Source organism: Phocoena sinus, chromosome 18 (genome assembly GCF_008692025.1).
Source record: "Phocoena sinus isolate mPhoSin1 chromosome 18, mPhoSin1.pri, whole genome shotgun sequence".
NCBI classification, from domain to species: domain Eukaryota; kingdom Metazoa; phylum Chordata; class Mammalia; order Artiodactyla; family Phocoenidae; genus Phocoena; species Phocoena sinus.
Genome location: NC_045780.1, coordinates 20,404,584 through 20,688,028, shown reverse-complemented (window position 1 = coordinate 20,688,028; position 283,445 = coordinate 20,404,584). Strand labels below are relative to the sequence as shown.

Sequence of the window (283,445 nt, the reverse complement as noted above, 5' to 3'; positions counted from 1 at the left end):
TCTGGAGGAGTATCTCTAGAATTAAGAAAATTCGAGGACAGATTTTTCAAATTAGGAATACTCACTGGAAATCTGCCCTGGCCCCTCAGGGATCTGGAAGTAGAGTTTTCCAGTCGCTAAATGCTGAGGGATAGATAGGCTTTCTAAGACTGCCTTATTGATTGGTCAGTCCTGAAAAAGTCACAGATAATTACAAACCAAGAACCATGCAGGAGAAGCAGAGGCAAGTTTTATTTTTCATGGGGAAGGTCATCTGCCAGGTCATAGTGCCCTCCAGGCCCCAGGTCTCAAGGGCAGTGAGAGCAAGTACCAGGAACAACTTAGCGCTTCAGCCAGCAGGGCTCCCCCCCCCAGCACCCGTTGGTCACACACAAAGCTCCTTTGTGACCGGGACAGCCTTGTAGGAGACTAGAAGCCTGGCAGCTGCCCGTCCAAACCCAGCCGGGCTGCACAAGGAGTTATTTGTGCCAGGAGCAGAGACGCGACCCTGCTTTTAAGCTCAGCTGACAGAGCCAGCAAAGGGGAAATCAGCTTCTGTACGGAGCAGGGAGGAACTGAGCTGAAACGAACAGCAGAAGGAGCTTCAGGAAGGCACATAATGGTATGGTCACCATGCAGACGTGCAGGGATGAAGGGGCCATCCTGTGTGGGAGGGAAGCCAGGACACGTGCCAGGGGATCTGAGAGATACCCACTTTTTTTTAACCCACAAAACCCCAAATCTGTATGATTCCATTTACATGAGGAAGCTAGAATAGGCAAATTCATGGAGAGAGAAAATAGAATAGAGGGTACCAGGTCCTGGAGGAGGGAAAATGGGAAGTTGTTTCATGCGTACAGAGTACTTGTTTAGGATGCTGAGAAAGTTCTGGATATGGATAGCGGTGATGGTTGCACATGACTGCAAAAGTACTAAATGCCACTGAATTATATTCTTAAAAAATGTTTAAAATAGTGTCATGTATATTTACCATAATGAAATAGATATGTATTTTATTATAATAAATACATATGTACGTATTGAAAATCTACTATCACGATGTGACACTTCTTTGGAGTAAAAGCCCAAGTGAAAGCACGATGCTAAGAGAGGGGCCCCGACCTCTGGGGATTAGTTTCTTAAATTTTAATAAATCTTGCTCTCTTTTGCTTTCCTTCAGGGGTGTCAGAGACCAGCTTTGGGGAAGGAAGAAGAGTCCCGCCATTTTACTATTTGCTTCTGCTGTGATAGGTAGCCTGGGGTTTGTTAGTGGCATACTCAGAGATACCACGCCCTGAAAGAGCCTCTTTACCTGCAAGAGACAGAGGCAGCTAAAACAAAAGGATTGTGGCCCCAGGTGAAAATACTCTTTGCTTCAAGGAATACCTGGCACCAACAGTCCCACAGCTTCAGGCAAACCCCGATGCCCAGGGTCAGCCTGTTCCACGGAGATGTCAGGATGAGGGGCCTGTGCCCTTGGCCTGACAGATAATGAGTAAATATTGCCCTCTATTCCTCCTCCTCCTCTCTCTCTTTATCACGCAATTCCCGCTTTTCCTTTCTGAAGATGCTCTCAGCTGGACGAGTAGAACCGGAAGCTGCACCTGTTCTCTGGTCCCTTTTCGTGATGAAAAATGTGGTATGCACAAAACTCTGAGGTCTCGCATGAGTGCAGTGGTAAACGGTTATTTGCGTTAGAACTAAAAATACTACGTTGTTTGTATTCTGTCTTGCCCACTAGATTGTGGACCCAGAGGACCTTACTTATTTCTGAATTCCTTCCCCCACGATGCCTCCTCCCCAGGACCCAGTCCTGCACTTCATATGTTTTAGGTGTTTCATTAAAATTCCAACTGTTCATGTGGCTTGTGGGGTATAATTTGAATGCCATCCTACAAAAGAGGAAGACATTCAGCTAAGATTATCCCATGTTTGGGGACAGTTAGTGTGTCCAAAGTTCAGTGTCGTAGTCAACATTTAAAGTGTTCTTTACTGTGGTCTCGACCCAATTTTCAGTCTCTTCTTTCACCCCTGCCTCAATTACTCTGAGATCCACAATGGCCCACCAACTGCTCTGGGAGAATTCTTCATATTTTCCTACCTTTTGTAACTCAAGCCATTAACCACGTCTTATATTTTTCACACCTGCTTCCCAGAGCCTGCAACTCCTGCCTTTTTGCTTATCGTGTGACAAAACCACAATTACACCAAATACAAAAATCTCTTATCTCTGACCCGGGGGATTCAAAGCCCTGCTGGCCCTTTCCAGGGAGGTAAGAGAAAAGTGGTCTCATTCATTCAGATTTTTCTGCAAAGCAGTAAGAACAGAAAAACTGAGTTTCTTAAGAAATTATTTTGCCACATGAAATTTAAAAATTAAAAACATTTAACGTGCCAGTACAATGAATACCAATGGATGAACGGAAGTTACGTCTCTATAACATAGATGGATCCAACCAACAGCTTCTCTCTCACTGATTCATTTCAGCAGCCATTAAAATCATTCAGCTTTATTTGATGTCCTGATTTCATGCTCTCCAAGCTATCTTCTATTTAAAAATTGATTTTCTGTGTCAATTTGCCTACGGGGAAATGAGATGCTGACCAGCCAATATGGGCATTCCCACCTACTCCATTTCCCCAGAGTTACATTTCTCACAGTAAATAGTAATAAATTATCGTTCTTGCTTATATATAAATCTCCAGTGAGTTTCATCAGATCCTGTGATAGGGAGAGCAGTGGCCCCCCAAAGATGTCCACATCCTAATGCCCAGAACCTGTAGTTATGTTATGTTGCATAGCGAGGGGGAATTTAGGTTGCAGATAGAAATAAGGCTGCTGGGGCTTCCCTGGTGGCGCAGTGGTTGAGAGTCCGCCTGCCGATGCAGGGGACACGGGTTCGTGCCCCGGTCGGGGAAGATCCCACATGCCGCAGAGCGGCTGGGCCCATGAGCCATGGCCGCTGAGCCTGCGCGTCCGGAGCCTGTGCTCCACAGCGGGAGAGGCCACAAGAGTGAGAGGCCCGCGTACAGCAAAAAAGAAATAAGGCTGCTGATCAGCTGACTTGGATGATTCCCCATGGGCCCATTGTAATCACGAGCGTCCTTATAAGTAAAAAAGGGAGGCAGGAGAGTCAAAGTGATGCAAGCGACAAAGATTCAACCAGCCATCGCAGGCTTTGAAGATGAAAGGAGGCCATGAGCCAAAGACAGCCTCTCTGTCTAGGAGAGACAGGAAATGGATTCTTCCCTGGAGCCTCCAGAAGGAATGTAGCCCAGCTGACACCTTGATTTTAACCCCGTGAGACCCATTTTAGACTTCTGACCCCCAAAACTGTGCAATAACAAGTTTGTATTGTTTTAAGCCACTAAATTCTTAATACTGTGAGTCGGCAATAGGACACTGCTACAGCTCTACGATAGGGAATTGTTACTGCTATAGTACAGACCGCAAGAGACGAGTGATTGATTGATTGATTGATTTTTAAATTTATTTATTTATTTATGGCGGTGTTGGGTCTTCGTTTCTGTGCGAGGGCTTTCTCTCTCTAGTTGCGGCGAGCGGGGGCCACTCTTCATCGCGGTGCGCGGGCCTCTCACTATCGCGGCCTCTCTTGTTGCAGAGCACAGGCTCCAGACGCGCAGGCTCAGTAGTTGTGGCACACGGGCCTAGCTGCTCCGCGGCATGTGGGATCTTCCCAGACCGGGGCTCGAACCCGTGTCCCCTGCGTTGGCAGGCAGATTCTCAACCACTGCGCCACCAGGGAAGCCCGAGACTAAGTGATTTTGATTGCACTGATGAAATGCAGTTCCTGGAGCTGCAGTCTCGTATCCGTGCCAAATGGGTTCCTGCACTCCCCTGAAAATATCTCAATATTTTTCCCTCTCTCTGATCAACAAAGTGCTCTGAACATAATATAGGCCCTTAAAAATATTTGTTGAATCAATGAGTTTTTGGCAAAATATAGAGACGGTGAGCCATAACTGGTGTGTTATTGATAGTCTGAAAATTTTAAGGCTTAACCATCTCTCTCTGTAACTAGTTGTGAGTGAATGCCTCTATTATCAGGACATTGGTAGTTAAATTATACGGACTTGAAGTAACAGAGAATTTGGGATGAGAATACCCAGCTCTCTTTTCCACTTACAGGGAAAATGTGAATTCAATTTAAAAATCAAAGCTTAGTCTTAGCCTCGGGTAGTAACTTCCCTCCTGCAAGAGGAAGCTTCATTTCTATTCTGAGGCATGTGGAAGCTCTTCAGGCTGGCTGGTGAAAGAGCTGGTGACATTCTTGTCAACACAGCTGACACCCGTATCATGTCCAACACTAAACACTAGGCCTATTTGAAGAAGGAAAGGCAAGTACAGCATGTCAATGAGTCATGACAACCTTTGGTGGGCTAAGAAGAGCTCCGGAGCGTCCTGTTGTCATTCTCCGGTATTGGAGCTGCTGCCAGAGAGTCAAACCAAGGGTAAATAAAATGGTCCCTTGGAAAATGCCATCAGTTGAAAGTTGCTGACTCAAGAACCCTTCTGGGAAGAGAAGTGCTTCTCACATTGAGCTGTGTGAGGAGCTGATACCCTGACTTGGCCACAGTCACACTCGCCAGGCTCCTACGGGCCGGGAGAGCTTTCTCATGTGTTCATTGTTCCTAAGCGCTACTATATTTCTTTGGCTTTAGAACGCTCCTATTTCAGTTTGCAGAAATATATGCAGCACGTAGAGTGAAAAGAAAGCCTGGCTGGTTCGCACAGCTGCTCTAAGTTGAGTCTGGGGAGAATATAAGAGGGAAGAGGAGGGAGAGGCGCCTAGAGACTGAGTCTAAAGCCCCCTTAAGGAGTTGGAGCCTTATCCTCATGGCAGTCGGAGCTACTAAAGGGTTCTGAATGATGGCACTGATGTCTGCATTTTCCTTCCTTGGTGATCTAATATGTCTCAAGTTCTCAGACTTTAATGTGCATAGGAATTACCTTGAATCTTCATAAGATGCAGATTTGGATCCAGTAGCTCTCAGGTGGGGCCCCAGATGCTGCAACAAGCTCGTGGGTGATGCCAGAGCTGCTGAGCCATGGACCACGCTTTCGGTAGCAAAGGCCTAAACAGAATTTCTTGTCTGCATCCACCATTGATTTTTTTCAGAGCCTGCAGGAAGGCGAAGGAGCAGCTGGAGGGCACACACAAAGCTCTTTTCCACCCTCAAAATGCCTGTGTGTTTTCCTGGGGTGACCTAATAGCCCGGGCAGAGAACATTGTGGAAATCTCCTTGGTCATTCGTTCGAACAAGTGCTTCGCTTGTTCTGGACCATTGCTCCGACTCTCTGCACTTTTAGCTCAGAACTCTCTGTCTCATCTTGCCGTCTGTATGCTTAGTTACCAAATAGGCATTGAAATTCCTTTTTCCTGATGTCTTTAGCAGGATAGGCTTCTCAAATTCTTGAGGATGACACCAAGCCAAGAATCTCACATTCTTCAAAAATGACCACCGTGCTGTGGTTTGGATAATTGAGGGATGTGAAGGAAGGTTGAAGATAAATAAATTAGGTTCCTTTAAATTGACATTACAGAGAGAAATACAGGACTCTTAGAGCCTTTGCTTGGTCAATATAGTATATATACACACCATTGTACACTATAAATGAAATGATCAATGTAAAGTATTTCAACAGTGTCTATCTAGCACAAAGGAAGCATCCAATATATGGTAGCTATTATTAATTTTTACAAAATGACATACTAGTTTATTCAATGTTTTGCAACAATAGATTAACACCACCTTTTTGAAACAAATCACATCCAGTCTTATCGAATTTGTTTCCTCAACTGTAAAATAAGCATAATAATACTTGCATCTTCAGGTTCACATAACTTCGTGGGTTCAAATTCTGGCTCTGCTACTTTTAGCTCTGTGACCTTGGACAAGAAACTTAGTGTCTCTGTACCTCAGTTTCCTCATATGTGAAATGGGGCTAATAAGAATAGGTATCTCATAGAGTTGTTTTAAGAATTCAGTGAGTGAATAGATGTGAAGTGCTACAGCAGAGACTGAAACAAAGTCAGGCTCTGTAAATGTTGACTATCATTATTATTAGGGGAGGATTAGCTATGATAACACCTGTGAAAGTGAATTGTCACATTGCAGAAACGTAGGAGAAGCTTCAGGTGTATACGTGTGGGTGTGTGCATTTTTATCCTCGCCACAGCAATGAATAGTGCTTAAAGGTGTGGGCTCTGTAGCTGTATTGTTCAGAATCAGATTCTGGATCCACGTGTACCAGCTGTGTTTACTGGCAAATTACTCAACCTCTCTTTTCCTAAATATCCTCACTCATCTTAAAAGTGAGAATAATAATAATAGTAATAATACCTCCTTTATTGTATAGTTTTGTGGCATACATGCTCTTATTTGTGACGGATCCAACGTCACTGAGGCCTTAACGTACCAACGCCATTTACTCTCCCAGTTCTACAGCACAGTCTGACCTTGTGTGTCCGTTTTGGCGAGTAAAGCGGATGGTGAGAGGCTGAATATTAAGTCCCAGCCTTGGATTTAGCTTATTCTGCCTTATAACATGCAAACACTTAATACAAATCTGGATTTTTCCCACCCTGGCTAATCATTACTTCTCAAAAATGCTGACCAAATCTGAAAATAATCTTCAGATCCGTCATTCATTTAAGACGTAATGCTTTCCAGCATGGCTAGCTTTCTCAAGCCACTCTCCCGCTGAATTACATTCATTACTGTGGTGGGTATTCAGTTTTGCTAAATTAATCTTTTAAGAGTGAGTGGTGACCATAGCGTTGGAGTATTTTTCTTCTCGGAGTGGGGGATGGAGCTTGTTTATTTTTTTTTATTAATTTTTATTGGTTCATGGTCGCTTTACAATGTTGTGTTGGCCTCCACTGCACAACAAGGTGAGACATACACATACAGATATCCCCTCCCTTTTGGACTTCCCACCCATTTAGGTTGCCACAGTGCATTAGGTAGAGTTCCCTGTTATGGTAGCTATTATTATCAAAATCTATACCTGAGAGACGGGTCGTGAGAGTTAAGTAAAGTAACACGTGAAAAGCGCTTAGAACAGCACAAGGTAGATGTCGAGCACACTATAGCAATTATGTGATGATGGTGATGAGGAGGAAGATAACGAGAAGGAAGAGGATATGATGATGATGGGCTTCTGTCCCCTCTTCTGTCAGTAGAATTCCCTCCCTAGGATGAGATTTTGGGAGGATTAAGGAAGTAAGGTAATTTGCTTAAACACATTTCAACAACCAACAATAATCACAACACGACCGAAACCCTTTCTTGGCATTTCTTGAGCATCATCAAAGGTGATCCAGAGCTTCCCTGGTGGCGCAGTGGTTGAGAGTCCGCCTGCCGATGCAGGGGACACAGGTTCGTGCCCCGGTCCGGGAAGATCCCACATGCCCCAGAGCGGCTGGGCCCGTGAGCCATGGCCGCTGAGCCTGTGCTCCACAACGGGAGAGGCCACAACAGTGAGAGGCCTGCGTATCGCCACAAAAAAAAAAAAAAAAAGGTGATCCAACTCAGAACTCTCCACCCCCACTTCATTGCCTTCCTTTCCCCCCTCGCCTCCGATTCATTTACACCCAGAATCTACTCCCAAGCATCCCTCTCTCTCTCCAAAGGCCACTTTTTGCGTCGAGTTACTCAACTCACTGTGGCTTCCTTCGTTTGACACAGAGCACATCATAGAGTGAGGGCTCAGCAAACAATTGCAAAATTGAATGGAGTTTTATCAGAATACAGAGTTCTTACTCCAAAAGTACTAGAGTAAATGGCTATTTCTTACCAAAAAAAATAAAAAATAAACCCTTCAACTTCAGTCACCTCTCTCACCCACCCAAGACAGAAAAGAGCACGAGGAACAGGACGTGGGCGTCTCCCTGACAAAATGACACATCAGTACTTCCCCATCCTATCATCCTACTGGATTAATTCAATAAGACAGTGACCAGGGAGTGACCTCAGTGAAAGTCAGCATGCTGTGTGCTCTCCGGCTCTGGAGTTCTCCTAACTCCTTAGGACGGAATGAGATGTTCTTCTCCAAAAGTGCACGACCTAGTTTTCCCCTAGTTTTTACCAAGGGGAATTGAATCCCACCGTGCAAATTAACCTCTCCTCTTCACCTCTATCAACCCAGATACACATATACACCTACTCTTCGCTATTCTGGTGAGAGAAGGCTCCTGTCGCTGCTTCCGCGGATCTCATTACAACAGCAGAATCCTCAGAGGCATTTGTCTCTAAGGCAAATATAGTAGGCTATTAGATAACACTTCTGGAAAAAAAAAAGAAGAAAAAAGCTTATTCGGAAGTTCAAGAGAGGTTTACAATCCCTTTAAATATGATGGTAACAAAAATCAAGTTACAGTCTGATAAACGACGTTTTCTGATTTGTAATCATAGAATTCATAAAGTTATAAAAATTGAGCTAAACTTGCTTAAACACATACTAATTTGCTTTTATTGTAAAGAAAACAATAGAATTTAATCGCACTTGTCTGGAATATCCATGAAACAAGGCTACCTTGCCCATGTGGGTTTCGTTGAAGTGCCAACGGGCATAATTCTAAAAGCAGCTCAAATTCCCTAAATCAGCTTATATGCTTGTGACTCTGTTTTTTTCTTTCTTATAAAATTTAAATGGCTTCAAATTTACTTCAACACATTTCAACAACCAGCAAAAGTTGTAATGCAACCAAAACCCTTTCTTTGCATTTCTTGAGGGTCATCAAAGGTGATCCACCCCCTTCATTGCTTTCCTTCACCACCCGCAATTCATTTATACCCAGAATCTACTCCCAAGCAGCCCGCTCTCTCTCCAAAGGTCACCTAAACTCTCTCTCAACACACTAGCCAAACAACTTTTGGCTTCTCTCTTTTATAGTATATAAACCTTTTTAGACACTTTCCAAACAAGCAAGACTCTTTGTATAAGTGACAAAGTGGCAGAAACTAAACAGGCAAATACAGGATTTGTTTTACAGGGTGCATATGGTGAGGAAAGACCAGAATATTACATGCTGATAATTTTTTGGTCCATCAGATATTATTGTATTCAATATACGTTTTCACCTCCCAGGAACTTTTCTTAAAATTTTATGTGGCTTTATAATTTAGTTACTATAGTAAACTGTGTTAAACCTAAGTCTTCTTTTCCTTCCAACCTCAGAAAAACAGTATAACTCACTAGTGAATGCTAAAGGCTTTCATTGACTAATTGATCAAGGGAACAAAAGAGAAAGTCCAAACACAGACTCAGAGATCTATGGTCACTTGATTGACAGCAAAGGTGCCACTGCAGTTCAGTGGGGCAAGTACGGTCCTTTCAGATAAATATAGATGGTGCCTGGGCAATTTGATTGCATGTGGAATAAAACTGAACGTTGACCTCCACCTCACACAATACACAAAAAATTAGCTTGAGGTGGATCACAGACCTTAATGGGAAAGGTAGAACAATAAGACTTCTTTTAAAAAACACATGAACAAAGATTACATAATCAGGACACAAGAGGCACTAATCATAAGAGATATGATTGGCATTTGGAATAATATATTCAGTAATACCTACAATTTAGCTGTCTTTTATATTAGCTATGGTTTGTATTTATTAGAGATTCACAATGTATTGTGAACGACTACTCAGATGGACCCAGATGCTCACACACACAAAGCCTTACGTTTCACACTGATTTTGTGGCTGCATTACAGTTGCAAAATACCAGACCCTTTCCCAACTCATGATTTACAAGAGAGAACATAAAAGAGGAATCGGTTGTGCTTTTAGAATCCCCTTAAAAAGACCACAGGATAGGAAGAAAACAGGCTCTCAGTGCATAGAGCTCTTGATGAAAGTGTCAGCATAACTTGCGTCACGGGACCCTCCCAGCCACTGGAGTGATGATCTTGTTTTTCTCAAACTTTTTTCAGCAGGTCATTCACCATCAGATGTAAGGATGAACTTATTGACCTTAAAGGTTGGTAGTTCTGGGGACGTCTTTAAATAAAATGCGAGACCATCATCTGTGCAATGTGCTTTGGATTCCTCTATCAGAAAAAGAGGATAATAAGGTAGATAATTTCGGAAAGCCCTGTGACTTTTTCTTTTTTCGCCATACCACACGGCATATGGAACTTCCCCACCAGGGATCAGACCTGTGCCCCCTGCAGTGTAATCCTGGAGTCTTAACCACTGGACCACCAGGGAAGTCCGATTCTTTATTACTTTAACTGCTTTTTTCCAAGCTAAAAATTTATGTCACACATTTGGTTCATTGACTTCAGTTACCATCTTATCCATTTTATTTTCTTCCATAAATCCTCATCTTCCTCTTATGGTTTTTGGTCCCTGACTCAAATCTTTTCGAAGGTAACAATGAGAAGAAGCTGAAACAGGATTGGTATAGAAACGCAGTCCCTCTTCCTCGGCCAGCAGCCTTCCCCTCAGTTCAGTTTCTGAAATGCTAAGCTGGGTGTTTAGTGCTGGGGCTCAGAGACAGACATCTACAGGTTCCCATCCTCTTTGCCACTTACCAGCTGCGTGCCTTGAGCAAGATACTTCTCTCTGAGCCTTAATTCCCTTCTTTGCAAAATGAACATAATACTAATACCATCTAGCACGTAGCATTAGACATCCGGACCGTAGCACAGGGTCCAGCAAGGGGGAGTTAACTATTCGTATGATGATCATACCTCTTTTGTGCACCAGAGCTATGTTTCTATTTTTGCCCTACACTCATACTCCTTAAGATTCAACCCCCCCAAATGCTTCATATTTAATCAGGCTCTCCTTAACGCCTAGAATCTATGCTTCCCAGGGTCCCAAACAATAGTGTATATCACATTATTATGGAAACTAAAGAAAAATGGGCAGCCTTAGTAGACTGAGATGCAAGTTTGAAGACATGGGATCCTCTTTAACCCAGGCTTTCACTGATTATCAAGAATGGAAAAGTAGGGCTTCCCTGGTGGTGCAGTGGTTGAGAGTCCGCCTGCCGATGCAGGGGATGCGGGTTCGTGCCCCGGTCTGGGAGGATCCCATGTGCTGTGGAGCGGCTGGGCCCGTGAGCCGTGGCCGCTGAGCCTGCGCGTCCGGAGCCTGTGCTCTGCAACGGGAGAGGCTGCAACAGTGAGAGGCCCGCGTACCGCAAAACAAAACAAAAAAAAAAAAGAATGGAAAAGTAACCTGCCCAAATTTACCTATCTGGTATTGGAATGTATATCTCAGAGATAGGCTTAGGACTAACAGAGACTAAATTTTTTATGTCAAGGACAGAGCAATAAATAGTAAAAATGATGTATGTTTATTTGACATTGGGCATGACATTTAAGGTCTCTAAGCCTCCATTTTCTTATTTGTAAACCGTACTACATGAGAAGAGTATCTACTTCAACAGGGTGATTATGAAGATTAAAATAGGTATATGGATATTTAGTATAGCCTATCATATAATAAACATTCAAAACATTATTGATTCCTAATGATGATAATTTCATTATAACTTAATTTCCCCAACTGTAAAAGAGGATACTAATACCTATTATATAGGTTTTTATGAATATTAGATGAGATACTATTTTAAAATATGCATGGTACAGTTTCTGATACACTGTAAGAACTTAATAAATGTTAGCTTTTTAAAGTAAATTTTTGTTAGTTGTTTGCTTCACTAGCCATGTAGACACACACACACACACACACACACACACACACACACACACACACACACACATGCACATTTCCCCTGGTCAGCATTGATACTGTTGAGCAAGGAGGAAAAATCTGCACGTTGTTTCATGAACCTGTGTAATGCCTGAGGTCTTTGGAAAGGCTCAGGTCCAGTCATAGTGATTTGTGCCATCAAACTTATTGGATAGATAAAAATGAGTATTCTTTTTAATGTATTCTTTTCCTTGAATAAAATTATACTTGGGGGTTTTGTAATAACCTATAAGGGAAAAGAATCTGAAAAAGAATATCTATATATCTATATGTATATATATATATAACTGAATCACTTTGCTGTGCACCTGAAACTAACACAACGTTGTAAATCAACTCTACTTCAATACAAATTAATTAATTAATTCCTGGAACCAACAAAAATATTATACTTGGTGGCGGAAGGGCAGTTTCATCTTTTTTTTTTTTACATTTTTGCAATTGTTTCTTTCACTTTATGGTTTCTCTTTTTTTTTATTATGTGTATTTATTTATTTATTTTCTTATTAGTCATCCATTTTATACACATCATTGTATACATGTCAATCCCAATCTCCCAATTCATCACACCACCACCCCCAACCCCCAGCCACTTTCCCCCCTTGGTGTCCATATGTTTGTTCTCTACATCTGTGTCTCAACTTCTGCCCTGCAAACTGCTTCATCTGTACCATTTTTCTAGGTTCCACATATATGAGTTAATATATGATATTTGTTTTTCTCTTTCTGACTTACTTCATTCTGTATGATAGTCTCTAGATCCCTTCATGTCACTACAAATGACCCAATTTCATTCCTTTTCATGACTGAGTAATATTCCATTGTATATATGTACCACATCTTCTTTATCAATTCATCTGTCAGTGGGCATTTAGGTTGCTTCCAATACCTGGCTATTGTAAACAGTACTGCAATGAACGTTGGGGTGCATGTGTCTTTTTGAATTATGGTTTTCTCTGGGTATATGCCCAGTAGTGGGATTGCTGTCATATGGTAATTCTAATTTTAGTTCTTTAAGGAACCTCCATACTGTTCTCCATAGTGGCTAGATCAATTTACATTCCCACCAACAGTGCAAGAGGGTCCCCTTTTCTCCACACCCTCTCCAGCATTTGTTGTTTGTAGATTTTCTGATGATGCCCATTCTAACTGGTGTGAGGTGATATCTCATTGTAGTTTTGATTTGCATTTCTCTAATAATTAGTGATGTTGATCAACTTTTCACATGCTTCTTGGCCATCTGTATGTCTTCTTTGGAGAAATGTCTATTTAGGTCTTCTGCCCATTTTTGGATTGGGTTGTTTGTTTCTTTAATATTGAGCTGCATGAGCTGTTTATACATTTTGGAGATTAATCCTTTGTCCGATAATTCATTTGCAAGTATTTTCTCCCATTCTGAGGGTTGTCTTTTTGTCTTGTTTATGGTTTCCTTTGCTGTGCAAAACTTGGAAGTTTCATTAGGTCCCATTTGTTTATTTTTATTTCTATGACTCTAGGAGGTGGATCAAAAAAGATCTTGCTGTGATTTATGTCAAAGAGTGTTCTTCCTATGTTTTCCTCTAAGAGTTTTATAGTGCATGGTCTTACATTTAGGTCTCTAATCCATTTTGAGTTTATTTTTGTGTATGGTGTTAGGGAGTGTTCTAATTTCATTCTTTTACATGTAGCTGTCCAGTTTTCCCAGCACCACTTATTGAAGAGACTGTGTTTTCTCCATTGTATATCCTTGCCTCCTTTGTCATAGATTAGTTGACCATAGGTGCATGGGTTTATCTCTGGGCTTTCTATCCTGTTCCATTGATCTATATTTCTGTTTCTGTGCCAGTACCATATTGTCTTGATTACTGTAGCTTTGGAGTGTAGTCTGAAGTCAGGGAGTCTGATTCCTCCATCTCCGTTTTTTTCCCTCAAGATTACTTTGGCTATTCGGGGTCTTTTGTGTCTCCATACAAATTTTAAGATTTTTTGTTCTAGTTCTGTAAAAAATGCCATTGGTGATTTGATAGGGATTGCATTGAATCTGAAGATTGCTTTGGGTAGTATAGTCATTTTCACAATATTGATTCTTCTAATCCAGGAACATGGTATATCTCTCCATCTGTTGGTATCATCATTAATTTCTTTCATCAGTGTCATAGTTTTCTGCATACAGGTCTTTTGTCTCCCTAGGTACGTTTATTCCTAGGTATTTTATTCTTTTTGTTGCAATGGTAAATGGGAGTGTTTCCTTAATTTCTCTTTCAGATTTTTCATCATTAATGTATAGGAATGCAAGAGATTTCTGTGCGTTAATTTTGTATCCTGCAACTTTACCAAATTCATTGATTAGCTCTAGTAGTTTTCTGGTGGCATCTTTAGGATTCTCTATGTATAGTATCATATCATCTGTGAACAGTGACAGTTTTACTTCTTCTCTTCCAATTTGTATTCCTTTTATTTCTTTCTCTTCCCTGATTTCCATGGCTAGGACTTCCAAAACTATGTTGAATAATAGTGGTCAGAGTGGACATCCTTGTCTCGTTCCTGATCTTAGAGGAAATGCTTTCAGTTTTTCACCATTGAGAATGATGTTTGCTATGGGTTTGTCGTATATGGCCTTTATTATGTTGAGATAGTTTCCCTCTATGCCCACATTCTGGAGAGTTTTTATCATAAATCGGTGCTGAATTTTGTCAAAAGCTTTTTCTGCATCTATTGAGATGATCATATGGTTTTTATTCTTCAATTTGTTAATATGGTGTATCACATCGATTGATTTGCATATATTGAAGAATCCTTGCATCCCTGGGATAAATCCCACTTGATCATGGTGTATGATCCTTTTAATGTGCTGTTGGATTCTGTTTGCTAGTATTTTGTTGAGGATTTCTGCATCTATATTCATCAGTGATATTGGTCTGTAATTTTCTTTTTTTGTAGTATCTTTGTCTGGTTTTGGTATCTTTGGTATCTGGTTTGTAGTATCTTTGTCTGGTGGCCTCATAGGATGAGTTTGGGAGTGTTCCTTCCTCTGCAATTTTTTGGAAGAGTTTGAGAAGGATGGGTGTTAGCCCTTCTCTAAATGTTTGATAGAATTCACCTGTGAAGCCATCTGGTCCTGGACTTTTGTTTGTTGGAAGATTTTTAATCACAGTTTCAACTTCATTACTTGTGATTGGTCTGTTCATATTTTCTGTTTCTTCCTGGTTCAGTCTTGGAAGTTTATACCTTTCTAAGAATTTGTCCATTTCTTCCAGGTTGTCCATTTTATTGGCATAGAGTTGCTTATGGTAGTCTCTTAGGATGCTTTGTATTTCTGCAGTGTCTGTTGTATCTTCTCCTTTTTCACTTCTAATTTTATTGATTTGAGTCCTCTCCCTCTTTTTCTTGAGGAGTCTGGCTAAGGGTTTATCGATTTTGTTTATCTTCTCAAAGAACCAGCTTTTAGTTTTATTGATCTTTGCTATTGTTTTCTTTGTTTCTATTTCATGTATTTCTGCTCTGATCTTTATGATTTCTTTCCTTCTGCTAACTTTGAGTTTTCTTTGTTGTTCTTTTTCTAGTTCCTTTAGGTGTAACGTTAGATTGTTTACTTGAGATTTTTCTTGTTTCTTGAGGTAGGCTTGTATAGCTATAAACTTCCCTCTTAGAACTGCTTTTGCTGCATCCCATAGGTTTTGGATCATCGTGTTTTCATTGTAATTTGTCTGTAGGTATTTTTTGAGTTCCTCTTTGATTTCTTCAGTGATCTCTTGGTTATTTAGTAACATATTGTTTAACCTCATGTGTTTGTGTTTTTTATGGTTTTTTCCCCCTGTAATTGATTTCTAATCTCATAGCATTGTGGTCAGAAAAGATGCTTGATACGATTTCAATTTTATTAAATTTACTGAGGCTTGATTTGTGACCCAAATGATTATGTGATCTATCCTGGAGAATGTTCCATATGCACTTGAGAAGAAAGTGTAATCTGCTCTTTTTGGATGGAATGTCCTATAAATATCAATTAAATCTATGTGGTCTATTGTGTCATTTACATCTTGTATTTCCTTATTAATTTTTTGTTTGGATGATCTGTCCATTGGTGTAAGTGAGGTGTTAAAGTCCCCAGTATTATTGTGTTACTGTTGATTTCCTCTTTTAGAGCTATTTATCCTGTGTCCATTGATTTTTTTTCCCTAATCCAAATGGAAATCATAAACCACATAATCTGTTTGAAACACACATTTCCCTGTAGTACTGTTCTCTCTCCTCAAGCCATTGTCATAAAAAGCCAGTCACTTCCCATCTAACTTCTCATAAAGCCCAACTGGTGTGGTCTTTGTCCCAGTCCATCAGACCTCAGGTCATTTCTCTCTAAGTGAATCAACATCATCCTTTTTCGTAGGCTTTTATATTTACGTTTATGAGTAACTTGGTAATGTGTCCCAATAAATGTCTTTTTTTTAAACAAAGAAGTATTTGTTTAAGCAGCTAAGTAATTACTCAATACAATTTTTGCCCCCTCCACATACTTTTCGGAAAGGAACTGTGTTTTGTGTCAATGACACAAAGCAACGGAGTACAAATGATGTCTTTGTTTGATCTTGGGCGAGATGGTTAAGGTCTCTAAACCTCAGTTTGAAAGTTAAAATAGATAGTATGAATATTTAGTACAGTCCTGTTTTTCTTTAGATGACTAATTATCTATTAAAGGCATCTAAATCATAGGAAAAAAAGTCTTCCTATTTCCCATAGAGTTACCACACATTTATCCCTGTGGTCTCCATTTCCAGCACTCTGCAATCCTTTGTGTAGATCCAGGTAGAGCTGAAGTAGAGCATAGGGCCACCAGGTCCCTGCAGTTCCTGTCTAAGCCCACTCTGTCAGTGCAAGTCTGAGGTCTCTAGGCTTCCTGGCAGGAATCCCCTCAATGCCAGCACATGGCGGTTCACCAGTTACAGAGGGTGTTCAATGGAGTTGTAAGCAAGTGGGCACCTTCAGGTTATTCTTGGGCATCAGTTACCTCCTGGCAGTGATAATGCCACTGACCAACTAAAGGAAAAAGACTTCAAGCTGCTTCTCCAGCACTTTTCAGTAGCTTTTTGTTTAGAGACAACTCTGCAGATTTGGGGTAGCATGTGGCTGAGAAACCAAAGGGAATAGTTCGAAAAATGATCAAGTTTATCTTCCTGGCCTTATCAACATCTACTTTAATCACCTTCACTAGTGTTCCAGAAAATAGATTAGACACTTTGGGATTTACAGTTCTTTGAAATGTTCAAAACGTGAATTTTTTCCCCTAATTTTAAGTAAAATATATCCATTGTAGGATAGCTGGAATGGAAAAATATTCTAAATTTCTAAATCATACATAATCTTACAACTTATAGACAGCCACTCTAAGTATTTTGTCATATTCCTTTTATATTTTTACATCTATATGTACATATATGTTATATTACATATGTATATGTATACACACACATTACAAAATGGGAACTTATCTTGTATATACAGTATTATCCAGTTTTTAAAAATAGTATTATAGCATCAGCGTTTTTACAATTCATGAAAAATATCTTTTTAAAAACCTGATTTTGAGTGACTGGTTAATAGTCCATCACATGACTGATCCACAATTTATTTAACCAACACTCACTGCTTCAGCTGATAAAATTATCATTCTACCACAGGGAATCTTATAGAAAGAATGAAATGTATCTCAGGTACTGCCTAATATATATTCTCTTTCTGGGGATATAATTTGCTCTTTTAATGCAAAGGGTGGGTCAAGCTCTATTTGTATAGTTGGAGACCAAAGGATACCTTAATGGTTTAAATATCTGAAGTGGAAGATGTACAAGAAATGACAGCAGACAAGTACTTTGACTGGGTCTTCATTTTTTCACAACCCCAAAACTTTGCCTTGAAGGGGGTCACACGATGAACGATGTGTGTGTCTATGGAGATAAACACTTGGTAAGTTTTTACATTGATTCCCATATTTAGTTTTTCACTCACATATTCCCAGAGGATCCTAAAGAATAAAAGCCCTGATGGTGAATGAATTATTTGTTCATTTGATAAACTAACTCCTACCATGTGTTGCTATTCCTCTTGGCCATGCCGAGTTGTAGATGAATGAATTCTAATGTGAGAGGAGATTTGTATTTACAGTTGAAAGAAAGGGATATTCAAACTAAGTGAAATGTATATTTTAGACTCCACATACAAGTGATATCATACAGTATTTGTCTTTCTCTGACTTATTTCACTGAGCATAATTCTCTCCAAATTCATCCATGCTACTGCAAATGGCAAAATTTCATTCTTTTTTTATGGCTGACTGGTATTCTTTTGTGTATATATACCACATCTTCTTAAACTAATAGGTACCGATGGGGAGCAGGGGAGGGGGGGAGTAGGGGGTACAAGCTACTGAATGTAAGAGAAGCTCAGTGATGTATTATACAACTAGGGGAATATAGCCAATATTTTGGAATAGCTGTAAATGGAAAGTAACCTTGAGAAGTTGTATAAAATTTTTAAAATATCTTTTAAAAAAGCAATGCAAAACTTTAAAAAAACTAAGTTAAATGTAAACTCTTTCCATAAATCCTAAACATATCTAGCTCTTCCTTTTATTTTCAAAAGGTGAGGTGTGGACTGATTTTCTTCCATAAAAACTCTTTTTCTGGCATTGCCCCACTTTGCGGCTGAGCCAGCCCCACTCTCTGGCCCATGCCAGCCCCGTACACCTGCCACCATCAGCTGTGAGCTCTGCCTGGCCCTCTGGGGATGGGTTTATGAGGAACCCTCTGCTCACTGCTATTCTCATTTTAATAATCGTATCTTATTAACAGAGCAGCTGAGGATGAGAATTGACCCTAAAACCGTAATAACTGCAAACATCTCAGTATCCTATCCAAAACACTAAAAGGAAGTCATATACCAAGCTGACTACTTTCGAAACTTATAAAGCACTGCAGAATTTAAGGAATCTTTCATTAAGAAAAAAAAAATGCTGCAGTACATCCTGGTGGAACGGGGATGTATAATACATGGACTAGATTTTATCCAGGGCAAACGGAAATAAAGTGAGACTTTGTTTGGGAGAGGGGTGAGAAGGCGGTAGGCGGAGGCAAGGAAGGACGTCTAATCACTTAACTTTGTGCTGGGATTTTTTTTTTTCTTTTTTTCTTTTTTTGGCCTAGACGCGCAGCATGTGGGATCTTAGTTCCCGCCCCAGCCCTGGCATTGGGAGCCTGGTGTCTTAACCGCTGGAGCACCAGGGAAGTCCGGGATTTGTCTTTTTTTAATCTGTTGGCAGCAAATGAGAGAACAGAGAAAACATACCTCCCAGCCCCACCTGGGTATGTTCCCGGGTTGCAGAGGTAAAATCAGCTCCGAAGTTGAACTCCCAGCATCGACTCTTTGAAGGGTATTCTTACGCTAAACTCTGCCGCGTGCAGTCTCCAGAAGCCATGGCACCCTGACCTGTGGCTGCCGGAGACAGCCTTCAGCTGCTTTTTGCAGTCACCCGATCTCCCTCCGCATGGAGCTACCCAACCGCCTTCGCTCCAGGAAGGAGAGGTCTTGACAGGAAGTTTGGCTGAGCACCAAGTGGTCGTCTAAACTTCCTGTTTCATTTCCTCCTTTTTCCTGGATTTGCTATCCTGCAAATGGTTATGTGAGAGCTAATCTCGCCCATTCCATAACTCGTTGGTAGGAGAATGTTTGGCTGTGCGAGGGGTAGAAACACAAAGGCAACCAGGCTGTGCGGGTCTGCCTGGGGATAAGAGTAGTTCGCTAAGACTGCATAAATCCAGCTCCTCAGCAGCTGGGAGCCTGGGTAAGAAATAGAACCTGCTGATGCAGCCCTTTGTAACCACCGCACACTGGCCAGACTACCCTAGTGCAGAGCATGAATGAGCTCAGAGCAGTGGGTGGATTTATGCAACAATTTCTTGGAAACACAATGGAAGCGTCTGACTTGGTTGCCAACATAAGAGGGTTTTATTTATTTATTTATTCATTCATTCATTCATTCATTCTTTGCCTCAGAATGATCACACTCAGAGTTTAAGTCAGTTCTGGGTGACACCACTGATACAGAAAGCCACGTTTGGAACAAGGTCAAGAGGCGTGACTTTCGTTACTCATGGCAACCCAGAGAATACACTCAGGCCCTATTTATAAGATTGTGTGACATAAATACAACTGCACAAACAGGCTTCCCAGAAGATTTAGCTTGAATCAAAAAACTCACTAACGTCACTACTTTTAAAAAATTGTTATAGGGGCTTCCCTGGTGGCGCAGTGGTTGAGAGTCCGCCTGCCGATGCAGGGGACTCGGGTTCGTGCCCCGGTCCGGGAAGACCCCACATGCCGCGGAGCGGCTGGGCCCGTGAGCCATGGCCGCTGAGCCTGCGCGTCCGGAGCCTGTGCTCCGCAACGGGAGAGGCCACGGCAGTGAGACGCCCGCGCACCGCAAAAAAAAAAAAAAAAAAAAAAAAAAATTGTTATAGTCTAGAATTAGATGATCTCAATTCTAAGAGATATGAATGTGCTCTAGAATTGGGGTACTTCAAAATGCATTAGTGTGTTCCCTTTGAAAACCCTAGAGAAAAGCTTCTCTTTATAAGAGATGAATTGTTAGCTGCTCCACGTTGATTGTTTTTATCCAAGATTGGCTAACTCTTCAATATTCTTTTCCTACCTCAGGGCAATGGCCTCAGGAATTCTCTTTCTTTGTCCACAGAATAAGAGCTTGTATATTTACATACTAGGTGCCAATGCAAGTCACTGAGCATTTGGATCTCTATTACAAATGTGCAGATGTAGAGATAAGAGAGCGTCTTATGTTCTTTGTTTTGTTGAAGGGGTGAGTAGTAGGCAGCTGGGAGGGAGTTAGAGTCTGTGCTGCAGAACTGGGTTTACTATTACCGAGCAATCTGGAGAGCGTAGCAATAAACCCCACCTGGAAACTGCAGGTCACATTCCAAGGAAGCCTGGACTGAGAAAAGGGTGAACGTAGTAATAGTGATTCTTGCTAGATTCTGCTAGCACAGGCAGAATGGCAAAAAAGGAAAATGTGTTTTAAGAACAACTTTCTCAGAAAAAATTGTGACCATCAAAGAAGTAGACATAAAAAATACATATGTTTTGTTTCCATTCATATAAAGTTCCGAATAGACAAAACTCAACTTTATTTTTTAGGGATGTATACATAAGTGGTACAGCTACAAAGGAAAATGAAGAAATAGACACAAAAGTCAGTGTGGTGGTTCCCACTAGGACTTGGGGTGGGGACAGGTTGCAACTGGGTAGAAGCATCAGAGGGTTGCTTGATCGCTGGTCATGTTCTATTTTTTAATCTAGGTGGTAACATATAGGTGTTTGCTATATAATTATTATTAAATGACACATGTGTGCTTTATACATTTTTTTCTGAGTGTGTGTTTTACTTCACAATTTTAAAAAAGAATATGAAACAGATGGCTGCTTTAATCATCCCTAGGAAGGTAAACACTCTCTTAAGGATGAGACCATTGACTATTCAGTGACTGACATACTCTGGGTTGTACCAGAGAGAAGCTCTCACTTGGAGATCTCTGAAAGCCCTTCATACTTAGGACTCGAGGCTGAGAGTGACACTGACCTTGATGTCGTCTCCTCCGTGGCCATCCTGGGACCCCAGGCAGCAAGGGCAGGAGCTGGAATGAGGAGGGTTGGCAGAAAGGTGAGGGAGTGAGATGAATGAGGCAGAAAACACAGTGCAGCCAAGGAGACCAGAGGTCACGATGGGGGCTGAAGGTCCAGTGGGCAGAGCTATTGCTGGTAAGAACAAGGCTACACAGGCAAGCCGAGGTCCAGACATCTATGAATATTGGCAAGTTGTCAGAATGGAAACTTAGTGCTCAGGAGATGTGACGCTGAGCCTCCTGGCGTGGGGCCAACTGAGCTGGGGAGGGAGAGAGAGGTGGGAACTGGAAATTACACACCTACTGTCATGGCAGCAGCACTTGGGGTCGCAGACAGGCTCTGTAAGAAATAACAGAGCGACAGGCAGTTTAGCCTAAGGATTCATTAAAATACTTATATATATATTTTTTGGCCACTCAGCTCGTGAGATCTTAGTTCCCCAACCAGGGATTGAATCCAGGCCACCACAGTGGAAGCGCGGAGTCCTATAACCACTGGACCACCATTAACATGCTTATCGAGAAATCTAGTGTAAACAAAATAATCCGTGCATTCCTGGAACTTATATTCTAGGATGTAGTGAAGTAGCAAGACAGACCGTTGATAAGTAAGTAATTCTACAACTAAGCAGGTAATTCCACAGAGTACTATCAAGAAAATAAGACAGGATGATAGAGAATGGCTTGGGGAGGGGGCAGTACTCAAGACTGAAGAGAAATACTCACCTAGAACAAGAGCAAGTAGAAAGACCACGAGATAAGACGTGACCTGTGTTCTGAAAGGAGTTGTCAAGTGCAGAAAAGAAGCAGAGATGAGGCCTGTTGAGTGAGGTTCAGCTGTTGAACTTGGCTCAGGGTCAGGACTCTAAGCACCTGGGAAAATTGGAAAGATCAGGAACAGCCTGGTCCTAAGAGGGCTGAGACCACCGGACCCGTGATCAAGGCAGGGGGCCAGGCTTGGCCAAGCCCAGCAGAGAACGTGACTTCAAGGGGCGTCGACCTGGAGCTTGCTCCCAGGGACGTGTCAGAAGTCAGAGCCAGTCCACACAACCAGAAAATTCTCCACTGAAGTCACACGATTCTGTTTCCTGAGCCCATTGCCTTTTCCCCAATGAAACCTCAGATCTCTGATTTGGAGCGTTCACTGTGATGTATCACATACTGCTTGAAGCACATCAAAGCACGTGAAAGCTGGAGGATGCTACCGGATTCTCTCTTCTTCGCTTAGGATGGCTGCCATATTCCACTTGTCCTGAGCACACAGAGACAGACAAGAGCAGAGTAGAGCCCCTGAGCCTCCAGAGAAGTCCAGACACATTTTGTCAGTGGTCTACTTTCAGAGTCTCTTGATAAGACATTTTTAGAACACTGATCTTGGAAAGCCATGGAACCGAACAGGGTAGGGTTGGTGATCTCTTACAGCCTTGTCTACCTCATGGCCTGCTTCTTTACATATTCACAATGAGCCCTTAGCCATTCAAGTATGCATTCTGGGAGGGTCACTTAGCCTCCCTGCTAGGTTATAAACTCATTTTCTGGTAGAATTAAGTTACTTAAGGAACATCTGTTGGTGTGCTTATGGCGGCTACAAGCACCAGCAGTGTTTTGGCAATGGAGTTACTGGGATCAAGAAGGCTAGATGCCTGCCCCCAAGGAGTTTGTGATCCAGTACAATAATTCTCCAGATTGGCTGCAAATTGCGGTCACCTGGGGAGATTCTGATTCAGTTGGTCTGGGATTGGTCAGGCACGTGGGGAATCTTAACTTTCTAGTTGGCTTCATTGTGCAGCCCAAGGTGAGAAATGTTCTTCTAGTGGATGAAAAGAAGCACATCATTGCAGTATAATGTGGAGGGTGCTATGGCTGAAGCAGTCCTGGGGTGCTGTGAAAGCCCAGAGGTGAAGCACCCTTCCAGAGAGTCTCAACCTTGTACGTTAGAAGCACTCGTGGAATTTACAAAATGCCCTGGCTCTCTCCCAAGCTCAGGGACTCAGAATCTCAGCTCTCAGGGCATGAGTGTGTTTTAAAAGCTCCCCAGGTGATTCTGATACCCAGAGGTGCTTGAAAACCATTGGAACGCACCTAGGGAGATATAATGGGGGAATCGCTTTCTAGCAGAGGTAACAGCTGCATGGAGACTAGGAGAGTACACGTGATAATTCAGGCAAAGGAGGAGGGTAGGCCTTGTTATTCTACCTTGCTCCTTCCGTAATGCCCACATGGACCCTGGAACATGGTAGTTACTCAATAAACCACTGTTAAATAAATGTTCAGGACATAAATGATCACTGGGGTTCATATGTGGAAGCACATCTATATTGGTTTCCTAAGGCTACCATGACAAAGTACTCAGGACTGGGTGGCTTAACACAACAGAAAGTTATTCTCACAGTTCTAGAGGCCAGAAATTCGAAATCCAGGTGTTGGGCAGGGCTGCTTCCTTTTTGGAAAGTCTGAGGGAGAATCGACTCCATGCCTCTTTCCTAACTTCTGTTGGCTGCCAGCAATCCTTGGCATTCCTTAGCTTCTAGATGCATCACTCCAATCCCTGCCATTATTGTCACGCGAACTTCTCCCCTTGTGTGTGTTTCTGTGTCCAAATTTCTCTCTTTCTGTAAGGACACCAGTCATTGGATTTGGACCCACCCTAATCGGTATGACCTCATCTTAACTTGATTACATCAGTGAAGACCCCATCTTGAAATAAGGTCATATTCACAGGTAACTGGGGTTAGGACTTGGACATATTTGGAGGTGGGGGAAGGACACAGTTCAACCCACAATGACATCCCAAAGGGCAGGAGAAGCTGGTGGTCACAGAATGGAGGGAGGTGGGCAGGGGAGAAGCCCTGAACTCAGCCTGTCCCTGCTCCCACTACGTCTATTCACGTGAGTGACCGGTTTGAAACTTTTTCCACCTTATGAACCCCTAGCTTTTGTATGACTTCCACACATAGCACATTGGTGATTTGTGAAAGTGACGTTTCTCGTTTTTAGGGAGCAATGAGAAATATTCTCTAAACCAGTTTGAGATTGTGTGACATCTCCTTTCCTCCATTCAAGCCCGCAGGCTGTATTGATTTGATACTCACTTTAGCTCTGACTAAAGTGGAACACACACTCACAGACTCAAGACATTCTGTGCTAAAACTGGGACAGTCCCCACAAACTGGGACAGATGGTCAGTCACCCTGTTTCTCATTCTGTCTTTGTCTCTCCTTTCCAGCCTCCCTGTTTGTCTTCTGTTTGGGTGTGCCCTGTTGAAAAGAATAAAGACACATGTGACATTTATAGCTTGGTTAAAGGGCTGTGAGGACCTCCAGCTGATTTTTATCCAACCTTAATACTTAGATACTGTTCAAGAAGCAGCGTGGCCTTATGATTTGGTAAAATTTAAAAAGAAATATTTTATCCTCTAAGGCCCCACCTAACTGCCCACACTGTGAACTGGCAAATAATAAACCTTAAAATGTTGTAATTCAGATGTAGAGTGGATCAGTTTTGAGTATATAACCATGACTTTCACATGAACTTGGAGCCTTCCCTTGTAACAAGAAGTCTCTGAAAATTGCCTGTATTCATTGTCTCCTCCTTCCATTGCTGTCTGGTTTGTGGACCCACAGCCGTAATGCAGATGGTTTCATTTTTTAAAAATATGTATTTATTATTTATTTTTGGCTGCACCGGGTCTTAGCTGTGGCACGCGGACTCTTAGTTGTGGCACGCGGACTCTTAGTTGTGGCACGCACGCGGGATCTAGTTCCCCGACTAGGGATCGAACCCAGGCCCCCTGCATTGAAAGCACGGAGTCTTACCCACTGGACCACTAGGGAAGTCCCACAATGCAGACGCTTCTGAAGATTATCAGAACGTTCGATCGTCAGAGTTCATGGACAACATATATTAGAATGGCTGAAGTTAAAAAGCCTGCTGTACCGAGTGCTGGGAAGGGCATGGAGGAATTGGAATTCTCAAACACTGCCGGCGGGAAGGTAAAATGGTACAACCGCTTTGAAAAACAGTACAACCATTTCTTAAAAATGTTAAATATACACATACCCATATGAGCCAGCCTAGGTATTTACCCAAGAGAAAAGAAAGCATATGTTCACACAAAGACGTGAACATGAATATTCAAACCAGCTTTATTTGTAGTAACTGAAAATGGGAAACAACCCAAATGTCCACCAACAGGAGAATGGATAAACAAATAGAGATATACCCATATATCCATGGTATATTCACAATGGAAAACTACTCAGCAAAAAGAAAGAGAGACAGGGGCGGGGGAGGGGAGAGAGAGAGAGAGAGAGAGAGAGAGACTATTTGATATATGCTCCAACATGGGTGAGTCTTAATCTCAAAATAATCAGGCCAATTCTCAAAATAAGGAAACCAGGGGCTTCCCTGGTGGCGCAGTGGTTGAGAGTCCGCCTGCCGATGCAGGGGACACAGGTTCGTGCCCCGGTCCAGGAAGATCCCACATGCCGCGGAGTGGCTGGGCCCGTGAGCCATAGCCGCTGAGCCTGTGCGTCTGGAGCCTGTGCTCCGCAGCGGGAGAGGCCACAACAGTGAGAGGCCCGCGTAACGCAAAAAAAAAAAAAAAAAAAAAAAAAAAAAAATAAGGAAACCAGATTAAAAAAGAATACATACTGTATGATTTCAATTATATAAAATTCTAGAAAATGCAAACTAGTGGTTTCCTGGGGAGGATGGCTAGGGGAGGGTGGGGTGCAGGGGTTACAAAGAAGCAGAGGGAAGCTTAGGGGGTGACGGATGTGCTCATTAGTTTGATTGGGGTGATGGTTTTAGGGTGTGTACATATACGAAAACCTATCAAACTATGTGCTTTAAATATGTGCAGCTTATTGTATGCCAGTTAAACTTCAAAAAAGTGGTTTTGAAAAAGCCCCACGCACACATTTCAGTCCTATATTTACTGATTTATCTGCGGTATTTGGGAAATCTGACAATACCCTCCTCTTTGAAATACTTCCCTTCCCAGGCTCCCCTGATCTCTTTCTGCCGAACCACACATACAGGAAGCGGCCACAGCAGTAGCTGTACAGATGAGACTAGAGTCTGGCTTGTTGACTTTATACATATATACGGATCTTTCTCTCATCATCTGGAGCAGCCACGGCAATCACAGAAAAGCAGAGAAACTTCGAATCAACCTGAAAATCCAAATGTCTCATAAGCACTTTTCTATTTCCCGGCTGCCATGACACCAGAAAGGGGGATGGGTTAGTGTGTTTGGGAGATATTCGGTATTTTTCATCCTATGTAAATGACTACCCTTGTAAAATAATGAATTCAGGAAAGACGAGAGATTCAAGAACCGGCTCCCAATTAATCCAACAGCCTTCCAGTGTGCCCCTCAAAGCTGCAGAGGGGGGCTTCCCTGGTGGGGCAGTGGTTGGGAGTCCGCCTGCCAATGCAGGGGACACGGGTTCGTGCCCCGGTCCGGGAGGATCCCACATGCCGCGGAACGGCTGGGCCCGTGAGCCATGGCCGCTGGGCCTGCGCGTCCGGAGCCTGTGCTCCGCAACGGGAGAGGCCACAAAAGTGAGAGGCCCGCGCACCCCCCAAAAAAAAAAAGCTGCAGAGGGAAGGAGTTGAGGCCCGGTTGCCTGGATGAGCTGTCTGGCTTTTCACCCTTCGCTCCAACATATCTGGTGCAGAGGGTGGGACTTGGCTGGTCTTCATTCTTCTTAGATGCAGTGCAGACACATATCCCTAGCTTGACCCCAGGCCCCATCTTCACCCGCTCAGGAAAGAAGAGCAGCTTTTTCAGTCCTCATCCATCCTGCAGCTGCTCACATCAAGGGCTTAAAGAAATGGCAAGTGGCCGGGCTTTCAAAAGCCGCCTTGCCTTACCAGACAATTGAGTAACTTTCTTAAGATCTGTTGCCAACTTTTCAGTTTTCCCTATAGTTACCCAAATATGTTATGACATATGCTTATTTAATATCTCTACATGTGGTTTGAATTTAAGAGAAGTCTACCAGACAGTGGATCTGCAGTTTTACCAGGACGCTGCAGTGCAAAGTCAGAAGATATCAGCCCAAGTTTCTGTCTACACGCCCGGGTCACAGTTGCTAGTCCTTGTAGGAGTCACATGCTTAGGTATTGACAGGCGCCTGTTCTGAGATTCCTCTGTTTTACTAAACTCAGGGTTGTCCTGGGTAACAGTCAAATTTGTTTAGTAGCACACAATTTTTCATTTGCTTTTTTCTAGGAAACTTTCAGCTGAGTTTCACTTTCAAATGGTGTCTTAAGGGTGGATGTTCTTAAGACTTAGTTCAAAGATCTCACTACAAATCTATTTGTTGACTTCTTCCAGATAAAGGTTTAATCCATTGCTCTGGGAGAGAGACATTCTTTTCGCCTTCTGGGGAGAAAGCAAACACTTTCTGATGGAACCACTGTCTAAGGGCCAGGCAAATCCCACTGGACTAGGAGAATGTGTGTGTTAAGATAAAGGAGAAGTACCACTGCATCCAACAGTGAAAAGTAAAATCCAGGAGCTGAGGGAGCTGTGATTGCTATTGGCTCTTTTTGGATACAGAAGGTAGTTGGCCGGAAGGTACTATTAGCTCTCTGATCCATCAAGGGGTATTTGTATCATGAGTCAGTATTAAAGGAGACAAGAGGTCACAGGGATGGAGCCCTTTGCAGGGAAGTAAAAGTTATCAAAGCCAAATAATGCCCCAAGACCCAGCTTCCCTTTGGGGTGAGTCCATTTAGAGAACCTCTGAGAAGCAAATAGGCAGGGCTTCCTTTTTCTGTATTGACAAGTCTTAGCCAGTTCTTTAAAGAGTTTCTTACCTTGAGCCTCTGAACCTCAGAAATGGGACATGCGGAAGGGCTTAGCCTACGTGGAATGATGGTATTGAAACTGTTTTTTAACTTTGAAATCAAAAGAGAGAGAGACAGAGACAGAGAAAGAGAGGGACCAGACAGTTTTGCTGCTGTGTATAGCATAGTAGGTGAAATAAGCTTTACTTTAAAGAAATCACCTATCAAAGATTATAGCTAATGCAAAGAAACATTTTAATTGTGCAGTGAATTTCACCAACGTAGACAGTCCCATCTGGATAACTGAAATAATTCTTCAAATAATAACAATAATAGATAAAATTAATCAAATCCTTGACTACATACCAGAACTCATCGAATTCTCTCAACACACGTAATTTTTCATTTATTTTGTATATGAAGAAGTGAAGGCAGATGGGAATCAATTTCCAAGGGCCATAAACAGATAAATGGCAGAGCACGGATCCAAATGCAACCCCTCGACTCTAGATTCCTCCATAATATTCCTGATACTCTGCTGATCCTATGGGAGTGTGGTTGATGGTTTTGTTCATTTGTTTTCATTGGTGGGTTTGTTTTGTTTAGTTTACTTTAGTTGGGGGTGGGGACACCTGGTCAGTGAGAGTTGCTTGTAGTATCTAAATACTATCTTATTGTTTACTGAAATATCGTGTGTATGTGGTACACAGACAGCCGAAATATCAAGGACAGGAGTCGAGCTCCCTGCCAAGGGGAAGCGCTGTGCGATGCGATGAATGGAGTGTGGAACTGGGAGTCATGGGCCCACGTTCTAGTCCTGGCTCCATCACTCATAAGCCATGTGACTTAGGGCAAGCCTCACCTCTGAGCCCATGCTCTTTATCAGTGCCTTGAGTCCTACCCTCCTCACATATCCGTATCAGAGGGAAAAGGCAGTGCTTACAGCTCTCTTTAACTCTTAATTGCATCAAGGGTTTGGTTTGACTTATCACTTCCCAAAGTGCAGAAAGAGGCTATGGAAAATGTACCTTTTCCTCCTGACACTTAGGCAGCTTTGCAAGATGAGCTGCTGGTCTTCTGAGGGTCAAGAGGCATGAGGATGGACTTGACCTGTCAATATTTTGGAATTATCTTATTAAGTACATTCTCTTTCTTTAGAGAAACTCCATAGGACCTCAAAGTACCTGCCCTGGCTACTAACAGAAAAATCACATTGAGCCTGACTACATCTTTGGTGGGGTGGGCTCTTCCAATTTGAAGTTGTTGAGAGACATGGCTAGCGGAAGAAGCGATGATTCTCAAGGAAGCAGTCTTCCACCACAGAGAAGCTCTTTGCAAGTTAGTGGAATAAAAATTTCCCAGGACAACAAAGTAAAAGACCACAAGAGGGCACCAGACTTCACTTTTCTGGATTAAGAAAACGTGGGCAACGCAAGGTACAAATGCAGAGGAATAAAGACAGACCTACTAGAGAACGGACTTGAGGATATGGGGAGGGGGAAGGGTAAGCTGTGACAGGGCGGGAGAGTGGCATGGACATATATGCACTACCAAGCGTGAAATGGATAGCTAGTGGGAAGCAGCCTCATGGAGCAGGGAGATCAGCTCGGTGCTTTGTGACCACCTGGAGGGGTAGGATAGGGAGGGTGGGAGGGAGGGAGGGAGACGCAGGAGGGAGGAGGTGTGGGAACGTGTGTGTATGTATGGCTGATTCGCTTTGTTGTAAAGCAGAAGCTGACACACCATTGTGGGGCAATTATACTCCAATAAAGATGTAAAAAAAAAAAAAGGTTGGGGAGCCCTAAAAAAAAACAATGCAGAGGTCACAATGGAAGGGATTTATCTCTTACTGTTTAACGTGTATTTTTGTCCTCTAATAAAATGAGAAATATAAATATTCATAATATTTTGCATAAATGTGAATATGGCCTGAGTGGCTTATAAACATCAGAAATTTATTTCTGACTGCTCTGGAGGCTGGAAATCCGGGATCAGGGTGCCATACATAGTTGGGTGGGTTCTGCTGAGGACCTTCTTCCGGGTTGCAGATGGCTACTTTTGCCTTGCCTCCTCACTTTGTAGAAAGAGAGAGAGAGAGCTCTTCTGGGGTCTTTTCTTATAAGGGCACTAATTCCATTCATGAGGGTGGAGCCCTCATGACCTAATCACTTCCCAAAGACCCCACCTCCTAATGCCCTCACATTGGGGGTTAGGATTTCAACAGAGGAATTTGGAGGGGACACAAACATTCAGTTCACAACACCTCCTTTACCTGAGAGATCAGCAACGTGAGAGACCAGGAGTAAAACAGGCTGTGTGTCCAGGGAGTTTAGAACTTGAATACTCATGCCATTTATCAGAGACCGGAAAGCCAAGTATGGGAAACGTGATCTTAATTACAACCACGTGAAATTGCTCAGTGATGTGGTCGCGAGGAATTAGATTTCTGAGAGAAGGAGAAAATCATAGCCGGTTTGTTCGTAGAATTTTATTTCTCACTCAGAGGTGGACTAGGGGCCCGTGGGTGACCACTGGCAAAAAGCATTGCTGTTGGAAACCGGACAAGGAATATATTGACTTTGTGAGAATTTGCCAAACCTACAATAAAATAATATGGTTCTATTTTCAAAGTGCCTCAGCTGTGAGACTCTCCTGGCGGGTCACAATTGCTTAAATCCCTGCCCTGCTGGAAAACTTTCTGGAGGTAAAGAGTGAAAAGACAGAAGTGGGGTCTGGGCACAGTTCACTGCGAGGCTAAAAGAATTTTACATTAAAGATAAAGGACATCATTGATACAAAACTCTCCTTGTCCCCTAACTGAAATAGACTACTAGCATAGGATTTCATATTAGCACACTTTCAATGCCTCAAGCCTAAAGTAAATCAGGTTGGTTGAATAGAAAACAGATGGCAAGTCTTTTGCCCTCATTCCTTGAAGCCTGGTTTGGTGGGGAAGCCGCGGGAATAGGGTGGTGGTTAGGTGTGCAGGCTCTGGAATCAGACTGCCTGGTTTAAACCCTGGTCCAGCCTTTCTTAGATATGCAGCCTTGGGCAAGCTAGTTCAAGTCCCAAGGTTCCGTTTTCTGTAAGATGGGGGATCGATCGTAATGCTATCATAGGGTTATGAGAATTAAATTAGATGGTAAATGTAAACCCCCAGCACAGGGGTATTGTTGGTATTATTATTATTAAATGGCTTTGTGATTGGATCTGTTTTCTCTTAGCCTACCGACCTTAAGCAGGGTCACCGTGTGATAGAAAAAAACCAACGGCCTCTGCCGTTGCATGACCTTGGAGAAATCACTATATCACTGATCTCAAAACTTAGTGTGATCGTCTGTCTAATGATGATGAAGCAGATACGAACTTAACTCCACAACCTTGGGTGCACTAGATACTATTATATTCTTTTGTTTTTCTAAAGCCAAGTTTACTCTGACCTTGACCCTATCTGGGAGGCAGAAAAATTAGTCTTAGTCTTGCGAATAGGCTACTCTCTCCCCAACCAACATCTGAGAAAGGGCCCTCTGTCTTTAGTCCAAGAGCTGCATTGACGCTCCATCCTTTGTCCAAGCCTTTCGAAGGTGGGTCACTCTGATCCTTCTCTGCCAACCAAGCATAAGGTGCTGGTCGGGCATGGGAGCCCCTATGTAGGGTGCCCACCCACCATTGGTGTTCCAACCCTTTTAAAGCCTGGTCACCCCCTCACAGTGCTGCAAAGGACGGAGGCTCAGGTCACCACTGCTTCACCCCGTCCATGTTCCAGGCTTGGGAGAAGCCTTCTCCTCACTCTATTATCACAGCTTCTACCACTTCCTGCCACAAAGACATTCACTCCTCCCCAGTCCCCCTAGGAAGATACTTTAGGCTTTTAAGAGTAAATGCCAGGGGACTTCCCTGATGGTCCAGTGGGTAAGACTCCGGGCTCCCAATGCAGGGGACCCAGGTTCGATCCCTGGTCGGGGAACTAGATCCCACATGCCACAACAGAGATCCCGCGTGCCACAACTAAGACCTGGCATAGCCAAATAAATAAATAAGAAAAAAAAAAGTAAATGCCAGGAAGGTAGCGGTAATAGTGAGGTTATGTCCAAGAAACCTCTGTTTTGGGCCTTGAAATAAGAGGATATAAAGCCCCAACCATCTTCCAGAATCAAAAAAGAAGTTAAGAATCCAAGGAAAGTAGGACATAAATTAACTTCTCAATGACTAACACCACTTCAAGTGGGTTGAACTAGGTGATGATTCTCAATTTTGTCTCTCCAAGAATTTCTTCCATTATTTTATTCTGTCCCCAAATATCAATTAGTAAATGCTTCTATGCACACTTTCATGAATATCATGTATATCAATATTTAAAGTTTTTAATATGACAAATGTATTTGTTTATTTTTTTGTTAACTAAGTTGCAAATAATAACACCATCCACAGAGGACAATGTACATCTAAAGCATTTCTATGTTCTGTTTTCTACACCTAGTAGAGAAGCTAATCTCAAAGAGATATATAGATAGGAATGGAAGAAGAGATTTCAAAGGAATTTCAGCAAGAAAATAAGCAAATAATGCTGTACTTTCAAAAGTTATCTCTAACCTTTCAGTACCCAGTTTCAACAAATTTATCCTATGAAAGCAACTGTAACTTATCTCTCAGGGAAAGAAGTGGATCCCAGATTTTACACATTTTACACATTACAGTTGGCAAACTAACCTTAAAATATCGCATGGTAAATAGGGACCTCTCCAATGAGACGCACCTCCAGTTCACACTGCATCCTGCCCACGACAGGAGTTTGACAACATCCAAACTGATCCACGCCCTGTTCAGTAAGATGAGTCCACTGACCAAACATTTGCATTTCACAGCAATAGTAAAGCACTACGAGTTTCTAAATACTTACTGTAAATTTCTGTAGGTATCTTGGGTGGGCTGGTGACAGTTCTGTCAGTGTGGGAACCACACTTTGAGTAACACTGCTCTATAGTACTTTGCCAAGGCTCTCTGTGGCTCTCTATAAGCTAACAGAAAAGGGTGTGAGCTCCTCTGACCTTTTTCTCCTCCTCATAAGAATTCTGTATTTTCATCCATAGGCAACTTTTTCCTTCCGTAGTTATTCAATAGGGAAATAGTTATTCTCTCTTACCTTGCCTACATTATTAATCCCATCTTTCCTGATATTCTCGGGACCATCTCTACAGCAGACACTTTTGGTTGCCTACTCAGCTTTCTTCCTTGCTTCTAGGGTCCCAAATTTCAGGATGAAACCTATCCCTCAGGAAAGGTGACTCTTGTTAAAGAATTTTTTTGAAGGTAAAATCATGTCTCATTCAAATGTAAAATAAACATGTGTCAAAGATTTTAACCCAATCAACAATGAGAGAACCAGTAAGATGTTATAACCAGTTCAGAGAAGAATTCAAATAATCATACATAGACAGGAGGAAGAGGACTGCCGAGACGAATTTACAAACAGATGCACAGAATCACAAGGCAATGACCAACTGCATTCCACTGCACATAATTTGTTTGCATTTCTCACGATAAGAATTTAGGAACTTAGGAACCCAAGCAGGGCCAGCCACGTGGGGTTTGCTCTCATCCATTGTGGGGAGACAGTTTGAACTCTAGAGATCTGAGTTCTTTTAAGATGAATTTATACTAAAAAATACATCTTTGCAAACAGGTATTCTGAACTAGTTTTTCTTTGGGGGCTAGGTCTCAAACGTGAATTAAGGTATTATTTAAGTCAATCTTTATTCCTCCGTCTAGCAGAAAGCCACAACATCCTTTAGAGCAGCAGTCCCTAAACGTTTTTTTTAAAAAATTGCTTACAACCATTAATAGTAAGCTTTTGAGCACCTTCATTTACATTAATTTCTCCATGTATAAGTAATATGTGTGTACAATTTTCCTAAAATATTAAGTATATTAAAAAACAAAAACAGGGGCTTCCCTGGTGGCACAGTGATTAAGAATCCACCTGCCAATGTAGGGGACACGGGTTCGAGCCCTGGTCTGGGAAGATCCCACATGCTGCAGAGCAACTAAGCCCGTGCACCACAACTACTGAGCCCTCGTGCCACAACTACTGAGCCCGCGCACCACAACTACTGAAGCCTGCGCGCCTAGAGCTCCGCAACAAGAGAAGCCTCTGCAATGAGAAGCCCGTGCACCACAACGAAGAGTAGCCCTGCCGCAACCAGAGAAAGCCAGCACGCAGCAACGAAGACGCAACGCAGCCGAAAATATTAAAAATAAATAAATAATTAATTTGAAAAGATAGAAACTTAAAAAAGATTAAATAAAGAATGCATAGAAATTCTAATATGATGCTGTTGTACCCCAGTAGATTGGCCCCCTTTGGGGTGGGCACCTTCCATTTTGGAGATCTCTCCTTAGGAATATTAATGGTGAATTACATGGTCTGAATGGCATAACTGAGTTTTCCAACTACTCTCGCCAGGTCTGGAAACATGGTTTTTATTCCTCCCATTCATTAACCTGACAGTGTAGGCCTTACAGAGCCCTATCTCGGTTATTCTGAATTATTCTGATTAATGGCAGACAGTGCTGGCCTCAGATGGCCATGTTGCTCTACCCTGGTCATCACAGCAAAGATAGAGTGAACTGATCCATTTTCTGCACCAAGAATATTAGGCTCCAGCTGCTGAGGTCAAGGGCCAAATGAAACGTCACCTGGGGCTCAGGTTCAGAGCCAGAATCTATCTATTCCCTGGAGATCTGGGGCCCTGGGATCAAAGGACAAGCACAACTGGACACTACAATGCTGCTAAAGCAACGCTAGAGATGCCTCATGGGACTGCGGTGTCGTGGCTGTTACCACACCCCAGATCCTTCAACCTGTGAGCCTGAGCCTTGAACCCTAGCAGAGTCTCCGCAGAACCCCCAAACTTGCTGAGGAGTTTACAAAATCATCTCGTTACCCACTTTCACAGATTTTCTAAATAACAGCTTTACTGAGATATAATTCACATTTCATAAAATTCACCCATGTAAACCAATTCAATGGTTTTTAATATAGTCACAGATACGTGCAACCATCACCATACTCAATTTTAGAACATTTTCATCATTCCAGAAAGAAACTCATTAGTAAGCACTCCCCAGTTTTCCCCAACAACCCTTCCCTCCTACCTCCAGCCCAGGGCAATCTATTCCCTGTCTCTATAGATTTGCTTATTCTGGACATTAGATATAAATTGAACTGTATAATATGAGGTCTTTTGTGACTGGCTTCTTTTACTTAGCATAATGTTACCAGAGTTTTCAGGAATGCTTCTAATTGAAGCCCAGGAAGAAATTAACAATCAATAAATTATGCTCTAACTATGTAATGGAATGTTATGAAACCATTAAAAAGCATTAAGAAGTTCTGTATTAACTGACGTGGAAAGACAACCACAATATATTTTTTGATTAAAATCAAAACAAAGCAAAACCAAAAAACTCTGACCCAGGTTATAAAACAGTATATGGCCCCCATATATGTATATACTTCTATATGTTTTTATAAAGTCTAATTTTATAAATAATGGACAGAATGTATATATGGGGGTGTTCTCGAGAGGACTTGGTCTACAGCAGCTTGAAGCAGGATTTCGATTCCTGGCCAGAGATGGAAGTTGGGCCATGGCAGTGAGAGCACTGAATCCCAGACAGTAGACCAGTGGTCAGTGACAAGGCCCTGGCCCATCAGCTCTGTAGAAATGAATTTCCACAAAGAGACAGAAAGTAGTGAAGCAAGTAAAGTGTTTATTAGGAGGGAAACGAGTACGTGTGGATAGACATATGGGCGGGCTCAGAGAGAGTCACGCCCTCGTGGTAGTTTGAATCACTTTTACAGGGCATTTCTTCCGGTTCTCCTTTGGCCAATCATCTTGCTTGGCCTGGTTCTGAGTCTGTATTTGGTATCTCTCAGGGTCCTCCCATGTGTGGGCGTGTACTTCTTAGCCAAGATGGATTCTAGCGAAGAGGCCTATGGGTAGGTTGACATAACTTACTATGAAGTGACGCCCCCTCCCTTTTGACCTCTGAGGAGCCTTTCTGCGCATGTGTGGTCGGGGAGGTCTCCTTGACTTTGAGAAGGAGGAATGGGTGGTCTTTTATCTCTCATCTCGGCAGGGCTCAGCTCCTCTCTCCAGCCGTTTTGGAGTATTCGTCCACAGGGGAGAAACTGTCCAGCCTGGGGCCCATCTATCTCCTGCCTCAGGGCGAGGATTTACTTTGTAATTTATTTTTTTCATTTTAATGTTTGTGATGAAATAAATATATTAAAATTGAAATTTAGAAAGAAATTAACAATCAAGCCTCCAGAAGGCAGAAAGCAAGACAGCACCAAAGATCTCAACAGCATTGTTCCTGAGTTCTGCCATCAGCTGATTCAGTCCTGAATCAGCTCAAAGGATCCCAATTTTTTTTTTTTGCGGTACGTGGGCCTCTCACTGCTGTGGCCTCTCCCGTTGTGGAGCACAGGCTCCGGACGCGCAGGCCCAGCGGCCATGGCTCACGGGCCCAGCTGCTCCGCGGCATGTGGGATCTTCCCGGACCAGGGCACGAACCCGTGTCCCCTGCATCGGCAGGCGGACGCTCAACCGCTGTGCCACCAGGGAAGACCAGGATCCCAATTTCTGTGACTCTTTTCCAAGTTTCAAACTCTCAGGTGAGAGAATCTGATTGGTGTATTTGGGTGAGATATCTTCCCTTAAAGCAGTCCGTTATGGCTGGGAACATAGTTGCAGAGCACAGACATTGTTACTGTGTTACGGGGCCCATCTTTCTGTTGGGAACCATACAAAGACAATACATCCAACTCCTGGACCACTGCAGTACCATCTTAACTTTTCTCCCTGTCTCCAGTCTTTCTTTTTTTTGGCCGTGACACGCAGCAAGCGGGATCTTAGTTCCCTGACCAGGGATCAAACCCAGACCCCCTGCAGTGGAAGCACGGAGTCAACCACTGGACCGCCAGAGAAGTCCCTCTCCAGGTTTTCTTAACTGGAAGGGTGTGAAGTACTAAGCCCTACAGAAAGTGATTTGAGTGACTGTTTTCTCAGTTCTCCCAAGTCCACAGCTAGTTCCATTCTAGATATGTAAGAGAGAAGTTGATCTATCAAAAATATATCAGATGCCTTAAGGCATTAAGGATTAATGTTATGGAGGAACGCCAGTTGAGAAGGGCGGGTGGACACTGAGGAAGTTAGATGTGTAGGCATGTGCTCTTGGCTGGTAGGTGTCCAGGGGTATCATCCTCATCCCCCATCCCCACCCCTGCTCACATACGTACATCCACATGCAAGCATGTGGGTGTTCTTTGCATACGTAAGCAAAAAGGGAGACCTGGAACTAGATAGGACCAGACATTCACATCCCAAGAGTAAGCAACATTTTATAAATTGTATAATCCTACTCTGTTTATTTCTGTAGCGCCAGAGCTCCAGAGTGTGAAAATAGAGCATCTGGATGTTTTTCCGAAAATAAAAGAAAGCAGCAGTTACCTGATTAAAACTCTTACAGCAGCTCATCACTACCTGTAGGATAACATCTAAACTTCCTGACCCAGCCCACCTGACAGTCACAATCAGGTCCTTGCCCTCCTTTTCCTTCCCTCCCATACACCTCATATCCTAAACACACATATACCTTAAACCCATGGCCTTCTCACTCTGCTCCCTTTGCCCATGCTACCTGACCTTCTCTTGTTGATTCTTCAAGACCCTGCTTTAATGTTACCTCTACTATGACGCTTCCCGATTCATCCTCTCTCCTTCCCACAAAGTTAGAACGTCTCTATTCCACGCTCCCTTGGCCCTTTCTACATCATTCTATCACATCACTCTCACATTGTCTTCATCACTACCTATCTATCTCCTGCCAAGAACATGTATTTCCCCAGAGCAGGAATCTCTTCACACCAAGCGTAATCTGTGTTCACCGTAGATGTCAAGGAATGTTATTGAGTGAATGTGTGTAAAGAAATCGCACTGATTATTTTTGCTGTTAGGCAAAGTCCGCCAGTTATCTCTAGCAATCAAATATAAAGGATGATGTTTATCTCCGATTTGAAAAATCCAAAGGATTTTCCCAGAAGCCTTTCCAAGAATCTATGATCACCTTACAACAATTATTCTGGTAAATCAGGAGAAATGACTTTCACCTGAGCTACTTCGAGTAACTGCGGGTGAAGGATGGCCAAGTGAGAGGAACTATTCAGATTAGTGTTTTTATTACTTAATTTCACTTAAAAAATGCCAGCATTACTTCATGCTGCGCAAAATCTTCGAAGGAAGGCTAAAAGGTTGATGGTCCAGTTTTTTTTCTTTCCTTGTCAAAAAGAGGAGACAATGAATATAGTTATCATTTGAGAGAAAAGTGGAGAAACCACAAGCCACTTGCCTGGTTAGTGACACTATTTCTCAGCACGAAATGTCACATAAATCCTATATCCTGTTTAGTGCAAGGAATTGTTATTCATCATGTACAGGGCAGCATTTGAAATTCGTTTATCTGAGTTCCGTAGCCTTGTGTTAATACCTGTAGTTGGAGGCTCTGATTTCATTCTCTGGAGCAACGAGGACCTCACAGACAGCCATCTGCATGCATGAGATTTTGTACAAGAGTCAAGATTTGGTCCCAAGAGAAGGGCAAATAAGAATAGGGGAGAAAACAAAACAAAGCTAAGAGAAAGAGAAAAAAGAAACAATAAAACACAGAGAGCAACCTATTAATCCGGGAAGAAAATGCATTCCATCATTTTCATTATTAGAACTCCCTTTGTTTTTACTCTCAGTCAAGTCAGTCAACATAAGTTTCCTTTCCCATTTAATTCCCGAGGGGCACCTTTGATGTCCAGGAAAAGTACCAAGCTGAATGGCTCCGGAAATCTATTTACTCCTGGTAGAAATACTACACAGGAGACCAATTTTTGTTCTTGCTCAGATATTTCTCCTCCTCTCGTTTCCTATAGGGATTGGTGTGAAAAACCCCAAACCGAAGGCTTACGTGCCACGTCCAGGAACTACAAAGAATGGGGTCCGGGGCAGCCACATCCGACTCCTCATCCTGTCGTGGGGTGAGGAGCCTCGAGAGCGGCTGTGGAGGGAGGATGTGCTCTAGCGAAATGGGAAGAAGCCGAGTGCCCGGCCCTGTTCCCAGGAGAAAAAACAGTGCAGAGTGGACCTGACCACCACTCAAGCGTACAGGTTGTCAGGAGGGCGTTGTCCTTTATTTTATTCTCAAATTTAGAGGAATAAGCCACTTATCCCCACTCTGTAGCTCCAGGTCAATCATATGTTTCCTGGTTAGTTCTTCTTCTTCTTTTTTTTTTTTCTTGCGGTACGCGGGCCTCTCACTGTTGTGGCCTCTCCCGTTGTGAAGCACGGGCTCCGGACGCGCAGGCGCAGCGGCCATGGCTCACCGGCCCAGCTGCTCCGCGGCATGTGGGATCTTCCCAGACCAGGGCACGAACCCGTGTCCCCTGCATCGGCAGGCGGACGCTCAACCACTGAGCCACCAGGGAAACCCAGTTCTTCTTTTTTGAAATTCAATTTCCTCCAGACACATATATCCAAATGCCCATGAGATGTCTGGCTCAGTCTGGGCAATGCTAAACTCATCTTCTTCACTAAATGTGCTGCTTCTCTGGCTGTCACCTCTGTCTCGGTATTGGCACCACCTCGATCCCAGCCACACGGGCTAAAAATTGAGAAAACACCTCATCTCCACGCCCTCCTTCAAACCCAGCCTCCCACCCCAGAACCACATCACCAGTAACTAAATTCTGGCTAATTTATCTCCTAATTATTTCTCAGTTTCTCCCACCAGCCTTCTCTTTTTCCACTCTAGTTCACCATTTCTTCCTGAAAAGCACTTTTTGGTGCATAAGAGACACTTCATGAATGTTTGGCTTTGATAGAATGAAAAAGTATCTTCCCATCCATTTCTTATAGGGTGAATGACTACCAGATTCTCTAGAGTTGGGCTGAAGAGGGAAAACCGAACAGGATTTCATGAGATGCCGGAGAGGAAGTCGTGATCAAAGGGGAGATAACCCAATTTTCCTCTGCTTTCACCAGCCTATCACTGAAATACTTCATAGTTGACCCTCTGTCCTGTATTTTGTTTTTTTTTCCCCTGACACTCAGCACTTTATTAGTGAGGAGCTGTGGTCTGGGAAAGAGGAGGCTGGGATGGACCAGCGCCCATCTCGGGGGATTTTCCTGGACATCAGGCGTTCCTCCACGCAGGTTTAGGGGAAACACCTTCACGGATCAAATCCCCAGAGAGCAGCGCTGTGACTGCCAAGCAGCAGGGGTAGGAGGGGCGCCCGAGGCACAGCGGGGCCCCTGGGGCAGCAGGGCTTCAATGGCAGCCTCGAGGTCGAGGGTCAGAAAGCGGCGGCTGTACGTGTGCACGGCACACAGTCCGGGCCCACCAGGAGCTTCTGGAAGTCCCAGGCGACGTCGCTGCGGCACACTGGAGACCAGGCGAGGAGCTTGTGGTCGGTCACGAGGGCAGGGGCGTCCTCACTGTGCGTGCCTTGCGCCTCGCGGAGGCGAAGAGCCGGTGCGCCTGCGCGCCGTTCCCGTCGCCCTTGGCCAGGAGCCTGAGATCCAGCTCAAGCCCGCCGTCTGGTTGGACGTACCTGAGGCCCTTCAGCATCTCCTCATTCTTGGCATTTTCGTGCGGGAGAGAAGAGCAGCTGGGACCTGGGACCGTGACGGGAGGGGAAGCCTTCTGACCACAAACATGGAGTTTGCCCATGAGTCACTGGACTGTTGCCTTTCTTGCAAAACCCCTGGGTGGACTTGAACCCCAGCCGGGAACGAGCGCCGGCGGGAAGCGAGCCAGAGGCCCGCCTTCCACGCCCAGGGCGCGCCGGCGCTCCTGACCCGGGTCGCGCTCTCACCCCCGCTCCGCCCTGCGCACCTGTTGCCCAAACTGCTTGCTCGGGAAGCCGAGCGCGACTAGGCCCGGGGCCCCCAGAGGTGCCGCCGCTGCAGCTCATTCATCTGGGTGTGGTCCGGGACCGTCTTGCCTCCGAGCGACGCCACGTTCTCAGCGAGCAGCGCCTTGGCCCGCAGGGAGCCCAGGCTCACGGCTTCCTCACCGGCCAGCGGGCGCGCAGAAGAGGGGACACGGAGCGCTGAGCTGCGCACGTGGCCAGGGTGTGTCGGAAAGGGGAGAGCCGCGGGCTCGAGAGCCCCTCTGTCCTAACATCCTTTTGCAGCTAGGCTCTGCACATGGAATAGTATCCAATGATCTCTGTCATCTATGGGTTACAAGAGTGCTTATCAAAAAACCCCAATTGTCTGGAATCTTGTTGAAATGCAGACGCTAATTGAGGAGGTTAGGGTGCAGCCTGAGCTTCCTAACAACTTCCCGGCGATGCTGAGGCCGCTGGGTGACAAAAGCTTAGATAATCTCTTTCAGAGTAAAATGTCATTGCCACAAACCATAACCCTGTCACTATTGAAGCATTAAAAGTGACTCAAGGCTCTGCAAGCCTCCAAGTTAAGTAGTTTCAGAGCACGTCAGGACCAGAGCAGGACAGAAAAGGGCAGGAAATGGATATGGGCTGGTTAGGGGGAAATTTCTGCAGCTCATCAGCCCTTAAAATAAAAGCTTCAGACTGGATTGGGAGTTCTCATCCTCTTTGTAGAAATGCGTGACCATTCAAAAACATGTCATCCCTAAGGACAGAGTGGAGATAAGGCCACTCTTGACATGGTCTGTTGGACACTCTGACCAAGAGTCGAGGTCAGGTCTAACAGGAAGCAAACAACAGGTGGTGGACACCTCAGGCTAGTCCCCTTCTCTTCCTATTTTGGCTTCGGACACCACACAGAGAATCGGACTGCAAACTCCCACCTCACCCTACAAGTCGAGCTTTTTAAGGACCCTGGGCAAGTATGTATTGGTTCAGACACTATTCTAAATAAAAAGGCTGGCTTTTCCAAGTAAATTCCTGCCTTCTTTTCCAAGGAGCACCTTCATGTCTAAGAAAACATAAGTAGGAGGGAATGGTTTCCACACACTAAGACCTACTCCAGATGCATTGAAAACTCAGCTGAAGAAGCCAAGGCAAACTGATGATGGGAAACACATAGGACATTTGAATCAGAACGTTAGCTTTCGAGTTCATCGTCTACAAAGCCTTTGAACGCAAACTGCTGAGGCTTCGCACATCCAGCTTAAAGGGAAAAAGGATTCTCTGACCTCATTGCCTCAGAAAAGTTCAATAGGTCACAATTCCGGCTTGGGCCACCAAGCCCTCCTTTGGCTTTTCCTTCCTATGCACAAAATTTCAGAAGTCACTGTGTGGCTGAATTTCCCTCAGTAACAGAAAAAACAGTCATTATTGTTGAATGCAAGGAACTGATCTGACCTAGAGTCAATGATTTCTTCCTGCAAGTGACAAAGCCTGTTTCCTCCAGCTGATAATGAAACCCTGGAAAGGCACTGAACATGCATTTTCAAAAGTAAATCATCCATGGCACGGATGCAGTCCTGTACCTTTTTCAATCAAAATTTGAAGAATCGTATTTTAAAACAATCTTTTCTATTGTGGTAAAACGTATGTAACATAAAATTCACCATTTTAACCATTTTTAAGTGTACAATTCAGTGGCATTATGCACATAAAGAATCATATTTTTTAAATAAATAGCTATAAATGGGTCCCTAGTCTCTCTGAAGAAATATACTCAATGAGGGCAACAAAGAAAGAGCTACAGTTTTCGTTCCAGAGAAGGATGGAAAACTGTGATACTTCCATACGAATAATTTAAAGGCCTAGAGCAAGGGGAAAAAAGTCCTATATCCTTCTTTTCCAGGGAAGGTGAGCTAGAGTATTAAGGAGATCTCTACTCACCTTTCAGCTTCAGGAAAGGTCCCTCAATATTTGCTGGATGTACTGTCTGTGCAGCCAGCAGGCCTGTGCTGGGCTCGTGCCATTTGCAAGATTCACTGATAGAGAGTACATCTTCCTACATATGGAGAAAAGATAGTCTCCCTATCCCACATAAAAGAGTACAGTTTAGGGGAAAACTGTACTAGGCTTTGGGGTCAGAAAGATCTGGCTGAAACACCAGTTCTGCTGCTTCTGGTGTTATTGCAAGTCCCTTAAGCACTTTGCTATAAGATGAGGATTAATATTAGTATCTACTTCACAGGGTGGTCATAAGGGTTAAATTAGATAAGAGGATTAGTCAGGATACCATAGGTTCTGCTGCAGTAACAAATGAACCCCAATATTTCAATGGCTTAACCTGATAAAATTTTATTTCTTGCTCATGTCACAGTCTGAGGGGGGCAGGTGGCTTTCCTCCAAGGGTGATCAAGGATCTGGGATGCTTCTAAATAACATCTCTGACATCTTGGAGGTCTTTGCTTCCTGATGAATGTAGGACCCACACTGGCTCTTTACACCCTTGGCCTCAAAGTAGCTATGTCTTTTCTGGTTACAGTTCTTTGGAAATAAGCATATGTGTCAGTCAGAATCTGAGCAAAAAAGAAACAAACAAAAACAGATGGCACGCTCTAAAGGGCCACTTATTTAATGGCTTACTTACAAAGGTGTAAGCAGGGTTAAAAGAAATCAGAAGGGATGGTGAGACCTCCCAAGACTGCCAAAAACTCAGTGCAGGTCCTGGATTTTCAGTAGCTGAAACTCAGGGAGCAGATGTGAGATGGGAGTCTGGAAACAGATAACCTAATCTCTCTCTCCTCTCATGTTTCTGACTCTTGCTGTTGCCTCCCAGTGATCAAACTCAGCTACACACCAGAAGTCAGTGGAGCCTGGGGGGGATGCATCCACGCAAGTTCAGCTTCCTGGGGGGGCCCAGAGAAGGGTGGAAAAGTGGATCTAGAGCAGCAGGTGGAGAATCCCCACCACAACATGCAGAAGGCTTAGCAATGTTCTGAGTACATAGTGGGCACTGAAAACAAATGAGTGAAGAAAGCACTTAAGAAAATAGGAAAAAAAAATTTAAATGTAGCTTATGTTTATTGAGGTCCTCACAATTCACTTTACTTCCGACAAAGAGAAATATACATTTGCTAAGGAGAATTTTTCTCTCCACAGCACAGATTTTTCAACAAGGGCTCAGTGTCCAAAGCTGGGCTGTCCTTTCTCTCTCCTAAAAGATGGGTTTAACGGGAAGAATAGTGTTTTGTTTGCAAAGCAAGAAACATTGATCGCTCCGCCCCGAAGAACTTTATCTGTGCAGCCAGTAATTACAAGCTAAGTTAGGTTGAATGGCACAGTTACCCTGATAACTGCTGTTACTGTTTTCACTCTTTCACTTGCCAACAAGATCCTCTGGTCCCTTATCTTGTACTGGGGCCAACCCAACAAGAGCGGGAGAAGTTGAAATTCTGACACTTCAAAGCACAGGACAGTGCGAACAAGCTGGTGAGTTGTTTGTGTTGGGCTTTGCTAAGTAATGGGCTGGGTTCAGTGCCAGTAAAGAGCTTTGGGGAGTAGTGCTCGATGTTTATTCATATATAGTCTCTCATTCTGCACGTAAGTGAAATGATCTTTTCCAAGGATCAAATTCATTTCTTGTTGCTTTCCTCCAATTCAGTATTTTGATGTCAGAAACTCAGGGAAGTTTTGAAATTGAAGGAAATTTAAAAGTCGTTTTGCTCAACCTCTTCACACACCATCGATGCCTTGGAGAGACTGAGGTTCAGCCTCTCCCTGAGCCCATTCAGTGATGGGACACTTCCTGGTGCAAGCAACTCCTGTGCGTGTGCTTTGAGCCAGGTAGGGAGCTCTGGCGGCATTATCTCCTTTAGTCCCCACAGCTCCCTGAGGCAGCTACTATCATAAGCCCCACTTCCCAAGTCAGGAAACCAGAGCAGAGAAGTAACTTGCCCAAGGACACACAGCTAAACCACACTGAAGCAGGAGCTCAAACCCAGGTCTGTTTTTCTCCAAACCCCAAGCTCTTCTCCATTAGGGTCTCCAAATACCTTTTTGGACACCCCGTCCCCACCAGGAACTCTCTGAAATATTCTTACCCATCATTTTAGCTAATCACTGTAAGTTTTATGTGATATCAAAAGTGGGAATGAAAAAAAACTGTTCCTGATAATTTACATTTTGTACCACTTTACTGTTTACGGAGCATGTCAGTAGTTTCACTTGAGCCTTTCAACAGTTCTTTGAAATAGTTATCACTATCTCTAGTTTACCTGTTAGAAAGTTGAGTTTCACAGCCATAAAAAGGAATGAAATAGGGCTTCCCTGGTGGCACAGTGGTTGAGAGTCCTCCTGCCGATGCAGGGGACACGGGTTTGTGCCCCGGTCCGGGAAGATCCCGCGCACCGCGGAGCGGCTGGGCCCGTGAGCCATGGCCGCTGAGCCTGCGCGTCCGGAGCCTGTGCTCCGCAACGGGAGAGGCCACAACAGTGAGAGGCCCGCGTACCGCAAAAAAAAAAAAAAAAAAAAAAAAAAAGGAATGAAATAACGTCATTTGCAGCAACATGGATGGACCTAGAGATTGTCATACTGAGTGAGGTAAGTCAGACACAGAAAGACAAATATGATATCGCTTTTATGTGGAATCTAAAAAAATTGGTACAAATGAACTTATTTACCAAACAGATATAGAGTCACAGATGCAGAACACAAACTTTGGTTACCAGGGCAGCGGGGGGGAGGGATAAACTGGAAGATTGGGATTGACATATACACACTACTATACATAAAATAGATAACTAATAAGGACACAGGGAACACAGGGAACTGTTCTCAATACTCTGAAATGACCTATATGGGAAAGAAATCCAAGAAAAGAGTAGATATATGTATATGTATAACTGAATCACTTTGTTGTACATCTGAAACCAACACAACATTGTAAATCAACTATACTCCAATTAAAAAAAAAAGAGGGGACTTCCCTGGTGGTCCACTGGTTAATATTTCACCTTCCAATGCAGGGGGTGCGGGTTCGATCCCTGGTCAGAGAGCTAAGATCCCACGTGTCTCGCGGCCAAAAAACCAAAACGTAAAACAGAAGCAGTATAGTAACAAATTCAATAAAGACTTAAGAAAAAAAAGAAAGTTGAGTTTCAGAGAGTAGGCATGTGGTCCTAGGTGTAAGAGGGCGGTAGAGCCAGGAGCAGAGCCCAGATCCTTTAGATTTTGGTCCTATGCACTACTCCATGCTATCGACAGCAAAAGGCGAAACAAGGAGCTATCACTTTTGTCCTGGGTTCCATATCGCTTCCTGTCTTGTACTGGTGCACCGTGGCTTTCTGAACTGTTGCAATTAGGAGATTCAGTCTTTCTAATAAATCTGCCTCACATCTGCTCCTTAGATCTGCGTCCCAATGAAAAAATTCTATCTCCATCCACTTTACTACCTGACCTCGACCCAAACTAGTATCTGCCCTGCTTTATCAACCGTGTTTGTGGGACTGTATGTTAGGGACAGTGGGGCAGATCAGACAGAAAGGGATCTAGGGCCACAGCAGCACAATGATGCTTCTATTTGTTCCACAGGCTGCCAAACAGCTGCTTTTAAATATCCAGATGTTTGGCATCATGTAGAACAAAACTTTGATTCATTGGCCAAATATTCCATTGTCATCTAACTAATCAACATATGCTTGAATGTTTTGTCATCTCACAGACTGCATGTTTGCTTAGAAGCGACTAGATTTTAATATTTCAGCTTCCAAAAAGTATCTCTCAACAAAAGCGCCCCCCCACTATTTTCCAATGCATAAGCCTTCTTTTCTTGTTGCTCGCCAATCTGACAGAGAAAAGTCCCGCACATGTTGTAAACTATTTAATCAGCTAAATGCATCTGCGTCAAAGGCCAGTGTGTTCTTCTGTTGAGAAAAAAGCAAATCTTGGGTTTCCCTAGTGTGATGAAGCCCAAACCCATGTAAGCAAGACACATTAAACATTCCTTACTCTGTCTTTGAGCTCATTATTTATTTTTTTATTTAGGCATCATTGATTTATTACATGATATTAGTTTCAGGTGTACAATGTGATGATTTGCTATTTATACATATTATAAAATGATCACCAGGGGCTTCCCTGGTGGCGCAGTGGTTGAGGGTCCGCCTGCCGATGCAGGGGACACGGGTTCGTGCCCCGGTCCGGGAGGATCCCACATGCCGCGGAGCAGCTGGGCCCGTGAGCCATGGCCACTGAGCCTGCGCGTCCGGAGTCTGTGCTCCGCAACGGGAGAGGCCACAAGAGTGAGAGGCCCGCGTACCGCAAAAAAAAAAAAAAAAAAAGATCACCACAATAGGTCTAGTGACCATCTCTCCCCACGGAGAGTTACAAGACTTTTTTTTCTTGTGATGAGAACTTTTAAGATTTGCTCTCCCAATAAACATGCTAAAAAAAAAAGATTTGCTCTCTTAGCAACTTTCAAACACCTTTGGTTTTATATCCTGTACTTTATATAAACTATTCAGTGAAAATTATTTCACTGTCTTTCCTAATTATTTTCCTCTTACATGGCTACCTGGAAACACACTTTCCAGGAAATTTGCAATGAGGAGTGGAAGTGGTCCAGTGAACAAGATTTCTAAGCTTACTCTCCAGAAGCAGTGGTAGCTTTCTCCTCCTTGAGATCCTTAGATACACCTTAAATGTCTTTAATCTCTTTTGGACCCATTAACCTACTGCTACTCAAATTACTAATAGTATCTACTTTGTATTAAGCTATCACTACAGGTGTCAGACTCTGTGCTAGGTGCTTTCAAGACAGGACTCATTTAATTCTCCCAAGAAGCCTTTCTGGTATATTCCATGAAGAGCACCAATTTGCAAATGAGGAAACTGCAGCTTGGAGAGGGTCATCAATTTGTTCAAGGTCACACAGCTACTGGGCATCAGAGCAGGGACTCTGAACCCCAGCCTGGTTGCCTCCAGAGCCCACGTGCTTAACCCCTTACTCCTCCGCTTTCTAAGTGATAGTCCTCGAACACGGAATGGAATCCACCAGCCCAGAGTGAAGCCCAGCACAGGGTGGTCCTTCCTTGACTTTAGGCCTCCTGTCCTCCTGTTCCTACCACATCCTAAGGTTCAACCCCACAGACCGCAAGTCGTTCCCCAAACACCATACTTTTTCTCCTGCCTTCATTTGCACACTCTGCTCTCCCCACACGGAGCATCGTACATGCCCAAACTCAATGTCTCCGTGCCCAACATCTTCCATGGGAAAATCCCCGCTCATCCAGCAAGGATCACTCAAAGCTTAACGCCTCCCCAAAGTCCCCCTGACTCCATGCTGGACCCCTCTTCTCCCATCATACCTTCCTTGGTTACAGTACCTAACAGCTTTATCGTCCTTAGTGTGCTGGTCACGTGTTTTGTTTTTTTTTTTTTCTTGTGCTACGCGGGCCTCTCACTGTTGTGGCCTCTCCCGTTGCGGAGCACAGGCTCAGCAGCCATGGCTCAAGGGCCCAGCCGCTCCGCGGCATGTGGGATCTTCCCGGACCGGGGCAGGAACCCGTGGTCCCCTGCATCGGCAGGCGTACTCTCAACCACTGCGCCACCAGGGAAGCCCTGGTCACGTGTTTCGAAACAATTCGTTTGACTGTCCAGCTCTCTCATCAGCCCGGGAGCTTCTTGAGGAAGGGGCTGATCTCATCTCTGTGTCTCCAGGGCCTGGCGCAATAGGTCCTCAATTGGTGTTTATTGAATAAAAGATGAACTAAATATGCACAAGTTGTGATGATGTGTGAGTGATTACTAACATCTATTTAACACCTCCATGGAATTCAAACTGCTCAAAATTTGTGTTTCTATAGATTTCATTAGGACAGGACTCAATTTTTGTCTTCACAATCCTCCGGGCAGAGAGTTTCTGCTTTTGCTTTCTGTACGACTGTGAAATTAACTTTTAATGAGAGAGAGAGAGAGAAATAGACACAGAGAGAGGGGGGAGGGAAGGAGAGAGAAAGGGAGACAGAGAGAGAGACAGAGACAGAGAGAGGAAGGGGGGAGAGAGAGAGAGAGAGAGAGAGAGCTCTTTTTCTCTGCATCTCAATCCCAAAGTCTCAAGGAAGATTCGATTAACTCATTTCTGACACTAGAACGATCACCACCAATGATCACATTATCCTAACACAACTGTTCCCATAATAACCATGTCGTTGGGAGGAATTCCATTAAGTGAGAATGGGGGGGGGATGCTGAGCAAAGAAAACAACAGATGTCTGCGATAGTCCGCCGATATCAGGGCTGAAAAACAATTTCTTACAGGGTTAGCAAAGCCTTGTTTAGGAAATCATCTCTCTCACTGTTTTGGAGATTTTAATAAGGGCCTCTTAAAGACCAAAAGGTCACCCAAACTCAGAGAAATGCCTTTCTAATAGAGGCATTACAGGCCTGATGGATGGGATACTTAGAGGCCTAAAAGGCTTCTCGGAGTCTTCAGATGTAGGGAGTTGTGAGGTCCTTTCATAAAGCCACAGACCTCTGCTTATTGACATGGATACTTGTATCACCGGTAGAAGTTATTGGGCGGGTAAGTTCTAAAAGTAAAAATCTGCAAAGCAAATGGTATCTAGAAGCCTGGAAGCACTGGGCCCAAGTCATCACCCAGTGAAACAGGTTCTGTATTCGAGAATGGATTACTTCATCTCTCAGAGTTTCTCTTTCCTCATCTGTGAAAAGGAAATAGATAACAAAGCCATCCTCACTGAGTTGCTAGGAAGATCAAGTGAAACAAAGTGTAGAAAGCCCAGATGTACAAATGTTATTTACTTGTGTTATTTCAGGGAGAAACAGAAAATAATGGAAGGGAATGGTAAATAAGGTTGCGCAACTACTCATATTTTGACGTTAAATTTTTCTCAATAATTAAAATGGAAACAACAAAAAACTATGGGGAAATGACGGTGGTACAGGTTAAATGAAGATGATTAATGTTATATTTTTCTACTATAATTTTATAAACAACATGAATACACATGAAAAAGAACTAGAAAGGGCGTTCAAAAATAAAAACTATTTGGGGGCATCCCTGGTGGTGCAGTGGTTAAGAATCCGCCTGCCAATGCAGGGGACACAGGTTCGAGCCCTGGTCCGGGAAGATCTCACATGCCGCGGAGCACCTAAGCCTGTGCACCACAACTACTGAGCCTGCGCTCTAGAGCCCGCGAGCCACAACTATTGAGCCCTCACTCTAGAGTCTGCGAGCCACAACTACTGAGCCTGTGTGCCACAACTACTGAAGCCCGTGCATCTACAGCCTGTGCTCCACAATGAGAGGTGCCACCACAATGAGAAGCCCGTGCACCGCAACAAAGAGTAGCCCCTGCTGGCTGCAACTAGAGAAAGCCCACGCACTGCAATGAAGACCCAACACAGACAAATAAATAAATTTATTAAAAAAAAAAAAGAAATACAGCATCTTAAGCAGAGGTGGGAGCATGGAGGTAGGGCACACGTGGGCAAGTTGGCACAATTCCCAATTTTTTTCCCTACCCACAGTCCATTTGTCCTTCTATCTGCACTCAGTCTTCCTCTGGTAGGACTCCCCCCCTCCTATGTCAACATGTTCCAGGGGCAGAGCAGATTGAAGGTTTGAAGTCAATCAGTATATCTGTCAAGACACGTGAAGTCCCTGAGATTTTACCCTACTTGAAAGAAAGCAAGTTAGTCTGCTACCATTTTATGGATGCTGGGAGAGAACATAAGACTCCTGGACAAACTCACACACACAGACACACACACCCACACGGTATTACAGCAAAAGAAGCAGCCAGAGTGTCAGCAATCTGCACTGCTCCCCAAGCTCCAGTCCCCACGGTGACAATAAGGGCCAGGTGACACCTGCATACATAGTGGGTGGTGTTACAGCAGAGGAATTCAGAGCTGAGGGACCTGTATACTGTGGGCAAGCAGAGAACACTGTGACCAGCAACGAGTCCGTCTTCCCTCCCCAGCTCCCACCCTGAAAGCTGTGGTCAAACTCTAGCACCTTCACCTACTTGGTTGCCTATGTGACCAGGTACAGAGCTTCTTGGGAGAAGGACAGGCCATGCACACCCAGCGGGTATGTGCAAGATGCTCAAGGCCATGATTCTTCTGACAGTATCATATTTTCTTGGCCATATACAGGGATGTGCATGTGATCCAACCAGAACTACTGAGATGAAATGAAACCTTTGAAGCTTTTGCTTCAGATGACAGGCATCTCACTTCCCGCCCCACCTCTACCTCAGAGGAGAATCTAGAAGAGCCATCTTGTGACCAGTAAAGTCTGTATGAGAATGGAGTCCACTCAAAGAAAGCAGAATTGAGAAATGGAGAGATCAGGAAAATTGATTCTGGTGTCGTCATTTGATCCACAGTATAAAGCCAGGCTTAAAACCAAGCCGTCTACCTCCAGAGTTTCCATTTATGGAAGGCAATTTAGGTACAGTTTTCTGCCACTTGCCATCAACAGAGTCCTAACAGACAAACATATCAATGTAAACCTGTATTAGTCAGGGTTCTCCAGAGAAACAGAACCAATAGTATATATAGAGAAATCTAGCTCTCTCTCAGTAGATAGATAGATGATAGATAAATCTATAAGGAGAGAGAGAAAGAGAGAGTGATAGAATGATAGAGAAGAGAGAAAGAGAAAATGATAGAGAAGAGAGACTTATTATAAGGAATTGACTCATGTGATTACGGAGGCTGACAAGTCCCAAGATGTGCGGTTGGCAAAAGCTGGAGACACAGCAGCACTGATGGGGTAGTTCTCGTCTGTAGACCAGGAAGCTTAAGACCCAGAAAGACCCAGTGGTTCACTTTGAGTCTGAAAGCAGGGAAAAAACTCAATGTCCCAGCTCAAAGTTGCCTGGCAGGAAGAATTCTCTCTTACTCACAGGAAGGTAGGGCTTTTTGTCTTCTTCAGGCCTTCAACTGATTGGACGGAGCCCACACACGTCAGGGAGGGCAATCTGTTTTACTCAGTCCACCAATTCAGATGTTAATCTCACCAGAAATACCCTCAGAGGCGCACCCAGAATAATGTCTGACCAAATGTCCAGGCACCCTTTGGCCCCATCAAGTTGACATATAAAATTAACCATCACAACACTTTATTAAATACCATTTATCAAATGTTATGAATGTGCCTAAGTCAGTGATTCAACTTCACGATTTTTATTCTTCCAGACTCTTGAAAAAATGGGGCTGTTTAATGAATCATTTGTTGATTCATTTCATCCAAGGTTTTGCAGGGGTTTTAAGAATTAGAACTCTATTGTCACAGTTGTGTTGTTCCCGAGACTACATTAAATCTGCTAGGTAAAACCTTTCCCTCTGTTATAAGAGCTATTCCCGGACACGCATCTCTCCTATTCCTGAAATAGGACCAAAAAAAGAGGGGGGAGAGAGAATTTTTCAAGATAAAAGACTGTTTGGATTTTCTTATGCTATTTTAAGTTCACAATCCTGTCCATTTGATATTCATTTTACATGCCTGGCTTTCATCACAATGATTATCATTTAATTACATTTTAGCTGAAACAGCCATATAACATTTCAGTGAGATTGAGGAAAGACTGAGCCTCACTTCCAGGCTTTTCTGCAGCCTTACATTATATCTCTGTGTTAACTTTAGAGGCTGCCTTTTATGATACAGGGGCTACAATGTAGATAATTAGTCTTCTGATGATGTCAGGTACATTAAAAATTGGCTTGATTTCCTTTCTGTTCCACACAAAGTTTTCATTCGTGGTTCATCCAAGTGTTTTTCCCCATCAGAAGCTTCTTCTCATGGAGCCCACAGTCCATCTGCCATGGGACCAATCAGCCCAGAAGGAAATATATGAATGAATGAAACCTAATTCACAATAGAGTGGGATTTCTTTTCATTCTTGTCCAGTGCATTCCCTCTACCTTGGCTATACAGTGCAAACTCCTGGATGCTCCAAGAGATGCTGAGGAACTTGCCCAGCCCTTCAGTCCTCTTGGAGAGCAGCTGAGAGGAAACGTTCCCTCCTGCTGGCTCCTGACCATGGCAGAGAGACCACAGGAATGGTGAGAACAGGACTCACCATGCTGGCTCTTACCTGCCAGCAAACAGACAAGGTCTCCTCCCAACCTCCTCCTCTCCCTCAGTCAGCTCAACAAAGAGGTTTCCCACCCTGTTCCCCACCATTCAGCCTGTGTCTGTCACATTGGTCAGGGAGAATAGGAAGCTCTAGTTCAGGCTTGGGACAAGCCACAGTCTCTAGGCACCAGCTGTACCTGAAATAGAGCTCATGTATTACAACGGAGTTTGGCTTCTTGTTTCTTTTTTGAATCAGTTCAGAATCTGGAGGAGAGACTAGGTAACAGGTATGATCAGCTCCTTTCAAACCCCAAACATACACCAAGGACCTGGGAGAACTGGCAGAGCTAAGTAGGTTACTGTAATAACTTGATACCAAGTTCCTAAGGCAGAGAGGAGATAAGATGGCAGAGTAGAAGGACGTGAGCTCACCTCTTATTACAGAAACACCAAAATCACAACTAATTGCTGAACAACCATCGACAAAACAAACAAACAAAACAATGCTGGAACCTACCAAGTTCCTAAGAAAACATTCTCAGAAGACTAAAGGCACTCAGAAAGTGGGGACCCATTTTCTCTTCCATTCTTTTCCACATCCCATCAAACATATAAGGCAGTTGTGAGATATTATACACAGTATAAAGGGCAGTATTTAGTCACAAGCTAAGACCCTTGAGTTCCCCTTTAGCTCCAGCTTTTGAAGTGCAACCTAAATGATTAAACAAAAACTGCAGTTCATGTTTGCAAAGTAAATGACTATCAAACTTATGACTCTGATGATCTCTATTAAAAAGACTAAAAACAATGTATTGAGAGATAAACGAAGACTTGGGTAAATGAGACACAGCATGTTCCAGGAAAGGAACACTAAATTTTTATAAGCATGCTAATGGTTCTCCAATTAAATTACTGTTTTAATGCAGTTCAAATCAAAATGTCAGAAATAGGGCTTCCCTGGTGGCACAGTGGTTGAGAATCTGCCTGCTAATGCAGGGGACACGGGTTCGAGCCCCGGTCTGGGAAGATCCCACACGCCGCGGAGCAGCTAGGCCCGTGAACCACAGCTATAGAGCCTGCGCGTCTGGAGCCTGTGCTCCGCAACGGGAGAGGCCAAGACAGTGAGCGGCCCGCGCACCGCCATGAAGAGGGGCCCCCCCCCCGCTCACCACAACTAGAGAAAGCCCTCGCACAGAAAAGAAGACCCAACACAGTCAAAAATAGATAAATTAAAAAAAAATTTTTTTAATTAAAAATAAAAAAGAATGTGCCAAATAACTGTCAACTAAAAAATTACTCACAATCTGAAAGTTGAGAGTTATGTTTTATTTGGTGGGAATTTTTAGGACTTCAAGCCCAGGAGGCAGCATCTCAAGTAACCCTTGGAGAACTGCTCCAAGGAGGGGAAGGGGGGAGCTAGGATACACAGGAGTTTTGCAACAGAGGGCAGGTAGTAGGAACAAAAGATTACCGTTAATTAAACTAGAAATCTCAAGGAATGTAGCGCTTTTCTACTATGGGAAGATGCAAGAGTCTGGGCTCACTGAAATCATTCCTTAGATATGCACCTCAGCTATCTGGGGCCAGTATCCTGTATTTTCACATCCTGAGTTTCCTCAGGGCTCACCGTGGGGAGTGGTGGCAGTCTGATGGCTGCTAGATGGCCGGTATTCTTTCCTTCCTGGGTCCCCTCAGGGCTCACCAGCTTAACATAGGCTGTGGCTGCCATCTCTGATGACTGTGAATACTGAAATGGCAGGCAATATTCCATTTATCAAACCACTCCAGCCGTAAACGGGGCTGTCTGGGTCAGTTACCCTGGGGTCCTCCTCATTCTAGAGCTGCTCTCCTTGGACCAAGAGTTGATTCAATTAGCTTGACTTACATGGTGGGTTATTTTCTGCTAGTCTAACCAAAAAGAGTCTCCCCTCACTGATGTTTAGGAATGAAGAGGGCACGTCGACTACCACCATGCTGGTGGGTAGTCGTGCAAAGGTCTCCCATTGTTCTGCTGACAGTATTGTCCTTTGTCACCTTCCCTTCCTCCTTCCCGAAGTCAGCACAGGCAGTGTGAAAGGGACAGTTCAGGAAGTCAGACAGACCAAAACACATGCGCTAAACCAGCTGTCCTTAGGGGAAAAGCATGGTCTAGACCATTATACTCTTAGATAATCTAGTTCAGATAATCAAATTGCCCCGGAAATGGTCACCTCTCCCTTTTCATTTTGTTTCTTGGAAGTCACACCTCTGACTTTATTCTTTATTCTTTCTTGGTGATGGCAACATCTAAGAACAGGCATCCAAATTAAAGAGGGTGTTGTTCACTTACGTCAGTGGAGATACAAAAGTCTCATCTCCAGTGATTGCCCAATAGGTCTTGAATGCTACAGGAAGGATTAAGCAGATTATGTAACATGATTCCATCAGCTGAATGTCTTGCTTTCATCATCCTGCAGTTAAATCTTTGCAGCGTGCATTGTGACCCCAGACTACAAGCCAGCGTAAAAAGCTTCCGCTCTTGTGTATAGTGTTTTTCCACAGTTGAAAAAAATTCCTTTAAGGCACACACATTCCTTTAATAGCCATAGGCTATTGACGTTTTTAATAAAAACGAGACTGTGCTTAAAACATAAAATCTAAATAATGGAAATAGTTATGCTAATAACAGCGGCTAACAGTCCTGAGGGCTTACAACTCAGTAGGTACCAGGAATGATACAAAAGCAGTCAACAAACAGTGTGGCAGGGCACTGACCAATCAGAACTGACATGGGTCTTAACCCTGCATTAGGATAGCTGAGGTCTGTTGCCATGCAGGACACTGATCTTGTAGTTGCTGGGTCCTGAGGAGGTGAGACCGGCTGGGACCTGGGACCCTTTGCTGCAATGCTGCAGTGCTTGCACCTGGACACACCTCTCTTCAAGCAACAGAGTTCAAAGAAACTATATGGGACTAAAAATAACGGCATGCAAGCGCAGTTGGGGCAAATTCTGGACAAAAGATTCAAAGAGACAAAAAAAACCCAACTGCCACTTTTGAAGATCCTGAAGCGGAAGCAGGGTACCGCGCATGCCCCCAGCACACAACACCACCTAAGCAGTGGGCAAAACACCTACCAGTGTAGGTGGTCACCCCTCCAGCCGACCCCTGGCCACACCCCTACTCTCACCCCATATAAGGAACGAGCTCTCCTCCCCCAGCTTGGGGAGCCAGCAAGCAAGGGAATTGTTATTTGTTCTCGCTCCCCACTGCTGCAGGGGCCCCAATAAAGCCTTGCCTGAAATTCTTGTCTGGCCTCTGATCAATTTCTGTTGATTAAGGAGGCCAAGAACCCTGGTCCATAACAGAAGTGTGAGGAATCTAGGGGGAAGGTGTCTGTGTTTGGGGACATGTGCTCAGGGAAGCTATTTACTAACTGGTAAGGAAGTGATCCACATCTGAATAATGTGTACAGATGTACCAGGTACACCGGCTGAATATCAGAACTGCCAGGCCCTGTGCTATAGCCCCTCTTCCCACCACAAGCCTGTAAGGGAAGATCCGGCACTTATATCCCTTTTACAGATAAGGAAAGGAAAACTACAGAGTTTAAAGCTTTTGCCCAAGAGCACACAGTCAGTACAAGGAAAAAACCAATTTGGAAATAACTAATTTAAAAACAAATTAATAGATTTTTTGCAGGGGAGCAGTTTTAGTTTGGTAGAAAAATTGCGTGAAGGGTAGAGAGTTCCCATGTACACCCTCACCGGCCCACCTTCAGTTTCTCCCATTATCAACATCTTGCATTAGTGCAGTACATTTGTCATATTTGATGAGCTGATATTGATACATTATTATTAACTAAAGTCCATAGTTTGCATTAGAGTTCACTCTTTGTGTTGTACATTCTATGAGTTTTGACAAATGTAGAAGGATGTGTACCCAACACTAAAATAGCACACAGCATGGTTTCACTGCCCTAAAAATCCTCTGTGCCCCTCCTATTCGGCCCTCCCTGCTTCCCCCAGCCCCTGGCAACCACTGATCTTTTTACTATCTCCATAAGTTTGCCTTTCCCGGAATGTCATATAGCTCAATTATACTGGATGTAACCTTTCCAGATTGGCTTCTTTTGCTTAACAATACGCATTTAAGTTTCCTCTATGTCTTTCTGTGGCTTGATAGCTCATTTCTTTTCATCACTGAATAATATTCCTTTTGCCTGGGTGTACCACCATTTATTTGTCTGTCGAAGGACATCTTAGTAGTTTCCAAGTTTTGGCAATTATGAACAAAGCTGCCACATACATTCCTGGGCAGGTTTTTGTGTGGACATAACTTCTCAATTCATTTGGCTAAATACTAAGGAGCACGACTGCTATATCATATGGTAAGAGTGTGTTTAGTTTTGCAAACCTGCCAAACTGTCTTACAAAGTGGCTGTACCATTTTATACCCCCATCAGCAAGTAATGAGAAAACTAATTTTTCATATACGGTTTTATAAATTTACAAAGCACTTTTAACTCTATGAACTGAACCTGGAACACAGAAAGACATAGTTCTTCAAAAATAAAGCCACATTATCTCTTTGGTATGCTATGGACTTTTCTGTGTAATTATTACTGACAAATAAAGGCTACTACTTACTCAGAACCTATTTGGTGAATGACGTTCATTCCTTTATGTCTTATTTAACCTTCATAACAAATCCTGAAAGGTAGGGATTGTCATTTATTGAAAAGGAAACTGAGACTCAGAGAAGTCAAGTATATCGCTCAAGATGACAAGGGAATTCAAACCCAGGGCTGCCTGTCGCCATGTCCTGGGTTCCTTATACTCTATAGCATTACACCCCTTCGCTGTAAATTGGCAGGAAAGATTGTGAAAGACTTGGAAGGGAGAAAAAAAGAAAAAGGATTGCTGAATGTCCTGTTCAGTGCATCTTTCTGAGATATCTTCCCCTTTCCTTGTCTCAGAGCTATTTTACAACTCTGTAAATTGTAGAAAACTAGGAATAATGAAAATGATTTTTGTCCACACTTGCAAATCTGTTGTGTCTGGTGGAGTGCAATTTTTTTTTTTTTTTTGGCTGCTTTGGGTCTTTGACGCTGAGCATAGGCTCAGCAGCCGTGGTGCACTGGCCCAGTTGCTCTGGGGCACGTGGGATCCTCACGGACCAGGGCTCGAACCTGTGTCCGCTGCAAAGGCAGGCGGACCTCCAACCACTGCGCCACCAGGGAAGCCCTGGTGGAATGAAATTGACAATCAATTGCCCTGTGGATAGACTGCTTTTTGTATCTATTTGTAAATTCACTTCAGCATTCCTTATCTGCCTCTATACGTGTGTATTAATTTGAATTCTCCTTGGAACCAACTGAAATACCTTACTGGTTCAGTGATTAATTAATGAGTTCAATTCCTTGACATGTGTTTATTTTATATAGGTGTGACACTCATGATTTTACCCTTAAAAAATTCTTTTAACAGAATGTATTTTGTGTATCAATATAATCAGAAACAATGTCAGTGTTATTTCATTATTATGGTTCCTTTTGCATAACTTAGGTTCATTAGCATATCGAGACATGTGAAAATTCTGGACTTTCCCTAAACCCACCTGACTGACTGGCTACCTTTTTAGATTGATGTTGACATGGTCCTTCCCTCAGTTCTTTCTCCAACGCTACCACTGCATCATCTCTTATTTCCTTCTGAAACCGTGTTTCTCTTTTTCTGCACAATTAAGATTTTCTGCTTACTGTTTCTATAGAAACAAGGGAGTATTGGAAGGGGACTCTCCAATAGTAGATAATCAAGAAGAATCTTAGAATTAAATTTGCCTGCAATACTTCACACACCTCACTGTACGACAGATTATTACGTGTCTTGTGGCTTATTCGGGATACTAGTTTCCCCTTCTGCCAGCCTCAGGCTCATTAGCCATTCATAGTTTTATCCTATTCTGAGCAGGCAGGGGACACTTTAGAAATATGTCTTTTTCTGGATAAGAAGTACTGTCAAAATACTTTTGGTAGAAGAGAAACTTGAAATTATTCATTATAGTTTTGAGAATAATGACATTTTAGAGAAAACAAGATCTTAGGCATAAACTATCCAATCCCTTCATTTGACAGATGTGGAAACTGAATTCTAGAGAAATTAAATGACTTGGCCACAGTCACACAGATGACTGTGGGCCTTGCTAGAAAGAGGGCTGCACCCTCATTTCCAGTTAAGTTCTCTTTCCAGGACATACAGCATTTCAATGACCTTGGCCTTCAAGAACTCAGGTTAGCTCGGTAGCTAATAATTATAGCAGGCATTATTTTCCCAAACTTCTCTGATTTTATGAAATCATGCAGTTTATAAAAGCTTATTGTTTTACGTACTTGAAGGAAAAATCAAGGGCAAGGTCAGTGGGAGCAAATTTGCATTTAAATGACAACTTGCAAAAATAAATTTGAAGTTAATACCAGATTTTCGCGGTTGTTCTCACTAACAGGACCAGATCGTGTGACTGTCACACATTGCACCTCCCTCCACGTATGCAGGCCCTCTGGATTTTTCCTGGGCTTGCTGAAGTTAGGCAAGGTTGGCCAACGGCTGCTGACCACATATTCGTTTGCCTACTGAATTCAACAGTTCAAGAAAGCAGTCCATTATTAAGAACCCTGCATTTAACACCTCTCATTTGCATTCCAATTATTTTTTTAGTTGACAGGGAAGTTTGAGGGGGAAAAGTGAATAAAAGCCTGGCTTTATTTTTAGAAAACCTTAAGCCTAGAGGATCCCTTGGACTTTCAAGAATGATAAAGAGAAACAGGTATTGCTTAACGCAGCCATCTGGACCTCAATGGTCCTGTTTACAGGAAGAGGCACATAAAATTAGAAAGAGCCAGTGGAGGACAGCATAACCTAGTCAGTACCAAGGACCTGAAAGATGTGTGCTTCTCCCATATCCGATCATGAGGCTACCATCCACTCTCTGGGAGACATTCACCTTTCAGTCCCCCCATTGCCACTCCCCAGTTTACACATAGAAGTGCCAACCACACAAGGAAACCAACACGCTTACCAGTTTCCCATCTGATGAAGCATGAAGACAAAGTACCTGCTTCCGTTGCAGATACCTAGTATGTTTTTTTAACATCAGGCTTGGAAAATGTGTTTCCTCTCAGTCATAATTCACTGTGTGATCTGAGTAATCTGGAAACCCTTGGGGACGGTGTTGGGTGTTTACTGTAGTATCAACTGAACTCAATATTAAAGCCCTCCTTGCCTCCTGATTTTTAACCTTGCAGGGGTAATGGGCTGTTTAGTGAGATAATCTCTGTGCCTACGAGGGAAACAGCTCTAGGTAAATGGAAGGTGATGGATGACTTAAAGGGAGCTCAAACACATTTATGCCATTTACCACCAACTCAGCCCAGCGTGGGAGGAACCTCAGTCATGTGTGTCCTAGTTGCAGACTCATGCCACAGAGATGTCTTGTGTCAACCGGGAGTGAGCCTCACACTGGGAAGCCATGCTGTTCATGAGGGCAGGGCTGTTCCCCAACCCATAGGTGGGTGCCCATATCCTGCTGCTGGCATATGGTGCCCCATCATTAGCTAGATGTCAGCTACTCTGGAAAGGGCCTGAGGATAATCCAACCTGGGCTGTGGAAGGCGATTAGGACTGGCTGTGTGGGGATCAAACCAGTGTGCGTCTGGGGAAACCTGAACAGGAGTTGAAGGTGTTAAAGACGGGGGCCCTTGGTCAGCGAGGGAGAATCTTCAGCATGAATGTCACCCCAACTCTCCTCTCCTTTCCTTCCGTGTTGGAAGACAGTTCCAATGTTGCACAATTCTCTCTGTGCCCACAGGAAATGTCAGGGGTTCAGGACCAGAAAAACTTGCTGCACATAAAAGGTAGAATCTTTTTTGAGATTGTATCATGGAACACATTACTCCTCTTGAGATTTTTTCTTTGTTAAAAAATTAATTAATTAATTAAATTTCGGCTGCGTTGGGTCTTCCTTGCTGCGCGCAGGCTTTCTCTAGTTGCAGGGAGCGGGGGCTACTCTTCGGCGCATGGGCCTTTCACTGCGATGGCTTATTCTGCTGTGGAGCACGGGCTCTAGGCGTGTGGGCTTCAGTAGTTGGGGAACGGGGGCTCAGTAGTTGTGGCTCACTGGCTCTAGAGTGCAGGCTCAGTAGTTGTGGCACACGGGCTTAGTTGCTCTGCAGCATGTGGGACCTTCCCGGACCAGGGCTTGAACCCCTTGTCCCCTGCATTGGCAGGCGGATTCTTAACCACCGCGCCACCAGGGAAGCCCTGAGATTTTTTTCAATAAAGAAGGTTTGTTCAGAGTCAGAGTTGACTAGATGATGCTTGACCTGCCCTAGAGGATTCAGAGAGCCTCTAATACCTTTGAAATTGTATACAAAACAGTATTATAGGATTTAATATTCATTTTTCTGGGAAGAGGGTATATATATCTCTTGTCAAAGAATCTCAAAAGATCTGTGACTCCAAAATATTTTGTAGCCACTGCTGTAGAGTTCAGAGGAGCCCAGCCTTTCTGATCATGGCAGAAAGAATCCTGAAAGGTCACTGCATGACGTGGATATGAGGTAACTCACGGCCTGTGCTTTGCCTGGTCCCTGGGTACCCCTCCATCACCCTTTAGCTGGCCCAGGGCACACTGCCTGTTCTGTTCCAGAGACAAGTAGCTAGACCATCTCAGGTCCCTCCAACCATATCCCAACACAGTCCTTGCCCAGCATCAGCCCTGTGAGCTAGCACCCTCGATGATATACCTTTAATAAGGTCACACTCAGGCAAAAGGCAAATGAACCATAATGATGGAAGGACAGGAGCAGATGTCCCAACAGGGCAGGTGTGGCATAGTCAGAAACTTCCGGTGTTATGGGGGACAAGGAAAACACAATGGCCAGGACATGGAGACCTGAGTCCGCATTCTGCACTGGCCAGTGCACAGCATTGGGCATTTCACCCTCATGTATTTATTTCAGTTTCCCAATCTGTAGAATGGGGAAGTTGGACTAGATTCCTGAGGCCTCCCTAGCTGAGGACATGACAGGCTGTGGACAAACTTGGTGACGTGGCCCTGTCTGCAGAGAGGTATTGGTAGAGGAACTGGTCTTCTGTTAGGAGCTGGTTTATTCTTCTATCTTAAACACCAAGCTATATGTTTTAAGACATGTTGGATTTTGCAGTCTGTAGAAGGATTATAATCAAATACGTACGTCCAAGAGTAAAAACATCACCGTCATGATGTCGGTGATGGGTTCTGGGTTAGTTAGGGCCGAAAGCCAAAGACTGAATATTTCTGCCTGCTCTGTGGTTTCTGATTTGGAAGTAGTGTTTGAAGTCTCCCTTCCCACCTCCAATCTCTAGTTCTGTTCGTAGCGGATCATATATATTTCCATTCTAGACTCTTCAGCGTACAATCCTTAAGGTGTCCGACTCGATACTTTGGCATATTAGTCATACTCAGGTCCCCTGACATTTTCACTCCAGGCTCAAAGGAGGCCTCTGAGTCCTCTAACCTCTCCTGGATTCCATCCTTCTCATCCCCGTCCCTGTTCCTGGATGTCACATCTCCAATCGTCCGTTCCACCCTCATCCCGCTTCCTCCTCCGGGTGTTTCAATCTTGCCTTCCTTGCAGTCTTGTCCTTCTCCTCCCGGATCTTCTCAGATCTTCCTTATCTTAAACATCAAACCAGTTTCTCTGCTCTATTTGTCTTTTTAGTCACTTTTAAATCTAGTTCCTTCTCCCAACCCACAAATCCTCGGAGTAAATAGCTTATACCTACTAATTCTATTTCCATCTTCTTGCCTCTGCAGTCTGGATGTTCATAAGCTGCCCTGGAACTGTTCCCTCCAAGCAGGGCTTTCCATGCTCTCCTTCCCTCTGCCCCTGGTTGTTGATATAAATGCAGGGTAGAGACAGCATGTCCCTCCGTCACCTTCCAGGGCCCAGCACTGACCATGACTCAGCAGCAGCTCAGGAAACATTCGCTGAACACGGAAGCTCTCTGTTGCCTCTTCCTTCCAGATATTTCTCATCCGTCCATCCTGTGTGTCCTTGCAATACAAGCCCTCCTTGTCTCACCTCCTATCACTGTGGCAATATTCTGGCTCGCTTCTTCACTTCTAATTCATCCCGTAGAGCATGGTATCACTTACATCTTCCTCAGGACTCACCGACAGTTCCCCAGGGACAATTGATCCAAGCTCCATCTCTTCAATGGGTATTTTTTTTTTTTTTTTTTTTTTTTTGCGGTATGCGGGCCTCTCACTGTTGTGGCCTCTCCCATTGCGGAGCACAGGGTCCGGACGCGCAGGCTCAGCGGCCATGGCTCACGGGCCCAGCCGCTCCGCGGCATGTGGGATCCTCTCGGACCGGGGCACGAACCCGTGTCCCCTGCATCGGCAGGCGGACTCTCAACCACTGCGCCACCAGGGAAGCCCTTTGGGTATTTTTTAAATGTAATTAGTTAACTGCTTACAAAAGAGCTATAGATGCACAGGTGAAACATTTAAACTGAACAAAAAGGTACCAGAGAAAGAGAAAGTCCCTCTTTCCTCCCATTCTCCCTGTTTTTTCTCCCAGGAGCAATCACCCGTTAGCAGTTTCTTATACATCCTTGCCCATCCTCACAGAGATATTTTGTGCGTGCAGTTCTTCCTGATCGGTCTACAGTTCACCACCGTGCCTGGGGCCCCGTCTTGAATCCAGCCATTTGGGCTGTGGGCCTGTTTGTCTACTGGCCATTCCTCCCAGAGCTGGGCTCTACCATACATATTCCAAATCATAGCCTGAGGTTTGCTTCAGGCTGTGCAGCCTGAGACTCCTCCTTGCTCTCACTAGATGGTTGGGGACTTCTGGTGGCTGGGAGGGACCCGCAGACAACATGCCCCCTGTGGCTGCTGTGAGGGTTTCCAGCACTGTTCACCCTCCTTGGAGTGAAGCTCCTTTCTGGTCAGCGGTCCAGTCTCAATCCCACTAATCCTGACTTTGCTCTTTCTGCACCAACCAGAAATTGAAGGAAGTTCTAACTGGTTTACCTCTGAAACACAGTGGGTTGTGCTCCCTCTTGACCTGGTTGCCAGGAGATGAGCCTGTGATGACAGCGTTCCTTTGTTTCTGCATTATCGCTTCATCGTGTGGCCTTATTACCGAGTCCAGGTCTGAGCTCTCTTCAAATGATGCACCAGAATGATCTGAGATATAAATCAAGGTTGTACATGTCTACTGGGTACCCTGTGATAGCATCTGGGTGTAGAAAGCTGGATGTCCTTATAGCCAGAGCGCCGTTCCGTCTAAATCCGGGGAGAAGAGTCACTCTGGGAGCCTCCCTCTAGTTCTGTGTATGATGAGGCAGTAATGACAGCCTTGGGTTTGGAAAATACCCCTGTAATGACATCAAGAGTATTAAAGCTGCCTTGAGAGAACATAAATTACTGTTTTCGTTAGATGCGAAGTAACTTAAGAATAAATAGGAAGACTTTTTTGTTCTTTTGAAATCCATCTAATGCACAACAGACCTGGAATGGTATTTACTGAGGAGGTACTGCCTTAGTGACACTTGGCCTATTTAAAATATTGATTTGGAGGTAAATTCTGATCTGTTATGTACTATAGTTATGCTATATATGTTTGTTATATATTACATATGTTACACATATGTTAACATATATAACATAAGTATATATGGTAATGTTATCTATCTATCTATATGTATATAATGTATCTCAGTATGTGGTCCAAGGATAACAGTCTTGCAAGAAGAGGTTTATTGCTAAAATATGTAAGAGAAAAGCTTGATGTACACCCTCCCTCTCTCTTGCATATTCACAGAACACTTTAGCATATCAAAGGTTCTGAGAGGTTCCGGAGTAAAATAACTTCTAAACTTTTTTATTAACTCAAACTTATTTGGCGATGAAACCCTTCATGCACAATGTCTATTAACAGCCTAAAAACGAAGGTTCAGAGGGACACATACTGGATAGTACTGCTTCAGTTTCTCCATGCAAGTTAAGCCATTTATTTGTAAACGAACAATTGGTTCCCTTAAATATTTCATGCATCCATTACGTTACAGACCAATAACATGCATTATGTTATAAACTAATAACATAATATAATGAATAGGTGAATTATTAAGGGAAGCTAATCACAGAAAAGCTATTATCTATTATTATCTATGATCTAATATTTATATTCACATCTTTAAAAAGCCAGTTACTTAAAAATACATTTCTTGGGCTTCCCTGGTGGCACAGTGGTTGAGAGTCTGCCTGCCGATGCAGGGGACACGGGTTCGTGCCCCGGTCCAGGAGGATCCCACGTGCCGCGGAGCGGCTGGGCCCGTGAGCCATGGCCGCTGAGCCTGCGCGTCTGGAGCCTGTGCTCCGCAACGGGAGAGGCCACAACAGTGAGAGGCCCCTGTACCGCAAAAACAAAAACAAAAACAAAATACATTTCTTTATAAGTTGCAGTCCAGTTAGCTGGGGTCCTTCCGTCCTAGTTTCCAGTGACTTTTTCCCTTGTATCCTCTTAAGAAACTTCTGGCAGGAACCAGACGGTCAGCTGTTGGTCACTGATATTTTTTTCCTTAAGGAGATATCAACCTTATACAGCCAAACAAATTCTTTTTGCTATAATCAGTTTCTCACCTGAGTGGTCCAAACTATATTTTCCTCATAGTTTCCTGCCTCATAGTTTCAAATGCTATTATGTCTCATAAGTGCTGGTCAGAATGTTGTCTTTCTGCTACACAATTGGTTATAATGTCAAATATATGTATTTTAAAAATTGTATATATATATAATTTAAAAAATATTGTTTAAAAATATTCACACAAAATTGGCGTTTTATCCTAAGCCCAAGTAAACTTCTGAAATAGAACACAGATTAAAGCCCATAAAATCCACTAATTCATGGACAGCTCCTCTCTTGTCATTCAGAGGATGGTTCTAGAAGGCAGCTTCTTTGTGACTGTCGTCTGGATGGCCCAGAGTTTGTGGTTTCTTTATTGAATAGGAGCTGTAGTGGAAAGGACGACGTAAATAAAGTCGCCCTGGTCTAGAGCTAGAGCTCTGCTTTGTCTCTGAGAGAACAGGCAGAAAGAGCAGGGCAGGGCCTGGCCACAGGGGAGGAGCTTCTGGTGCTTTTCTCGGTGAGAAGTAAAAATGAGCCCCTGTTAAGGAGGTTGAGGATTTTTGCTGGGAGGTTGGAGTGGAGAGGGCAAAAAAGCTGGATCTGGACAATAGCCATCTGTGAAATAGTTTTTAAAAGGCAGGCAATATTTTCTTTTCAGACTTATGATAAATTCTGGAAGGAGAATGCTTAGAAAACAGATAGGGGTGGCGACCCAAAGAAACCTTACACTCTCAGAAAGATACTAGGTTTTACATTAAATTACAGTTGGTGTGAGCACAGCTTGAGAAAAAGCTTGAAGGCAGGTAGCTGGAGTTTAGTACGACTAACTCTCTTTTAAGAAAACCAAGAATCTAAGCAAGTGGTTCGTAGGCTTTTTGATTTCACAGATAAGTAACATTTAAAAAAAACTTCTTGGGAAGCTGACTCTAGTAGCCTACTTTTTTTTTTTTATTCCAAATAAGGATAGACTAATTTGGCTAGAATTTATTATTACCATTGTTTTCTTTTTTTCCACTAGGAAAAAAAATAGGAAAGCACGGTCTCACATTTACATACATAGTCCAACATTTATATACAATTCTTAAAATTGATTGCGTTCAGCTTTAATGAAAAACTTGGGATATTATTCTAATCTTTCCATTTTGCCAGGTTTGCTTTGTCAGATTAGTGTTTTGGAACGCTATAAAAAAATCTAAACATGCCCATGACAGTATTATTAACTATTGTCAGAGAAATCCACATTGGTGTCATTAGTTGCCTTACAATATACAAATAACTCAGACAACATTATTTATTGACTCTTCTAGGAAAAAAAGGACTGAGCTCGGCATCTGATGTACTTAAAGGCTAATGAATACAAACTACGTACCCCGATCATTTACAGATACATATTTACTGATAAATATTTACAGATACAGTACAAAGAGAAAACTTTTGTACTGAGAGAGTGTGGAGAGAGTAAAAAGGGTGGTGTTAGTCAGGGAATATTCTTTCTCCTTTTTTAGGAAAGAGGAAACCAAAGCTGAGAGGTTGGAATATATCAAGGTAAAAGATATAAATAAGCCCCGATTCTTCCTGCCTTTGGGGTCAAATGCCTGTTGTTAATTGCCTATGGTTTTGGAGTGCTTTTGCTTAAATTTTCAGGAGAGTTGGTAGACACACTTATCCACCCTGTGGCTGGAGGGGGCAGTCAGGACCATGAAAGACACACCTGCCTCAGCATATATCCAGAGAAAACTCCAATTAGAAAAGATACACACACCCCAAAGTTCATAGCAGCACTATGTACAATAGCCAAGACACGCAAGCAACCTAAGTGTTCATCGACAGATGAATGGATAAAGATGATGTGGTATATATATATATACAATGGAATATTACTCAGCCATAAAAAAAGAATGAAATAATGCCATTTGCAGCGACATGGATGGACCTAGAGATTATATTAAGTGAAGTAAGTCAGACAGAGGAAGACAAATATCACGTGATATCACTTATAGGTGGAATCTAAAACAATGATACAAATGAACTTATGTACAAAACAGAAATAGACACACAGACATAAAAACCAAACTTATGGTTACCAAAGGGGAAAGTGGGGGGTCGGGGGGAGGGATAAATTAGGAGTTTGGGATTAACGTATACACACTACTATCTACAAGGACCTACTGTATAGCACAGGGAACTATATTCAATATCTTGTAATAACCTACAATGGAAAAGGATCTGAAAAAGAATATATATATGTATATATACGTATATATATAAAACGGAATCACTTTGCTGTACATCTGAAACTAGCACAACATTGTAAATCTAACTATACTTCAATTAAAAAAAAAAGACACACCTGGCTGACCATGCCCACTTCTTGAGCAAATGTTTTGATCACTCTCCAAAAGATAATTCCCAGTGATTTTCTGAGAAGGTGATATGGGCTGAATAGCCCTGCTCAAATCTATATGCTATTCTTAACAGGTTTGATTCTTCCTTTTTTTTTTTTTTTGTGGTACGCGGGCCTCTCACTGTTGTGGCCTCTCCTGCTGTGGAGCACAGGCTCCGGACGCGCAGGCTCAGCCGCACATGGCTCACGGGCTTAGCCGCTCCCTGGCACGTGGGATCCTCCCAGACCAGGGCACGGACCCATGTCCCCTGCCTCGGCAGGCAGACTCTCAACCACTGTGCCACCAGGGGAGCCCATAAGTTTGATTCTTATAAGCCTGTCCACAACTCCATTTTCAGGTGAGAATAAAAGAGCTGGGTCTTAAATGTGGAAGGCTCTATGTGACCTGATATGTTTTCTGAGCACAAGAATTAAAAAAAGATAGGTTCTAAAATGTTTTGATTTATTGATGAAATTGATCAATTTTCTCCTAATAGCCAATATTTTAAGCAGGAAATATTTCCATTTTCTCAATCATGTGAATTCTGTTAACTTTGAATGATTGGAAGGTACTAAAGACAAAGCATGGAAAGAATCTGCTGCCATCATCCAAATAGTTTGTAAAAGGTTATTTGTGGACCATCCACAAATGAGGCTATATAGGAAAACAAGGGGGAATAAAGACTAAAACGTGGTAAATTAAATATATTAATCAGAACCCTTCGCTGCATTGACCGAAAACCAAATAAAATTGACTTAGGCAAACAGCAGAATGTATTATCAATACACTACTAGCTATCTCATAGAAACTAAAGATGTGAATTAGGAACAGTCAGAATCTAGGGTTTGGACACAATCAGGACCCTCGGATCCTCTGGGTATTCCGTCATATGGTCAGAAGGCCACTTCTGGAATAACCAAGATGGTTAGCTGGGTCGATGTAATAACACAGCTGTTATCAGAGGACTATATGTAGGGTGTGGGGAGAGTGAAACAGGAAGAGGGTTCTGTTTTCAGAAGAAATAAAAAGGGTATTGAACAAAGTAGAAATGTCCACCTTCTTAAAAAACTAGTGAAGAAACAAGACAGCAAGAGAAAGTGGCTTGTCAAGTTTCTTGAATATTTATGAATAACCAAGATCACTTTCAAGGGTAAAGTCCTCTCCCCCATTTGAAGGAAAAATTCCTTCATTCAAGGACATCATTTGTAAGATGCATCAACAAATGGCAGCCTGTAAAACACCTGGTCTATTGTGCAATGCTTAATTACTAATCTTCATTGTGCACTCATTATATGCAAAGTACTCTTGGATTCTGGGATATGGGGAAGAAGTTGCAAAGATGAATAAGTCCCTCCCTCAAGGAGTTTACATTTTAGTAATCTGGAGAAGATAAAGCAAGCTATAATAACAAGGTCAACCTAACATAAGAACAGATTACTACAAAGCAAATCCTGAACTTATATCCCATCTTTTCCTCTAAAAAAGAGTTTGTGGTCCTAAAAGAATTATGCTCTATATGATGCAACACCACAATTCACGGTCTGAATTACATTTGCAGTCGCCAGAAGATGTCCTCAACCATACCCTGCATACTGATCTCACAGACTACCACCTGGTTTTAGCTGAAGACTTTCAAATGAAAATTTTTTCTGTGTTTCTGTTTCTCACTGGCTTTTTGGGAAAAGACCAGTGAGGAAAGGGAATGGTAGGTTATTTTTTACAAGTACACTTTCACTTTCATCATTATCATCATTATTATTTTCAAGCCTGGCTTTTAAAAGTCTGGGAGGCAGAGGAGAAAAAGTTGATGAGGGAAGAGGTTTCCGGGGAGGCTACCAGCAGGTGGCGCTTGTCTCCTCCTCTGAGGTTACAATGTTGGACTCATCCTAGAATCCTGTAGGACTCAAGGGCTACGTACTATGCACGCAGTCAATAGTACAGTAGTACGCAATCTAAAGTACTATGCACGCGGTACTTTAGATCCAGCCCGGTGCTCAGGCCACCACGTTTCTGCATCACCACTTAAAAAACCGCCTCCTCTACTCCAAGGGTTGAATTATTTTTGTACTGACCCGCATCCTCACTTCCCCTAGCTAAGTTGCTCACAGGGACGCTGCTCAAACCTTGGGTATAGAGCAAAAATAAAGGCCCTAGAGAGTTGGAGCCAAAACTTCGGAAAGGAGTGGGACTTTATTAATCTTCCAGCTGGTCTGCTCTTATGTTGTCAGATGTTCTGTCTCCCATGGTGTGCCAGCGTTGGTCTGGGCAGAACATGAATTCGCTTGCAGGCGGACACATCAGCTCCCACTCCCCACGGGGGCTAGAGGAAGCGCACAAGGATACCTTGACGGTACCTGTGCGCAGGCTCCAACTGTGACTCAGTTATTCGCTAGTTGGGGTCACTGACTTTCTGACCTTTCCAGCCCCACCCAATTCTGGGCTCAGCCAGCCACAGCCAGCCCCTCCTCCTCATAGGACAATGGGTTCTGTCCGCCATAAAAACGACCTGCATTTTGAAAAGTCCTTCCTTTCCGTGTCTGTAGTTTTCTGCCATCGCTCAGAAAACCCTCTGCCTTACTCCTATTTGTTTGCAGCGAGGTGCGGCCCGGGAGGGCGTTTACAGGAAGGAGGGCAACCCTAGAGTCTGAAGGCTCCGCCTCTGACTGAATGGGTGAACTCAGACAAGTTTCTTTATTTTCTTTTTTTTTGTGGTACATGGGCCTTTCACTCTTGTGGCCTCTCCCGTTGCGGAGCACAGGTTCCGGACGCGCAAGCTCAGCGGCCATGGCTCACGGGCCTAGCCGCTCCGCGGCATATGGGATCTTCCCGGACCGGGGCACGAACCCGTGTCCCCTGCATCGGCAGTCGGACTCAACCACTGCGCCACCAGGGAAGCCCTCAGACGAGTTTCTTAACTTCCTCTGTGGCCTGGGGGAAACAATTTTTCCGCTCACGGGGTCCCTGGATTAATGAGGTCACGAATGCAGACCACCTGGACCAGCGAATGGCTCATCGTAGGTGCCCAAATGCCAGGGGTCGTCTGTTGGCCTGACCCCACAGTGAAAAACTGCATCTCGGGGAACTCTGGGTCAAATAACCAGAATAATTTGCAAAATTGAGATAACCTCTCACCTCCCCGTGACCTCACGGCCTCCAGCCCCCCACGTCCCCGGGTAGCTGGGCCGAGCAGCAGGGCCACCGCAGCGGGCGGCGGAGGAAGGCGCGGGGCTAGACTGACGGCTCTCGGGTAGGAGGAGGAGAGAGCAGGCGGCGGAGGAGGGGAGAGCCGCCTAGAGGAGGGAGCAGAGGCGGGAGGAGACACATGCGCGCTGCCTGCCGCCGCCGCCGCCGCCGCCGCCGCCGCCGCAGTCCTCAGCTTGCCAGGGACAGGAAAGCTTCGAGACTGAGCTGCCGCTGCCGCCTCCCCTTCTCACCCCCCCCCCATTCCGCGTGCCTCCCACACCCTCCTCCCCTTCTTCCAGCATCTCTCGGTGGAGCACTGCAGGGACCCGGCCCGGGCTGCCGTCTCCCCGACCAGGGGGAAAGCTGTGACCCCCCCCCGCAGGAGCGGCAGGGCGGGGTGGGGGGCCCGGGAGAAGATGGCGACGCCGGGAAGTGAACCCCAACCTTTCGTCCCCGCCCTGTCAGTGGCTACTCTGCACCCCCATCATCATCCCCCCCCCCACCACCATCAGCACCACGGAGGAGCCGGAGGCAGCGGCGGGGCCGGAGGAGGCGGCGGCGGCGGCGGGGGCTTCAACCTGCCCTTGAACCGGGGGCTGGAGCGCGCGTTGGAGGAAGCGGCCAACTCCGGGGGGTTGAACCTCAGTGCTAGGAAACTGAAGGAGTTTCCCAGGACGGCGGCCCCCGCGCACGACCTCTCGGACACGGTGCAGGCAGGTGAGAGAAGGCCGAGGGCGGGCAGTGGGCGTGGGTGGCTCTCTGTCTGGCTGTCGTCCCTTCCCCGACGCGGTAGCCAGTCTGAGATCTGGCCTTGCTGAGGGACCAGCGGCCCGTGCTCTCCCGAGGAAGGGACCCGCGTGGGCGCTGTGGCGCCGGGAGAGCCGGGCTGCTCCGGGACGCTCGGCCCGCTAGCGTGTGGGAGCGCGTGGGTCTCCGGCTCCCCACCCGCGGCGGCCGTGTGGGGGAAGTGGCCGCCGGGCTGGGACTTGCGGGCGCGCCCGGTGCGCGCAGTGAAAGTGGGAGGTTTCAGGCGGCCGCGGCCGTTTTCTGGGCCCCGCGTAGAGGCTGGGAACCCGGCCGCGGTGTCTGCGCCTCCGCTTTGCGTCGAGGCGTCGCCCGTCCTGGTGAGGAAACCCAGACAAAGGTGGCGCGCCCTCCGCCGACCCGAGGGCATCGGCGCGGTGCCGCGAGGCCCCCGCCGCGACATCACTGAGCGCTCCAGCGACTTGGTGCCGACTGCGAGGAGGTGCCGAGGCTTCTCCTTCCTGCGCCTGTGCGAGGAAGGAGCGGCTGCCGAATCGCAGCGAAACCGAATCGCCGCCACTTTGCTGGGGGGGGTCGGCTCCCCGGTTCTTTGCCTCTAGCTAACCGCCCACGCGGTTTGGTTCCTGCCACCGAGGCTACCTAGTTCTCAGTAACCCGAAATGTGCGGGGGCCCTGGAAAGAGACGGCATGGCATATTAAAAAAAAAAAAAAGAATAATTAAAGTGAGCCGGTTTTCCTTCGTGAGCCCGACAAGTTGCAACTCGCGTCAGTGAGCATACAGCCTTTTCAAGTTATGTCATGTGTTGACATATTTCTGAGAGGTCTGCTTTCTCTTTGGTAGTTGGAGTTACTGGAGTGGGATCTATAAACAGGAAGGAGGCTGCTGGAATGCGATTCAGGCCTTGGGATCCCTACAGAACTGACTCGGTTCCTGACCGTCCGGTTTCAGCTCCTTGGGGGAGGGTTTGTATCTTGGCAAGCGCCCAGCATTTCCCAGAGCAGTGGGTGCCCCGTTTTGGAACCACCGCCCAGACCTCGTGGCTGTCATCACATCAAGGGCCGAGTGTCAGACCCCTAGGATCCTGGACGGCATGACTGTCAGCTCCAGATCTTCCAGTTTCCTCTCCTGCGGGAAGAGGGGTTCGGGGGAGGGGGCAGACAGTTGCCTTTTGGAGCTAGGTTTCTAATGCTCCCCTCCTTTAATTCAATAAACTTTTATTGAGTCCTAACGAATATTTAGACAGAGTTCTGAGTTCACTGGAGGCAAAAAGGGCTCTTAAGGGTCATTAAACTTTGTAATTTGGATTCAGGGATAGTCAGAAGTGGGCATAAAGGAGGGAATTTCCAGAGTCGAGCTGTCAACAGCTGGGGAATCTCTTGATAGGACTTCTTAGTTGCATTTTCTCAAGTGGAAGTTATTCCAAGAATTGCCTGAATCATTAACTTAAAAAAAAAAGTCCGTTGTTAAGTTCGACTTCCCTTTTGCTGTAGAGTGTACAGTGAGCTGTGGAAGGATTGGATATGACTGCAGAAAATGGAGCTGGCATGACCAATAATAATATGTGTTTGTCGTTCCGGATGGGGGCATTGAAAGTTGTTCCTCTAATTCAGTTATGCTGACGTTTATTTCAAGATGGGTGAACTGCTCTGTTGGCATTTCTTGGAGAAGACCCGCGCTTTTTTTAAAAAAATTAATTTTTTTGGCTTTCTTGGGTCTTCGTTGCTGTCTGGGCTTTCTCTAGTTGGGGTGAGTATCATTGCAGTGCGCCGGCTTTTCTTTTGTTGCAGAGCACTGGCTCTAGGGCCCGCGGGCTTCAGTAGTTGTGGCTCAGGGGCTTAGTTGCTCTAGGGTGTGTGGGATCTTCCCTGACCAGGGCTCGAACCAGTGTCCCTTGCATTGGCAGGTAGATTCACAACCACTGCGCCACCAGAGAAGCCCAAGACCCATGCTTTTCAAAGCAGAGACCACCTCTTTCAGTGAAGGCCTTACCATGTGAGGCACGGCAGTGCTTAAAAATATTTTGTTCTCTCTTGCTTGCTTGTGGCGAGCTGTGGTGGTGAGTTCCGCAGGTTTTAAAATTATGAACCCCACTTGCGCGTGTTTGATGCTCAGAAAATTCTAACTAGTTAAAACTTGGAGGCTTAACTTGCCGTCAAAAAAGGCAGTGTTAATTACGGGAGGCGGAGTGTCACTGAAGTTTGTAGAAAAGTTAGGAAAACCCTATAAAGATAAAGAGAATTCAATGCAGACAGCTATTTTACATGAAATTTCAGTACCTGAATGTGTTAAAGAGTTGCTTTTGCAAACACATCTTTGCCTCAGGTCAAAGCTGGGTGTAAACCAAATGTATTCTGCCCTTTGTTCTATTTACCGAGCACTGTTCCTTATTTGGAAGAGCAAAACTCAAAATAAAGCAAGAGTTAAAATTACCTCCGTTTGCACAGTGTTGACATTTCCTGCATATAAAGAGTTCTAGTAGAGTGGAGTGTATGAACAGTAACATATACAATAAAGACAGTGGTTTCTCTGGGGTTAAAATTTAGTTTACAGAATATCTCTTAAGATCAGAAGGACATACGAAGATCCTTAAAGACCTAAGATGTAAAGTGGACTTTTTCATAAATTTTGGAAGACAGCGAGTGACATGGAAAGCTTTTTCTCGCTGTTCAGTTGTATAATACAGACCATTTGGTTTATGCCTTGTAAAAGTAACTCTTCTGGCAGCCCACCTAAGCAGAACTGCACTCTTGGGCAGTGTAGCTTATCTGGACAGGAGCTGTGAAACCCCAGATGCAATCACAGAAACATAGAGGCCCTGGGCTGCTCAGTAGACGTTTAAGCTCTGTCAATCGAGTGCATACATATTTTTCATAGGAAAAAAGCTCTCAGGCTCTCCCCCTCACTTTGAGCCTATCGATTTACTCATATTTGAGTGAAAATAGTTTGGTTGTAACAGGGTCTAGTCTTTTTGCAGGTGAGAAGGGGAAAGAAAGGCTGATCCACGCGGGTGTGGTGGAACAGGTGACACTGGCTGAATGGGAGAAACCTGAACAAAAGAGCCACAATGAGCACCGGGTGTGTGTCTGCACTATCCTGCCCGGTCCTCGGTAGAAGCTCTTCAGATCCTCATGTACAGCTGGGGAGAGTTGAGTAATAGTTGCTGAAGATCATAGCCCTACTTAAACGGTGAATCAGGGATTGAACTCTGATGGTTTCACTCTAGTGTATGTGTTCTTTTCTTTTTCTGCATTGGGTCTTCGTTGCTGCACACGGGCTTTCTCTAGTTGCGGCGAGCGGGGGCGACTCCTTGCTGTGGGGAGCGGGCTTCTTACTGTGGTGGCTTCTCTTATTGCGGAGCACGGGCTCTAGGCGCGCGGGCTTCAGTAGTTGCAGCACGTGGGCTCAGTAGTTGTGGCTCTCGGGCTCTAGAGCGCAGGCTCAGTAGTTGTGGCGCACGGGCTTAGTTGCTCCGCGGCATGTGGGATCTTCCAGGACCAGGGCTCGAACCTGTGTCCCCTGCATTGGCAGGCGGATTCTTAACCACTGAGCCACCAGGGAAGTCCCTAGTGCTAATATTTTAAATAGTGTCATTTTGGGTTAAGGAAGTTCCAGAGGAACTATAAAGCAGATTGAAAAGAGGAGTAAGAAAAGAAAGTGTCTGTCTCGGGCTGATTGCAGGAGGTCCTGGAAAATAAAAAGGAAGCTCTTGGATTTGATATGCAGAACAGTTGTTGAAAGTTGCTCTCATTAAGGAGAGGGAGAGCTGTGTCATTGCCAGTATCTTTTTGGGGTGGCTTGAAGCAGAAAAGTCTATATGGGAAATGAAGGGCTCCCCCAGCGTGGGGGACAAATACTCATCGAGGTCCTGTATGTGCCAGTGCAGGTGCTGGAGGAGGTGCAAAGTGTAAGACATGACAGGAGCGCCACGACAGGTCCAGGAGGCCACGGGACTCTCAAGGCAGGTCAAGGTGAGAAGCCAATAGCGTAGATAGACATTGCAAAATTCAGGAACTAAAAGGCCATTTCAGTTAAATGAGTTAGGAAAGACTCATAGCAGAGGTGGGATTTGGGTCAGGTTTTGTAGGATGGCACATTCTGTGGTGGGAAAGATGGTTTGAACGTGTGGAGTGAGAACCTGACAGCCTGAGACTTGCTGAGAATAAAACAGTAAGAGAGGGCTTCCCTGGTGGCGCAGTGGTTGAGAATCTGCCTGCTAATGCAGGGGACACGGGTTCGAGCCCTGGTCTGGGAGGATCCCACATGCCGCGGAGCAACTAGGCCCATGAGCCACAACTACTGAGCCTGCGCGTCTGGAGCTTGTGCTCCGCAACGAGAGGCCGCGATAGTGAGAGGTCCGCGCACCGCGATGAAGAGTGGCCCCCGCTTGCCACAACTAGAGAAAGCCCTCGCACAGAAACGAAGACCCAACACAGCCAAAAATAAATTAATTAATTAATAAACTCCTACCCGCAACATCTAAAAGAAAAAAAAAAAAAAAAAAACAGTAAGAGAGGGCATTCAGGCCTGTGCTTCTGGTCACATTCTTCCACCCCACTGTCACCATGTAATGAGGTAACAGAGCACAGGGCTCTTAGGACCCTTTGAGGATGCTGGGGATGGCTGAGGCCTGGGATATGTCAGCCTGTGGGACTGATGCCCTAGTCTGTCTGAGATACCTCTCTCCAGTGTCTACAGAGGCAAAGAATCTTCTCTGAGATTTGTGGGCAGGCTTATCTGCTGAAGCCTGACTTTCCCCCGCCCCACTCCCATCCTGTAGCAACCGAATCCTTGGGATATTAGCATCCTTTAGTCATTGGGGTGCACCCAGGACTTGGTGATATCTATTTGGTCTCAAAAACCATTCCATTTCGGTCATAAAGATTTTTCATTACAAATGTAATGAAACTTGAAATCACATGTGTTTTCGTAGAACGTGTGTTCTTTTATAGTTATATCTTGTTTCAAATTATGCTTCTGCTATTGAACTACATTTATTAGTCATTGCTGTAATGATTGTTTATTGTGGTAGTCATTATTTAAAGGGCTATATTAATGACATCTATTCTGAATACTTCATTCATAAACAATGAGTCGCATCCTTTTCCTTCCTATTATTATTTTTTGCTTGTTGATCAGTTTCAATGCAGAGGACTTCTAATAGTAAAAGCTGTCAGAACTACTAAGACTCCATATATATGGTGTCTCTGAACCATATCCAGATGTGCTCTTCCACGTTTCTGTTGGTGGCGGAAACAATCTCCACAAACATACCTCTGTTCTCATTGCTTGCATTATGGGCTGCTCTTTATTGAGAAGGCAGAAGCACACTTACCATCTTTCTAGAATAACAGCGTACAACCATAGGCAGCAAAACCTCTGGTCATTTTTGATCTGTGCCAGTTTATAAGGTCAGCCTAAGGTTTGACCTTCATCATTGAAAGGATTCTACCGGACTGTCAGTCACTGCGACATCTTATTTGATTTTTGGTGAGCGTATGTTATTAGGCAAAAATTCGGCACACCCCACTATTTAAAATTTTTAACTTCGATTGTTGACTAAGTTTTTTTTTTTTGAGTTTTGTTGCAAACTTAAATTTTTCATGCTGTGGTTTAGCAGTTCTTTGGTGTAAGCATTTAAAGGGTAGATACCTTTTGAAATCCATGTTGGTGTTGATCAGTGCAGAGGTTAATTTCCTTTTGCTCTTGCTGTCCTACTGGTGTGAACAAAGGCTTTTTCTGTCCTGTTACTCAGCTTCATCATTACTAATTTAAGCATAAATTGTTTCCTTCTTTTGTGTGTACTTTTCTATTTTTCCCCTTTTTCATATCTGTTTGTCTACCTACCTACCTATATCTGTCTACCTATATCTATAGGTATATCTATTTATCTACGTTTATAGGTATACTTATATACTTGTATTTATAGGTATATATCTATATATAAATTTATGTAGGTGTGTGACTTGCTTAACCAAAAAAGAAAGCCCAATTATATTTGCATATCTGATGCCTTTATTTATGTATAATTTATAGGAAGTCTAGAGGCATCTCTCGTTGCTACAGTTCTTTTGTTGCATGAAAGTATTTTTTTTGCGCCAAAATTTTCATTTGCTCTATAAATTTCTATAGATAGAGATATAGGTATAAAGATGTTTTATCTTTAGGCTGGGCAGCATTTACTTTCTCTTCATCTCTTCCCAGAGTCATCTCCCCCAGGTGCCGTATTGAGTATGCTTTTTCAGAGACTTGGCAATTTAAATGGCAGAACTGCTATGAACTCTATTTAAGGTACTTATGGGTTCATCAGTCAGACCACCTGACTTGAAATTTTGTCTGTGCCTCACAAAAACCTGTCTGTGATGCTACTTTCCAGATTTGGTTTAGCATTTTGGAAAATTAGACTTCTGCCTTAGAAAGACACCCGGGAAAACTGGCCTGGGCTTTGACCTGGTACTGCCACCAAGATCACCATTTGTGAACTGTTTCAGTGACTGTGTCACTTGTTGGAATTAAGGTAATTTGGTGTTAATTGCAGTGTTTATTTCAAATATAAAATTACAATCTATCATGAAAGGCTTAAGGATGTAAGACCCAAAACCCAGCTATATTTACATATCTGATGCCTTTATGTATAATTTATAGGAAGTCTAGAGGCCTCTGTTACCGCTGCTGTTTTTTGTGGCATGGAAGTCCTTTTGCCGCAGAATTTTCAGCTGCTGTTATATTTCAGACAAGTTTTTGTGTGTGTCGTGTGAATTGTTTAACGAAAAAAGAAAGAAAAAGGGAGAAAGAAAAGAAAAAATACGGGAAGTCAGGATCCCATGTAAGCCTTAGTTCAGGAAAACTAGGCCTGCCAATAAAGATGCAAGCTTGAAGCATGTCTGTGTTTTCTTCATCTTAATTTCAGAGTTCAGTAGTATTGCTTCCATAAACTGTAGTAAGAAGTCATACATTTGGAAGCCATCTGTTCCCACAGAGTAATTCAAAAATCGAGTGAGACTGTTTACATGAACAGAAAGTTGAGGAACTGTGAGAACGTGACTTCTCTTGCTTTTACTCCATCAAGGCAGTAGGAGGGAAATGCCTTTATACTTGGATTTCTGTGCGCTCGTGCTTTTGCCCGCCCCTGTCCTCCTTCACTGGCCGTAGAGGAGGAGTATAGGGGGGACAGAAAAAATCAGAGAATGACAGTGTTTGATTTGCATCACAGAAACATTTTATCTTTTTGCTTGATGAGACATTATTGCTCCTGTGTTAATATGATGTTGATACTGAGCCAGCTTAACTTATGGTAGCTGGAACTTTTCCAGGATTTAAAAAATTTTTTTGCACTCATCTTCATTTTTTGTTGCTAGTATATAGAAATGATTATTTTATATAAATTTATTTATTTATTTTTGGTTGCATTGGGTCTTCGTTGCTGCGTTCGGGCTTTCTCTAGTTGCAGCGAGCAGGGGCCACTCTTCGTTGCGGTGCGTGGGCTTCTCTTGCAGTGGCTTCTCTTATCGTGGAGCACAGTCACTAGGCGTGCGGGCTTCAGTAGTTATGGTACGCGGGCTCAGTAGTTGTGGCTCGCGGGCTCTAGAGTGCAGGCTCAGTAGTTGTGGCGCACGGGCTTAGTTGCTCCGTGGCATGTGGGATCTTCCCGGACCAGGGCTCGAACCCGTGTCCCCTGCATTGGCAGGTGATTCTTAACCACTGCGCCACCAGGGAAGTCCCTCCAGGATATTTTAAGTCACCAAGGTCAGGCTTTATAATTTTGGAATCTGCCGTGATACTCACATTCTTCCTTTTGCTGTGTTTCCTCAGTCTCTTTGCTGGAGGGGCCCTAAGACCGTGCGACTTGAAGCAGAGCCGGGATCCCTCTGGCTCAGTGGGCCTTGAATTTCCCCTTCACTGTTCTCCCCAGATGGGCAGAGAGAGGCCCCATTTTAGTTTCCTTAATCTTCTGGCTTCTCCTGTGGCCTTGCTTTTGACAGCTGACTGCTGCAGCGCAGGCCGTGGAGTTTTGCTACTCAGTGTATTTCCCTAACGTTCTTTCCTATTTTTTGATGTTGATGCTGTACAGTGCTACGAGTAGCATCAATGCATCTGACCTGGTTCCGTCAGCTTGGCTCTGATTTGACGCACTTTAGCTCTGCAACAGTGACAATTTCAAAGACAGCATCACTCGCAGACTGCCTGACTTGGCCTTCCTTTAGATTGCCTCCGTTTTGCTTTTCCAGGTCATTTCCCTCCCTTCGCCCTCCTCTCTGCCCTGGAAGAGTCTCCTTAACCACGCTCCTACTTTATCCAGTCCCCAGCCTACTCGAGACGCGGGCCTCCCTGCCATCCCTTCCTTGCAGATCTGAGCACTGAATCAGGCATAGCTTTAAGGCACTTTTGCGTTATTCCCTTATGGCATTTTTTTGTTAGTTATTGCCTTCCTCTTTGGTGCTTTCCCCAGGTTTCAGCTTTTTCCTTCTTCGCTGGCCTGTGAGGTCTGGCTAGGCAGGGGTTTTTCCTTATTTTCGTATGTGCCCTTCATGCCTGTCACAGAAAATGCTAGATTAACATCAGTGCACCGTTCTGTCTCCTCTTTCCTACTCACAGCCCTCTCTTAGTCCCCACACTCTCAATCCATCATCTTGGATCTGCCACTACGCACGGTTTGCTGATCTGCTGCCTTTTTTTTCAGCGCTGACCTTATTTTTTTTCACATGGCATCTTTTTGCTTCTCAGCGTCACCCACTGTATTAGTTGGCTCGGGCCGCATGACAAAATACCACAGACTGGGGGTCTTAAACACCAGACATTTATTTCCTCCCAGTTCTGGAGGCTGAGTCCAAAGTCAGGGTGTCAGCAGGGCTGGTTTCTCCCGAGGCGTCTCTCCTTCGCTTGTCATCGGCCAACCTCCCTGTGTGTTCCCATGACCCTTCCTCTGTGCCTGAGAGTCCCTGGCGTCTCTCTGCGAGTCCAGATTTCCTCTTCTTATACAGACACCAGTCACACTGAATTAGGGCCCACCCGTAACCTACTCATTTAACCTTAAGTACCACTTGAAAGGCCTAATCTCCAAATAAATCACATTCTGAGGGACTGAGGGTTAGGGCTTCTAGGCGTGAATTTTAGGGGACACGATTCAGCCCAGCACGCACTCCCTCTGGTGTTGCTGGTAGCTAGCTACTGTTCCTCCCCCAGCCTGGATACAGTGACTTTGTGTGCTGTGCAAGTCTGCCCTCCCACGAGGCCCAAGCCAGGCCTGTCTCATTCACCACTCCAGCCCCAGGACCCAGCATAACACCACGCTGATCCCGCCTGGGTGCGAGGTAGACCCTCAATAAATGTTACTGAGCACATGACGTGCTGTAAAAGGGGAAGGGGCCACGTTCATACTTAAAAATGGGTGACTCTGGCCAGTCTGGGCCCCCCTTCTCCCCACCATCTCTCACAAATTTAGAATCTTCTTTTTGGTGGTTGGTGGGTCCCCAGAGTTATGCTTTCTCAACAGTAGTTAAAAAGGAAGATAAGGTTGCTTTCTTCAACATTTGCAAGTGTTTGATAAGCCAGGTTACATCTGGAGGTAGAGTTATCCTGACATCTGAAGGGGATGGGTGCAGTTTTATTGTATCAAATAGTGCTTGAAATTAACAAGTAAAGTGAAAGTAAAGTTTTTGAGTACCTATCATGTATAGGAGCTGTGGATGATTAAAAAAATTAGAGACATAGTTCTACAGTACGTTGCAGAATTGCATAAGGATTAAAGAAATAACATCTTTGAAAGTACTATACATGTATAGTATTCTCATTAACAAGTGTCTTTTCCAGATAAAGCCTTTCGGTCTGTCTTCCATCTTGTGTAGATTAGAGGTTAAACGTCAGTTTTCTTGAGCCTCAAAGACCTGGGTCCAAATCTTGGCTTTGTCGATTATAAACTGTGTTACTCTGACCAGATAACTTAAACCCCGAGTATCAGTTTTCTATAAACTGATGTCAGCTATAAAATGGGAACAATAGGTACTTAGCTGAGTTGTAAGAACAATGATTATAACAACAATAGATAACATTGTCAAGGGCTCTCTCTGTGCCAGGCATTCCTCCAAGTGCTTTATATGTTAATATATATATTAAGTATATGTACTATATACATTACCTCGTTTAATTCTTGCTGAGTGTTCTGTTTTAACTGTAGTAGGCTCAGTAATTCCTGACTCTTCCAGCTGTTAGCTAGGTTCCACTCAGCCACCTGTATCTGGTTGAAATTCATCTGCCTCTGAAATCCCTTTCTTGACCTTTGTAGCCTGAAGAGGGAGTTCAGATATCTAGAAACCACCGATTCACATCTCTCCCTCATTTAATAGCTGAGAACACTGAGGTTCAGAGAGCTTAAGCCCCTTGCACAAGGTCACACAGCAGGGCAGTGGGCAACTCCCAGCAGAGGGCCGTTTCTGTGGAGCCAGGAGGCTACATTGGATGGACGGAAGACCTCCCTCCCTCCATAGACTTCTCAGGTCAGCCCCACCCAGACCAGCCACGAGGAAGGTCCCTAAAAGAAAAAATACTGTGAAACCTTTAATAACATGTGGTCCAAAGCTGGGGAGAACAAGATAGAAAACTAAGAGTGGTTACAGATTAAATGTGTTAGTTCAGGATTTTACTGCATGTGGTTTGGAGGACATGCATGGGCTCCGTGTAAATTGGCTCCCAAGTACTAAAAGGCATGTTGGGAAGTCCCACCCAGACTCACAACCTGGAGGTCCACAGCCGCCTATCATAGCAAGGGTTTTCTTGGACCTTGCAATACATTTTCCTGTGGAAATACAGTAGTAAGTGGTGGTTTGGTTCCCCCGCCAACCCTCTATTTAACCCTAGCAGAGGTGGGCCTTTGTGTCGATGATGTTTCTTTGGAAAAATGTAAGCTCCGTCCTGACAAGGAATTCTGAACCTGGAGATCGTGGCATCAGGATGTGAACTTCCTGCCTCTTGGGGATAACTCTCTCCCCTGCGGCCGTTCCTACCCGATGTCAGAAAGTTCCCCTCCCTTCTAGGCCCCTTGGTCAGTGGGCCCAGCAGACTGGGTGTCCCTTCCCCCCGGTGTGGGGAGCAAGGGTCGGTGTAAGTTGGGGGTCAGCTCTGGGACTCCGTGAGGCCTCAGGCCTAAGAGGAGCCGGCCCAGGAGATGCCCCCTGAGGGAGCCGGGCAGGGATTTAAACACCTCTCTGCCTAATGGTTGTATTTTTTTTTGCATATTATCTCCCCAACTTATTTATTTTAGACTTTGAAGCAAATGACGGAGTCTCCCTGAACTTCAGGTTTGTAATTTGTTAATAGTGAAAATACTCTTCCTCACTCAGGGCTGTTTTAAAAGGAGGTACACGGAGTTCAGGTCTGGCTCAGAGTGAGTGGCCCGCAGATGTCGCTGGCCTTCCTAGATTCCCATGGGGTTATGCGTCACAGTACAATAATATAACATCGGTAAAATAGATAACTGCCCATTGTTAGCCTGTCATTGGCGTAGTGGCTAAGAGCACACGTGGTTGGGTCTCAGTCCTGGTTCTACCAGGATATGGCCGGTACTTAAGCTCCCTGAGCCTGGTCATACAATCAGGGATAATGATCATAGGGTTATTGTGAGGAGGAAATGAATGAGTATAGGTGTAAAGTGCTCAGGTCAATGCCTGGTGTTGACGTTTGCTGTTATTATTATTATTATTTTTTTGCGGTACGCGGGCCTCTCACTGCTGTGGCCTCTCCCGTTGCGGAGCACAGGCTCCGGAGGCGCAGGCTCAGCGGCCATGGCTCACGGGCCCAGCCGCTCCGTGGCATGTGGGATCCTCCCGGACTGGGGCACGAACCCATGTCCCCTGCATCGGCAGGCGGACTCTCAACCACTGCGCCACCAGGGAGGCCCCCATTATTATTATTATTGTGGCCGAGCTGCGTGCGGGATCTTACTTCCCCAACCACGGATTGAACCTGCGCCCCCTGCAGTGGAAGCTTGGAGTCCTAACCACTGGACCGCCAGGGAAGCCCCGCCATTATTAATACCATAGTCCATTATCTTTAGAAAAGAGAGTCAATCTTCTAAGGCACAAAAAGACTAAATTCCTAGAAATATTGTGACATTAATAAAATAATCTTGATATCCAGAAAGCTTCAGTATACATGCTTTAAGCATGTGTAAGCATTATATTCTTTTGACTGTCTTTGGAAGGTGATGGAGTAGGTGCTATTTATTCTTCCAGCTCTGAACATTCAGGGCTTACATGTAAGGAAACCCAGACTGAAATCATTTTCAGTGAAATCATTTCAGTGAAATCATTTTTCTTGGGTTATGTTACTGGTAAGTGTTTGAGCCAGGACTGTATCTTCTGAGTTTTTATGTGATTTCCATTCATTCCTCAATATAATAGCCCTCGTCGGTTTGATTTGATTTCATCAAGACAAAGAAATCCTGAGGGGACAGGCTGGTAGAGAAGAGTGCTCCCCAGTGGAGAATGGGGAGCGTATTCTGGGGCTACACTATGTATTCCTGCAAAGGGTGCTGGGACCAAGGCTTGTTTGGGGCCTTGGGATGGAGGGGTAGGAAGGAGGGGGTGGGGCCTCAGAGGAGGGCTTGTAGCACAGCTCTCTGCCCTCTGCAAGAGTCCTGCCATAGATTTAAGAACTCTTCCAGATCAAAATAAACAAATTGATCACCTTTGATCCTCTTGGCAAGAAACAATTTGTGAATCTTTTTATGTTCCTGGCAACTGCTCCGAAGATGTGTAGCAGATACTTCTCTAAGGAGCGAGAACATGTCTACGAGGAAGCAGAGTTTAAAGAATAAATACTTGGATTGAAACGTATCATTTCTTTTCTCATTGTTTTCCTGGCACCAGCATTTGTTTTGAACTTTATCAGAAGTCATTTCTTCAAAAGCCTGGTGATAGGTTCAGTATCACCCTGAAGTCACTGACAAGGGAACTTTTGAAAGGGCGATAGGGTCTGGGCCCTTCAGGGTATTTCCTCCTTCAACCCTCCTAAAGGTTAACCCCTACTCTTGCAAGATAGGTAGTGTCCTTGGAGCGGAGAAGGAAACATCGGTTAGGCAATCTGAGTACGTTTGTAGAGCCATTAAGGCCAGAGCTAAAGTTGGGATCAGAACTCTGGTTGAAGAAGTGCTGGAGTCTCTTGCCATTGAAGGGGAGCAGAATATGCCACCCCAAAATATGCCACTTTGGCATATGGATTATTTTGAACCGAAAGTTACTTAAGAAACAGTCGGTGCAGGGACACTGTGGCCTTCTTTGTCTCCCTGAAAGCAGGAAATAAATCTCCTGTGTGAAAGGTACTCTTCCTGTACCAAAGAGGGGTAGAAGGCATTCTTATCACCAGAGATAGGGAATCCAGGACCGAGAAGGCTGTATAAACAAATTTACTTCTTCACTCGTTTACCACCCCAAGCTCAAACCCCTTTGTCTTGTCAATTTTTCACAGTTTTATTTATTTATTTATTTAGTCTAAAAGATACAACAGCTGCCTGCTTTGGTCACTTCTTTCAGTATCGTATATTTTTGAGCTCCTGTGCATAGGGAATTTGTTTTTTTTCCTGTTGTTTCATATCAATTTGATTATTAGGCCAGCCAAAGAACCTAAAAGGAAAGGAGGAATTACGTTTTCTTCCTCTATGCTGTGCTCTATTGTAGCGTTACTGCACATTTAGAGCTGGAAGGACAGATCGCAGGGGGAGATTTTGCAATGAGAATCGAGCCCAGAGCATTCTGATAGGCAGTCCTCGGGGTGATTTATAGACTGAGGAGTCAGATTCCAGCCTAATGTTATTTCTCTCATTAATCTGAAAGTGGATGCAGGGGACCAAGGTGCATGCATGGGGATTTCTAGCCCTAGTCCTTACCTATTGCTAGTGGCCAGTTATCAGTTCCATTTCTAAGAGCTGTGCTTTCCAGCAAGCAACAGTATTGGTTTTAAAAATCCTCCAACATGTCTATTATGTGAAAATTTAAATAACACCTTCAGGTTTTTAGTTTTGGTATAAAATTTTGTTAGACTTTATAATGCGTAACTTATTTGAACAGCCTATTTAAAATTTACTTTATTTTATTCCCTCCAATGAGAAATGAATGAATAGCCATTGGGTGAGTGACCAAGTAATTTACTTTCTAGACCATTCCCTCTGTAACACAAGTGCTTACATTCTCAAAGTTGATTTTTTAAGTAATAATCATTGAGTCAATCTCTAATGCATTTTATATTGTAATGAAGATCCTTCAATGCATTAATTAATTGCTTTTAAAATCTTATAAATGAAATAACACAGCAGCCCATTTTGGCTAAAATAGCAGCACAGTTTATGGCTGAATAACCAACATTTTTTGTGTTTATGCAAATTGATCTAATTCAAAGGAATCCGATTGTACAATTGAAGGCAAATAGACCTCTCTTTGTGCAGTTCCCTTGGAGGTGAGGATGATAATATCTGCATGCAATTTAAGGCAATTATGTGTATTTTTCTGTCTTTAGGAAGCCTGGATAAATCAAAGTTAATTTTAGTTGTACCACTCCTTCCAGTGGCTATAGTCTTGTAATAAACCCTTAACCGTAGTTTGTTCAGATATTTGCATTTAATGCTTTCTTGTGTCCGTGCAGTACTTCAAAGGGTGCCATGCCATAACTTTATGAGTGTTAATGAGCCAAAGTCTGATCTGTTTTATGAAATTCATTCGGCAGCTGTGAAGACTTGCTGTTGCTTCCCTACCACCCCCCCCGCCCCCCCCCCCCCCCCCCCCCCCCCGCAAAGTCCTTGGAATCAGTATGTTAATGAAGACTTGGTATCTCAATATGAAATTGGCACAGTGGGAGTTCCGAGGTAATGTGCCCTGACAGAGCCCTTAATGTCTGCCTCTTAGGGAGTGAATGACAAAGACAGGATAGGCCAGCTAAGTGCTTTTACAGTCAGGCTGCCTGGGTCTTTCTAAAGTCCGTCTGTGTCTTCAGTGTGTACACCCTCTGTGTCTTAGGAATCTCCTCTCTTCTGTCAACCAGGCCTCCTTGATTGTGGTCTCTTAATACCACATAGTAGATTGGGTTGGATGAGCCCCATCACCTTTTTTTTTTTTTTTTTTGGCCTCACCACGCCACATGTGGGATCTTAGTTCCCCTACCAGGGACCCAACCAGTGCCCTGTGCAGTGGAAGCGAGGAGTGTTAACCACTGGACTGCCGGGGAAGTCCACTTTTTTTTTTTTAATTGAATGAAAGAGTCTTTAAATTCTTCAGTGCTTTACAATTTTCAAAAGTTTCACACACATGATTTCATATATTCCCATAATAACCCTTTTCCCCCTTATCCCTATATTCCCTCCCCCCAACTAGTAACCACTAGTTTGTTCTTTACATCTGCGAGTCTGCTTCTTTTTTGTTTTATTCACTAGTTCGTTGTATTTTTTAGATTCCACATATAAGTGAAATCATATAGTATGTGTCTTTCTCTGACTTATTTCACTTAGCATAATGCCCTCCAAGTCCATCCATGTTCCTTCAAATGGCAAAATTTCATTCTTTTTTATGGCTGAGTAATATTCTATAGTATATATATACCATATCTTCTTTATCCATTCATCTGTTGATGCACACTTAGGTTGCTTTCATACCTTGGCAGTTGTAATTAATGCTGCCATGAACCTTGGGAGCTCCATCACCTTTGGATGAAAGACTTCAGCTTTCAAACACATTGCTTTGTATAATTCTATGCAACGCTCATTCATTTTTCAAGAGAACATTAGGTCACTGTGGACGTCACAAGAAGTGCTCTTATAGGATGCCCCTAAATAGTGTCCATCTAAGTCCAGGTTTGCTGGGGACAGTCTGGTTTATACATTTTGCCCTGGACTACTGAATAATAGCACCTCTTTTTAACACATCCCGATTTGGATGATAAATTACATGATCACTATACTCATGGGACATAGACACCATGTTTTAAGATAAACTGAAGTGGAGACAAGGTAAATGACTTGCCCAGGCCCTCTGGCCACTTAAGTGTCAGATCAGGTCTAGGATATGAACAGTTTATCCTGGTCATCTCTGTCAGCTGCCCATACTGCTGCCCTTTGAGGGAATGACAGTGCTTGGCTGGTTTCTCATTTTAACTTTCACACCAAGAAACCCTCGCAGGAAGGTCTTTGGCATTTGTCTCTAATTTTAGTGGGCAAAACACAGCACTCATTTTAAAATTGTGAAATATAGCACACGTAGAAAGGAGTCTATATAAAACATAAGCATGGTTTAAATGATGATAGTAAAATAGGCTTAGAGACCTAGAGCAGACAGGGAGCTGGGACTGGGGTGGGGAGGTGATTGCCTGGGGCAGGACAAGGGATGATAGAAACAGTCTCTGTCTTGAGTTAGCGGTGAACGCGCAGGTAAGTATGCATTTGTCAGAACGCATCAAACTCTACGTACAAAATGGTTGCATTTTGTTGTATATAAATTATACCTTACTAAAGTAGACTTAAAATGCCCCTATGTACCCATTACTCAACTTGAGAAGTGGAACATTTCCCATACCAATGCATTATCCCTGATTAACAAGCCATTTACAAGCACAGAATAATTGGGGCCTTATGGCTGAATAGGTGCCTACTACAAGACTGATATTTCTGTATTAGTGGACAGATTCTTTGATCTTCATTTTCTTTATTTCAAAACAGCTTGTTAACTGTCTACATAGTCATACTACTCAAATATTCTAATTCTCTTTATGAGTGGCACTTTAGTTTATGGATAGAAAAAACTGAAACTGAGCCAGGCTTCCTGGCCTCACTGGGATGGTGCTGGCTAATGAAATCCAGGGCCTAAGAGCATTTGCTGTGCACCTGCTGGGCGCCAGACACTTTGCAGGCCTGATCTCATTCTTCCCCTCAGCCTACATGAGAGGTGTCGTGTACCTTAGATTTCGTGGAGTGCACATGTTGAGGCTCATAGATGCTCAGAAGCTTGCCCAGGATCCCCACGTGGAAAGTGGAGGAGCCGCGGGTGTCACCCCCAGCAGCCTGACTCTAAAGCGTTTGTCTTTCCCACCAAGAGCAGTCATTAGAAAGAACTGCCTTCTGCTGGGGAAAGCAGGGCCTTTTGGCTAGCTCCTTGCTTGTCCCCTGGAGCCTGGGATGGTGTGATGTACCACCCGCGACCTTCCTGCGTGACAGCCCTGACCAGGCGCACTCCCTGCCCCGCTTCCTCCGGGGCTCCCTCCTGCCCGCCCAGGCCAGCTGCCTGATCTGATAGGCCTCTGGGATCAGCGCCACCCTGCTTACCCACTGGGTTTCCCCACACCCTCCTCACCAGGCTTCGTGGCTCCAGCTGCCTTTGTCTTTAGCCTCCATATGTTCCAGGTTAAGTGCCTCTACTTTGCCTTTGATCATGCCTTCCCTTTCCTCTCTGCATGTGCCAAAGAAAATAAAACAGAAAACAAAACAATCAAAAACGAAAACTCCAGATCTCTAGTCCCTGTCAGTCACCCCAGAATCTCAGCACCTGCCTCTTCTGTGATGTCCCAAACCCTGGCCTCTCTCTCCCGCTTCACCCCCATCTTTTCTGAACTTTAGGCTTTTGGTCTGTAACTGGCAGTGTAATTGATTGAGTTGATCCTTAATTGTTATTTAACTTCATTTCTTTTCTCTCCAATTGATAATAACAACAAGAAGAATGATAATAACTTTATTTCTTGAGACAGGTATTGTGTTATGTATTTCAGTTAATTCTGCCAAATAATCTTAGGATGTCAGTACATGTTTTTTCCCTGTTTGACAGATTAGAAAATCGAGGCTCAGAGAAAACAGCCTAAGATCGCATAGCTACTAAACTAGGATTCAAACCTCAGTTGAAACTGGGATTCAAATCCAGTTTGACTTGAGTGATCCCGTCTTACTCTTTACTGACCCCTTGAAAGTCCCTTGAAAAGCATAGAAAAGAAAGGAAACTGACATTTATTGTGCCTTTACTATAGCATGCGGTAGAGGTGGCTTACTGTATTATCTCACAGGATCCTTATTCTAATGCTAAAAATTAGATATCGTGGTCTCCCAAAAATTGAGGCCCAGTGTAAATAATTTCCTCAAGGTTAAAGAACTGATAAGTGAGGCATCAAAATCAAAGCAGGTCTTTCTGCCCCTAGGGATGCCCGCTCTGTGCATGAGGAACTCCTAGTATATATTCCTTTTTAAATTCTCTGTGAGGCCTAGCACAGTGCTGGATGTTAGTGAAACTTTTCAATTAGTTACAGGTTGATTGAAAAAAATCAAAGGTTCTTTTTATCCTGTTAGAAGCATGAGAAGTAGTTCAGTGGGGAAGCGTAGAACCCACAAAGAATGTTAGCTTTAGGGAAGGGACAGTATAAAAACAAAGACGAGGTGGAATAGGTTCTCGAATGCATGGAGGAACCATAGAATTTTGTTTATCTTGAGAGAATGACTTTATCCCTTCCTGAATTTTGCTCTGGTGGAGCAAGAATGTCTAAAACTAAAAGACAGGAGAGGATGACTTAAGTATTCTGGTTCCAATTTGGAGATGCTATGTTGTTGGCTTTCTCCAGTCGGCTGACTTCCCTACTTCCAGCTGCCCCTCTCAGGTACAGAAATAAAAGCTAATGGCCAGTTACCCTGGGCCCTTTCATTCGTGGATTTGGAGACCATTGAAATCCACCCTAGAGCTCACCCTTCAAAGTAATTAACAATTAAAAAAACAAAAACTAAACCAAATAGGAACTCCTCTACGTTCTAAAAATATGTTAGAATTTTGTTGTTCAAAACACACACACTCTGACTACTCAGTACATCTTGTACATCTTATCGTTCTTAGTACAAGGAATCTAGTGCGCAGAGAGGACAGGTCTGCACGAGGTGTAGTTCCTGGGTCTTGGAGTGTATCCTCCACTTTGGTTTTTGTCAGCAGAGCGTTTCTGCCAAGTGTACTGCATGCCAAGGGAGCAGTTGTCGGTGGTATTCGCAGAGATGTGTGTTAGCACAGAGCCAGAGGGGACTGCGGTGTAGACTCTTGAGTGACGGGCACCAGCTCTGCCTTCCACATGTGGCCCTTTGTGCTCTCAGTAACTGGAGAAATGCTGGCTGTGTGCGCTGGGTTTTCTCAAAGTGTGCTAGGGATGGCATCTCCCAGCGCTGGCTGTGAGCGTCTTAGAATTGTGTCAGTACATGATGGGTGAGCTCTCCCAGAAAGAAACACCAAGGGCTCACATCACCGTGTCTTTGTCACCGGCTTCCATCTGTTGCTTGCTGAGGTTTAAAATGATTATGGCTGTTTAGGTAATGGGCTTGGAGTCCAACAGATGAAGGTCAAATCCCTGCACCGTCAGTTACTAGTTGGGTGACTTGGAGCAATTCTGAGCTCTGATTTTTCATCTGTAAAATGAAAGTAATAAAACTTATCTCCTGGGGTTGCTGTGATGATTAAAATAACAAATTCTAAATACATGGCACTTGGCACATGTGTGCGTTGTGTATGTGTGAGACGTTAGTAGTAGCTGTTCTTTGAACTACGGTGGCCCCAGAGGGAGAGCTATTTTTAAATGACTGATGTGCTGCTCACTGCTTCCAGTCCCCATCCAGGCTGGGTACCTGCATCTGTCTCTGTCACTAGTCTGGGAACATATCTCTTGGCTAATACAACTGTCTCCCTGTTCCCTTCTGCCAGCCCTCTGCATCCTCTTTGTACTCCCCCAACCCAGGCAGTGCCTGAGGACTCCCGACTGTACACAGGGTGTCAGTGATACTCAGCCAGACTGGAGCTTGCTGCTTGTTAATGGGAGGACTTTGACTGTCTCCCCCTGGCTGCCTGGTCAGCTGCAGCTCCAATGAGGCTGTGGTCCCCTGACCAGTTACATTAACCATCTTATTTGAGCCATCTGGGAACTCAATGCAATACTCCTTGAAGCTCCATGACTTTCTTTCTTTCTCTATCTTTTATTTATTTGGTTGCCTCGGGTCTTAGTTGCAGCAGGTGGGCTCCTTCGTTGTGGCTTGAGGGTCCTTAGTTGTGGCTCACTGGCTCCTTAGTTGCGGCACACGGGCTTCCTAGTTGCGGCATGTGAACTCTTAGTTGCAACATAGATGTGGGATCTAGTTCCCGGACCAAGGATCGAACCCGGGCCCGCTGCATTGGGAGCTCGGAGTCTTAACCACTGCACCACTAAGGAAGTCCCCTCAGCCCTGTGACTTTAATTTGGGGCCCAACTATGATATGGCAGGGCGTCTTAGCTCTTGATAAAGATGAAATGGGAGGGAAAGAGAAAGAGCGAGTGAGAGAGAGGGAGAGAGAGAGTGGTGCCAGCCGGAGAGCAGGGTGATGTAAAGGCCCATTTTGCTTAGCGGTACGAACGCTTAGGGTGATGACGCTTGACGGACAGGGATATAGTTCGGAAAAAATGTTTGTGAGCATTATTTTCATGACACTGACTAGAGAAAAAGAGCTCAATAAAATCTTAACCAACCTTTGGGGGCAACGTTAGGACGCAGCGTGAGAAGGCAGTGTACTGGGACACGGGCGAACTGAGGTAGTGAAACAAGGTCTTTAAAAGGCTTTTTTTTTTTTGCGGTACACGGGCCTCTCACTGTTGTGGCCTCTCCCGTTGCGGAGCACAGGCTCCAGACGCGCAGGCTCAGCGGCCATGGCTCACGGGCCCAGCCGCTCCGCGGCACGTGGGATCCTCCCGGACCGGGGCACAAACCCGTGTCCCCTGCATCGGCAGGCGGACTCTCAACCACTGCACCACCAGGGAAGCCCTAAAAGGCTTTTTAAGTTCTGCATTCACACTTCACACTTTATAAAGTAAGAAATGCTGTGTTTTGTTCTTCAGTCCTTCATCCACCGTGTACTTAGTATCTAGTATATGTAGACTGTTGATGAGCTTGTCCCTTCCCTCTGCTTATCTCCCTTTGTGATAAGAACAGCAACGAGCACCTGGCCAGATCCTCACTGCCAAGGTTGAGCTTCCTGCTCTTCCACCTGCTGGCCTAGTGACCTCAGGCAAGTTACATAATCCCTCGGTGCCCCAGTTTCCTCACCTGTAAATAGAAATGATAATAGCACCTATTTCAGAGGGAGCCGTGTATAGCAGTGCCTGGCGTATGAGAAACAGTCATTGTTAGCTATTATTTGTTTCTTATATATTTGTTCCCTTCTTTCTGGTCATTCTCTCCCTCCATATCATCAGATGTGGAGAGCAACCCTGTTTTTCTTTTTGTCTTGTAACTAGTATCCTTAGTTCCCAGGATCCCTAGTCTGGCTCATGGTAGGAACTTAGCAAGTATTCAAGCTCAAGAAATGAATGAGTGAATGGATGGATGAATGATGAACACAAGGCTCCGGGCTGGATGCTTCATCTACACTGGTGAACCAAATGCAGTGCCTGCCTTCATGGAGCTGGGGGTTAGTCTAGGGGAGGGGAGACTGGAGACGTATAATGACAAATGGCGACAGGGGACATGCAGGCTGAGAACCAGGTGGGACTGTTTTAGATTGCGTGGTCAGGGAGGAAGGAGCATCTTCAGACTATGTTGCATGTTGACTGTTAAACAGGACATCTTTTTCCCTTCATCCGTTCGAAGACTTAAAATAATTATTTGTGGGTTCCTCCCCCTGCTTTTTAAAGCATTTCCACTCAATTATTCCCTCCCTTCAAACATGTAAACTATTATCTGCATGTTCTAAAGTTTTTAAAAGGAAGGCAAACAAACTTTAATGATTTAAAAGATTTTAAAAGGTCAACCCGTGGAACTTAAAACTGGTTATGAAACACTCACTTGTTTGCTTTTGGTTGCTTGGAATTAGTTTTTTTTTTTTTTTTCTATTTTGGTATATGGGATATTTATTGGTTTTACTTCATCTTTTCCTCGTCTGTTTGGATAAATTCAGCCAGTAAAATTCTTTCTGGATGCAGTAGTGATAAAGATTCTGTCTTAGTCTTAGGATGAGGTTTACATTAAATATTTACATGTACATTCTTTTTTTTTTTTTTTTTTTTTTTTTTTTTTGCGGTACGCGGGCCTCTCACTGTTTTAGCCTCTCCCGTTGCGGAGCAACAGGCTCCGGACGCACAGGCTCCGGACGCACAGGCTCAGCGGCCATGGCTCATGGGCCCAGCCGCTCCGCGGCATGTGGGATCTTCCCGTGTCCCGTGCATCGGCAGGCGGACTCTCAACCGCTGCGCCACCAGGGAAGCCCTACACGTACATTCTTGAATGTTAGCATTACAGGTTCTTTTGGCCAATGGATAGTGAGATAACTGAAAAAAAATCAACCCAAAATGTCTCATGGACAAGAAGCACCTTCTTTTATTAGATGGGAGTCCTCTTTAAGGTGGACTCTTCCTTCATTCCTGTCCCACCTTGGGAATGACCCTGACCATGGGCAGCAGAGAATTGCTAGAAGGGCTGGCTCTTTGCTGCTGCTTCCCCCAGCACAAATGATTATGTTCCCTGCTGCAGTCAGTAATTTTATACATGGGGAAGTTAGCTTCAGCTCTGCACCCCAAACTTTGGTGAAGATTGCCTCTTGTACAGCTCAGCTTCACACAGCCAGGAGATGTGTGTGCGGTTATCTTCAGAAAGAACCGTTCTGGGGAGGGCTTTTCATTCATCTGCTCTGCACACAGAAGGTTTTCTCTCCAAGCTGAAGGAGACATTGCTCTGTAGCATAGATCTGCAAAACAGAAAGCTGTGCCTGTGTGTGTCTGGGAGAGGGCTACAGAGTGGTCTCTGTCCCGCCTGTAAAAATCATCAGGCAGGGATTTCCAAAGCTTTGCATAGGGCTGGTGATTCTCAGCTTCTTGTGTTGACTAAATATTAGCAAAGTTTCTTGAACCCTGCCCAGTGCCTTGAAAACAGTCGAAGAGCAGCGTGTGCTCAGGGACCCATTTAAACTGAATCGGAAGATTGATTCCATTTAAATTGAAAAATACAGAAAGCATTGCCCAATCTGTATTTAAGTAAATTTATATTTAGGTATTTATATTGTCTTTCACTCTATTTAAATTTTTCTTGAAATGCCAGCAGGAACCTCATTTTGGCTGAAATGAGAGAGCGAAGTGGGCTACTGAGCCCTTGAGCTCATGTGCCTGGTGGAATAGTTCGAAGATGTGCCGGGGAGTTCAGAGGGCATGAACATTATCAGTAGAAGTTGAAGGAGGAAAGCCCTGGCAGGGATGACACAGAACAGTACATCATCCGAGAGTAACGGATATTTGACCTGGGAATGCATTTGTATTTTTGGCAGTGGATTTACCTCCCATGTTCTGCCTGGATGAACACTGGAATTCGTTGGTACTCCTGAAGCACACGCTGATAACGGCCAAAGAAAGTGGCAGCCCCGAGGCATGCCGGCGACCAGGGGAAAGCCATCTGGATTAGACATTTGCCATGGACCTTGTGTTCGTGTAACTTCTCCCTAAGTCGGAGAAAGGAGAAACTGAAAGGCATTTTCAGCGAGGTTCTCATGCATGGCAGTGTGTTTTAATAATAGTGCTTCCTTTATGGCGGCCCTAAATGAGAACACTTTTTTTTTTTCTTCTGTAGGGTTCAGGTTGTCAGTGTAAATTAAAACTTGTTAGAATTCCCAAGTTAAATACCTCAAATGCCCTTCTGATGACCTGAAGTTGTCGCTTGGTGCTAAACTCAACAGAAAGAATTGCGTCCTTTATGCTGATTCTCTGTATTTCAAGACCCAAGAGGGCTTTCACTACATGGTCGCAAGGCTGCTGTCGATTAGAGCTCTGAGTTTTAAAAGGTTATCAACCTTCGAAAAGTTGGGGAGCAGGCTGCTTGCCTTTAGATGTTCTCTTCTTCCGCCACCCAGAATTAGAGGCTCCCTCGCTGGTCCCGTTGAATTCTGTACTTACCCTTTATCATATATATACACCTCCCAGTGTCCCCCTTCTCTCTTTCTTTGTCCCAACATCCCAGCACAGTCCCAGGCCCACATTGGCATTTGTGTTAGTTTTCTATTGCTTCAGAAGAAGTTGCTACAAAAAACACAGTGGCTAAAACAACATATATTTATATCTCACAGTTTCCCTGGGTCAGGAGTTAGGTTTTGCTGGGTCCTCTGCTCAGGGTCTGACAAGACTGTAATCAAGGTATTGACTGGGGCTGCTCTCATCCGAGGCTTGGACTCCTCTTCCAAGTTCATGAGGTTATTGGCAGAATTCAGTTCCTTGTGGTTGTAAAACTCATAGAACTCATGGTGGCTTTTAATTTTTTTTAAAAAAGGATCCAAGTTCTTCTTTTAGAGGTGTCACCTGATTAGGCCAGACCACTCCAGATCACCTCCCGGTTGATGAACTCAATGTCGACTGTTGGGATCCTTAATTATTTGCAAAATCCCTTTGCTCAATAAGTTAACATAATCCTGGGAGTGATACCCGTCATAGTCGTGGGTCCCACTTACATTCAAGGGGAGAAGCTTATACAGGGTATATATATCCTGGGGGGATGCAGCTATCTTGGGGACCATCTTAATGTTCTGCCTACCAGAATGCTCAATAGTGTTGAAAGAATAAACAAATGAGTTCTGGTGGGTGGCAAACAAAGCAAGCAGCTTATGGTAGAACGAGTGAGAAGGTACTGAATTCCTTATTGCAAAATGCAGTTGCAAGCAGTTTCTTTATCACTAGTGAGAGCTATTTCCTGGAACTATAAAGCCATAAGCAGAAGAGAGGAAACAGCAAGAAAGGAAGGAAGGAAGATGAGAAGAAGGAAATCATGTCTTGGGCTGATTTCAGGTGGCAGTTCCAGGAGCTCTACCCACCTGCCGGGTTGCTGACTTTTATAGTTGGTCAGAGACCAAGGGCTGTGAGTCTTCCCTCACTTCTGCTCCCAGGCACAGCCACTGTGGACACAGAAGGGTGGAGGCACCCAGGAAAGGGAACCCCCTTCAAGTTTGCTTTTAGTTTCCAGAGATCAGGTTCTCTGCCTTCGGCTGAAATGAAAACGTGGTGCGAGTGTTTCTTCGATCCCTTATAACCACACGCACATGCCGTATCCCCTTGGAATCCTCTGGCAGTGAGATGCATTAGGTGTGGAAAGGAAGCCTTAATTTCAAATCTCCTGGCTGCAGTTGGCTATAAAAAATCAAATTGAACCGTGCCCGTCTGTGTTTAATTTGGAAGGGCAGAGAGGATGTGTGCTTTATGATGCCCACATGGTAGAAGAGTCTCCATGACATAATACCACTCTGCCCAGCCTTAGAAGCTTCCCACGCAGACAATGGCCCTGCTTCCCTGACAGTTCCCAGGCGTGGGTGCCACTGTGTGTAAACACGGCTGCTTTCAGTGCCTGCAGAAGCTAAAGGATGACACATTAATAGCAGCTGGAGGATGTCATTAGAATTCGGAGGAAAATATGAAGGCTGGAGCCTGGTAACGTACAAACAGTAAAAGAGTCTTTGTCTCATCTGATTAACAGTCGGATACATGCTCAGTGCTTTTCTGGATGGTAAGAACCAGCATTTCAGCCGGAAGGACTATGTTATTCTTCTTTACGATAGCCTACCCCTGTTTTTCAATTCTCTTTTCCCTCCAAAATTAATATGCCGGTCCTTTGGACTTCCTTGAGAACTGAAGTAGCTTGGTGGCTGGTCCCTGCAAGCCGGTGCAGCATTGGCAGTTGCTAGGTTGGCTTTGGGAGCATCTGGATTATACAGTCAGGCGCTAACAGCCTGGGAGCTGGAAGCATAGGGCTTGGCCCTCCTGCCAGAAAGGACAGGGAAGCACACTCTGGGGGATCTCCCTGGGGAGGAGGGGTTGTCACTCTCTTACTTTTATTAATGTTTTTAACTGAGGGAGCCACACTGCAGCCTCCCAGCTCTGCAGAGAAAAAAACCCTAATGCCAGTGAAAGTGCCCTCATTCATGAGAACGTTGAGACATTTTCCATGGTGTGAAGGTGGGGGACTTGCCCCGTGCAAGTCTGCATTTTCAAGAATTTGTATGTAGACCTTGGAATAAAAACAAAATATGCCAAAGGACTGTTCTTTTGAAACCCTGGTCTGCCTGACTCAGCCAAGCAGAAGTGTTGTCATATGCTCGCCTGTAGCATCTAATTATGGGCAGAGTTTGCAGCCTGGATGGCCACCTGATGTGAACCTGCAGAACACAACTTAACTCTACCTCCGACTGCCAGCCCGCATCAGCGTTCATTTAACTCATCAGAGAAATATTTATCACTATGAAAAGTGGCCTAACTATGCATGTAGCTTCCTAGAACTCCATAGAACAAGAGGTCAATCTCAGATGGATTAATAGGTCCTGTGTCTTTTTGCTGATGGTTAATTTTTCTTTCTTGGTAACAGTTTTTCCACATATGACAACTTTTAGCTGGTGGGAAAGAGATTATTTTTCCTTATGTTAATCCCTCTTTCAGCCAAGTTGAACAGAGGGTAGGGTCGGCTCCTTTTCTTGGCTTTATCACTATGGATCTGATGATGTGATCAGTAAAGAGGTAATAACACCTCCATAATCGAGCAAAGTAAATAATCTGTATTTTCTTCCCTAAATTGCCTTTTCACCACCTTTATACATTTCAGAGTTAATTTTCTGTAGACTCACCTGAAGGTAGGCGCCTGCTTCTTTGTCCCTTCCGTACCTAAGCAATGTGAACATGAAAATAACCATCAGTTAAAAAAATCTGGTTTCAGAAACACCTATCCAATTGTTCATCTCCTGGCGACTTAAAATGCAAAAGCATGAGGTGCTTGATCTTAAGTTGCTCAGTGTGGTAACGTTGTTAATCTTGTGGAGCTTCAGGGTAATTTGGGAAGACTCAGAGTCTGTACCTGGGCAAGGCAGGTCTAGAAAGTGGCTTCACCAAAGAGTGAAACCTCTCAAGGGCAAGTGGGATGGGCCAGGGAAACTGCTGGAGTATTTGTTTTGAGTTTCTAGCTCAAGACCCTTTTATAGCATTTGTTCCTCTCCCAGGCCCCCCTCCAACTGCCTCCAATGAAAAAAAAAATTAAGTCCCATGTCACTGACATTCTTGTTTGGTTGTGAACTAGCTCTGGAAAAGCTTTATAGAACTATTTTCAATGAAGAAGGAGTTTTAAAACTAATTCTGTCATTTGTCATCAAATTATAAGCTGACTATATCTAAAGTTCTAAAATAGTTAAAAATGCTTCAGTTATTTTACTCTTTCTTACAGGGCCCTTCTCTTCTTACTTCTTTCCCGGAATTGTGTGTTTTTAGAATGAGAATATGAAATTATCCAAAGTGTAATTTGCAATTTGCATCCTACCTGGCAGTTGAAACAACAATAGCAAAACTGCTAAGAAAAAAGGAACCTATGTCTTCTTGTAATGCCAGCGTTTAGGGTTAGTGTACCCTGCTTTCTGTTTCAGGGGCACTAACGTTGGAATTGGGGACTTTCTGATCTGGCACAAATCTTTAAGATTGGTACATCACCGGTCACTTCACATTTTGAAGCCGGGCTTGTTAGATGAATTTGTTTGTGAGACCAGAAGGAAAGCCCCTTCCCTTTTTGCTATTATTGATCCTATAATGTGGGTTAATTAGTGCTGACATAGTGACAAAACCTGTTGTCATCTGTCAGACCTTCCTGATATGCAGCAGACTGAGATGGAGAAGCTTAAATACGTTGCAATGACATCAGAAGTGACAGAGCTTTTGGGACAAAGTTCTTTTTACCAAAAAGGAGCAGAGCACAAAGGGAATTAGTAAAAATTCTATAGTTTCCAGTGCTGGGTTGGCTCTAGTGAAGCTCTAGGAAAGGGAATTTATGTACAAGGGCTGACTCTAGGCCTCTACTATTATCAGTTGTAACAGCAGCAGCAGCAATGTTATCATGACACTTCGGAATTGAAGTGTGTAGCTGGAGCTCATCCCGGTGTTCATAGATGCATCACCGGTGAGCATCTAAGCAAGGCCTTTGCTTAATGAAGGAAAGGAAAACACAGCCCCTGTGGCACTGTTGTACCAGAAAGTGGGTTCCAGTGTCAGCTCCCTGCTGACATTTGGAACCTTGCAGGTGGGGTTGTGTTTGCTTCTTCGGTCTCCTCATTCTTTCATTGCCTCGGTGAACCCCACTGCAGCTGGTGGCTTCTGCCTCCTGTTTCTGCCCCCCCACCCCCACCCCCACCGCGCCCCGTCTCCCAAACCTCTGTGGGCTGAATGGAATCCAGTGTTGACTGTGCTTCTGAAGCATCTGAGGGAAAGGCTGGGAAGGCCATGGACAGAAAAGGAGGCAAAGCAACAATAATCACAGCAGCAAAAGGGAGGTGGGAGCTGGAGTAAAGGAAATGCGGCACAGAGGATTTGGAGGTGGGGATTGAGAGAGCGGTAGGTAAGACTCGCCAGCATCCACTGAACATGTACCACGTGCCAGGCGTGGTTCCCAGCGCAGGAGATGTATTATTTCATCTCAGTCTCACAAGAACCCTAAAAGGCTATCATTATCATCCTTGTATTATTATTATTATTTATTTTTTGGCCCTGTCAAGGGGCTTGTGAGATCTTAGTTCCCCGACCAGGGATTGATCCCGGGCCCTGGGTAGTGAGAGTGCCGAGTCCTAACTACTGGACCGCCAGGGAATTCTCTCATCCTCGTATTAGATGTGAGGAATCTGCAGCGTGAAAAGGAAGTCATTTTTCAGTTGCGAAGTAGCCCTTTCAGGGATTAAACTCTTGTTTATACCCTTAAGCATTATACGGACTGAACAAAGGGTGGGCCGAAAAATCACAGCGAAAGGTGGTGATTTTTCAGATTATTCCACCCACTCCAGCCCTACCCCCGCATTAGTATTCCATCCTTTCAGGCCCACGTACTCGTGTTCTTCTTTTTGTTTTCCCCTTCTTTCCATTATTGATTGCCCTTCCTTTATATCATCCAAAAGAATTTAAAAAATTATTTGAAGAAAGTGAAGGGTGTAGCTAAAAGCTGCTTATTCCATGGGACGTTGGCAGTTTTAAAAATCGGAGCGTGGGGCTTCCCTGGTGGCGCAGTGGTGGAGAGTCCGCCTGCCGATGCAGGGGACACGGGTTCGTGTCCCGGTCCGGGAGGATCCCACATACCGCGGAGCGGCTGGGCCCGTGAGCCATGGCCGCTGAGCCTGCGCGTCCGGAGCCTGTGCTCCGCAATGGGAGAGGCCACAACAGTGAGAGGCCCGCGTACCGCACAAAAAAAAAAAAAAGAAAATAAAAATCGGAGTGTGTTTTAAGATACAAAGGACACTTATTACCAGGTTTTTCCACCACTGGGAAAACAACTGTTGCTCTCATCTTTTTTGCCATTTCATCCTTCCAGTGGCTGAAACCAATATGAGACGCCCCCCCACCCCCCCGCCCCCCGTGGTTGTTTTGCATTCCTTTGCCTGTCTTAACGGGGATGAGCCTTTTGCTGTTTGACGGAATTAAGCCGTAAGTGCTACGAAGCACTTCCAGAGGTTTTTGGGCTCAGAATAAAGCCTCCAGCTCTTATAACACCTTACATCACAAAGACTTGCGCTCTCAGAAAGAAAACAAATGGCAGTTGTATGCAACCAAGGGCGGAACCAGAAGTGCAACACGTTTCTCAAAAATGTATTCCCAAGAACTGCACTTTAATCCAAGCCAGAGACCATCCAGTGTCTGTATACTGCCATCTCAAGGACCGTTCTGCCACAGAGTCTCCAAGGACTGATCTTAATGTCATAAAACTGAAAACCTTTTTATCTTTTAAAAGTTACCAATTCTCACATTAAATGCTTAATTTGATAGCCATGAAGACAAATCAGTTCTAGCTTCCCTTCAAGATCTTGGTGAAATTTGCTGTCACCTCCTGCCCATCTTCAATCAACCATGTTGGAAGCATGACTATTTTGTTCTTTTTTGGGTGCTCTAGAAATATAGCCAGTGAGAATACTGGCCAAATTAAAAAGAATGAGTTTCACTGGACCAAGACAATTTTCCTTGGTAAATTAAGTCCGTGGCCTCTCTCATGCACTGGAGGTCTTGGTTGGGAGTATGGCGGGGTAGTTTTGTCTTCCTTCTAGTCTTTTGCTCTTGAACTTGGAAGCCACTGCATGAGCTTTTGGCTCCAAAAGATGCTTTCAGATTCCTAGCTGCATTTGCACATATCATTACTCACTCTGGGCAGGTTATCTAGCTTTTAGGTTCTAGGCAATTGAGAGTAACTTCCCTAGGTTTCTTTTCTATTTAATAGAATAAATGTTAGTGATGAGATTTGATCTGACCAGATTACTGCAAACTTTTGACCTTAATTGTTGATTTGTATTTTTGTTAATGGTTCAACTAAGGTTTTTTTGTTTGTTTCTTTTTTAGTCACCTAGATTTTAAACGCCATGAGCTTAGGAAACGTATTTTTCGCATAATGTGTTTTCCCTTCATGTGGAAGACTATTTTCTAGGTATTTTTTAGAGATGATGTGAGTAGAGGCTCAGGATGTGACCTCTGAAGACTCCTTATTTTACACAGATCCTGGCCTGGCCACTTGCTGGCTGTGTGGCCTTTGGCAAGTTCCTCAATATCTCTGGGCCCTGTTTTTCTGTTCTGCAAAATGAGGATGACAAGGGATTCTGGGAGATTTAAGTGAGATAATCCACCTAAGGTGCCTGACAGTCAACATTCCATAAATGGGAACTAATATTACTATTTCTATTCATATTATTTTATAGCTTTTTAATCACAAACAGGAGAGTGACACATGTAGATCACTACAGTGATTTTCTGAATAGAGCAACTAAAATAGTGAAATAAATCAAAACCTTATTATTCAAAGAATGGTTGAAGAAACCAGATGTTTAGCCTAGAAAAGAAAAAAGAAATACAGAAACTACGGTAACTGTTTTCCAGTATCTCAGGGGAACACACGCCTTCTATTATAAATTTATTTTAACTATCAGAAAGTCCACATAAGGTTGGAAACACATTACATTTGTTAATAAAAATTAATCTCTCTGTAACTTTATCTGAGGTATGCTTGATTCTGAAATTCTAGGCAACAGGACTTGTACTCAAAGACATAAGGATAATTAAGACACTTAAATTATAGTCTGCTCAATTCATCACTGGTGGAATTCTCATTTTAGTTACAGAGTGGCTTTCTTCCAGGGAACTTAAAGTTCTTTACACACATAGCCTCATCCCTTCCTATAGCATCCTGCTATGTGAATCCTATTTTTTTACATTTGATTTAAGATCTTGCTACCCAGGGTGTGTTCCCTGGACCAGTGGCATTGGCATCCCCTGGGAGCTCCCAGAGAAATGCAGACTCTTAGGCCCCACCCCAGACCTCCTGAATCAGTCTGTATTTTTAACAAGATCCCCGATGATTCAAGTGCATATTAAAATTTGCAAAGCACCACTCAAGACACCAAAGTTAACTGTGTTTCAGAGTCACATGGCAAGCAGACTAGCCTGGGTTTCGTAGCTTGTGTTGCCGATATAGCAGAGATGCCCATCCTTTCTTTCCCACAGTGCTGCAGAAACCTCAGTGCCACCATGGGGCCTCTGAGGGTCCCTGTATCCTGTATTTCTCTTGCTAGGCTTTTTAGCTATGCCCCCGTGTGCTTTTGTCCTTTAAGATTTTGTCCCTTTGATTTCTTCTTAAGTCCTCTTGAACTTAAGCTTTTTATTTCTTAATTTTAACATGGCATTTCAGTCTGGTGATAACTTTATAGTCAAAACCCACATGGCACCTATTTAATAATGTTTAATAAACCTCCACTTGTTATGAAAAAAAGCAAATCTTCCTGAGATGAGGCTATATGTAAAATAGGGATGGAATTCGTGCCTCATTTGTGAACTGATGGAGAAGTATATTTTGGTCTGTTATAAAAGTTCCTTCCTGGAACTGCTTCCATACAACTAAGCAATGAAAGCACAGAGAATTCTCAATTTGCTTCACTACTGAAAAGTAAAAAGAAATTTATGGGGTAATAGTGACATTGAGAAGAAGTAGTTCTTTAAGAGAACTGCATTTTTCATAGGTAACTGGAAACATTTCCAGCTTTTAAAATGAACAGATGTCTTTTTCTGTCATGATTAGGAAGGTTTTGGAAATGAGTAGGAACAACTTGGTAGAGTTCCTGACATATATTTCAAAACATTTTGGATCTACTTGTTAAGTATGATGTTTTAAAAGGCGTTAGCACTTGTATTTCTGCTACTCGTAAGAATACATTCAGCATTTCTTTTTTTTTTTCCAGCATTTCTGTAACTTGCAGCAGTTTTGTAGAAATCAGTGTGATCTGACATTAGTGTTCCTGAATGCGCCTTACCTACATAGGTATTGTTCACTTAAGTAATTTTCGTTCTTTAGGTTACATCTCTCTCTTTTTGGTTGTAACTGGATTTACCGGGAATAAGAATGAACATGGTCGTTTTTTCTCCCCTAGGAATGATAAATGTAATTGCAGTACTGAGAAATCCTTCCCAGCTGAAGGAACAAACCACGAAGACTGTGGTTTAAGTTTTTGTACATGTATTTTTCTGCCTTTTAAGTCTAAACCATGCATTCAGACTGGGTCGTGCTGTACTTTACAGGTGTCCACTTTACAGTTCCCTTGACTTTGTGATCTCCAGTCCTGGGGAAAAAATTGCCCTTTCAAATTTATTTTGACTTTTCGTTTCAAGTTTTTAAACCTTAAAAACATCATGCATCTTCCTCACCAGGATAACATGTTTATTGCCAGTCTAGCATCTAGAAATAGCTTGACTTAGAGGAGATGCAAAGTCAGTGGTTGTAAAAATAAAGAGAAGGCAAGAAAGAATGACAGACAGGGAGAAAGATCAGTGGATAGGACCACGGAGGTGGCACGTTTTGCTAAACTCAGCCTTGTTACCCAGGAAGGGCTGAGGAAGGGCCACACATGGGGTCCAAGGCCACCTGTCACATGTGTTTGGCGGCCAAGAACAGCTCCAGCAAAGGCTGAGGAGAACTTCAGTTCATTTGTTTATTTGTTTGGCCAACTTTTATTGAATCTCTCCCTGGGCAAAGGAATAATTTTACAGCTGTAACAGTAATTGTTGGGGGTCAGGATAAGTCTTGCCATATCTTGTTATCATGAGCAGCTTTTCCTAACCTTTGATCTCCCCAAGCAGAAAGCGTTGTTGGATGTTTTATATAGATGTAGTTTGTCTCAGCTTCAGCAGAGGGACCGTGGCTCTCACTGGGTCTCGATTTCCTCATCTGGAAAATGAGGAGTTGACCATTGAATGACCTCAGCAGTGGCTTCCAGCTCAGACCCTTGAGATGTCGTGCGGCTTTTTGAGGATCAAACAGCTCATGACAGATACTGGAAGAGGCTTATAAGTCTAGACTTCTCTTTACGCATCCAAGTTGCTTGAGTTGTAAATGTTCTAACGGCAGCACCCTGAGGATGCGGCTTGCTGAAGGTAAAGCTTCATATCTCCATTTGCCCTGATTCTAGAGAAGAGTGGAAGCATGGTCTTCAGCGCCATCTTGGTCCGAGCCTCTGTTTATGTGTCACACTTTCTTTAGTCAGTGGCAATTCCTTGAAAGGAAACTCTATCCTCAAATAGGCCCTATGCCTTCACAAGGGCCTGGTAGGTTGCATTGCATATAGAATGTGCAGATTAAGTGAAAAATGTTGAGGCCGGACAACTGATTTTTGGCATTGATGAACTAAGGCAGATTAGACAGCCTTTCAGGACACTTTTTTTTTTTTTTTTTTTTAAACATCTTTATTGGGGTATAATTGCTTTACAATGGTGTGTTAGTTTCTGCTTTATAACAAAGTGAATCAGCTATACATATACATATGTTCCCATATGTCTTCCCTCTTGCGTCTCCCTCCCTCCCACTCTCCCCATCCCACCCTTCCAGGCTGTCACAAAGCACGGAGCTAATATCCCTGTGCCTTGCGGCTGCTTTCAGGACACTTTTGATAACCTTGCAGTATGTGAAAGACATTTTTGAAGGAGGATCAGAAGAAAATGAGGGTGTTGGAACATATTATGGGTGCCTGAGAGGAAATGTTTGACTCAAGCTAAATTTTAGGTTGTCCCTGATTTGTCAATGGGCCTCTTAATAAATGCTTTCTTTGGCAGTTCTGATTAGCTAGGAGTTAGAGGCAAAGTTTAGAGGAGTGCATTGTTATTATTGTTGTTTTATAGCAGACTTTTGGAGGTCAGTTTCACTAAATGCCACTGGTTCTGTTGGTGAAAAGTTGAAACAACTCTACCTTAGTGTTAACATCTGTGATAATATAGACTGGGAACTATAATCTTAACATAGGTCAGAGAGCCGCGAGAAACAGTAAAAGTACACATATCACTTCCATTATTATGTACTGCATGAAATTAATGATTTCTCTCCTTCCCCATCTCAATTGCTGGAATTAACCTTAGCATTTCCATTTCATTTTTAGTACCGCCGAGTAGTTAAGAAATGGCGGGGCTACGATTATTAGCACTATGGGGATATTTAAATATAATTTGACATGAGGAAATTAAAGGCATGTGCAAACTTGAGGCTGTATTTCTCCCTTATGGGTAAATCCAGTCATATATCTCTGATAGAATGGTAAATGCAGAGTTATTTGCTTTTTCCTGACTGACTTACCTTGGAGTAATTAACATTTACAACCTGCTGTGCAGGAAAGCATGAAAACCAGAACCATATACTTTCGTTACCATCTGAAGTCGTGACATGTTTTTTGTGTACATAGTAAATCTGGATGAGATTACTGTAGGCAGCTCCTACAAATCTCAGATACTGAAGGTGGTAGCCACTTTCAGAGATCAATAAGTTACTTATTAGTCTGATTAAATGTCTCTGCTAGTTACAGGATAAATAATACATAACTTGTTCATTCTTCTAAGTTTCCTTAGAGATAGATTAACTTTTTTAACTTTTCACATGTTTAAGGTCTTAGCAGCATTTCCCTCAGCCCCGCCCCTCCCAGCTTTTTATTATAAAACTTTCAAACATAGAGAAATTGAAAGAATAGTACGTTGAACATCCATGTGTGTATCTACTGCCTAGATTCCTTAGTTGTTAACATTGTCCAGCATTTGCTTTATCCGGGTGTGTGTGGGGATGGGTGCATATATACATGTATATATATATATATTTTAATATAAATTTATTTATTTATTTATTATTTATTTTTGGCTGCGTTGGGTCTTCGTTGCTGCGCCTGGGCTTTCTCTAGTTGCGTCGAGCGGAGGCCACTCTGTTGTGGTGCGCGGGCTTCTCATTGCAGTGGCTTCTCTTGTTGCAGAGCACGGGCTGTAGGTGCGCGGGCTTCAGCAGTTGTGGCTCTTGGGCTCTAGAGCGCAGGCTCAGTAGCTGTGGCGCACGGGCGTATTTGCTCCACGGCATGTGGGATCTTCCTGGACCAGGGCTTGAACCCGTGTCCCCTGTATTGGCAGGCGGATTCTTAGCCACTGCGCCACCAGGGAAGCCCAGTACATGTATATTTTTTGCTGAACAATTTGAGGCAGGCAGGGGTAGGCAGACATCATGATACTGACTCCCTATGTTCTTAAATATCTATCTCCTAAAAACAAGGACATTCTCCTACATAACCACGGTAATATTTCAAAATACGAAAATTAGCCATAATTGTCTCATGATCCCTGATAGCCAGTCCATAGTCACCCCCCCCAGTTGTTTCCAGAATGTCTTTTATGATTGTTTATTTTTTCCCTGAACTAAGATCTAGTCAGTGTTCATACATTGCAATGATATGGCCCTAAGGGCTCGTTTATTCTAGAATCTAGAAAAGCTCTCTCACATTTTTTTCTATGACACTGACTTTTTAAAGAGACCAGGCTGTTCGCCTTGGAGAATGTTCTACCTTGAAGATGTGTCTGATGGATTGTTGCCCCTGGGGCCATTCAGTTTGCTCTGTTCCTGTACTTCCTGCCAATTGGAAGTTAGGCACAAAGGTTGGAGGTTATTACTTCTACTCTTTTTTGGGAGTGGGGGAGGAAGATTAAGAAAAAGCAAATGTTGTCTTTTCAGGGCAAGTTTCCTTAACATCCAGGCCTCTGTGCTACTGAGTAAGGGGGAGAAGAATAATGGCTTCATTGGAAGGTAATACATGTACGTTTCTAGTCTTCAGCTACTCCCAAGCGAAGTGATAAGTAAATGTGTTTATCAGTGGGTGCCCTAGCTTTCAGGAGTTGATGTGTGTCAATTTTCCACTGTCTGTGGCGTTTTATTTTCTGTTAGCGCTCTGCCAGCTGTACCCGTGGAAACACGTGGTCTGTCTTTCGCTTACCCAGGTTAGACAAAGTTCCTTCCCGCATGGACATTCTGATTGGCTCTATGGCCTTAAAATATCACGTTAAGTCTACTTCTTTTTGTGTGCCCTGCAACTTAGACTAAACTTTGCTATAAATGGCAAAGTTACTGAGTTGCTGTGGCTTCATGCCAAATGTTGGAAATTTTAGGATCTAAAAACACGGTTTTCATATGAAAATATTTATTTTACGGGCCGTTGATAAGCATGTATGTGTGCTATTCATTTTCATAATGAGTTAGTTCCTTTTTCTTTTTTCAGCTGTAAGAATAAACCTTCATTAATATCTAATTTGTCAGAATGGAAATGATTCCGGTAGCATTATTATGACTTCGTTGTGACTCCCTTCTGGAAAGGCATAATGAAATGGATACTTTAATCAAATTCGAAGAAAGAGAAATATTACTCTGAATGTGCACTTGATAAGTAAGAAAGGTGGCTGTCAGCATTCACTTCTAAATATCGTTTTCTCAGCTAGAGCTCCAGGCTAGCCACCAGGTTCCTGAAGGCAGTTAAGCAGAGAGTCAGGAGTTTGGAGAGCTCTCAGTTTCCCAAACCTAATTAAGTTCGAGTTCTTAGATCTGGAAGGGGCCGGAGAAAACCAGCAGGTCAAGACCCTTGCCTTTAGGCCAATAAGATATTAATCCCTGTTCCCAGGTAAGAATTTGAATGCAAATGTGCTTTGAAAAAATGAAGGAGTGGCACAGCGAACTGGGGCCTGTGTTGTCTTCTTTTATCGCACTTTTCCTTCCCTAATCATAGTTTTATTTTCCATTCAATTAATTTGGTTAATATCAAGGCAAATAATATTTACAATCTGAGAACTTAGAGGAGTTCAATCATCTGTTTACAACTTAAGACTTTGTCGTGGAGTCCTTCTTGAACTTTGGAATGGAACTGGGTGAAAAAAACGTCCCTGGTTTTCAAGGCCTCCCCAGCGTCACGAAGTATTTGAATCAAAAATAGAATCTTGTTTTAAAACTGTCCGAATAGGCAAAATTCCCACCCAGCAGTGCTGTCTGTGGCTCAGTCCTTATTTTGAATGTAGCAGTGCAACGCTGAGGCCCCTCAAAGTTTTCCGTGACTGGTGTGAACCACTGGATAGATTTTTAAAGTGTATCATCTCATCAAAGCCTCACATAAATAGAGAATGAGGGTCTCCTGGTTTTGCTAATTCTGTTTCAGAGTGAGCCACTGCTCAGAGGCAGCAGTGTTTGGAGATTGCATCCCCAGTTAATCACTCATGGACCTTGAAAATGTAATGCCTGCGATGTGTCCCAGTGATACATGGCACTGTGTCATTCCATCCTTTTTGCTTCTGTATTTGCCTTTTCCAATTCAGAATAGGCAGGGCAAGGGAAGGAAGAACGTTATTACTTGCTCACAAGGTGCTGTGATGCCTTGTGGGCGTGAGGATTCCCTATGCCAGTCATTACAGGACTTTGGAGTCACAGTGATCTGAATAATTTATTTAATCCTCGATGTCTCACTTTCTTGTCTATAAAATGAGATTAAATTGCTAGAGTACATCAAGCACTTAGCAAGTATGTTACAACTGGGACTTAGCATGACGGGTCCACTTACATTTCTGCCAGTTTTATTATTCAAAACCACTCATTTGATCACATCATCCCTCTTCCCAATCCCTGGTCTTAGAGCTGAGGAACATTTGGTGATTACCTACTGCGTTTGGGCTAAAATCCAGACTCCTTGGTGTGTCCTGTGAGGCCCCCTGTGATCTGGCCCTGTCCTACCTGTCTAGACTCAGACTTCCCTTCCTGCTTGCATTGGACCTGCTGTCATGCCGAACACACTGCTGGATTTCTGGCTTCCATAAGTTTGTGTCTTTCCTCTACCTAAAGCTCCCTAATCACCCGAGTTCTCGCGCCCTCAGCCGCCTGCCCTGCACCCTCCAGTCTTCACCTGCTCAAATCCCCTTGTACCTTCTGAGACTTGCACCCCCAAATAGTCTTTCTTGTTTCCTTCCAAATTGGAAATAATGTCATCCTCCTCTGAATTGCTAACTCTATATTTGTAGCTCTCTTAAAACCCTAAGAAAGTTTATTTACAATTCAAGTCATTAAAAATATGAAACAATGTTCAGGACTTCCATTTACGTAATATGAAAGTTTATCAATGTATTTATTTATTATTATTATTATTATTTTGGCTGCACGGTGCAGCACGTGGGATCTTAGTTCTCAGACCAGGGATCAAACCCGTGCCCCCTGCATTGGGAGCACAGTGTCTTAACCACTGGACCACCTGGGAAGTCCCTATCAATGTATTTTCAAACATTTTCAGTGAGAATTGAAACAAATGTTTGTTTTTCCTTAGGAGTTTATTTTATTTCACGTATTTATTTTTTTTGTCTTCCTAAGACCTGAATTTGATTAGGCAAATGTAGTTAACTGGAACATGCCATTCTTCAGACATTTCTGGGAATCCCAGGACTTGGTAGCTGACTAGGCCATGCTGCAAAATACAAAGGCAGAATGAAAAATCTCCCCAGAGAGTCACTGAATCTTAGAGCCAGGAGAAACCACAGTGGCTTTCGCGAATCATCACTGTGATCTGAATCAAGCATAATCTCAGATAAGTGAGGTGATGTTCTGAATAACTTTGTTCTGTGGGTTGATACGAATGGCTCGTTTTTCTCGTGCTGCTTCATGAACCAGTGGTCACACCTGTGCATTTGCAGCGCGCCCTTAATCCCGCCGCCCTGCCAGGGACATGACCCAGGTGGGGACCATCTGGTAGCCGGTGAGGCCCTGAGGTGATGCCGGTGCTCCCACTAGATCAAGTCTAGGGAGTATGGGATTGCCCTGTGGACCCGTATTTCACTCCCCCATCCCTATCAGCTTCTTCTCCTGCCCTTCTGAAATTTAAACTCACCTTGCTCTGATTTTATACTTGTTTATTGTGGTAGTTTTGGTTCATTGGCTCACAATAATGATAGAGAAAAACCACTGCATTTTTTGTTAGGTATTTTTATCATCTGTCATTGCCCATACAGGCATACCTCGTTTTATTGCTTTTGATTTTGCAGATATTGCTTTTTTTTTTTTTTACACATGGAAGGTTTGTGGCAACCCTGCATCAAGCAAATCTGTCGTGCTGTTTTTCCAACATCATTTGCTCACTTCGTGTCTTTGTGTCACATTTTGGTAATTCCAAACTTTTTCATTATTATTATATTTGTTATGGTGATCAGTGACCTTTGATATCACTATGGGAAATGGATTATGACTCACTGAAGGCTCAGGTGACAGTCACCATTTTTTAGCAATAAACATAACTTTTATATGCACTGGGAAAACAAAAAAATTGTGTGACTCACTTTATTGTGATATTCGCTTTTCTTGCGGTGGTCTGGAATTGAACCCTCAATATCTCCTCAGGTATGCCTGTATAAGGCTAATTTTAATTTGATATGGTAAAATGTAGAGATATCGTTATGAATTAAGTATTATAACTTCAAATGGTGCAGAATTTGGAATGCTAAAGTCATCGTCATCATCAAGGGAATAACACACATATAGCATTTACTACGCGACAGGAACAGTTTTAAGTGCTTTACATATTTGGTTTACCAGTTTAATTCTCCTAATAATCCTATGAGGTTGTGGCTATTAGTATCCTCACAGAAGCACAGAGAGTTTAAGTAACTTGGCCAACATCACACAGCCAGTAAGTGGCAGGGTTTTGATTTAAACCCAGGCGGTGTGACTCCAGGAGACAAGTCAAGACATTCGTTGTCTTTACTTTCTTACCGATGGTCTTACTGTTTGGCACTGGACTCCTCCTTCATTTCAGCGAAAAGAAGTGGAAAATCCATATTTAACAATTAAGCAAACTAAGCACAGACTGCAGTAAATTTCCAAGCTGATAGGGTATTGTTGAAAAAGTATATTTGTTGTAAAGCAATTATACTCCAGTAAAGATGTTAAAAAAAAAAAGTATATTTGTGGATGCGGTTTATAAGAATGTCACCATAGGACAGATGTGGGACCCTTGTTATCTGATGAGTGCTACTCACCCAGAGGAAAATTTAATGAGGGGATCCTTACAGAATAACAAGTGATTTTTTTTTTTTTTAATCCCCCTGGAAAAGTAAAGACCCTTTGGTTTAAAGCCACTATCGTGCTCTCTCCTTGAGGTGTAGAGATGCTTAGGGCCATGGGACAGGTCCCAGCTACTCTGGCCCTTCGGTGGAAGGAGAGCTGGCTTCCAGCTGAGTTTTACGGGAGAATTTAATATTTGAAGTTTCTCAAGTTGCCTAAATTAGCACACATGACTTCATAAGTGACTGCTTCACTTAGCTTTGATAAATAATAAAACCACCAAATTATGTGGCTGCAAATTCTGAAGAGACACTCACCCCTACTTTCAAGTCTGTGCCTTCTAGAAATAAAACATCTCAGTCTGAAACGTGTAAGACTGTAATAAGATCAAATAACGAGAGTGTCATTTCGGAAAACCTCATTGCCTCCAGGCTATCAGGAAAGTCTCATAACAGATTTTATCTGACTCCCATTCACGCTGTTTTCAGTATTGCTGCTGTTAACTTCCTCTAATTTTTCAGGCTTTGGATTTTCTCCCTACCTTATTCTCAGTTTACAGTCTTTATTTAATTACCATCTTTATGACGATCATTTTTAGGTTTGCTTTTCCTCCTAGGTCACTGTGGGTTTAATTTTATACCCTTCCTGGTCTTTCCTAGTTGGTCCTCTCATTCCCCGCAGACTCCATGAGAACGATATTCCCTCACGGCACACGGGAATGAACGTTAACAGTGGGTTACACGTTTTCTTCTCTGGGGAGCTAAGAGGATGACTAGGCCTGGTGCAGCTGTTGGGAGAAGCCATAGTTTTCCCAACTGTGCCACCTGTTAAACTGCCCCTAATCATGTAATACGCTCACTCCGTTGCGACAGACCTGCTCTGTGCCTCTGTCCCATTTCTGGATTCTGTTCCAGGTTGTGTGTCTGTCTCTACACGGCACACTCAGAATGTGGAGGAAGCAACTGTGATCCGCTTTTAGATTCGTGTCAGCATTTTCACTTAGCATGCGTGATGGATGTAAAATAACCTTTGTTGCTCTCTGAGGTTTATTACTGACATCTGTTCTGCGTGAACATCTCCAGCTGGCGCTGAAGCCACATCTGCACTTTAAACTTCCACCTACCTTTTTGCTTTAAATGTATTTTTAGATTTCGTTTGTTTTTAATGGTGAACTCAGGAGAGAGAGACGGGTTCCAGCTATGACTCGGTGGGTTCCTATGTCCTAATTCTACATTTCTGGAGTGTTTGCACCTGACAGGAATTGACTCAAGGAAACAGAAAGAACAGGAAGGGCCCTAGGCACATACTGGTTGGCCCAGACAACGGAGTTTTGCTGGTGACTGGTAAAATCAGCCATGTGAAAACTAAACCATGGCTCAACACTTTTTCTTTGCATGTTTTATGTAGGAAAGGGGATGTTAAAGGTGGGAAAGTAACTAAGAACAACAAACATATCTTTAAACATAGCAAATCATAACTTCAGTGCTCAAAAGCTTTTTTAGTTGTGATGTCAAAAAGGCTTTAAACAACTTTAGAAAAGACTCTAAAAACCAACCTAACTTCTCCATGGTGTTTGTCAAATCGTTGGCTGTTAGAAACACGATGTCAGTTTCTCATTCTGGACTTGATATGAGACGTCATCTTCTCCTGCCCAGTGATTTATTAGATTCCACAGGAATAGAATAAAGGTGAATTTTGTGTGAAAACAAGGCTTTAAAAAAGTAACCGGTTTCGAGACTTTTAAAAAGCAGAAGTTTTGGAGAGCAGTGCTTCCTATTTTAGTATGACTGGACGGAGGCGGAGCTGAGAACTGAATGGCGGTGATGGGGGAGGGAGCTGAGACACAATTAAAGGTTTCCTTTCCAAAGAGCATCTTGAGCGCTTATTGCTCTCATTCCAGGAGAGTGTTGGGTTGGTGAATTTTGAAGTTTCCCTGCAGCTCTGAAGAAATACTGTGATCCTAATAAACTCCCAGGGCACCTGGCACCTGTCTTATGCCCGTCAACATTTTCTGCCTCAGAGAGGTAGCATGATTTGGTGCAGTCTGATATAGTGATGATAAATCAGAGTCTTTACTTCTCAGAGAGATCAAAAATCATTTGCTATTTTGCAAGGACCCTGTGTTAGTTGCATTATGTCTGTTGTGTGTTTCCATTTTTGTGACGGCAGACACTTGGTGAGGCCATGGATAGTAAATAGGAAAAAACTGGGCATCTTTTAATCTTGAGTTTTCTCTCCAGCATACGTATGGAAATGAAATATTCCGAAGGACAGAGAGATCTTTGTTAGAGTGTGAAAGAACGCCAGCAAATTCTAACTTGAAGTTACATTCAGATGAGACTTTAAAGGCATGAATAGACAAAGGGAATGATTTTGAGGAAGTGCCTTCTGGAGATGATGGGAAATCCCGTGGTGGGTAGACGGGCGGCTGGTGATTGGATCCAGGTCCCTCAGACGTGGTGGTGGTGGTAGGTGCTGGTAGTCACACTGCTAGGTCCATAGTGATTGGCGCTCTGCCCAGCGCTTGGCCTGCGGAATTGGGGGGAGGGAGGGGAGCATTTCTGCCATCTCCGGCAGGCAGTCACTTGTGTGCATTATGTGCAGCTCAGAACACCTGAGTTTTCAAACGGTTTTTAAAAGGGCCGCCGCTAAGAGGTTGAATAGACTTCGTGTTTATTACACGAAGGTGAAGTCTAGGACGGTTCTCTAGTTTGCTAATAAGCGGATCCTCATTATTCAAGAATTCCATATGTTTGAATTCTCCTGGCTGAGATTCATTTCTTGCCTCCACATTGGTACTCCGGCCGCTCTCGTGCTCGTTTGCAGATTTGTAGATGCGCAAAACACTGGAGTCGCTGGAGGCGATGCTCCGCCTTCTTGTTTCAGCTCTCACTCTAAACAAGCATCCTTTTTGCTGTTGTACCACACTTTTGGCATTTCTGTGCTTTCCAGTGGCGCTGTCACTGTTTAAGTGCCCCCAAGCGTAGTACTGAAGTGCTGTCTGTGTTTCCAAGTGCAAGAAGGCTGTGATGTGCCTTTCGGAGAAAATATGTAAGTTAGGCAAGCTTTGTTCAGGCGTGAGTTATAGTGCTGTTGGCCGTGAGTACAATGGTAGGGAGTCAGCATCATATATCAGCTAAGATGCTGTTAAACAGAAACACACGTAAAACAAGGTCAGTTGACTAGAATGTGGGGACCAGACCTACTCAGGGAACCTAACCCTGTTATTTCCTCCAGCAGCGATGGTTCAGTATTTGCTAATTCAGTGTTCGAGGTGACTTTCTAGAACAGAACGACCACACATAACGAGGATCAGCTGTACGTAGGAGTTTCTTTCCTTCTCCCCCACCTGTTTCCTCTAGACTTTTTTTTTTTTTTTTTTTTTTTTTGCTGTACGTGGGCCTCTCGCTGTTGTGGTCTCTCCCATCGCGGAGCACAGGCTCCGGACGCGCAGGCTCAGCGGCCATGACTCACGGGCCCAGGCGCTCCGCGGCATGTGGGATCCTCCTGGACGGGGGCACGAATCTGTGTCCCCGCATCGGCAGGCAGACTCCCAGCCACTGCGCCACCAGGGAAGCCCTTCCTCTAGACGTTTTACGAGAGTAGTTAGATCATAAACCATGTGACCTCACCAACAGCACCCAAAGTTCTGGGAACCTCTGGAAGGTTCCTGATACCATTTTATAGTTGGTCCATCACTACAAGTGTGGCTCCTTGTTAGTGTGCTGGTCCAGAACCACAGATGTGGTAAAATGACTAAAGAATTCAAAATTCACAGTTTCAAAGGCAGTTTCAAAGTAAGTCAGTGCAGACATAGTACACTCTTTCCTCCACAGGTTCCAGAAACACCACTATTTCTTTATGTGTAAAATGGCCTCTTTTGAGCATCTCTAGGGTGGTTTCCTCTAGCCTTCTTGCAGCCAGTGTGCACCAGTCCAGTGTACAATCAGAGTAATAATAGGCAACACAGGAACTTGCCTGTCTGGGGGAAAGAGAAGGTTGCAGACTTTTACAAGCTTTTGCATCTGAATAGATGATATGCTGCAGGCTCTAAAAAAATCCAATTTCAGGGGCTTCCCTGGTGGCGCAGTGGTTGAGAGTGCGCCTGCCGATGCAGGGGACACGGGTTCGTGCCCCGGTCCGGGAGGATCCCACATGCCGCGGAGTGGCTGGGCCCGTGAGCCACGGCCGCTGAGCCTGCACGTCCGGAGCCTGTGCTCCGCAACGGGAGAGGCCCGCATACCGCAAAAAAAAAAAAAAAAAAAAAAAAAAAAATCCAATTTCAGGATGAAATTTTACAGGATAAAAAAATCCAATTTCAGAAAATTCAAGGGAAAAAGTTGTCTGCCTTTTTAGAGTCCCTATGACTTTTTTTTTTTTTTGCAGTTTCACACCGCATCCCCACCCCTGAAAGAAAAAAAAGAAAGGACACGAACAAAACAGCCTTGTTCTGTGTTTTGAGGAAATGCTTTTGTGAGGCTATTTGGTTAGACAATGAATTAAAGATTCAGAACTTCCTGGATGGGCTTTTTGGAAAGGAAATGTGTGTGGCTGCAAAACTGGGGGTTCAGCTTCCACAGGACACTTGAAAAGTTGTTCTTTACATCCAGAATCACAGGTGCACAAACCCCCAGAGCTAATATGCATGTATATATGTATATATATATGTATATACGTATATATATATGTATACATACGTATATACATATATATGTATATACATATATGTATATGTATATATATGTATATATTGGCTATATATATTAGCTATATATTTTTTAATTGTGGTAAAATACATAAAAATTTACCAGCTTAACCATTTTTAAGTATACAGTTCAACAGTGTTAAGTTTATTCATGTTGTCGTGCAACCAATCTCCAGAATTTTTCTTTCATCTTGCAAAACTGAAACTCTATACCCATGAAATACTAACTTTCCATTCTCCCTACCCCTCAGACCTTAGAAATCACCATCTACTTTCTGTCTCTATGCATTTAACTACTCTACATATCTCACGTAAGTGGAATCATATATTATTTGTCCCTTTGTGACTGGCTTAGTTCATGTAACACAAGGCCTTCAGGGTTCATCCAAGTTGTAGCATGTGTCAGAATTTCCTTCCTTTTTAAGACTGAATAATATTCCCTTAGCTATGTACACTACGTTGTGTTTATCTGTTGATCTGTTGATGGACGCTTGGGTTGCTTCCACTTTTGGCTCTTGTGAATAAGACTGCTATGAATATGAGTGTACAAATATCCGTTTGAGTCCCTGCTTTCAATTCTTTGGATGTACACCCAGAAACAGAATTGCTGGATCATATAATAATTCTATCTCTGGGTATATACTTGGATATATATCCAGAAATAGAATTGCTGGACCATATAATAATTCTATTTCTGGGTATATATACTTGGATATATACCCAGAAATAGAATTGCTGGATCATATAATAATTCTATAATAATTATAATAGAATAATAATTCTATTTTTTGAGGAACTGCCATACTGTTTTCCATAGTGGCTGCGCCATTTTACATTCCTACCAATAGTGCTCAAGGGTTCCAGTTTCTCCATATCCTTGTCAACACTTGTTATTTCTTTTTTCCATAGGCATTTCCCTACTAATCAGTGATGTTGAGCATCTTTTCATGTGTTTGTTTGGCCACTTGTATATTTTCTTTGGAGAAATGTCTAAGTTCTTTGCCCATCTTTTAATCAGATGGTTTGTTGTTTTTATTGTTGAGTTGTAGGTTGTTTTTTTTTAATATATTCTGGATATTAACCCCTTATCGGATATATAATTTTGAAATATCTTGTCTCATTCCCTGGGTTTCCTTTTCATTCTGTTGCTAGTGTCCTTTGATGTAGAAAAGTTTTTGGTTTTGGTGAAGTACACTGTATCTGGTTTTTTCTTTTGTTTCCTGTGCTTTTGGTGTCATATTCAAGAAATTATTGGCAAATCCAGTGTCATGAAGATTTTCCCCTATGTAGGTTACAAATAAACCTGATAGAACCAGTTTACCTTGTATTACCTTAGAACTGTGGCTGATGCCTAGTAGATGCTCAATGAACTTTTAAAAAAAACATCTTTATTGGAGTATAATTGCTTTACAATGGTGTGTTAGTTTCTGCTTTATAACAAAGTGAATCAGCTATACATATACATATATCCCTATATCTCCTCCCTCTTGCGTCTCCCTCTCACCCTCCCTATCCCACCCCTCTAGGTGGTCACAAAGCACCGAGCTGATCTCCCTGTGCTATGCAGCTGCTTCCCACTAGCTATCTATTTTACATTTGGTAGTGTATATATGTCCATGCCACTCTCTCACTTCGTCCCAGCTTACCCTTCCCCCTCCCCGTGTCCTCAAGTCCATTCTCCACATCTGCATCTGAACTTCCGTTAAACGATTGAATCAGTGACCATGATGTCAGTTGAGCTGTTATTTGTCATGGAGATACATATTGAAAAGATTTAGGGTAAATTTTTATTAACTCTTTAGCTATTTCAAAAACATAAAAATATTGACTTTAAATATTCAAAGGTAAACATTTAATAAGTTTAAAAGAGAATTTGGGTAAATGTAACCCAACATTAAATGTGTTAGTTATATTAAATATTAAATGTGTTAGTGCTTTAAAAAAAAATGATCTCATTCTGTTTTCCCATACTAGGCCATTGCCCATGTGACATTAATCTCTGTGGTGTTCCCAGGGGCCACCTTCAATGCTTTTTTAGTATGCATTGTCTACTCGGCCAGGCTTTTATATGTAGAAACACAAACATTTTTATTCTAGCAATATCTTTATGGTTTGGGAATGTGGCTTCCTTTCTTTTAAAACTTGATGTGATTTCCTTTGTGTGTGTGCCTTCTAAACACTTGCATTTGAAATCTTTCAGGTGTTCACGCATAGTTTTCTCAGATAGTTGAATTCCATTGAGCCAAGAGTAATAAAGTAGAGGGTCCAGACAGTGAACTGTATGGTCAGCCCTTCCAAGGAAGTATTTATTTTTATTCATTTTTGTTTGCCTTTTCTTGGGTCCCTTTTGCTGCTATTACTCAGAATTGAGTTTTCCACTGAGCCTAAGACAGCAAGCTTTTAAAATCATTTTACATCCTGACCCGTTTCACACACAACTGAACCTAAAGCATTTGTTGCAGTGCATACAGGTCTTTCTAAGGGTATGTGTTTCCATGTCTTTGCATAAAATGCCAGTCACTGAATTGATTTATTTTGTCGTACAGTTTGATAAGCACTGGCATCGTAGACCTTTGTTATTCATATTCTACAACAGCAGCCAATCTTTCTGCTGGTGACTTACTGCCTGTTGCCATGGGATGCTGTCAGCCCTTTAATGCAGTTTGATTGTAGATGTCATGCCAGCTCTGGCTGTACATTCAGTTTTACCTGTGCAGGAGCTGCTCCACAGGAGGTGGGACTCTCAGAGCAGATTGAATGTTCCACAGAAACAGCTTTATACTTGGGGGCGGCGGCAGTGTTCACAGAGGAAGACTCAGCAGGAAGGAAATCACATGTCAGCCCACTCTGGACCTCAAAAGCGTAGTTCGTGGCCATTTGGAATAGCATGCAATCACTTACGATGATTTACCTCATGGGTGCTTTGAGCAGAGGGGCTGTGTCTGGTTTCTCTATTAATAATCCTTAGCACGACGCCTCATGGAGAAGATACATCAGCCTCGGGTCCGGTAGAGTGTTTTCATTCTCCATCTTCTTTTCTCCAGTGCTTTTTCTTCCTCCCTGCAGAAAACAGAATTATATATAGCAAGAGACAGTGTGGAATGACCTGGGGAGGTGACTTGCTTGGGAGGTGGAAACTGCTTGTATGTGAAAGTTTATGTTTGAGGCAAATTGGGGCAAAAGACTCTTTAAGGAAAAGTAAGATTATAAAAATTTTTAAATGCCATAGTGAATACAGAAGAATGATTATTAATTATCTCATTGGTCATAGGTAAATAGAGGCTTTAAAAATGTTAAGTGACTTGTCCCCTAAGGTTCATTCAGTGTCCTCTTGCAATCTGAATTTTCTCATCCGATCCTTTTAAATCCAGATGGGGCTTGGATCTATATGAAGTATCACAAAACCCTTAATGAATTAAGTCTTAGATTAATAAGGCTAATTGGATTTCTGTAGCCATGTTCAGGTGGCCCACTACCCAGCACCTGTCAAGCCCAACCCTGTTGAGTTCGTTTTCACCCTGTGAAGACCCAGTAGGACCAATGTGCTTTTTGTAGCTGGGCCATGGAGTGGCAGGTCTCCCGGCAAGGTCACCAGTGCCTGGGACATTAGGGACATAAGCTGGGCTCGCATCATGGTGCCAGCACTGCTCCTAACTCTTGGAATCCAGCTATGAGTCCGGGTTTTCATCTACGGTACTCTCTTTTTTACTGGGAGGAAAGAGTCTCTTTGATAAACCTGAGAATTAATAGCTGGTGTGTCGTAGTTGGGTTTGTAGGCTGGACGTCTTGTGTCTACCAGTTTGCACCACTGTCATATAAACTAGAGATCATGGATCCACCTGTGGTTTAATGGTGACCACCCTGGATGTGGAGTCAAAAGATCAGAATTTGTGTCTGGTTTCTTTCTGTTCTAGCTGTGTAGCCTTGAGGAAGTCAATTAACGTCTCCATACCTTAAAGGTGTCAGGAAGATGAAACGTGACTAGGTATAGCTGACTCTGAGAAATTTTGGGTTCAAATTGAATAGAGCCTGTATTTTGGACGTGGGAGCTTCTTTGGAGATGATCTAGCTTCAGTGTGTTACTGAGAGTCAGAGAAATTGAAGTGTGTTTCCTCTGTTGACTGTGTCAGTGGTAGTGCCACGATTGCCACCCAGAACACGTGTCATTTAATCTGGGACAGGGTGTCCACTCAAGGTTAAGAGCATGGGTTTTGGATTGGTCTCCTGAGGATATGAATTATTCACCTGCAGTTTACTGTGTCCATAGCCTTGGACAAGCTACTTAACTTCTTGAACTCAGTCTTCCTGTGAGATTGAATAGAAATAAGAATACTTTTTTTTTTTTTTTTACTCATAGGAGTGTGATGAAGATTGAATGAGATAAATTTATGCAAAACTCTTAGCACTACGGCTGTACCCAGAAAGCACTCAGCATCATTATTATTTCTTAATCAAAGGGCATTGCTATTGATCCCCCAACATGCTTCTTTGGACACCAGGCTGAAATTCTGCATGGTCAGAAGGTTGATTATTGACGGTCCCTTGGTTATGGATAGTCATTGCTCAGTACTTTAAAAAAATAATACGTAAATTTAAATACATTTAAATACACTCATATCTTGCTGAATAAATGGCTTTATTTTTATAACAGAATGTCTGCATTGTATGCAGACATCTTGGGCTCCATCTTTTAAATAATTTTGTACCTCTTGCACTTTCCATTATCCAGGAGGGAGGAGGCGCCTTCTTTTTTTATTATATGCATCAGAGATATGGACGATCTCCAGATGACTTCTTTTCGGCCCGGCTTTGTATTTTGAACATGGGTGTGTCTGACCACTCAGGGAGGAATAAAGCCGCACCGCAGAGATCTGAGGTGCTGGGAAACCATCCAGTTTCCTCCTCCTGACCCTGACTCAGGTCTCCCTTAAATCTTCTGTCAGCCCCATTCTCTTTCTATCAGCTGCCCTCCTTACATAACCCGAATGGGTTGTTTCCAAGGCTGGGGTCCGCAGAGGTGTTCTGTGTTTAACGAGAATTTCGGGGTGGGGGGGTGGTTCATATGTGTCACCAAAGCGAGTAATTTTAAGTGGAAAGTGCCGAATGCTAACACGGAATGCCATCAACAGATTTGAAAATTATATCTACCATAGCAACTTTAGTCAGTTGTCTTAGAAGACTTTTTAAGTATTGGTGAATTTTCAGCATTTAAAAACACTGTCTAATCTACCTTCAGCTTTTTAATCAGATGGTTTAATATTCAGAGTACTCTGAAAAGAGGTTATGTTCTGCAGACCCCAGTGCCTTGTTTGTTTCAAGCAATGAAAGTAAACCCTTTAATTTCAATGAGGTTCAGATTTTGCAGGGGGCGGGTACAGTGATCATGTCTAAAATCATCTGGCCTTGCAACTGTTGAATTTTTTATAGCAGCTCATTGATCCCCCCTCCCCATTTGTTCCGCTGGCAGGAACTAATTTTTCTTCTCATATTGTAGATTACCATAGAGGAGTAGTGAAAGGATTGGGGGAGGGGTTGCCAGATTTAGCAAATAAAAGTTTAGGACAAGAACTGCATTCAAATTTCATATAAACAATGAATGTTTCTAGTGTAAGTATGTCCCACGCAAGAGTTAAATTCGAATTTCAGATAAATAAGGAAACATGCTTTTCGTATAAGTATGTCCCATGCAACATTTGGGACATACTTATACTGAAAAATTTGTTGGTCGTTTATCTGAAATTCACATCTAACTGGGAGTCCCTTATTTTATCTGACAGCCCTAACTGGGGTAGGGAGCGGTGGGGAGGGCCCTGAGTGTGACTGGAGGAGAGGTCTCTGAAACGCAGCAGGTTCTCGCAGCTGCCGGAGATGACTGCGGTGTGGTAGCTTTACTCGGTGAGTCTGTGGTCCTGTAGTCAGAATAGGATGTAGGGGATGGCTCGAGGTGATAGGATAGCTTCATTCTGAAGGAACTCATTAAGGTCACTTCATGATAGTGTTCTCTGAATTATCAGTTGTCTGCCTTTTCTTCCCCGTGATACTGAATAAGCATGAGTTATAACTGGAGTAGAGCAGGTAGAACTTGGGTCGTGTTGGTCCTGTTCTGCCCTCAGCCTGAGACTTCCTACAAGATTTATCTTTTCCTCTCTTTTTTCTTCGAGACCCGAAGACTGAGCTATACCAGAAAGATCTGATGGGGGTTTGTGAAATGCTTTGAGCTAGATGAGCTTAGGGCCTAAGGACTTTGATGTCATTTATCTCATCACAGACTATCCACAGAGTTTTCGACCCTTATTCTCAGGAACCAGACATTGTCATGACCATTATCGAATTAGCAGCAGGCACTCTCTTTTAGTCCTAATGCTTTGATGAGAGGAAAAGGTGCATAAGAAAATGTTCTAGGCCATTTTGGCTATTGGTTGAGGGGTAATGAGTAAAAACTCACATGGATGAGAAGAATGGTGGGTTAACAGGCAATACATCATGGTGCTGTTTCCTCAAGAAATCCACCCATTCGTTTCCTCAGTTAGGAAAGGCAGTCCTGTAGGCCTCTGCTTCCTTAGCAGAGAGCAGCACTGAGAAGTGTATGGAAATAGTAATCCCCACCTACTCTTTGCAAACCTTAACTGTTCTGAGTTTAAAGCACTTTTTCGTTAAGAAAAGTTGGATTGACATAATAACACACGTGTCTGGAATTATCTCTCTGAGTCCTTTATAAATAAATAGGCCAAGACTTAGAAGGGCACACCTTAGGTTACAGAGTGTTTTCCTGGGCTGGGCTCCAAAGCTTCCTGAGTCCTGAACAATAATGGGTTCTTTCCATGCTACTTTACGTATTTATTTTATGGCATTCCTGTGCCTTTTATCCATTCATATCCATTTGGAAAACATACTTGGATCCTGCAGGAGCAGAGGTATAAAACTTATGGAGTATTTTATGTTTAGAGGCTCCATGTGCTGAGGAAGAGAGAACTCCCTCCCTTCCCCCTCCCTCCACATTCCCTCTCTTCTTCTCCCCCTCCTTCCCCCCCTCTTTCTCTCCTCCCCCTCCCTCCTTGGGCAGCCTTTTTTCTTTTTTTTTAAATAATCACAAGGATATTTTTCCTCATCATGTGCCTGTAAATATTTTTGTTGGGAATTTTTGACTGTGATTTTTAAACATCCTGATAGGGGAAGCTGGGTATTTCTTCATACGATACATTCCTTAAGGAAGGATTTGAAGGGTTTTGACCTATGAGTTTTCTTTTTTCTTTCAGTTTCCTCACTGTATAAAAACCTTACATCTCTGGTTATGAGGCAAAACCAAAGCTATCATTGGTGATAGTGGCTGAAGCATGTGATTGGAATTCACATTTTAAGTTTAATAGTGACAATTCACTTATAAATATAAGATGTCAGAACTACGAGAAATCTTAGATTTGATCTAGTCCAACACTTTCCCTCATTATAGGAAATGGAGACTCAGAGACATGAAGTGACTTCCCCTGAGTCACACAGCAAAGTTAGTGATAAAGTTTGAGAGTAGGTACCTGGGTTGCCCAACTCCAGAGCAGAGCTTTCTCCCAGCTGTTGAAGAAAAAGGAGCTCAGTCTTAAAATTGAAATACTCCTTTAAATGTCCAAACTCTAATTTTGACAGTTTTTGGTAGAAGTCTTTCTGAAATACTTTATCTTCTGAAGTCAAAATGGACTATGTAGCATGCACTTTAACCTTTTCTAAACCCCATCATTATCAGCATTGTCTTGTGAGCATCAGTTATTGTTTGTGGTTTAACACATAGATACCCTTTGCTACTGTGAATACAGTAGTCGCTCTTATCTGAGGTTTTGCTTTCATTTGTTTCAGTTACCTAAAGTCAACTGCGGTCCAAAAATATTAAATGGAAAATTCCAGAAGTAAACAATTCATAAATTTTAAATTGCATGCCATTTTGAGTAGTGTGAAGAAATCTCCCACCATCCTGCCAAGGAGTCCTGCCAAGGCTCCCCAGTCATCAACGTTGTCATGGCTCCGTGATCCATGATCACCTGAAGCAGGTGATCCTCTTCTTCTGTCGACAGATGAGGTCAATAGTAGCCTAACTCTGCATCACAATGCCTACATCATTCACCTCACTTCATCTCATCACATAACCATTTAACCATCTCAAGTCATCACAAGAAGGATGGGTACATACAGTACAATAAGATATTTTGAGAAAGAGAGACCACGTTCACGTAACTTTTATTAGATTATATTGTTATAATTGTTTTATTTTATTACTATTGTTGTTATTCTCTTACTGTGCCTTATTTATAAATCAAGCCTTATCATAGGTATGTGTGTATAGGAAAAAACAGTATATTTAGGGTTTGGTACTATCTGTGGTTTCAGGCATCCACTGGGGGTGTTGAATGCATCCTCCATGGATGGGGAGGGTCTACTGTATATAAAAACTCTGGGCCCTTAGGTATGCTAAAACTCCAGCATGTCAGGCTCATTAATGCATAGATCTGAACTTAAAACTTTTTGGTATTCTTCCTCATTGTCGCTCCTCACTTTTTGCCACCTTAGATAGCACTTTCTAAGTCTCACTTCCCAGTCTGACTTAGCTACATTTATTTCTGTGGTGAACCAAGAAATCCCAAACCTCTTGGAGATGTGTATATTTTGTGTATATTTTCATAGAGAGATGTCTGGAAGGGTGGGTACTTTTTTGTGAGTGGTGGGGTTTGGGATGGATTTTTACTTTATTTTTGTGTTTTTCTGTAAATTAGGATTTTTTAAAAACAAAGACTAGATATTTTTATAATTAGAAACAAGGTTATTTTATTTGGAAACACAGTATGCATAAGTGATGAATAGATTCTGAGTGAGCATTTTCTTGTCCTGGGACCCATGATTCATTTTCTTTCTTCTCCTTGGAGAGGTTCTGTAGTGAAATTCTACCTATGTTTTAAACTAAGCCCAAGTGCCATCTTAACAGTGCAAGCACTGTTTTTGTACTTTTAATATGATATTTACTACTTTTGGGTTTTTTGCCACGTACATTTTCTTTCCTCTACTAGGCATGGTCCTCTGTTATCTTATGTCTTCCCCTTAGTGTCTGGTGCTGAGCTGTGTACTCAGTAGGTGCCCATAAGTAAATATATTTGTTGACTGACACGTATAGTGGCTTGTTGTTTGCTGTTGTTACTTACCTGCTGGATGTCAGATTTGTTTTGATAGTTGAGGCTGTCTGCTGAGTGACTCCTGGAACGTAAGAAACTATGTAATATCTGTTAATCGGCCTACCTATATAAAATGTTATAAGGCATTAGACAGGCCTCACTCAGCATTTCTGGGTCTAATGGGGCTAATCCTGCATTTTAGGGGTGGACTGAGGCAGAGAAAGGGAGTTTGGGGTGACCAAGGTCAAATAATGAAAAATATTGAATCAAAAATACTTCAACCTAGTTTTATTCATTTAGTAGGCAAAAATTATATTTTTATTTGAATGAAAATCCCCAGTGCCAAAACCTTTATGAAGAACACTGAAACGTAATTTATTATTGTGGCAGGCCCGCCCCCCATAGATGTCCAGGTCCTGACGGCAGAACCTGTGAATATATTACCTTACATGGCAAAAAGAACTTTGCAGATGTGATTAAGTTAAGGATGTCGAGGCAGAGAGATTATCTTGGATTTTCCCAGTGAGCCCAGCATAATTACAAGGGTCTTTATAAAGGGAGGTAGGAGGGTCGGTCAGTCAGAGGAGATGTGATGACAGGACAGAGGCAGAAGTTGGGGTAATGCAGGTCCACGAGCAGCTTCTAGACGCTGGAGAAGGCAAGGAATGAGCCTCCTGAAGGAACCTAGCTCTGCCAGCTCCTTCCTTTTGGGCCTGTAAGATCCATTTCTGACTTCTGGCTTCCAGAACTGTGAGTTAATACATTTATGTTGTTTTAAGATGCTAAGTTTGTGGTAATTTGTTACAGTGACAGCAAGAAACTAATACAGTCTGCGTCAGACTTATTTATAATTTCCTAATTCCTGTTGGGTTATGAGTGCTGCAGACACTTGGACTGAATGAAAAGAAAGGGTTCACACATGGTGCTCGGCTAAAAAGCCTTTGATTTCTACATGTTCTCAAATGATCAAAACAAGACCCCCCTCGCACACAAACTCCGCCCTGCATTCTGCAGCAACACACACACACACACACACACACACACACAGACACACACACACACACACACACACACGCCTGCACTTACTTTAGAGGAAATAGACGAGAGGAAGAATGTGTGTTTCGGTTGGTTTTAACTGGCTGGTTGCCCCCAGCGTGAGATGCTGCCCGGATTCTGAAAGATGCTCGGGTAAAGGAAGATACAGCCTCTGCCTTTGCACAGTTGAGACCAAAACCTTTCATTTATCAGTAAGTTGTCAGCATTAGACATTTTCTGTCAGAAATAACCAGCTCTTCCCTTTTTAAAATTTCTGCTCTCATGCGAACATTTAAATGATGCTTGGCATGTTAAATGCTTTTATTGGTATCGTTTAAAGCATGTTGTGAAATGTCCTCAGATGCTTTAGGAAAATGCTTGTCATTCCTCGTCTGCTAACCAGGTGAGCAGCTTCGTGCAGGGGAGAGGTGGGGTGGGGAAGGGCTCAGAGGCCTGGCGGAGAAGCGGAGAAGCCGAGAAGCGGAGTTCCCTTTGTAATGAGACACTTAGGCTCTGGCAGAAGGATCCGTGGCACTGAGTGCAGCCGTTCATTTCTAAGAAACTTAATAATTCCTGATTAGTTTTGAAGCAGAGCTGAAGGCAGGGCATCTTCTCTGCTTGTGGGGCAGTCAGGAGACTTCCCTCCCCACGAGGTACCAGTTTTATAGTCAGAATTGAACGTGATGGGTTACTTTCTGGGAGTTGCTGGCAGATGTACTCTGACCGTATGGGCAATCAGAGAAGTGAGGAATCTGTGAGGACTGGAGTCATAGGTCACGGATGCTTTTCCAACAATGCCAGAAAGTTGGGCCCAGTGGACATTGAGTTCTTAGTCCGAGTTCAAGTTTGTTTCCTGATCCTTTGCATTAACACTAGTTCACTGCAGGGCAGAAGAAAAGTATAGGCATGTTCTCGTGTCTTTTCCAAATGTAGTACAAACAAAGGGAGGGACTCTCATCAGTAGAGGTGATTTGCTTTGGAATTAAAGAAGCTTAGGCCTTTGTGTCCATTGCTGATCATATTTTCCACAGACAGTGCCTTGTGTCATTGCGGGTAACTGATTTTTATTTCCACTCAGTGTGAGGAAAAGACCATAAAACACAGTTGGAGTAATTTCTGGAAGAAAAGAAGTATATGCTTAGTGGAGTCTTTTCATAATAAGTATTTGATGAACATGCTTTTATGAACTGTACTTCTCTGGGAAAGCAAATCGAGTTATCTTCCTGAGTCTACAGATTCGACGGTTTTTAGTGTAACCTATACCTCCTCCCTCCTCCCACTTTTCTTCTTTTCTTTCTATACAATTAAGAGGGCAAAATTGAATTCCAAGTGGGTAACATTAAAATTTAGTGAAATTTGTCAGTCTGTTGTTAAAAGACTTAAGCATTGTATATAATTATGTAATGGATTTTTGTTTTGTTTTGTTTTTTTGGCTGCATTGGGTCTTCGTTGCTGCACACAGGCTTTCTCTAGTTGTGGCAAGCCGGGGCTACTCTTCGTTGCGGTGCATGGGTTTCTCATTGCGGTGGCTTCTCTTGTTGCGGGGCGTGGTCTCTAGGCACGCGGGCTTCAGTAGTTGTGGCTCGCGGGCTTTAGAGCGCACACTCAGTAGTTGTGGCATGTGGGCTCAGTAGTTGTGGCTCGTGGGCTCTAGAGCACAGGCTCAGTAGTTGTGGTGCACGGGCTTAGTTGCTCCGCGGCATGTGGGATCTTCCCGGACCAGGGATCGAACCCATTGGCAGGCAGATTCTCAACCACTGCACCACAAGGGAAGTCCCCACGTAATGGATTTTTAAAGATAGGTTAGTTTTCTACGTAATTGACAATTCACTTCCTAAGTTACGTTCTAGTGATTTAAATTCTTCTAGAAATTACTGTACACTGTATACATCGCTTTTTTAAGCAAAATGGACAGAATGCAATATCATTCTCTTTCTGGAACTTGGTTTTCCCTCAGTTGTTCATCCTGCATATAGCATGTAATTGTGTGAGCCAAGCTGTATAACCATCCTGAGTGAACCAGGGAGAAGCAGCCTCTTCCCTATGGTTTCTTAGCGTCCATAGAGCCTCACTGACTTCAGGTTAGTTGTCTGTGACCTTTAATTATGGTGACCTTGTCACCATAATTTAAAAGGGGTCAGTGATTTCTTCACAGAGAGGGCATCGAGCGCTACCTTGTCTGCCGAGGCCAGCCACTTGGTCACGTACTCCACATTTGGGCACCGGCGTAAGGCATGAGGCCTGTGTGCCTTTCCCCATTTTGTGATGTCGTCCTGGGCTGGAAGTTGCCTTAAACAGAACATCTACATTCTTCATCCTCAGAGGGGGAACGGTTTTGCTGACAAGACCCGGACATGACTTTTCCCTAAGTTTTCATACCACTTGTGCCTCCTTGCTATTCATTTATAATCTTTAAGATTAAAAACTGCGTTTTGAGAAAAAGCCGGCAACAAGAGTAACAAGGGGAAAAGTCGTATATTTTTATAAACAGCTGGCTGCTGACCTTTTCTCTTTATTCGAAGCTGAAAGCATCATTTAACGAAGATCTCATAGAGAGTTTTAGAATTTCAGAATGAAAAGGGGTCTTAGATGAACTCACCAAATAGCCAATTAATTCATTCAACCAGAAAGACTTAGGGAACACCTACCGGGTGGAGGCTTCTGTTCTGAGGGCTCTGATTATTACATGTTGAACACAACAGCAGTGTTCCCTGTCTCCCGGAGCTCATCTTTAGGGGGTGGGGGACAGTATTCAAGTAATTGGGAAAAAAAATCTCACATCATAAACAAACTATGGCAAGTCCACTGTAGGAGAGGTTAGGGAGCTCTGAGAGCATGTGAGGGGAGGGGACCAGATCTAGTTGGGCGGGGGGGAGGGGAAGGAGGCGGTGGATGTTTGAACAGATTAAGAGGATGAGGCGGAATTAATCGGAAGAGGGAGGAGGGAGGAGGGAAGGGGATCTACCCAAGGATTTGGCAGTCTGCGAGAGGGACCCTCTTGAAGTCTTAAACCAGTGTCCTTATAGAAGGAAGTCAAGTGAGGAAAGGAGAAAAGGCGGTATTTTTTTAAAAAATTAATTAATTTATTTTTGGCTGCGTTGGGTCTTCGTTGCTGCACGCAGGCTTTCTCTAGTTGCGGCGAGTGGGGGCTTCTCTTCGTTGCGCAGGCTTCTCATTGCGATGGCTTCTCTTGTTGCGAAGCATGGGCTCTAGGCGCGCGGGCTTCAGTAGTTGTGGCACACGGGCTCAGTAGTTGTGGCTTGTAGGTTCTAGAGCACAAGCTCAGTAGTTGTGGCCCGTGGGTCAGTTATTCTGTGGCATGTGGGGTCTTCCCGGACCAGGGATCGAACCCATGTGCCCTGCATTGGCAGGCGGATTCTTAGCCACTGTGCCACCAGGGAAGCCCTGAAAAGCCAGTATTTTGTGAGTTGTGGTTGTCAGGATGTCCGGGAGCCAGCTGGACAAGATCTCCATTTCTCTTTTCTCCTTTTTTTCATGGCTGCCAGCTAGACCTTTGGTACTGTTCACTAGCTCTACCATCAACATCAGACAAACACAAAAGAGGAGGAAGTGGAATGCTCCCTTCTTAGGGTTAACTTTAAATCCTGGTGCAGATTTATTTGGGAGACAGTTTGAAATGACAGTCCAAAATGATCTCTCCCTTGGGACATCTGTAGAAGTTAATCATTTAACTTGTTTTTAACACTTTGTTGTATTTTTTTGCCCATTCTTTTATGTTCAAAGGCAAATTTCCTAGGGTAGTAATGGATTTATTCTGCCTCTTTCAGACCATATCATCCTGTTTTTCTTTTTTTTTAATTTGGGAAAAAATATGGTCATTATATTTATACTTTTTCTTTAAGATCGTGTAACATTTTATTAATCTACTCACCCAAATCTTCCTCCCCAGAAATAACACAGTAGTTTTTCAGATATGGATTTATCTGACATGCTTTCTGCCATCCGCCACAATGCAGGGTATTTAAGTTTGCAACGTTCACAAAATCAACTGGTAATGGCTTAGGTAAATGACGTGGAATATAATTTACCCAGTAATCGCTGATCCTGTTAACATTGGTATTGAAGAGGTGACTCTTAATTTTAAAATGTTATTTGGGAGGTGTTTTACAACCAAAGTTAGAACCTGCTCTAGAGGTGCTGTGTCCAGGAGCCTTAGCGTTTTTGTTGCAGTTAACTACCCGTGCTTTGGGAAGCTTTAGGATAAGATTCTGGTCCCAGTGTCTTCTGTTGGCTTTGCTTCTGAGGGCCAACTTTGCAGCTGTCACCTAAATGAGATGTATCTCCACCCTCTGAACCCCCATGGAGGTCCTCCAAGGGCCTTACTGGACAGCACCCATTTAGACTAATGAGGGCCAGCCTCTCTCAACACGCCCACACTGGTGAACCCTATTTAGGGCCGAGCTGCCATAGCTCCCTTCCTCCGGCTCCTGTGGACTTGGGTGGTGGGGTATGTACCAGACCTTTTGGAGAATGAAATAAAATAGGTCTTCTAAGAAATAACTTTTATGTTTGCTGCTTTTTACAGTGAAGACCTTAAATAAAAGTGTGTGTATTTTATATACATGTTTATAAAGGTATGAACATATTAATGAGTAGAATAATGATTTAATAGTTCTTTCTATCTTGTAGAGTTTTCTTTCACTTTTTAAAATATTTTATTTTTTACTTTTTCAGCACAAATTCCAAGAGTCTTTTATTTGATACTTTAAAAAAATTTTTTCAGTGTGGTATAATCAACATACAACAGCATTACATACCTATTCCATAGTTTTAAATGTGTATAGGCAAAAAATAACTTGACGTGCCATAATGCTTTGGTATTGGACCTGTTACATTATGGGCTCCACGTGTAAATTCATAAAAGGAGCCCACAGTTTTGTTGGAACTCTCACCTCATAGGAGAGATGGGCCTGGTCTGTATGTGTTGATTTTGAAGCCTCCATTCTTGCCCTGAGATCATCAGGCAGATCCCTCGAAGAACCACGCTATTTTTACCTTTGGGTTTCCTGGGGAAAATGTATAGGCTAGCATGCTGGAGTTGCTTATTTTAAGTAGGTTTAGTTTTGTGTTTTCAAAGCAAAATCAGAGAAAGAAAGAAAATTCTGTGCTCCTTATGCATGGCTTCTAGATTAGCAGATGATTTCTGAGAAAACACTGCAGTATTGTTTTGAAGAATAAAGCTATTTCCTTACTCATCTTCGAGGCTATGTATTTTGTTTTTTATTTATTTGGTCAGTTAAAGAACAGCAATTTAAGGAAGATTCTGTTCATTTTTACCTATTGCAATCATAGAATGAAATGATTAAGTAACTGCGAGCGTTCCTGGTTAAGAATATATGTACATTGGTGGATCACGTAAGTTATTGAAAGCCAGTATTTCCTGCTCATCTCCAAGGCAATACAGTTTGCTCTTTATGCACTTGGTTAATTGTGAAGAACCACAGTATAAGGAAACCACTTTCATTTTGACCTATTGAAATCATACAATGTAAAGCTTAAGTAATCGTAAGAGTTTTCTGGTTAAGTCTGTATGCTTGTATGTACGTTGATGGATAATGTAATTTGTTGAAAGCCAAAGAAAAGCTGCAGGAACCTGTAATTTGTACATTATTATTTCAGCATAATAAATGTTATCAGGTTTTCTGTATCCTTGGAAAAAAGACCCCACGAACCTCTAAATTTTTACTTACCACTCTCTGCTCCTTCCCCATCAGCCATCACTTCCTCCCATCCCCATCATTTCTTCCTTAATAATAAAACCCCAACGTTGCTCAGGCCTCTACCTTCTATGCTCTTTAGGTAAGTGGTGTAAGACCTGAGGGCTGAAACATGACTGGCCAGAGCTGTGATTGCTCAAACCTGGCTGTTCATTAGAATCGCTCTGGGAGCTTTAAATACAGATGCTTGGGCTCTACCCACCGAGATTCTGATTTATTGGTCTGGGGCAGGACCTGGCTTAAGCCATTTTGAAATGGATTCTTTGTAACTTGTAGCTGAAAGCATTAGAATAGACACAAGATAAGTAAGGTGACCACAGAATTTATCGCTCAACTCTGATATGTTTCTCAACATCCTCTGAATTCCTAGCTCCCACTCTTAGGCTTTTGAAGTGGCTTGGTCCAAACACACTTTTTTTTCCCAGCATCAAAAACATTAGTGGGTTGTTTTGTTTTAGGTGCATCAGGTTGTATGTATTTTAATCTCTTGACCCTGGCTTCATTAATTATGCCTTTTGAGGGAACATACTGTGTTGGTTGTTGATCACCGAATTCTGGGAAGCTTTGTTTGGTTCCAGAGATGAAACTGATAGAGAAAGACTAGAGGAAAGAATATGAGAAGAGCTTAAAGATGATCTGTGAACAAAATCATAAAACTAAAGTCATAAACATCTGCCAAACAAATCCACATAAGGAAAAAATTAAAAAGAAATGTTGAATTCATAAAAGACTAAATAACCAAAATGTTCTTAGAGGGAAAAGCATGCACAATGAAGAAAACATTTTAAAAACAAAGTCTTAATAAAATCTGATTTCTAGCGGTAGATGCTACTTCCCGATCACGTCTATAATTTTACCCTGAATCATGTTTTCTGGTTGACAGTTTTGTTCGTTTTTCCTTTGAAAATGAATAATCAGTGGATTCTCCTTGTTTCAAGTCTCCTATATATTGTTGTGTTAACTCTCTGCCAAACTCAGATGAAGGGCATTATGACATTCGAGATGAATAACGACGTAAGAAGGACTTCCTCTATTGGATATCAGTGCAATATCAAAACATTTTGTCCCAGGAAGAGATGACAGTGACTCAGAAAATCCTGTTGGAGTTGAGTCATAATGTAAGAAACCATTTCAGAATCACTGTCTGACATTTGGGCACCTGGGACTCTGACCTCATTCCGCGGCCCTACCTCCTTATAAATTTAATTGTGAGGGTGCTGTTCTTTTTAGGGCTACAACTGGTTTCTTGTCCACATTGATGGATTCATTGCGTAACAATGAACCTGAGTTATTGCTACTGATGATTTGATTCTTTTTCTTTTTATTCTTAAGATTTCTTCCGTGGCTATGTAGCATCCGATGTAACTCTAGCCACTTTTACTGTTTGAAAATCCAGTTTAAAATCCTGTTTAAAATCTTCATCTGTTCCTTCTTGTTGAAGGAACTGTTGTTCAACTGATGGAAAAATTTCCCAGGAAGGCTTATGCTTTGAGTGCTGGTGAGGAGAACCCACCAGATGAAGTACAGCAGATCCTGGGTCCTTTCCCGCCTTTCCTCTCTGTTGGCACCCCGTGTAAGGCGACCCTGGCCCTTACAGTTTGTGAACAATTTGAGTAGCTCCTTCATATTTCCCTCCTGGAGTAATTACACATTGTTTCTTGGAAATGTAAACATGAGGCTTAGAATCAAGTTGCGGTAATGCACTTGGCAAAGGAATTGTGTATTGGAAAAAGAAAAATATCCTGGAGTGAGTTTCAGTTTTGTAGATAAGGAAACTGGCTTTCTTTAGCCAATTGGAACAATACAAGGTATGGTGCCCTGATATCAGTACTTTCTCTTCCTAGATGAGTCTACCTGGTCACAAGACCAACTTGCAAATAAAACTTGAAAGTAAATGGCACAAAACAGAAACAGAGCCCTATAAACTAAGATTTTTATGCTACAGCTCCATAAAAATAATTTATTTGCTATCAAAATAAGCTCAGAACAGAACCACTGTCTGAGAGACAGCTTTTCCGATGCCCTTAAGAGGACAGCATCCTTCACTCTCATCCTTGGTTGTAAGCCTGACCTGTAAAAAAAAATAACAGGGTGGGTGGGGTGCAAGTGCCTCTTGGTGGGGGGCGGACAGCTGATGTTTATCTATTATTTAGTGAGTTTCTAAAAATGAAAGTAAGTGTAATTTCTTGAGTCACTTCCAGATTTTTCCCAGAGAGCTTTAAGTGGTACTGTATTGAAAAACAGAAGTGAACTATCATTTGTGTTTTAAAAAATACCCCAGAACAAATCTCTCTTCTGTTGGGAGGGTAGGTGATCTGAACATTTTTTGATACTTGTTTTTCAGAGGTGGCATAACCCCGTGTTCAAAACGGTCAGACCGTCTGTGTCAGGTGAAGAGCTTTCCAGGCGGGCTTCTGGCTGATGGCAGATGTGTTTTGGGTTGTTTGTACTTGGATGCTTTGGACGGGAGTAGTCCGGGAGACAGCCTTTCAGGAAGAGGAGTGTGGTGAATTTAGACATAACTCTTGACGCAGGGCCAGGAGAGTTTGGTTTGCATCCGGGGGCCAGTGACTTACTAGCTGAGTGGGCAAGTCACTTCATTTGTCTGAGCGTCCCTGTTTTCTTTTGTGAAATCAGGATGTCGGCTCATCTGTGTGGTCTCTTCCAACACTGTGTTTTTGTGAGTTGGAGCCCACACATTTGAAGCAGGAGCTCACAGAGGGTCATCTGAGCTATGCATTCCTTTGTGCTGCTGGGGAGGCTGAGAGAGGCCACTGTGTGACCCAGGGCAGGGTCCTTGCAGGGCCAGTCTTGACTTCAAGTCCCCTGAAGGTCTCATAGTCTTGGATGTCATTGGTCCTTGCCTAACCCTTCTCTTTAGAAGACAGACATCAAGCCCTCTCTCTGTTGCGGTTAAGTGGTCTTACTGTCTTAGAATTATTTACTCAGATTCTCCTTAGAAAATGATCATTTTAAGAAAGTTCCTGAAGAAAAAATAAAAGCTCTCCTCCAAGATGGGCCCCAGCACCTTCTTTTGATCCTGGTAGGATGCCATTTCTTCATTTCGTATTTGTTCGTTCACTTATTATTTTTTTAGATTTAAAAAAATTTTTTTAAATTGAAATATAGTTGATTTACAATGTTATGTTAGTTTCAGGTGTACAGCAAAGTGGTTCAGTTATACATATATCTATTCTTTTTCAGATTCTTTCTCATTATAGGCTATTATAAGATATTGAATATTGTTCCCTGTGCTATACAGTCCTTGTTGTTTATCTCTTTTATATATAGTAGTTTGTATCTGTGAATCCCCAAATCCTCATTTATCCCTCTTCTCCTGCCCCCGCTTTCCTCTTTGGTAACCGTAAGTTTGTTTTCTACGTCTGTGAGTCTATTTCTGTTTTGTAAATAAGTTCATTTGTATCATATTTTTTAGATTCCACATAGAAGTGATATCATATGATATTCATTCAATGAATATTTTTGAGAGTCCGCTGGGCACCAGGTATTACTAGATAGTTGGACACAGAGATAGATCAGACACAGCCCCTCTCTTCTAGAAGCTTTATACCCTGCTAGTGACACCCTCAGTGTGTTACATAGGCTGTGTATATGGGTGCTCCTCTACTGAAATGATAGCTACTTCAAATTTTAGCAAAACCTAGTGTGTAGAAAAATTATTCTTTTGTGTTGGCTGCACTAAATTTTGCTTTGATATTTTCCCCTTAATTTACAAGAAGAAAGAAAAGTTGCTGCCCCAAATTCTAAGTATAGAGGCATCTCAGCATTTCCCGTGAAGACGATGTTGAGAACATGGGACGTTAGATTACAGCGGCCCCTCAGGAAGGCCTCAGTGGGCATTTCTTCAAAGCCTAAGTTTAATACAAAAGAAAACAACGACAACAACAAAACTTAGTGTACCCTGAGTACTTTGTAGGGTTTTCCCCCTTGTAACTGTTCATTTTCTACTTCATCAGTTATGTTTTTTTGTTTTTTATTTTAACTTTAGTTTTGGCCATGAGGAGGTACAGAGTCGAGGTCTGTTAGTAGCCACATAGGACTTTACTGCCTCAGTGGCTCCCCCTATGGCATGTTTTCCCTGTGTGGGTTTTATTAATGTATTGTTATTAGGTGAAATAATAACTGTTATATGGATGGTGCTTCATAATTTACAAAGATGTTTAGAAAAATCCTCCCAGATTCTTGGGATCTTCAGCTTCATGTCTTAAGTATCCATTTAAAACATTTTCTTCTGACTTCTTTTGGTTTAAGAAGTTGGGTTTGAAGCAGTGACCAAGTATTTCCAGAGAATCCTTTAAGGAATGAATTATTCAGCAAAACAGGCTCAAAATGAGGGCCCCGGTTTGAAGGACAGAGGCAAGGAGATGGTAATGTTCTAGAAAGAGAAGATATTCCAGTATGGAAACCATCCTTGGGGTAATTTTGTTCTGAAAAAGCGATCACACACAAAGCTCAGTGTTTGAAGTCAGAAGAAGGGAAAGTGAACATTTGGATGAAGAAGCTGTTGGATTGGCATGAATTTTACTACTATTTTTCCTTTGGAAGATGCAGCAAATTGTGAGCCTTGTGGATTTCATGTGTTGAGAATTTTAGCTAAAGTAGGTCCTTATGCTGAAACATTTCCTAGACACTGCACCCACATACTCAGCCCTGGTATTACTGCTGGCAACACGTTTTCCAGAATGCCAGAATTGCATTTTACTTCTTTTAATATCGGATGAAGTATATTTTCAAGAGAAAGAGTACAGTTAATTTCCTTTTGGTTCAATAACAATTTAAATTATGAATGGAGATCATGTAATTCTGGTGTCTGTGTTGGGCTGTTAAAATATTTGGACTCAGTAATTCATTTCCATGTTTTCAGACTTGACAGACACGAAGAGGTACAGAGTGCAACGTCCTTACCAGATCTATCCCCAGCCGCCCAGTTCAACTTCTTCCAGGCAACCAGTGTTACCAGATTCTCGTATGTCCTTATATGTACCAACAGATACGAAAGAATATTATTTTCTTCCTCTTTTTACACTAATGATGATGTGCTGTGTTCACTGTTCTATGGTGTATGCATTTATGTTTGGTTAATTCTTGAGGGAAAAAATGAAAATATAAATTGAAAGGCTATGGTATTCTCCACTAGAAACAGGTGTGGGCCTCAAAGGACAGTGCTGTAATCATCACAGAAACCTTGCTTAGGTGATTTATCAGGCGTGGAGCTGTGCAGTGGTGAAGTGATCTGTGTATGATCTGCCATATTTTTCTAGAGCACCGATGAGTTGTGTCGCTGAAGTCGACAGGAACCTGCTTTTTACCCCATTGTTTAGGGATGATTTTGCCTTTGGATTTGGACATTTCCATGTCTCCCATTTAATTTAACTTTTAGTTATGACTATACTCAATTCGCATTTACTTCTTTTTCCATTTTACAGGGATATTGAGTAAATCATTAGCTGATGATAATTACTTTATATCACATGCTGTGATGTTGTGAGGAACTTATTACGCTTCTTGGCTTCTGTAAGAAATGTGTCATTCATTGAGCTCTGACTGCATTTAAGGCAAACTGGTTTAGGCATCGTGGGCTCTGAGAACAGGCTCTGGGTCTTGGTCTGCCTCGCCCACACACGCTCCTTTTCCCCTAGGCTCTCCCCTTCATGCTCTGCGCCTCAGCACCCAAGACATTTTGGGGTCATTAAAGTAGAGCCATGTGTGAGCACGTTTTCTTGTACCTAGAAGCCTTTTCACACCCCTTCCGCAGCCCAGACAGATCTTCCAGTATCATGTAAATGCAGTCAATCAGATACTTCTCCACCTGCAAAGTGGCATTTGCCAGCCTGTGGGAGATGCACTGCAGGTACCACGGTGTGTTCTCTGCGTCTGTCCTTACATCCATCTTTCCCACTTAGCCCTGGGTGGCTTCAGGGTCAGGGCTGTGCTTACCCCCAGCGTCTAGCATGCGGTGGGAACGCCACGCATGTTGAACGAATGGAGACCAAGCTGACTCTCCAGAGTTCAGTTCTGAGCGTAGGCGATTGAATGCCATACAGACACGTGTAGACAGCAAGTTTAGACTTGGTCTGGAAACCAAAGTAGGAAACAATAGAAGGTTATTGATCAGGAGAGTGACAGGCTTCCTTGTGCATCCTCATAAATGAATTCTCGTGGCATTAGGTGAGGGGAGAGGTGGTTGGGGTGAGGCTTTTGACAGAGTCTAGGTGGGCAGTGACGGAGCTCTGCAGTACTTACGTCCCATTGCTCCAGCTAAATTACTCAGAAAAAGGTAAATTTTATATCAGAAGTATATAATACATTTGACATTGTAAACACCCTTCATATTGTAAAGTTATAGAAAGGCTAGTAAAATAAGGAATATAGGGAGTTAGTAACCACCTTATAATCAGAAAGGATAATATTTTTTAAACAATTGATATTTTTTACATTGTCTTATGATAGTAAAATAGAAAACTCATCAAGTGGGTGGGAGTGATTTAAAAAGTTTGCGTTCACCTCTTATCCCGCGGACCTTCATCTAGTCCCTTCTCTGTGCGCTTAGAAGCTAGAAGGATTTCCAAGATGGATAAGATAACATGGTTATTACGCTTGTGTTCCAGACAGTGGACTCCAAACGTGAAACAAGTACTGCATTATTCTTCCTTAGGTAATAGAAATGTTTATGCAGGGTTGTGTGTAAATGTCCTGAGTAAATTGAATTAAATGGAATGTTGATGAAACTTTTGTGAAATAAAGAACTTAAAAAAACTGAAATCCAAATAAGCACACTCTCCTTCCTGTGTTCTGTTCTCTTCTGTGTTGACTGAGTTCTAGCTGGCCAACTTCCTGCTTGGTTAATAGAGTGTAGTATCCACCAACTCAATGACACCGGAACCCCTCCAAAGGGTGTAAATCATCTAGCGTTGTACAGTCTCAGCTATTAAATAGATTTTAATTCTTTTCAGCTTGGGTGGGTGTGATTTGCATCTTTGCTAACAGACAGGCATCTGCAAGTGTTTCGCCTGCGGAAGCTCATTAAAAATCAGTGCAAATCCTGACAGTGTCTCTAGCAGCAGGCATTAACTCGCAAGAACCCTTGTAAGTGGATTGTGTTTCCAGTATCAGTGAGGCTTCCTCACTTGTCTCATGCCGCCTTGAAAGTTTAGTCCTTTAAGACATGAGTAGCACCGTTCAAGAAATGCTGACCTTTTAATAAGCCCTAGGGGAACTGTCAAAGAACCGAAGAACCTGTAAAATGAGAGGGAAATTGAAATTCTCAGATTGTTTATTTATTGAAATTAATTTATGGTATGAATTAAGCTAAGAAAATTACTTTCTAATTTGAACAACCAGACAGCCTGCAGGAATTTCCAGCAACGTTCAAGAACACAGTGGTAGAGCCGGCATTTCCGTCGAGATCCTTCCACACTCCCTTTCATTTTTGTAAAAAGTTTGCAATTAGTAATTTCAGTGAAGCAGCTTTGTTGTTGTGTCATACTGCTCATTGAGCTGAAGACTTTTGGGAAAAAGCAGCATTTGCAGAGAGACCCAAGGTATAATAGCTGATCCCACTGGTACGTGTCCCAGAGAAAGCAGGGCTGGAAGCTTTTAGTGTAGTTAAAAGATGCCCATCTGTCATTTGCATCCGTTGAAACTGAGCAAGAGATTTCAGACTGAGCTTTATATTCTACTTCCGCTGAGAGCAGCTGGTGAAGGGCTGCAGATTCCATGTGAGTTGGAGACCTATCATCTGGTGTGTTTAATGCAATCCTGCCTCATCTTGGGAGCAATTTCTGGGACCTAATAATGATAATAAGCATATTCTTGGTGAAGGATAATGCTTGCGCTTATTAGAATGTGCAGACTGAGTAGGGGCTTTGGCATTAAAGGTGATAGTGGTGGGAGAAGGCAAGTATTTAGTAAAAGGATAGTGATGAGGGGAAGGTAAATATTTTGGATAAGGAAAGTTACAAATACATGATTAAGAGCCTTAAAAAATGTTTATAAAGCGATAGCTTTTAAGTACCAGGAAGAGAGTGTCCAATCTCTAGCTTCCTTTATAAAAATCTGCTTTATCCTTGGAGGGTGAGTTTTTTTGTTGTTCAAAGTCAGCCTTTTCCTCCAGGGATATGTTTAATTAATCATCTTCCACTAGTGATTGTGCCAATTTGATCATTCTTTTCCCTTCTGCTGCCCCACCCCCCTTTCTTTGACTTAAAGAGTAATTTATGCAACCACGACTCTGTTTTTAACTTGCAGTACATTTTCTGCAGACTGAGTTTATGTGGGTAAAATAGAACACTCCACTGTAATCGCTTCTTTCATTGGGTTTTGTTCTCTGGTGTTCGATTTGGCTGGTGTGGAGCTTGAGAGCGGGTGTGCTGTATACCTCATTAAGGAAAGCACTTTGAGAGGCCGCCAGGACCCACTAAACTGAGTTTCAGAATGACCTCCCTTTGGCAGTCAGTCCGTCAGTGTCTCGCTATTACTAACTCATACCTGCTCACCAAGTCACAGGCTGTTGCAGCTGATAAAGCTCCATTTTCTTTTGATCTTTCTTTCTTTCCTTTTTTTTTTTAATATGCTTGACATTGTTTCTTGTCATTAACGAATTGTATAGAGGCTTTTAAAAAATTAATTAATTAATTTTTGGCTGCCTTGGGTCTTCCTTGCTGCACACGGTTTTCTCTAGTTGTGGCGAGCGGGGGCTACTCTTTGTTGCGGTGCACGGACTTCTCATTGCGGTGGCTTCTCATGTTGCGGAGCATGGGCTCTAGGTGTGAGGGCTTCAGTAGTTGTGGCACATGGGCTCAGTAGTTGTGGCTCGCATAGTAGTAGTTGTGGCTGAGTAGTTGTTCCACTGCGCCACCAGGGAAGTCCCTAAAGCTCCATTTTCAGTGGAAATGAAATTTTTCATTTTTCCTTTGTAAGAGGACACAAATGCCTCTTAAAATGGTTTGAATATCAGGAGATCCACAGAGTTGAGAAGTCTTGCAGGGAATCAGTGGAGCCTGAAGGGATTCTGTTTTGAGAAGTCCCAGAACAGGTGCAGGACTGGGCGGGTAGGGGGAATTCCTTGCAAAGTTAGAATTCAGCTGCTTATCTTGGGGACACAATCTGTTTTAGCCAAGTTGAAGAAAAAAAAGTAAAACACTACCAACACCTTTGGCATGACCTAGTGATATTACTGATGGGAAAAATCTCAATATTGTGAACTTAATCCAGCCACTCCAAATGTGTGAATTACTTTTTCAAGATACACTTTAGCCCTTGTGACAACAGCATTTACTTGTGGAGTGGAATGTTGTATTAGGCAGATCCATTATGATCAGTGATCTTCCTCCCACTGAAACTCATTCTGTTACTTTCTTAAAAACCTTCGGTAGCAGACTTCCTTGGTGGCGCAGTGGTTGAGCATCCTCCTGACAATGCAGGGGATACGGGTTTGATCCCCGATCCTGGAAGATCCCACGTGCCACAGAGCAACTAAGCCCGTGCACCACAACTACTGAGCCCGCATGCCACAACTACTAAAGCCCGCGCACCTAGAACCTGTGCTCCGCAACAAGAGAAGCCACTGCAATGAGAAGCCTGCGCACCACAACGAAGAGTAGCCCCCGCTCACTGCAACTGGAGAAAACCCGTGTGCAGCAACGAAGACCCAAGGCAGCCAAAAATTTTAAAAAACGAAAACAAAAAACCTTCAGTAGCTCAGGCAGCCTCTGGGTCATGTTCACAGAGAGCCTTAACAATCTGTTCAGCCTCATATTCGGCATTGCCCCTGTTCTGACCATACCTGCCTGCTTTGCCTGTTTGGATGCCCAGCCCTCTCCCCGCCCACATACTCAGTCATGCCCTATTGGCATGTGGGGTTTAAGCTTAGGTGTCTCCTCTTCCCTGTCTCCTCAGTCCCCATTAGGACCGCCTGCTTCCAAACTCCCCTCACATCCTCTGCGGACCTCTGTGTTCCAGCTTTCCTCCTCTGTGGAACAGATCACCCTAAAACAGTGGCTCCTTGGGTCATTCAAGGAGTTGCGAAGTAGAATGATTTCCTTTGTTTGTTGGTTAGTTTCTACGTAATTACATTTTAAGCCTGGTAACCTGGATAATGAGATATTATGTGTAAACCATGTGATGTTAGACTCAATTTTCGTTAGATCAGTTTTAGCCCTTTTCATGTGCTGAGATGGGTGGAAAGAGGACATATGTTATTATAGCAAATAAATAGCCATTCTTGCTTTTCTTTGCTTTCTTTCATTATTTGCCCCTAGCAGTGGGTTTACGCAGAAGAAGCAAAAGAAAGAGAACTCCCCAGAACAAAAACAAAAGTGAAAGTGATTTAAAAATCCTGACTTCCAGTTTTATTGTATATTAAATAAACACCAGGTAGTGTTTCCTTTAATTTTTTCATGTTTTTATCTCAAATTAATGTTTGAGGAATGGTTGGGAGTTTTCATATAACCCATACATCTTTTATATAGACAGATGGTAAAATGGAATAAACTCTAGATTTGGAGTCAGATGGGCTTAGGTTTGGGTTTTGTTTCTGTCATTTACTCGTAAGCATACTACTTGGAAAAAGGGGAAAAGTAGAAATAATAATAGTTTCTCTTGGCCAATTGGAAAGATTCAGTTCAATGCAGCTGACCCGTGTCTGAAAGTATATTTGAAATTTGATAGTAACGTTTTGGTCTTCAGCGTCTGCGTGCTTCTGTGTATTCTGGTGTTTGTAAATGTGATGACAGGTCCATCTCCCTGGAAACTAAGGTAGTGAGAAGGCATGGCTCTGTTCTAACTCTTTCCTTTTGTTTAGTATCATAGAGTTTTAGATAAGACAGGATTTTTATTTAACAGATGGGGAAACTGAGGGCCAGAGGATTAAATGAACCATGCAGGTCCCTGTAACACGTGAGAGGCGGAGTTGGGGACTTTGTCCAGTGTTTTATCGTATTGCTAGGTCACTGCCTGTTCTACTGTTTTCCCGCGGTCTTTCCCTCCCCTTCTCCCTCCTTCTCAACCTGGTCCACCTTCCACTAGGGCGCTTGTATGCACACACACACACACACACACACACACACACACAAATGGCAAAGATCAAGAAGGATGCAGCGTCCAGGCTCCTTTTCCACGGGAGCTGCCAATACCATTCCTGGCTAGACATGACCCATGGTTGTTGGTCACTTACAACAATAGCTTATTTTAAAGAGCTAAATATAATTTTTTTCTTTCCAGGTTTTCCTTTTCATCTGTAGTTTTGGGACCCATGTGATATCCTTTTTTTTTTTTTTTTTTTTTTTTGCGGTATGTGGGCCTCTCACTGTTGTGGCCTCTCCCGTTGTGGAGCACAGGCTCAGCGGACATGGCTCATGGGCCCAGCCGCTCCACGGCATGTGGGATCTTCCCAGACCAGGGCACGAACCCGTGTCCCCTGCATCAGCAGGCGGACCCTCAACCACTGCGCCACCAGGGAAGCCCCATGTGATATCTCTGAAGCGCCTGCATTATTTTCTCTTTTTCTCAGTTTCTGTGAACCGAATTACCATGACAGGTATCTCAGTGAAAACTTTATACACACATTCCTGAAAACCTCAAGTTCCACAAAATCACGCATTCGAAAGAATACGGCTTGCCGAAAACAGAGGATCCGGCTGACCACTCTAAATCTATGCTAATTTGCAACTAGAGCACTGACAGCAACAGTAAAAACCTGAATAAAAAGCACAGTTCAGAAGACATATTAAATTCCTACTGTATACAGACACCCTTTGGTAAAAATGACTTTAACTTATGAAAAGATGTGAGGCTGCTTGATGGAAGGGGACGTAGGGAAGGAGGTGAGACTGGTGGGTATTGGGAGCGAGAGAAAAGCCCAGAGCTCTGGGAGATTCCCACAGAGTGAACGGCAGAGGGACGCCTAGGACGCGAGGTCCAGCAGGCGCAGACCACGGTGGGCATCGGGCACAGTGGGCTCTGGTGCTACACGGAGTGTCTGCTTCATCTTGCACTTTGTGTCCAGCTGCTGTCACTTGCACGTACAAAGCAGTGATGTGGGGCAAACGTGTATGAATGAGTGTGACTCCCACTTTGTGCTCAGCCAGTCCCCTCTTGCCCGTCTAATTCACATGACAGAAAATGCCGGGTAGCGACAGACAATATCTAGTGATGCCGATGCCACTGAACATCACTGAACGTACCCATCGGATTACCCATAGAGTAATTTTTACAAAGTATTTTGAATGTCTTATTCACTGTGAATGTGACAGGGGCCAATACCAGAGAGTAAAGGTATCGCAGAGGCCTTCCCTAAGAACTTTAATGCCACGTTCCTGGTAAGCTAAGGAAACGAAGAAAGGCCAAGGACCATGTTGCAGAGCTTTTCGAGCGTTTCAAACCTGGGCAAGATCAGTGAGCAGAACAGCAAACTGGTGAGACCCGGATAGGATCCTTTGTAGGAAGAAAAGACATCTTTCCCCAATTAATAAGACAGTACCGATGAAAACTGTCTTCTCTGGGTCTGTAGCCCATGTCTGTCTTTTACTTTTCACATCTCACTTGTTTCTATTTTGACTAATCCTATGGAAATGTATTTTGTGTTATCTTGTATGCCAGTCATCATAAGATGACCCGTTGGCCAAGAATCCAAGGTTCACTTAACTGCATCTCAGCAGTCCCACAATTTGATGAGAGCTCCACCCAGCAGTCCCTTCTGTTTCTCGATCAGTTGTTCTCTGCCAGGCTTTCGTGTGCGTTAAGAAATTGGGACTGGGAAAGGACCACGTTGTTTGTCAAATGGAAATTATACTCAGCATCGAAGCTTTGAATGCATGGGGAGAGGGGCGCTTTGACTTTTCTTCCTTTTTCAAGTGCATTTAAACTGATATTTACAATGACGAGAAAGTTCTAATTAACTTAATATGTGATAGATGGTAAAATAAATGAGGTGGGAAGTCATTTACAGAAGACATTTATGAAACTGCAGGCTTTGGGGAGCACTGCTTTTCTCTGGTTTTCTCTAGCTCCCTTCCAGTTCTGCTCCCTAGGTCTGGAACTCTCTGTCTGAAGGCCACCAGGAGACCTCAGCTTGGGATCTATCCTCTCCTTCCTATTTTAGATCTGCAGTAAAGTTTTGAGGCTTTTTGCAAGCTTTCAACTCTGAGGTATTTTGGAAAACTGTAATTTTGTTTGTTCTCCACTGTATGCATGTGGTCTCTTAAAACACGCATGTGATTATTTTCTGCATCCTTTCCATAGCAAACATTTCCCCCTAAACTACAGCTTCCAAAAGTGGATTCTCGAGTGCATTTGGCAGTCTCCCTTGGAATGAACAACTTGTTACAATGTTGAGGCTTTCTAGGTGGCTTCCAACCTTGTGTTGGGGTTTGCCCCTCATGTTCAGAAGATAGACCTGCCCAGTGCATTCCATATTTTTCCAGCAAGCCATGCGGTGCTATTGAGTTATTATGAAACTTAATTTGATGATGATGAGGGTGGTCTATAAAATAGCACTTTGGGTAGTTTTTCCCATAAAATAGCAATTTGTGGAAGACCATTAGCATGTAGCCTGGACTCTGAAGCTAGATTATTTGGGTTTGAATCTCAGCTTTGCAACTTTTTTTTCTAGTACTTTTGTTTCTTTTTACTGTTAAATTTTTAATCTACCTGGAATTAATTTTGGTAGAAGGAGCCAGGTTTGTCTCTGGCTGTTTATTCTTTTCTAAATGATATTTTAAATGATTTTTGGGGTGAAAAATTATGTAACAAAGTTTACCATTTTAACCACTGTGAGGTACACAATAAGTACGCTTATTATGGATCAAATTATTTTACCCCTCTTTGTCTCAGTTTCTTCATCTGAGAAACTGTTATCCAGTGGGCATAATATCCCCATTAAGTTTTTATGAGCTGATAAGCTCATAGAAAACACTCGATGTGCCTGGGAGACAGTAAGTGCTCAATAATGATTCGTGGCCATGGTGACTTATAGTACTGGCAGGGCCCACGTTTGCTGGTAGGAACCGTCGATGAACTAGTGCCGTATGTGTGGTGCATATATATGTATGAACGCTTAGGTGGGGCACTTACTGCCCACTGACTCAGTGTGAAGACCAGAGACTTCTCATGACAGACACTGAATAATTTTGCATCCATCATTTTTGTGTCCACTTTAGCATGGGACTAATGTGCGGTTTGAACTTCAGGAGGAAAAAAAAGATTTTCTAAGATTTGGATTTCAAATTGTTTGTGAAGCAGTTACTAATGAAAAGATAAAAACCTATGTTGATTTCAAGTTTAAAGCATAATTCAAGAGGCTGAAAGTGGGTAGACTTCTGAATGTATTCCATGCACACTAGCTCTTTTCAGAACCTTGGATAAAAAGCTCTTGCTTTACAAAAATGTGAGCAACAATTATTTGTTACACATGAATTGTAGATGAAGTAAATTGACCAAAATGAGAGGAAAAAGAGAAGTCTCAAGAAAATGAGCATTTTGTTTACATTTAAATCTTCCAGAAAACATATATTTGAAAATAATATACCAGTTAAATATATTTTCTTAAATAATTGAGATAAACTGCATATCTATTATAGTTTCTAATAAGTGATAATGTGAAGCAGTTTCTGTTTCATTATCAACAATCTTATTACTTTTTGGTTCAGCAAGAAGCTTCCAGCTAGATCTGTAAAAAGGATACAGAAATCATCTGAAACTATTTCTAGACTTAAAATTCATGTTCCTACAATGGAATATACTATACTCAGTCACCATCACAAAAATGCCTTTCTTATCAGTGCTGCCCCAGCTAAGTGTGAACTTTAAAAATTGGAAATCAGGCACTTTGTAGACAGTCCACACTTTGTTTCGTATTCTTGCGCTAAGAAAAAAAATTGCCCAAGTAAGTGTTTCTGGGAGGAGTCAGATTTCTCATTTGCCTTGGCAGTTCAGCCTACAGTATTTTTGTTGTTTTAGGAATTGATCGTGACCCTAAGTATAACTGAAAGGACACTCATTTCTAAAAGCATGGATCATGATTGGTTCCTAAAAGGTGAGTGATAATGTAGCAATTAAATGCTGTCATCATATTACACACACTTGGTCAGGGTGTCAGTATAAAACTATCGTTATCATTGAACTGTAACACACGGGACAGAATGCTATAGTGGAAATAACACTGGATTTTGGTTCAAAAAGTCTGAATTCCAGAACTTATCATGGCTCTCAGGCCATGGAACCAAGCCTTTGGGTTTCAAGAAGTTGTGATTGGAAAGAGAAGGACATCGGCTTTATGGTAGCAGCTGCTGGAGATCCTTTGCTAGCTCATTTTCTTTCGTCAGTTTTCACTTTTTTCCAGGGTAATGTCATATATGACCACTCCTTATTTATATGCTGATGTCTTCCAAACCTACATTTTAGCCAAGACCTTTCTTATGGGCTCCAGACCCAAAATCCAATGGTCAGCAGACCACGCTGTTGCTCCATAGATACATTAGATCAATGTATCAAAAACTAAACTCACCATGACTCTCCTCTCCCACCATTACCCACAAACCTAGTTCTTTTTTTGAGCAAGTAGCATACTTCCGGGCATTTACCCAAGCCAGAAACCCCAAGATGCCCTCAGCTCTTTCTTTCTCTTCACTTTCTATATTTAACAGAGCACTAAGCACTGCCAATTCTGCCTCGTAAATGTCTCCCTTATCCGTTCCCTCCTGTTGATGGTGGTGGTGATGGTGAGGATGACGACGGTGCTGATGACCATTCTCCCCTATCAAATGTCTTTGCCTTACTTCCGGCCCTTCTCATTTCTCACCTGGATTTTTGTCGCCACTCTTTTTAACCATGCATCCCTGCTGAACATCAACCCCACGTGCCCCAGCCATAATGCCAGTGACAGTTCCTCAGCGAGCTACCCCGTCCCTCCATTCTTCAAGTGGGCTGCGCCTGTTGGTCTGGAGTGAATGACCCGCCCTGCCTCTGGTGGTCTCCCAGACACTTGTCCAGAGACTCAGCTTACAGGTCAATGCCTCCTTGAAGCCTTTCTCAGCCTTTCAGACAGAATTGATATTTAACCATGCTGATAAATATAGATCTAATTCATCGTACGTTTTCTTTGATTTCTCTTCCTCCCCTGTTAGACCCTGAGTTACTTGTGGTTATGAATTGAGTGTTCAATTCATGTTGCTCTATACGACATCTGGAATGTTGTGCCCAGCTTGTAGAGACCTCCAGAAAATGACTGAGTGAGTGTAGATGGTTTTACTTGTGGTGGGAAGGGATAGGGAAGATGCCACACAGCCTTGGGAGTCCCCCCCCCCCGCCCCCCACCCCACCTGGCCAGCATCTGTGACTTACCGCTGAGTAGGCTCACCTGTGGTGGCTTTGCTTGGCTCTCTCCAATTAGATCCGTACTCTGGGACCAGAGCTGCAAACTATAAGCCAATACTTTTTTTTTCATCTCTATGTTGAGCTTTTTGATAGGCAAAGGTACTGAGGTTGGTTGGACATGACCAAATGAACACAGTGAAATATGCACCTTCTCTCGGGCATTTGTATGCACTGTGGCTGTCCCAGCCGTCTCACTTTCAGTTCACGACCACCGGCACTCACTCTATGTTTCTCTAGTGCTGTCACTTTCCTGCTCTCTTATTGACGACTTCAGACTTTGTCTCTCCTAAAACCGTTGACATCTTCTCCTCCCTCCCTCCCTCTCAGCTATTTGGGCTTGCAGGCAATCAGAAGGGAACTTCGCTGTGTGCCCACCACCCTATCCGCTCAGTTATCTGCATCTGTGCCCAGATCTGCTCGCTGCCTTACCTCCGTTGCTGGAGAGGAATTGTCCACGTCCCTATGGAAGGCTGCCACCTCCACCTTCTTAAGATCATCACACTGGTTCCCTCTGCTGGAGCCCCACAAGGTTCCCCGGTGTCCCTGCTGTGTGGCCCCTCCTCCCACCTTAGGGCTCTTCCATTTGCTGTTCATCCTGGGGAGAGGCTTATCTCCCCAGATATTCCCATGACTTCTTCTCTTCCTTCCTTCAACTCTTCACTCATTTTCACTGTATTGGTGAATTCTCCCTGGTCATCCTGTTCAAATTTGCAGTCCCCTGCTCCAGACTTCCTATTTCTTTATTCTACTTTATTTTTCTCTATTAGTTTTGTTTAGGTCACACCCCACTAGAATGTAAGCTCTGGAGGGCAGGGATTTTGCCAGTGATCACTGCTTTTTGCCCACTGCTCAGAACTATTCCTGGTACCCAGTGGGTGCACAAAAAGTATTTGTTGAGTGACTCTGTTGCGAAGAAGCTTTCCCAAACAGAAAAGCATAGTGAATTGTCCTTTTCCCTCTCTTAAAACTATAGGCTTCATTTGAAATTTCAAGTTTCAGTTTTATCCAAAAGATAACAAAGTTGAATTTAAAATTCCCCCAAATAATGTGTCTATTTTCAAAGAAGGACAGACAAATGAAACAATAATTTAAGGCTGCTCTGAGCATTTTTATACACATAAAATGTCATTAGTGGTAAAAATAATATTTTTATTAGGTATTAGAAGATTACTATGGATTTTCAAATAGACTGATGTATAAGACTGGCTTTCTTATGGAATATTACATTTAAATATTACAGTAACTTTAGATTTCTTGAATCATATCTGCTTAAAAATATCACTAGCAATGTCTTTAAGGTTTTTTTTTTAAAATTAAGTTTGTGATAATGATTTCTCCTTTGACATTATCAGCAATATGTGGAAACTGGCTCAGAACTTGTGGGTAGCTTTTAAAATTTCATCTCATTTGAGATTAATCAACCACTGATGTAATTGACACCATATGCTATAAATTTTGAATTCTGTATGATTCCTATTTCAAAGTGATGGCTGTTACCCTCACTCTCCTTGATGTTTAACACAAGTATTTGGGGAACTTGAATCATGGATTATCTGGCTAGTAGAACTGTGATTTAGTTCAGAGTTAATAAAAGGAAAGATTCATTTCTTTATCTTAGAACTCTTTGAAAATGTACTAACGTGTTTCCATGCCAGTTAGAAAGTCTCTTGGAGGGTCAATAATTTTATCTTTGATAGTTAAAGATCTTACACGGCCTCATGCCTGAGATGATTTACAGCATTGCAAAAAACGATAATATTTGATTTGCCTCTAGAAACCTCCTTTTAATGACAGACCAAATCAATAATAGAAAATATAAAAGCATTCCATCCTCTTTACCTTGGGGAGGTAATATTAACTTTCCTAATGTTTTTATTTGCTATTTTTAAAATATATAATAAAAGAATCTAATTAATTGATGCTTATAGTTTTCTGACATTCTGTAGACTCTTTCACAGTATATTTGATTTCAAAAGCTAACAAAGGTAAAAATCCTGGAAAAAAATTATGGTAAGGTCGTTTTTATTATAAAGGGCTTTCTTTCAGCAAATAACATTTGTTTTATGGTTGAGAGTGGTTTTTTTTTTAATGAATTTATTTATTTTTGGCTGTCTTGGGTCTTCGTTACTGCGCATGGGCTTTCTCTAGTTGCGGCGAGCCGGGGCTACTCTTCGTTGCAGTGTGTGGGCTTCTCGTTGCAGTGGCTTCTCTTGTTGCGGAGCACCGGGCTCTAGGCGCGCAAGCTTCAGTAGTTGTGGTGCATGGGCTTAGTGGCTCCGCGGCATGTGGGATCTTCCCGGACCAGCACTTGAACCCGTGATCCCTGCATTGGCAGGCAGATTCTTAACCACTGCGCCACCAGGGAACCCCTGGTTGAGGTGAATATTTATGTAATCAACTCACAACTGTGCCTTGTTTCATTCTGGGTAGTAAACCTGGAATGATAGTAAACTCCAGGCAGACTGAGGCCATGGAGTTCAAGGTTGGCCACTCTGTCTTCTGCTCTGTTCACAGAAAGTCCACTCTCTTCCTTTAACTCCAATACACTCATGTGAGTTTGAGCCCTTAGAGCCCTTGAGACTCACTTTCTTTGCATTCCCCATTTACTCATTGTGCGGCCCTTGCCAGATCCCTTAATCACTAGTAACTAGTTTTCCTCTAGTTACAATGTGACAGAGACGATCCATGAACTGGCTGGTGAGTGATTGTCACCAGCTGCTCAACCTTAGTCCAGCAGCAAGGTAGTTGTTTCATTTTAAATACTTTATCATGTGCTTTACTGAAGTGCTCTTTGAGCTCTAGAACCTCACAGGGAAAGCTCCAGAGATTGTGTTCTCCCTCTTGCACCCCAGAGAACCCGAGGGTTCCTGCCCCGCTCACAGCACCTGAGCAGTTGCCCTTAGTCCGACCTGCCAGGGGGCTGGCCCGCACACTCCCTTTTCCCCGCCTAGGGTCTCAACAGAGCCCCATGCTGTGTCTCCTTTGGGCTCCTCTGCACCCTCAGGGACCCCCCGTTCCTGCGGTTATCTGTGACTGTGCCTCTTCTCACATGTCTCTCTAGAATTTGACCATTGGGCTCTGTGTCTCTCTTCCTTTCTGCTCTGTGAGATTGTTAAAGCCGAAGCCATGCCCTAATTTATTTCTTTTCTCAACTGTCATTTGTTGAGTTCCAGGCGCTGCTATTCACTCTTCTTCCCAACATTTATGAGGTGCAATTGTATCAAGCACATAACAATGGTTGGCAGTGTGATGAGTGTATACGTGTATATGGATCAGTGGGTGGAGATAGCGAACACTGTTAGGTAAGGGAAGTGCTGATTTAGTGGTACTTGGTCATAGAGCTGCCTAATAACGTTGATGGTGTAGACGTGCCATCTGTCCCTGTGTAATTCCCCAAAGTTGTCCCCTTCACTCAGGCTTCCAGCCTGGCATGGTAAGTAATTTCTGTTATTCTGGGAAATTGTAAGTTCAAGGATAATGTTTGTATTTTGTGACCATTTTAAAAAGCATTCTTTGTTTTCAATTGTGATAAAATAACATGTAGCATAAAATTTACCATCTTAACCGTGTTTAAGTGCCCAGTTCAGTGGCATTAAGTACATTCATGTTGTTGTGTACTGTCACCGTCGTCCATCCACAGAACTCTTTTCACCTTGCAAAACTGAAACTCTGTACCTACTAAATAATAACTTAACATCCTGCCTTCCCCTGGCTTCTGGCAACCATCATTCTACTTTCTGTCTCTATGAGTTTGACGACTTTAGGAACCTCGTGTAAGTGGAATCGTACAGTATCTGCCTTTTTGTGACTGGCGTATTTCACTTAGCATAATGTCCTCAAGGACATGTGGTAGCATATGGCAAACTTTCCTCCCATTTTAAAGCTGAATACTAATTCATTGTATGTATAGACAACATTTTGCTTAGCCATTCATCCTTCGATGGAGATTTGGGTTATTTCTACCTTTTGACTATTGCAAATAATGCTACTTAAAGCAACCATGTTCTATGAGAAAATTAGTATTTTCCTTTCAAATTAGTATTTCTCATTTTAAAGATTATTACTGTTGATGGGCTGTTTTTATTATGTCTCAGAGTAAAAGTTCTGTTTAAGCAAATGGGAAATGATTCATTAGCTAAACAGAATCACTAGGGAATGGGTCATTTCAGAGAAACTGTAACCACCTAAAATGTTTTTGTTTTGAGTGATTTTACACAAAAACATTAAAAATAGACACTGCCCTGTTCTCTTGAACAGAACATTTGAAAGATAGTTTAGGGCTTCCCTGGTGGCACAGTGGTTAAGAATCTGCCTGCCAATGCAGGGGACACAGGTTCGAGCCCTGGTCCCTGAAGATCCCACATGCAGCGGAGCAACTAAGCCTGTGCGCCACAACTACTGAGCCTGTGTGCCTAGAGCCTGTGCTCCACAACAAGAGAAGCCACAGCAATGAGAAGCCCGCGCACCACAACAAAGAGTAGCCCCAGCTCACCACAACTAGAGAAAACCCGTGAGCAGCAACAAAGACCCAACACAGCCAAAAATAAATAAATAAAATTTAAAAAAAGACCGTTTAATTGCCAAATATGTTAACTATTGCTAGGTTATTCAGCATTGTGAGTATTATTTTGGTGCTACTAGTACATTGTGCTATAATATTTAGAAGGGCTCTGACCATTACATTTAAAATACTTGAATTTTAATATGTCTGTATATTTCACTCTTTGTTACTATTTTTTTTTTAGAAGCACACTTTCTTATGGCTACCTCCCTTTAAAAAATCTATTTGTTGCTTCTGAAATGCAGTGGGACTGAAACAGTCAATAATAGCTTTTGTTAGAATTGTGTTTAAGAGTAAAAGCTTCTGAGTGAGGCTTTCAGAGATTCTTTAAGTAAAATGATTATACTTTGGAACAGGAATTTCCCGCCACCCGCCAATTCCATCTGCGGTGGTCTTTTAAAATATTATTTCCTCATTTTGTTTGGCAACACTTTGGATAGGAGAAGTACAGTAAAGAAATCAGTTTTTGCTATCAACATTTCAGTGATGCAGTTGTTCAGGAAAAGGCCACCTATAGGTAATTACCTCTTTAGTACTTTGTGGACTTAATGGGTATCAGCTGCTAATAAAATCACCAGGCCAAGAGGCTGTCATTATATCCTTTTTGGCATTTCCCAAGACTAATTTCTATATCTTATTTCCTCCTTCACCTTGGGAAAGGGAGCCTTCAAACCAACTTATAGGTTTTTCACTCATAATACACAATTGGTATTTTCTATTCTTTCATCTCTGATTTATTATTATCATGAGGCATTTGTACATATGGTGTGCTTCATATGCTTGTCAGCTAGATTTGAAACTCCTTCCCAGCCCAGGCCTTTTTTCTTGCTAGAAATACTGCATTTGGAACCCAGCATTAGCTAACATAATGATAGAGACTATTCTTAGAGTCCTTCCCTCTGTGCCAGGTGCTGCTCTAAGGACTTTATATGTATCATCTCATTTAATCCTTCCAATAATTCAGCGGAGCCAGTACTATTATTATCCTCATATTATAGGCAAAGAAACTGCGGCATAGAGAAATTAAGTAATTATTTCCAAGTCTACACGCTGAGTGGTGGGATCAGGATTTGAACTCCAGCTGTCTGACCTAAGAATCTGCTTTCCTGCCACATTTACTCAGTGAATATTTATTAAGCTCTTACTGTCTACCGGTGAACAATGTGAAGATCCCAGCCTTCATGGAACTTTCATTCTAGTAGAGGAAGAGAGAAAGTGAACAACCAAAATACATGAGTAAATTGTATGCTATTTTAGAAGGTTATCCAAGTGCTAAGACAAAAAAGAAAATGTAGAACAGAGGGAGGGGGGTTAAGATGGACATGCTGACATTTTAAGTAGGTCATCAGGGAAGACTTCATGGTTCATACGGAGGAATTGTTTAACAAATCTCTAGTGTTTGACAAGGTTTTTTTTATTGATCTCTTAGAGATGTAGCATGAAATCTTGGTTGACTCACTCGAAACTTTTATGAATCCTCTTACTAGTTCTGCCTGTTTAACACTGGAAGTGTCTGGTGGTTTTATCTCCAGAGTCAAGGATGAGTCAGCCCATGGGCTCTGCTTCACGGCCTGGAGTAGGCTCCCTTACTCCAGAGCATTTCCAAATGTGCAGTTGTCCCGGGAGTGCCCCATGGGGGCTGAATCACGGGGCTGGGCGGGGTGTCTGTGCTGAAAGAGGAGGGGCAGTCCGACACCCAGGACATTGTGGAGCACTCCCCTGTGAATAAAGGATATAGCTGAGATTCTTCTGGAGAGACGCCTGCCTACCTAGAAGAAAAGGGATATGGATTGTCCAGACAGGGCAAGTGGCCCCAGACCATCCTTCCACCCAAGCATTATCTCTGAACAGTGGACCCAGGAGGGACCAAGCAAGAGGGTGCAGATGGCCTGGCACAGAGTGTCCCTTCAGTACAAGGAAGACATTGGGTCCCATATGCTTGTCTGTGGGTCAGGGGGTTAGATTTATATGTGAAGGACACATATTTCACCCAGTTATTGAGACATCATGATAGGTGCCAATAGGCTAAAATTAAACTTCCATGATAACATGTTTATCCTTCAACTCAAAACATGTCTCGTTTGGTCCTTTTGGAACTGGGCGTGATTCGACTGCCAGTGATCAGGCCTTTTCTTCTGACCAGAGAGCAAGACATTGCAAATGAGGTTGCCAGCTGTGCTGGTCCATTAGGCTTCTGCTGGCGGCTGTGACGGCTGATAGCTCAGCATGTCGTCGGTGCAGAGTGGGAGGCCCCGTCCGGTCCCTCCTGAGGCACCACTTCCCTTTTTTATACACAAACAACACGGTGCCTCTGAGGGTGCTGACTGCATACCAGATTCCACCGACTGTTTTTCTACCCTCCTCTGCTCATTTTTATTCCTTTGGCTACTTTATTTTAGGGCTTTGCAAAAAGCTTGTTTTGGCTGGGTCAAGACTTATTGTTTTATTTCTGGCTGCTCTGCTCTCATGTGAACGTTTCAATTAAGAAGCAGACACGAGGAGGACGTGGTTCTGGAGTTCCGGTTTGCTGCCCAGCTGTTTGCCCAGAGCTGCGGTGGACCCCGCTCCCCAGGGCCAGGCTAGACCGCCGGGCAGGTTTCCAGCAAGGAAGGACGGAGTCCAGCTTGGGGGTAGGCAACCGGGCACCATGACACGTGCTCTTCTTCCTGGAGAAAATATTAGGACCTGGTCAAAGATCACCTACTTTTAGTCCAGAGCTTTGGGATCATTTAATGCCTCCTGATCAGGCACCAGAAACGGATCTGTTATTATTATTGTTTTTTAAATTAGAGATACGCACAAGAACAACTGACCTTCCCTAATCGCAGTCCTACAAGGCCGACCCGGCAGTGGCTCAGAACTACCTACTGGTTTAGTTCTTGCCTCTGCCACTTACTAGCTCTGTCACCTCAGGCGAGTTACCTAACCTCTCTAGGCCTTGGTGTCCACACATACCAGGGAGTTATAACAGCACCTGCCTCCCTAGGTTATGGTGAAGATTCAGTGAGGAAAAAACCAAATTTTCTCTGATCGTAGCCAACCGATGATATGAAAACTCCGTTGCAGATCGGATTTTTGTTGCTCTGATTGTATCCAAAAAACAGTTGAGTTGGAATTTAGAGTAAGAATCTCGCTGAGCAGTGGTTAACTCTGGATTGGCACAGGCTTTCTTTCCCAAGCCTGTTGTCTAAACCGGACCCTTCCTGGGCCTGATGGCCTGCTCCTAGGAGAGCGCCACCTGTTGGTGGGTTTTGCTTTAGGTAGGAAGCTGAGAGGGTGCATCACCGGTGTTTCCCCTGGGATAGTGGGAATCAACTGGATATACAGGGATGCCCAAGTCACACCCTAGTACTTCTGGCCATGGACCCCAGACTTCAGGATTTTTAAAAGTGATTCCAATATACCAACGAGATTGAGAAATGCTAGGCGAATACTTTATTTAGGGAAATAGCTCATAAGTGGGTTCATTTATACCTCCATGTATTTATAACAAAATTAGAGAAATAAACAACAAAAAGAAACACAAATTCCTCATCACTGTTCATCTCTAGTTTAAAAGCTTACTTATCTTTCTATCACTCGGAAAGTACTGGGCTTCTCACAGCTCCTGACCCGTTTGCCCAGGCTGGTTTGGGTTGTATTTCAAAATAAAGATACAGATTGCCTCCTTAACACTTGCCTGTTATCTTTGAGCTCTTATTCTTTCTGTCTTTCCTGGGTTGGAGAACCTTCATTGCTCCCATCTTGGTCTGTCTGTAGTCATGACTGGGACAGCCAGGCTTCTGCTTGCTACTTGAGCGCTCTCTGTCTCTGTCATGGATCTGCCCTTTCAAAGTCCCGGTTAGGGACACTCACATCTGTGTGGGCACCATGAACCGACCGTCTGCTCACGTCTTTAATTACAACTAAGTCCTGGATCTCTTCCTCCTCCTGTGTGTGTGTGTGTGTGTGTGTACGTGTGTGTGTTTTAAAAGAGGGACCAGACCCCATTTTAGTTCTCTGCTTTCAGCTGATAGGAAGAATTTTGAACAAGCTGGTATGTCATTTGTTCCATTGTTTATAATCGGATTATCCACTCTGGATTATCAAAGTCAAAACGTCTTAATCCAGACTGACTTCCCCAGCCTTTCTGGGCATCTTTCCCATTGCGGGTTAGTGGATGCCCAAGGATCCAAGATGATTCCTGCATGAGCCTAAGTAAATTATAGGAAAGCAGACCTGCTCGTTTTTTCGCACCCTCTTTTTCTCTTCCAATAAGAAAGTTAGTTGAGAATTAAATGATATTCAGACCCAAGCAGGAAAAGTAAGTCACGTATTTGAAAACTCATTCTAAACTCTTCAGTGAAACAGAGTGCTTATGTAAGATTAGGATAATTGGCAGTTGAAGCCAGAGTTTCTACTTACCAGGTTTCCTATAGCCACTTCCAGAATTTAGCCCATCAGGTGACATATTGTTTTCATTACTTTCTCTTTTGAACTTAATGTTTATAACTTTCTTATCCTCTGAGTCTTTACACAGAACATGTTGACTCTGTTTTTATTGCATTTTGGGCAAATAAAAATGCAGTGAAGATTTAATCACTGTATCTTCCTAATTATCTAGCTGTGGGACGCATCATGACCTCACGTGGTCTCACTTGGGGAACTCAGTCAGGCCTTGCAGTTAGACATACTTAGGTGTGAGTATGATTACTTATTTCTGTGGCTTTGGACAAGTCACATAAGCTTTCTGAGCCAGTTTCCTCATCTTTAGGTTGGTGGTGACACTGCTCCTTGCATTGGTTTAAATGAGGTACTAGATGCAAAGCTCCAGGCATAATGCCTGGCTTTATGGAAGTGCTCAAGGGATGATAACATTTACCCGTCTGGATTTTAGCTCTTTATTTGTACTTTTTTTTAAAGCACAATTAGAACCTTTGACCTTATGGTTCAATTCAGGGTTTGTGCCTTTCATCTTTCAAATGATAAACTTTTTACAAGTAGCCCTCTGTGCTTTTCATTTCTGCAGAAATCATGTACTTAGTAAATGTTGATGAAAATGTCAATAATCTGGGTAGTGATGCTAAACAAACAGGAAAGGAAAACTTTTGTTTCTGTTTTTCAGCTTTGTTTTAATTTAATCTAGGCAACTGTTTCTGTTGATATACAGGCATTGAAAGAATCTAAGCTACATGTAGGTTTTGTGATTTCTTCCCTTTTAGTTTAGAAACCGGTACACAAACCCAGGATGATAGGGGTGCGTTGCATAGGTAAATTCTCACTGACTCAGTGGACACGGAGGTCTGTTCATTTGGCTAGCATTGTAGGTTCGGACGTGACAGGTGCCCACCATTAACACCTTATAACTTTATTTATAGTGGATAATATAATACTCTCAAAAAAAGAATTCCTGGAAAAATACAAAATAGCTCAATTAAAGGATTAGGGCGATACTGTTGGCCAGACCCTGGACAGCTGATAGTTTTGCATGTGATTTTCCTATTGAAATTCTCAGAGACCTTAAAAGAAGTTTACTGCAGTGTGAATCATAGAAGAAGGGGAAGGGAAAACAAGGATGAAAGTGGAGAGATGATCATATACTATTTCATCTTTCACTCTTTTTATATGATGAATTGTTGAAATAATTTTTTTAAATCCTTATATTCCTAGAATACGTCCCACTTCATCATAGTATGTTAATCTTTTTATGTAAGTGCTTAATTCTGTTTGCTCATTTTTAATTTAGGATTCACGTCAGTATTTGGAAAGGAGACTCATATGTAGTTTCCCTTTTGTGTGCTTTCTTTGTTGGGTGATGGTATCAATATTATACCTTGCTGTTTAAATAAGAATTTGGAAACTTCCCTTCCTTTCGTATGGTTTGAAACGGTTTAAATATTAATCAGAATTATCCCTCAAAACGTTCCTGGAATTCCCCCTCTGAAGCAATCTAGACCTGTTTTTGTCGATTTATGTGTTTATCTATTGGAAGGTCAGTCAGCAAGGTAGCCTTTTGACTTACATTTCATTATAATATTGACCTATTTAAGTCCCTCACCCACATAGTGTGATTCCTTAAGTGTATCTGAAATATTATTTACGGAACATCTTCAATTCGTACTGATTAAGCCCCTGCTAAATAAGGGTGAGGTGCTCTGTTGTTGTTGAGTTCCTGTTTTCAAGAGTTGGTGGCTCTTTCTTATATTCAGCATTTCATGGCATTTCACAATCATGTTTACCATTCCCAGATTTGGATGTTAAGGACGATTCCATATTTTTATTGTTGAGGTGGTGATACTGTAAACTGTACAGTATGTTTACGTTACTCTGTAGACCGTTATTACGGTCCTTGGTACACTTGGCAAGGGAGCCAGTTTTACTGAAGGTCATGTGGCATAGTATCCATCCTTCATAGACACAACTGATTTATCTCTTCCTTGTACATTGTACGTGCTCAGTAATTCTAGGGAATGAAATACTTTAGTATCTACTATGTGTTTGTTTGGGAAAGGTATAAAAGACATGTTCTGAGAGATAATATGTTATGAATGCAAAATTGAATTAAATAAATGAAATATTAAGGTAACTATGTGTATTCAGATATATTAAAGGATTCAGTTTTACACATTTGTCCAGGGGAAAAATAATTTTCAGATGGAGCGAAAAGTAAATGTTGATTCGTTTGCCCTTATACCTGGCCTGAATTTACAAATTAATATAAAGAGCTAGGACTTCCCTGGTGGCGGAGTGGTAAAGAATCCGCCTGCCAATGCAGGGAACACAGGTTCGAGCCCTGGTCCGGGAAGATCCCACATGCTGCGGAGCAGCTAAACCCGTGCACTACAACTACTGAGCCTGAGCTCTAGAGCCAGCGAGCCACAACTACTGAGCCCACGTGCCACAACTACTGAAGCCCACACGCCTAGAGCCTGTGCTCTGCAACAAGAGAAAACACCGCAATGAGAAGCCTGTGCACTGCAACGAGGAGTAGCCCCCGCTTGCCACAACTAGAGAAAACCCACGCGCAGCAAAAAATAAATAAATTTATTTAAAAAAAAAAGAGCTAAAACTGTTTCAGCAGTATTTTTGCTTTTCTATATAAATTGGGCTATAAAACGCTAGGAAACGGGAATCACAACGCCATAGTAACAGTGGTGCAAAAAATGATAGTGTTGATCTAAATGTAGATGATAATGTTTATTTTAAAATGTGTTAAGGAAAAAGTATTGATAGTTGATAAGATGGTATTAGATTATGTTGAAGAGTTATTAACAAGATATTTTTTCCTTTTCTTATAGATTTATCTAAAAACAGACTGGTTGAAGTTCCAATGGAATTGTGCCATTTTGTATCACTGGAAATTCTGAATCTGTATCATAATTGTATCAGAGTCATTCCGGAGGCCATCATTAATCTGCAGATGTTGACTTACTTAAATTTAAGGTAGGTTGACTATAAGGGTTATAATCAAATTCGATGAAAAAAAATAACTGCTTGCATTTCCATCTGTTTTTTTTTTCTTTTTTTCTCTTTGATCTTTTCTGATCACCCTTTGAAGTAAATCACCTGAAGATTATTGAAGAAATATCTTTCCTAATACATTTGTGGTGCCGTTAATTTCGTTTTTGGCACTAGACTTCTCTGAATGTCAACAGGGCAAGATGTTTTGGTTTCTTAAAATAATTTATACAGCATCATTTATATGTTTTGACTGTTTGGTACTTGGAAACTTGTTGGTGTATTTTCTTCGGGTATTAATGTAGATTTTGGAGGAGGAAGGATGAAGGAAGTGGAAAAGGTTTGGGGGTTGGGACAAATTAGGGCCTTGCAGGTTTGGGGGGATTATTGGTGCCATTCGATTTTGTTACCCAGCGCTGACTGAGCCTGTTCACTTTAGGCCACCGGAGAAAGTTAAGGAGAAGCACTGAACAACTCCAGCAAGATACAGAGTTTGCTGTCTTTAGCCCATTAAATTAGGTCAGTGTTTGCTGAGGATGGGTCAGTGTTCTGTATTGACTCTGATTAAGCACAACACGGTGTACCTATTAATGCACTAAGTAGCCCTGAAGTTAAGAAAACTATTTTAAGGTCTAACTTTTAGACTTTGCTGCTGTGACTGTCAACTTCTCTGGCCAGATTTAGACTCCTTGTTTCCTAAATTCTTGACTCACATCTGGGATGTCAGGAGAGAAGGGGAGCTGTTTTATCAAATCTGTCTCTACTATGAAAACAAAGTTGCAAAGTTCAAGCCTTTGTGCAGCCTTCACTCTTGTCAGTCGCATTACCTTTTTATTTTATTTTTTTAAAGAAGATGGTAGGGGTAGGAGTTTTTAGTAATTTATTTTTATTTTTTGCTGTGCTGGGTCTTCGTTTCTGTGCGAGGGCTTTCTCTAGTTGTGGCGAGCGGGGACCACTCTTCATCGCGGTGCACGGGCCTCTGACTCTTGCGGCCTCTCTTGTTGCGGAGCACAGGCTCCAGACACGCAGGCTCAGTAGTTGTGGCTCACGGGCCTAGTTGCTCCACAGCATGTGGGATCTTCCCAGACCAGGGCTCGAACCCGTGTCCCCTGCATTAGCAGGCAGATTCTCAACCACTACGCCACCAGGGAAGCCTCAGTTGCGTTATCTTAATGTGCAAAGAGTAGCGCCTAACTAGCAGGGCTTGTGCTGTGTAACAATACGCCAAACTTTAAATGTCAGGATTCCCAGTAAACCAACCAGGTATAGCCTTAATTTATGATATGATGTTTATGAAATGATGTAACTTTCATTTTTCCAGGTTTCTAGTTCATTTGAGTTTTCTTGTGTAAGAGCCATTCATGCTGTTTCTTCTGCAACAGAATGTTGATTACTTTGTTGCCTGATGGAACCAGTAGAGTGGTGTCTACAGACATTGGCTCATTATCTCCCTAAAACATCTGCCTTCTAATCCCAACCCATATAGGGGAAATAACCCAAGAGCTATGTAGTTGGTCTGTTTACTTCACTTACCTACTCCTGATGCTTTCACCTCCAGCAGCCCTGCATGCAGCAAGTAAATAGATTTAACTTTGCATTGTTGTTTTAAATATATATACACTGAGAAACTTTTGGCTATAGATGACATATTTCTTCTGGCATGATGTAAACTATAAAATTCTACAAATACTAGAGAATCTAATCTTAACTTTGTATTTTGCTTTAAAAGCATTAATAAAATTTGTTTTGATAGGGTGATTTTTACGTTGAGTCTAGTTGAGGGTAGAATAACGTTGCCGTCTTCAGATGGTAGAAAGACTATATTGGAATATGAATCTTAGGAGTCTTTAATTCAAGAACAGAGAGAATTTGTTGAAACTGACAGTGGTTGAAGAGGAAGTGTATGGAGTATTGTAAACAAAGTTTTGTGATGAATTTCTAAGTAAAGGAAAGGAAAGAAATAAAGGGATCATTAAGCACCCAACTTTTTTTTTTTTTTTTTTTGCGGTACGCAGGCCTCTCACTGTTGTGGCCTCTCCTGTTGCGGAGCACAGGCTCCGGACGCGCAGGCTCAGCAGCCATGGCCCACGGGCCCAGCCGCTCCGCAGCATGTGGGATCCTCCCAGACCAGGGCACGAACCCGTATCCCCTGCATCAGCAGGCGGACTCTCAACCACTGCACCACCAGGGAAGCCCGGACATCTCCTACTTTAATATTACCATGTGTTAAGACATATTCTCTAGTGTTGAACTCATTAAAGGAATTGATAACTAAATGGAGAAGATTAAGAAAAAGTATGTCTCTTACTTTTCAGAGATACTGTATCAGGGTATATGAAAAAATGTATGTAAGTCCTCTAATCTCTTTGAAAGTCAGGTACTATATATATGTATATAACTATCATTATTATATTTTAATAAATTCACTAGGTTTTTAAAAAAATATTTACTTGTTTATTTGGTTGTGCCAGGTCTTAGTTGCAGCTCACTGGCTCCTTAGTTGCAGCACATGGGCTCCTTAGTTGTGGCACATGGGCTCCTTAGTTGTGTCATGTGAACTCTTAGTTGCAGCATGCATGTGGGATCTAGTTCCCTGACCAGGGATCAAACCCAGGCCCCCTGCATTGGGAGCGTGGAGTCCTATCCACTGCGCCACCAGTGAAAGTCCCTATACGTATATAATTATTTTTGATGCCTTCTATCAGATTTACTTCATGAATGTAAACGTGTAATATAAAATAGTAACATAGGGCAATCTGAAAAGTGACCAGGAGATGGTCATCTTGTTTATTCAATTATAAGGCCTTTAATTCCTGTTTGATTATTGGGTTTAGTTGAAACATGTCCTCTAGGAATTGGACCCTTGGAATTGAGTTATTTCTCAGTTTGGGAATAATTTAAGGTGGAACGTTATGTTTGCATAAAAGATTTATTTGTAGCTTGTGAAATGGTAGGTGACTTATCTGTTTATCTCCAAATGTATAATAATATCTAGAAAATACCAGTGCCATCTAATTAAATTGTAAGTCTTCTGAGATATGCTGAGTAATAACATCACATGATAGTCGTGTTGTCTATGTGAGTTTTTGCTGTCTTCAAACTCCCACCTCCACTCCCACACCCCACCTCCCCCCACCCCAAGCTGGTAATCGGGAGGAATTTAGAACGTTGTGCTTGTTTGTGATCATGACAGACTTCCCCTTCATAACAACCAGGGTTGAGCGCTGTGGCCTTTTCTACCCCTCATGAAAACTAAGTCAACAAAATAAAAGCTATTTCTTCTTGGGTGTGGTGAAGAGGCATGGTGGAATTCTGTTGACTCTTGGCCTTTGGAGGAGAAACTGCCAATCCATTTAACTGCAAAAGAAACAAGGCACTCAGGTTGCTGCAAAAGGACTGCTTTGTAGGAGAGCTGCTGAGTCCCCTTCAATCTAATTTTTTCTCTGTGATAGTTACAAATGAGATATTATGGCAGCGAAAAAGAACTCGTATTCTATTTTTTAGTAGTCCATTTGATTGAGTGATTGATTATTCTTTAATTGAAGTATAGTTGATGTACAGTATTATATGTTACAGGTGTACGACATAGTGCTTCACAGTTTTTAAAGGCTGTGCTCCATTTATAGTTATAAAATATTGGCTGTTTTCCCTGTGTCGTACAATATGTCCTCGTAGCTTATTTATTTTATACATAATAGTTTGTACCTCTTGATTTCCTACCCCTATATTGCCCCCAACTTCTCTCTTCCTACTGGTAACCTCTAGTTTGTTTTCTAGATCTGTGAGTCTGTTTCTTTTTAATTATATTCACTAGTTTGTTTTATTTTTTAGATTCCACATATAAACAGTATCATACAGATTTTGAAAAGACATTTTCTAGACAGAAGCATCTAATCAAATCAAGCATTTAATCAAATTGTCACTAATTTAGATGTGTTGGGGAAGTCTGTATAAATTTCAGAAAATTAAAGAAATACTGTAAATTACTTTTGAGCACACAGTGTAGACTGGCTCAGATATAGCATGGTGTGAAACAGCTTTAACAAATAGGCAAGTTCAGTAGCCTTTATCAATAAATACCCCGAACACTTCCTTTTCTGTGGTGCTTAGGATTTTTTCTCTTATTTCTATTAGCCAGAGAAAAAGAGTTGCTCGAAAAAGTAGTGCAGAGAAGCTGCTTTTCAAGTTCCACAGATTTCATGTTTCTATACTTAAAATTGAACATGATCTCACTGTGTTTTTAACATTTTTTTTCTTTTTAAATAAATCACAGGTAGGAATTGCTGATTTTGTATGTTCCAAAATAAGAGAGATATCCTGTGAAGGGACTTTGACTGCATGGGAACCAGTCAAACTTGATTACACCCTCCAGGATACATTGCATGTTCCAGCCGAGTAAACAGTCATAAATATTTGATGGTGTTGGTGATAATGATGACAATGGAGGTGATGGTGGTGGTGATGGTGAGTCACTGCCTCACCAGCTTCTTGGCTGACGGGGTCTCTCAGCGACATTATCTTTAAATGTCAGATGGCTGCTTGGTGCCAGCATCCCAATTCCCATCTTAGACTAGAGACGGGTTTATTTAGCACGTGGAAAGAAAACATTCACTGTGAAACACAGTTAAAAACACTGAAGTGTTTTCTAGTTTTTCCTCTCGTGACAGAAATGTCCTGTTTGTGGAAAACATTAATTTATCGCTGTTTATGTAGCCTGCGTCTGAGGAACTGGGCTTTTAATCTTTGCTTCTTGGTGTTCACAACAAAAGGTTATGTTGATTTAATGTATGTGCTACTGGGTCTCTTCCTGTTAGAAAGTGTCTTAATCCAAGAAATGTGGCCAAGAACAATAAAAGTGATTAAGCAAGGCTTGTTCCTATATGGGAACAAACGCTTTGAACCTGGGTTACACAGGAAAGCCTCACAAAATGTAAAATCTGTTTTAAATTGTTGGAGAGATTGTTGTTGATGACAGTCATGCAGAAAATGTACCTTAGAAAACTAGAAGAACCCAGAGCAGAGAGGCTTTTGGCGGGTGTAATGGTGTTGTGAATGCAGCTAAGAATAGGGAGCTTAGCTTAAAAGTTTCATCCAGAGAGGTTCTGGAGTAGAGGCAGCGAGGAAATGCAAGTTCTTTACAGCATTTGATCGTAGTCCTTACAGAACTCTCGGTGAGTGGTTTTACTTTCCTGGGGTGAAATGCCCAGAGCCAGAAGCTGGTTGATTCATTAGAAGCCCCTTTCTCTCCCAGCCTCCTAGGAGTGGATGGTGAGGCCTTGTCTGTAGAGAAGGGGGCCGTCTCTTGAGCAAAATGTTATCACACCCTACAAGGAATCCTTTTTGGCTTCTTTTTCTGAAGGCTGGCATCCTTTTGGCTGCTAAACAATGTGCAGAAAGAGCCAACTTCCTGATGGCTGTATAACCTGTATCCCCACATTCCTTTGGGGACTCATTTGGAGAATTAATCTTTAAACCTCAGACTATAGCTCTGTATTTGCAGGGCTTGGGAGAAGCATCCTACATGCTAGGATTGCCTTAGAAAGCACAGATTTAATATTTTTTGTTATGAACAAAAAATGAAGTTTCATTGTTCCTAAGAATTTTGATTCCTATCCCTAGGAAATATACCTTCTCCTTGTGACTGACCTTTCTGAAGAAAGTCTCAGCTGTAGGATAGTGTTTTTTTTCTTTCTAGAAACGGAGAAAATGGACGATGTCTTCTTAAACTGGAAAAGGGGAGGAATTTTGCTCAGTTCAAACTTGCATCCCTCTTTGTTTTGTGAAGATCTTATCTCATTCAAAGGGGAAGGGAGAATATTTTAGTGTATATATTTTGGAACTGGCTTCTGGTGACTAGGTTGTGCTTTGTGAATTGACAGTCGACAGGAAGACACCGAAACACAATGAACCGTGTTGGAATTTGGAAGTATCGTCTTAAAATTTGAAGGTATTTTTCGTAGAATGCTGGAGTTGGAAGTGGTCACCAGAGTCACCCATTGCAGGAGCAGCAATTTGTGGTTTAAGCCTTGCCTTTTCTAATGTGCTCACTGGGCATCTGTTTTTAAGGTGGAACCTTGAGTAAACAGTCCCTAAAAATTTTAGTACACTTATAAATTACTGTGCCTGTAAAGTTATTGGCGTTGGTAGTTGAAGGGCTTCATTAAATGCGAATGAGTTCGTAATAGGTATTTCTTATCAGATTCCATTCCTTTTAGTATAACCCATGCTTGGCAAGACTTCCAAAAGGGATCTTTCCATTCTGCACATCACCTGATCACAGACTTTTCTTTAGATCAGTGTTTGTATTGAAAAAAAGAACAGAGAGACACAAAAGGGGCATTATAGCTTTGATAGCCAGACTGCTGTCAGGATGCGCTGGTTTTGTGTTCAGTTCTGCTTCTGATCTTAATAAAGTTTTTAAGATCTTTGTGCTGCAGATTTGCTTTCGGAAAATAGGGTGAACACTCACTCCTAATTCATTGTATAGATTTTTTGTTTATGGAAATTCTCAAAATTTTTTCTGCAAGCTCCCACCAAGCTCCATGCTCCAAATGAGCAAGCAGATTACATTTATTTTTCTCACCAGACAGACCAAAGTCCTTTGAAACATTGTCACTTCATCAGTCATCAACTTACGTCTACTCCAAGAGCATTACAGTTTACCAAGTCTTACAACAAGTGATGTAGATGAGAAGAGGCAAAGGAAGAAAAGCAGAGCGTAAACATGTGAAAGGAGGTGTGGAAGTTTGAAATAACTTTCACCATTGTCGTCATCACGATCATCATCATCATCATCACTTCTTAATAGCTAAGTAGGATTTCGTTGTTACACCATCATATTTGAGCCCTTCAGCAGCCCTTTATTTATTTTTAAAATATTTATTTACTTATTTTGTCTGCGCCGAGCCTTCGTTGCGGCACGCGGGATCTTCACTGTGGCACGCGGGATCTTTAGTTGAGGCATGCACGATGCATGTGGGATCTAGTTCCCCGACCACGGATTGAACCCTGGCTCCCTGCGTTGGGAATGCGGAGTCTTACGCACTGGACCACCAGTGAAGTCCCAACAGCCCTTTACTTTAGGTAGGAAATAGGAAAGTGATTTATCCCTAGGATACACTATTTCATAAATAAGAATAATAGGAATTAGTGGAACTTATTTCTATGACATTTATTATTTGCTCAGCACTTTCACCGTTGTCATCTTGCTTAACGCTGTGCTCTGATGCATTCCGTGCTCCTTTGAATCGTTTCAGAATCATAAACATGGTTGTTACAGAATTTTCCAGGAGGCCAACCTAAATATTTAAATAAGGAAATTAAAAATATTCATACTGCTATACTCATACTCGATTCCCTTTTTAAATTTCTAACACCTATACATTTGTGCCTTTGTTTTTTCCTTTATTCATTTTTTCTGAAGTTTGTCTGTTTTTATTGTGTTTCTTTTTAAAAATCAGCTTTTAAGTTTAACGACTGTTGATATTTTCCTTTTCATTAATTTCTATTATCTATCCTATTTCCTTTGGTCTATTTTCTTGTAGTTTTATTCTTTTTCTAATTTCTGGAATTTCTAGCTATTTTTCTTTTCTCATAAGAGCATTTAAGGCCATGGATTTCCCGGTACTTAGTGCTTTAGCTGATGCCCAAAAGTTTTGATGTACGGTATTTTAGAAAATCACTCCTAACTCTTTTCTGATTTCCAGTATTTCATTTTTGACCCATGAGTTTCCTATAGAATATATATACATTTCAAAATTTTTATTGGAGTACAGTTGCTTTACAATGTTGTGTTAGTTTCTACTGTACAGCAAAGTGAATCAGCTATACGAATACATATATCGCCTTTTTTTTGGATTTCCTTCCCATTTAGGTCACCACAGAGCACTGAGTAGAGTTCCCTGTGCTATACAGTAGGTTCTCATTAGTTATCTATTTTATACATGGTATCAATAGTGTATATATGTCAATTCCAATCTCGCAATTCATCCTACCCCACCCCTTTCCTCCTTGGTATCCATACGTTTGTTCTCTACGGCTGTGTCTCTATTTCTGTAAATAAGATCGTCTGTACCAATTTTTTCAGATTCCACATGTATGCGTTAATATACGATATTTGTTTTTCTCTTTCTGACTCACTTCACTCTGTATGACAGTCTCTAGTTCCATCCCTGTCTCTACAAATGACCCAATTTCATTCCTTTTTATGGCTGAGTAATATTCTATTGTATATATGTACCACATCTCCTTTATCCATTCCTCTGTTGATGGGCATTTAGATTGTTTCCATGTCCTGGCTGTTGTAAATAGGGCTGAAACAAACACTGGGGGGCATGTGTCTTTTTGAATTATGGTTTTCTCTGGGTATATGCCCAGGAGTGGGATTGCTGGGTCACATGGTAGTTCTACTTTTAGTTTTTTAAGGAACCCTCCATACTGTTCTCCATAGTGGCCGTATCAATTTACATTCCCACCAACAGTGCAAGAGGGTTCCCTTTTCTCCACACCTTCTCCAGCATTTATTGTTTGTAGATTTTGTGATGATGGCTGTTCTGACTGGTGTGAGGTGATACCTCATTGTAGTTCTGATTTACATTTCTCTAATGATTAGTGATGTTGAGCATCTTTCATGTGTTTGTTGACCATCTATATGTCTTCTTTGGATAAATGTCTATTTAGGTCTTCTGCCCATTTTTTGACTGGGTTGTTTGTTTTTTTTGATATTGAGTTGCATGAGTTGTTTGTATATTTTGGAGATAGAATATATTTTTATAGTTATCTTTTAAAATTGATTTTTAATTTAATTGCATTGTGTTTGGAGAATATTTTGTTTGTTATTGATTCTTTAGATTGGTTGATATTTGCTTTATAGTCTATGCATAGTTAAATTTATAAATATTACACATGAGCTTGAAAAGAATGTATGCTAAGTGTTGTGTACAGGGTTCTAGTAAATCCACTAAGTATAACTTACTGTTGCTTTTGCATCTCACTTATTTTAGGGTTTACTCTCCTTCCTTTATAATATGCATCCTTAAGTAGTTCATTCAGTGAGGGTACATAAATACAGTCTTCTTTCTGAAATGTCTTTCCTCATTCTTAGAAGATTCAATTATTTGTACAAAATTTTCATTTGTATTAGTATAAAGTTTTAAGTTGACAGTTCTTTTCTGTTGTATATCAAAGACATTATGTCTTCTGGCCTCTGTTTTGCTATAGAAAAATCCTTGCTTGTCTACATATTTTAAGTTTGTAGAAAATCTTCTATATTTTTCCATTTGATTTCCCATATCTTTGTCTTTGGTGTTCCTGTACTTTATGCTATGATATGTATAAGCATATATTATTTTGATTTATCTGACTGTACACTTTATTTTGCTTCCTGAGTCTGAAGATTCATGTCTTTCATCAATTATAGAAAAAAAAATTTTTTTTTTAATATTGTGCCTTCCTCTATTTCTCTATCATTTCTGTCTTCTTTGTATACTCCCTATTAGTTATATGTTAGACCTCTCATTCTTTCACATTTTTTAGTCTCTTTATTCGTTCTTATTTCTTTATATTCGGGGTATTTTTCAAGCATGAATATGCCTTTAACATATTGGGAGTGAAAGTACTGTAATACTTTGAAAGCAGGAAAAATTGTAGCACCATGGGATTCCTTAATGGAGAAGACTCTTAGTGATTGAGATGTGTAGCACAGTAACTATACATTTTGACTCATTAGTGAAATCTTATGCACTCTCTTACTCTTATAGTAGCATACTTTGTTGGTTGCCTAAAAACAACTTAATCCTGAATTCCTTTGAGTTGTTTCTTTTATTATAAAACTTGATAAGAACCAGTCTTGTTGCCTTCGACCTTAAATTGAGGTTTGTGAGAATTTGACTTCTTAACCTTCAATCCTTTCTTTGTTGAACTCTGCTTTTTCTATCCTGTCAGCATCCTCCATACCTTCTTCCCTGGAATTAGGGCTTTAAGGAAGTAGGATTTGACTGCAGCCTGGAGGTATAATGGCCAACCCAGGGCTTCCCTTTGTTCTCTTAGTGTTCTTTGTTGCTTGTTAGTAACAATTACAGTAACTGGACAAATAAAGTTTTTTAAAAGAGTTGCTTTTGAGAAAAAGAGACGCAATATTGGTTTTCTGAGTTTCCCAATCCAGATCTAAATGCATCACTTCATTTTCAAAAGTAATAAAACATACACTGTAGTGGCTAGAAAATTGCAGAATATGTTAAAAATATTATCCTACTTCTGAAAGGAATGCTTGTGCTCTGAGAACTCAGGGAGGGGAAATCTTGATAAAATAATGTAGCCAGGAGTTGCAGCATGTGTAATAGTTCCAAACAACATTTTGTTTTCATGGACGAGAAAGTCAAGAATAAATGCATAGTCTGTAGTGCTTTATCTAGAAAGAGTCAAGGGATTGGGTGCTTAGGGTACAAAAGGAGTGGTTGTGAGGTGAGCAGGTTATTCTGTAAGGCATTTTTTTCATCTCCTGTCATCTTTTGGAATACCTTTATACTCTCTGGACCAGATGGACTGTCAGAACAGATGGAATGAGATGATCTCTCTGAATGGTGAGATCCAAATAACCAGAAGATTTGGGTCATTTTGAGAGTTGGATCGTGTGGAACTGTATTATCTATTAATCCCAGCTTATCTACCTTATCCTCATGAAATCAGGCAATGTGTTTCTGAAACTCCCACTTGGCAACTGGCAAACCATCACAGAAAGGGATGGGAAAATAATATGAGAAAATTGACCCATTCTACTGAATGATGAGTCCTTCTGTTCATGAATAGAGAGCAACAGAACTGGAGAAAACCTGCCTGCCAAATTCCCTAGGAGAAAAGAAGTTACATATTTCTAACCACAGGGATGCCATTAGATACATTAGGGTGTAAGTAGAACACCATCTCCTAAAAGTATAGTCTATGGAAAAGTGTTATGTTGGATGTTAATAGGTATGCTTGCTTTAAAGAAAAGTCCACGTATTGTGCGATCAGAACTCTCTCCTCCCTTTTTTTGTGAGGTCCGCCTATTAGCATCTCCTAGAGTGTGCTTTTCAGAACACCATTTTGTAAACACTGATTTAGAAGAATGTTTATCACCTAAAGATTTAGGAACTGACCTCACGTCTAAAAAAGGATGAGGTTAAAAAGTATGTGCCTTCGTGATGCCCTGTTCAGAGGCCAAGATATCTGTATGGACTGGATGTGTTGAAAGGCATGATGAAATGTGAGTAGAAAAGAGAAAGGCCCAGGAAGTACTACAGCATCGAGTGTGTTCACACAGCTGCCATCCAGGCTGATTTATTCTTTATTTAGCACCTTTTAAATGTATATAAATCTGAATTTTGTTTATTATTAATGATCAATTAAAATATGCAATTAATTTTGAGAAAAAATAAGTACTGAAAAGTGCAAAGAATATATCAGTCACTCACTTAGTACTCATGTTTAAGGTTTTTTCTTCTCCCCAGCTCCTTAATAAGATTGAACTTTTTCTGGAGGGCGTGAGGGGATTTTTTCAGTTTCTGAGAGCTCTGTATTATATAATGAGGAAAAGAATGACCTTGACCAAAAGTCTAAAGCAGCTGGGTCTTTACATTAAATTGTAGGCCCTGAAATTTCATTGTTGAAACACCAGTCGCTATGGCTAAAACTAATCACCTGTTAAAGGGTAGTTCTTTTAAAAAAGGTAAAATCATGACTCTCATACAAATATAAAATGTACATCTGTCAAAGATTGTATTTAACCCATTAATTAATGTAGGAACCAGTAGAATGTTATATCCTGTTTAAAGGAGGATTCAACACACACACATTAGTGGGCTTACTGAAGTAAATTAACAAATAGTTGCAAAGCTGGTCAGTATCCAGTAGTCAGTTATAATTCCTCCACACTCATCATAATTCATCTGTATTTCTGTGGACAAAAATGATTTGCATTACAATCCATTTCTACAAACACAGAGTTGTACAGTAACTCAAGGACAATGAATAGCAGAGATAATCTGGAAGGGTGTGCTAGACAAGACCCCCAGTAATGGTTTTTGTCACAATTTTTCCTGATACACCAAATAATTTAATTTATATCACCACGTGCAAGAACTATATAGCTGTGTGAACTATTTGAACAGGACTACAGGTAGAAGAAAAAAATAAAGAGGTGTTCAGTGGGGATTGTGAAACTCTGCCTTTCAGATCCTGTGTTCTAAAGACTGTGAAAGGCTGTTTGCATGTAGGTGGGCAGGGAGGACTGAGGATATAGTGAGAGTGCCTTGAAGGCAGTGCATTGCTTTCACTTTTGTTTGGCCATTTCAATGGATGATCTTCAGGGAATTTAAGTAAACTGATATGAGTGGTGGCCCCTCTGGTGCATTAGTCCCTGCAAGAGACCACTGTGACCTCAGTACCAGGAGAGAACACCTGGGGACTTCGGCAGAGGCAACCTTTGAGCATCTGACAGCGGTGTCCAAATCTGCAGACACTTGTTTAAAGAGTTGTTTAGGATGAGCCTGGAATCCTTCATTCCACCTTACAGGATAAGACCCATAAAGGAAGTCTCACTTTCTTTATTCTTTAAGAGTCACTCATTTTTTATCTTAAATTTGAGAAACCCAGTAGGAAATATTTGCTGCTCCAGCACTTTTAAAATATAAGATCCACGTTCAAGTAGGAGGTAGGGTACATCCCAGCTCAGAGGGATGTTGCCTATCTTGGTAGGAGTTAATAAGCTTTAGGATTCATGTACATTTCACATTTTCTCGGTGCTTAGAACAGGTTCTTGGGCAGAGTGGCACTCAGTAAGTGTAGGAAATAATTAGCTTCCTTTCAGCACTTGACACTGTACGTAGCATCTTCTTCCCTTGATTTGGTCACATGCTTTCCTGCTCACTTTTCGACTTCTTTCTGTCTCTTCTCTATTCGATGTCCTTTCTCTTCCTGCACCTTAATGCTAGTATTCCCCGAAGCCCCATCTTTGGCCCTTAAATCTTCTCTCTCAGACCTCATGCCTTATGTGTGTGTATCCAGTACATTCTCTGTCACTTGGACTCATTTTAACACTAGTCCTTATCTTCCCAATGGACTAAAATTCAGTTCCTCTTAGATGGAACACCTCAAAGCTCAATGTGGGCTAAACTAAGCCCGTTTTTTCTTTCCCAAATTAGCATATTTGGAACTTCATTCCTAGCCATGCTCCTACTGCTTTTCTCCAGCACCCTGTCCTCCAGCTTGGAATCTCAGAGATGATCTTCGACCCTTTCCTCCATCCCTTTTCATATAAATCAGTCATTGAATTGTCAGTCTAGTGTCCCAGTTGCCTCCGTTTGGAATTTGGAGCTCTCCTCCTACTGTTTTCCTGGTTTACCTGTACTTTTTATTCCAAAGTAAAATGAGAAGAGGCTGTATTTTACTGAGGGAAGACCACAGACTTTGATCTAAAGCCCAGCCCACATGGCTTCATATCTTAGCATTAGCTAGGCAGCTTGGAGCAAGTGATTTAAATTCACTGAATAACATCAGTTTTTGTGTCTGAAAAGTAGGGGGTTTAATGTTACAGGATTATTGTGAATATAAATAAAATAATGTTGTGTAAGTGCCTAGCGCAGTGCCTTATGCATAATAACCACCCAAGAAATGTTTGTTGAATGAAGTTTGTGGCATACTGTTATCTTATGGATTCCAAAATGGGTTAAGAAAAATAGTGGCAAGAGGTCTAGTATTTGAGTAAAGTAAATGGATTTTATAGCATTTTTAGTAAAGAGGATAGACATGCTGCTGATTTGTTTACGTTTTCGAGCAGTTAAGTGGAACTGAATTGTTATTGGCTGTCAAGTTACATGAGAGAAGCTTCCTGAACACTCACTTACTTGGAGGGATACGTGGGAAGAAGAGGATGTATAGAGAGTAATATATTTATGCATGTCTACCGGCATTACACATTCAGAAATTCCTGGAGACGGATGGAGAGGCACACGTCTTCAAATGATAAACAGAAATGCTCAGGCTCCTTAAATTTTATTATGAACGATTTTTGTTAACTCAGTCCCCCTGGGTAAAAGTTGATCTGAGCAGCCTGTTCTCATTTCAGTCAGTATCCATAGCCCTTTCTTTTTTGGCAGGGAAAAATGTTAAAGTAAAAAAATATCTATTTCCCTGGCTTTGGTGTGGAGTGGCATGGAGGAGAAGGCAGGTAAGGTAGGCGTACCTTCCTGGGGACAGAAAGGTGGTGTCCATTCTGCCTGGGACATGGCTCCTAAAAGTGGGAGGATTCTCTTCAGTGCCAGTACATCTTTTCCAGCCATTTAGTGGTACTTTTCCCACTTGGCAGCAACAATGTTTTGCGTAAGGCTCAGGCCTCTACAGTCTCAATACTTAAAACCTCAAATCTATGTTGTTGCCTCTGGAGGTGTTTGGCCAATTATTATTCTTGCTAGTATCAGGTGTTGGGTTCTCTTTGAAATCTAAAGCTTCCTTGGTTTTGAACACTTAGCTCCATTTTACAATGAAGGAAGGAAATGATAAATATTATAGAGGAAACTTTAAGGAATAGTTTTTAGAGACTTGTCCTTATAGAATTGAAGAGATCTTAGAAAAAAGGAGAGGAAATAGCTGAGAAAGGGACAAGTTATCAATAACTGCACTTTGAAATCTAACTACAGACACTGGTAGTGGTGGTTGCTGACTGTTAGGGGTGTAAAAAGCCAGAATATGTTAAGCAAAGGTTTATTTGTACTCAAGAGGAGACTGATAGACTGTTATTTTGGGAAACCAGTTCAGCTGCAGAAGTCAAATATGGTGCAGGTATGCACAGCAAAATGGCTGGTGCAGCAATTTGCCTGAACTCTGAGCTGCTTTAGATGCTCGCTTCTTCCTTTTCTTTTAGTTTTCTAAAGTTGCCTTTTACTTTCTCAAAGAATGGCCCTGTTGTGTAGTGTGAAATGGATTGGTATAGTGTTCAAAACTCGTTCGAGATTCACTTGAAATGATGACTCTGTGTTTCTAGTTTTGCAACATTTAAGTTTTCAAATGATTGTCATTCTCAAGTTGTAGGGAGCAGAACTGCTTTCAAAGTTAGATGTAGGTGTGGACTCCCAGATTTTATGCGTATACATAAGGTCAATAGAATTTCTATCTAAAAAATGTCATGTGACACATTAGTAAAGCTATGTTTATAGAATTTATATTTACAAAGCTAATGTTGGCCAAGATATCTCCAGGCAGCTTAAAGCCAGGCTCTGGTTGTTGTTGGTCCTTGTCTCAGGTACATGAGGATGGTGGGAATGAAGGGGGAGGGCTGGCCATGCAGGGGAAGTATTTAGTCATTTGAGGAAATGAGGGTGAGAAATTTTGCCATGGTGGGTTTTCAGAATGAAGCAAGCAGGAAAAAGGAAATAGTTCTCTATGGATATTGTTCACCGTTGTGTGTGGACACGAAGACAAGGAACAGTCAAGTGGCAAACACACACCAGAAAAAAATCACTCTGCCTTTAATTAAAGGCGAACAGCGTATGCAAAAAGAACATACAGCAAAATTAGGTGAGGTACCCTGTGCAAGAGGAAACTTATTTGGCTCAAGTAAAATAACCGCTCTTCACTGTGGTTCATGTGCCAAAAGCACAGACAGTGTGATTCAAACAAGCAATATACAGTAACTCCCCTGTGCTTGTTTATTCCCTTCCTTGCCTGAGACCTGTACAGGGTGAGCCTGAGGTGCCGATACCATGAACCCTGCCCTGCTTCCTCTGTGCCCTTTAGAGGCACACTGTGACATTTTCTTAATTGGCTTGTGATTTCACATTATTATTTCTGTTCATTTTTGAGAACTAGTAAATAGAGATGATGACCCCTGGGTATTCCTGTTTTCCCAGAGTAATGGTAGAATCTTGGAATTAGAGAAGATGGGAGAGAAAAGGTCATTGGTATGATTTTTTTTTGTTGTTGTTCTAGTTCTGGTTCTCCAGATTGGAAAGAGTTACTTGGTTTGTTTTGGCCTGAAACCAGCCTGGTTTTCCCCAACATGCCTCCGAATCGTCATCTTTAATTGGCTTATGTTTTTGACAAATTGAACATGCAACCTTAGTTTAAGAGTGGTTGAAATGTTAGCAGTTAGGAAATAAAATCAATAACTAAAACCTAATTAAGCTCTTTTTGGTCACCTCCCATTGCTTTGCTACGTCAGTGGTGTTGGGAACGGTTTAACCTTAATATATGGATTTAGTGTTGGGCTAAAAGCACTTTTACATCCATAATCTCATGTATCATGTTAGGTGGGTATTATTATCTATGTTTTATGGCTGACAGAGTCAGAGAGGTAGGTGACTTACCTAAAGTTCTATGGTCGATTAAGGCAGAGATGAGACTTGAACCCAGGTTTTCTAATTCCACAGTTGGTGATCTCTGTACCAACTGAGTAGGTGAATCTGTTACAGAAATCTTTCTATAAATTAAGTGGATTCCATGTTTCATTATTAAGTGAACCCATTCACTTACAAAAAGGATCTATTCCAGTAGAATAAAAAACACATATGCTGTCTGATAATAAAATCACATGTAAGACTATAGCATGTTTTTCTCATCACATACGTTAAGGAAAATAACTTTCTGATAAACCAGTAATAAATAGTGTTAAATACCAAAATTAAGTCTGAAAGCATGGATATTAATAATTAAGGAAGGCCATAGTCAAAATACATTAAAATAACACTCTCTAAAAGTGAAACCGGGGCTTCCCTGGTGGCGCAGTGGTTAAGAATCTGCCTGCCAACGCAGGGGACATGGGTTTGAGCCCTGGTCCGGGAAGATCCCACGTGCCGCGGAGCAACGAAGCTTGTGTGCCACAACTACTGAGCCTGTGCACTGGAGCCCGTGAGCCACAACTACTGAAGCCCACACGCCTAGAGCCCATGCTCCGCAACAAGAGAAGCCACCGCAGTGAGAAGCACGTGCACCGCAACGAAGAGTAGCCCCCGCTCGCCGCAATTAGAGAAAGCCCCCGTGCAGCAACCAAGACCCAACGCAGCCAAAAATAAATAAATAAATAAAATAAATTTATTAAAAAATAAATAAATAAAAGTGAAACCATGCAGAAGTGACTTGGTTTGTGAATTCCTTAATTTAGGACTTTCGTTAAGCGAGGGTAGCGCTACTTGAAGAGGAATTTAACCTGCAAACTTAGGCTATCAGAACTGTTGAGGTTATGATGAGCTGCCTTGTTTCACCCTGAAATGAGGAAACAGACCAGTCACTCTAGTAGGAAGTCATTCAGCCGAGAAGGAAGGAAGACAAAGCGTTAGCAGTAATCACAGGCTGGTAAGAGCCCGCTGCCTTCCCGCCCCGCCTCCTTCCTCCTCGCGCCATCCTCCACCAAGCCTGAGCAGGGAGAGTGACAAGAAACACTGGGGAGGCCCTGCTCTGTGCTGGCAGGAAGGCTCAGGCCACCATGACCGAATCTGTAATTTCTACTTCTGAATAAGTGGCCCTTTTCCCCCCGTTAATTTACTCTTTTGTAATGAGTGAGTTTAAAAAAATCTTTTTTTTTTTTTTTTTTAAATATATTGCTTTCAGATGTGACTCCCAGGCTGGATTTGAAAATAAATGTTGGCCATTACCTGATCAGATGCTGTACGGCCTTATTTTTAACCACTGTTTCCTTCAAGGGCCTGTTCATAGTGCAGAGGGCTGCAGGAGACAAGTGGGGGCCAGAGTGGTGGATTGTGGCCTGAGGCACTTACTTGCTTGAGAAAAGTTGCTGCCAGATGAGTAGTTTCAAAAAGCTTAGGCTGGGCTTCCCCGGTGGTGCAGTGGTTGAGAGTCCGCCTACCGATGCAAGGGACACGGGTTCGCGCCCCGGTCTGGGCCGCGGAGCAGCTAGGCCCGTGAGCTATGGCCACTGAACCTGCGCATCCCGGAGCCTGTGCTCCGCAACGGGAGAGGCCACAACAGTGAGAGGCCCGCGTACCGCAAAAAAAAAAAAAAGCTTAGGCTGCTGTTGTGGTCTTTAGTGGGGAGAGGATTAAAGGGCGTGCAGTTTCTCCTCGTCTTTATAAATATTTGCTGGAGAGCTAATGGGTTTTTGCGTGCGTGTGTATTTCCTTTTTCTATGGGGGAAATTACCAGTAATACAGGAACATCCTGTGATAAAATATACAAAGTACAGGCTGAGGGAACGGATGGATGAAATAGAAGAAATGTGCCCCAGGCCTGTGGCATGCTGTATTATGACTAGTCCTGGCATCTCGATTTGCCTACAGGTGATTAACTACAGTGTAGATAGAGGAATGTGTAGGGCATAAATAAATAGGCTATTCCATCAGCTGCTTTAATCATAAAAAGCATTCATCCCCGTCAAAGAAACCGCAAATGCTTTACAAGCCTAAATTTTATTTTAAATTAGTTACCCATCCTGGAAGAACTGCAGTGGGAATAATCCCATGTGATTTCAAATGCTCACGTGTCTGAAGGAAGCAAAAGCTTCACTGCATTGCTTAAATGGTATATAGATGCTCATCCAATGCAGTACCTGCGAATCTGATTAGATGCCTGCATCGAGGTAGTGAGACTGGGAATACTTTAAATCTGAGCTTCCAAGCAGAGAAACACAGGAAAGATCTCCAACTGTAATTGTTGATTCTGTGGAAAATAGCGTAGAAATTTCTAAAAATGCTTATCTTTGTTCCCGTTATCCTCTCTTCCAGAGGAAGTTCAAATATGGCTCCAGAGTAAGAGGATTACCGTATTAACGTTTTAATTTAGCAGTCCTTACTATGTGAAATTGTATATTAAGAAATATTTTAAACCACAAATGCCAAATTATTTACTTGCCGCCTTTTAATAAACTGGGTTCTCCTTTGCAGAGGGAGTATCTCAGGAAACTTTTCTGGAGCTTGAAGAAAGCTGTCCCAGCAGGGCACTGGGAAGGCCCCCTCCTCAAGACCGAGGAGCCCTCCTGGGCTCTTGCAGCTGAGAGGGGGCAGCGCGAGGGGTGTGAGAGCACAGAAAGACAGCCTGGTAGCCCTGGCTTCCCCTTCCGCTGCCCCCAGACATCAGGAGAGAGTGTCAGGGCGAGCCCATTGCCCCTATTCTAGCCTGTTATCCTAACCAAGGGGAAGCTAAGAGCCAGCTGGTCCTTCCAGCACCAGGATACAACCTCCACCCTCAGGGCTCTCACTCTCCTTCCCCCTCTGCTGGACCCCCTGAGAGAAAGCTCTCTTCCTTCTGTGCCTTTTTGCAAAGAGCTTCCTTTTCACATCTGGGCAGGGGAGAGAAGACATGGCTCTACATTTTCTTGCTAGAGTATGGTTACCTGGCATCAGGCCCCTGGTCACAGTGGTCACAGGGGGGACCCAGGTTGGAAAGGCTATTTTGACAGCACAGCACCTGCTTTTTCTGAGCCCGTCCATTAGAGACACCCTTTCCTAATCAGATACCCACCCCCTCACATGGTAGGGTGAGGGAGTAAAAGGTTCCGCTGAACTATAACATATGTGTGGAAAAGTACACAGATTGTAAGTGTACATCTTCATGAATTTCCACACCTAGAAGCACCCATGTAGCCAGTATCCAATGAAGTTTCTTTTTATAATGATATTTCTTCCCAAATTATGAAAGCACTTGGTAGGAATTTTGGAAAATACAGCAAAGTGTAATAAAGAAAATAAAATCCACTCACTGTGCCTACTCCCCAAAAATGGCTACTGATAACATCTTGGTGTGTTTCCAGTCTAGCTGTCTGTTCCCATGTCTCACACACAAAGACATATGCACACCCACAAATACACACATGGTACCACAGCTTCCGAAGTCTCACACGTGTGTGCGAATACACGCAGAAGTTCCAAATACAGATTTGTAGATATTTCACTGTCTGGTGGTTGGCTCCCTCAGCAGAATGGCGAGAAAGAAAGGGAAACTGAAAACCATCTGTCTCCTTACTTGATAGCAGGAAAAGGACTCCTTGTGGAGGGGAAGGTAAATAAATGGTCGACATATCCTTGATGTGATTCGTAGATTTCATTTATCCTATATTTTCCTGTCTCTCAGTCAACTAGCGTTGATGATGGGAAATTTAAAGACTTCTCAATGCGGACCATTAAGTAGAGTAGAGACCTTTTGGTGAAGAGCAGAGGTGAGGCCTGGGCTCACACTTTTCATGCTCCTCTGTGAAACTGAACCCCTCTTGGCTCCAACTTCACTTTTGCCAGAAGGCCGACTTTTCCTTTTTCTTTTTTAATTAGCTCTCTCACAGATAACCCAAGCAGAATTTAACCACAGAGCTCTTGCTTTAACAAAACGTTGGAAATGGGCCCGGGGGTTTTGTGAGTTACAGCAAAATGATCTTCCTCGTCACTACTAAGATGGATGCGATGATGCTTCCTTGCGCTGCAGCGGCTGGTTGCTTTCGTCCTCGCTGCATCTCCCATTCACACTGTCAGAGAGGGAACAGTTGGCACCAGCTTCCCGTTGCTATTGGTGGTACAGCCTGTGTTGCCCATATGCTCTCGAGCTGGCCAACAGCTCAGCATCTTCAGGGGGCTTGATAGGGTCCCTTGTTGTGGAAAAAGTTGTTTCCCTCACAAGTGCCTATGCCCCTCATTTTTAAAAACTATTTTTTATTTTCTTATACACTTGGGATTTGCATTTTTATAAAAGTTTATCAGACTTTTTATATTTGCAAAATGTTTTCTTCGGTCACTCCTTTCTCCTTGTTTGTTGAAAAAACATGTTCACAAACAGTATGAAGTAGCCTGCCTGTTTACCAGAGTTCTTTTATTTCTTCGCAGTCGGAATCAGCTGTCCGCCCTGCCGGCCTGCCTGTGTGGTCTGCCTCTCAAAGTCTTAATTGCAAGTAACAACAAACTTGGATCGCTGCCTGAAGAGATAGGTCAGCTCAAACAGTTAATGGAGTTGGTATGTTACTGATTTTTAAGATGCCCTTTTTGTTTGTTTACTAATTGTAGCCTATCAAGGTAGTCAGAAAGACTTTTTGCTCCAGTGGGTCAAGGAGGGGATCATGTCCCGTGGGAAGGTCTGTATATGATAGAGACATTAAGTGGGGAAAGGAATAATCATGGCTTTGCTGTGACAGAGTTCCTGCAATTTATAGGTTTCCTGTAGTTTACACTTCCTGAAGTTTTCAGGATTTACAGTTCCTGAAGTTTACAGATTATCCTATGGTATTTAGATCACTTTTTTTTCAGATTGCATAAATAAATTTGTGATACATTATGGATACACTGGCAAAATAATCAGCAAATAAGTTAGTAGGCCAAACTTTATGAATGTATATAATTAACTTGGAAAGAAGAGAATGTCCTGATTCTCTAAGAATTTTAGGAACCGTTGCTCCAAATTAATGTAACTTTAAAATGTGTCCATATCCTCAGGGAGAAGAAAGAAGAACAAGTTATAGATAGGCAGGGGTGGCTTGTAAGTGTGTACCTGAGACCGAGATGTCAGCTCCTTCACTACTAATTGAATTACTGACCTTGTTTCTAAAATGGGAAAGAATGAGTTCTTTCTGTACTTCCGTTGAGCTAAAGATATCTTGGGTGAATGAAGAGTCAGGAATGAGCAACAGGTCTCAACCATGATAGTCATAATTTATCCTCCAACAAGCATTCTTCCGTACTGCCCTTGTGTCCAGCACAAAGCTGGATGTTGTGATTGCAACCATGAAAAGGACATAATACCTTCCTTCAAGTAGACTCCAATCTAGAACATTGATGGCCAATAACTTTTCTCTTGTGTGTCAGTTCCAGTTAATTTTTTCAGGGCCACCTGGAACACTGGGGTGGTGGCTTGTGAGGCCCAGATAAAGAGTGCTGTGACTCTATGGTCATGTGTTCATCTGGAATTGGCTCTGAAAGTGACAGCCCCCATGTCACATATGTATCCACTTTGATTTTAGGACAGAAGTGAGTAATTTCTGTATAAAGGCAATAGAGCCCTAAAAAGAGTACCTTTTTCAGGATGGCAGTATCTGAAACCCATTCCAAGTAGCTCACACCAAGAGTTGGGATGAGTCAGAAGGAGACAGGGGTCTTCACGTCCCTAGCACCATGACATCTGGTCAGGGATCGTGAGTGACTAGAACAAGGTACTGGAAAGTTGTCAAGAACCACGGAAGCCACTGGTTTTCTTGCTCAGCTTTCTCCATACAATGGAGAGGTCGCCTAGCCCATAGATCCCAAGTTTAAATGTTCCCCCAGATAAAGCACATGGCAGGACCTACTAGCATGTCTCAGCCTTGGTTTCTGAGTGAGAGAGGTGAGACCTGGTTCCAGCGTCCTCTCCTGACTTGGTCAGCGATGCCCAAGGCACATGGTCACATTGCCTGGACACGGCTGCTCGGCTGCCACCGAGAGGGGTGATTCTGCAAGAAGTCAGATATTAATTTGGGCAGACACCCTCCTCTCCACAAAGTCTCTATTACAAGAAGTAAGTGCATGGCGTAGGAACTGATTGATTGATTCAGTCTTGGGGTTGGGGAGGGTTTGTACAGGAAGAGACCTTTGAGAGGCGCCTTACATAAGTCCATGTAAGGGACAGAGGAGGCACTCAAGAGAGAAAGGACCGCTTGTGCAAAGGCCCGACAGCCCGGGAGTGCACGGCATGCCCGGGGAGTGTGAAGCAGTATGATCCCATTGAGGCTAGGTGGAGTGAGGCTGGGCACTGCATCCTCGAGGCCACGGCTTAGATTTAGGCCATCATCACCTCCTTCCCAGAGTGTTCAAGGCCCTGCTGAGTCTGGCCCCTGCATACCTCTCTAGGTTCATCTCTTGTCCCTGACCCCTTTACCCTCTGAATTCCAGCCTTGTTCATTTTCACTTCTAGACTTTTGAGCACATCACTCTTTCCACAAGGACTGATTCTTCCTTCTCTTCTTCCCTTGGTCAGTTCTTAGCCAAGGTAGATTTCACTTCCTCCAAAAGCCTTGCCAGACCCTCCAGGCCAGGGTTGGGTGCTCCTAAGGCCAGCACCCTCTATGTGTCACTGAACTTTCAGGGAACCACATTTGTCTCCTCACTTGGCGTTCTCCAGGCCAACACCCGCTACACCTTGAAAGCTGATTCAGCACTGGAACTGGGTGTTACTTGCTGTTTTATCCCAGTGCTTGGCACAAGGTAGATGCCCCCAAAAATGTTTGCCGAAGGCTGCTGTCAAATCGTGGACAGTGGACCAGGAAGGTGGCTTGGGACCGATGGCGAGGACTCCCAAGGGCCGTGCCAGTGAGTGGCGACTCTGTCTTTCAATCCAAGTTAACTCAGAAGGTTCCATTTTAACTGATTCTGGAAAACAAAAGATATAGCAAATAACACTTCGGATGAAACTGATATTTATTTGCTTTTTAAAAAAAATGCTTCTTTCAGGAGTGTGATAAACCCCCAAATCCGGGTTTGCTAGAATTTGGATTAGGTCTTGCAAACATTGTATGAGTACAGCGTTGGTGTTTTACCAGTTGTCGGGCTCCTGCGGAGTGGATGTGTGGCACATCGGTGAAGTCAGCCTTTGGCAGCCGTAATGTGTTTCTGTCCCACTGCACCCTGGGCCTAAGCTGACAGCGTGCCACCCATGGGCTGTGCTGCTACAGAGCAGCTCATCTGCTAATAGGTGCTGCACGTGCTGAGCCCTGCAGCCAGCCCCACACGGGGCAGGGCTTTCCTCACATTCTCCTGTCAGCTGCTGGTGGCAGGCGGCAGAGGTAGAAGAGCACTGTCTCTAGGCTCGGGGCACATGAGCTGGTGGGTGGCTGTAAGGGATGCCCTGGGCTTTTCTTAGGCCCCCATCCGGAGCTCAGCTCTAGGGAAGCTGCTTTGCCTCCTAGCTCCAACACTGCCATCAGCCTGTCCTGTGTCTTTTCTCCACCAGCAATAACTCTTGCACACTTGAATCCTAGAATGTTAAAGCCATAGTGGTTTTAAAAGACGTCTAGTCCGGAACTTCCCTGGCGGTCCAGTGGTTAAGACTTCGCCTTCCAATGCAGGGGGTGCAGGTTCGATCTCTGGTCGGGGAGCTAAGATCCCACATGCCTCGGGGCCAAAAAACCAAAACATAAAACAGAAGCAATATTGTAACAAATTCAGTAAAGACAAAAAAAAAAAAATGTTCTGCATCAAAAAAAACCCAATCTTTAAAAAAAAAAAAAAGACGTCTAGTCCAAGCTCTCAACATCTTACAAAAGAAGAAACCCAAGGCAGAGAGACAGTGAGCGATGCCCAGAGGGTCAGTCACCCTGGCGTAGCTGATTTACAACCCAAGCAGAAACACCCTCACCGGCTCTGTCCCCCACCCAGCCCATGATGCAGACAGCAAATGTCATTTTAATTTTTTGTTTCTGTTTTTTGTTTGTGCCTTTAAAAAAATTTTCTTTGGATGTATTTTTTTAACATCTTTATTGGAGTATAATTGCTTTACAATGGTGTGTTAGTTTCTGCTGTAGAACAAAGTGAGTCAGCTATACACGTACATACATCCGCAAATCTCCTCCCTCTTGGAGTATAGTTGATTCACAATGTTGTATATTTCCTGCTGTACAGCATAGTGAATCAGTTATACATACACATATATATACACCCCCATTCTTTTTTAGATTCTTTTCCCAAATAGGTCATTACAGAGTATTGAATAGAGGTCCCTGGGCTATATAGTAAGTCCTTATTAGTTATCTATTTTATATATAGTAATGTGTATATGTCAATCCCAATCTTCCAATCTATCCCTCCCCCTCTTTCTCCACCTGGTAACCATCAGTTTGTTTTCTACATCTGTGACTCTGTTTCTGTTTTGTAAATACATTTATTTGTACCATTGTTTTTGAGATTCCACATATAAGCGATGTCATATGATATTTGTCCTTCTGCAAATGTCATTTTACATGTACTAGTAGCCACATTAAAAAAAAAAACAAGCAAATGAAATTCATTTTAGTAATATATTTCAGTTTATCCTAGATAGCTAGAATATTATTTCAGCATCTCTACAATATAAAATTACTGAGATATTTTGTAGTCTTTCTTTCCTACTAAGTTTTTGAGGTCTTCCACTGACACAGCACAGGTTGGACTAGCCCCATTTCTCCTGCTTAATAGCTACATGTGGCTGGTGGCCACCCTACCAGACAGGGCAGCTCTATAGCTTGTGTTCTTCCTGCTCTATGGGCAAGTGTGACCTTCACAAAAAGCATTTATTTGTGAAGTTGGTGAATATTTAATAACTTGCCATTATTTAACCGCAAGGGGTGACTGGCCTTGCTTAAGGTCACAGACTAAAAAAGATTAGTTTCCATCCATTCTTATTTATTTTTCATATCTTTTTGCTTAAAATAGTATTGATACTACAGGTAACCATGTCAGATGATTTTTAGCTATCAGTTGGAAAAAAAATTCCCTGGAGAGCCTGAAGTAATTCTAGAATTGCGTAGGAGGCTCCTGTTTTGTAGTTACATAGTAACCAACTTGTTAAAAACATTTGGGTGCTCCCCAGGCATTCAGAGTACCTTCAGTCACATAGCGCTGATAAAATCTCTCAGCTTATTATTAGGCTCTGAGCCCTGTTGAACTATTTTGGTAGAAATATTTGAGAAAATTTCACATCAGACTCAAAGAGTATCCTAAACTGAGTTGTAAACTCTCTTCTCTTCCAAGTATGAGCGAATGTTCCAGAGTCATCATTCGCCGAAAAAACAAAAACCAAAGCACCATGGCCATCTGCAAGAAGGGTGCCCTCTCTAATTTTTGAGAGGAGTTGGATTTGGAAAACAGTATCTTACTTTCTTGAATATATCACAATTATCTAAGAATCTTAAAACATAAAGCGTTGCCATTTAGTGATTGTGATTGCGCAAAGAATATGGACAACCAGTTTTTCCTCCTTCCATGAAGACTTTCATTAAGTAACACTTCTGAGACGTCTTTTCTTGAGTCCACAGGAGAGGCGAGGATATATTTCCACATTGTTTCGGGTGCCGGAGAACTTAGGGGAACCTAAGCTCTATGGAGCTGCCCCTCAAGGGTCATTTCTGATGAGAATGATGTAGAACTTTCTGACCTCCTCAGCTACTTTGAATTACTTCTGTACCACTTGTCTCCTTAGAGCTGTAGCTGTGTGTCTGTGTTGCTTTGTAAGTCTTTGTATCTGCATGTTCTTTCTATCCAGGAAAGAGATAAAGCACTGGCATTTACTGAGCACCTACTGTATGCCAGGCACTCTGCTGAGTACTTGACATGTGTTCTATCATTCGACCTTGACAATAACCCAGCAAGGTGGATATCCTGTCTACCTTGCACAGGCAAGTGTGGGTTTCAGGATTACTTACCCAAAGGGCGTGGGGCCATGACGTGGTAGAGCTGGAGTGAAAACCAGGTTTGTCTGTTGAAAGCCCAAGGCCTTTCCGCAGTACAATGCAGCTGTGCTCACTGGGTCCGCATCTAGATCGTTAAGCCTCTTATGGAGAGGAGCCATGATTTCTTTCTGTGCAGTTGCCCTATTTCAACTTGCAGTGGTTTTCCCATTCAAGTTGGGGCAGGCCGGGAGAATGTTACAGAAGTAGGGTGTGGTACAAATGGACCGTGTCTGTCTGAGAGTTCCCTCACTGAAGAACCTCAAGCCAGGCACCAGGGTCAGCAGACTTCTCTCGGGTTGACGAAACCTCATTTTACTCATAAAGACAGTGTCAGCATCCTGGAAACATGTTTTTTGTGTTTTTTACTTGTCAAATCATACCCGAAGGATAAGGTGTGTTAAATATTTGGTAAGAAATACTGTATGAATGCCATGTTATACTTAACAGATGGCTCCGAAGAAGACAGGCACACTAAGGAAGAACACAATAAATTTGAGAACCTTTTATGGGGCATTTGCCAAAGGTCTTAGAAGTTTTCTTACCAGTTCTCTGTACGTGCTGACACATTGGGGTCCATCTCTTGTTTGGTTTTTCTCGATTCTGCCCTCTCCTAACTCATGCCGTGTGTGAAAATTGTGTCTTCCGGCTCTAAACTTCATATAAGAGAACATAATATCACTGTTTCAGAAACCTGCTTTTACAACCCCAAACTCACTGGGCCTGACTCAGATAGTAACTGACTGGAAGGTGCATTTCCTGGCCCTGACTAGACATGCTACTTTTTTTTTCCTCTTTTTTGTGAAATGTTTGGTTGTGTGGAGAGTTGGAATTCAGGGATTGATTATAGACACAGAATGTATTGAGGAACTTCTGAGGAAAATCTCTCCATTTTTTTATTATGTTTCGCATTCCAGTCTCTGAGGTAGGTGTAATGGAGACGTGAATTCATGTCTGATGTAATCGTAGGTCCATTCATAGTCTCTGGAGATGCCTTCTAACTTCTCTGGTTTCTGTGAGGGAATTGGAAACTCATGGCCTGTGCAGGGTCCTTTCTGTTGCTTCTATCTCTGCGTTTCTTATGAAGAGCAGTGGGGGTGAGGTATGTGTTTGCTGGGTATGTGGAAGGGTGTGAGGTAGAGTTTTATACTAGAAGTAGACTCTCAGTAAGTGTTGAGAGGTAATAATTTGTCATATCAGAGGTTGCTTGAAAAAGTTTTGAGTTTAAATGAACATACTGATTTGTCTTAAAATTGAAGTTCTCATTACAGGCATTTAGGTTTTTGATTGCTGAAAAATCAAAATTAACATTACTCCTAAGTGAGTTAAGTATCTATCTTTCAAACAAAATCTCTTCATTATTTTTGATATGGTAGATGGATTTTCCTGATGTTGGAAGGAAATTGGAATTATTTATAATCTCACCTCTTCTTTTTACCTAGGAACAGAGAGGTTAAGATATTTACCTAAAGTTACACTGAGTCATACAAAAGACATTTCCAAAAATGGACATGCTTACATGATGGGAGGCCAGTATTAATAGCTTATATTTCCTGTTAGAACGTTTGCATTTTCTTCAATTAAATAAAGAGGTAGATTTTTAAAAATAAATTTATTTTATTTTTGGCTGCATTGGGTCTTGGTTGCTGCACGTGGGCTTTCTCTAGCTGCGGCAAGCGGGGGCTACTCTTCTTTGTGGTGTGCGGGCTTCTCATTGCGGTGGTTTCTCTTGTTGCAGAGCACAGGCTCTAGGTGCACGGGCTCAGTAGTTGTGGCATGCGGGCTCAGTAGTTGTGGCTTGTGGGCTCTGGAGCACAGGCTCAGGAGTTGTGGCTCACGGGCTTAGTTGCTCCACAGCATGTGGGATCTTCTTGGACCAGGGCTCGAACCCGTGTCCCCTGCATTGGCAGGCAGATTCTTAACCACTGCGCCACCAGGGAAGCCCAAGAGGTAGATTTTAAAATACGACTTAAGCTGTAGTATAACCACGCTAAGTTTCTGAAAACCTAAGAGTCAGGGGCAGGTAGCTCATAGAATACCATGTGCAGTTCTGCCGCTTAGCCTGGTCTTACTGGAAACCTTCTGTAACCAAGATCATCTTGATGCAGTAGTTATGTTGGCTTTCATCAGAAGTCACGACTTAAGAAAGCATGTCTAGTCTTTTAAAAAATATATTCTGAAAGTGGACATTTCCTAGTTTAATAATCCTTGAACCTATGCTGTTGTTTTAAATCCTTGTCATTTTTGCATTCTGAAGGTAAGGTAGCAATTAGCAGTCAGTCAGCTAAAATGTATTTATCTCCAACATGCGTTTAACCCTTCTAGAGACCTTTTTAGTTGCCCAGAAGAGTTGTGATGAAATGAGAATCTTAACTTCTAAAGTTTTTCTTTTGGTTGCTTAAAAGCATCTTGATTAAACCAGTGGAAAATAAGTGTATTTTAAGTCATAGCTAAAATTCTCTATTTTGTTTTTTTTAATCTAAATGACAAAATTAGACTGGCTGGTTCATAAAACTTAAGTTTGAGTATTTATGTGATTATATATTGCATAATGATTAGATTCATTTCTGTATCAAAGAATAGAATTAGATTATATAATGCATAGTGATTAGATTCATTTCTGTATCAAACAATAGAATTGGGCCTACCTGTATATTTATAACTTTATAATGCTGAATATAGGGTAATTTGATTTCACTGTAGTTTGGAATAATTATTTTCCAAGACATAGCTTAGGACTAATAGACCATTCAGAAGGGATTCATTTGACTATTCTAAGAAGTTACTGGATCTGGAACTCATAGCTTGATAAATTCTCAGTATTGCAGAAATATGGGGCACTAATGTTGTGTATTTTTAAAATTTATTTTCCTAAATCATATCTTTTTTAAATGAACTTCCCCCCCCAAAAAAAAGCCATTATTTCTTTTAGACTAAATGTGGACAGACATGTTATAGAGAACCAGGCTATTCTAGGAATGTTGCTTTTATACTTTTTAACCAGAAATACGTTATCTGAAAACATCTAGACTATTTTCCTCTCTGTCCTCCTCCTCATTCCCAACTAATTAAGACATAATTACCTATGGGGTTTTATTTTTGTGATGAAATTCATAACCTTTTTAAAACTTGGCAAGGTTTAATAGCTGGGAGGGCATTGAGTTTGCACAGTTTTCTGCAATATTGATCATACAAGAGTGAAAAGTCTTTATCTTGCTTTTTCCCTCATTATTTTGGCAGGACAGGAAGTAACTGAAATCAGTGCAGAGTACTATTAAAATAATTTGACCTTCGCCATATACCCTTCAAAATGTGAATGGACAATTGGACTTTATGTTTCTAATTGTCTACAGATGTCCTGTCTTGTAAGTTAGAAGGAAAAACTTGTTTTATCATTATGTGAAGTTCTTTAAAAAAAATAAATTAGGAAAGCACTTTCCCTGCAGGTAAACAAGTGTTTAAATATAGCTGAGGGGAGTCTCTTTTCTTTGATAAGGCCATTTAGAAATATATGTTGGAAAAATTACCTTATATTTATGGAAACAGCATACTCTTAATTTCATGGCTAGCTGGGGTTAATCAACAACGTGCAAGGTGAGTGTAGTACACAGGAAAAAAATGGAATAAAGATGCATTTCATCTCAGGAGATTTCATGGTGAGACTGTACTGCCTAAATATATCTGTTCTCTTTTAGTTTTCCTCTCCCACCTCTCTTTTTTTTAAGAGAAATGTTCTTTTTTTAATTATGTCCTTAAAACTTTTGAAAATCATCAGTTTCACATTGAAAAATACGTGATTCCCGTAATCTGCAAAAGGGTCTTTCTCATGCTATCACTCGCAGACTTATAAAACATTTTAGGTGTCAACATAAATCCTCCTTAGAGGTGGAAAATAATTCTCACTAATTCTTCTCCCATGACCTCCCCTCCTCTCAGCCATCACCAAGATGACTGTGCCTGGTCCTGAGTCCAATAAAATGATTTAATTTCCTATATTTCTAGGGCTTACCTGTGTACCATTTGTGTGAGGACTCTTAGATTTTAAAATGGTACCTCTTGCTTATTGGTAACTTGGTGGAAGCAAAGAAAGATAAAACTTTCATTGAAAGGGTTTGGTTGTTGACTTTTGTGGCTGATGAAATGCCACAGTAACTGGGAAAAGGTGGCATTTTACTTTTCACTTCTCATATGTGGAAGTATATTCAGACAGGCAGATGCCGTTGAACACCTAATGTCCTTAACCTGTCACGCGCCAGCCCCCTGCCCCACCCCCAAGTCAGACAGCTGAGTATGCAACAGTACGGCGGGCTGATTCCAATGCGTACACCCAGGCTTTACAGATCACAGCTTCGTTTCCTTTAATAGGAGCGGTGTTATTCCTCTTCATCAATTGATACCCATTTAGCGCCTTCATGACCTTGACAGATTGGCAAGTCACCTGAGGAATATGTAAATGAGATGAGGTTAGAGGGCAGTGATCCACTGTGTTCTGTACAGCCTTGCTCTTAACACGGAGCACAGAGGTTTCAAAGAATTGGTCAATGGTGAGTTCTCATCCGAGTGAATATGAAACCAATTTCTGAAACAAGGCTTTGCTGCTTTCTAAGAGGATGAGTGAAGGGGAGTTTTTGCAGGTTCAGCAGTGATGTGGGATGTTTAAGGACTTGATCTCATTGGGATCATTTGTGGCCCAAATATATTTGTGGTTCTGTGACACCAAGCAAGACCTGCAAGAAATTTGGTGTGTATGTTGGAGCCTCTTGGGCTCCCAGCCAGAGACAGAATAAACTGTACATTATGGAACATCAACATAAATGGACTTCAGAAGTTTTATCCAATATTTATTGATCCCTTACTTTATTTATTAATTTTTTTAAATTTATTTTATTTATTTATTTTTGGCTGCATTGGGTCTTCGTTGCTGTGCGTGGGCTTTCTCTTGTTGCGGCGAGCGGGGGCTACTCTTGGTTGCAGTGTGCAGACTTCTCATTGCGGTGGCTTCTCTTGTTGCAGAGCATGGGCTTCAGGCACGCGGGCTTCAGAAGTTGTGGCACGCGGGTTTAGTAGTTGTGGTGCACAGGCTCTAGAGGTCAGGCTCAGTAGTTGTGGTGCACGGGTTTAGTTGCTCCACGGCATGTGGGATCTTCCCGGACCAGGGCTCGAACCCGTGTCCCCTGCATTGGCAGGCGGATTCTTAACCACTGCACCACCAGGGAAGCCCCTGATCCTTTACTTTATACCTGGCATTCTGCTCAGCACAGGAGGCAGAGTGACTAAGACACAGTCTCTTCCATCTAGGAGCTCACAGGCTCACAGGAGAAGGCAAACATCTGAGCAGATTTGAGTTTGGGACTTTATCCTGAGGAGCCGTTGCAGGTGTTTGAGCTGATGAATGATAGAGTGAAATTCACACTCTGTAAGTTTTCACTCTGTGAAGGATGGAACCGAGGAGGAGATTGATGCCTGGAAACAGCCAGAAGATCATTATAGTGTCTAGCTGAGAGATACTGCTGGTCTGGACTAATGGAGTAGCTGGGGGAAGGGAGGTGGAGAGCAGGACAGAACTACTAGGGACAAGAGGAAGAGTGGGGTTAGGGGAGGTAATAATGATACAGAAGATTAAAAATGTCATGGCCACCGTTTTGCATGTGTCAAGAGGTGGTTCCCATCAATGATTACTAATAGAGTATTACTTTTCCAAAGCAAAGAAGACACAGTCCGCATACCCCACAGTCTTGCTTGTAAAATGTTTGTAAAGGTGTTCAGGTCCAAAGTTTCCAGCCTTCTGCTAAGAACTCCATTTTAAATAAATAATGCATCCAAACAGTGCAGTAATATATATAGGTATACACTGTAAACTATGGGCATTTTGTAAGGTAAGGTAGTGGCTGAACGGTCAGCTGGAAATTTGTTCCAAGTGTTAACCCTGGTACTTGCAAGCCTTGGACAATTGACTGAACTTTCCTGAGCCTCGGTGTTCTAATCTGTGAATATTAGGCCAGTAATATTACCTCATGGGTTTGTTGTGAGAAATAAGACTGAAGCATGTGAGAACAGCAGCCCTCGAGGCTGGCAGAGTAGCTACCGAAGGCTACTAACAGAAAAGGCTTCTTTTCTCCGTTTTCTCTCAGAGGATGTTTTAAATGTTGCACTTTCTTTTTTCTTCTCTGTGCTAATAAGCCTCGCTTGACCTCGGACCCGGAGACCAATATAAAAATGTCCCTGTGTAGTTGTCCTAATACTTAAATTCCGTAAGGAGATTTCACATGAAATGCTTGATCTCCCGGCAAAAGGCGTTTACTGTTTCCCTCTTTGTTTTCAATGCAGGACGTCAGCTGCAATGAGATCACAGCCTTGCCTCAGCAGATAGGGCAACTGAAATCCCTACGAGAACTGAATGTCAGAAGAAATTACCTTAAAGTTCTACCACAAGGTAAAAAAAGAAAGAGGAAAAATGAATCAATCAAACAGGAGGCTTTTATTATTTTTTGTTTACCTTTGTGAAGAAGGTAGCTCTAGTCATGTTTGTGTGTGCCTATTATAATTTGAATTTCATGTGCTGATAACAGAAAAGTTATATTCAAGTTGTAATTTTAGTCAGGGGTTCAGTAACAAAATCATACTCCTGTATAAAGCTGTGTGTGTGTGTACGTGTGTGTATTAAGTTTGTTCAGGCTCTCATAACAAAGCACCACAGACTTGAGTGTTTTAAACAACAGAAATGTATTTTCCCGCGGTCTGGAGGCTGGAAGTCTGAGATCAGAGTGTAGCTCAGTTTGGTTTTTCCTGAGCCCTCTCTTCTTGGCTTGTAGATGGCCGTCTTCTCCCTGCATCTTCCCTCTGTGTCTGTGTCCTAATCTCTTCTTCTCATGAGGACACCCATCATACTGGGTTAGGGCCCACACTAATGACCCCATTTTAACTCATTTACCCTTTAAAAACCCTATCTCCAAATACAGTCACATTCTGAGGTACTGTGGGTCAGGGCTCCAACATATGAATTTGGGGGGCACACAATTCAGCTCCTAACAGGAGGCAACATGAATTGCTTTTGGTATGGATGGACGTGGATGTCCTGGAACATCCAGCCAGTAGTTAGTTGCTGCACTTGGTCCTGCAGACCCAGAAGTCAGGGTTTGGGGCTTTGGGGATCTGGGAGCCCTGACCAGGAACCCTGAGTGTCTCGAATCCGTGCTTCAGGCGAGGGCATGCCTTTGCTGAAGTGAAGCTTGGGCTGATACCACTGGTTGTTTTGATGAATTTCTTGAAGCCTGGAGCAAGGATGGCTCCAGAGCCTCAGCATTGAGACTCGGCACAAACACTGAGCCCCTCACACAGCCCCACCCAGGAGCCAAACACGGGCAAACCCTTCCCTGCAGCTCTGGGCTTCCATAGTGTGTGCCTCTGATATGTTGCGTTGAAGTTAAAATAAAAAGATATTCAATAAAAAAATTATCAGGGACTTCCCTGGCCGTCCAGTGGTTAAGATTCCGTGTTTACACTGCAAGAGACATGGGTTCGATCCCTGGTTGGGGAACTAAGATCCCGCATGCAGCGCAGCTAAAAAAAAAAATTGTCAGCCAACTGTACTTCAATAAAACAAATATAAATTAAAAATAAAAAACATATATTTATTCAGGGCTTCCCTGGTGGCACAGTGGTTGAGAGTCTGCCTGCCGATGCAGAGGACACGGGTTCGTGCCCCGGTCCAGGAAGATCCCACATGCCGCAGTGCGGCTGGGCCCGTGAGCCATGGCCGCTGAGCCTGCGCGTCCGGAGCCTGTGCTCCGCAACGGGAGAGGCCACAACAGTGAGAGGCCCGCATACCGCAAAAAAAAAAAAAAACCGATATATTTATTCAGAAATGTTATACCATTAAGAACAGTGATAAATAGCCTTGTAGATCATGCTGGATCTGAATTTCACATTTTGGGATCCTCGTTTGGACCTACTCAGGAACGAGGTGACGAGCAGCAGGACACTATGCTTTCTCCGAAACATCCTCTGGTTCTCAGAGATCACATTGGTTTCTATCATTTTCATTTAAGCACATGAGGGTACCTGATAAGCTAAAGGGTAGATTTGGGAACAGTCAACATTTGGCTAATCGGATTCTAATGCAGCTATTTGAGAGCTGCCTGATTTTTATTATTCTGTTCCTGCTTCGTGATCTTTGGCTTGAAGTGCTTCATTATTCAAGGCAAGAAAATGCAGCTCAAGAAAGGGAAAGAACTTTATAACATGTAATGTGCCCTATAGATGGGAGTTTTAAGTGTTATCTGCCGTCTTCACCTTTCTCATGCTGGCTAGTGTTTAAAGAAGAGTTAGAAACTATCTCGGCCTGAAGATTTATTACTTTATTACTTGAGATGACTTGGTATAAAAACATTGATTTTTCATTTTGTCATTGTGCGGTTCCAGTTCTGAATGGATGAAATTGTTTTTCTTGGTTTGAGCAAGTATAAAGAGAAAACTCTTACTAACAGCAAATGTATAATCATATAGCCTTTCATAACATTAAAGAAAACTTTCATCTAAATTTAAGCTCTTAGGTTAATTATTGAGAGGTCATCACAAATTATTGAACTCTTGTTTTCAAAAGAAAAATTTAATTTAATCATTTAAGTGTTTCCTGTAATGGTTTAGAAACATGTGGGAAGAAAGTGCATCTGTAAAATCAAGATATTTGTTTCTCTCACCATTCGTTGCTCGCTTAACTTAAAAACATTCCTTCTCCTAAAAAGATCACTTACAGATTTCTATACTTTTCATAATTATGTTTTCTCAGGCTTAATATTTTAATATACACTCGGAGCTAAAACGTCAGTTTACTGGAAAACCTTCTTTTAAAAAAAAATAATATCCTGAATATCAAGTTTCTTTTTGCTTTACTCTGGAGAACTCTGTTAACAAAAGAGCATTGATAATGCTCTCAGGCAGTGAATTTAAAGACCTTTCATATTTACTCACTCGTTTTTCCTCTTTAGTACCCCTCCTCATATGCTTTCAGTTTGAGGAGGGGGGAAAAGTTTGTGGCCTAATTGCCCACATCAATCTTGTGGTGGTTATACTACAACTAATGCAACAGGGAGACTCTATTTTGTTCTTCCTGGCACCAGAATGGACAGAGCATTAAAGTAGTCATTCATTTCCCCTCTTTGCAATGGAGAAAGAGGAATGGGATTCATTTTTCTTTTCTCTTATCCCTTTTTTCCTGCTCTGTCTCTTTGGCTTTTTCTGAGCTGGAGTTATCATTTTCTCCTTCGTTTCCTTGTTGTGAAAATGTCAGATTCTAGCTTTCCTAAACTAAGATGGTAATTGTGTCCCCAACAGGCACTAAAAGGAATTGTCATTATAAAAACCATTTCTGACTTTATTTAACTGTAAGTCGCCTTCCTTCCCCTCCTGCTGTGTCTTCCAAGCACTTAGCTCTCTAGTCTTGCTTAAAAGTCTTCATTTTAAGTGGCAAATTGCTGAAAAGCAACCACCCCTGATTTGCCAGCCTAACTTGAGGGAGTCAAGTTAGCCATCGGAGAAATGGATTCATATTACTGGAAGTTCTAGCAAGGAGATACTCTTTTTACATACAGTCCCCCTAATTCTCAGCCCTGTTTTCAAAACAAACTATTAACTGGAAAGATCTTACTTTCCCTTTCCCTTTAACTTTCTTGATTCCATGCCATCCTCTGGCTTCACCTCCTCTCTTCATCTCCCACTGCTCTCCATGTGCTTCTTCGAGGCAACCAGGACGAGTGAGACCTGAGGCAAATCACTTATCTCGCTATTGGTGGGAGAGCTGAGTTTGAGCAGAGAATTACTTGGGGCAATTTAAAAAATACACATCCAATTTGAATAAGAATTCAAAAATTCTAATTTGAAAATTCCAATTCCAAAAGATACATGCACCCCAATGTTCATAGCAGTACTGTTTACAATATACACATATATATGTATAACTGAATCACTTTGCTGTACACCTGAAACTAACACAACATTGTAGATCAACTATGCTTCGATAAAAACGATTTAAAAAGACACATCCTGAGCTTCTGTTACACAGCCGCCTGCCCATCATGGACCTGAGTTTTGGAGCTGCTGAGCTGATTCTCCTGTCTTTGTCCTTGCATTTCAATCTCATGACTCTTTTCTCTAATACAAAGTAGTTCACTAAGGTATGAAAGAAGGAAAGTCCCTTCCACACCCAGAGCGAGTTGAATTTGCAGACACTGGTTGCTAAGTGAACCTTTGCTGGGGGAACATGTAGTCTAGCTGAGTAACGTGAAAACCCTCCAGCAGTACAGGGGGAGCGGAGGGATAGTATGAATTCTTTCTACAGGTCACTGCTTTCTGATCCTCTTCTTCCTATAGTCCCTGCCCTTCATCTGCTTGGGAATTCCTTGAGTATTTGAAAGCACCGTGTATCCTCCCTCACCAGGTTTCATAACAAACGTGAGGCCCGTTCTGAAATGAACCCTCCGTAGCCTCTCACACGGAGATCTTGGTGGTTTGCTCCGTGTCACCCTACTCTGGCATTGCTCAGCGTCTTTGCTCTATGGAATATATTTGACTTCGTTTCTTGCAGCTGCCAATGTCGGTTGGAATACTTGAAATTACTGAGTGTTTGCTATGCCACTGGGTGGGGATTTTAAGCTAAATATAATGTTCTGTCTTCTTTGTGGAGCTACAGAAGACTTTTTTAAAGCAGTAGAATAAAGCCTAATCATATCAGGATTACAGGGTCTGTTGCAAAGTTCCAAATTTGATAGCATTTCTTTTTTAAAGTGGAGTTAAACAATCAAGAACATATTTCTAGTAATTCGTTCTGAGATTCTGCCAGCCCACATACATGGAATGCATAAGAATATGTTGTAATTAACATATTATTTATAAGCTAGCAAGCTGTTTGAAAACAGTTTGAAGTTAAGACATAAGCATATCTTGTGTGGTGTGGCTTATGTGATTGTTTCACTGGAAAAAAAGCCTTTTTAAACAATAGGTGTTATATATGTCAAGTGTTTCCAGCTCATATCAGAAATAACAACAAATTAAAAATTGTTGGGCCCCCGATGAAAGCTTTCCTCTCCTCTTTAGTAAAGTATTATATATACATAACTTATGTTCCTAATACACAACTTGGTTTTAATTATGCTAAATGATATATTTCCAGATAAGCAGAAAAATTTTGAATGTGTTTAGCCATTTAATCTTGTTGCTTTCTGAGTTTTTTTTTTTTCTTTCTTTTTTTTTCTTTTTTTTTTTTCTGTTCCTTTAGAACTAGTAGACCTTCCCTTGGTAAAGTTTGACTTTTCCTGCAATAAAGTGCTCGTGATTCCCATTTGTTTTAGAGAGATGAAGCAGCTGCAAGTATTACTGCTTGAGAATAACCCTTTGCAGTCTCCTCCAGCACAGGTGAGGGGTCTCACAGCAAAGCTGTTGCCGGGGGGATAGACTATCAATAGCATCTAAGCAACTCTCAGCAGAACTGGTTTGTTGATATTTTGCAGAATTAATGTATGGATACGATCATAAACAGACACAATCTCTTAAAAAATGAAACCTCGTGTGAATCTGACTACAGTATGTTGTCTTCTGTGACATCAAAATCGTTTACCACCATTTGCCTCACTGTCTGGTCACCGCAATCCCAGAACGATGATGTTTGATGATTTCACTTATTCAGTTATTATGTTTATCATTTTGTACATGCATTTGAAATTTTTTCATGGAGTGTATGGATTACAAAAGGAGTAATAGATTCCTTACATTGAAGTTAGCTGGAAACTAGAGTTTAACCATTTTAAAATATTGTCAGTCATTTAGAGACAAGATTCAAGCTCAAATATTAAACTATGTGAGAACAGAATGAAGTGTATATGCTTTCAGAATTGGAACGTTACCAGGTTAGTTATCTGACGTATATACGTTTTACACTATTTGTACTTAAATGTATTTCTCTTAGAATTTTGCGGTTTAGTGCAAGAGAAACTAGAAATCTCTTGAACATGGTTTTCTATTGAAGTAGAATTTGGAGGAAATGATTGCCTAAAATCTTACCTGTTTTGGAGAGGTCAAATTTGGTGGTCATCGTTGACGTGTTACTTAAAGTGAAAATGCAAAAACTAAATTATACAGAGTGAGATGTCTAGTGTTTACATTTTGTTTTGCCGTTAAAAATATATATATTATTAATTTCTCCATAGATATGCACCAAGGGCAAAGTGCACATATTTAAGTATCTCAGCATCCAAGCATGCCAGATTAAGACAACCGACTCCCTTTATCTCCACACCATGGAGAGGCCACATTTACACCAGCACGTGGAAGACGGGTGAGTGTGACCCCCCTCGGCTAGAAGCCCCCATTTAGAGTTTGCTTAGGCCAAGGCGCTCCAGGTAACTAACTCCAAAAATCCTTTTGTTTCACTCAGCCAATGCAGATTTATACATCAGAGTCTCGAACACTTTTGGAATAAAAAAGGGAAAATTGATGCTGTTGATAACATTTTGGCATCTTTCAGGTTTCATCTACCCTCTCCTAATCAAGAATCAGTCCTTCCTGAGTGCAACATATGTGTGTGCACATATTATAAATAAGATCTATAATATAAATATATGTATTTTTTACCTATCATTTAAAACAACCACATCAAACTGAGACATGGTTTTTTGTTTTTTTTAAAAATTTTTTTGGGGTATAGTTGATTTACAATGTTGTGTTAGAGACATGGTTTTTTAAGTTAATTTTTAATATGCTTCCAGAACATTGTTAAGAAAAAATGCAGACTTTATTTGTTTTAATTGTCTTTTAAAAATGCACTGTGCATAGTTTTTGCCATTTCCTGTTCAGAATGGAAGTTTTAGAATCGTTTAACATGTCCTTGGCCATTTTGTGGTGTAAACCATTTTGAATTTTCGGAGAACAAAATTCTCACACTGAACACACTTGTAGAAATGCAGGTTGTTTTTGAAATGTCTTCATTGCAGAAATCTTTCTTGAACTTTTTACTAAAAAAAGTAAATATACTGTAGTGACTTAAAATCTCAGCCTACCCTAATGGTACCTTTATATAATGCTTAAAATATGTATTCATTACTTTATTGTTTTAAACATACTATCAAATTTATTTAGTCACTGAATAAAAGTTTACAGAATTATTGAAAGTTAGGAAATTTCATAACCTAAGAGGTAAAAGCAATTGGTAGTTTTTGCTTTTTCATATGCTAGAATCAATAAAATAAGAAAATTATTAACTGTTTCAAAGAACGGGCCACTCAGGTAGAGTATAAATCCATGAAACTCTGAACACAAAGAATTTATCTTGTACCATATTTAGACGGTCCAAGTATCTGATTTTCATTAGGCCCTTGTCTTAACAACTTTCAATACTGGGCGGATTTGTTGTCTTTTGGTAATAATAAAAATTTGTTTAGTAAAGTCATTATTTGAATATAAGTTGATGTCTCTTGTTGTGAACTTCGTGATTTTAATTTTTTCTAAATGAATTCAATATCGATGGCATCTAACCCAGCAAGAAGGATTCTGACTCGGGCGTTGGGAGTGATAATGGAGACAAGCGATTATCTGCCACAGAGGTAAATTTGTGATCAGATTTGTTTCCTTTTGTGCTTCTAGATATATCTACCTGCATTCGCTGTACTCCTTTCGGATAAAAGGCAGTTGCATGAGAACATGTGATAATGCTTGTGAAAGTTATTTGAAATCCTCTGTTATGTAAATATTAACTGTTGTTAGCTTTTTCTGAATCTTTAGTGTTTTGGAAATGTCTCAAGAATAGAGTCCCTATCTCCTTCCCCTCCCACCACACCCCTCACATTATCTGGAATATTCTTGCATGCTTAATAAATATTATAAAATGACTAAGTGGTGTGCAAGAACCCGGAAGGCATTTTTATAAATGTTTGTTTTTAAGTGACAGAGTAACTTAGGAAAAAGTTGTTATATGCCTGCATAAATGTTAAGGAATCAAATGTACATTGCCTTTTTTTTTTAACATCTTTATGGGATTATAATTGCTTTACAATGGTGTGTTAGTTTCTGCTGTATCACAGGGTGAATCAGCTATACATATATCCCCACATCCCCTCCCTCTTGCGTCTCCCTCCCACCCTCCCTATCCCACCCCTCTAGGTGGTCACAGAGCACCGAGCTGATCTCCCTGTGCTATGCGCTGCTTCCCACTATAAATGTACATTGCATTTTACCCACAGGAAATGCATTTTTGAGTAGCCATAATTTTTATATCAATATTTGTTTTCCTGAAATTCTTAGATTGTGTTGTTTTCAGATAATTGGATATAAGTTTGGTTATTTGTGAGCTAAGAGGCCTCCCACACTGGAGCTTTGTAAAGTGGTTATATATAGCTCAATTAGAACATTTGTTATCTTATTTATAGTCTGTTAGGTTCCGTAAAATCTTTCACTAATAAACCATTAAATGGGGTTTATTGACCAGCAGAGCTAGGAGGGATAGCTGGAGTAGGGGATGTATGTATTATCAGGCCTTCCTTTTTTGAGGGAACTTACTGAGTTTTTGTGGTTATTGAGTTTTGAAACATTGTAATACTCTTTGAAGATGTACTTAATAGGTCAATTACCCTAAGAAATCCACATTTTTACTATATGTAAGTCCAGGAAAATTGCCTTTTCCCTGTTCTCTTAAGGCCTTTGAGGTTTAATATGTAGCTAAGATATTCGAATTTGTTTTCCACAAAATACTTCATAAAGCACTAGGATACCTTAAAAGCTTTCTAATACAGAATATTTCAAAAGGAAGAAGAGTAGTAGGCAGAAAAAGAAGGCCAGTATCAATAAAGTAAAATTACCCTCATGAACCTACATGAATAGTTTACTATGATTCCCTGGGGGAGAAAATACTCAACACATCGCTTTACAAGTTGTATTTAATTCTACTCCCTTAACTTTATTAAAACTCGTAAGTCCCCTGAAATAGCCCTTTGTTTCAGAAATTACTCACCCGAGCTTATTTTCTGTTAAATTAAAACAGACTCTGCTTTATCCTTTATCTGCCTTCTAAGGATAATTAAGTTCATTAATAAAACATTACACAAAGAACTTCATTATCCTTTTGTTCTCACTTAGTATAAGTAGGATGCTAATATTCTAAAAGGAGGCCAAGGGTTTATTTTCTTCCTTTTAACTAGATGCATATCTTGGAATTTTGCTAATAAGTTTTTAAGATGGGAGGAGGGTGGAAGGAAGGACTACAGAAAGGATTATGTTCAACAGAATGAAGTGTGTACATTTTCCCTTTGGCTTTTTTTTTTTTTTGTCTTGCATTGTGGCCTCCTTACCTGAGAACACCTCCTAGAAATGTTTTTTTTTTTACAAGGATAAGGGTTCTGGATTATTCTGTGTAGCTTTCTATTTTCACTTTATTTGGCAAATATTTTATTATCTGTGGTCAGTCAGTCTTGCTTCCTGCTTACGTCTCATTGTGGGGTTCAGAAGTCACACCTGATTCCTTTCTCTCGCTGTTGCCATTGGTTGATTTAGCATTTGTCACTCTGATTGGTTTAGCATTTGTCACTCAGATAAACAAGCAAAAAAATGTGAGGCCCAGTGAATAGCTGGGCAACGAATGAAACGTACATTTGTTTTCTGCCAGTTTCTGAACAATCTGTGCACGTGTCCAAAAGTAAATGAACACTGTGCTGTGAAAAATTATAGCCTCAGGAGTTTAGAAGCAAAGCCACAGAAACGTGCTCTGTGGAGGTTCCTGATCCCTGTGATTTTGAAAAGCTTTTCGTGAGATAGCGACGCTAAAACGGAGACATAGCAAAATAAATGAGGCTTCATATTTCATTTGTGACAGAATCATAGATTATGTGAATAAACTTCATCAGTTAGTGTGGGAAACAAGACCCCCAGGGAGAACTAACTCTGATTACTGAATTGAAGCATTATTCTGAAAACTGCACAGATCCCCTGTTCCTTTTAAGAACTCTATATTATCTATTTAAAGCATCTTCTTATATGTTTAAAGCGGCTTCCTCAGCCTAAACAGGGAAATAAACTGAAGCTTGATGTTGCGTGTAAGATTCAGTGTAAATAAATGAGATGTTGTCGCAGAGGCTGACTGCCTGCTTTCTGGGACTGGCCACGTGAAGCCTTAATATAGTTTCGGTAAATTTGTGTTGCCAGATCTCAGAGCACCACTACTATTGAAGCGATCGATTAGACTTAGGGCTGGTATGGTAGTGTATTTCCAGTTATTTCTTTGTTCTCTCAGGTGTTACTCAGTCCTTCTCAGTGCCCTGACTGTGGCTCTTAGGTTTGAAAATATCATCAGGTACCTGAAAACATTTCAGCTCGAAACATGTACGGAGAAGCACGTGAGTGTTAGCTTGATGTATTTTGACAAAGTGAACGCACTCATTACCAGCTCCCAGTTAGAGAAACAGAACTTTACCAGCCACCCACAAAGCCCCCATCATGTGCCCACGCCCCTAACCTAAGAGCAGCTGCTATCCTGACTTCAAACACCGTGGATTATTTATGCCCGTGTTTGAACTTACATAAGTGGCATTGTCCTTTGGTGTCTTTTACTCCGTATTATGTTTGTGAGAATCACAGTATATATTTTTTTAAATTACGTAGCATCCTTTTAATCTATATTGATAACACTTCTCCCTTGAATGAGGCAGTGTCCTGTTTCTTTTCAGCCTTCTGATGAAGACACCGTTAGCCTCAACGTGCCAATGTCAAATATCATGGAAGAAGAACAACAGATCAAGGAGGACTCCTGCCATCGCCTTAGTCCAGTTAAAGGTCTGAGAATGAAGGATGGGGAGAAAAAGCTTGTTCTTAAGTTTCAAATGCTATGTTTAAAATATGCGGAAACATGTCAACCGTAATAGTTAATGTTTATTGAGCATTTCATATGCCCCAGGCACTGTGCTAATCTGTGACGGTCATCTCATTTAAAATTCAAAACTCTGAGATGGATACTCTAATCATCTCCATTCTATAGGTGAGTCTCAGTTTAAGTAACTTGCCAGTGGTCACGTAGCTAGTAATAGTAGAGCTATTCTCATTGTGAAGATTTATTTAAGATTCTTTAAATCCATTATTGGAAAAAAATATCGATGTGTAGATATACTGTTTAAGACAACTCTAGCTATTGTAACACATAAAATCCCCAAATTTCATTGACTTAACACAATGCAAAGTAAGTCCAAAGGGGAGTTAGTGACTCCCAGGCAACTCTCCTCCACGCAGTGCTTCAAGAGCCCAAGTTCCTTTTATCTGGTGATTCTACCATCTTTAATTTATATTAATTTGTATTTCCAAGTCCATCTGTTTCGAGCTAAAGCGGAAAGAGCATGGAGGTTCGCTCCAGGAATGGGAACAAAGGGTCCAGCTCCCAGTTAGAGAAACAGAACTTTACCAGCCACGCGGAAAGCGTGGGCTGGGCCTTTCACAGGCCCAGGGCTCACGTCTAACTACATGCAAGGGTGGGAAATGTCGTTGGGATGTGTGGCCAGGAATCTACTTGACTTTGAACAAGTCAGTTGACCTTAATTCTCTCACCTGTAAATGAGATGATTAGATGAGGTGATTTGTAATGTTTTGTGTAGCTCTAAAAGCCTGTGATTCTTTGATAATCACCAGATGATCACTAAACACTCTACGTCTTGCCTACTTTAAAATCCTGGTAATACACTTCATATCTTGGTGAGTAGCCCTCATTCGATTACATTATGACAGTAATTTGACTGCTTCTGTTTATTCAGTGACTTTTAAGTAAATTGTAAAATGTAATGTTTACATTTGTGGCAGAGACTGTTTGATGACGTGTGGATAGTATAGAACTAGATTAATATGCAGATTATCTCCCTAATAGTTTGCCTTGCCCTCCCTAGTGACGGGAGAACTGTTTAAACCAACTCACACTCTACTGTTTGCTTTCACTTATTATGCTCAGGTTTTTAAGGTTAGCATTTGTTTATCTGAGATGATGATTGGAACCATACATTGTCCCCAACTATAACTGTATACATTATGCCAAAATATGACTGCCACTTTAGTAATTTAGATAAGCTTTGTAACAATATATGCAGTATGAGAGGTACTGTTTTAGGCAGATATTTTAAAATAAAAGAATTACATCATTTGTCACCAGTTTTTCTCCCCTCTGTTCTAGAAGTGGGTATTTTTTGCTGGCTAGGAGTCCTTGAAGGTGGTGTGGTCCTACTTGTTTCTTTCCCAGTGTCCAGATCAGAGAGAAGAGATCTGCTTTTCCTCCTTTCACCTCTCCTGCACCATCTAGAACACAGACCTGTTGGATGAGCTCTGTGCTTTCCCCTCCATGTGGCTCTCATCATAGTCACTTCTTCTGTTGTTATGATTTTGGGTCCTTATTTTAGTACTTTCCCACACTCTTTCTGGCAGTTGTTCACTAATTTTTTTTAAAAATAAATTTATTTATTTTTGGCTGCGTTGGGTCTTCGTTGCCGCACGCCGGCTTTTCTCTAGTTGCGGCGAGCGGGGGCTACTCTTCGTTGCGGTACACAGGCTTCTCATTGCGGTGGCTTCTCTTGTTGTGGAGCATGGCTCCAGGCATGCAGGCTTCGGTAGTTGTGGCTCACGGGCTCTGGAGCACAGGCTCAGTAGTTGTGGCGCATGGGCTTAGTTGCTCCGCGGCATGTGGGATCTTCCTGGACCAGGGCTCGAACCCATGTCCCCTGCATTAGCAGGCGGATTCTTAACCACTGCACCACCAGGGAAGTCCCATTCACTAATTTTTTAAATCCGCCAAATGTTTGGTATTTTACCTGCCATTTAGTAGTTGTTCGGTAACTACGGAATTTTGAGTTTGAAATACTTACTTGTCACACGTTGCTGAGAGCACAAAAAGCCCTCTTTTATACTTTCTATTCTCTGTTCCTTAAAAAAAATAAGAGGAAATTTCATTTCTTTCATAAGGAACTAAGCCATATAGGGGCCTTGACTTTTAAGTTCATTTGATTTGGGGTTTTCCATTTCTTTTACTTTTCTTCCTCTTCTTCCTCCTTTTTTCACCTTTTCCTCACATTCTTTTGGAAAGAGAAAACTTGGGTCATTCGTATACCCCCAGAAGAGGTCAGGGAGAAGATTGAAAAACTAGGTGATGTATTTTACAGTCATCTATGTTTTGCTCATCTGTTTATGAAATCAAGCTTTCTGTCTTTCTCTATATTTTCCTAATAGGGGAATTTCATCAGGAATTTCAACCAGCGCCTTCCCTTGTGAGTGACAATGAGAACTCAGGAGAAGAAAGAGACCAATTTTCCCACGGAACAGACATTCTCCATTCGGGATTTATAAACTATATTAAGGCAAGTGGAGGATAATAATTTTTTAACTTATTTACTTCTGTTTGGTGCCTTAGGATTTATGTTCAAGGTTACCAATCCATCACCTTAAATGTCAGCTTGCTACCACCTTCCTTGGGCCTTTATAACATCTTCTCAAAGTCCAGCGTGCTTATTTGCCGATATTAGGAGCTTGTCGCTTTCATCCATACCTCTCTATTTGTCTGTGTATATGGATGATTTTCCTTCGTATTCAGAAATTACTCAGCTCTCTGGTAGTCAGTGCATTGTATAAGTTATCAGAATTACCATGACCATCCAGTAAAAAAGGTAAAACAAAGTTTCACATGCTTTTCAACGTATTCTAGGTACGTAAGTTCTTCTTGGGGGTATATTCATAGTAAAAGAAGATAAATGGAGACTTTTAAAATTTGGAAATGAATGTCTTCCCTTTTTAGAAGGGTCACTCTGAGGACACATTCATAAACAGGTATAGTGGCGCTGAGGTATTGAAATGTTAGATGAAGTCATCAGATTGTCAGGCCAACCTTCGTCATAGGAGCGGCAGAAACAAGAGAAAAACTAGCCCTTTATAAACCTGGTAGTTAAGGTTCCACTTGGTGACACAGTTAGGTGCCTTGGTACGTTTCTGCCAGTCCTTTTGGTTCAGGTCGTGGCACCCAAGGATCACGAAGATAATCCTTTCGGTGAAATTCAGGTTCCTTGTGGCTTGTGAGAGACAGTGGTCTCTGAGTTACTGTGTTAAAGTCAGGCCCGGGGTCTCTAGGTGCTAGTTCTTATTTCCTGAGGATGGTGTTAGGATGGCTGGGCTGTGTCTCAACTAACGTCTTTGGGCATCACCTTAAGGGAAATGGGAGGAAAACAGCTGAATTGTACACTGTAGGAGACTCTGGTGTACTCAAGACAAAAATAATGAACCTCTCATATGACGTACATCTGTAGAAAACCTAATTCTTTATTCTGTGTATTTAATCCATCATAAATCCATCAGTTCTTGTTTCAAAATATCTCACACCCACTGCCTCCTTTCTGTCCTCCACCTCCACTGACATGACTTCAGTGGGGCCTTATCATTGCTTATTCTTAGGACATCAGGAGTCCCTCCTACCCCAGCTGAGCACCCAGAACCCCGCCCCTGCTGCTGCCAGACATTTTCCGAAAGTAAAAACCTCATCCTATGACTCTCCAGCCAGTGGTTCTCACAAGGCTCTCCCAGATTTGATGCCTGTCTGTCAGCTCTGAGACAAGTCTGTCAGCAAAACATGGAAAATTGGGCTTCTGTCTTTCTTTTATGAAGAGTTTATCTTAAGTTGAGGGTCTAAAGTAAAGATGGAAGCCTTGAAGGAAAGCAATTAAAGTGATTGGTAAAATAAAACATGTTGTTTCAGAAAAGCAAATTCTTCTAGATTTAGAGATTTCAGGAGGCACAGGGCTCCGTGGGAATGGCTGCTGTACAGCGTGGGTCCCGTGGTGTAGAATCTAGGGGAGCCAATGGGGTGTAGAAATCTACAGCAAATGTTTCCTGAGTGCCCACTCCTACAAGAGGCTTCTGTTGGCAAGTGGAGAAGAACGCTAACAATAAAATAAAGCATAAATCTACAATTAAAAGCTGTACGCTTCAATTCAGGCCCATTTTACCCTTGACTTGCATCACTTTTAAAGTCTGTGAGAGTGTGTTTTATTGCCAGCCAGTGTGCTGAACTACTCAGTCCTCGACGATCGAGAGTTCTGTGTTTTATATAATCCTGTTTTCTCTCCACTGAGTAAGCATCTTGTGCTTTTGTCACTACGGTGGATCCTTATTCACAGCAGTTCTATTTGATGGTTTCCTCAAACACTGAATTATCCAACCCTGAACACGGGAGATACAGGGTTAGGTTCCTGTGAGCCTCTGGTCACACATTTTTGTCAACTGGTCAGTACATAACCTGGTTTTATGTGTACTTCTGTCTCAAGACACCCTATTTAATATGTACTGTTAGTGCATTAACACTGAACTTGCGGCCAGCAGCCCCGTAACTCATGCAGGAAGGAAGCTTACCTAACAGGTGTTTTCTCTGTAAGGTACAGTACATATCACAGCCTTCTTGTGCGTAGGATAAGACAGCACTTCAGTACTATGCTAGGGGGCATTTTAAACAGCAAAATCACCAACGAAAGGCACAAAACTGTGAAAATGAGATACTAAACAGGCTCTGAAAAGGACACTTTTTTACAGTCTGAGAGCTGAAACAAGAAAGCAGGTCGCCTGCTACCTTGTTCAGCCTCAACTGGGAAGTGCATTTTGGGGTTGGGAACTCTAGTTTTTCACCACCTCTACGTGTGTCTGCAAAAGCACCACGAGTATTGGTTTTGGGGTGACACATAGATTTTAGTAAAGAGGCAAATTCATAAATACAGAATCCATGAATAATGTGTATCAACTGTGTCACCATCTAACTTAGCAAAAGAAACCCAGTATACCTCTGTTTTGCATACTGAAAAAAAGTATATTTTCTACTACCGGCTACTTTTTATTATGAAACTGAAAATTAGAAGGAAATACCCATGGCTCCGATAGTTGAAACCCAACAGGAAGAGATAAGAACATGTTTTCTTGGTTGTTTCTCGTAGTATATTTTCACCCATGAATTTCACTAGCATTTGGGTGGAGGCACAGTAATTTATATATTGATTTTATAATGCACTAAAAGTATAATCTATATAGAAAAAGTCTGAGTGTTTTTCAAGCCAGAGGTTGACATCATGCAACTGGATACCTCCTCAGAAAAAGACTTATTTTCTGTGACACATCTGGAGAATTGGCTGGGCCTGCGTTCGTTAATGAAGTGTCAGAACTTTGACACAGAAAACAGTCCTTTTGTCTGTTGTTCCTTCCTTGCTAGGGGAATGTTTGCCCCTTCGGGGATGGCTTCCGTTTTAGCTGTCAGCTGAGTTAAAGCAGCATTTCTCTGTGTCAGAGATCAAGATGGAAAGACTCGCATGGAAGTTCCAACAGTGGGCCACGCCTTTCTAAATACTCCCACCACAGTGTTTCTTCGGGATATTAAGAGGGGGATGCATTTCAGTGAAATCTGCACGTTGTACATGTGAAAACTATTAGGTGCGATTTGAGGCATTTTTCTGTCGTTAATACTTCCTTTTTTGTTAACAGTGGGCATGTGCCCGGGTGCACGCACGCACGCACACACACACACACACACACACACACTGCTTCTCTCACCAACATCAGAATGCACATTCTCATGTACCTGACAAGCCCAGCTGAGGAATCTGTCAGCATCAGGAGGTGCTAAGAGGGCAATCATGAATGGAGTTAAGCCTTGCATTTCTGACTCTTTTCTAAGTTAACAGGTATTGTAGTCCTCGGCCAGGTTTTCTTTTCTTCTTTTTTAAAATTTTATTTTATTTTTAATTGTGGCAAACTACATACAACATAAAAACTTACCATCTTAGCCATTTTTCAAGTATACAGTTCCATGGTACATTCACATTGTTGTGGAACCAAAACAATGTTGCGTACTCCATCTCCAAAACTCTTTCATCTTGTAAAACGGACACTCTTTGCCATTAAACCATAACTTCCCAATCCCCTCCCCCCTCTCCTCTGGCAACTACCATTCTTCTTTCTGTCTTTATGAATTTGACTATTCTAGGAACCTCAGGTAAGTGGAATCATACAGTATTTTTCTTCCTGTGACTCACTTATTTCACTTAGCATGATGTCCTCAGGGTTCATCTATGTTGTAACATGTGTTAGAATTTCCATCCTTTTTAAGGCTGAATGATATCCCATTGTATGTATAGACCACATTTTCTCCATTCATCCATTCATGGACACTTGGGTTGTTTCCACCTTTTGGCTGTTGTGAATATGGATGAGGGCAGGTTTAGACTGTTGACTGTTACAGCCAGTGGCTCTCAGAAGACCCATGTGTTCTGTCCACAGGAAAGGACTGAGGCCTGTGAAGAACTGTTACGGATAGAAGAGGACGCGCACTGGCCATCCGAGGGGATGTGAGTACCGAAGGCTGGTGATGAGCCACCATCCTGTAAAGTTCATGTTTCAAGCAGGATGGCAGCCTTGTCCTGATAGAATTTTGGTCCACTTTTCTTTAAGCAAGCTGATACCTTCCTCAGTGATATTGCTCAGAAGTTGCAAGGTTTCCTCTGTCTGATGCTTACTGCCATAGGATTGGGGCCATACTGTGCCAGGTCATACCTGTTCCTTGGCCTTGAGTTTTATCTGATTTGAGGCTGTGGGTAGAATGTGATTCAGGAAATTAGATAGAATTTCTAGACTAGAGATTCTAGCTTACTTTCCTTTCTCTGAACAAACCGACAACCGGACCTAAAGTGATACGTGGTCCTGTTCCCACTTCTTTCCCCAGAGTCTTCAAGTTCAAGATCTGAGAAAACCATAGACCTCAATGTCTTGGTCTTAAGTCTAATAATTGTAATAGCTAACAGTTATTAAATACCACGTGCCAGGCAGTGTCCTAAAATACTTCACAGGTAGTAACTCATTTCCTCTTTACAACAATCCTGTAAGTCCTATTGTTATCCCTCACTTCACCGATGACAAAACTGAGGCACAGGGAGATTGATTATCTTGCCCCAGGGTTACAGAGGGCTGGGATCTCATACCAGATGGACAGCGCTTCTACTCTATCGCATATAAAGATTTACACAGGAGGGCATGAGTGATCCATCTAACAGACAGTAAACCACTTTACTGGTTTGCCACTCAGGGGGATTGAGTTTGGACCATATGGCAGAGGGTAGGTTTTTGATTCCCAGGATTTTGTTTTCCATGATCTGGCATGTAGGCCTGGACCGTCCATCAAACCTCATGAGGGTTTTCCCCGTAGTGAGAATTTACTCCATTGTTAAAAAGTTTCTCCACTTACAGAAAGACATTGGCTTATATTCTGCAATGGAAAGCAGGAACCGTGATCAGATCTCTCTTGCCTTTTAAAAATATTGCAGAGTTCCTTTCAAATCACTGTCCAGTATAACCAGCTATTTGTTGGATATATTTCTGTGATGCCGAGGAGAACTAGCTTGATCATAGAATTATAGCGAAAAGGATTTTATAGGGAAAGAGTTTTTAAACTGTGTAAAGCTTTGGAAACCCCATTCTCAAGCTTATATCTATTGTTCCCAACCCTGCCTGTAAAATCAGTATCATCTGATTAAGAAAATGTCCAAGCCCCAGACAGATCTACTTAGGAGTATCAGACCCGGCATATTTTTTTAAGCACCATTAGGTGATTTTGCTGCTTAACGAGCCTGGACTGGGAACCAGAGTCCCACACTGAAGTCCCATATTGTATGAAAGCAATAAAACTGAGCCAGGCTGGTTGAACTGGAATTGGAAGTAGTGCGGACCCGCCGTAGCTGAGCACCCCTGTGGATCCCCCTCAGGCTCAGGAAAGTACAGCGTGAGAACTACCCAGCCAGTCCATTGCCCTGATTTTACAGGTGAGCACTGCCCACGGGCACTGAGACTTTGTGTGAGCTGCCTTACAGCCTAGCTGGCTCCTCCCACCCAGCAGCTCTTCCGCTACACTCTGGCAGCCCACCCCACAGGGTACTGACACATCCTCGCTAAAATGTTGAGTTTGTCAAAAATCATTTTTGCCGTGTCAGATGGATCTTTATAAGTTTGTTCTTAAGAACCTAGGTGCTGTTCATGTTCTAGTGATCATTTTCAGTCTAAAGCTTGGTTTCATGTTGCAGAATAAGTTCATCCAAAGACCAGGACATGAATATAGCAATGATTGAACAGCTGAGAGAAGCAGCGGATTTGCTGCAGGATCCCAACAGGTATGTGTGTCTTTCCTCGGCCCAGGTTTCAGGTGTCGGTAAGGTACACTAATTTATTGAGTACATTATCTCAGTTTTTAAGGCATTTATGCACACAGTATGGGCTTAGCACTAACCACTAACGAAGAAAAGTCATTTTAACTGCCTGTTTTCCTGAGATCGTAAGTAAAAGAGTCAAACTTCTGGAGGGACTGAGAGCAGTTCCCCGCTTTTCCATCCCTTCATGAAATTCATTCACCCTTCGTGGAATTCATAGGGCAATTTTTGTATAATTCTTAGACAACAGAAATACAATATATAAATGCATACTTTATATAGCTTGAAGTTTAAACCCCTGGAATAGAGAAATATAAGAGAGTTTCCAAAAAGGAAAGACTTGGTTTATCAATTACTACCATATTTATTTCTGATGGTGCCAAATATATGTTAACTAAATCATGTATTTCTAAAGATTTGGGTGACAAGATAATTTTTTAACTGAATTAGTCTTTATCAATAATAAGCACTTTATATATAGGTGTATTTTTTGGTTTCTTAGCTGAGGATAACGGAATTCCTACAGACAAAATATTTTTCAGTAAAGCAGTATACCTGGTATCAGATAATAACTACCGTACTAATAGAGAAATAGATCCGAAGCTTATCCCTGGTAAACTATTCAGGGATCCTGGGAATTTCAGTGTGAAGATAATGTGGTCTTATATTGATAATATGGTGAGCCTGGAAATCACACCACATTCTGGGAATTTATGAACAGGGTGATGAGTGAGTCCCAGAGTGCCAGTGAGAGTACACCAGCACTGTTGTCTGACTCTAAAAGAAATAGTTTTAGCTCGGGTTGAGTATGGCTGGAAATCTTTAGCAATTGATTTGAAAAGCACTTCCATTCTGCAGACATTAGCTGAGTGCTTAGAGCATGGAAAGATCTACAGTATGCACCTTGGGGGATGTAAAGATGAACAAGACACAGCTCTTCCTTCTAGGAACATAAACTATAGTAATAGACATTGCTTTGAGTAGTGATTTATACATGTCATTGATTTAAGTGCTTGAGATGAAGGGGATCCTGACCCCAGATGGAGAAGGGAGGGTGGCTTGGCTGACCTTCCTGAAGGTTGGAGTATTTTACCTGGGCCTTTAATAGCTGGCATTTTCAAGGAGAAAGCAAATTCTGGATTGAATTAAAAGCTTATTCAAAGGTACAGAGGTCAGAAAGAATGGAGCAAGCTTGGAAAATCTCAGGCAGAAAAGGTGATCTCCGTGCTGGCTCTGCTTCAGTATCATTTGTAGAAGTTCCAGAATACAGACACTCTGCCCGACACCACCTGTGGCGCTGGGGGTCTGGCCATTTTTATTTTTTAAAAGTTCTACCAGTGCTCCTGATGTGAAGCCAGGACTGAGACTCACCAGAGAGACCTTTGGGTGTGATGCAGGCGTGACTTTGAATGCTGTGTGGAGGAGCTGAGACTTTATTTTATATGTAGGGGGAGGTAATGATGGTTTTAAAATATGATTATTCATGTGGTTAATTCTCCCTAATGTTTGGCTCAGGGCCTGGCTTATTAGCAAGCACCTAACCAAGTAAGTCCCTTAAAGAGCTGAGTTTCACATCCTAAGAGAGAGAGAGAGAGAGAGAGAGAGAGAGAGAGAGAAATTACAAGGAATGGGGAAATAGCATGGCTGGAGAAGAACATACCTTAATCAACCAGATACTGGTTGCAAACCCAGCTCTAATACCAGTTAATCTGGGTAAATTATATAACTTCTCTGTACCCCAGTTTTCTCATCTATAAGATGGGCTATAAATACTTATCTTTTAATGTTGTGAAGATTTGAAATAATAAATGAACTGCTGGTGGAAAGGTAAACAGGCAGAACCACTCCAGAAGACATCCTTGTAGTTTGTAGCCATAGTCTAAAAATAGACATAAAACTTTTGAATTAATTCTAAAAAATATCCTAAGGGACAAGGAGACATGAACAGCAATTGTGAGGGGAGAGGCACTTTTAATAGCAAAATATTTGCAAAAAAGGAAACGATCTAACAATTTGGAGATACTTAAATTTTGGTCATTAATAAGATGTAATATGTGACCAATAAAATGTTTTTTAAACTTTCCACTATACCTTAGATTGCTCATTATATAATGTTAACTTTAAAAAGTATAAAAAATACATAAAGTTTGATCACAGTGATATAAATAGAATAAAAAATGCATAAAGTTTGATCCCAACGATATAAATAGAATTAGGTCCCAGTTGTAAAAGAAGCTTAGGAAAAATTAAAAGTAGAAAGAAATATATTAAGATGGATTTTTTTCTGTGGGTATTTCTAAATTACTACTTTTCTTTATACTTTTAAATATTGTAGATACACAGTGGTAGGTACGGTGGTAGTTCTCTGGTGATTGTTTGAAGTGGATGGTGAGGGTGGGAGGGAACAAACAGTCCCTCTGTTTTAGACCTGACCCCTCATGTCTCCATCTGAGATGGGGAACCAAGAGGAACGGCAGGTTTTTAGGAGGAGGATGTTGGGGTCAGTTTAGGACCTGCTGAGTAAAATCCAAGGTGGCAATGTGACAACGTCCATTCAGCGGCTAGACGTTCAGGTCTGGGGCTTCGAGACATAGGTTTAAAAGTTACTTTCATAAGGTGCTGCCATAACAGGAGTAGTGTAAGGGGATGAGGTTCCCAAGGGCACGCATAATCAACGGGAAGGAAAGTGAGTCCAGGACAGAGCCTAGAAGACACGGTGTGACAGAGAGAAGGCCCCACTTGGGCTCAAACTTTATATTGTTTTCATATTTCTACATTTCGTATTACTTTTCCAATAAACTTTTCTTACAAATTCGAGATTACGATGTGAGCCCCAAATTGAAAAAGAACAGCCTTGTTTGATGGAAATAGCAGCGGCCAGGGAATGTGGGACTGGAACCAAGTGTAAGATCGGGGTGACCTGGAAGGTGTGGCTCCCCGCTCTGGACCTCAGTTGCATCATCTTTTCTGAGAAGTGGGATGAACTGAGGATCTGCAGATTACTCTCCAGCTTGGAAAGGTCTGAGGCAAAGAGTCGCCAAGGATGTCAAGCAAGTCAGCATGGTGGGCGTGGAAGAAAACAGCCTTGAGTAACCTTCCAAGGGATAGTTGGTTTGCGTCTTTATGGATTGCTATTTTTAAATTATTTACATTGTAAAACTTTATGGGGATTTAATTTCCTCCCTACAATAATCCACTAATTTGGCGGCTGCAGATCTTTGTTGTACATCCTGAAATAGATATTATAATACGACAATCCTAACTTGATAGTAACGTGTCTTTGCGCCAGTGTAATAGGGATAAAGAAAGAGTCCTGTTTTTGTCCTAATAGAGAGGGCACTTCAAGAGGTCACTTATTTCTAGTTGCTTTTGAATAATAGTAATAAAAAGTTTATGTACACATTAAGGTTTTCCTTTATCTCGTATTTCCTAGATCCAGATTTCTTTGTTTTAGTCAAGCCGCTGATTACAGGATTAAATTTTAGAGCTTTCTCTTTCACACAACCTTAACATCAAAAAATTGAGTTGAATATTGCTATCCTGTTTTGCTTTTGTGTTGGTTTCTTAAGGATTTCTGACTGTTGGTTTGATACCATTTTCAATGGGCATGTATAATATGAACTTATCCCTACTTTTTCAAATAGCTTTATAACTTGTATATGACTTATAGAAATTCCTTATTTTATAGATCTTAAAAAAAAAGTTCAGCTCTTAAAATCACAGAAATTCAGAAACTGTAAGACAATTTCAGAATTTAAAATGCATATCAAATTGCTTATAAATTCTTATTTTTTAAATTGAGAGTATTAGGGTCTATCAAAGAGATCTTCCTGTTAAAACAAATGCCCTTGGTACATATACCATAATATAGTACATGTATAGTATAGTATAGAACAACTTTACTTGCTTCTGTAAACTAATAAATTTCTAGAATAAAATTTAGTGTGTGCTACCTATGAATATTATGACCTTATCAGAAATTACTAGTATATTTCAAACAAGTTGGATTTTGATACCAAAGCATATGGAAAATTATATTAAAACTACATTATATTGTATTTGGCACATGGCGGGGAAATACCATGTAGTTTGAAATTTCTACCATAAACCTTTCATTATTAAATCTTAACAATAGACATAACTTTTAAATATATGACTAAAAGCAGTAGAATTTATTAGAAGTTTAATACATTTGGTGACACTTTTTTCCCCTTACTCTTTAGATTAAGCACAGATATTACAGAGAGAAGTGTTGTCAACTTTTACCCTGTGGACTCAGCAGAAGACTTAGAATTACAAGACTCTGCACTAAAGTATGTTGACCGTTTTATAACAATATATTTTACCTTTTTACATTGAAATATTTTTGCTTTAAATTCCACTTTGTATCCTTTTTTCCCTCTAATTCCTACAGTGGTCAAATACAGTTGGAGACGTCTCCAGAATGTGAGGTAAGGCTGCTCTTGGATTCACCAGAGCTCTGGTGCAATGCTCTGCTACAGAAGAGTGGCCACCATATTTTATCGAGATTTATCGTGGGGTGGAACATTCATTAGTGAGATCAATATTCAAATTAGTTCAAGGTCTAGTTTTCAGTTTTTTTATAGTTCTGGCTTCTTTAGTTTTCCTGCTTATCTGTTATACTCACCTCCCCTTAAAGATGAGAGTTGGCTGTTTCCATTAAGTTCTCTAAATTTTTTATGTCAGGCGGTCGGTCTTAAGTCAGGCCCTGGCAGCTAAGACCCACACGGAAACCTCCTCTGTCAAAAACTGGAGGTAGGGGCTTCCTTGGTGGCGCAGCGGTTGAGAGTCCGCCTGCCGATGCAGGGGACACGGGTTCCTGCGCTGGTCCGGGAAGATCCCACATGCCGCGGAGCGGCTGGGCCCGTGAGCCATGGCCGCTGAGCCTGCGCGTCCGGAGCCTGTGCTCCGCAACGGGAGCGGCCACAACAGTGAGAGGCCCGCGTACCGCAAAAAAAAAAAAAAACAAAAAAAACAAAAACTGGAGGTAGGACCATCTGATGCAAGTTTTACCAGCCACAGATGAACATAAACTAGGAAAGACTTGAGAGACAAGAATGAGTGATTTGGGATATGCCTAGGAGGATTAAGTGACTCTGGCAAAGAGAAACTAGTGGAGGGTTGGGTTTGGGGACAGAGTAAAGGTAGGTCAGGCAGCTACAGACGGTGAAATTTGGGTGTCTGTAAAGAAAGCAGATTTGATATAATTAGCTAAAGATGAGCCTGGAAGGTCCCGAAGAAGCAGGCCTAGAGAGATAGGCTTGAGTCAGCGACATGGGAGTAAAACATTGTTTACATACGACCTGTTTTATCCCTTCTTACTGAATAGGCTTAGGATGGCTAATTTCAGTACAACCAATTTATGTCCCCTGAGGTGTCTGGACACGTACCATAGTCAAGCAGTTTCACACTCTTAACTAGCTAAGTCTCTGTGTTAAATGAGGAAAAGAACTGTAATATAAAAACCCATGTTCCCAGAGAGCGTGGCTTCATATTTGAGTGTAGTGACTTGGAATTATGTTAAGTTTCGGCCCTATCTCAAAGACTTGCTAACTGTGAGCTCCTGTGGGCTACCTTTCTAACTTCACCTTTATTTTCTATAAATTGGGATCAATCTTGTAACCCAGGACACCTAACTTAGCTGTTACTGTTACTCTGCTCTGTGAGTGTCATCAGTGTGGTCCTCAGAATCATTGCACTCCCTCTCGCCCAGGTGGAGGCATCACTGAATGACCCAGTAGTGGGACATCAGGAAGCCTCTTATGTGCAAGCTGCCCTGGGCCCATTTCCACAGGCTCTTCTTTAGAGACATGCTGCTTTTGATTCTGTACAGACTCACTTTTAGTTTTAGCTTTTTATTTGGAAATAATTTAAAATTTATAAAAGGTTTATTAAAAATTACAAGAGTCTACAAAAGGTTGTAAAAAATTATAACCTTGCACCCCGATTTACCTGTGATTGACATTTTAACACATTTGCAGTGTCTCCCTCTTCCTCCACACACATAGTTCTTTTTCTGAAAATTGGAGGAAAAGTTTTGTATATCATAGTCCTTTTCTCTAAACATTTCGGTGTACCTTTCCTAAGAATAGGGATTTTATCCTATATAACCCCATTTCAGTTATCACCTTCATAAATTTACAGTGATAAAATATTTTCATCTAATCTGCTATCCATATTCCAAATATTTAGGTTGAACTAATGATGTCTTTCATAGCACTTTTTCCCCTTCAGTGTAGGATCCAGTCTAGAGGCAATAATTGTCAGGTAACTATATAGTTTGCTTTATTCTGGAACATTTCCATAACCTTTCTTTGATTTTTTATGACCTTAATATTTTGAAGAATATAGTGCTCTTCTTTTGTAAAATGAACTGCCCCTTATTTTGTGGGACAGAAGTCCCTCATATTTCTTCATGATTAGATTGAGTCCCTGCATTCTCGTTTGGGATGCTGCACTGGTGGTGCGGTGTCCTTCTCAGGTACCACATTTGCAGGCACATTGTGTACATCTGTGCTTCACTGGTGACATTAATTTGATTACCCAATCGAGGTAGAATCTGATTTCTCCACCATCTAAGTATTCTATTTTCCCCTTGCAATTAACAATCAGTCAGTGAAGAGGTACTTGGAGACCATGTTAGAATCCTGCCGCAGACCCACTTTTGATTCCAGTAGAATAGATGCCCTCCTGTGTGCATGATTTCCGGAGTATCAGGCAGACACCAAGCCTCTAGGAAAAAAGATCTCCATTCCGTGTCTGATTTACAATGTTAATAGTTTTTTTCCCCCTTTTTGGTTGAATGAGGAGTCACGTTCAGTGTAAGGAATTCTCACACATTGTCTTCCTTCTTTGGGCAATTCTCTGTCCACATGATTTTAAAAAGGGAGAGGAATTGCTGGCTCTGGTGGAAAAAAAAAAGTCACAAGGAGGAGGAAAAGAAAGTGGTAGATTAGCAAGGCCAGTGCTGATAGTTATATGGGACTTAAGTGGGACCCTCCTTTATGGTTTGGTGATTTTTATATTCTCTCTTCCATCTCATTCAGGAAGAAAGCAGTATCTTTACAATAGTCTTGAATCAGTTAGCCAGTATTTGTTGAGTCCCTGTGCTGGATTCAGCCTTGTTTGGGGTGTTGAAGACTGGGATAGGAAGAAGATGAAGTTGCCCTCACTTTTTTTTTTTGCGGTACGCGGGCCTCTCACTGTTGTGGCCTCTCCCGTTGCGGAGCACAGGCTCTGGACGCGCAGGCTCAGCAGCCATGGCTCACGGGCCCAGCCACTCCGCGGCATGTGGGATCTTCCCGGACCAGGGCACGAACCCGTGTCCCCTGCATTGGCAGGCGGACTCTCTACCACTGCACCACCAGGGAAGCCCTGCCCTCACTTTTAAGGCATTTTAAAAATTGTGGAGGAAAGAAGGCTTAGACATTGAGAAAACTTAGAGAAGCATATGAGAGAGTTCATAATCCTGAGTGTTTTAGGTGCTCTGTGAGACTGGGGAAAGGATAAGAGGTTAAGGAAAGGGAAATAAACCTAGATTTGGGGGGCAGCTAGGATTTGGATTGGTCCCAGGAGGCAGCTTGGCCATGGTCGAATCAGCATAGAGCATGAACCGGACAGAAACACTGAGGGATAGGCCAGTGCCCAGTTAGATAAGTGAGGCCAAGATTATGAAATGGTTTGTAATTGTCGGCACATCACATTATCTGACTTTTAACACACTTTACATGACTGTCCACATCAAGTTTGGGTAGCAATGGAAACCATTCAGGAAAAATTGCAAATTATACTCTCATACATAAGTAATATCCAATAGGGAAGGATGCTGTGGGGACAACAGGGAAAATTAGAGGAATGAGTTTCTTACAGAGAAAATCAAACCTGCAAGTTATTTGTTAGCAATTCAGACATTTAATTGAGTAGGGAAATGAATGACTGTTTATTCTAAAAATATGTTATTCCCTTGGATTTGTCACAGTTGGGAATATTTTTTAATAGCACTCCTCAACAATAGGAATAGGAACAGACATCTGAAATTTATACTAGTTTGGTGACATATATGAAGATGTTTATATTAGCTATCACCAAATTTTTTTGGATCAATGCTTTTTTTTTTGGCTGTGCCACCCGGCTTATGGGATCTTAGTTCCACGACCAGGGATCAAACCCGGGCCTTCAGTAGTGAAATCGTGGAGTCCTAACCACTGGACTGCCAAGGAATTCCCTCAGTGGGGTTCTTGATTACCTTATGAAGAAGGCAGATCTGGGTAAAATAAACTATCGAGTTCCCCATTGGTTGACAAAGCAAAGTGATGTTGAATTGACAGCGCAGAATTTTCCTAGGTCCGGGTATGTATATTTATTAAAAAGCTCCCAATGAGATTCTGTGTATTTGGGAACTACTGCCTTGGACCATTTATAAAAACCCTTATGCTCCCAGCAGGTGGGAGCCTGCAGGTTGCTTGGTAACCTAGCAAGGAAAGCTGAAGTTCGCAGGTACTTTGGACTGAGCGCTTTGCTCTGGGAAATCCCTTGTCTTAGTTTGTGTGATAGTTTAGTGGTATTTTTCTGTGAATATAGTTGCATGTTTTTAGAAAATGTAAGTATGGCCTACTTAACTACTAATTAATTAATTCAGCGTATTATTCATTGTGTCCCTATGTGCCAGGGGTATGATGGAAGTTAGAAAAACTCAGTTCTTGCCTCACTAATTTTATAGTCTGATGGAACGTACCGTGCATTTTTTTTCTTCCTTAAGGTGCAAAATGATCTAACATTACAGAGTAATGGGAGCGAGTATTCTCCCAATGAGGTAAGTTTCCTGAAGATTAATGAAAGCTGAGGTATTTTGTGAAGACTGAATTGGAATGTCTTGTACAGAAATCTATAATCTGAGACCGTGATGATTCATGAGTTAATTGTATTGCAGAATCTCTGAGGGAATCTCTCATTAGCTCTCGTAGCCCGATCCGGCCCTATCCATAATTAAAGACTCATTTTATAAGACATACTTTGAAGACCAAACATGGGAACATTTTTATAGAAAACGAAGTGAAAATAGCTCGTGTAGGCAACATTTAGAATGTCTCGTTATCTATAAGTGATTCAGTGTGTGGTTTCCCTATAGCTGAGACACCTGTTCAGTGTTACCTGTTTTCTCATCTCGTTGTGTTATGAAATTCTTTATCAGATGTGCCCTCTGTGAGGTGGATGTGAGTGAGTGCTTGTGTGTGTCAGTGCCTGCACCTGAACGCACGCATCTATTCGGGAGCAGAAAGGGATTGCCAGTATCACACAACTATGAACTGTTTTTATAATGAGCACATACACAACTGGACGGATCTCCCCCAAAACAACATTCTCTCGATTCTACCACTTAAAGCATTAGCAATGTGAAGATACATCAATTATCATTTTTTAGTCAGGACTTCCTCACGGCAGCAAATGCAAGGAGGTCGTGGTTTTATTATAATCCTTGATCATAGAGAGGCATGCATAGTTCTGCTCCAGTTCTTTAAAAAATGTCCTTTTCTTCTAACACCACAGATGAGAGAGAACTCCCCTGCCATCTCTCCTACCAACACCAGCACAGCTCTGTTTGGCCTGAAGCCTCGATCAGGTAAATTGAAACCTTAGCGTTCTTGCACGTGTGAACAGCTCCGGAGTTTCTCTTTAGCCTTTTAAATGCATACATTGTAGTGTGAGCAGCCTTGTCAACTCTGGTGGGTTTGAGTCCTGGCATCAGAACCCCACTACAGCGTGGGGAGGCCATATTTTCGAGCCTTGTGGTCGTGAATCACCTGTTAACGCCATGTTATCAGTAATAGATTATCTTACCTTCTTTTGAATCAGAGCAAAGAGAAAAAGATGTTGGGATGTGTAAGTGGGAAAGAAATACTCTGTTGATAAAATAGCCACCCCTTTGCCCCGGTGGTTCCTGGTACCTTGCTAAATTAAGGCTGGTGACTTTTCTGAGACACCCCTCATTTGCTCTCTGGGCCTTCGTAAGGACTGTATACTTACTCATGTGACAGGGTGGTCGTTCCAAGACTCACATGAGTGGTCAGGAGACATTTTTAAGAGCATTTCTGCTTATATTACCTACTTTATTTTAACTTAGTATATTCACAAATGTAAATTATGGCAATGTGCAAAACAACTGCTGATTTTAAAAAGGACTATGTATAGAAAATTTTGGTTCTTCTGATTTCTCCACGTACTTAAAGTTCTAGCACTATCTACCTTCTTTTAGGTGCTTCTTTGTTTTAATATTTTTGATTCTTAAGTCTTTTGCATACACTCACTGCTAATGCTTTTCAGTAAGTGCTAAGAAAGGACTCGGACGCTTTAAGCAAAAGGTAGTAAAGAACTCATATGTTCTTGGGTTTTTTAATAAAGCATTTGGCAACAATTGAAGTTATACATGTGTATATTTTGAAAAAGGGTACCCATAGAACAAAAACGAAGATGGTTCTTTTATAAAGGAATGTTTCTTCGTTTTTGGAGAAAGTTGATTGATGGGTAACATGTGGCCAGGTGTAATGGCTTCCTGGCATTTTGAATGGGCTGTAAGACAAAGCCATTTGAGAAGATGCTTGGGTGTGGCAAGGGTTAGGAGGTGTTTTATGGAGAACCAAATTGTGCATGAAATAGGACTCAAATGGCTGGCCTCACCATTCATGGAGCTGAGAGTATGCAGCCAGATCTGGGTTGGGCCTCCATTTCCAAGGTCTCAGATTGTGCTGGGAGGAATGGAGGCTTCCATGCCCTGAGTGATGATCTGCCAGGAATGTTCTCTATACACTGAGGACTTCATGTTGGGCTACAGACTTTCTCCTATCCCTTACAAGCACTTTTACAGAATTTTAAAATATCTTAGGGGCTTCCCTGGTGGCTCAGTGGTTGAGGGTCCACCTGCCGATGAAGGGGACACGGGTTCGTGCCCCGGTCTGGGAAGATCCCACATGCCGTGGAGTGGCTGGGCCCGTGAGCCATGGCCGCTGAGCCTGCGCGTCCGGAGCCTGTGCTCCACAACGGGAGAGGCCACAACAGTGAGAGGCCTGCGTATCGCAAACAAAACAAAACAAAACTTATAATTGAGCAAATCAAAAGTTGAATGAATCTCCAAAGAATAATATTCTTTTGAACGTGCATCTTTGCAATTTAGTTGCAGAATTGTCTCCGTGACTTTTTCAATTCTTTTTATGGGGTCCAAACTCAACTTATCAACCTCATACCCACACTGTTGAACCATTTCAGACTCTTTGTGGTGGTGAAAAATAAATGAAGTATTTGTTCTGAATAGCAGGAAACAAAGATAATTTCCTTTTCTAGCTTCCAACCTTTCTATAATGCTGACTAACCAGTGTGGAAATTGTGCCAGTTGTAGAAAGCTTTGTGGAGTTTGGTTGTCGTAAGTAATGCTGATTTTTCTTCAGGAACGTCAGTTGGCATGTTGGAACGTTACGAAACTAGCATCATGTATTGGGAATTTTAAAATTTTTATTTAGTGACTTTAAAATATTACAGTATGTATTTTTCGCATTTTCTAGAAAATAATATACCTACTAATCTTAATTGAAGATCACATGACTACAAAAGAGAGAAATTATTTTTGATTGAGTAGCTTTGGAACTTTAAAAAGTGATTTAATTTTTATTTTCAAGTTAAGTATACGAATTCATGTGATTTCTGTGTTAAAAATAAAAACAGGGCTTCCCTGGTGGCGCAGTGGTTGAGAGTCCGCCTGCCGATGCAGGGGACAGGGGTTCGTGCCCCGGTCCGGGAAGATCCCACGTGCCGCGGAGTGGCTGGGCCCGTGAGCCATGGCCGATGAGCCTGTGCGTCTGGAGCCTGTGCTCCGCAATGGGATAGGCCACAACCGTGAGAGGCCCGTACAGCAGGAGAAAAAAAAAAAAATAAAAAAATAAAAAAAAAATAAAAACAGACTGCTCAAATTAGCAAGTGGGAATAGAAACTTAGATTCTTAAAGTAGACTAATAGTTTTCTTCAAATGAAATTTTATTTTCTGTGTTTTCCTCCCAAGAAAGACAACTGTGTATATCCAAATATGCATTACTAGAATCATGTCCCTGTATTTTATTGGCCCTGCCTTATGATTGAATAAAAATTGTATAGATATTTCCTAAACATCAAAAATTACTATATGGATAGTTAGTCCAAAAGAAAAAAAGAGGTGTTATTTCATAAATGACCGATTTAGAAGTGCTTTGAATTGACTGACATCTATCGGTTAATTAGGTTTGTTGTTAAAGAGACTCTACTAGTGTCCGAAATAGGTTCTATACTGATCGGTATCTAAGACAGTATTGAGAGGTATAGCTGTGTGTCAAGGGTTGAGCAGAGTTGGCTAGATTCACTTATCAATAAAGCATGCCAGCAGACTTACAGATGTCTTTAAAGAGAAATTTTACATTACCTTGGGATAAAAATCCACCAGTGGCAAACACTGATTCTATAATAGATTTATTTCTAAATAATTGACATATTTATACATATTAAGCTTCTTCTATGTAAACAGATTTTTTGTGTGAATGATATTTGCTAAGATTGTTAGTTATTTAGGTCTTTGGTAAAGGTATCTGGTAGGTCTTTTGCTTTTTATCTGCATAATCTATGGGTACTCCTTCTTTCCACTGACATGATTCATTAGTACTCTAAGTCTGTGGGCTTGCGAACTGTTAACGATTAACGGTATTAACTGCATGCCAAGTATATGATTGATAAGTACTAACACTCAGTTTTTTATCATTCTTTTTATTCCATGCGCCATCTTTCATTCTTCTCCTATATTGTACATTTGAAATTAAATTCCATAATATGAAATTCGCTTCATTTCCATACAATCCGTATGCCATTTGTGAAATGCTGCTGCCCCTTTGGTTTTTCCTGGTCCTTGTGCAACTGTACGCGGACTGGCTCTCTCGCTCTCCTGCAGACCCAGCCCTCACTCTTCCTCCTATCTCCTTCAACAAACTTACACAGGCACAAACATGGGACAACTCTAGCTACAGTGTTCCATCTGAAGGAGACAGTGACAATGGTAGGTGGCTTTGTACCTATTCTTCGATGTGCTCATTAATAAGCCAATGAATGAATATACTGAACATTCATTTCTGTGCAGCTGAAGATAGAGTGTATATTCTCCTGCATGCCTGATATAAGAGATAATAATAGTAAACCTGGAAAGTCCAGAAAAGTGCATGTGGATTGTTCTCCGGCAGTTTATCAAACTACATTTAATTATCTTGAATATTCTGAATTTTGGAAGGACTGTACAATAATTTCTTCTCTATCCTTTCTGCTTGGGGTTTTTTTTTTTTTTTTTTTTTTTTTTTGGTGTGTTTGCTTGTTTATAAAAATTGGGGGTTTGTACATTTGGATAATCTCTGCTGCTCCTGCTTCTGAACTAAATGCTTTCAGAGTTTCATCTTTTATCATCTATGCTTATTTACCATAGGAAATTTTTAAAGTAATCAAGACATACTGTGGCTGATCCAAGAGGACTGCACTGAAAATAGTTAGAAGTGAGAAATTCCTAAAAATGAAGAGAAATCACTTGCTTTTTTTTTGCAAATTATTTGCACATTTTGACTTTTGATACCTTCAGCCCTTTTGAGTGTAATTTCATCTACATGATATTTAAGAATGGTAATTTGGCTTGAGAACCAAATGTGCAAATAAGAAATTGCAGACACCTAGCTAGGAGTCATGTGGATATCGTTTGATTTCATGCCACTAAATATCTGAAGTAGCTTAAAAGATGAAAATAAAATAAATATAGTTATTTAGATATACTTACCACAGACATCTGAATCTCCATACTGGTCTGTTACTTCAGATTTTAAACATTTTACTCCAAGATACCAGAAGATAAAAGTAACGTGAAATGAAATAGAGAGTATGATTTATAGGGAAGAGAAGTGATATGTGGGGTAAAACCACGATGCAAGCACAATAAGAAGATGTATTTTCTGATAATACTTATTTTTTTATCTAAGTATCAATATGTGTAATGAATAGAAACCGTATATTTAAAACATTTTCTGTGATTTCTGGTCAAAATTCAACCAAAAAATGCTTTTCCAGACTTCCTTATGTACAAGGATAATGTATATCTTGGCAGGTTAGTTACAAAAGGAATTTCATTATTTCATAGATTTCTAAAATTTTAACTGAAAACAAGTGTGATTAAACAACAACAACAGGGAAACCAAGGCCCCTTCTTATATCATCCCATTTTAAATTCTGGAAGTTGAGGAAGGCTAAATGAAAACTTTCTTGATAAACCTGTTCCTTTACTTAAAAATAAAAAGGGGAGAGAGGCATTTTTGTTTTTCAGAAAGCATGGCTATTTATGGATCTGATGTTATTTAAAGGAAATGAGCCTAGAATGAAAGATTTATGTGTGATTTGCTGTTTCCTTAGGAGTGATATCTGAAACCAAAGACTTTTTTTTTTTAAGCTGGGTAAGATCTAGACATCTTACGTAGCAGTAAGATTTCTATCTTTATGAACCAATCAAAACGAGAAAGGTGGGTCACACTGGGTCACGCTGGGTCACGCTGTTAGGTAGAGGGAGAGGTGGGGTCACACCCAGGGCTTCTAACTCTCTGATCATCTCCTCTCCATCTACAGCTGTTTATTGAGGGTTCTTTGTGCAAGCTACGAAGCCAGACGGCCTTCTTTTTATTGAAAGTCCTAAGATTTCCATAGAAAAATAATCATTGTGAAAATCTTTCTGAAAATAAAATAACCTGGCAATACTTCTCTGGTAGTTTTTGTTTGAGTGAAAATTCCAGAGATTCATGTGTAGCTATTATGCTGTAACACACACACACACACACACACACACACACACACACACACACACAAATAATAAAAGGATTGTTTTCAGTATTCATCTACCTGGGTTAATCATGTCAGATATTGGATAGTTGTTATTTCCCCCTATTTCCAATTTGTCTACAATATGCCCTGGGCAAGAGATGATTTTCTATTAATTATCTATTAATTTTCTGGCAACAGAAATCTTGGCAAATATTTGTGTAGGTTCCCAGATCTGACCTTTCAAATAGAATCTTCATTTTTTTGTGTGCTAAATATTGCCTTCGGATTTGAATACATTTTCCAGTACATTTTTTTAAATTAATGAAGAAGCACTACATGTATCCCCAAGTATATGTGCTAAGGTTGGAAGAGGAATACAGCCTACTTTTACGTTGTTCTTACCAGTTCCTCTGAAATAGTAGATCCTATTCAGTGGCCTCTCACGGCATTTCAAAGCTGATTACCCCAGCAGTTTTGTTTCCTCATATTTTCTCCGTTATCCAGTATCTGCAGCTATCTCACCCTGTGTAAATAAAGGGCATCATATTACCAACTCAGCCCAGCATAATGTAGCTTGCCTTTCATTTGTATTTTTATTAATTATTTTTGGTAAAGTTGGCATTTTTATACCTTGTTCACTGTCTTTATGTTAAAATTACCCTTTTATTTAAATTCCAATATTTAAGTAAAATTTAAATTTTATTTAAAAATAAACATAGCTTTCTAATATTTTGTTCCAAATATATCTCATTTCAAATTCCCTATTTTCCCTAAAACTCATTCTTCAAAGAAATAAAAAAAGGCAAACTGGCTAGAAGGTCCTTGGGAGTTTGAATTCCCACAATCCCCCAAGTTCTACCTCCTAAAATGGATGGGGAAGGATGTGGATGTGTGTCTGTATGTCTTTCCACCCCTGGAGCTGGATGGGGCAGCTTCACTTCAAGTTGTTCGTAACTTGATAACTTCTCTTCTGCTCCGTTTCTTGTGCCCTCTTACTACTCTGCATCTTTCTTTCCTTTTCCCCTTCACTTTGAAATTAAAATGATTCCTATCTTCCTTTGAATTATTTTCCCTTTTTCATTTGCAGTGAATTGGTGGGTGCTAATTTATACTTAAAATTGATCTTTAAACTGTCACTGGAAAGTGAATGAATGGACATATCTATCTTGGGCCAGTTTACAGACATTTTCTGGAATTGTTTTACCATAATCTTGCACTTCTAGGTATTATTTTCCCCATTACAAAAATGATGAAACTGAAGCTGTGAGATGAGAGGTGTTTCAGTGGTTCAGTATTTTGTCTTCATATTAGAATCATCTGGGCATTTTATAAACAATAGCTGCCTATACCCCACACTGCCTGTGCTGATTTTTTCGGAGTAGCATGGAGTCTTCGCACTGATTATCATTATTTTACTGATTTTATGTTATGTTTAAGTAGGTGAAAACCACTGGGTTGAATAAACTGCCCAAGACCATAGAAAGCATTTTGAGGGCACAGGATTTACGTAATTCATTTTTGGGCACCAGAGGGAATAAATGAATGCACTAATTAGATTTCTGATTTACGTTAACCTGGATCTACAGTTCACGATACTTTTTCAAAGCCACCATACTGCTGCCCTTGAATTTGTATGTCTTCAACATCACACCCAGTCCAGGTTTTTAATTTCAAAGGAGAAGTTGAGAGCCAAATTCCAAAACCTCATGTGTCCACAGAGAAGAAATCTAGAGTTAAATTTAGACAACAGAGGTTAATGATATAGACTGATAATTTCTATGCAAAATTCCTTTCACTTAATAATGAAATAAGTAACATGTCAGGCAATTTTTAGAGGAGCGAGCTTTCTTTGCTTAACTGAAAGATACTTTTACAACATTTAGAAAAAGTTTCTTGTGCACATCCTTAAATATTTCCTGAGTGCCTCCTATGTGTTAGGCGTGATGCTCATTACTGTGGATACAGATCTGAAAAAGACAGACTAGATCTCTGCCTTCGTGGAACTTTTATTTCGGCCTCTAATGCATTCAGACCTGGAGACTAAGTTTTAGGAGATTTTTCATGTTAAAAAAAATTGAGATGACTGATTATCAGGGTAGGGTAATCTCTGACAAGGTATTCTCCATATAAAGTGATCTTTGAATGAGCGAATTTTTGAAACACTTGTTTGTTTATTCATCTAACAAACTGCTTTGTGGGGCAGGGGTAGAGGTTTAAATTGGAAACAAACATAAACTCTTACAGATTCCTCATGGAGAAAAGCAGACCTCTCCCGTAAGACAAAGTGAAGAGTGCCGTGAGAGACACAGATAAAGCATGTTGTACATTCACAGCTGACAGACCACTCCCAGGTCAGGGATGAAGGTGAGGGAGAGGGTGAAGGAGGAGGTAGAGATAACGGAAAAGTCAGTGGACTTGGACGTGTACCTGCAAGGACGCATTTGATATTCTGCATAAGCATATTCACCATTCCCTGCAGAGTCTTTGCTTAGAAATTTGTCTCTTCAGCTAAAGAAATTGCAAATATAAACAAATCGTCCTTTTCATTCTTTGAATGTTATCAGTATTTGATAATACAGTAATTAAACAGCTAAGCAGGACTCATTATTTCCTGCATCTTAAATCACCTATTTCCTTGTCTCTTCCTACCCCTTGTGCATGCATATGTGTGTGTACACACACACACACACACTGACACACACCCTCACTCTGCTCCCTTGCCCCTCTTTTTTTCTTCTTATTTACACAATCAGTGTGACATTTGATATGAGAGACAGTTACTAACAGGGCGGCTCTTAATATTGTCTTGCAGCCACAAGCTAAACTTTTATTCCCCTGAATTAAGTAGGGGAGTTCTTGAAACGTAGTGATATGAAATTAAGGAAGACCGGCATAATTCCTCCATAGGTCAATTTCCTGAAGTTTTGACCAGGCTGGTCACTGCATTTATTATTTAAATATGACTTGAAAGAAAGAAAAAACAAAACAACTGTGGATAAAATAATCAGAGCTACCATATGGTCCTATTAAAATTATTCTGTCATAACAAACTTACGTGCTCTGTAGATTTATTATTAAATAGTTCATTTTAAATTCTAATATATTCTACAATAATTAATCTATTTAGAAAACTAGTAGTATTATAGTCAGGTTTCCAGTAATTTTATGTACATTTGAAGTATTCAGCTTAAAAATAATGGTTCACATATGTTTTAACACTTTTTGACCGCTTACCTTCATAAAGCAAATACCCGAGCATGCATTTTGTATTTTTTGAGACGTATGGGAGTTTAAGATGAAAAGCAATGCCAGGAAATTAAAGCCCAGATACCATTGAGTTATCTTGGTGTCTTGCACAGGGCTCTAACAGGGTATAGATACTTGAAGAGTGTGCTGTTAGCCAAAAGTTCACGGTTAATTTAACTTCCTGATAGCTTCGTATTCAGAATGAAATCTGCCAGTAAAAACATACTGAAAATATTAAACATGTAGTATTAGATAAGATTTCCCCCAGAAAAAAAGGGAAAGGAAAATAAAACCTCCAAAGAAAACAGTAGATTTGTTTAAACGGTTCTGGGGCTCCCCTTGCTGGCCAGTGTGTGTGTTACTCAGCTAAGTCCACATTCCTTGACTTTTTTTGGTAAATTCGGTTGACTTTTTCTTTGGTGGTGTGGATTATTTCTAGACTTTACATTTTAATATACATCTCTTCTGGTCACTATGTTTAAATGGGTAGATTTTTTTGGTTGGTCTCAATATGGTACAAAGGCAAATTTAATGCATTTCCAGTTTCTTCCGTGCTTCTTTTGTCAAATTCTTCCTCGTTTCCCTTTGCTCTGTGAACTTCTCATCTCTCCCTGCTGGTTGGTCAACCCTACTTCCGTTGCCTGCGTTGCCTTTGTTTTTGAAACAATTGGTCTCGCTTCCTGTGGGGTTTGGTTTTTGTAGGTCTTGGTGACAAGACTTTGGCTCTTCCTTAGGTGGCTTGAGGCAGAAGCCCAGGCCCCAGGCTGACTTCTCTCTGAGGTTCCAGAAGGTGTTAACATATACAATAGATCATTCCCTTGCTCCATTAACTTCTGTAAGTCACGGATTTCTTAAGATGTGTCAACTTTCTGGTCCTCTGTAGAGCACCAGAGGGCTGATTCAGATATCCGAGAACTGATTTAGAAAGAAAATACTGAAATGTGAGAAGTATAGTGCAAGACACTTATTAAAGTGTTTTGGTTCAAAGATACAAATTGAGGTTAAAACGACATAGTTGGGTGAATATGGGATAATTGATTATATGGTAGACTCCAGTTGTTTTTATTCAAAGTATATTTGTAAACCATATTTCATTAAAAAACAAATAAATTGAAATGCTTTTAAAGTGGTTCATAGCAAATATTTGGCAGAATAGAATAAGCGTTACATAATCTTCTTATTCTACATCATTGAAGATTCGGTAATTGAAACTCCTAGAATTGCAGTATGTCAGTGCAGCCTTCTACGTGGTATTGATTTTTAAAATTGGAGTTCTCTGCCCCAAATTTTCTGAAGTGCCCCCCTCATTTGTCCCCCCCGCCCCCAATCTGAAAATCTATGGGACATGGGGAACCAACTACAGCTCTTAACCGTTCTTTGCCCCCTCTGGTGTGCATGGAAAGTTGACAGTCTTAATAAGATAAGAATCTCAAGGAAGAAAAAGATTCAAGTTTAAATTCGCCCTGGGCTTTGTATCCTAATAAAAATTGCCATAATCACTCTGCCCGTACATAGCATATTTTGTACCTTCTCTGTTAGTCTTTAAAAGATGTCATCCTTCAAAGGTTGAGAGCATTCCTTTTCTCTGCAGCCAGGGCCTTAACTCCTTCCAGAGTTGCCACTGTGAGTCGCCGTTTCTGGAGGTTGTAATTTTAAGGACCTGCAGCCAGAGATGATCTCTTAAAACTGTCTCCCATCTTGCCAGCTTTTCTAAAAGGAGTCTGTGGTCATCTCTGAAGAGCTGACTTTTGGGATGTGCTGTCAGTGACATGATAGAAGGCAGAATTTTTCCCTCCACACTCAGATACCTATCTGAGTGGATAGTGTGTTTCATCACTTAGTTCCTAACCCAGGCTGATGAAAAACCTCAGCCAACAGAATCCTTAACCTGTGCTTGTTTGTAACCTGTAAAGCAATTCTGTCTTATTAGCTGAAACAAAGTATCCAAATTTAATGAAAGGATTGTGAAACCTGGAGTGTAGATGAAAACTTGGAATAAAAGCAGTGGAAAAAAGAGAGAAGGGGTCTGGAATGGTGCCAAGGATGACCAATCCCTTTCCTGGATTCAACTGATGGTTTGTCCACACAAACCAGAATAATTGAATACATAATCTTCTCTAGCATATTCGAATCAAGCTTTTCATGTGAAGTCAGAATTTATTGTTCTGTGAGTGGTGAATGAATTATTTGGGATAAATAAACTATTTGATTTAAATATGAGCAGCCCTATACGGCATCCTGTACTAGGCGCTCCATAAAGGCTTTTTTCCCTTTCTGTTACAGTGTTTCTTAGACCACAGAGAAATTTGGAATCTATAGACCCACAGTTTACAATTCGGCGGAAAATGGAGCAGATGAGAGAAGAAAAAGAACTGGTGGAACAGCTCCGAGAGGTACCGGGAAACATTGTATAACTGAATAATTCTTTCCAGAATTGAAGCAGCCTTCTGTATTTTAAAAAAGTAGACATTGGGGACTTCCCTGGTGGTCCAATGGTTAAGACTTCGCCTTCCAATACAAAGGGTGTGGGTTCAATCCCTGGTTGGGGAGCTAAGATCCCACACGCCTCGTGGCCCAAAAAACAAAACACAAAACAGAAGGAATATTGTAACAAATTTAATAAAGACTTTAAAAATGGTCCACATCAAAAAAATCTTTGAATAAAAAAGTAAACTTTGAAGCACTGCAAACTGAATATCTAGTTTCAAATCTAGCCAGCTCACTGTTTGATATTGGACAAGTCACTTAACATCCCTGAGTTTGAGTCTTTTCATGTATTAAAAACAATAGTTCCCATCTACCTTCATGGGATTTTATGAGAAATATATGAGATAATGTAAGTAGAAATACTTAATACCTATGTATAAAAGCTAGTATTATTTCAGTTCTGGTATGCTTTAAAAAATGCACTGTTATTAATTTACTTAATAATATGCCATGAATTTAAAGATATTTATAGTTAGCCTTACTACGTACCCCAAACCGGCCAGAATTTTCGAATGTCGTAATAGGCAAACCATTTGAGTTCCTACCAAGGGTGAAGTCTCTTGCTGGGTGCCAGGGAAGATTTCAAGCTTGGTGATGGCAGGGACCATGACTGTCTTATTGCTTGTTGTGTTTCTATCCCCAGCACAGCTCCTAGTGGGAACTGTGTATGTATTTTTCTACCCTCATGGTCTTTGTGTCTAGTTAGGAGGATCGTATGTAAATATGTGGAAGATCGAACAGCAGGACAAGGGTCAGTCACCAAAGAACACACTGGTATTAGTTACTAAAGGCAGTACATCATGAATCACTACATAAGTTCTTTATATTTAAAGAGAAGTATCATAGCCGTGAACTAGACGAATATAAGAAGCTTCTTGAGGAGGTAGATTTTATACTACATCTTCTCCTTTCACTAGCAAATGATTATTGACTGCTCTCTGTACCAGGCTGTATAGTCTAGGTGACAGACAGAGAAAAGAACAAAAAGGTCCCTGCTGCATGAAGCCTGTAGTCTATTGAGAAGACAGAGTAAGTAAGAAGGAAACAAATAAATACACAATTTCAGATAGCAGTGAGTTCTACAAATGAGCAGTGAATCCTATAATTAAAATTAAAGCTGAATTAAGGCAGGTCAGAATCTTTGTTGTTGCAGATGATACTTTATATACAGTTTAGCACATAGTCAGGAGGAAAGGAAAAAAAACCCAGAAACCTCTTACCACCACTTTAAGCCACTGTGGTTGACTCAGCATTCACATAGGGCAAGTCAGTCCTCTGTCATTTGCCTAGAATATTTGGATGTGCCGTAAACTTGGGAGGTGAACTTTCAGAGATATGTAAAAATAAGATCAGAAGTTGAGCTATGCCTCTCAAAGAGTGCTATAATTTTCTCTTAAAGCCTGGGTCATATTGATAGCTTATGTTTTAATTTAGTGATGTAAAATTAGAGACTGAAAGCATGCTTGCATCACATGGGCGTCACATGGGCTCTCTAGTTGTGGCGTGTGGAGGTGTCTGTACAAGACAGTTCTGAAAGAGAATTGTGCAACACTGTTACATGCACTGATTTTCAAGTGCTTCACTTATTGCAGATCTCCCAATAAAGGCATCCTTGCTTACGCTGTTATCCATTTACAAGGAGCTTCTGCTGTAAAGCAGAAATTTGTATTTGAAGTTTTAAAAACCGATCTATCTACTTCTGCTTCTGAGAAGATAGAGTTGATGTACTTTTCCCCATTCATCCCACTAAGTACAACTAAAACCCCTGGTGATTATATATAAAATAAGCATAGAATCACTCTGAAAAGTGGCGAGAATAATTCAGACTAGCTGGGCTCCTTGGGACTAGGAATGACAGTGGTGGTGAGTCCAGTGGGATTTCTTTTTTGCTTTATCTTTCTCAGACTTGAAGGTGAAGTAGTTAGAAACCGGAAATGCTAATGGATACAAATTAAGAAAAAAAAGTCCTAATGAAAGCTTGCTTACTTTAGTCAAAGGACCAGAAAAGGGGCAGCTTAGGGAGAGAGAAAATTTTTAGACATTAAAGGCTCTACTCCAGCTAAACACTGCAGAAAACCCGTGGTCCCACCCCTACCCATGCCTGCAAAGATGGCGTAGGCAGCTAGACTTTAACCTCTGCTGGGATGGTGTCAGAGAAGGCCACATTGGGAGCCAGGAATTTCATTCCCATGAGCTAAGAATGATCCCGTCCCCTCCCATAGTATCAGTGGAGCCCACATGGGGAGCCTGGATTTCCACACCCACACCAGTCACTGACAGCAAGTGGGAATCTGCATTTACACAGCAGTAACAAGGTGGTAGCCTCCCTTTCCCTGCCAGAGCCGTGTCCAAAAAAGCCAGCTAGAACAGAAAGTTTAAATAGGATCCGGAGTCTCATAATACCAGAAATGTCCAGGTTTCAACCAAAAAAATCACTCATTCTACCAAGAACCAGAACGAATGTGAAAAGATAATCAACAGATGACAACACTGTTGTGGCAGAGATGTTACCATCTGACAGAGATTTTATACTGTTCATGATAGAAATACTTCCACAAGCAATTACAAACACAGGTGAAACAAAGAAAAAAATAGAATGCCTCTGCAAAGGAATAAAAAATCTTAGCAGAGGCTTCCCTGGTGGCGCAGTGGTTGAGAGTCCGCCTGCTGATGCAGGGGACACGGGTTCGTGCCCCGGTCCGGGAAGATCCCACATGCCGTGGAGCGGCTGGACCCGTGAGCCATGGACGCTGAGCCTGCGCATCCGGAGTCTGTGCTCCACAACGGGAGAGGCCACAACAGTGAGAGGCCCACGTACCGCAAAAAAAAAATCTTAGCAGAGAAATAGAAGGCATAAAGAAGGACCAATGGAAATTTAGAACTGCAGAATACATTATCCAAAAGAAGAAGCCCAGGGGGTGGGCTCAACAGCAGAATGGAGGTAACAGAGAAGAGAATCAGTGAACTGGAAGAAAGAACAACAGGGATTACCTAATCTGAGTAGCAGAGAGAAGACAAACTGAAAATAAATGAGCAGAGAACCCCAGGGACCTGTGGGCGTGTAACACATGATACACATTCATGTCATGGGGGTCCTGGAAGGAGAGGAGAAGGGGAGTAGGGCCAAAGAGGTACTGGGGGTGGGAGGGAAGTGGGTGTGGCTGGTAAAACAGCATTGTGAGAGATCCTTGTGGTGATGGGCGTGTTCTATCAACGCCAGTGTCCCGATTGTGAAGTTGTAGTATATATTTTTGAAGGTTGTTACCTTAGAGGGAAACTGGGTAAAGCGTACATGAGATATCTCTGTATTACTTCTTATAACTCCATATGAATTTATAATTATCTCAAAGTGTTTAATTTTTTAAAAAGGGAGAAAAATTGATTTTTGAACTAAAACATGGTCTTAGAGAAAAGCATCTCTTAATCCCTTTTCTGCCCCTTGCAGTCTGTCTGAACCAGTTGGATTTTGGTTTTTTAATTTATTTTTGTTTATTTTATTTTATTTATTTTTTATTGAAGTATAATTGACTTAAAATATGATTTTAGTTTCAGGTGTACTACATAGTGATGTGATATTTTTACACATGGCAAAACGATCCCTATGGATTTGGCTTTTATTGTTCAACTCAGTCTGTTTTTCTATTTTCATTGCTAAGTCTGAGGCAATGTTGAACTTAAGAAGTCCGTTTTTTCTTCTTTGGCTGTCTCGGGTCTTCGTTGAGGCACGTGGGATCTTCACTGTGGCATGTGGGATCTTTGGTTGCGTCACATGGGCTTCTCTCTAGTTGTGGCGTGTGGGTTTTCTCTTCTCTAGTTGTGGCGTGGGGTCCAGAGCACATGGGCTCTGTAGTTTGTGGCACTCGGGCTCTCTAGTTGAGGTGCGCGAGCTCAGTAGTTGTGGTGCGTGGGCTTAGTTGCCCCGCGGCATGTAGCATCTTAGTTCCCTGACCAGGGATCGAACCCACGTCCCCTGCATTGGAGGGCGGATTCTTTCCCACTGGACCACCAGGGAAGTCCCAAGGAGCCCACTCTTTTAAAAATTCAACTAATTAAAAATTTTAGACACAACTGAATTTTTTTTCTACAGAGGGATTTTTATTTTAATATCTTTTGAAAAGGTTGAAATCATGTCAGTGTTTTTCCACGTGTTCTTATCCTTCTCCATAATGAAACTTAAGTCTCAGTTCATAAATACCCATAACTGTATTTTACCCTCAGTTGCCTGAGAGCAATTGGCTTCCTTCTGATTCCTTCCCAGAGCATCGAGATGAGACTCAAGGTCAGCCTGCACGAAGACCTGGGGGCTGCCCTCATGGATGGCGTCGTCCTCTGCCATCTAGTCAACCACATCCGCCCACGATCCGTTGCAAGCATCCATGTCCCCTCACCAGCAGTCGTAAGTAACACCATATAAAGGGAAACTAACTCTTACATCAAACAAACTCCTTTGGGACAGTATTGCTGGTTAAAGATACCGATGGGATCTCCAGGACCCTCCTCAAATGCTCTGTGCTGGGCCCCAAACAACTAGAAGAGCAGAAAAGGAATAGCATTTCTGAATGAAGGAACATTTTCACTGTAAAAAGGGAAAATATTTAAAGTAAGTATGTAAATGACAGAAAAGGAACTTACTTCAAATATAAAGCAAAACACGTTAAAGAAACGCTTGGGGTGCTAACTTTAAGACTGTACAAAGATTCATTCCTCACAAGGAATTATTTAAACAGTGAGAAGTCTTTTGGGGAAACTTCTTTTGGTTGATGAGTTCTCTTCTAAATGGAAACTCTTTCCTCTATTAATTATTGAGGATTTTAGGATAGCTCTGAAAAGATGTGGATTCTGTATAAAATATCATTAGTAACTTGTCAGGCCAGAGGTTGGTCAGCTGGTCATTAATTCAGCAATTCCTCGATCACTAGCTGTGCTCAGGGGTAGGTTGGAGATACCAGGGAAACTGGGGAAAGATGAAAGAGACCGAGCTAGATGCCATTAGTCCCTAAAAATCCTCGTCTCCATGTGGGGGAGATAAAGCAGGCACTGGCATCCTTTTCCTATAATCATGGACCATATTACCATCCAGAAGAGAGCTGTGGAGTCATGTTATGGTCATTCAGATGAGGGAGGGGGAATCAAAGATAAGCTGCTCTTTGAAGCCTACGTAGGGTTCAGACAAGTAGAGAAAACCTCTATCCATACTATTTACTATTAGGTGAAGCAGAAGAGTTTAGGGGCTAAGAATGTAGGGGTTGGATTCCAATTCCACATCTATATAATCCATACGAATTTGGGAAAGCTATTCAACCTTTCTTGAACTTGATTGGCTCTTCTCTGTCATGGAACTGCTCCCATGAGGATGAAATGAGGGCCTACATGTGATATAAATGTGAATGCAAGCCATTGTGATCGTTAGTGTTTTTGAACAGATTTTTCAAAAGCCAGAGCCCCCAACCTCAAGGCACAGTGTTCATAAAATATCATAGGAAGAGTCTGTGGAGTGAAAGCCTCACATGAAGCCCCACCCCCCGCCCAGGAAAGCATCGTAGTGGCATTATTTTTCTTAGTTTCTTTTCTCTTGGCAGCAGGAAAAATTAGCTGATGATCGCATTTCAACTGTCAGTTTTCTTTCTATACAGTTGAATATATTTTTCCCTTCAAAAGACTGACCACTTTTTTGCCTCAGAAAACACAGGAAAAAAACCCCAAAACAAAACAATTTGTCTTCTGATTCAAATCTGCTTTATCTGCCTTAGTTTGGGCAGTAAATTCTGTCCTATAATCGAATATGAAAAAGTTTTAAAGTCCAAACTGCTGTTAAGTTGTTAGAGCTGTGTACCAGATTCTCATTCAGTATTTTTCCCCAACTTATAAGAAAGAAAGTACGATTCCTCAGCCTCCAATTTAAATATACAGTTATTGTGTTATAAGGTATGAGGACACTATGAATCATGTTATCTACACACATTTGTATATTTGATCAATTCTTCAGGAAAAAAATGCTACATTCTTTGGTTGTCACCTTTTATCTTTTACAAATAAAAAAATTTAATTGAAAATATAATGGGAATAATGCTTGATCGGAGAAAATGGAAAAATGCAGGAGGAAAATATATCATGTTCTATCCCGCCACCCAAAGACAACCACTGTTTACATTTTGGCTTTTATGCTGCTAACATTCCTTCTACATATAAGTTGTTTTTTGAATTGTGAGCTTCTCATATATACTACTTAGTAGTTTTTAAAATGTATGAAAACCTGAGTATTTCCCCAAGTCATTAAAACTCTTCATAAATATCCCTTTTAACAACTGTGAAGTATTTTAGCTTATGTTATTATATTGTAGTTTTCCTTTCTAGAAATGTTTCTAAATGTCCGCTTCTCAGAAATTCTTCTCTGAGCATCTTGAGCTCCCATTGACCAGACCCAGCCACGGCGTAGCGGTAGAGCCCGCTTCCATCTCCAGTCTGTGTAACATTGCCTTACAAACACTGTCCACGCCCGTGTTTGCACAAGTTGCTCACTCTAACCTAGAAGGCTGCTCCCCACCCTGCCTCTAAATCTCCTCGCCTTGCAGCATCACCAGCTTTCTAATAAAACCGATTGCTTTGGCGAGAAAGAGAGTCATTGGCCTGGTGAATTTAACCCTTCATATAGAAATATATTTGCTGATGGGAAAAGGTGATGTTTATGGTGTACTTTTAAGTAAACTAAAGCAGGTTACACAACAGTATGATCTCATAAAAACTGTGTGTGTGTGTGTGTATGTGTGTATCCACACATTTACATTCACATGTGCAGAAAATCTTGCACGTGTATATACATATATACATGTATGCAGAAATTCTACATATAAACACATATCTATGTGTATATATGCACGTCTCTGTGTACACACACAGTGTCTAGAAGAATATAATCCAAAATATTAACAGCTCTTTAGGTGAATGTTTCTGGATAATTTTTTATTGTCTTCTGTTTGCTTATGTATTATTTTTCCCCAGTAAACGTGTAGTACTTCTGCCATTTAGAAAGTTTAAAATTTAACCTGTTATTACAAGTATTTCTCTTAGTAATTCTTTATTTCTGAATATTTGCATTCATAGCCTAAACTTAGCATGGCCAAATGCAGAAGAAACGTGGAAAACTTTCTGGAAGCATGCCGAAAATTAGGAGTACCAGAGGTAACGTCAAACTTAGTTCCAGTAACTATGTTTGAGTAAAGATTTTACTTAATATATGTGTTTGAACCTATTGAATAGATATACACCTGTGTCCATCCTTTTTCATCTCAATCTTTCTTGAGGAATAATGTTGAGTAAGTTATATAAAATTTTAGTTTAAATTACTCTATTGCAGTGAAATTAAAATGGCTTAAAATGGTATGGTCAATTCTGAAGAAAAGGGGAATATAATTTTTTTAAGGTTTTGAAATAAATACAAAATTCCAAATTAAAAAAAAAATTTAGCTGGCTTGATTCTCTTCTCAAAGAGCAGAAATTGCTGAAGCTTCAGTGAGCCTTCTGTGGGTTACATAGGGTAGAATTTTGGAGGTAATGAGTAATGATTTTTCCCTATCCAAAGCTCTTAAGCACAGTAGACCTGTAGCTGACCACTGATTTGTTGATTTGCACTCCTTGTAGGTTTGGGGTATGTAGTTCAAAATAATAAGCATTGAAAATATTATAATTATTGTTACTATTATCATTAATCACAACCATTCATAATAACAATGTTTGTGTGTTGCTTTATAGTTTGTTAACTGTTTGTATTTACATTTTCCCCTTTAGTCCACTGTAGACCCAATTGGCAATTCCTTGTAGCCAGCCCGGCGATGATTTGCTACTTTTTCTTTCTCCCAAGCTAAGCCCCAGCCTTAGCCTCAGCCAGATAAGATAGCTGATTTGGGTCTTCTGACGACTTTCCTATCAGTAACATAAAATGATTTCTTAGGGAGATAAAAGACAGTTCACTCAGAATTTGGGGATAAGTTGACAAGCTTTTCATCATTGTGATAAAGGGAAATAGACAGAAACTACATTTCTTAAAATTTTCTTCTGTCTTTTCTAATGTTCCAGGAATAAAGTAACTACAAACTCTATCATGAGATACTGTTTTTGAGTATATGAAGGAATTACATTCTCATGTAGTTCTACTAATTGATAGGAGTTAGTTATTGGAATTGAGTAAGGCTTTTTCCCCCTCCCTCCCTCCCTCCCTCCCTCCCTCCCTCCCTCCCTCTCTCCCTTCGTTCCTTCCTTCCTTCCTTCCTATTTTTCAGCTTGGTGACATTTGAAGGTGAGAGGGCTTCTAATCTTATTTGAGGAAAAGGAGAGATTTATTAAAACATCTTTAAGTCAAAACTGTACCAATTAAAAGAAGCTTTCAAATTCGTTTTTAAATAGAGTATAATCTTTATATAAGGTACTAAATGTCTTTATGATCAATCCACATGTCTTTCAGCAATGTTAATCTGTGTGTCTGTATTGTATGTATGCATTTTACTATTGCCCGTACATTTCTTGGCTTCAGGTGTTTGTGAAATTCTCATGCGCCTACCATTTTTAATGATTTGATTCTGTCATGGGTTAATAAGTGTGTGTGAATCAAAATGATCACACCAAGTTTCAGATTGTAAATTATTTGTGTCTACTCAAAAACGCTGAGTTAGGACCAATCCCCTGTGATATTTTAAAACTCATCATTTTTCTTGGCTTACGATGACACAAAATGACGTGGAAATGCCCTTAACCATTTATTGTGAGTAAAGATTGGTGATTATGATTTCCTTCTAAAGTGAGGCAAAGGAAATTAAATTAGCATCAAAATGCAGAGAAAATTTTATCATAATATCTGAATTATGCCCCTGGCACTAATAGGCAACTGATCATTCCGGAGACAATTGAATTACAAGAAGTAAATCATCTTTTTTGCCAGTGTTCCAACTTAACTATGCTTAGTAAGAAATAGATCACTAAGGCTATTTTTGAAACGATTTTTAAGATTTGAGGTGATTTTCAAGTTTGCATTGTGTATGTGTGTGATTGTGTGTACATCTATATCCATCCTGATGGATAATCCAGTAGCATCTTACTGGTGACTAGAGTTACATTAAGTTCATTGTTACTAGAAAAAATCTGTTCGTTGGTTAGCAGTTGAACTTCTTTAATGAGATATGTTAAAGGAAGGGAGGAATATTCTAGTGGAAAACCAGAAATTGCAATTGGAGTGCAGCTGGCAAAACTTGCTATATATACTCAAAGGAACGTGCTTTCATCTCTTGGAATAAATGAGTCATAAATTGTTGGAAATGAGGAAATGTTTTCATCTAGGAAAGCGATACTAAGTTGGGGGAGGGGTGGAAATAACCCTTTCTTCCACTGCTTAAGATGGTTGATGATTTGAGTATATATGTGGCACATTGCAATTCTAGTTGCAGGAACTCTCCCCTTGCAGTCAGACATTTTAAAAGCCTGGCACTTAAAAGCGGAGGACCTTTAACGTTACATTTTCTTTTTTTGCTTCAAGCTTAATATTTGGGTAACAAAATACTCACTGATTTCCCGGCAGCTTAGTGAATTCCTCCTAATTTGCAAGCTTGCCCTGCTTTCTTCTCCATCCCTAACTTATCTACATACACAGACCGATAAGTCACGGAGATCTGGAATTCTGTATTATTTTAAGCTAAATAGCTAACTGACAATGATAAATCATCCTGTAGAGCCTGAGAAGTCGCAGCTGTGCTCTCAGCCCGAGTTTGTTGCCCTTTGTAACAGAATCACAGTTTGAAACTACAACCCAAAGTCAGGGTTGGCAGCTTACTCAGTTTTATCAGGTTCATCTGGGTGGAATGTGGTCACTGAGCAAATGATGACATATAAATTAATACGATAGGAAGGAAGCGATTTTAAAATTGTTCCAGTTGTTATAGTTTTTATTATATTTTCTCTAGAAGTCCCCAGGCACCCAATCCCAGGTACCTGCCTTAGGGGTGGTCAAGGTTCATGAAGCATTTTATTGTGTGCCCGGTGGAGTGGCTTCCCTATAAATGTGGCTTCTTCGAATTGGGTGCATTCAGAACTGCACACAGTGTAAGCGCCCTAGTTTATTTGCAGAAGGTCGGAGTAGGCACCAAGAGTAGATGGATACGGCGACTCTAGACCTCTGTCTGTTATTCCTGACATTTGGATGAGGCTACATCTATACCTTTCTTAGTCCAGGGGCACAGACAGGACTTGGCAGTCAACGCCACCTATAGAAAGGAGTTGACATCACAGAAAGAAGTCGGCGTTGGGTTTCTGGAGAAATTCTGTTAGGGCGACAGCAGGCGTATTTGCTGTCATCTGTGAGGGATCCTGGGAAGAGGTAGAGGTTTGCTGATGAGAATACCAAGGGCAGATGCTGAAAAACAAATCGGAAATGCCACCCCCCACCCCGCCCCGGCCCCAGCAAGTTCCTTTTCCGGTGGCAGAGTTAATATCTCTTCAGGTAGTTATTTCAGCCTGGGTCACTTCTGCTGCCCATTTCCAGTGCCTTGGGGTTTTTTGTTTTTGATTTTGTTTTCCTGTTTGGGGCCAGTTCTTCAACTACTGGGACAGATTGAGTGACTACCACCTGGAAGGAGAGGCGTGAGGGCGAGTGCGGAGGATCTGTGAGCAGAGCGCGGGACACGGGGTTTGGGGTGAATTAGCCGCACCTGTGCTGTTAACTGGTTATGTGCCCTGAGGCAAGCCTATTAAAGCCCGGAGCCGTGAACCACTCGCCGGGAGCTTCTTGCAGCTGTATCATCTTCTCAAATGCTCAAGGTTGAGGCTCGGAGGCCAATATTTTATTACCAGGCTCTGAGGAAAACGAGGCCCAGAGACATTACACAATTTCCTAAGCTCACGCCCGCAGTTGGGAGGCAGCAGAGCCGGCGTTCGAACCCCGGTCCGTCCGCGTCCAGCGCCTGCCTTCTTTCCGGCACACGCAGGGGCTCTCTGCGTCCGAGTTCCCTGCTCTGCAAACTGCAGGTGTTGGACTTAAGCAGTGGATTAAGCCACATTCTCCAGAGCCCCTTGATTCTTTCGGAAGCCAAGCCGGGGCTGCATGTCACTCCCACCCCCTTGATTCAGCCACAGCAGTTTCTCCTTTGCCCGTGTGGCATGTATCGGCTTTCCAGTTAAGAGTTCCTTTGGGGGAAAAGTGTCCTGTTGCTAATTATAGTTTGAAAATCACTAGACCCTTCAGGTTTCTTTGAGCTGAGAGCCCATGGACGCTCAGCTCCATCCCGCAGCGCCATGATCGCTTTCCCCCATCAGCTCCTCTGAGGCAGGAAACTTACTCGACGTGCCTCAAGGCACCCTTGGAAAATCTGGGGGTCAGGTGATGTTGCTGGCACCATCCCATGGCCCCTTGTAGTGTTGATGTCGGTGGTCAGACTGTGCAGCTGTCTCTGACCTCCGGTGCAAGTGTGTCAGCTTGATCTTGAACACAGGCTTACCCTTGGCGGGCTTCCAAATTCTTCACTATATACTCTTTGTATCACCCAGGAATCTGACTTCAATTAAGCCTTGGGGTCATGAGGCTATTTGCGGACATACTGAGGCTTCCTTTGCCTTTTCTGAGTCAGCTTGGTCATTCCTGGCCCCTGATCTTGATGTTGAGGATTCACAATTGGCTACTGGGGGTCTCCAGTTTGATCCAAATTTAGGGCTGTTTTAGGGCTCTTACTAGTATTGTCTCAGGTCGAGAGAAATCTCTCATTTGTGAAGCATCGAAAGTATTAGAAAATAGATATATTTTTTACTCACCGGGGAAGTATTTCACCTTGATTTTATTTTTTGATTTTTTTGGAGGGGAAGACACTCTGGTCTTTTTCTAAAGGGAGATCCCCTGGTCTCTCCCTCTCAGAGGAGACAGCCTGGTATTCTTCTGAGAGAAATTGCCCTGGTCCCTGTCTGAGGGGAGACACTGACGTCTCTGTCTGAAAGGAGGCTCCCTGGTCTCTGTCTGAGGGAAGATGCCCTGGTCCCTTTCTGAGGGGAGACCCGCTGGTCTCGGTCTGTCCACTTGATGTTAAATAAGTAGCCTTGACCTTCAACCTCTGTAAGGAGCAAGGTCCTTAATTTAACAGACCTGCGCTGTTTAGAGGAGGAAGAGACATGGAATAGAAATGCACCTTGTTTTCTAGCTGCCCAGCCTCTCCTGTTCATTACTGTCTCCAGAGAGGAATTGGGAGGAGGGTCAGGGCAGCACCTCCATCAGCTTGTACAGGGCTCTTGCCTGCTGGATAGCACAGAGGCCAGGGGTCCTCACTAGACTGTGGGAGGTGGAAGGTTTTCCTTCTGTATCTACAAGGACAGGTCCCTTGGTGTCCAGCCTCTGCATCTGCCAGATGGAGTTAAAAATAAAATCCTAAAGTACACTGAGATGCTAACGATGATTGCATTGATACAGGTGGAATTATGGCTGAGTCTTCTTTTCAGTGCCTTTCATATTTGTATTTTGTTGACTTTTATAAGGAGATACTATTTTTGAAAGTAATTGCAAAGCTTTTCCTACTTTATACCTGTTGTAAGGGTTTAGGACAGTTTATGTAAATGATCTGAAGTTTTAAATTGAAAGATGTTCTGTAAATTGAAGCTACCTTTTTTGTTTGTTTGTTTTAATCTTGAGAATAGGAGATACGAATTCCTTCACCTCTTTGAACCTTATGTCTCTTTTTTCCCCCAAATCAATGACTTTAATATCAGTTTAAGTCATAACTAATAAACACTTCTGGGGGATGGTGAGATTCTTATTACAAGATTTATTTTAAGTTTCCATTTACATTGGTTACTTCCGAGGTTGGATGATCAGAGGTACAGATTGACACCAAGTTATTATTTTATTAATGTAAATTTTAAAATCCCTAATGCATTAAGAAGAGCCAGTCTCTAGCTTGTAAAACCAGTCATCTCCAATGGTTAGTAGGTGTGTATCACCATTCATGTAAGAATCCTTTCCCCCTGTGTGTCTCCTGGTGGTAGAGCCACTTCCGGTCAGTGGTCTGACATTGGTACATGGTTGAGAACAAATACTTTCTCGAAGCAGCATCTTCAAAGACCTTGAAATTGCATTTCTAGATGAATTAGCTTACTGATATTAGAGTTACTAAGTGCATAAAATTGGTGATTAGTTTTTATATATCTGGAGAAAACTCTGGAAACCTTTTCCTACCTTGCTCCTCTCTCTGCCAAATTATACCTTGTCAGTTAGGACTTTACATTTTCAGAATGACCATCAACATTCTTGTGCTATGACATTTTAGATTAAAAATACTTTGTAAGCATACTGCCTTTCAAAATTAAATAAACAATATTTATAAGCATACTGCCTTTCAAAATCAAATTTAAATAAACAATATATTCTAAATTTCTTAGAATTTAGTCTGTATTTTACTCAGAATGCCTGTAAATTAGACCTTTTGATAGATCTGTATACATTTTTGTTTCTATCTGTAGTGTTTGGGGAACCTGAGTTAATCTCTAATAGTAATCTTAGTCACACACTCTTGTGTTGACTTGTATGAGAATCAGTTAACTTCTGGCGATTGTGATTTCTGTTCACTGTCACGGGAATTAGCGCCTGCAGTCGCCTCTCAGGACTCTGAGTGTATTAACTATGTTTTTTAAACGCCTTGCAATAATTACTAATGCTCTGTAAATACATGGTGAAATTTGGCCTCTTTAAATTTCCTTCCTTTTTAGTGTTTTCCTACTTTAATTGTAAGAAAAAAATAAAGCATAATCTGTAAGTCCCTCTTATTAAGACTGAAATTTGGAAAGCACAAGGGTCAGAAAACTCCCAGGTTCCCCTGGCAACTTCAGCCCTGGCTTCCCATCATAGCGTCCTTGAGGGACTGATCTGACGGCCATGGGCCGTGTGACGGGGGGTAGAATCAGAGAGTAGCCCACACTCCACGCATGGTGATGCTTCAGATTTTGCCTCCCAGCCAATCTTAGACCCATACTTTTTTCTTCAGAGATCGTGATTTAATTTAAACCACCCGCTGTAGACTGTGAGTCTAAGCTTTACCCACTTTAATCTGAATAAAGCCCAGAATCTGTGGGCATCATGAAATTATTCCCAGCTTGAGAAGAATGGTCTGTGTTGCCTACCCACGCAAGAAGTGTACTTCTGAATAGATACACTGGAAACTGCAGACAATCTAATTCTTAGTTGTTTGATGGAGTTGCTGGGGAGCAGACCAGACATTTTCCGTAGGGTTCCGCAAAATGTATTGAAATATATCCTGGAGATAAAATGATTTGCTTTTAACGTGGAAATACCACTTTGTGACAGTCACATTTTAGTGTGCACGTACCTTCTGTCTTCTGTCTGTTTTGCTCAGAGTTCACTGATTAAGCACACCATTGCAATAGAAAACTCCTCTTAGATGTTTCCCCATCTGTTAATTCCTGATCAGCATCTCTGTCACAGTGAAATCCATTCTATGTGTAGCTGTTTTAATTCTTGAGAAAATAACAATGGTAGCTCGATTCCTCTAAATGCGCTGAGAAAAGATGCACAGTCTGAATAGATATAACATGATTTATTAATATCCTTAAAAAAAAATCTTTTGTTAAGAGGATCTCTACCTTCATAACTTAAGATTAGGAGGTTTATAATCTTATTCAACGCACTTACATTGATTATCCCTCTTTACCAGAGGGCATCAAGCTAACTGCAGAAGATACGTGCAAGACAGAATCTCTATCTTAGAATCATCTTTCAGTTGCTCTGTGATTTGCATCTGCTTAGCAGTGATGCTAAAACAAAGGGCAATATTGTTGCAAAGTATATTATAAAATATATAATATGTATATATATTTTAAATGCTTTGCCTAATTTGGACATAAAGCTGCATTTATGAAATATATCACAGATATTTTCAATCCTTGTTTAATTTGGAAACAAAGCCAGAACTTTGGTACATACTGACATAGCAATTATAATCATTTTTAATTTGAAGCTGCGGTCATTTCTGGTTCAGGAATTCAGGGTATCAGAAAACCATTTGCTTCCTGATAGCAGTAGGCATCCAGAGGTCAACTCATAGGACTATCTTATTTGTGCGTTTAGTTGATAAAGTAGGAATTCTGCCTCCTTACGTGGTGACTGTCAAGTAGACAAAACGCGGAGGCCTGTTCTCCCCGCCCCTCCCCCTACACATACCTGTTCGGTGGTGAAGAAATGTACACAACTCCTCTATGCAGGAATGTACTTTTATTCTAACTGCAGATCTAAGAAGCCTCTTTTAAACTTTTGGTTTATGTCCAGGTGTAAAAATGTGAAATTTAATGTAGTTTTTGGGCACATGTAGGCACATGATTAAAACTAGCATTCCCCAGAGTTTCTCAATAATCCTAAAAGGAAAACAAATTAGGCGCATGTATTACCTTTCGGAGAGAAATACTTTATCTTCAGTCTTCATAGACCAGGGTAAAAAATGCACTAAGAGAATGGTGAGGAAAGGTGGGGATTAAATTTTGAAGTCTGTGTTTTTCCCTTTTGTGTAGTGAAGACCTCAATGTCCCAGGTGCAAAGCTCTCATTCTTATGCCATTGCTGACTCTTGATACCACTTAAATATTAGAACTGTTTGAATACCAGAAGGATGTATAAATTACAGAACCTCCTATTCCTCGATAGTGAGATTCTGGCTGAGGAATTTCTCTGTCCTATTTGCATAGACTGTGTTGGGTATGCTGCTTTTTGTAATTAATTAAACAATCTGTGGTGGAATGGGTTTTACCTGCTTGAAATAAGGGGTTACTCTTGCCATTTGCTAGTAACTAAAAATGTGTGCTTCTTTTCAGCCGTTGTTCTGTGTATTTTTAATTGTATGCACTGTCTCTTTCTGTTCTGATGGCTGCCCTCGGAATAGGCTGACCTCTGCTCTCCGTATGACATCCTGCAGTTGGATTTTCGTCACATTCGAAAGACTGTTGACACTCTGCTGGCACTCGGGGAGAAAGCCCCACAACCAACTTCTGCCCTCCGCTCCAGGGACCTTATAAGCTTCTGTCTTGTCCATATTCTCTTTGTAGTGCTGATATATATCACTTACCGCTGGAATGTTCTGTCTGCGTAATGCCCGCGTGTGCATCCCTACACTCTGCTCTGTCGCCCTGCTCCATGACAGGGTCCTTCCTCCCTCTGGGCCTTTGCCTTGCAAACTTCCATCCCTGTCATCTCTTCAGTAATCTCTGGAGTTTAGAAGCCGAACATTTCCACATCAGATTTTCCAGAAGCACAAACTTTGTAGAAAGCAGCTCCCATTAGATAGTTTCTCTCACTTGCTGAGAAACAGTGAGGACAGAGTGTATCCATACCTCTTGCCTCCTCATCCCCATAGTGCCAGCAGCAGTGCTCTGCAGTGCCTCTTCTCTCTCCCAGTGAGCTTTGCTGCCTTGGGTAGAGCCGAAGAAGGTTCCAGAACAGGAGCAGAGGGGATTTAGCGTATGAAAATCTTGCCATTGGGTCAGTATTTAAGTCGACTCCTAATTCAGGATTGGGCGATTTAACTGTAGAGGGAAGACAGAAAGCCAGCATTGGGGGTCCAGTTTGGTCTATAACAATCTTTAATAATGCTGCTGTTGACCAAGTTGAAAAATACCATCTGGAGAATGACTCCTTGGCTGGCCAGCCAGCTGGCTTCCTCCCTGCTTCCTGCAGCAGGAGCTGTGAAGGGCACCAGGGAGGGTGACCCCCCACTTCCACCCTGAGTGAGCCCCTCTGCCCTGCTGCCTGAGACAGGGCTGTGCAGAAGGGCGCTGGGGAGGAAGGGTCCGGCGCAGTCAGAGTGCCCCCTGGAGGATCCACGGCACACCACTCTTTCTGCGTAGTTCTACTTATTCCTTGTTTGGTCTACTCTGACCGAGGCTCTTAGAAAAGCATTTTCCAAAAAGGGTTTCTATTTTTAAATAATGTAATGGGTCATTTCGCTTTTTTTTTTTTTGCTACATCACATCATAACTTCAGGTCTAGAATGTGATGGATTTGACAGTATTTATTTTCAAATAAAGCCGTGAGTCATGGAACATTCTTGGGCCTAGGGCTGGGGTTACTATGACAGGAACCAATAAGATTGCTCTTATTTTAGAAGAATGTAGTTTCTTCGGTGACTTGAAATTTCCATTTAACCTTTGATTTCCAGTGACATTAGCAACCTGCTTTTATGTTTAAGTAAGCTTAAAGGATTATATATTAATAACTATATCTGCTTTCGGAGCAATGTGATCAGTTTGCAATTAAAGAAAAAAGACATTAGAATCTTATCTAGGACAAGATATTCCTGGTTCTGGGATGTCGTCTTATAATATGAGACGGCCCTGCTCCAAGGTGAAGACAGACTCCCCTGTGCTTCTGTTTACCTCTGGTTGCCAAATATTGTTTCTTAAATTGGTGGTGGGGGGGGGATGATGGAGTTCACTTCCTCAAGATAAATTTCTAGTTTACTCACATGGAAACAGTCTTTCTAGATGGCTACTAAGAAGATAATTTTATTTTTCTGAACATTTCCATGAATCCAGGGGACTTGAGGATGTGGAAAGGTCACATAGTTAGAAGAATATATTTATAAAGATCCTTTGTTGGTAAATCAGATGAGATTTTCTAACAGGAGACATTCTTTACATGATAATATCTTGAGTTCACTGAGCTTTTCCCTCCTGATTTTGGGTTGATTGGTGAAATACAGAGTATGCGGAAGTTATCTAACGTCAGTTGTGTAATAAGTAACCCGCAGATGTACTGAATTGCCTTTGGTGCTATCTTGTACTCTTCAGTCTGTAACACAATAAAATCCCTTTGTACGATGTCTGATGAGCGCCCTGAGCCATAAGTTGCTTAATAAACACATGTTGGGTGACAGATCCAGGTTTTTATGGGCCCATCAGTACGTTAATTTGTGTGTATCCAGAGTCGCGCTCAGCACTTCTGCCCCGCTGTTTGGATTTTTCTTCTTGAAGTGGGTGGGGGGCACAGGGGAAGAAGAGAGATGACTTACCGGGTGACCGCCTGAAAGAAAATTCTGTCAATGAAAACTGAGGAGCGCAATCCTGGGAGATCAGATTTAATTTTCAGCGCTGACTTGACATAGTTCTTTGGCCGTGTTCATATTTCAGTTCTGGCATCCAAAGTATTTTTTAGATGCACCTTCACCTCTCATGTCATTAGTGTATCTGTACCCTAACGCGTTGCTCCTCTGGGGATCTGTTAGGTGGTATTTTTTCATCAAGTAGTCTGGTAACAAGCAGAGCACAGTTAGTTTAGCCCTTTAGGCAAAGCTTGGAACGAACTGTCTTGTCCATGGCTACTCATTTCTATTCAGAATATTATTAAGCCTCCCCATGGTTCTTCCCCAAGGTACTCACACACCGACTCATAGGCTAGTATGATGCCTGCCATTGCCAGGTGACTAGGGACACTCGGCCAACCCACCTGTCATCTGAGAGGTGGTTGGGTGATTTATATGTGCATACTAAATCTTCCTCTCACAAGGAAGACCTTTTTTTTCAGTACTTACAATGCCTGATAAAAATTACCAAGCATTTATTTACATATTCTTTTTGAAATAGAAAGATCTATTTGAAATAGAAAGTTCTCCTTCTCCAGTTCTTCCAATTGGTAGTAACTTGCTACTCCGTGTCAGGATTGCCAAAATAGGTGACAACTAAGTAAGTTCTATTAGTTCCTTCTCGTTATGGATTTGTGGTTCGTATGTAGCTCATTGTACTTGGGGAGAGACATATAAAACAGTGCTGGGGGGAAGGGCCCTACAGAGCTCAAAGCAAGACAGCTGAGTAGGAGTTTCATCAATGAGTAGATAAGTAAAGGCACTTGATATCCTGATACTAGTTATTTGTGAGTGAGAAATTAAATTTAGGGCATAGTGGCTAGGGTTATCTCTCTATAATCCATGCTGGTCTCTGTCATAAGGAAAAAGGGCGTTTCACCTACAGGGTAAAAGTCATGGACAGTAGATTAAAATTTCAGGAGCTTGAAAGTGGTTCCGGATGAGGTGAAAAATATTTTAATGTGATTTTCTTTCAGGAGATTAGGTTTTTAAAATGAGGCTTCAGATTTTGAAATTAGTTCTCAATAAACTATCAGGTATATATAATAGAATGTACGCTTTTCTCCTTAAGACTGTGAGGGTCCAGTTCCTTGCTTTTTCACTGGATTTTGTTTATGATTGTGTTCATTCATTCATTCCTCACATATTGAATGAGCACCCTTTGTACAAGACCCCATCTTGGGGATAAAAAGGTGACCATGACACGTGACCCTGTCTTCAAAAATCAGGAGTCAGCAAACTTCTTCTGTAAAGTGCCAGTAAATATTTTCGGCTTTGGGGGCCATACCATCTCTGTTAGGACTACCCAGCTCAGCTGCTATAGTGTGAAAGTAGCCACAGACACTCGTAAATGTGTCTCAATAAAACTTTATTTACAAAAACAGGCTATGGGCTGGATTGGCTTGCAGGTTTTTGGACCCTGTGTAGTGGATCTAGTGGACAAATAAAGAAGAATTCAATGTGATAAGGTCCTGTGATAGGTCAGATACAAGATTCTGTATATGAAACACGTGGACAGGGGGGGCCCAACCCTGATGGGAGTGGGTGATCTTTGAAGCCTTCCTAGAACCGTGATGTTTGCACTGAGGCCTTAAAGATATGTAGGAATAGCCAGGTGAAGGGTGTATGGATTAGGGAGGTGAGAGAAGGGGTAGTTGTGTGTAGAGAATAAATGTTCTAGAAAGAAGGACTAGAAAGTAGCACGGCTGGAAAGCAGAGAATCAAATGAAGAGTGACAAGAAATCCTCTCTGTCTGGAAGAGGTTGACATGGTCTGCATTTCACATCGGAAGAAGCTGCCCCTCGGAACCCTCACACGGCAAAGCAGGAACTGAAGTTCTCTTACATGAAAATGATGCAGACAGTTTTGTTTTAAGGTTCAATCAGTTAGTGCCAGGACTTTACATTTTAGAAGCAGACTGAACAACATGAAAAGTGCTGCATGGGTGACTTCATTTTGTCTAGCGGTGGCCTGGCAGGAGGCCTGTGACTGCTGGGGAGCGTAAGAAACTATAGAAAAAGGAGAGCCAGGCGGTGATGGCGATCTGCCTACTCCCATGAGGCATTTGCCGCCGGAACAAGACGTCTGACCCTCACTGCGAAGAGAAACCAAATGAGCTGAGTGACAGAGCTAACGCCCTTCCCCGAGCTGAGGGTTCTCTGATGCCCACCTGACGCTGAATTTGGTGGGACTGGCCTGGAGAGGACTCCGAGGGGCCAGGGGCCTCTTCCTATCTCCCGGGCACAGACAGGACCTGCTCGCTGGTTGGTCATCAAGGACCTTACGGGAAGCAGCATGATGTCATGGAAGGGGCCCCAGCTGTAAGATGAGACACAAGTTCAAATCCTGGTTGCAGTACTTACCTGTTGTGTGACTTGAGCAAAGTTAAACTCTCTACATCTCAGTTTTCTCCTCTGCAAAGTAGAAATCTTGTATCTACCTCGCAGAGTAGTCATAAAGAAAAAGCCAATGCAAATCCATAGCATTGGTGCCAGGCCTGTAGGAGGCGCCCCCAGAAGTCTTGCAAAGTTGGAATTTAGTCTTTATGGCTTACCTGCCTTTTCCAACCCTGCTTGTTGTGGCTCAGAAGAGGGGTGGGTGAGGGCATAAGAGTGAATATTTGTTTCCGCCGTTGGAGAAACAATGCGAAGGACAGGACGAGTCCTTCAGAGGGGGCTCAGAATATTTTTATGCAGGATACTGCTTTATGATTCTGTTCTGTGCTTTAAGAAGAAACACAGCAAAAGGAGCTCATGGGTATCCTAGAGCAGTCTGCTGCTGCATTCTCAATGAAAGCCACTCATGTCCTCTAACAATGAAACTGATGCATTTAAACTCAGTGTAAATATTCACCTCTCTCCTTTAGATCCATTATATACAAGGTGAGGTGACCCTTCTCTGTCATTTCCCATCAAGCTATAGATCCACAGCAGTTCCTTCCCCATCACAACTTGTAGCTCACTTCAGGGATCCCCTCCCCCATGGGATATGCAGCGACAGGACTAGTGTGCTGGAGGTGGCCTTCTGGCCATCCTCAAAGCCCCTCCGCATTTCTGGCAGGCTCCCCTTGCTTGTCTTGTCAACCAGCATCTGAAGTCATGATTCCCATCAGTCTCCCTCCCAGTCCTGTGATAGAACAACCACAGCTGCCATGTTTTCATAAGGTTTCTATGATCTGACGCTAGTCTTCGTAGGTACCTCCAACCCTATAATGTAATCTGAGGGCACCTCAGGGCTTCTTAGGACGTCTGAATTAAAAGAGAAAGCCAGAAAGGATGCAAGGGATACCTTTTTATGTCTTTTATTTACTCCTTGTCACCAGCTGTAAGGGTGGAAGGGAGAAGTTTGAACTCTGCACCTGGTTTAGCAATGAGGAGACCAGGGAGGTGAGAAATGCCTGGGAGAGGGGATGACCTTAAGCTGACTCGGTGTGTGACACCTCCAACGTCCTGTCAGCAGGAGGCTGAGGCCTCAGTATCTTCCCATCCTTGTTTCTCTGGAGCCCCAGCCCTTCCCAAGCATGACCTCGAGCATGGAAACTCAACTCTGCAGACCACCGGCCCCACCACTCATCAGTGGAGACATGTCACAGCTCAAGCAGGACTCAGGATAGCCCCCTCAAAGCCATGTTGCACAGAGATTAGGCTTTGTGCAAATTTTAGTTGTAGAATTCAGGAACGTTTGTGACTAAACATAGGGGAACACAGGTCAAGAAGCAAAATGTCTTGTTCAGAATGCCTTGGGCAAATCTATTGCTCTAAAATTTCTATTCACGTTCCTCGCCCAGTCGTGCTGCATGATTGATCTCAGTGTTTTTCTCACCGATTTGTTGAGCTCTTATGTGTCAATATAAAACCCTTTGTAATTTGACGCAAATAATTTTTTTTTACAGTTTGTTGTTTATCGTTTAATTTTTTTTTTTTTTTTTGGCACACAGAAGCTGTATACTTTCAGGTGATCAATTGTTTTTATCTTTTCCTTTGTGATTTTTAGATCACTTTTTCATCCCCATCCATCTACCAGAGAAAATATTAAATACGTATCTATATTTTATTGGGAAGGAATGTTGTGGACGTTTTTTAACATTTAACTCTTCAACTCATATCAGATTGATTTTAGCATATGGTATAAAGTGAAGACATTTTTTTTTCCCCCCAAGTAATACCTTGTACCAGGAACTTAACCATAATTAGCAGCCATTTATAATATCCTACTGGCGTGCTGTGGAAGCCATAAGAATGAGGAAAATATATCGCTGCCCCCGTGGGACCAGCCTTACCAATGAAGTGAAATTCAGCTGATTTCACAAGCCCATGGCAAGCAGGAGGTGTCAGCAAAGGGTACACACTGACCTCTGGCTGCGGCAGGAGGAGGAAGCACCGTCCATCCTGGCCTAGTGCCCTGTTCACAACTCAGGCTGACGTTTGGCTGCTAAGTTGGCAAGCAGCGTAAAGTTGCCTCCCCTCGACACCCCACTGATGACAAGATAATCCTATTTGACACACAGCAGCCACTTGAAATAATTGTTAAAATTGTATCGTAAAGAATCGGCTGTTTTATATTGACAAGTGGCCATTTCTCAAGGCCTGGAGTCAGAGTCTGAGATACTCTGAATTTACCATAAGTTAGGGAAGTGGGAGGGATGGGGGATGGTAAGACTGCAAGCGTGGAGCCCACCAGCATTTCGAGGTTGTGGGACAGGTTCTTGGAGATGTCACGATGTGTCTTTGGATGACCTTTTTAAGAGCACAGTACCCGCATCTGGGGCACTTAGTGGAGAGTCCTGCATTGGCGCAGCCGGAATACCTGATTCCTCCAGCAAGAGAACTGCAAGGAAGCAGTGCTGATCCGAGACCTGATTGGCTTCATGTTAAACACTGTGTCCACCGCCTGGGGCTTGACGCAGCTCCCAATTTCAACTGTCCTTAAGACCAGTGGTTATTGGACTGTGGAAAACACACCATCTTTGGGTAGATGAGAGGGAGTGTTTGCTGTGGAGTTGTTTCCCAGCCAAGGAGACACACTCTGGAAGGAGATTCCCTTGTATGGTATCAGACCGGGGTCAAATGACAAAAGTGTAAAATTATTTGTTTTTGCTCTTTTGTAAACTGGTGGTTGAGCATGCAGGGTACCACACACAGGGAGTGAGCCGCCTTGGTTATCTTCCTTGAGTAGTATGTGCTGGACATTTCCCAAGAGCAAAAATACAGTATGAGAAGGTAGCAGGATATTTGTGTCTTTGACAGTTTTATAAAAGAGTCTTAAAAGGGAGGCTCTTAAACGCTGTGGTTAAAATTACTTATTTACAAGGCTGTTCATAAACTGTGAAGAAAGCATGCCTCCATTCCAGAGATCACAGGAAATAAAATGAACTAAGTCAAGATTTATGGTCAGTAGAATGGTGTGTGGTCTGCATAAATGAGTACTCAAGTTCCTTTAAAATGTGTGAGAGGCTATGTGAAATTTTGCTGTATAAGAATATAAGCTAATATGTTCTTGGTGGGTGGTTTCCAGCTGATGGTATGTAGCTCACTTATTTAGTGTCAAGGTTTTTAAAAAATGTTTAGCTCTTTTGCACATTTCAGGATGATTGGAAGTCTTCCTAGGACAACCCTCACTTGTGGAAAATCATTGTTTTCTTTGCAAACACAGAAAAGGTCTTTGCAAAATGTGTTGAAAGCTAGGGAGAGAGCACAGTCTGAAGTGATTAGATAGACATACTTCAGAGCTCGACTTAACTCCTGTCAGTGGTATCTCGAGATGTTGTAATTAGATTCCAGTCATCTAAAAATCAATGCTTTGTTCTTCTTCCTTTTAGGAAAAACTGTGTCTGCCCCATCACATCCTTGAAGAGAAAGGCCTGGTCAAAGTGGGCATCACCGTTCAAGCATTGCTAGATGTAACTGTAACAAAAGCTCTATTCACATGAGACCAGCTCCTCTCCTTTGGGTCGTGGCTCAGACGTTTTTACGGTCAGAGATCCTAAACTCTCCTCTCAGCACCTGCCCCCTCCAACCTCCCACTCACTGCTTGTCAGTTCCCCGACTCTAGTTGAATTGACGGGAGGACACAAAAGAAGATTTTCTACCTTTCATAACTGACTCTGACATTAAGACCTGACAGGTATTTGCCTAAAATCCCGTGAGGGAGCTGGTTGTGAAGGACCAAGCAGCTCATCAATGCCTTCTACAACCTCCTTCATCCCTTCCATGCTCACCCACTGCCATTACCAAAACACCAAGCACAGCCGTTTTGCAGCAAGATGCATTTGTTTTATTAAAACCAAACGCAATGTGTATTTTGGGGGGGGTGGGGAGGGGAACTTGCAGTCAGGTTTTTTGCCACCAAATTTTTCAAGAAGTTTCTTGAGACCATTGCCTTTTAAAAAAACTATTTTCGACATACAAAATATTTATATAAATATTATTTATTAGTGAGTTGTTATTCATCCTTTGGATGCAAATTGTAAATTAGGAAACTATTTTATTACTGCTTTTTTGTGGTTAAACACTTTATTTTAATATTATAAATATTGAGTTATTTTCTATCCTCTTCGGTGTGCAAGTAGTTCTAGGTCTCCATAGTCATGTTTTCTGGTGTATATGACTCAAAAAAAAAAAAAATTAAGCAAGAAGCAGGTGCTTCTGTGACAAGAACTATTTTCTGGGGGAGGCGTTATTTATACTTTGGTTTCTGGAACATTGGTCTTATTTATATTTTCTGCATTCCATCCAGCTTCCTACATTCCAGCAGCCCTGTTGTCCCCTGATATAATGAACTGACAGAAATCAAGAGAGCACCCCAAAGTTGTTTGTAAATAGCTGTGATGGAAAAAAAAAAAAGACATATTAAACTTGAAGATAAAATGTGAACAGTTAATTTTTTGGGTTCATACTTACTTTGCTATTCACAAAACATTCACGTTTTAACATGAAGAAGTAACAAGTGTTGGCGTCATGTGTCTTGTAGTGTAATTTTGCACTGTAACTTGGGTAATTAAAAGTGTAGCACCAAAGGTAGATAATAAGGAAGTGGTATAGGAAAGTGGAGATGAGAAAAAGGTTATCGTTTAACCAAGAAGTTTTTTAAGGGCCGCTTCGGTGGAGAGTGGTCAAGAATTAACTGAAGGTATATAGGACTTGGATCAGGAGACCAGCACTTTTTGCAGCTGCCCGTTTTAAAAGAGGAAACTATTCTGAGATGTAGACGTGCTTATTTTATTGCAGCTTAGTTGGTGGCTTTCAACGTAGTCCGTCAGACACGGCAAGATTCACAGCCTCTGGCGTGAAACCGCGGGAGTGAGTCAGTAAAGCGGTGGAGTAGTTGCATGCAAGAGCAAGGTGGGCTCAGGAGAAGGTGAAGTAAGTAGCGTTTGTGAGGCTGAGTGGCCCAGGAGGGAGCAAGTTCAGAGAAAGCAATGACTAGAGAAAATCCAGCTAAGGAAAGGGGTCCGTGTTGGTCTGAGAGAGTCACATAAGACTTCACAGACACACGACCTATTTTAGGCAGTTACGTGCGTGTGCACTCGCCCTGCAGTTACAGACAGCCCAGTAATTCGTCTTTCAACATCTTGCGAATGCTGACTGCATCGTCACCTCTGTGAAAAGCCATTGTGAGTTTTTAGAGCAGCAGCCACAAGTTATAAGCCAAATATAAAGGCGAACACAAAAGAAAAGACACCAGGAGGACAGTATGCATTGAAATTGAACACAGACTTGCAGCAGCCACAAATTATAAGCCAAATATAAAGGCGAACACAAAAGAAAAGACACCAGGAGGACAGTATGCATTGAAATTGAACACAGACTTGCAGCAGCCACAAATTATAAGCCAAATATAAAGGCGAACACAAAAGAAAAGACACCAGGAGGACAGTATGCATTGAAATTGAACACAGACTTACATCAGCCAACGCCAAGGCTGCCCTCCTGTCTAGGCAAGGAGGGAGGGGTTACTGAAAATAGTCATTTGGATTGGCAGCTAGCAGTTACTTCCTATCAAATGTACTTTGCACTTTAACCGAGTTTAAAATATATTTTAATATTTCCCTGTACTGCACAAATACCTGTTTTGTCCAATAGCGTAATGGTGTAAAAAAGAAAACACTCTGAACGAAGAGCGTGTTCAGTGTAAGCGACAGCCAGAGGTTGATTATAGAAATAGGAATTTAGATGACTGCACCTTGATGGGCATTGAGAATGCAGGGTCCTGAAATTTTTTTTTTTTTTTTTACATGTATATATGGCAACATGAAGCTCTGTAATCCTTGTTTTGAGAGATTTTCTTTTTCAAAATTAAAATATTTCTTTTGATATTGATTTCAGTATTTTCTTGCGGTTGGCTGTATAATATGAATGGCTTCAGTATTTTGTAAAATGGCTTTTTTTTCTTCGAAATGCAGTCCTCGTATGGCTAAGACGTCTTCGAGATCTTCGTCCATTGTTCATATGTGCAATAAGATGCGTGTGGCCGGCTGACAGCACCCTAAGTGAACACAATGTGCACGGTGCAAATACCCTTCCTTTTATGATTTAACAGCCATTAAAACTTTGAATTTGTACAAACCATCTTCTGACTGACGTACCCATCAGTTGCCGTGGTGGAGTCCAGGTGTACATCAGGTGTCTCCACCTGTCCCTCGGGTGGTGGCTCCAGAAGTGTGTTCAAGGAAACCTGAAGGTTCTGTGGCACATGTTGTGAAACCCCAGGGTCTGGTCCTCTCTCTCAACTGTCTCCTGTGGAATCTGACCCTCAGGGAGTAAAGTGGCTTCCTGATTATACCTCCCATAAATCCGGGTCGGTGTTACCATTTTCCCCGCATGTCTCGCCCACCTCTGGTAGAAGAGCAGCTGCTTTGAGGAATTCAAGGGAAAACCATGACGTGTCGTTTCTGCCTTCTCGTCCCAACCCACACAGAGCGCACAAGACTCGAGACTCACAGCCTGAGCAGGGACAGCAGGGACCAGTGTCAGGGCCTCTACGTTTAAGACCCGTATCTACGGAGTCAGGAAGAGCTATGCCTTGCCTGTGATGTTCTGACTAAAAGTGCTGCAGCTGTGCCCACCTCCGAGAGCTTAGCCCTCTTGGTCTCTTGTGCATTACAGAAGTCCAGTGCTTCACAGACACTTTGCATTGTAAGTTGGCTGGAGCAACTGGGAATGTGTGAAGGACAAGGGGAGGGATGGCAGCGGGAGTACTGGGGGAGCCTGGCAGGGGCATGTTTGTATTAGGGTCACCCATGCAGCTCAGCCATATGGCATAGGCCACAGCTGGGGACTGTCCCAGAGACTGAATTCTAGCCAACAGCTGCATCTGGGGACCTCCTAGTTCTTCCTGAGTGAACCTGAGAGATGGGGCAGAGATGACCCCAGTGGAACTGGTTATCTAATCTTCCGTCTTCCACTGGCAGTCAGCTAGCAGACATCAGGTCCCGTTGAGGGTGGGTGTGTGTATGCAGGGTTTCACTCTAAAGAACTCTCTCTACTCCCCACACTCACATGCTAATGGACCACCTTAATGGCCAGTATGTATTGAGTGCTTACTGTGAGTCAAGTGTTTCTTCTGAACTCTAAGCTCCATGAAAACAAGGCTGCTTGTCTATTTGGTTCTCTGCTGATTCTCCCTCCATTGCTTAGAAAGCACTTATCATGTAGTAGGCATTGGAGAGGTGCCAGTTAGAGGAGTTAATGAACTTTACATACATTATCTCAAAAAACTCCTACCAAAATGCAATAAGGAAGGGACTTGTAGTAGACACCCGTGGGGTTGCCCCCTAAGACCACGTGCTTCTAGGAACTAACCCTGCATCCTATACCATGAGGTTTTGTATGGGTTTATTTGTTTGTGTGTGTTTGGGCTGCACTGCGTGGCATGCAGGATCTTAGTTCCCCAACGAGGGATTGAACCTGTGGCCCCTGCGGTGGGAGCGCAGAGCCCTAACCACTGTACCGCCAGGGCATTCTCTATGTGGTTCTTTTTTAAATTTATTTATTTATTTATTTATTTATTTTTGGCCGCGTTGGGTCTTCGTTGCTGCGCGCGGGCTTTCTGTAGCTGCAGCGAGCGGGGGCTACTCTTCGTTGCGGTGCGTGGGCTTCTCATTGCTGTGGCTTCTCTTGTTGCGGAGCATGGGCTCCAGGTGCATGGGCTTCAGTAGTTGTGGCACATGGACTCAGTAGTTGTGGCTCTCGGGCTCTAGAGCACAGGCTCAGTAGTTGTGGCGCACAGGCTTATTTGCTCCGCGGCGTGTGGGATCTTCCCGGACCAGGGCTCGAACCCGTGTTCCCTGCATTGGCAGGCGGATGCTTAACCACTGTGCCACCAGGGAAGTCCCTCTATGTGGTTCTTAACTGATGCTGCCCACCCGGCTGAGGAGCAGCCCTCCTATTCACAATTGACCAATAAGTCTCTTGCAGGATTTTAATTCTTTCCTGGTGACTGAAGACAGAAGACATAAAACCTGGAAAACACCTAGAGGATAAAAATGACATGCAGGGAGAAGTAGCAGAGAAAACTCTGCTGTTTGCATTCCTGGATCCAGTAGTAAAGAGTCCTGTATTTCTGAAGCTTATGTAGTCAAACCTTCCGTGAATGCTTCCAAGAGGCTATGACTGCATCAAATCAACTTGAGCTGGGCTTCTATCACTTCTAATCTAACAGTGCAAATTAACAAGGAGAAACTGAGACTCAGAGTATTCAAGTCACTCGTTCAAGGTCACAGCAGGTGAGAGAGCAAGGCGGAGTCAAGTTCAGCTGTGTCAGGCCTATGTCCTTTTCACCATGCAGAAGGGCTTCCCAGCAGAGCTAACCCAGGTGAAGTTTCTAGAGTTAGAAGAAAAAAAAGTCGACATTAATTAAGATGTTTGGAGATACAAAAGAAAGCATATTTATATAATAAAACCTGTTAAGCTGAGCTTGTTGGGACCAGTCCAGATGCTAAGTAAGACAGGTCAAGGTCAGAGCAAAAAGTGCAGGAAAAAAAGAGATTTACAAGACAAGCACAGTGAGAGGAAGCACTCCTCACCTTGATGTGAGATCCAGCAAGAAGCCTCTCGTTTCCTTGCCATTTTTGTCTCCCTATTTAATAAAACATTGCTGTAATGTTTTTTTTTATTTGGGAACTTTTCTTTCTGTTTATCAAAGTGGTACATGTTCATCATAAAAACTTGGGAAAGTATAAAGAGGTAGGGGAAAATCACCAGTAATCCCACCTTAAGGGAACTGTTAAACTTTTGAAATATTTTCTTTGAGATATTGCTATGTATTTTTACACAGTACAACTTTATATACTGGCCTTTTTCTCCCCCTTGTTAATGGTAGAGCATACGCATTTTTTCCAGGACAGTACTGTTTGCTGAAAGAAATTGTGGGCACTAAGGCATTAATAAGATACTTTAGAGGCTTCCTCTAGAAGCACCTAGAAAAAATGTCTAGTTCCTAGAAGCATGTGGTATTAGGTGGGCAATACCTAAAAGAAGCAGACATACCCTGAGATAAGGGTAAGGGCCCTTAGGTCTTCGGTGATAGGGAGCCAGCCAGGGTGTGGGGTGGGGGGGGGGGGGGTGGTGGTGCATGGAGGTGGGAATGGGGAAGTACCATCAGGAAGAGGTGGCCGATAGGGGGTGCATTCTAGAATGTGGCCACTAAGGGGGTGCATTCTTAAACCAGCTCCACAGTGAGCCACTGAAGCTCAATCCTGGAGAAGCTTTGAGAAATGGTATAGAACACCTCACACTTCAGAATTATCCCAGTCAAGCTCCCAGGAGGGAGGGGAAATATTCATAGCCCTGAAAAACCTCCCTCAACAACATGCCTAGAAATGCTTAAAAAATAAATAGTACACATTTAAATGCTTTGGTTATTATAAGAAAATAAGGAAATGCCCAGGCTGTAAAGAACAGAACACTCAAGTGGCGTAACCAAGATAGAAATTTATTTTTCTTAACGTGTAAAAGAAGTCCTAGACCAGAGGTGAGCTGCCAGGGCTGAGATGGGTTCCCTTGTCATCAAGAGTCCAGGCTTCTCAGTGCTGCCTTCTAATGGGTGATCAGTCCACTTGGTAAAGGCACTTGAGGAAGAATCATCTAAATAGGTAAGCAGAACCTTCCCTCAATGGTACTGGAAATCTGTGTCAATATATACCCAGGGCTAAGACAGCTGTGTTCAACCAAAAGATCTTGGTGTTAAGAAGAACACATGTTAATGGGCGGAGGACACTGTCCTGTCAGGCGGGTCTGGAGCTGAGAATCGTTGCATTGAGCACAGGGTCACTGAGAAGGCGGGACAAACGTCCTCAGGAAGAGGGCAAAGAGGCCTTTTCTAAGTCAGGTGATGAGACCAAAGGAATGGGAGGCAGTTACCTGGAGAAAGTCCATCTTACTACTATTCTCTGTGCTTTTCAAACGCTGGATTTGAAGGTCAGTTGGTAACAGCAACACTCATGAAAAAGTGGCTGAGGGTTTGGACAGTGCGGCGGGGCAGTCGTTGGTATTTCTGCAGGATCAAACGGGGTAGGGTGGGGTAGGATTGGGGAGGAAAAGTGGGTAGGGGTAGGCTGCCTGCTTTCCCCAGTGATTAGACCTGCCAAAGTAAATAAAATTGAGTACTTGGCCAATAAACGCTCCCTAACAACTACTGCTTATCTTTGAGAAGTAAAAGAAAGTATTTGACCTCTTGGAATTTGATCCCCACGTAAATATCTGCTATGTCACAAGAGCTGGGGGCTGGGGACAGAGGAGAAGACGACTTTGCTGCCTGAGGAAGGCTCCGCGCAGCCTCTGTTGAGCATGGCGTGTGTTAGGTGTGTGTTAAGTGAAAACACCGCTACATGTTCTTGTTGCTTAACTGGATACAACTCTGCTTGGAAGTTAAGGTTGACTTGTGTCCTTTGGCTCTTTTCTTACTTTCTGATTCACTTCTTCAAATTGCTGTCTAACATCTCCTTCAGTCTGCTGTCAGCTTGTCTCTTCATTTACAGGGAAAATGGAGGCCATCAGATGTGAACTGTCAAATCATTTCCTGTCTTGGAGGAAAAAAATGACCCCTCACCCTTCCAAGGTTAAACACCCACTCCGCAACTGCAGGGGATTTTGTGTGATTGTCTCTCTCTGTCTCTGTCTCTCCTACCTCCTCCCTCCCGTCTTCTCCAACCTCTCCTCTCCATCTATCGTGATTCAGCCACAAGTTGAAGCCTTACCAGCCCATAAGAAACACTTCCCTTGAGTTCACCTTTCTGCTCAAAAAACTGTCTAGTCTCTTGTCTTCCCAGACCCTTAGGGAATGTTCTTTGAAGAGTAGTCTGTAAACAATACTGGCGTGCATGCTCCATGAGTCCAGGAGTCTGTGTTTTGTTTACTGCCCTACCCTTGAGGCCTGGACAGTGCCTGATATGTAATAGGTGCTTGATAAGTATTTGTGGAATAAATGAACAAATGCCTTCACTTTCCATTCATTTTCCCTGCTATCCTCACCACTCCATTGAAAACACTCATAATAACGTCATGGGTCCCATCCCAATTACCAGATCCAGTGGCCTCTTTTCAGTCCTTGTTCTAGTTGATCCTCCTGTAGAATTTGGGATGGTTGAGCCCTTGATGCTTGAAACCCAAGCTTTCTCTTCTGGTGCTATTTTTCTGTCTCAGAGTGTTTTTTTTTTTTTCCCATTTTCTTCATAGTCTCCACTTTCTGTTCTTTTTTTTTCTTTAAGGAGGAATGCTTGGCACTCTTCCATCCATGCCAGAGATATCTGGTGGTGATCAACAGCGGCAATGATGTATAAATCTACATATCTTTACAATTCTAGATCCTGCTTCCTCTCTGACATCCAGAATGATGTAACTCTGGGTGTCTTCACTTGGATGTCCTTGTGAAGGTCATCCACTTGGAGGTTCTTCAAACTTAATGTATTTGAAATTGAACTCCCCCTCTACCTTCCCAAACCTCTTCTTTTTCTCATGTATTTCCTGATTCAGTGTTTTCACCACCTCCCCAGCCTCCCAGGCTAGACACTGTAGGGTCATCACTGATGTGTCCCTTTCAGTTGGTCACTAAACCATGTAGATCCAGAAACATCTCTCAGCCCCAGCACCCTCTCTTCATCCCTACCACCTTAGTGCCAGCCCTCATCCGCTCTCCCCGAGATGAGGTCCATCTGGTCTCCCTGTCTCCCTCATTTTTACTACCTTCCCCTTCGACCACAATAATGTGAATAAAGCACAAGTCTTAGCATGTCTCTTCCCTACTGGAAACTGGAAACCTTCAGTACCTCGCTATTACTTGTTCAACAGGTTTCAGTTCCATGGATACCTTTCCAACCTATTAACAATTTGCTAACATCGCCTGGTGCAGCTCGGCCAGTCTCCCCCTACCCCCCAACCCTGCCAGGGTCTCTGATGTCTTTGTTTCCTGGGCTATGCTTGCTGCTTAGAATGTCTTCTCACCTCTTCTTGACTTTGCAAAGTGCTACCCAGTCTTGAAGACCCAATGTTGTAGGCCCAATGCTTTCCATTTCGGTGAACTTTCCCCTCCCCCTCCACATGATTTCTTTCTCCTTGGCACTCCTGAAAAAAGAATGCATTCTGCTGTAGTTGAATGTTTGTTTCCTAATAAACCTCTTTTATCAAGTTCATATTAGACAAATAATAATTTCAATGGGGAAAAGGGCATAAGACCCACAATAATTTATCTGTTCTCTTATAGAACACTTAATAATCAGAGTAGTCACAGATCCAAGTGATGAAGGAAACTAAATACAATAGCTGATGCTTATTGGGTAGTTATGACCTGACTGGCCCTGTTCAAGGTTTGTACTGTCTCACAGCAACCCTATGAGGTAGCACCTACAATAATCTCCCAGCCTGGACTTTGTGCAATGAGCCAGATCAGAACAACTGAACAAGGCTGGACTATTAGCGGGATTATTTTAGAATTTATATTTAAAAATCAAAATGATCATTCCAACAGCTGTGTACAGCTTCTCTGCTCTATGACCAAGACATGGGCTGCGTTATTCTACATTGAAGACAGGAAATTTCTATAGTCCGTCGGGTTTTCTTTATATTTAACCAAAAAAAAAAGAGTTATTTGCTATTTATTCTGGAAAACTTTTTTTTACTGTGTGGTCTGCTGTGCTTCTCCTAATCAAAACACTGGGTGGCAGTGTTTTTACTGAAATGATTTTAGAAGAAAACCAAAAGGACTAAGTTTTAGTCTTTTGAGAATAACAATTCTATTTATCCAGCAATGACCAAAAAGGCAATACACCTTCAATCCATCACCTGAACAACCTGTGCTCAATATTACAACTCTGCATGCAGGGGTTAAACACACGCGCACGCGTGCGCGCGCACACACACACACACACACACACACACACACACCCCTAGCTAGATTTCAGAAAGTTTTCTGAAATACCATCTTGATAAATTTAAAAAAAAAAAGTCTCCTGTCTCACTCAGTTCTCACCTCCAAGCCTCATTTTCCATTCATATTTGAATTTGTCCAACAAACCCAATAAGATGAAAATGTTATTTGACTGGTTGAATACATACTGCTATCATCCCAAAGAGGAAGTGCTAGGATTCTCTTCTTCACCCCTACTATCACTCATTAAGCATCACCAGTGGCGGGAGACTGACACCTGGTGCCAAAGAGACGAGAAGGAAATGGGAAATTCATTGCTCTTGGATTGGAGTCCTGGACTCAGGCCAAATACTACAAGGATCTAGATTCCTTTTATTATCTTTGAAGACCAAAAGGACATTTTCTCTGGATTGGCCAGGGCTACTAAAAGATGTGAAGAAGTTTATGAGCTATGTTTTCCTGGAGGAAAATATTTTATTTCTACAGCCAAGCAGCCTGGGAACAGGCAAAGTACCTATTAATAGCACAGCAGATATTCTGTGTTGGTCCTCACAGACTCTTTTCTTTTACACACAAAGCTGTGGTAGGGACCTTTGGGGGTCTCACACTTGCCGCATGTATCCCCAGCATATGAACTATTTCCGTATAATTGTATGTATTAACATACCACAGTGTTATGTATACTATAAAGCATGCCGAAAAATACACATCTTAGCAGGAGGGAATGATATAAAAATTAACACAGGCAGAAGCTCTGTTACACTCCCGTGGACAGTCTTGTGCACTCTCCTTAGAGAGCACTCCTCGCTTTGGAGTCCACTGGCACTAAAGCACTGGTCACTAACATCTGGGTAGGAAGAGAGTGATTTCATACAGGCATCTTGTCTTGCTATGCTCCACGGTCCTGTGAGTTAGAGGGTGAAGGGGCTCTTGTTCACACCATTTTCAGATGAGGAATCAGCCTGATAAGGATGAAATAACTGATAAGGATGAAATAAGCTGCCCAAGGTACCTACGGAAGCAAGACACATATCAGGTTTTCTTCTTCTGCAAGTATCATTATAATAATTCTTTTTTTAAAGAGTGTTTTTGAATCAGAACTTAAATTCTCAAGACTGTAAAGAAAGTAAGAAGCACAAAGATGTTGACACAGATTGGTGTAAGCAGTTTTATCTTCTTGGCTTTCAACATTTATTAAACATTAATGTTCAAAATTCATGTTTCACAACTCAAAATATACATAAATAACTTGTTTGTGAAAATGTTCTCATCCATCAAAAGTAAACCCCCTTTGACTGTCATCCAACGTGTATGTCCAACGTGGCCAAATACAAGACAACCTTGAACAGGAGGAAGCCTGCATTTTTCTGATGAGAATATGCAAAAAAAGTTGTTTGGCTAATTTGAAATACGTTTATGAACACTTCAATACAAAATTCGTGTCTATTTTTCACAGCTTAGTATGACACATATTAAAAATATTTTTTAAAACATCAGCTTGGAATTTTTCCACTGTAAGTTTTCAAGAAATAATTTTATCCAGACTCTTGCGTCTTCAAAATTAGAGAACTCACAAGCCATCATGCATCACCTTCACATCTAAGTGGTTTCTAAGTGAGATACAACATTACTTGAATCTATAAATGATATGGCCACTGGAAATTGTATCCTCTCAAATAAGCATCCTGGTATATTGTCAGGAATTCTTTCTTCTTCATGCAGTAGTATATCTATGATCTCCACATCATGGCTACTTAATAGATTTTTACGTAAACTTCTCTAAAGTATAACACATATGAAAAAGTGTATAAATCTTAAGTATATGGCTTGATGAATTTTCAAAGTGAACACACCCATGCGACAAGTACCTAGATGAAGAGAGCGTCACTAGTCCCCTAAAGGACCTTGCATGTGACTCTCTAATCACCTCTGCCTAGGGCCCGCCCCTCCCCCTGCTTTCCGTAACCCCATCCTGACTTCTAACATCATGGATGAGTTTTGCCTGGCTTGGATCCTTATATGAAAAGGTACAAAATGATTTATACAGTTTATATTTTGTACTTGATTCTTCCACTCAAGATTGTGTGAGACATCCTCCGTGTTGCTGCATCTAGTTTTAGTGTGTTCGTTAATGTGGACTATTCCACTGGATGAATACTCTGATTTTACCCATTCTCTTGTAGATGGGCATTTGGGTTGTTTCCAGATTCGGGCTATTAGGAGCAGTGTTGCTCTGAACATTCTCATGTAAGTTTTACATACACGTTTCTGTTGGGTAAACCTCGGGTGGAATCATTAGGAAGGGCCATATGTTCGATCTCAGCAAACCCTGCCTGTTACACTCCCATTAGCAGGTCATCATACAGCCAGGCCAACACTTGGGATTTCTGTTGTCTTAACTTTAGCCATTCAGGTAGGTTTGTAGTGGCATTCTTTTGTTTCCATTTCCCTGATCTTATGACGTTAAGCACGTTTTCATGTATTTATTAAGTTTGTTAAGTACCTAATTGAATCTTTTGCCCATTTTTCTGTTGGTTTATCTTTTAAAAAATGAATTTATGGAGCTCTTTGTATATTCCAGATACAAGTTCTTTCAGATACCTATATTGTAAGCACCTCTACCCACTACATGGCTTGCCGCTACTAGTAATGGTGGCTTTACTGTATTGTATTGTTTCTTAAGGGTATCTTAACGAGGGTTTTACAACATTTGTAGTGATCCAGCAAATCTGTCAATTCCTTTGCCTCCTTTTATATCTGATTCTGTCAGGTGACTTTTGGAAGCAAACAAAACTAGTATTAGGAGTTCATTTATAGGTTATTTGTTGTTTATTATAAAGTCATTGAGATGGTTCCTTATTGAGAGACTTTGAGAATTTTTTCTGGTGGGGGAAACATCTTACAGGTATATATGAGAATTCATACCTCCCCAGGTCAGTATTTGTGGCACATAAAAGCAAGTTAAAATTTATTGGCTCCCTATATCTCCTCCATGGTCAATTCTGTATTGTAACTGAAGGCTTTTGTCTTTATTAGTTATCATTGGCTATATGATATCATTAGCAATCATTTACTGAGTATTTAAATGTTTCTGCATTTACCCTGCAAAAAGGCAAAGCAACTCTTTTCTTATAATGGTGCACTAACTTGGCAAGGTAATAGTTCCCAGTTATTCAATTAAACACTAATCTAGGTGTTACTATGAAGGGATTTTGCAGATATGATCAAAGTCCCTAATCAACTGAATTTAAATAAGGAAGATTATCCTGGATAATCTGGTGGGCCTTACTGTTAGAAGGCCTTAAAAGCAAGACTGAATGAGGCTGAGAGAGAAGTTCCACCTGTGGACAACAGCTTCTGCCCAGCCCACGGAGTCTCATCCTGCCCTTGGACTTCCCTTCCTGATGGCCTGTCTTTTGGATTTTGGACTTGCTTAGCCAGCCCTTCCAATCACATAAGCCAAGTCTCTGTAAAAAAATCTCTTAACGTACATATCTACTACTAGTTCTGTTTCTTTGGTTAAATCCTCAACTAATACAAAGATCATAGGATCACACAACTGTTTTTCTTTACAAAGGAATTACCAACAAGGTGCAAAAAATTTGTGAATTAAAAAATTTGTCTTGTTAGAGGACACAAGTCTGTTTAGACTTAGAACCATTTTGTGTGTAGCTCACTGTAGGGCTCAATCTTGACTACTGATATTTATTTTTATTGTTTAATTTTTATTTATTTGGCCGCTCTAGTGTAGCTCACCGTAGGGCTCAATCTTGACTAATATTTATTTTTATTTTTTAATATTTATTTATTTATTTGGTCTTAGCTGCAGCACGCGGGATCTTCGTTGCCGCGTCCAGGATCTTTTAGTTGTGGCACGTGGGCTCTAGTTCCCTGACCAGGGATGGAACCTGGCTCCCCTGTATTGGGAGCACAGAGTCTTAACCACTGGACCATCAGGGAAGTCCCTTGACTACTGATAATTTAAATAGTACGAATTAAAAAATTTTAGTACTAATTCACATTTACATAGTACTTATAACTTTAAGAACCTGATGTCTTCCTCAATTACCATGTAATACACATTCTTATTGAATGTTTAAAATGTATAACTTTTGTGCTCTTTTAACAGAAAAATATATTTCTTTTAAAACAACCAGGGGACTTCCCTGGCGGTCCAGTGATAAGGACACGGTGCTTTCACTGCTGAGGTCCCAGGTTCAATCCCTGGTCATTGGGAGTGTCCATTTAAGTTTTTAAGGAACACACTTTGGTATTTACAAGTTCTTGGCGAGCTCATCAAGCTAAATTTCTGCATGTAACTAAAGGAAAATATCTTCTACAGTAACATATGAAACAAGTTTCCTTATCTAACTAATTTCAGATTGAATCTGGTATTTAATTCCAGTCTCTTGAGAGAGGTCCATAAACCAATGTCCACAAATCTATCTGACTCAACAGGTAAGAAAAGAAATATCATTCATTGGGCTCCGGAAATATGACTTCTAATCTTAGTTCTCGCACAAATAACTGTGTAATGATGGGGAATTCATTTAACCTTTCTGACCCTACTTGCTTATTCAACAACTAACAAATAGTTATTCAATTCAGTGACTACTAGAAGCGCGCCAAGTGGTTGCTAGACACTAGGTGTGTAACAATGAACAGGAAGAAGACAGGCCACGCCTTCAGAGGCTCAAAGTCTGGAAAGGTGAGGAGTTTAGGCTAAACTACCTTTAAACTCTCTGTTCCAGAGTTAGCATTTAATGATTTCAATGGGATTATATTCATATTCTGTGCCCTGAGGTCAACACAACGATTTCCAAATTACCTCGAGAAAACTGTGAAGTATTAAATATTTCCCATGTGAACACTGGTAAGGTAACTTTTTAAATCAGAAGCAGGTTTGATATATTTATTTAGAGGGTGATTCAACTACAGAATGAAGCATTTTTGGCACTACAAAATCCAATGTTTTAAAATCTTTTTTTCCTTGCCAGTCTGTTTATTACAATTTTATCATCCTGAAGAGATTCTCTTATCTGAAGCTTTTCAAGCATTCAGGTATTTTGCATGATGTCTGATGTGATCGGTAATAAAGGTTGCAATGAAGTAGTAGCTATGATCATAACCCTAGAAGACAAAATAGAGATAAGACATTTATCTACTATTCAGAAAAATCGATATTAGGTACATTAAATATATCTTGCATGTCACTTAATTTGCTTATAAATAATCAAACTGTCACAACATGTGGAAGGTTTATAATCAAAGTAAAGCTTATTACACTTGTACTTCAACATTTTCACTGAAAAAAGAGTAGTTGAAAAAAGTTCTAACTCAAAAAAGCAATGCACCACCCTCAATAAGGGAATGTTAAGATACAAAATAAGCACACATAAACAATACAGAAAGAACATGAAGAACGCCCAAATGCCCTATCACTGGGAAGTTAAACACAGCCATCATAAATCACATTAAGAATTCGACCTCCTGCATGGTAAAAGCATATTGTACCTTTATCTGAGGAAAAAGGAATAATTCATTACACTCTGACATCCCTCAGCAATAAATCAAACTGGGTAAAAAGTCAGTAAACTTTTGAAAACTACCATGAAGCAGAGAGAAAATGTGCCAAGTAGTTGCGTTGAAACAGATTTCTATCTGGTCAAATAAAATCCTTGATAGGTAATCAATGGTAAATGGAGAGGCAATCCTTTCTCGGAGTGTCCTCTGAGTACAAAATAAGTAGCTCTCAAAGGAAAAAGAAAAGAAAAATAGGGTGGGAAGAATCAAAGAGTTAAAAGCCAGATAATTTGGGGGACAGCCCTTACCTTGCCAAAACACAATTAAAATACAAAATAGAATAATCTGAGAAAGATGAAAGTCTAAGATCGAGCGAATGGTCTCTGATGGGAGGAAAACGGAATTTTTCTAAGCACTTAAGAAACAAAAAAAACCTAATAAAAATATCACCTGGGTTTCAGGGAACAAGGTAAAGTCCCTAAGGTTTTGATGAATCAGTAAATGTTCTCTACCTCTTAGTTGGCAGGGGTATGCAGTGCATATCTTGGGAACAGCAGTTAATAAAGAGTTCTAGTTTAAAATCATCAAAGTAACTTAAAAGCAATCTGTCTTCTATTTTCAGTGCCCAAACTGTGGAAGTGAATCTGACATGAATGTTGTCAAAATTAAGGCTGAGCCTTGGAACTCTTTGGTTTCATGTCTCTCGACGATCAGACCAGTCCCAGTTAAATTAGTTAAATTTAGAGCTGAAGGACAGTTTCTTACATAAAGTTAAAGAAAAGCATTTTCCACCATGGAATTCTTGAGTTGTTAAGAGGCTAAATATGCCCATGATTTTCAGGCCACAAAACCTGTGAAATATAGTACCAAGTACCCGCCATTTTTCACCGATGATAAGATGGATCTGACTGAAAACAGGTGTAGATGCCTCGAAACACTTGTTAACAGAGAGCCTAACGCGACTGACTATGCTGTATTTTCATGTTTAGTCGCACGTATGTTCAGTGTGGTGCAGTTTCAGGCACATAGTGGGTAGCCACTATTATTATTATTTATTATTATTATTATTTTATTAGAGAAGTCCCAGAGTAAACTAAAGTGACAACTTTGAGCTCTCAGGGGTGTATTGCAAGATAGCAGTGTATTTCACCTAAAATACAAAGCAAATGTCCTTCCACAATGATATTTAACTGAAGGTCTACCTTCATGAGAAAATAGAAAATGCCTGTCATGAGGAACCAAGAAAGATTTTTTAAAATATCAACATAAAGGCAAGAGAATACATTTGAATTACTGCCATTCTGGTAGATACAAGACGTTTATATAATTAGAACTGACTGTGTCATTCTTGATGAGTTTCAAGCTCTGCTGGTCAATATTATTAAATGGGGGTAGCTCCCTTCATCGAATTCTTTGAATTGGTTTGTATGTTAAGCAGCTTGTGTAACTACGTTCATTTAGTGACACTTGAAAGGGCCTTCATTTCCTCTTCTACCTCACACTTGAAATGGAAAAATCCTTGGTAGCAAAACTCTCTTAGAGTATAAAAATAAACGAACTCATTCTTTTATTCTTTGCTCAGTTCTCAAAAAAAGAAGCAGTGCTTCCGTGGCTATGTTGAACATTTATTCTAACAGGCAATATTTTCCTACATATTTTCCAGACCCAATTAGCAAAGCTCAGATATGAATTCCCGAGTTATGAAGTCTCTTCAGAGTACAAAGAAGATGGCTGAAAGCTGCTCATTTGTTTATTCAATAAGCACTTCCTGAGGGTTTATGTGCCAGGTAATTGTGCTAAGCATGGGGATACATATGAGTGAGAGAGCCCTGCACTTCTAGAATTCTGTGCCATGTTCATACTCTTCTCTAACAGGCAGGCACAGAGGCCAAAACAACCTCTGAATCTTCAAAAAGCGCCTGAGACTTGAGAAGGTACTATAGCCTTGCTTCAATGTTGGTTTCTGGAAGTTTCCATTCGGTCTGAAACTGACAATGTTTCTTCACTATATTACTCCAATAACTGATAATAAGACATACTAGGCCTTTCCTCTTCAGACTAAGACTTGATCTGTGTATATTGGCTATCAGAATTCTGCTACCTTGTGTATTTTCAATTTAGATTCACTGAAGTGAAAATAGAAAAAGAAAAAATTATGAAGTATAATAAAAACCAAATTAATATCCCTATAGACTACACTTCCCCCTCAATTTTTTTTGACAGTTGATAGAAATGTAGATTGTGAGCATTTAACACCATTAAAAAGAGGAAAATGAATGAAGTTGGGTAAACCATGTACATGATTGCAATAATTTTTTTTTCCTCCCTAGATCACTTATTTATATTACCCACTATTATTTTCAGCTTATTTAATCCTTCACAGCTCCCACTTCATAAAGAAATACAGATCAACTGTACTTATAATCAAGTGCCCTCAGACCTGAGGTAATCTGAAGTCAATGGAAGTTGGCTTGAAAATCTGAAAAGTTGCTTCCCTGGAGCCAGTGCCCAGGTATGTCCATTCAGTCGCTCATTCAATTACAACAAACCTAAACGATCTGCTTCAGACTGTGTAGTTCAGTTTTAACCTGTCCATGCTGGAAGGAAAGTGAACAGAAAATTGTGCCTGAGCTAAAAACTGTGACTGATGATTTCGATACTTTCTCACTTTTTTTTTTTTTTTTAAAGAATTGCATGCTTTGTACTGACTCTTCATTAAGTACAGACAACTACGTTTTTCAGTTGCTTGGGATTTAGTCATTTTAGAAATAAGTTGATTTATTTTCTGCCCCCAAGAATTTCATCAGTGTTCTAACTCTGTTGTTTTTATAACAAACTCTAGAGAGTTTTCAGTCTTTGTTGGCAGGATGAAACTTGGTTGTTGGTGGTAACAATGAAATTTCCTGGCACAGACATAAGGGAAGCAGAAGAGGCAACAACGCCACTAGAGCCAAGAAGTTAACGTCATTTGGAAAAAACATGCTTTGTTACATCACTTAGGGTAATAGTTAATATAAACATACTATTATGTTTATAATCAAATTTATCAAGGTTGATTATTGATCTAAAACATGTAGTTCTGATGATAAGTGTTCAAATTAATCTAAAAAAATCTATTTCTATATGATGGATACCCACAGACAAGGTATACATAATGTATTGGTTTTGGACATATTTTCCCACATGATATATATGTATTGTGTACATGTTAAAAATATCAAGGAGATTAAAAGGACATCAGGGAGATTGCTAAGATCTGCTGCATGAGATCTTAGCAAGTAGCAGCTTATGCACAGCTTCCCCTATGTCAGCTCTAATTCCATCCCTTGGCTCTTCAGGAGTACGGCTTTGCCTTGCTTTGGAATGGTTAGACAGATGCAAGGAGGATAGTATTTGCAATCAGACGACCTTGCTTCCAGGCCTGGTTCCACCATAAACTAGCTGTGTGACCTTACATAAGTAGGTTACTTTTCTGAGCTTGTCTCCTCATCTGTAAAACAGATGGCCAGGAGTCATGCATGAAAACCCATAGCAAATGTCATACTTAATGGTAAAATACTGAAAGCTATTCCTCTAAGATCAGGAATAAGACAGGATGCCCACTTTTTTTTTTTTTTTTTTTTTTTTTAATATAATTTATTTATTTATTTTTGCTGTGTTGGGTCTTCGTTTCTGTGCGAGGGCTTTCTCTAGTTGTGGCAAGCGGGCCCAGCTGCTCCACGGCATGTGGGATCCTCCCAGACCGGGGCTCGAACCCGCATCCCCCGCATTAGCAGGCAGATTCTCAACCACTTCGCCACCAGGGAAGCCCCTGGATGCCCACTTTTATCACTTCTATTCAACATAGTACTGGCAGTTCTAGCCAGAGCAATTTGCAAGAAAAAGAAATAAAGGCATCCAAATTGGAAAGGAAGAGGTAAAATTATCTCTGTCCATAAATAATATGATCTTGTATGTAGAAAACCCTGAACTGCTAGAGCTAATAATTCAGCAAAAGTAGCAGGATAAAAAGTCAAACACAAAAATCAGTTGCATTTCTATATTCTAAAATTGAACAATCTGAAAAGAAAATTATGAAAACAACTCCATTTACAACAGCATCAGAAAGAATACAATACTTAGGAATTAACCAAGAAGATGAGCTACTTGTACAGTGAATAAATCACTGCTGAAAGAAATTAAAGAAGACACAATAAATGGAAACACATCCCAGGTTCATGGTCTGTTAAGGTGTCAAGACTACCCAAAGCAATGTATAGATTCAATGCAATCCCTATCAAAATTCCAAAGGCAATTTTTGCAGCAACAGGAAAAACCATCCTAAAATTCAAGTGGAATCTCAAGGGAGCCCAAATAGCCAAAACAATCTTGGAAAAAGAAGAAAAAAACCTGAGAACTCATGCTTCCAGATTTCAAATTTTTCTACAAAGCTACAGTAATCAAAAAGTGTGGTAACTGGTATAAAGACAGACATATAGACCAATGGAATAGAATAGAGAGCCCATAAATAAACCCTGGAATATATGGTCAAATGATTTTTGACAAGAGTGTTAAGCCATTCAATGGCGAAAGGATAGTTTTTTCAACAAATGATGCTGGAATCCACGTGCAAAAAAATGAAGTTGAATCCTTACCTAACACCATATTCAAAAATTAACTCAAATTGGATTAAAGACTAAATGTAGGTCCTAAAGCTATAAAACTAACTATAAAACTCTTAGAAGAAAACGTAGAACAAAAGCTTCATGACAATGGACTTGGCAGTGGTTTCTTGGATACGACACCAAAGGGACACGCAACAAAATAAAACATAGTCAAATTGGACTTCGTGAACATTAAAATATTTTGTGCATCAAAATACAACATCAACAGGGTAAAAAGGTAACCCACAGAATGGGAGAAAAATATCTGCAAATCATTTATCTGATAAGGGATTAGCATCCACATTACACAAAGAACTCATAAAACTCAATACAAACAGCATTCAATACAAAAAGCAACCCAATGAAAAAATGGGCAAAGGACTGGAATAGACATTTCTCAAAAGATATACAAATGGCCAATAAGCACGGAAAGATGCTCAGCATCAGTAAGCATTAGGGAAATTTAAATCAAAACCACATTACCACCTCACAGCCACCGGGATGGCTACTATCCAGGAAAAAAAAAAAAAGAAAGAAGAGAAAAGACATGTTGGGGAGGAGGTGCAGAAACTGGAACCCTTGTGCACTGCTGGTGGAACTGCAAAGTGGTGCAGCCGCTCTGGAGAACAGTAGGGAGGTCCCTCAAATAACTAAGACTAGGACTACCATATGACCCAGCAATCCCACTTCTGGGTATATAACCGAAAGAACTAAAAGCAGAATCCTGAGAGATATTTGTACACCCATGTTTATAGCAGCATTATTCATAATAGCTAAGACTTGGAAGCAACTTAAGTGGTCCCCTGACAGAGAACGGATAAGCAAAATTTGGTATATGCACACAATGAAGAGCCTTAAAAAGGAAGGAAATTCTGGCACATGAGACACGGATGAACCTTAAGAGGACTGTGCTACGTGAAATAAGCTAGTCACAAAAAGACAAACACTGTATGATTCCACTTATATGAGATCCTCAGAGTAGTAAGAGACACAGAAAGTAACATGGTGGTTGCCAAGGGCTGGGGGCAGGGAGAAATGGGGAGTTGGTATTTAATGGGAACAGTTTCATTTTACAAGATGAAAAGAATCGTGGAAATGAATGGTGGTGATAGCTGTATGACATTATGAATGTATTTAATACCACTGAAGTGTTCACTTAAAAATAGTTAAGGTGGTAAATTTCATGTGGTATTGTGGTATTTTAGCACCACAACAAAAAAAGTTGAAAAAACCCCAAAAAAACCCAAACAGGTGGATAGGCTAGGAATGGTCTCTCATCTGGTCATATAAGGCTAAAATGAGCTAATGCTGTGAAAACATTTTTGTAAACTGAAATATACCACATTACACATTGATCTAGATTTATTTGAACACTTATCATTATATGTTTTGGATCAATGTGCCTGACATATTACCCTTAAACATGAATAAAAATGTTTAAAAAAATCACAACCATGTATAATTTTCAGTGTTCACTTTTCATCCTGAAGTAAAAATTTTGTTTTTATTATGTTCTGAAGCTTATGAATACATAATTTAAAAAAAAAGGTAGAATTTCTTTAATTATAGCTGTATTAGCATAGAGTTAAGTGAGTAGTGAATAGTCAAAAGTATTTTAGTCAAGGAAAATTTGCGAACCAATTGAAATTCAGTAATTATTCTTAAACAACTAGCAAGTAGCACAACAAATAGATTAGCACCTAACTCAAACAATATAAAGTGCGTGTGTGTGTGTGTGTGTGTGTGTGTGTGTGTGAGAGAGAGAGACAAATAATACACAGCTTCTGAGGCTAAGATGTGTACATCAAGTGAAGAGTAATGAAGGCGGAAGCTTGTCCTTTTATTTTACTGCAACAATAGTCGCATGTGTCAAGAAAGATATACCCGATAATGTTGACAATTAAGTACTATTCAAGCGTTAACTTCGTGTTATTTACTGATTTTACAGTGGGACAGAAAATTGTAAATACTTTTCACTGTCAAAAGCTTTCCTATTTCTATGGAATTTGGTCTTAGATATCATTAACTTAATAGGAAGGCTTTCATTTTAAATGTCTTATTATAATTAAAAAATACCTTACTAGAGGTAGCTTTTCAAATTCTAAAATAAAATTAAGAAGGTACTATGGAATCTTGTTATTTTTATAGTTAATTTAGAACAAGCTAAGGTTTCCTAGTACTTGCCTCTTGTAATCTGAAAACAACAGGGATTTTCTTTTCCGTACAGGCAGCTATGAAGTTATCAGGTAGTAGCTGTCCATCTGAAAGGAACTGGTCATCTTTTCCTTGATCAATTAGTATATCCAACTGAGTACCTGGGCAGGCCTTCACAAGATGGGTAGCATCATAAGCCTATAAAAAGGGGAGAAATAATGAAAAATAAATTTGAAAGTGCCCAGAAAGATATTCTGCAGAATCCCCTATACTAGAACTGAATAGAAATTTAAAGTCATTTCAGCTCTAAGGCTGATTAAATTGAAAATATGCTTTTAAGTTGGCTTGTCTGGTTTTTATTTACAGGCCTTCAGAATTCTATCGTCAATTACAGCTTCTTCCCTACTTTCAACCAGTCCTAGACCAACGGCAAGAATTCTATATCTCAAGTATTCTTCATAGTATATAGCCTTTTTTCTTCCAAACCTTTAAGGTTTAATCACCTCTCAACTCCAAGAAAACCAATTTGTTTTCTTTGTAAATCCTTTTACAAACTGACTATTTCTTCTAACTCCATTATCTTTTTCTACTTCCAAATATTCTCTATTTCAAATAAATAGTCTATTTTTTGTCACTTCTTTTTGACTAATTCCAGACATAAATCTCTCTTTTGCTATCTGCTGAATGGCACCAAATGTCTATCTCCAGGAACTTTCAGGAAGACTTGATTTGAACAATCTGAATCATATCAACAACTCAAATTTATTATGTGAGGAGCTGCCACTAGTTACAATTTTCTATTTTACCATCCATCTTTAAATATTATTCATGTATATTCACTAATGACAACTTTTATGCATTGATCAAGACACACAAAAACCAAAAGATTTCCCCTTCTAAAGTAGCATGCTTTTTAAGACTTGCTTTTTTTAATCTTAAAAGGAGAGGGTGGAAGGACACCTATAAAGTCCAACTAGTTCTAAGTTCCACGATTGCATAATTCTGCATGGCCTCCTTATTCCAAGAGTAAATTAAATGATAGCCTAAACACTGCATAATTAAAATAGTAAAATCTACTGCCATTTGGAGAAAAATGATACAGATTCCTTTATAGGGTACCTCTCCCCTACTTCTCCCAATCAGTTGGTCTTTTACTCAAAACTTCTGTTAGACCATAAGGCCCCTGTGGACGGGAAAGGGTCATCACCTTCTTGACATAAGATCTCAAAACCCCACACAAACTCTGCACATGGTGAGGACTCAAAACACTGAGGCACAAGCACCGTCAATGCACTGTCCCCAAAGTAACTAATAGTAATAATTTTCAGCATTCTTCCAATATAATAAAAATCTAAGACTAAGCAAAACAAAACTCTAATGACTAAAAGATGAACCTTCCAATTTGTCAGAATTTCAATGACCAATCTTAAATAAAATAGGGGTCCATGTGTAAATGACTTTGAATAAACAGCAATAAGACAAAAAAGGTTTTTTTCCCACTCGACGATTTTCTACTTGCTAACATGCACATGATGATGCGTTCGCCTGCAAAATATTCAAACTCTTGGTGGAGTTTTCAGATAGCCCATTTCTGCACAAGAGCAAATCAGTCTCAGGAAAAAAGGGCCGTTTTTATTTTCACTTAGAAGCATCTGCTCCTATGCGTGAAAAAGCAATCTTACTGTTGGAAATATTCTCATAAATGTATATTACATACACAATATCTATTTTTCAAAGCTTTGAAGTCTAGAATTTAAAATCCAAATCTGAGAGATGCTAGACTTTGAAACAGATACACAAAATAAAAAGCCAGGCCTTGGAGTTCTTATCATACAATTAAGCACACAGTTAATATGAGGTAAGTCTAAATTTAGTAATATGGGGTATTTTTTGTGATGTTAATTTAGAAAATAAACATATAAATGAATCATTAGCAAAAAAAAAATGTAGCCGCAGAATATCTCCCCTAATTCAATGCAATTGAAATACTGTTCTCTGTTGTTGTTGTTATTGTTATATGTATACACTTTAATTATTTTTTGATCTGAATCCTTAACTTGAGTAAGTTAAGAATATAACGTCTGTAGTGTGTAGCTTTTTAACAAATTTGAAAACTTAAGAATGAGTATGAAGACCGCCATCCAGTACCTACCTCCCATTTACCTTGATCTGTTCCCAAATATCCACTAAAGGCTTTTTTGCCCCAAGGACAGAGCACTGGGTTGCAAATTGGAGCAAATGCTGACACAGACTTCAGAAACAAACAAACAAAAAAATTAAAAACAAGTTTTATTTTGCTAAATTGAATATGAACAGGTATTTACAACTTGCTTAAAAACTCTGACTTGCCATGAAAATCCCCGTGACCAGTTTTCCTTTTGCTATATTATGGGCTTAGATTATATGCCTCTCCAAGATACCACATCCTTTGTGTGTTCTAATAAAAGAGCTACATTTTCATTAAATAAGGCACAAATGAAAGTTTATGTTCAGCGTTTCTACCCATTTTTTCCACTTAAAACAGTGGAAAATCAAAGTCAACTTTACAAGAATATTCCCGGTAAAAGTAAATGATAACATACTGTCACAATAACATTAATCAATAATAACTTTTAGGGAAAAAAAGCCTAGAAAACTATAGTTTGAATAGAAGCAATGAAAGCTGCTTTATAATACCTCTAATAGACCAATGAGAAACCACTGGGATAAAATTCCTATACTTCTGATTCTGTAGCATTGTATTGTATGGTCAAATTTAATGCTCTTTCCCCACAAACCCCTTGAAATTCCCAAGACTAGAAAAGTTTAGTCCCAATACTAAAACAACAGTATCTTAATTTCAATCTTTGAAAGTTCCTAATATTATACTATTCAAGAGAAATATCTGTCACTAGAAGCTTAGGTAATCTTACTTTGTATTTTCCAGGGTTCTTCAAAGCACAAATCAGAGCTCCATGGCCCCCCATGGAGTGGCCAAAAATAGACATCCTTTGGGGATCCACTGGAAAATTGGTATTTATGAGTTGTGGAAGCTAGAGAGAATTTAATAGTGGGACAAGAGATATGACAGAAATAAGTTTAGGCTTTCTCAAAGTCATCTAAAATAATCAATACTTCCAAATTCACAGTCTTAAAATGGTTCACACTAGTAAAGATTAAAAAAAAAGTCAGACAGACAATGATCATTAATATATCACTGGAGAATATACGTTACATCTTCCTTAGAAAGCGACTTTAAGAAGATAATGCAGAAGGAAACTTTAAAATGTAAACTTTTGATCTAGTCATTTCACTTCCTGGAATCTCTTTCTAAGGGAAGAGTCCTTATGGGTAAAAAATTATAAACAAAGATAATCAATGCAGTAATACGTATTATGGTAAAAAAAAAATGTAAATATATAAATAGCCTCCATTAGAAAAAATTAAATCACAGCATATGACAGAATATTATACAATTATTAAAATTATGTTACAAATAGATCAGAATATTAGAAAATATTTATATAATTAAAAAAAGAAGAAGATAAAAATGTTTTACTATATATGAAAACTAGTCATAAAAAATGTCTGGAATATACGAACATATAGTTGTTTGGGGTGACAGAATTATGGGTGATTAAAATTTTACGTTATCGTTTCTGAGTTTCTATGATGTGTACATTAACAATTAAAATCATAGAAAAATGCATGAACTGCACACACATATTAATAGAAGCAGTGCTTTACCACTTATCCTTTTTGATTTTAATCACTATGAAATATGTCTGGATGAACCAGCTGCCAGAAAATACAGTTTTTTCATACACTGTTTTCTTTGGATAACCTGGGTGGTGTATACAGGTGTCAGTATAATTATTAAACTCTTTAAAATTGTACGTAGTGTTCATTTAAATTGCAGAAAATA

At 41.8% G+C, this 283,445-nt stretch overlaps 3 protein-coding genes across 16 annotated transcripts in view; 1 reads left to right on the top strand and 2 right to left on the bottom strand.

The window, feature by feature from the left end:
* Window positions 1–40,490: 40,490 nt before the first annotated feature.
* Window positions 40,491–62,864, bottom strand: LOC116742931 (glutathione peroxidase 1-like). The gene is given in 7 exon segments (XM_032610888.1): window positions 40,491–40,633; window positions 40,636–40,776; window positions 40,779–40,902; window positions 41,149–41,208; window positions 41,211–41,370; window positions 55,582–55,636; window positions 62,687–62,864. Coding segments are annotated over 7 exon segments (861 nt in total).
* Window positions 62,865–71,647: 8,783 nt separating this feature from the next.
* LRCH1 (leucine rich repeats and calponin homology domain containing 1) lies at window positions 71,648–260,096 on the top strand. 3 transcript variants are annotated; one of them, XM_032611023.1, is made up of 19 exons: window positions 71,648–72,194; window positions 161,431–161,575; window positions 182,383–182,509; window positions 194,268–194,373; window positions 199,213–199,349; window positions 200,141–200,268; window positions 201,469–201,532; window positions 204,644–204,749; window positions 207,171–207,298; window positions 211,245–211,312; window positions 213,038–213,124; window positions 217,384–217,473; window positions 217,575–217,611; window positions 221,940–221,993; window positions 222,728–222,800; window positions 233,561–233,670; window positions 238,023–238,160; window positions 240,866–240,943; window positions 249,669–250,324. In XM_032611023.1, the coding sequence occupies exons 1-19, from the start codon at window positions 71,894–71,896 to the stop codon at window positions 249,873–249,875; spliced, it is 2,184 nt and encodes a 727-aa protein (XP_032466914.1). In that variant the 5' UTR covers window positions 71,648–71,893; the 3' UTR covers window positions 249,876–250,324. The 3 variants fall into 3 exon arrangements, with proteins under 3 accessions (XP_032466914.1, XP_032466911.1, XP_032466913.1); XM_032611020.1 differs by lacking the exon at window positions 249,669–250,324 and adding an exon at window positions 257,680–260,096 and having other exon boundaries at window positions 71,653–72,194; XM_032611022.1 differs by lacking the exons at window positions 71,648–72,194; window positions 249,669–250,324 and adding exons at window positions 156,499–156,783; window positions 257,680–260,096.
* A 12,004-nt stretch (window positions 260,097–272,100) lies between these two features.
* ESD (esterase D) overlaps window positions 272,101–283,445 on the bottom strand; it is a 21,984-nt gene continuing 10,639 nt past the window's right edge. For all 12 annotated transcript variants that reach the window (XM_032611262.1, XM_032611256.1, XM_032611252.1 and 9 more), the window contains 4 exons: window positions 282,454–282,573; window positions 281,694–281,792; window positions 279,572–279,739; window positions 272,101–272,351 (listed from right to left, as the gene is read on the bottom strand). In XM_032611262.1, coding sequence (XP_032467153.1) covers window positions 272,271–272,351; window positions 279,572–279,739; window positions 281,694–281,792; window positions 282,454–282,573 — 468 coding nt within the window. In that variant the 3' untranslated portion in view covers window positions 272,101–272,270. The remainder of the gene's footprint in view (window positions 272,352–279,571; window positions 279,740–281,693; window positions 281,793–282,453; window positions 282,574–283,445) is intronic.

Bases quoted from the DNA above. Each gene is read 5' to 3' on its own strand.
- LRCH1 (XM_032611023.1), top strand. From the start codon at position 71,894: ATGGCGACGCCGGGAAGTGAACCCCAACCTTTCGTCCCCGCCCTGTCA. The intron at 217,474-217,574 runs GTATGTTGACCG...TAATTCCTACAG, and splicing joins TTACAAGACTCTGCACTAAA to TGGTCAAATACAGTTGGAGA. The intron at 240,944-249,668 runs GTAACGTCAAAC...CCCTCGGAATAG, and splicing joins GAAAATTAGGAGTACCAGAG to GCTGACCTCTGCTCTCCGTA.